This window comes from Acanthochromis polyacanthus, chromosome 20 (genome assembly GCF_021347895.1).
Source record: "Acanthochromis polyacanthus isolate Apoly-LR-REF ecotype Palm Island chromosome 20, KAUST_Apoly_ChrSc, whole genome shotgun sequence".
NCBI lineage: Eukaryota > Metazoa > Chordata > Actinopteri > Pomacentridae > Acanthochromis > Acanthochromis polyacanthus.
The window spans coordinates 19,150,400-19,414,319 of NC_067132.1; the positions used below are offsets into that span (position 1 = coordinate 19,150,400).

A 263,920-nucleotide genomic window follows, 5' to 3' on the forward strand; every position below is an offset into this window, starting at 1 on the left:
ACACACACCACTACAAAACGTGTTCCAACTGCAACGACTGCCCACAGATAGCCTGCTGCAACTGTCTTATTACAACTGTTTGGAGACATGTAGTGCAAACCAGGCCTTCAGTACAACAGATGACCTCAGCAAAAACAAGGTGTCACAGTCCTTTAACAGGTCAACGTGGGCCTACCTTATTTGAATAGAAGCTCAAATCGACAGCCGATGTGATCCCAGTCTCTTAACTTCCAGCTTTTCTTCCAAAGACATTGGGGAAAATGGACATGAAAGCAAATAATCCACCTCGTTCATGCTAACGCCCGCCATAGCTTAACCTTTTCTCGCTGTGTCTGTCAAAGGCCTGTGGGCTGACTGAAGTTAGCCCAAATGATCACTAAATCACGGGGGCGGGACATGACAACTGTCAATCACTTACAAAAACGAAATGAATGAAAGCCACTGCTGTGTTAACTCGCTGCTATTGGTCAAAAGTCAGTGGCCTGTGGGCTGCCTGAAGTTAGCCCAAATGATCACTAAATCACAGGGGCAGGACATGACAACTGTCAATCACTTACAAGAACGAAATGAATGAAAGCGGACTGTATCTGCTGGGGCTGTAAAAAATAAGCCCATTTAGAGATATTCTATGTTTTTCTTTTGACTGATTGGTGCTGTTGCTACCTTTGTTTTCACCTAAACTTAAAACAATCTGTTGAAAGCTATTTAAACAAGCTAAGCGTTGGTTTTACAGCAGTGGAACAATATAAAAGTGGTCATCTGTGCTAATGAATGACAAGCTCAAACATAGCTTGTTCCTCAGTTTAGCAGGTTAAAAACTTTTCTCTGGAAATGAAAACAGCAGAAGTGTTTATAATGTTAAACTTTAAAAGCTCTAAATCAATCGATTATTTGTTTTATTAAGTTAAACTAATAAGACGATTCACAGTTAGTACTCACGTCTTTACCGTTGTCCATCATGGCGATAAATGCCACTACTTCCTTTAGCATTAACACAATGGACAACACAAACAATGGGCCAAGATGAAGGAGGCGGCCCTTAAATTGCCGTCCTATCGATGTGGTCCAAAAAGTAGACCCTCCAGAAAAACGCCATTATGCGATCGCATGAATTCCCGCATTAATCACCAAAATGCCGCTGATTATGCGGGGGTCAATTATTTCCCAAAAGGCCGCAAAACAGCGCATAATTCCCGCAAGAATCTCACATTTCCACGAAAAAAAAGAGAAATATGCGGGTCCCACTTGATTTCACAATTTCCGCATAAAATGAGAAAACTATAACCAATATAGGAGTTGTCAGAGCCCTAGAGATAGTAAGAGTTGTGACACTCCCATAGGGTGCCGTTGTACGCTTTCTTTCGGTCTACTTCCGGGTTGTGGAGGCTTGTTTAGTTCCAAGCACCGCTTAGACAGTGATAGCCACCGTTCATTTGCACTGCAGGTTGTTGAGTATATGTGGAGGTAAGTTGATGAAATGCCTACCTCTTTTGAATTGTCAACTGCCTATATTTTATCAGAGGCTCTTTATGATGCATATGCTGAGCTTTATTTGTATTTGCGCAGCGTAATTATATATATATTTTATCTTGGTAGACGACCGAATTTCTGCTACTTTTTTTAGCTCGACTCTGCTGTTAGCTGTGAAGTTATCTCCAGGGATATATTGACGGATTAATTGTTGATGAGTCGCTACCTCTTTTTAATTTTAACGTCTTTATATTATATTCGAAGCCCTTTGTGGTGCATACATTTATCTGTATTTACGAATATTGGCAGATGACCGACTTTAAGGCATTGCCTTGTGCTTGTTAGCTCTTCTTTGAAAGCTACATCGCTACCTCTTTTTAATTGTCAAAACTACGTCCTTTATATGAGACCCTTTATAATGCATAAACTTATACTTGTAAGTATTTAACAAATATATTTATTAATTACTATCTCTAGGGCTCTGGGAGTTGTGAGTGGGTTTTTATGTGGCGCCCGGCCTGACGTCATCAGTTCGCGCATTCACACACATGAGAAGCACGAGCTGATGCGGAGCGCGGCGCCAGTGTTGCGAACTTAGCGACTTTCTCGCTAAATCTAGCGACTTTCCAAAGCGACTAGCCACAAATCCAGCGACTTTTTCTGCCGTTTTGGAGACTGACAGAAAAACTCAGATCATTCTGCAGGTACTGTCCTCAACAAGCAGCAGATGCCGCTGTGAGCTTCTCCCCCTCCCAAAGCACAGGCTGTCAGTCCAGTAACCCCGCAGCAGTCCCAGTGTCTGATTAGAGGACACATCCCTCCGCGGCCAGACGGCAGGTGAATCGCGCATATTTTTGCATATTTCACAACAATTCACATACTTTGCAACTTTCCGCAATTTCCCCACATAAAATGGCATAAAACCCCCGCATATTTATTCGCATAATCAAGGATTTTTGCCCGCGTTTTTCTGGAGGGTTTAATTGAGTATCAACATTGTGAGAGGGAACATGGCACTCATGGTCATTAAGTTACAGATCCTTAGTTCTTTCAATGTAATGGACAGGCATATAAGGAGACAGTGGGACATAATATGACAGTGAAATATCCTAAATGTGTGACTTGGAATATTAACGGTTGTGGAAATCCAAATAAGAGACGTAAGATACTGGCATATTTAAAAACCAACCAGGCGGATGTAATCTTTATACAGGAGACCCACTTAAATGAAGGTGAGGAGTCTAGATTCAAGGGTGGTTGGGTAAGCCATATTTTTCATAGTTCACTGTCAAGTGCACGTAATGGAGTAATTATCCTGATTACAAAGAATATACACTTTGTTCTTCTTAAAGAAGTGAAAGATACAGCAGGAAGGATCATATGTATTCAGGCGCTAATAGAGGGCGTCAAGGTGATATTATGTAATATCTACGCACCCAATAATGAGAACCCGCACTTTTTAATGAAATAAATAGGATTGTAGGTGATATGGATGGTCATATTATATTAGGAGGCGATTTTAACGAAGTTTGAGATCCCATTCTGGACAGGAGCAGGTTTAGGGGGACTCCAAGGTCTAAGAACCGAGACGCAATTTAGATGTTACAAGAGGAATTGAGTCTCACAGACATGAAGGCTCACCAATCCCAGCAAACAGGAATATACCTTTAACTCCCACTGTCACAAATCTCACTCTTGAATAGACCTGTTCTTGATTGCAAGTCCCCTGATGACTAATGTAACTCGCTGTGATATCAAAAGTATTGCACTAGCTGATCATGCAGCAGTAGAATTGTGTTTGAAGATGGAAACTGAAGTAGGTAAAGGTTACAGATGGAGGATGAATACCGTCCTTTTACAGGACAAGTCATTTAAAACTTTAATTAGAGAGGATTTAAAATCATTTTTGAAATAAATATAGGCAGCACTAAAGAAATCGAAACCGTCTGAGAGGCTTCTAAAGCCTATGTTAGGGGAGAATTTATAGCTTCTGCCTCCAAGAAGAAGCGAGAGAGCCTGCAAAAAATTAGTGAATTGGAGAATGAAATTAAGTTAAAAGAAAATTAACTCTCTGAAAATTATTCAGATTCTCAGTATCAGGAACTTTGCATACTTAAATTTAAACTACATAAAATATACAATAATAAAGTGGCTTATGCCTTGTTTAGATTAAAAACAGATTTCTATGAGGGAGGACAGAAAACGGGGAAACTGTTGGCTTGACAGGTGAAAGAAAAGGACTTTTCTAATATAATTTCAGCTATAAAGCAAGGGGACAAAGTGATAACTGCAGGCAAGGATATCAATGAGGTGTTTCAAAAATTCTATGAAAACCTATATACATCAACTATATCATGTAAGGAGAAGCAGAAAGAGCAAGACTTGTTTTTCTCTAAAACTGATATGCCTAAGTTACTCCCTGAACAGGTGGAGAGTTTGGAGTCCCTGATAACTGAGAATGAAATAAGAAAGGCTGTTTCATTAATGAAAACTGGAGAATCTCCTGGTTACGATGGACTTCCTGCTGAGTATTACAAAGAGTATATAGACATCCTTGCTCCAGTACTGCAGAAGGTATATCAGGAAGCCTTTGAGCTGGGCCAGACATACTTTTAATGAAGCATTGATATCCCTAATTCCTAAAAAAGATAGACATAACAAATCCATCCAATTATCGACCTATTAGCCTGCTTAATCTGGACTGCAAAATATACTGACAGTCAATAGAGACTTTGAGGTAGAAATGTGCGCAGAATTCTACTTGTAGGGGGGTTGTAATTATTCATTGTGGATTTACTGATGATCTAGTGCCCTGGTAGTTGAGATAATGATGAGTTGTCATTTTGTCATGATTCATTGCACATGGGTTGGTCCCTTTGCAAATGTGAACCAAATACACACCAAGCAATACTCAGTGAGTATCTGCACAATTTGAGAATGGGTTTTGAAGGCCTATATAAAGGCCCAAAAAAGGCCACCATTGTTAGTCCAGTGAACAGCATCATGCCGTGTCTATCACATGAACAACGTCTCTGGGCACTGGGTATGGTGGAGGCCGGTTTGAGCTACAGTGATGTAGCCAGGCGTATGGGCTGTTCCCAACCCACAATCAGAAGCCTGGTCCAAAGCATGCGCTGACGGATTGCTGCCTGCATCGAAGCAAATGGAGGCCGTACTCTGTATTGACTGTTGTGACTTTGTGTTTGGCAGGTGCCCGTTTTCTTTTGTGAAATTCTTTATTTTGAAATCATTCTTGAAACTTTAGATTTTTGTTTCTGTATGCCAATATGCTAAACAAATGATTCATATGAAGAAAATCCAGTTTCGGGCTTCAAAATAAAAATTATGTTGAAAAATATGGTCTCAAAGTTTTTAATGACTGTCAGTGTATTAACAAAGATACTTGCACTACACCTCCAACAATTCCTGCCAAGCATCATACACCCCAGTCAGGTGGGCTTTGTGAAAAACAGATCATCTTCAGACAACGTAAGGAAACTGCTGCACTTAATGTGGCTTGGCCAGTCAAAAGATGTACCGGTAGCGGCCATTTTCTTAGATGCTGAGAAGGCCTTTGACAGGGTGGAGTGGAACTTCCTCTTCGCCACCCTGTCACACTTTGGGTTCGGTCCACATTTTTCTAAGTGGGTTAAGATTTTATATACGGAGCCTAAGGCAGCTGTGATAACTAACAGGGTTATCTCACCATTTTTTAACCTCTCTAGAGGGACCCGTCAGGGTTGCTCTCTCAGCCCGCTGTTATTTATTATTTTTTTGGAGGCGTTAGGTATCAGTATCAGAACAAATGGAGGCATTAAGGGAGTTGAGTGTGGTGGTCAGTAACATAAATTACTGCTTTATGCAGATGACATTTTAGCAGTGGTAACAGACCCACTTAATTCTCTACCCCACCTGATGGATACTATTAAGTCATATTCAAATCTCTCAGGTTGTTCTATAAACTGGGAAAATTTTGGTTTTCATGGACAGAACTGATGCAAATTTAACAAATCAAGTTGGTGAAAGTGGAAAAATATTTTAATATATAGTAATTTCAAAACATTTTGAGAATGCAAACGGGGGGTGGCCATTTTTGGCCACGAACAAGCTGAGTGTGAGTTTTTTTGTTTTTTGGTCACTGCACAAAAAAATTATGATGCATAAAAATCATTGACACTGTTCATTATTGACATACATTTAGCTGCAATTATGGTTAAAAAAATAAATCAGGTAGCATGTATTGTTTGGTTAAAAAAATAATTTTATGCCTTTCTCCCCTTTTCGATCATTGGCATTATGTGATCTAAAAGGCATTTAAAGGGTTAAATTTCTGAATTTGAATGAAATTTTGGTTTTCATGATAAGAACTGATGCAAATTTGAAAAATTAAGCTGTTGAAAGTAAAAAAAAAAAAGAATTAAATTTTAAAGCATTTTGAGAATGCAAACACTGAGTGGGAGTTTTATCTGATTTGCTCTCTCTGCTCAAAAATAATAATGCATCATAATCAGTGTTGCTATTAATCAATTACATATCTCAGACTGTGCGATTAACAATACATGAAAAACTGGTGGCACTGAGAATATATATAATGGTCACTTTTGAGGTTGTTTTTGAACAAGCGCATTATACAAACAACCTGGCATTTGAAGGGTTAAAAAAATTAAAATAAATGAATATTTTATATGTATGATAAGAATTGATGTTAGTTAAAAACTTTATGCAGTAAAAGTAGCAAAAAATCTAAAAAATTACAGACTCAGTATGTTGGTGGCCAAAAATGGCCACGGACGAGCTGAATGGATGTTTTTGAACAAGGCCAGAGGGTTAATCTGAAGCCTTGAAACAGATGTTCTGTTAACTAAACATGAACCAAAACTGCAATGAACGCTTGAAATTATACTATAACAACCACTACTTCAGAATGTGAGAGCATTTGATCATCCTTTAATTACAATATATCCTCCAGTAATAGAAGCTAGTGTCCACTATCAGTGTTCCAGTGGCGCCTGTGAGTTGAGATTCTGTTTACATGTCATAAATTTATTGTTTAAATTATTCATACCAAGAAGGTTGTTTGACATTTAACCGATATCATACCATACATCTGTAATCCACACTACACTTAAATGTAACATCTAAACTGCTTACATTTTCTTGTGTTTCTCCAAGTTGTTTACAGACAATAAATCTGCAGAAAATGGCATTAATTAACTGTAAAAGTACTCAATTGCAGCCGCTGATATTATTTAATCATCAAATATGTCTTTTTGATAGTTGATTAAAAAGCATCCATTATTATTCCCTCTATAAAACTAAAGCTGCATATGTATGTATTTGATTTCATGCACTATCTATGTGATCCAGTGAAGCCACAAAGGACAGGATCGGAAACGTAAGAGCTGCCCTTCAAAATAAGAGTATACTAATAAGCATTTCGAGAATTGTAATTTACTCACCTGTTAATTGAAGGACAGCAACTAGCAACCATACCTTGATTTGACATTTAGTATTTATTTAAATGTCTTTCTCATTTTCCTAAGCTTAGGCTGAAAGCGTCTTGTTTTGTGCTATAACTGCTTTCCACTTGAACTCCAAACTCAAAATATATTTTCGTTGGAGTAGTTTTAAATAAGGTAAAGCTAAATGACTTCTCTACACTAGGTTGTAACTCAAATCAGACTTTAAAAAAAGAAACAGCAATGGCTTATTTGGCAAATTTATTGCTGTTTTACTGATTTAAAAACAGGCCAAAATTGTAAATACTGTCCATATCAAAAATCAAATAGCAATTTGTTCTTTTATATTGGACTATAAAATCACACTGTTTTTCAGTATAATAGCCAAAACTAATTTTAATTAAAAGAAAAAATATGTAAAATAAGGATTGGAAAATGGAAAATCATCTTTAATTGTTATTTCATTGTTTATTTTCTATTTTCTTTGTTTTCTTAAATTACAGTTAACATCTAGTATAATCATAGAAAAAAACAATTTACTTGTGAGCTGTACAAAACAAAACAAAACAAAAATCCCAATAACAAGCACAAAAACAGGCTAAAGGTGTACATAATCTCCACACTGAAAATCTGTATTTTTACAAATAGCAATTTGTTCTTTTGCAATGTGTGGCTATACAATTATAAAGTTTTACTGTATTTAAATAAGTAAAAAAAAAACATTATCTTACATTGATATGCCCTTATTTCTATTTTCATTAGAATTTACAGTTTAAATATGATGGAAAATTGTTCACATTTTCATTCGTCATTTCCATCAGAGTATAATATGGGGCTTATATATATATATATATATATATATATATATATATATATATATATATATATATATATATCCATATTAACTGCAATGAACAGGGCATGCCCAAAATTTTCAAACAGACTTCTAACTTGCAAAAATACATGTTTTTGTTTTGAATTTGCAAAAACACCTGTATTTTTGACAGTTAGACTTTGCAACAGTCTTTTTGAAAGTCCAGTCAACTAAAAGTGAGCAAAGCCTATATTCCCATTAAGAAAACTAGAAAAAGTAAGCTGATCTGACTAAATTTAAATCCATATATTTTATAGTCTAACGTACTTTCAAAGTAAAGTGCGCCAGGATGTCTTTATTCTAAGGTGCTTTATTTTGAAATCCGTAACCGGATTTGGCGCAGCCTTGCCTCGGCGTGTCGTGTGGCTGTCTGAGAGCTGTCCTCCGCTACAACATCACCTCCAACCGACAAATAATGATCCCCGAGCGGCAGCAGCAGACGACACGGCGGCCGCAGTCCGGGCCCGGAGCAGCGTCCCTCCGCTCGGTCGGTGCGCCATGAGCATGAAGCCGCTCCGGCCTCCTCGCCTCAGCCACACCGACACTCGATCACCACCAGCAAGATGTATTTCAACCGGAGAGGGAAGAAGATACACAGCGAGGGAGGTAAGCTGTAGAACAACCATCACACCTTATTTAATCTTTGCTCAGCCGCCGCTAACATTGGCGTCCTGTCGGTGCCTGTCTCATTACCGGGCCTGTCATTATTGTGGACACAGCGGCCTGGATGGAATCGTGCGTATTTGTTATGTGCTTGGCATAATAACAGGGATCCGTATTGTGCGGGACTGCGGCATGCATATGGAGTGACTTGCTGTACCGGTATTTATCCTCCAGTCTCACTCACTGTCGTTGGCACCGGTTGGGAATACAAGGGCAAGACTGCATGTGCCTTCATTTTTATATAACAGAGATGCTGTGCCAAGAAAGATAAGAGCATAATAATTCTTGACTGGATGAGTGTGTGACCTTATCACTGTTCCTGGAATGAGTTGTATGTCCTATGTCATCATTGTGGTATTATATAATTATCTTACTGTAGCTTGTGATCACGGATGGCATCATATTTTGACCGAGCGGAGTCATGTAAGTTATTTTGCACGGTGCGCCTGTAGATCAATCCAAGAACAGCCTATTACCTTGGACTTAACCACCACGTGACCGTCTAAGAAACGCTCCTTGGAAATGAATCTCACCTCACCTTTATGACACCCACATCCAGAGTCACCTCACCGCACCCTGCACAAAAGGAGATCCACTGTCTCAAGTTTTTATTTATTTATTCCAGCAGAAAGCTCTCAGAATAAAAGAGAAGATGGGGGATGTTTAAACAGGAGGCTGCATTGGATGATTCCACACACATTGGGTTGGATTGTCCTGGAATAGAGGAGCATGTGTTTGTGTCATCCAGGGGCTTATAATAGTGACTGGCACATATTGTCGGGCTGCTTTTGCTGTTGTGTGTCTGTGTGTGTGTGGCTGCATGCCTCTTCGGCTTCCAGAAATAGAAAGCAGGGCGAATTGTGAGCAGAGATGAGCGCCAACTGGGCCATGCTGTCTTCAGGCCAGAGGTTCCCAGATATTTATTTGTGGCACACACACACACAACAGGATCTTTTGACACGACACTTTTTTTGCCAGAAGGAAGGGTCAAATGTTAAAAGCAGCAGTTTGGGTTACTTCAGAGGATGGCAGCATGATTTTTTAAGATTCAACTCTCGTTTTAATCCACTTGCCGTGTTTGTATTTTTTATGTTTAAGCATATAAAATCAGATGGCCTCACAGTGAGTCACACTGCTGTCACCGCTGTTTGTTTTCTTCTTGTTTATATCAGGCCAGTTGATGTGAGATTTCTAGTCACACTAGTGGAGACTATTTTGGTTTCACAGGGTCTAAAAAAATTGTGTTTCTGCTGCTATATTTAAAGCATAAGATGGAAAAGGAATGCTAGTCTGGTGTGAGAGTGTACATGTGCTCCCTCCTGGGTTCTTCACGTTGCCTTCATTGTAATCTCCTGGAACCTGAGCTCTTGATTCTTTGCTCCAATTAGCGAGCTGCCACATCCCTGGTCCTGACGTGTGCGGCGAACAATCTGTCACATTTAGTCACATATATACAAACATATTCACAAACTGTTATGAATGTATTTGTTTACATGTGAGAAGATCAGAAATAGTGCCTTTAATAGCACCTGCTGGCAAACACATTGATGGAGAAGGCACAAAATCCTGGAGAAAAATATTCTGTCAGAAAAACAAACTGTAATTGATATGTCCTCTAGTTTTTGCAGGCTGTATTGGACAGTCTACAGGATTTGTGTTTAAATGTAAGGCCACATCTAGTATCAGTGTTGGTGCACCTTGTTTATGCGAGTCATGCAGCTCAGCCAACTGTCAACAATGCATCTGCTGTGGGAAGATAATGACTGGTCGTCATGGCTGCCAAGCTACTGAAGATGCCATTTGGGAGATAGAGAGAGGACTAATAAATTGCAGAAACACGGTGTTTCTAAGAGGCGGCCACAGGGGGGCACTCCTGGGCAAGGTTTTGATGAAGTTCATTTCTGCAGGAAGCTCCTCAGACTTTCATCTTTCACATTCAGGCATCTCACTGTTGATGCTCCCAGTGAAAGGCACATGCAGACACACTGACAGCACAGCCACTGACACCTAGATGTGTTGTGTGCGGTACAGTATGTGTATATTGACTTGTTGTCCTGTGTGTGTTGTTTTCTCCTGCCGCGGCCTCAGAGCAGTTAGTGTTGACCGCCATTAGGCAGGAGGCCTCTGAACTGCAGGACCCAGGCCAAGGCCAAGGCGCTACCATGCGTGCCCTCCTCACAGACAGGTTTGACAAAAGTGAGTTTGCTCGAATTAGACTGGATGATGCCCCACCCACGTTTGTGTCCGGCGTCCCCCCCCTCAAAGGTGCATGTGCAAACGGCTAGGAGCAGGCGTCTCCCAACCCCCGGCCCTCAAGAGCTACACAGTGGAGCTACTTACACGAGTGTGTCTGGTTCTTGGCTGAAAAGGTTAAGACATGTTATTAGTGCTGCGGACCCTGAATAATCTGTAGCTCCTCGGGGCCTGGAGTCATGAATGCTGAACAGGACCTAAACCTCTCACTGCATGTGCTCGTAGACAGCGGTGACACCAGACCATGCTGGTGAAGACGGATGGATGTGCATTGGGATCTCTGATCTTTGAATATGAATGCATGCTGCAGAAGACGACACATGCATGTCTGGACATGGCATGCCTGAACAGAGCATGTACATGAACACTGCTGCATGCATGTATGACTGTTAGCTGGGTCTAGAGACGGGCAGCTGCTGCATGCTGGGACCTTTCATGTTCTCTGGCATTAAAAGATGTACATTCACCTGTCTGTGTGTGTGTGTGTCCATAACACAGTGTGTGTGTATGTATACGTGCATATGCATACATTAGTATAATGTGTGCGTGTTGCAGTCACACCTGTAGGATTATCAGGTTATGGATTAGCAGCAGGTGAAGTTGCAGAGCAGACAAAGAGAGGATTATCGTGTTCGCTCACTTGGCCCGTAAGAGGCTTTCTTGCTTTACTTCCTTACTCCGCTATGGTGGCAAATGGACCCACTGGGAATGATAGCGACCGAGTCAGCCGGGACCTTTGAGTAGGGCCTTCACGCCACCTAGGAGACCAGGACAGCAATGGGACGTAGGGGCAGACAACGCTCTGTTGGTAATGCTTTCCTGATGCTCCAACCTGAGACACGGACATGTAGAGGGGACACGTTTTCTGATTGAATTAAAACAAGTGGGTTGTTGCGCCTTGGCATTTAGCTCAAGAACATTTTGACGTGACCTGTGGCCGTCACAGATTTACAACCGGAGGCTTTGGCGTCAGAGGGCACTGAGAAAAAAGCAACTCTGATTTGCTGTGCACGTTCAGCCGCCCAAGTGCAATTATATCTAAACTGCTCTGACAGATTTTCAGATAATAAAAATGGAATCAGCCAGAATGTGTCCCAAGTGGAGCTAGTGGGGGTGGGAGTGCTTCATCAGCTGCTGGTAATTGTAGTTATTCCACTATAGTCGCTGTTATGATAAGTAGCTATTTCCTTTCATTCTCATTTCATGTCTGGGCTGGATGTTTGGTAGATAGCGTATCTCTGTTAGGCGTGATTGAATTACACGGGTAATCAGCATAGAAGCTACATTTGTACCGCTGAAAACACAATCTGACACAAACGCTGAGGAAGACCCCCGTCACGGTGGCTGACATATGACTTGTCTCCTGACTGAAGGCGGGGAGCAGCACCAAGCCGGGGAGTCTGGTGAAATATGCTCTGCCATTCTGGAAAATGTGGATGAATTATGCAGCCCGTTTCCATCCATTATTCAGCAGCCTAGTCTGCTTTTTAACAGTGAAATTTTGGAGCCAGGTCAGCTTGGGTTTGGCCCAAAACATGTATGTCAATAAGATGCTACGAAGAAGTAAAATCTCTACAGAACATTTACGGTGGATTTAACCATCTGCATTTTCAGACTGTATTGTTTTGCTGTGGTAAATTAGTTGAATGACACAAGTATTGATGTTAGAGAAGCAGTAAAAAGACTATAAAGCAACTCTACCTAATGGATGGAAGTTTGGCTATGCATATGATTGTGTTTTTGTTGTTTTTTTTTTTAGAAAGGAGACACTCAGCAACCAAATGGGTAGCTGGCTGCTGCAGGGTATGAGATCAGAGTGTTTGTTGAGAGCGGATCTGTCTAGTCTTACCTGTCCTGGCCGCAGGTTATCAGACCTGCGCTACCTGTCGGGCTATCTGGGGTGCTTCATGTGTAATTGACCTGGCTGTGCTCTGCTGGGGTTTTTTAGCTGCTGACTCATCAGCGATGCATCAGTAATGAGTTACGGAGGTGACTGTGCTCCTACTCCATCAGAGATGAGTAACCGAGGCATTGATCTCCCCAGAAATGAATTAGAGCCGAAGTGGGCTGCTGAGAAAGCCGTTATTGATCTTCTTGGGAAAGGTAGAATCTACGGGGGTTAAAAAGTGAAGGCATGGCAGGAGAAGTATTTCTACAAGCCGAGAAATGAACAACAAGGAGAGACAAGTATGATTAGAGAGGTGGCAGAGGAGAAGACGACATGATAGTTAGCATGCATCGCCCTTCACTACCTTTGACCTTGTATCTTCCTTAATCATTTCCTCCTCTATCTTGATTGACCCCGGTGCCATTTGCAGCGAGGACTGCTGAGCTGTGATTGCGACTTATAGCTCTGCATGGAGCGGAAGTGATAGCCTGGGATACAGAGGAGGGTTCATTATCAGTTTTCTCTCACAGACTTTGACCCTTGCTCTGTGCCTTTGTGCAGACACTTTGTGTGGCTGGTGTGGAAGGGCACTTCACAAAGGTCTGAGGATGTCACACAGGCTGCTTCTTCAGAGGCGAAAGTAGCGAGAACATGAAGGATAAGTTCAAAAACTACAGAAATACCTCCTCGGTAGCTGTTTCCTGTAAACACACATGACTCAATGTCTCCTAAAATGGAAAAACACCTGATGTGCCAACAGGGATGATCCGAGCCTGTCTGGCTTACTTCTGGGTAATTTTACAATTTCTTCAGAACAACACGCTTGAGTGGAAATATATCGATGTTAACCCAATTTTGGTTATTGATGAAGGGAGAGAATGAGCCGACTATAGTAGGATTGTAGCGCCGTAGAAATAGAGTTTCAGGACTGTGGAAATTCAATCTGCGGAACCCTGCCAGTGCTTATTCTTTTTTAAATTATTGATGCAATTAGCCTGCTGTTGTTTTCACTTACAGACTCACCCGCAGACAGAGACATGGGGCACAGATCTCTTGAAATGATACCCCAAACATGATCCCATAATAACTGTTAGGAAGAGTGATGCGTTCAGGGTCTCATTGCATATTTACAGCTGACACTTAAAGGGCTTTTTGGGGACTGTATTAGAGAAAAATTACATGATTTGAAGAGTGCCTACCCGTGGTTTAATAGATAATGCAATATAGCACATGAATCTGAATGTAAGTTAATGATAAAGTGCAGAAACCTGTAGGAAGTGCTGCTGCAGACACATCACAGTTGGAGGGACTTTAAAGTGATCTCCTGATGCATGGCTCCTGCCTCACGGATGTCATTTGACCCATCTGTGCCTGTGACCACAAGAACCTGAGGCGATATCAGGCTTCTGGCCCTTTAAAAACGGAGCCCGGCTTTGCCTCTCCGCAGCGCTCAAGGAGCTCCATATGGTTCCCCTCGTTGTCTGAGCTGGTGAGCAGCTGGGAGGCAGGAGATCGTCCGAAACGCGCCGGATAAAGGCTTCCCGAGGCGGCAGGTGTCCAGATGACACGGCAGCGGAGCTCACCGGGCCAGTTTCTTCCACCGGGGCCGGGAGCTTCCTCTTTACCGAAGCCGAAGGAGGAGAGGGGAGACTCGGACGCGCCGCCGCTGCATCCGTCCTCGCCCAGGTCCGCGGTTTGTTATAGCAGCTGAGTAAACTGTGGCGTCCGAGACCTGTTTGCATTTTAGTGTTTTTGCCAGTGGAAAGTGTCCGGCTGCAGGAGCTGCTCATGCGGGGGGTGAAAGAAGGAGGCGCGGATCACGACGCGTTAAAACGGTTGGAGACGACAAAGCCAGCCGGGGTGGGCGGGAGGGCGGGCAAGCAGGCAGGCAGGCAGGCGGGCGGGGATTCAGGAGGGGGGTCTGCGGGAGGAGAGGCGTCCTCTTCAGTCACTTTTGTGTCTTAATGTTCTCTCTCCTACGCGGGCCTGCGTATGAACAAGTGCTGATAAAACAGACGGAGCCGGTGTGTTTGTTCGCCATTGTGCATCCCTCAGCACATCCATTATTACGCGGGGGGTCCCGTGGGCGTCGCGCGTGTGTGCATTGAAGAGGAGGGTGGCGGGGGGAGTCACTAACGTCACCGAACCGACCCAACCGGCTCACATCAGCGTACAGTATCCTCTAGTACTAATTAGACCTTTTGAACTGTAAACCACGTCTCCCGTCTATGTCTCTGTCTCCCCTCCCTCTCTCTCTCTCTCTGTCTCTCTCTCTCTCTCTCTCTCTCTGTATCTCTCTCTCTCTGTATCTCTCTCTCTCTCTCTCTCTCTCTCTCTCTCTGTATCTCTGTCTATCTCCCCCTGTCTCTCTCTCTCTGCCTCTGTCTCCCACTCGCACTCACTCAGCCTCGCCTCTCTCCCATCAATCCAACGGTGCAGGACCCGCTTGCTCGTCCGCCGGTTACCGCAAGGCAGATGATGAGATGTCCGGGACCACTTCCCAGGCGGATCCCGTAGACGCCACGGCGCGGACGGTGCTGCTCAACCGGCCACAAAACACCAAGTTCTGCGACAACCACGTCAGGTAGGTGTCCCTGCTGTGTGGTGAATGGACTGATTTACATTATGATCAGATTTGTTTTCCACTGAGTCCGGATGAGCAGCCAGCAGACAGGATGCAACTCATTTAAGTGCGCAGCAAACCAGAGTCACCAGAGTTATGAAAGACGTAGTTTTAAATGTTTACTACTTGTTTTTAATAATTTTGTCTTCATGCAATGATTCATGCCAATTTGAGCAGACCTAAATGATAAGAAACTGCTTTTCTTTCCTCCTGCAGCATGGATTTTGTAGGCAATAATCTAAAATGTATTATCTTTAGTGTAATAAGATATGTATTTATTTATAGAGCACTTTTCAGCGTTCAAAAGTGCTCCACAACTCAATGCAATATCGTGCATAAAACCCATCTTTAATAGACCTCCATTATAAGAAACTGCTTTTTTTTCTCCTGAAACCTGCAGTTTGAAAGCAACAATATTTATAGTGAATACAAAGGTTGGAGAGAAACATCTTTTCGGTTCCTTTGTATGTCCCGGATATATAGAGAAATTGACAAAAAAAACATCTCAATCTGTCTCTCGCAAGTCATGAATTCATCCCTTTTTAAAGCACAGTGTTGTCTATAAAAACTAAAACAACATTAGAAAAGCTAAAATGTATCATTTAAAGAGAGAAAAACACTTGAAAGGAAATTAAAACTCAAAAATAATCAGACAAAGCTCTCAAAGTAAAATTTCTCTGACTGAGCCGACCTGATTTCCTCGGCTAAACAGTTTGCACTATTTGTTGTCTTGCCAAAGGACACACCAACATTGAATATATTGAATGTTTACTCACGGGGGCAATGCACCCACATTGTCGGGTTGAAGGACGGTCTCTTCCAGCCTGTGTGTGTGTTTTTCTACCACACTGAGTGAAAAGTAGACTTTGGACCACTGAGATTAATTTCCCTCTTAAACACCATTGTTTTTAGTTCAGTTTCAATCAAGGTCACTCAAAGAAAAAGTGTTGTTTTACTACTAAAACTGCAGCTTTAAAGTTGAAAATCCATTGATAAGGTGCCTTAATAACTCACCTATTAGGTGATTGTTTGCAGCTCTGCAAAGGGTGGAGGCTATAGTGAGAGATTCAAGTGTTCAGCGCTACATGATGGTGTTGCTTAATCAATACATTTTCATGAATATTTAAAGCTGCCAATGAAAGTGAAGTAATTACAGTTACATGTGTTTGCATAAATTACAAACGCCGCCTGAGCTGTTTATTAGGTCAAAGGTGTGTTCGCTTTGAGACATTTCGAGGAATCATTGTGGCAGGACTTGTCTCTGGATTTCACTGCTGATAGAAGCTGTCTGATCTGATTCTTCAGGACTCAGTCAGAGGCTGTAAAGTGTGATTCTTTCAGCTATGACCTTCACTGGATTGAAAAGCTCAGAAGAAGTGGAATCTTGGAGAACGCTTATGTCAAATATGTGTCTGTGTGGATTTCCTGATTGTGTGTAATAATCTGTCCCAGGCAGGGTCGTGGACGGGGTCAAACAGAGAAGAATCTCCATTTTAAACATCACCCGGCTGTCATCGGTGTATAACAAATCAAATAGTATGAAAGTTTGATTCAGACAGGCGCCACTGTAATTTGTCTCCTTGTCTTTACCTAATATTGTCCCTGTTTTTCTTTAACTGTGCTCGGCGCCACTGGGACCACTGGGCTCCTGTTCTGTCATCTTGCCATTATTGTCAGCAGATTCAGTTTCACTGTTAAAAGTCAATTTCAACTCTTCAAATCGGATTAAGGGGGGTGCTCCGCGGGCTCGTCCGATTGCCTCGCATGTCTTGTTCGGCAACCTGCTGCCTCCTGATTGGAGATCCAGGAGCTCTCTGGCTCCAGAGACCCTCCCTCTGATGTCCCTGTATTCCTGTAACTGTTTAGTTTGTGTTTTAAAGGTCCAATAGCTTTATTGATTTTCTTCAGATTAAAGCCTTGTAGCTTTTATCTGTACACTCAGCTCACCTCCATCTCCCAGACCCTCCACTTTAATATTTTAATGTAGGTGTGTGTTTTTATGCAACGGGAGCATTAAATGCAAAGTAACCGGCTCATCCCATTCCGAGAAAAACACACCTGCCTGTTTTTTCCTCTTAGAGGACGAGTCGTCTCTGACTTTAAGTCAGCGTTTTATTTTTTTGGTGTTTAATGTATGAAGAAGATGTTCTGTTTTTTCTAAAAACACGACAAAGCCACACAGCGGCAGGAGAGCTTCATCCCTGCAGCTAACAGCTGCTAAGCAAGCTGGACATCTATACTATGAAAAATAACACAGCCAGATGTTTTGGACTTTTTTTTCTTGTTCTAGTTGGAAATGTGTGTCGGAATCTGGTGTCACTTGTCCTTAATTAGATTAAAGGAACTTTATCTGTTGGATCATAGGTGTAGTATCACTAACCCTGGGGTATCCAGAGCATCAGGGTCAGGATACTGGGTGTCTGTGTGACGCACTAACAGCTGTTGCTTCTTTCTTTTTTGTGTAATGTCCTGCTCTTTGTGCTTCTCATATGTGTGAGTAAGACGGACGGAAAAAAGCAGTTATGGGCTCATCTCCTAGGAGGTCGTGAATTGTGATTCCTTTGCATGCACTCTGTTCACTCACGCACCCAAACGTGCACTGTCCATTAAACAAAAGCCCTTGCAGCAGCCCTGACTGTCCACTCAGGCGACACAGGACAAGAAAAAAAAAGGCAGGCCTTGACTTGAAGGTTGACTTTTTATTTTTAGCTTCTCTAAAAGCTCTTACTGTAGCTCGTGGCTATATCAAGGCTAATCAATGCAGCTGTCTGATCGATACCACTGACTGACAGGTTGAGGTTGCCAAGGTTTCTTGCACCTATTTTTTGGGGTTTCGGGTCTAAATTTGTACAGTTGGATTAAGCATCCCGCTCTATTTATAGGTGTGATGTGTGTGCATCCCATAATAGCTCTGTTTGCCCTCTCTGAGCACAATCGAGTGTTTCTAATAGATTTCCAAGTGCAGCAATATAACCAAATGGGGCTCTTTGTTATTCAGCCTGTCAGGGTTAAAAATCATTAGCGCGCAATTTATGCATGAAATCCTACTTTTGCTAATGGATCCATCCTCCATCTGTCCGAACATAAACAAAGTGTAACGTCTCTTCTCTGCCTGTCTGTTCCTGCAGTACCACCAAGTATGGGGTTCTCACGTTCCTGCCCCGGTTCCTGTATGAGCAGATCAGACGGGCTGCCAATGCCTTCTTCCTGTTCATCGCACTCATGCAGGTAGACCCCACGCACAACAACAGCTGCCAGCGCTCTTGGCTCAGACTGCAGTTTGTTTGGATTCTCAGGCCTACACAGGCTTTAAATGATGCATCCTGCAAAATCTGATGTGAAATATTCCAGGATTTTTTGAAACGGAGATGAACAATATGCAGATTGCGATAAGAGGAGCGCGTTTAGTGGGAATTTTTGCATCGTTTTGCCTTCAAATTTTGTAAACAATGATGTGTTGATGTGCCTCCTGTACCGAACAAACATGATCCCTCATGTCTGGAGACTTTTCCCAAAACAACAGCAGCTCCTACGATTGGGATATTGCACTTGTTCACATTGCAGTTCTAGTAATATTTTGATAAACTGTTCATCCCTTAAGTTGTACAGCTTTCTGAAATACTGAATAAATTGTGGGAGTTGCTTTCCAGATGACAAAAGTTAACTTTTGGTAAATGTTCTCAGAAACCCAAAGGGAATAGAATAAAAGTAATAAATATTCATGTAAACATCAATGATAAATGTCATACAAATGGGTTACTTTACAAGCATATGCCAACATTTATAATTCAGTACATGTTTATCATAAATTGCCCTCACAACATGTATAGTCTGGCAGCTTTCTATACTTGAAAAATACTCATCATTCTCCCCTTCTTTGTGTGATTTGAAGTAAACCGAGAAAAACGCCCACCTCCACAGCTCTTTCCTCCTATCAGTGTGCAAACTAAACAAGTTATTCTCGTGCAGCAGCCTAATGCATAAACAACTGATTTATCTCCGCCATCACTGGGATGGTCCATTATAGGTGCTTTAAGCCACTCAACCCGCCCTGTCAGCACTGATTTCTGAGCGTTGTGTCTCCTGTCTCCCATCAGCAAATCCCTGACGTCTCACCGACCGGTCGCTACACCACACTGGTCCCCCTCATCTTCATCCTCACCGTGGCTGGAATCAAGGAGATCATAGAGGACTATGTGAGTGCCACAGTCGCCTTTGGAACATTATCTGAAGTTAGACTGGGCTTTTCACTAATTGAGAAACATTTTAAGTGGGAGAGAGACTTCCTGTTGTTATCTTAAAGAGTCCATGCTGGGTTTTTTGGGTGCGTGAGAGGTTTTAGTGCATTTTAAAGGTCTGCAAACTCTGCACCTTACCTGCCTGAAACGCCTTGTTTGCAGGCCAGGTTCTTTTTTCCCATTAATTATTTACGTCATTGTGTAACACATTTGTTGAACACTTGCCTCAGGACTGGTTTGGCAGCTGCTGCAATTAGTCAAAATAATTGACGCTATAATGTTGACGCTGAAAATGTAGCGGCATCATTTTTTTTTTTTTACCATAATGTTGTTTTTATTTGCTTCCAATGATTGTAACGAATGTTTGTCTTCAGCATCACTGCATTATTGTTGCGTTAGGATGCCGGCTTCGGTCATCGGTCATCGGACTTTGCTTTAATCTACAAAAAGTTGGATTTCTTTTGGAGTGGTGCTACTTATATAAATAATGAGCCCAATTTTTTTTGTTATCTTTATGTTGTAGTCTCCAGTTGAACATTTTTTCATTTTTGTGTCTTCATTTCCTTCTGTGCTATGTTATGCAGTGACATACAGTTTGTCCAAAAGAAAGGAAATGGAATTAAATGGTCATTTCCCTTTTTTTGGAGGAAAAATAATCATTTAGATGAAGCAACTGATTGATAAATCGTTGATAGATTAATCGTCCTGAGTGGCAGACATACCCTCAAACAAAGAATGGGCCGCTTCCTTGCAGTCCACCGTTATTTCCTCGCAACAGATGCTTCTCGGATGGCTGCATCTGTTTATTCACAGACCTGGTGTTACAACACATAACCAACTTTAGCTTGTTAAGCCGGCTGACCAATCAGAACAGGCCGAAGCCTTAAAGAGACAGGAACTAAAACGGAGCATTTGAGACAGAGGTGCTGGAGGAAGTACAGTATGAGAGAATCAGTTTGCTTTTGGACATTAGAGCATGAAAACATGTTCTAGTAAAACCTGAAAAATGCAATTATGAATCTGTACGTGTGCACGATATGGGCTCTTTAAAAGCTGATGTTCATCTATGCTTATTACAGAAAAGGCATAAAGCAGACAACACGGTCAACAAGAAGAAGACGACAGGTATCGTTTGTGTGTTTATGTGTGTGTATATGAATGAATGTGCGCTTGTTAAAGTGCATCGACTGTCTGAGGTTTTCCACGGGTTCGCTTGCGTCTGTTTACGAGGGCTTTGTTTTCCTTTCACGGCTGGATGAATGGCTGTTGTGTGTCACTCATTATAGTGCAGGCGAAACTGCCGCAGACAAAAGTTTAGTCGCTATGAATACTGTATGAGAGCTGCTCTATAGGCTGACTGACGGCCGTGTTGTCCTTGTCTCTCAGTGCTGCGGAGCGGAGCCTGGCAGACGATTATCTGGAAACAGGTATCACTATCATCACATAATTCAGCTCTCACTCACTTACACCTGTGCTTTTGCTTTCTCTTTCTCTCTCTCTCTCTGTGTCAGTTTTACTACTCATTTTACTGTATTTTATTGGCATTAGAGGTATAAAATGATTCTGAAAGAAGTGCACAGATTAAAGATGCATTTCCTCTTACAGTGCAGATAAACTTTTAAGAAAATGTGAAAATGAAACAAAAAACATCCTGATAATTATTAACAAAACATTACACAGTTATGAATGGAATATTCCAATAACAACAGCATTAACACAATAAAGTGGCAATTATACTATTAGGAAGTCAGGATTATGTTGTTGTAAGAGCAAAATGAATCTTTCTTGATGCTGCCATGTTTTATAAAGACATGATTCCATTTTTGCCTCCATCTCACCTGTTGTGCAGTAAGAACATATTTTATTCTAGTTTCTTTTCCAAGATTTTTTGTGCCTTTTTTGTGTCTGTGTTGGATCAGAGTCCGTCTGTTTTTTTAGATCCTTGACAGTGAAGAGATACTTGTCCAGCAGATATTGATATTTTATTGTGAGATGACAAGTGTGTGTAGTTTTGTGCCTGATTTGTCCAATATTTCAAACAGGAATAGCTTGTATGTTGAGATGTTCGATTTTGTTGGTTTTCAGTTCAGTGAGTAAAAAACACACTCGCGCGCAACTTTTCCTTCCATTGTGATCTCAACTGAAGTGCAGTAACCCGAGCCAGATGAATGCCAGATGACTGCTATGCATGTTTTTGTGGGTTGTTTTCAGTAACAAATGTGGATCTGTTTTCTTCAGATCTGGGCATCGAATCGGTTGAACTCATTAACAGACTCCAGCAGTGTACAGCTTTGCTCCAGCAGGTCAAATCAAATCAAATTTGAGTCACTGTTATGCGGGTGACAAGCGTGTATTGCAGAAATTAATCCCCATTGTTGCTCAATGTCATGACAGGTGAAGGAATTTGTTCCAGCTGCCTTCGAACTCATTAATGGCTCCGTTGATGTCAAGTAGGAACATGTCGTCCTCCTAGAATGCTTCATTTTCTGCTTTAACCTTGTTATAAGCCTTCAGTTGTGCACTCATAAAACTCATTATGATTTTTAAAATTTCTACTGTTAATTGCCATCAAAGGCATCTTTTAAACCCACAAAAAGTTCCCCTTGTGCTCATACGTGCTTGTTCATTCCGTGGCGTAGGATCAGTTGGGTGGTGCTTTGGCAGAAGTTCATTTGGCCTTGAAGAAGGTCCTACAAGGAAGAGCTGTGTTCAGAAATCGATATTGCTGCAGTTATTTTTCCAGAGAATTGGGGTGTTTCTTGGAGCCGATCTCTCTCCTCGTCCCCTCCACCCGTAGAACTAGTGGTGTTCTATTGTGCTTCGGCTCATGTCTGTTCAGATGACATCAACGCCACATGTTTTCCCGCCTCAGTTTACTGAAGTCATTAAATACTTTTATTCCTATGAAATTGGGCAACACAGAGGTTTTTTGCCTCACAAAGGCGTTGTCCTTAAAGTCACATTTTCTCTCTGTTTTTGAAAAGTATCTTTCAAAAAAGCTGCTGCTTTGTAATATGTTTTTAAATTGGCTGCAGCACTGCACCGTCTGTCCTTGAACTGAGCTGAACTGTGAGCACATTTTTTTCTCTTCTCTCTCATATCTACATTCTTACAATCTTAGTGTCTTATTCTGCTCTGCCTCTGTTGCAGCTTTCATCAGCGCAGTTAAAGCGATGCGCTCCTGTTCTCACTGTCCTCTTATCTCAGGTTTCTCTCTGTTGACTGCATCCTCGCTGGTCACTGATTAACCTCCCGGCTGTTTTCTCTCTCTGTTGTCCTCTCTCACCCCGACAACGCCCCTTACCCTCTGCTGAAACGCCCCTCTTTTTCCTTTGGCCCCACCTGGTATTCTACTCCATGCTGTTGCGCTGCTGCATCATGCCCACAAGGTGGCAGTAGGCGACATAGTGAAGGTGACCAATGGCCAACATCTTCCAGCTGACATGGTTATTGTGTCCTCCAGGTCAGACTCTATGTGTGTGTGTGTCATTTGTCTTAAACTGCTTTCAGCGGTAGCTACTGACCATTGCTTTTCAGAATTCAAATAATTTATTTTTAGTTTCGATTATTATTTTTCACTTAAAATGTAAAAATTGTGAAGAATTCTCACTTTAAATTACTGCCGCACAAAGTTGTATGTTAAAATTAGTCAGGAGTCCAAAAAAAAAATCCCCAAAACAACTATTTTTAAACCATTTCTCAATTGATTATTCCATTTTCTATGTTGCTTTTGATTGATTTCCCCTGGAAATTGATTTGCCTTTGTCTCCACAGTGAACCGCAGGCCATGTGCTACACTGAGACCTCTAACCTGGATGGAGAAACCAACCTGAAGATCAGACAGGTAGAAAAACTCTGGATTTGTCAGTGCATGGATTCTGCACTCAGTAGGACTTTCCATCCTGATCGTGTTTCCTGATAGTTCTTGCTCTCCTTCTATCTCTGGTTTTGTCCATGTTTAAGCTGATTTTGATTCATGAACATTGCTTTTCTATGATGGGCTCCCTCAGTAAACTTTCCTTGTGTTTTTTCAGGGTCTCTCACTCACAGCTGGTCTTCAGACTCTGGAGGATTTGGTAGCGATGTCCGGTTGTCTGGAATGTGAAGGCCCCAACAGGCACCTGTACGACTTCAACGGCACTCTGCGGCTGGAGAACCAGATGTGAGACACACAAGTAGTTTTTTCCTCATCGATTGTTGATTGGCAGTAGCAAGTTAGTGATCCAACAAGCATGTGACGAAAGGATTAATTCCAAAGTTTAATCAGCATAACGTTAAAATACAGTGCTACTGCTGCTGCTACTTGATAAAAGGCACTTGGAGAGGGCAGTTTTCCACCAAGATTAAAGCCCTATCATGCAATTTTTGAGGATCAGGATTCACCAAAATTAAACTGGCCACCTCTACATCAAGTTTCATGAATATCCACTCAGTAGTTTTTATATAATCTTGCTTACAAACAGTGCTGAATGCCCACAAATCTTGATGCAGAGTTGCGACTGCAAATCAGTTTTGTGGTCACATGAATGGAACACAGTAAAAGTAGTCAACAGAGACACGGTACTTGTCTTTACACCCTTTTTTATTTTCAAAAAATTCAAATAATGATCTGATCCATGACCCAAAAACCCTGATAAAATCCAAACTGTGAGTTTTGTGATCTGTTGCACTCCTTATTGTTGTTGCTTTTTAAAATGTGTACAGTTTATCTGTTCTATGTAAATTATATCTTTGTGCAACACTGATGTAGCCAGAACAGCAGGGTAAAGTAATTTATTTGCCATATATACGTATAGCGTATAGCGATTACAGCTATGACAAAGAAACTTTTTTTTTAATGTGCAAACATTTGAATTCTTTAAATAAATCACAATTTATACAAGGTTTTATTTAATAAAGATGTAAAGCTTGAGAAGTGACTCAAAAGAAAACAAATACTGAGAGCATCAACTTGAGAAATGGTAAATGGTCTGTATTTATAGACCGCTTTGCTATACCTGAATGATACCCAAAGCGCTTTAAATTATACATCACATTCACACATTCACACACTGATGGTGGAAGCTGAAATGCAAGGCGCTAACCACGACCCATCAGGAGCAGTTAGAGGTTTGGTGTCTTGCTCAGGGACACCTCAATATGAGCATAAGAAATCTACCTCCATTTAGCAGGTTTTGTACTTATCACCTGCCTTTTTCCTCAGTCCAGCTCCTCTGGGTCCAGACCAGGTGTTGCTGCGCGGCGCTCAGCTCAGGAACACTCAGTGGGTTGTAGGAATCGTCGTCTACACCGGCCACGACTCCAAACTGATGCAGGTAAATCCAGAGTGTTCTCTTAAGTCTGTAAACTGTGTATGATGCATAAAAAATATCCTGGAAAAAGACATTTGGCAGGGAATTTCTGATTGTTTTATCGTTAAAAATCTTTCTCCTTTATGACCCTCGTGGCGCAAGTTTAGAGACTTTAATTAACTCCACTCTGTGACACATTCATGGCTGGGAGTCCATCCAAACCGAGGAGGAAATAATCTTCAGTGCTTTTTTGTGTGTAGATTGCTCACACACACTGCAGTCCACACACACTTATGAAAGTCTTTTTAATAAGAGATTTGTGTTACTATTTTTGTGTGACTAATTAAATAAGTAAAAGTGAAGAGCTTAAAGGCCCTGACATTTGAGCGTTCTCTTCCCGGAGACACAGCATTGTCGCTTATTTGGTGTTTATTTCTCACTTGTTTCACCTCTTAGAACTCCACCAAAGCGCCGCTGAAGCGTTCTAATGTGGAGCGGGTCACCAACATGCAAATCCTCGTCCTGTTTGGCATCCTGCTGGTCATGGCGCTGGTCAGCTCTGTGGGCGCCGCCATCTGGAACAAAGAACACACAGAAGACGCCTGCTGGTACCTGTCACGAGCCGGTGAGAACACAGAAAAATCCAACACACTTTACGGCCCGCAGCTTAAATCTCCTCACTGTAAAGGGGAATTTGGGTTGAAGGGATACTAAATGAGCGAATTTTGTGTGTGACATCAGCTGACATCTCCACGAACTTTGCGTACAACCTGCTGACGTTCATCATCCTGTACAACAACCTGATCCCCATCAGCCTGCTGGTCACTCTGGAGGTGGTTAAGTTCACACAGGCGCTTTTCATCAACTGGGTACGAAGCATCTACGTTCTGTAACGCACGTTTCATATGTATGGACTCTGAGTGGTCCTGATAGCTTTGGTTGTGTTTTTTCCTCAGGATGTGGAGATGTACTACTCAGAGACGGACACACCAGCCATGGCTCGAACGTCCAATCTTAACGAGGAACTGGGCCAGGTCAGTTCTTTATTATCCTTATCACTGAATATAGAAAAGGAAATTGCATTACTCATGTTTGCTCTCATCCCTGTTCATATCTGTCTTTTCCAGGTGAAATACCTCTTTTCCGACAAGACAGGAACTCTAACCTGTAACGTCATGCACTTTAAGAAGTGTACCATTGCGGGGATTACATACGGGTTAGTTTTCTCCTTTGTAAATGAGTTGTTAAATCTTAGCATCCTAGTGAAAGAGCTCATAATGCCTCCAGATGCACTTACTGTTCAACTAATTCATGTCTCCGACTAACTTAATTAGGCTGTTCTTCAGTTCTTTTACTCTTGCATGCATGATCAAATGTACTAATCAATTCATCAACTGATTTTAAACTGATTCCTTCTGCGATTCACCCTCATCCATAACTGCAGCCACTTCCCTGATCTTGACTGTGATCGTTCAATGGAGGACTTCAGGTTAGTGACCCCCGCTCTTCTCATCCGTCTTTCCCTTTCTGATATACTTTTCTTCATGTTTGGCTTTGCACGTTTTCTGAAATGACTTCACGTAGAGAAACTTTGGTTGTTTTAGGATGAAGTTCTATCATAATGCTAACATCTGTTTGTGCACGATTGCTAAAATACGTCCTCTCATGTGTCCTACAGCAATCTTCCGTCCAGCAGCCACAACTCTACAGAGTTTGACGACCCAGCTCTCATTCAAAACATTGAGAAGAACCATGTAGGTGTCTCAAAGGCTTTTCTCAGATTTCTCTATTTGACGCTATTAGAAGCTGCTGTCAACCCTTGTCTTGTCCTGCGGGTCAAAACTGACTCGTTTTTAAAGTTTGAAAATGTCGAAAAAAATATTTTTTTTCAGTGAAACTTCTGATGTTCACATTTTCAACATTTTTGGGAAATCTTTGAACATTTTTTGGTTGAAAAAAATAAATGTTAAAAATGTTTAAGAACATTCACAAAATTAACCAAAATCCAGTGAAATTCTCTGAATTTTGGTTGATTTTATGTGAATGCTCTTAACCCTCATGTTGTCCTTACCAAAAAATGTTGTTGCCTTGTCTGAAAAAAGTCCAAAAATTCAGAAATAATTTCCCCAAATTTATAAAAATTTGCAAAATCTTCAGGAAGAAAATTCCTGAAAGTTTCCCTCAAAAATTATTTTTTTAAAAAATAGAAAATCCCCAAATTTGACAGCAAAATTCACTGGATTTTGGTTGATTTTTTTCTGAATGTTCTTAAACATTTTTTAATTTGTTTTTTTCCACCAAAAAATGTTTAAAAATTTCCTACAAAATTTTGAAAATGTGGAAGTTTTCACTGTGAAAATATATATACATTTTCCACATTTTTAAAACTTTAAAACGGGTCAATTTGACCCGCAGGACGACAGGAGGATTAAAGAAAATATTAGAAATTTTCCTGATATATTTGTAATCACTTTAGATATTTTTATGATTTTATTTTGGAAGATTTTTACTCATTTTTTGAAAATATTTACAAGAATTTTCTTGCCAAATTAGGGGTATTTTTCTTAAAATACAACTTTTAAGGGAAACTTTTAAGGAATTATTGGAGTTTTCTTCCTGAAGGATTTGCAAATTTTCAGAAATTTGTAGAATTTTTTTGCTAAACTTTTGGATTTTTTTCAGACGAGGAAACAATATTTTTTGGTGCCTGTAAATGAGGACAACAGGAGGGTTAAACGTTACGCCCATTGTGTTTTTATGTGTGTGTTTAGCCTACATCACCTCAGATCTGCGAGTTCCTGACAATGATGGCGGTTTGCCACACGGTGGTACCAGAGAGGGAGGAGAACCAGATCATCTACCAGGCCTCCTCGCCAGACGAAGGCGCGCTGGTCAAAGGAGCCAAAGGCCTCGGCTTCGTGTTCACAGCTCGGACCCCACATTCAGTCATTATTGACGCTGTATGTGCTCACATTTCTCTGGAATTACAGCTGCTTGTTGGACTGGAGTTTATTATTCTTCTGTGTCTTCCAGAGAGGAAACGAGATGAGCTATGAACTCCTAAATGTGCTCGAGTTTTCCAGGTAATCCTCTCCGTTATTGCTCTTCTCAACCAGTAAATAATTCTTGAAAGATGACTGTTGTGCGTTGAAACTAAACCCACTGATTTCTTCACAGTAACCGCAAACGCATGTCTGTGGTGGTCAGGACGCCCAGTGGGAGGCTACGGCTGTACTGCAAAGGAGCTGTATGTTTATCTCATCATGGGTATCATTCAGCACTCCAAACGTCGTGACATATTTTTCATTTAATGCAGAATTTCTTTTTTTGCAGGATAATGTTATTTTCGAGCGCCTGACGGAAGCATCTCAGTATAAAGATTTAACTGTTGCTCATCTGGAACAGTTTGCTACTGAAGGTAGGGAGGGGAAAAAGGGAGAAAAAAGGAGCTGAATTGGTACGGTGGACATCTGTTTTTCTCTGTGTTTATTTCAGTACCCATCCACTTTAGGTAGCTGCATTAGCTCTTCTCTAGCTTTGATTTGCTTGTGTTTGAAGATGGTTTTTTTCATACATAAGAAGTGTAGATTTAAAGCTACAGTAGGTGGAAATCTAGACAGAAAACACCAGAATTAGAAAACACTGTCCTGCTGTCCCTCCTACGAGACAAGCATAGGCATATTTACACGCTTCAAACACACCAAAATAGTCCAGCTAAAAGTCAGCTTTCATCTGTGGCTCTTCATAGTACACGGCTCCCATCCTCCTGAGTGAAAGTCCTCCTGATCCTATTCTGTCACCACATCCTATTACCACAGTGGGCTTTGCTGCTCTCTCTGATGGGATCCGTGTCAGAAGCTCTGTGATTGGATGAAATCCTCTTCAAAGAGCTGGGAGGAGGGGCAGACTTTTACTTTCCTCTAAGATGACTTGAATTCCAATATATTGAGAGGTTATTGAGAATTTTTTTTGCCCAGTCATGCCAAAAAATACTGCTTATCTCCACTTTAAATTACAGCTTTGATGGCTTTGGGAGTAACTTAACAACATGAACAAAAAGGCATTTTGCAGTCCGATGTTGGCTTGTGCAGCATTGACTCATGAGTTCATTTAGTCATCACCTTAAAGACTTTCATCTGCAATCTTAAGCAAAAAATTAAGCAGAATATGTCCAGGAACACATCCAGTCAGCCAGCCAATAGATGCAAAATCAGTTATCAGTGGTGTCCGGCTTACAACTTTAGATTGATACACATTTAGATCTATTGTACATGTCAAGATGTGGCATCACTTAGTCCCACCTCCAGCTGAGGGTTCAGTTCCATCAGTCAGCATCACCTTCTCCTGGGTTTTCTCCCTTCTTTCTGCTTTTTCCAGTATAAAAGCATTGGACTATTCACTCCTTCTTGAAGACGGCTATTTCTCCTCTCAGTGTTTGATCATCTCCTGCTCTCTCTTCCCACTCAGGCCTGAGGACGCTGTGTTTTGCGTACGTGGACCTGGAGGAAGACGCCTATCAGGAGTGGCTGAAGGAATACAATCGTGTCAGCATCGTACTCAAAGACCGCGCTCAGAAACTGGAGGAGGTTTATGAGCTGCTGGAAAAGGTAAACGCACCATCTCTTTATCTGTAGGGATGTTTTGGGGAAAGCAAAGAGCCTGGAATCTTAAAATCTCTGTTTTAAGAGTTAATTAACCTAATTAGGCAAGTCTTTTTAAGCACTTCAAGGCAGCAGTGTTGTCTGTTTTTTGTCTGTGATAATCTGGCTTAGTATCGATATGTGTCAGAGCATGGTTTAGTGTGTTGTAGTGTTACTATTTATTTATGTTATGATGGGAAAACACTAAATAATATTTGGACATGTTAAAAATTGACATTCTAGTGGAAAATTTGACTGACAGGTGAACTTTCTGGAGTGGACAAGTTTATTATGTTTAAATTCCTTTTTGTCGTGAATATTAAATTGAATAGCAGTATTGATAAATTCCTTTCACTTAAACTTGCACACTCAGAAACACACATATCTTGGCTGCCAGCAGGTGGCAGAGTGGCTCCATTGACTCCAAACTCAGAGCAAATTATGGTCCTACTTCATTACTCATCCTTAAATTGCATTGCAGTTAGATTTATCTTAAGTGTGTGTGTTATTTGTGTTCTATCACAATGTAAAGACATTTACCGGCCTTTGTGTGAAGGCAGAGCATTGCAGAAGGCTTGAAAAAGTTAAGCAACAGGATAATGGAGACTTCAGTCAAGGGCTGAGCTGATAAGTGTGGAGACCAAGAATTTACAGGAGAGATTCGAGGTGAGAAAAGTAAGTGAGGAGGTTAGAAAAAAAAGAGGAAGCAGCAGCAGCAGGAGGAGGAGAAGGAGGGGAGCTCCGACTGGGAGACCACAAGGGTAATTACCTGCACCAGCCTGCCAAAAGCTCCATAAAACTGGAGTCAACAACACAGCAGTGTTAACTTGTGCGTCTGTTTGTGTGTGTGTGTCTAATGAGGGTACACATGCATTTAAATGCTGAACAAATTAAAGCAGGGGAGGCGGTGGGGGGGAGGTAATGGCTTACTTCTTGGCACGAAGAAACAGAGTTGGTACAGAGGTTCAAAATGAGGTGCTTTACCAACTGGGCTGAATCTGCTGGCATCACTGTCATCCCCAAATTAGATGTGGATGATGCTCTCCAGAGAGAAAGAGTCCTCACATGCAGGCTGGTGATGCCCGGCTGAGTTTGTAGCTTCAATGTGATGATCTATTTTGTGCCGTGTTTTGTTTTTGCTCCCTTTTTTTTTGGAAACTGCATGTCAAGTTCTTTCTTCATCCATTAACAGAACCTAATGCTGCTGGGTGCTACAGCCATAGAGGACCGTCTCCAGGCGGGCGTCCCAGAAACAATCGCCACTCTGATGAGGGCTGACATCAAGATCTGGGTCCTCACTGGAGACAAGCAGGAGACTGCAATCAACATAGGTGAGAGGAAAGCATTCAAGTGACACTATGCCCATCCTGCAAAAGACGGGAAGTTGCTGCGGCAGTTGTGGAGTTGATTAAGTCATGGCTGGGAGAATAGCAGGCATTATCTGGGCTGAGAGATGCCTGACATGCCTCCATTCTCTAAGTGAATTGTGCAAGCAGCCGTTAGGGTTTGTAGCCGTTGTGTAGCCGTGGTACAGCAGTGACATGAGCATGTTCAGTTTCTTGGCAGTCTAGAAGGAAGCCGGTGGCAGATGTCCAAGAAAAACAGGGCTTGGAAAAACTAAATCTGAGCAGACACTTGTCGCTCTTAGTTTAAAAGCTGGGAAATCCTTTGAGACTACAGCGTGCAGATCCCCCTTTTTCATTTTTCACACAGCTGTGCGCGAGTGAAATGATATCCTGCATTAGCCAACATCCTGATCCACCACAGCTGTATTAGCTTTAAGTAATTGTCAGTTCGCTTTTTTTTAAATTTCCTGTGTTTAATTAATACATGATCCAGTTGAAGCGTGCATAGCAGATTGCTATCGGGATACAAGACGGGCTCAGATTGTTGTGTGAGGCAGGATTTTGTAATTTCGCTCATGCATGTGACAAGTTTTTCACCTGTGTTTTGGGTTCGAGTAAATCTAATCTCTTTCCCATCCCCCCCCCTCTGCCTCTCAGGTTACTCCTGTCGCCTGGTGACACACGGCATGTCCCTCATCATCGTAAACGAGGACTCTCTGGATGTGAGTAGACCCTCCTCTTCCTCCTGAAGGCCTCCTCCTTCACGTCTGCGTACAGTGCATTGTGTTTACAGGAGGGATGGGGTTATGTGTTGGGGTCCTGAGCAGGTTACCGTGGGAGCTAAGGTGTGGTCCGCCGCCAGATTGGTGGGTGGGACTCTTTGTGTGCTCACAGGTGCAGGTAATTAAAGTCTCTGGTGTCCCCCTTTAGAGAAAGGGATGAAACGAGACAAGCACTGAACTATCACTTCTCTCAGTGGCCTGACTTTGCCTTCCTTATCTAACCTATTTCTAGCTTAATGCCAGACACTCATTTTAAGTGTTCAGTTACTTCATATTGCTTCTTAGAGTGAGATCTGAGACGTTCTTTATCTCCTAAATTAAATTTTCTTTACCCCAGTTTTGCGTTCTGTGCATCAGGTTTCATGTGGGACGGCTTTGCTAAAGTGGCTGATTGCTGTCATGTGTCTTTGTGTGTCTGTCATGTGTCTCTGTGTCGTTCAGACAGTCTCCCAGACTCCGACACGTACAGCGCTCTCACACACACACACAGACGATCACAGTGTGTTCCCTTTTACAGAGTTTGTTTATATGTGAGATGTGGGGAGATTATACCTCATAAATTTCAAGCGTAAACACTGCGTGCGTGCTTGTGTGTATTTGTTTAAGGCTATGTGTGCGAGTGCGGGTTTGTAGGCCCAAAGTGTGTGTTAAACCTCGATGGAGAGACATCTATGTTTACGCTGAGCATCACATGGAGCTTGTGAGGGAGCTTGCAGAATAATTTTATTGGTCTACAGCATGATCAGCATTCTCGTATTATGTTTAATTTCAGAGAAGGGGACTGGTTGAGAAATTGTGCTCTTTTACACTTATAGATAGTGAGGCCTGGAGGCTTCCAGACTTTGGGAACTGCTGGTCAAAAGCCAGACAGCGTGCAAGGCCACTTATTCGCTGAGCACATGGAGTTGAATTGGGTGAACATTTAATGTTTAGGCAATAAGGGCGCATTAGACTGAGCATTGCTTTTTCAATCAACATAAAGGGGTGAGAGCCTGTAGAGTTAACACTGTAAACGGTCGATCTTAATATGGTTTATTCGCAGCCTTTTTGCTGTGTTTGATCGAATACAGATTGATTGTTGTCTGGCTCCGAGGATGAAACATTCACTTCGATTGTGACAACATCCTCCCATTTGTACATATTTGAAATTCTTATCTATGCACTCTAATTGCAGGCAAAGTGAATGTTAATCCCATCTTTCTTGGAAAATGGCTCTGCAGAGATTTCAACATAAATGACACATAAGACAGATGTTTTTGTTATTGTAAGATGTGAGTATTTTTTGTACTTACATGCCAGAAAAGAAAAACTTTCTAATCCTTTACACTGGGACTACTTTCAGGCAGAAAAACAAACAACAATCTCTTGTACAGCTGAGTGACTTGAAATGAGGCAGAAGAGGGTAACCATGAACCATCGCTGAGAGGTGCTGTCTAAAGATGAAGCTTGCAGTATAAACAAAAAAGAGGGCGGTGGGTTGCTGTTGCTGAGCTGATCCAGCAAACTTTGTTTAGAACTTGCAAATTTTTCAGACAACTCTTTGTATTAATGAGAGCTGGAGGAAAGCGATGAGGCCACTTGTAAAAGCTAGTTCTGTGATTACAGCATGAACAGATCCACAGGTTGTTTTTCAAAATAAAGCGCTCATGATGACTGGAACTGTCGTTGACTGTTGTGTCGTCTTGTGGATCAAAATTGACCCGTTTAAAAATTTGAAAATGTGGGGAAAAAATTATATGTTCACAGTGAAACTTCTTGATGTCCACATTTTCAACATTTTTGGGAAATTTTGGAACATTTTTGGTGGAAAAAAATGTTTAAAATGTTTCTTAAGAACATTCACAAAAAAATCAACCAAAATCCAGCGAAATTCAAAAATATTAGAAGTTTAACTGATATATTTGTGATCACTTTAGATATTTTTAGGATTCTTTTTGAAGATTTTTAAACATTTTTTGAAAATATTTACCAGGATTTTCTTGCCAAACTTGGTCTATTTTTTTAAATAAGACTTTTATTCATTAAGTAATTTTTTGGCCTTTTCTTTATTTGATAGTCACAGTGAAAGAGACAGGAAACAGGGAGAAGAGCTGGGGGAAGACATGCAGCAAAGGGCCGCGAGCGGGAATTTGAACCCCTAAGGGAGACTTTTAATGAATCATTGGAATGTACTTCCTGAAGTTTTTGCAACTTTTCAGAAATTTGGGATTTTTTTGCTGAATTTTTGGATTTTTTCAGACAAGGAAACTCTATTTTTTGGTTCCCGTAAATGAGGACAACAGGAGGCTTAAAATTAATTTATGTAATTCAGTTTCAGGGTTTCCTTATTCAGACAAAGACTTCATGTAGCAACAATTTACAACAACTTGGCTGGATATGCATCTTTTAGCTGGAAATCTTGGCCTCAGATCACTAAAACGGGGACTATCCACCCTGAGATCGGTCCTTCAACGAGCCTTTGAAGGTTCAGCAACTCCAGGGGGCCTGATTCTGGCTTTCCTGTTTAAAAGACGAAGGACAAAAAATGACATATCGGTCTAGAGTGAAAAGATGTTTTCCTGACTTGAAAAATAAATGCTATAATTCAAAGGGCTTTTGTGAAGTGGTTGTACGAACACATTCTTGTTGGCTGCGTGTCACACGTGTACTGATGCAGAAAAGCTGTGAGGCCCAGCTGCTTAAACATAAACGAAGGGTCATATGCAGACCTTTTCTTGTGATGAGTACATGATCTACAGTACGCTTTAGTGCTCCGAGTGTTTGCAGAACACTTTCAAGTGACTGTAGATGCAACGCGGCAAACACAAGACAGGGCGGCATCCTTTATCATCACTGTTTATGGCTTCCATAAACATCTTAATAATAACTCCAAGGCCGAAAATCTGGATTTAAATTTGGACACGTTTGTAAGAGAAGAGCCGCTCTCATGTGTGGTGTCAGTCACACTTGTCTATCAGGACGACTTCAAAGAGCTCCAGTTATGACTGATGCAGATGAAAGTCACACCATCTTCAGCGAAACACTTATCTGGCACCTAAAATAACCCGTGTCAGCTTCGTTATGCATGTGGGCCTGTTTGAGAGTGTAACCTGCATGGGAGTAAAAACAGAAGCTGCGTATGGACAGCTTTCCTCGTGGTTGACCTCTTGCTCCCATTTTTTAAAAATTTGTCCCACATTTTTCCACTTCAGGCAGCAGATGCAACCCCTCTCTAGTCCATTCTCCGTCCTTCCTTGCCCCACTAACTCCACATCTGTCAGTGCGATCTCTGTGCATGGGAAGCGACCACACACCCCGAGGAAAAATGCGTGCGCATCAGACGGAGAGTCGAGAAGAGCGGAAACAAGCAACAAAATATGTGTTTATCTTTGCGGAAACACAAAAGTGTGTTTGTGAACAAAGCAGGGGCAGTGTTTATTGTACTTCATGTATGAGACAGACAATCTGGAAAGAGAAAGGCAGAGTGGAAGAGGGGGGAAGATCTGGCTGAGCCATGTGAGGGCGATGAGTGAGTGGTAATGTGATCTCCTTTTGGTGCTCCTCCTCATCAAAACAAACCCAGTGAGCAATGCCTCCTGGGTAAACGGTTTGCGATCGCTGAAGCTGTGACAAGCGCCATCTGTCACCTTCGGATCACATGCCACACACAGACTGACACAAATCTCTGCCTCTGTTTAGTCAATACTAAGCATGAAGATGTAAATTCCCCTTTTTGTCTTCTTATTTCCATCTTGGAATCTGAATCTGACACACACACATCATCCTGTTTACAGTAGGCCAACTGAGACTGAATTTTATGGGGCAATATAAGGGACCGATATAGTTTTTTCAGGTCTGATACTGATGCAGATTATTGTTTGCTAAAGTCCAGTAACTGATTTCCAGAACCAATACACATTCAATTTTATGTTTAAACAGTGTTTAATAGCATGGAACCCAGCATTCACACTAGGCTTCTTCATTAATAAGAATAACTAAAGTCAATTATGTATGCTAACAGGAGAGATGAAGCCAGAGCATCCATGACACTACGACATTCTGAGTTTGCTAATCGTTTAGTTTATTGAGATTAATCAAGTTTGTCTATCTGCTTTTCATCTCTGTTTAATTAATTTTTACTATTCTGTCACTTTTGTTACTCATCAAGGCCTGTATTTGAAAATATTATTAATTATTGTTTGTCAGAGTCTGTTTTTGGATAATCTGTGGCTGCTTACTAATTTAGCTGCTAGCTGTTAGCATAGCCTTAGCCGCTGTGAAAATGGCTAACTTCCTGGTTTGTGGCAATGGCTTGGGAACTGGAGTCAAACTGGCCTGTATTGCATGTTTAATTCTATATTCTTCCAACTCGCTTAATATTCACCAACAGTGAATTTATATTTAATCTTAGGTAGTATATCAAATATAACACAAATGAAATTCATTGCAATATATCCTCTTCACTAAACCACCTACTCTGTCAAGCTAGCTATGACATTTATGCTACAAATTTAGCAAAATATTGCTCTTAGTGTGTAATAGTCGCATTTAGTAACTGCTAAGTCAAGACATAAACAGTGTCGCAGTGGACGCTTTATTTAGCGGGAAAGCAGACTATTAAATTTTAGCGATTTTTATTTAATTCCATGAACATTTAATCGTGTAACATGAGCATTAGTTTGACTCCTATTAATGTATAATGTATAGGAAGACTGGGCTTCGATATAGCAAATGAATGTGATACACATTAGTTAAAGAGAGATATAAAGATGGACACATTGTTCATTAGCTTTTTGAAAACATATTTTCTGATCTAGCAGTAAAGATTGCCACTTGACACCCCTCTGTTTACCCTGCTTGCTGCAAATGTGTCTCATAGTATTACAGACAATGAAATTAAAGTGCTCTGTTCTGCAAACTACGGTATATGCAGACACCACTTTTAACTTATCCCAAGCCTTGTTTTCTGCAATAAGTTCTTTAAAAATAAGCAGTTATATTGGATAATGTATATATGCCAGTACCGATATATCTGTGATGAGCCTAAATCAGCCGTGCTCTCCTGTTTACCCAAGATGCAGTGGCGCACGGTCACCCTGATCAGCTCGATAGTTCTGAATATACATTTCATCCAACTTTCTCACAATCTCCCCCATCATCCTTGTCACGCTGCCCGCAGTACAACTCTTAAACAAACAAGATCTTTCTTCTGCTCATTAATCATTTGCACACACACACACACACACACGTTTTGTGATGCCTCGACTTGCATGTTTTGTTGTCCCGGCATTTTCTTATTTTCCAATAGCTTGCTGAGCACCAGACCTCTCAGTGTTGAAGTCCACATGTGTGTGTATTTCAGGCTCAGGCAGCAGAGGATGTGGGTGTTTGCACAGATGCACAGTCTGATGATTAAACGGTATATTAAATCTCACTGGTGACAGAATTTGCACTGCAAACACGAGCATGTCTTCCTCCGCCTTCTTTTCACTCAGCGGTTTCCGCTCTGTCTTTCAGCCTTTTCCCAAGTCTGGTTCACACTCCTCGCCTTCCGTCCTTCCTCTTTTCTTTGTACCCTGGCGTATTTATCTTGCTTAATGCGTCGTTGTATATTTTATACTGTGGCTATGTTCATTTATCATGAAGTGATTGGGCTGTTCCTGGAGTGGGTGGCCTGGAATGGATCAGCTTTTGGCTTCCCCCGTCCTCAGTGTTCATTTATAGAGGTGTGCATTTGTTTGCGCGTATGCATTTTATGGTAAAGTATGCAATGAGAGAAGGTGACCTGCGATATCTCAAACCGCCTCCATGCCCTGCCCATTCTGTGGTCCAAATATAAACCTGATAAAGTTCCATGCTGACGGGCCTGTGAACACAGCCTACAAAGTGTGTGCATATGTGTGTTGGAAAGTTCTGCTTTCTTCAAGACCAGATGCGTATGAAAAATAAACATTTAGTTTGGAACCTGAAATGCTTGCTAATGAGATCTGTCATATTGTAAGTGGTGCAATCAAAGAATTAAGCCTTTTTTCCTCTACAGCCTCCAAAAATAGGAGGTAATTTAGCGTGAGAAAGAGGGGAAACTGCATAATAATGCATTTTTTTCTTTCTTGTCTCGTGTTTTTTCTCTCTTTGAGAAAGTATTAACAGATCGTAGTGGACCCTTGTGAGCCATTTTATACGCGTTTATGCAACGCTCTTTTGTCAGGAAGATACAGTTCGGTCTGGACTTGCTGCTCTGCAGGTGACTGCCTTTTAGCTTCAAGACCTAAATAGTGTTTGTAGCTCAGTTGCCTTTTCAATCTTCTCAAGCTTAGCCTGGTTATTATCTCAGGTTGGCTTAAGCACGGCTAAAGCTCAGACTGGCCCTGCTGTGTGACTGCGCCTTTATAACCTGATGTTTACACTGATTCATGCTATAGTGAATGTCAGACACAGCTAGTCACTGAGATATTACGATATTCTTCTTAGTAAGCTGGATTTGAATTAGGGATCTAGTTTTTCTGCCAAGTGTGTTACAATATGAAAATGTATGAGTTTTTGCCAGATAACTCTATTGAGAAGCAGTTCATTTTGAAGTGGATTGCATTTGCATTTGAAATAAAAAAAATGACAAAAAAGCCCTTTTGAACCTCTCTTATACAGTTTTTACACTGCCAAAAGCTTTCCTATAACGCTGTTTGCTTCGAATGGTGTTCAGATCTGGCTTTGCCCTCGTCATACAGAGCTTTTTGTTTCCAATTTAAATGGTCAACCAAATTAGTTCTAATTTTGAATTGAATTAGAAGGTACTGCTGACAGAGCCTGTTTTTGTCCAATGCCATCCTTTCTGTAGCTGAAATATTTTCCAACTACTGCAGCTTATTCTTCCTCTGCAGTGTTTCTCAGATTCTCATTCGCTGTGCATGTAAACAAACTCTGTGTCTTTAAATAAAACTTATAAAAAATCTGTGTATTGAAGAACTTTTAAAGTATATGATCTATCAGACAGACTTACCTTGTAGACTGTGCAGGTTTTCTTTTTGTATTAAGCAGGGAGAAAGTACAGTGTTATGTCTGTGAGTTGAGCTGCGTTACTTCACTTGGCGATGTGACTATTGCACGAGAATACAACACATTGTTGATGCTGAAACAATACATCATAGAGCCCCAGTTTAAATGTGAAATTAGCGACTGTTGCCTCACACGTTTACGGTATCAGACCCGACACAGACATTTCTACAGGTCCTTAATAACTGCGTTTTTTTAAAAATTAATTTTATACTAGTTTACTTTGCATTATGCTGCAGAGGCTTCTTGTCCACTCTGTGATGAAGTGACGACAAACAGATCCCCATCTTTCACACAGGCTCTGCATGTACATCCACACAACCCCCTGTGCGTTTACATGCCAACACATACACTCATACATGCATACACGTGTTGTACTCCTCTATAAAAACACATGCACTACACACACACACACACACACACACATAGTCCCTTTGAGTTTCGGGACTCTGACAACCTGTAATCTCCTCTAATCCTTTCATTATGTTTTTGTTTTCCTTTCCTCTGTTTGGGGGAAAAAGGTGAATGCAAACAGGAATTCCGGCATACAAAGAAAAACACACAGCCTCGGGCTGAGAAAACAAGAGCAGGGAATTTTTGGGAAGAGGCGGGACACTTGTGTGTGGAGGGTACGCATGTGTGCATCGCTATTTGGCAAGAAGAAGAGAGACTGCATTGTTCGTGTGATTGTGTTACATACATGTATGCGTGTTCGCTGTGCTCACGCTGGTCGCTGGACGGAGGGGTCACCTCTCTGTGGGTCACTGGATTCTCTCAGGTCAGACGGCCGCCAATAACCCACTGTGAGAGACTGAGAGGATTCTTCATGGCGCCAAATTTTTGTGCATTTTTGCGTCTAGAGCTGTGTCTTGCGTCGCTGCTTGCTGCGTGTTTGGTTGTGTTTGCCCATCTTTCCACAAACAAGTCATGTTAGGGGTCATTTCATTTCACGTCAATCCTCATTTATTATGAGAATAAGCTGAATTCCACGTGCACAACCAAGAAAGCTGTCCCCAGATAGAGTTAGTGAGCTGTTTGTTACAGTATTGATGGATAAAACATTCCTGTTCCAGGTGTTTACTGTTTGAATGGTTTTGGCTTTAACATGAATCCACCTGGTGATCTCCTTTAGATAAAGAATTCCTAGAAGTCAGAGCGAGGACTGTCTCCATTAATCTCAAACATAGTTGTCACTGTTTGGATGTTGTTCATTGATAGTACATTTCTATAAATGTACGGGTAACATTGAGATCTCATGGAAGCCGTCTTTTCAAGAGTTCAGGTGTTCATGTGTTCATGTCTGGTTGTGGGGGTGAGCTTGTAGCGTGTCTGGTTCTCCACATGGAATTCATTACATCTCTGTGGGTTGTTTATTTTCTCTATTAATCCCTGTTCCTCTATTATCAAGAGCTCCATCAAAACTGCCCCAAACTACTGCCCTGCAGGCGAGCTGGCATTTAAACAAACACAGACACGCTTAGACTGTGCAGTTACACATGAATGATGTATTTTTCTCTGCTACGTCATTAGTCTTTTATCTATCTTTTATCTATCTTCTGGTTTTGTCTCCACAATATGTTGCTGCTTTCCCAAAACAGATTTAAGATTTCCCCGCATGGTTGAGCATGCCTTCAGGTCCTCGTACCGTCAGCATGTTGTGATGATGTGGAGCGACTGTGAACTTTATATTGGCATTCTTAATTGTTTAGTGTGCACAGAAGCAGATTGTTTCCCCCAGATGAAAGCAAACTGTGCAACCAGGAGCATGTGTCTTCCATTTACTTGGAGTGGTTTTGACCTTTCAGCAAATTGGTCTGTGTGTTTTGATGTGTGTGATTTGTATTTTCACCGCTTTGTGAAGCCGCAAAAAGCATAAAACCTGAAAATCTGGTCAGAAGAAGAGTCCTTTTCTGTGTCGGATTTGGAGTTATGTTTAGTTGGGAAGCAGATTTAAGATTGTTGGCACTCGTGGTGGGGTTAGAGGTTAGGTTTTTACAGTAAGCTAACAACATTTCTCGATATATGCTTAAGCCTTGTGTGTTGCTAATTTAAGATATCTGCAGAAAAGATGTTCAAGATGGAGCGCTATGTGTGAAAACCTCTGTTTGGGGAAGGGGGAGCTACAGTCATTCTTTCTTGATGGGAAGAAATTCAATATAGACCTAAATGCTCCCTTCTGTGTCTTCTTGCAGGCTACTCGTGCCACGCTCACAACTCACTGCTCATCCCTCGGCGACTCTCTGAGGAAAGAAAACGAGCTGGCGCTGATCATCGATGGCCAGACGCTGAAATACGCCCTGTCCTTCGAGCTCCGCCAGGCCTTCCTCGACTTGGCGTTATCCTGCAAAGCTGTCATCTGCTGCCGGTACAGAAAACTCATTCGTCATACACACTGACACATGCATAATCAGACTAAATTGTCTGGTCCAGAATACCTGGAATAGATTGGAAAGATGCTGAATTCATAAAGCATTTTAGTGTTTTAACTTAGTTACTGTTTAAGTTTTCCTTTGTGGTGCCGTTACAATATATTAATCACATTTTGTCCATGATGTAGCTCATGGAATAATTGAAAATGAAAATAAGATGCCTTTATGTCTGATGAAATTTCGTTCTGTTGGAAAATATCTGGTGAAATTTACTTAATCCCGCAAAAGTACCATGAATGTGAAAATCTCACGAAAGCACACCCTAAACTCATAGGAAACGGCAACGTGGACGAAGTTTACGTCTTCTGACTGAAAAACTGTAACAAATCCGGCTGACAGGAGTCTAGACAAAGTCTGGAATTTTAATCTGTCAAGACAACAAGCACACTGTATAAGAAACACTTTAACAGATATGTTGGATCATTGGTCTCTTGTGGGAAAGTCCCACTGCACGAATAAAAAGGGAGAGCATATCCGCATAGTGACAATTTCACGCTCCCTAAAGAGTTTTTAATGCAATATTTCATCCTGCAAAGTCACACCCTTGGTTCTTAGCTGTTTCTTTTGTTGTGCATCATTATGTAACTGGGGTTGAATGTTGCACACTCTATACCTTTGATGAAAACATACCTGCAAGCTTCTGTCCTGCTCAGGTAAAAAAAATGCTGTAAAGGTCCTTTAAGTTTAACCCTTCTGTTGTACTGTGGGTCAAAATCGACCCGTTTTAAAGTTTGAAAATGTGGAAAAAAAATTATATTTTCACAGTGAAACTTCTGATGTCCACATTTTCAACATTTTTGGGAAATCTTTGAATATTTTTTGGTGGAAAAAATGAAATGCTAAAAATGTTTCTTAAGGACATTCACAAAAAAATCAACGAAAATCCAGCGAAATTCGCTGGATTTTGATAAAAAAAATTTTGTGAATGTTCTTAAAGAAAATATTAGAAGTTTTACTGATATATATGTCATCACTTTAGATATTTTTTTAGGAATTTCTGGAAGATTTTTACTAATTTTTTGAGAATATTTACAAGAATTTTCATGCCAAATTTGGGTGATTTAAAAAAAATAAAACATTTAAGACACTATTGGAATTTTCTTCCTGAAGGTTTTGCAAGTTTTCAGAAATTTGAGGATTTTTTTTTCTAAATTTTTGAATTTTTTCAGACAAGGAAACAATATTTTTTGGTGCCGGTAAATGAAGACAACAGGAGGGTTAAAGAAACTAAATGTCCAAGTTGTGCGCCTATGAATTAAAAATGTATACAAACACATGCAAAAACAGATTGATCGTAGCTCTACTGTGTGCGTGATAAAGACAGAAATTGTGTGCGTGTCCGTCTGCAGGCTTGCATACCTGTGTTTGCGTCAGTTCGTAAAGGTTGCTGGTTGCCCACGGTCAGCAAATGAATGAGGATGATGAAAGTCTGTCAGGAGTAATGTAATACAGCACGATGCATGGAAATGTCATGACTCACGGATGGGATCACTGGACCGGGCACTGACACACACACATGCACATTGCCATTAGACATTTCCATTGATACAAAGTGCACTCCGTTCATATAATGTTTACTGCATGTTGCCTTCTTTGGTCATGTTCCACTCGGTACCAGCTGTGATGTTAAACAAAAGAGTTTCCACTCGTCTTTTGTCTGTCTGTGTGTGTGTGTGTGTGTGTGTGTAGCCAGGAGGGAGGTAATCGACTCTCCCTTGCATATCCGAGCCATATCCGGACTCAGATCTCACAGGCCTTGCAAACAGCCTCCAGCTTCCTTTCCTGTACCCTTCACTCTTTATATCCTCTGTGCATCTTTTTCTCTCCGAATTCCTCCATTTCTTCTTTGGCTGGAGCTTGGTGATGAAAATTAATTGTTGCAGACCAAATTAACCCTCATTAGTGTGTTCCAGGCATACCAAGATTGGCCTGCTAAGCCCATCACCGTCTTTTTTCCAGTTTTAGATCATCTTTTAAATGAGCGGTTACTTCTTGTACAGATACTGGCTACAATTGGCTCTCTTTAAAATTAGAAAAAGAGCAAAAATACTTTAGAAATCAGGAAAAAAGCACTGATTTTAGTTGATATCTGTGTTTCATGATGTTGTTCTGTCCCTCTAAACCTCTTTGGGTGTGTAACTAATAGGTGCAATGATTCCAGAGCACACTATAACTACATGTCATTATTTTTTTTCTTCAAGAGAGGAAATAGAATATTCACAATTTGCATAATTCTAAACTAATATTCATTTTTATGCTCTTGAAAGTTCAATCATCACTAAAGCATGGGTCAAGCAAGAGAACCAGCAATAACAAATACGGTTGTCATACTGACATTTAAAGTGTTCATTAATTCATGAAAACATTCCACCTTTAAAGTTGCTGGTAGTTGCCGGTTTCCTTTGAGCGACACAGTCAATTAAATCGTTTTTCCGCTGGGCTGTATGTTGACTAGTAAAGATGAAAAAGCAGGAAAATATCCTTTCATTTTTTGGAACGGCTAAAAAGGCAAGAATAATAATGCAAAAAAATTACTACTTTGAAGCCCTTATTTGAATCTGTACAGCTCATTTATCTCCATTATTTCTAGAGTCCATGTTTGGGTCGGAAGTCGGGTTTATTTACAAAAATAACCTAATAAGACTGTCGGCGTGCAGTGTACCATATAATTTTCATTTGACAGGGAACATCATTCTGAGACAATATGGAAATGATCCATTAGATGAAATTTAACTTGTTCTTTTTGTAAATAAATGAGCTGCACATGATGACTTTATGAACTATTCGTGCGGTCGGACTGACGTCTGATCGCGTGGTCAGCTAGAGTTGACTGATGTATGTATAGTTGCCACTGTAGCCGCGCAAATGAGCCACAACGTAACCGTGCACATGCATCAAAGGTGCACTCTGGTTCTCAAACAAATAGACACCCTTGCATGTGACCCTTCAACACAAAACAAAAATGTAATTCCAAGGAATGCTTAAGCCAACAGTTGAGCTGCTCAGACTCTTTAATTTTAATAATTGTTACATTCCTGATGAGCTGGAGCAAAACAGGATATAAAAACGCAAAGATTAGAGCCAAAAAATGTGGCACAGTTAATTTAGCATTGTTTCCTTCCCTGTAATCAACTCATGACGCCTTAGATGCATCCTATGACCCCTTGGGAGGTCCCGACCCTTATGCTGGGAACCAGTGCTCTACATGATTCCTGTAATGAGCGGTTATGTACAGCCACGGCCCTGTAAATAAGGTTCCTGTGTGTAAAGAGACATAGCTTTGACTTAGAAGTGTGAAGCTGTCTGCGAGGCTGTTTCTCACCTACTGTATGTGTGTGATGCTTCAAAGTGTGGGAATGCATGCGTGTTTGTGTGTCTCGGGGGCCGGCGGAGTCGAGTGCACTCGTACGCTTGGGTTCCTGACTTCACTGTGCGTTTGTTTATAGGAGGACTTAGCGGCTGCTTATTTTCTGCTCAGTTCCACCGTGAAGAGCACTGGGAGCCTTTCATCTTTCCAACTCCACTTTACACAATCCCGGACACTGTTAGCAGTGTTTAGAGGAAAGGTAGAGAGACACAGAGAGGGAGAGATGAAGAGAGATTTGTGGTCAGAGGCCGAGAGACGCACAGGCAGACACACTTCAGATGCAGAAACAGGAAAAACAAAGAGCAGGGGTTGATCCCATCCTTCAGCGGGGACTACAGAGGCCAAAACGCTCTCTGAGGTTTTCCCCTTGCAAATAACCCGTGGTAGGGTGTGTGTGAGAGGTGTGTGTGATTTTGCACATGCCTAATGTATGAAGACCACCCAGCTCTGTGATTTCAGCTTGACCAGGAAATGATCCTGCTTACATATTCATAGAAGATAGACCATCTTTAGGACCTGTGGGCGCCGGTCAGATGTGCGTGTGTGTGTGTCTGCAGGGCCGTACATCTGCTCATAATTTGATTTTGTCGTATCATCATGCTGTCTTCCGTTTGCGTGTGATGGCTCATGCAGCTGCACATGATTTAATATGGTGTTATCAGAGCATTGATGGTAGAAATTCACTGCATCTGCTCAGCCGTCATGAAGATGGCACCTCCTCCCTCTAAGAAATGCTTAATATGTTGACAACACTGTAAGTCTAGTGTTGATACTCAAATTACTATCACCTAATGTATCACTGAGGCTCACGTAATCACTATAATCAGGGATATGCAGTATAAATATTTAATAATCTCCTCTAAAGCAGCCAATGGCTACTTTCCACTAACTATTAAAGTAGCTGGCCTCGAAAAAAATCCTCTTTAAACTCCTAAGTTAGCTTCAAATGATGCCAGTTAATGTATAAATGTGTGATAAATTAACACTGCATTTTATACAAAGCACAAACATCCCATCTAAGATGCTGCAAAACGTATTTTTTTCCCACACTGTACATGTGTTTCTACAGTTGCAAATCCTGTACTGTGGGAAATATGAGTTGCTTTGTTGTGCAGCTTTAGTCCCAGTCCCAGTGTCAGTTTTCTCCAGTGTCTCCACCTTTGGAGACATATTTGTTTTCACTGTACAGGCTGCAGGTGATAATGACACTTTAGCTGCTGTATGTGTATGTGAATGACGTATTGTAGACGTGTCTCCCCACACAAAGCATGTTTTGAAAACAGAAGTGGAGATAAAGTCAGTCTTAGTGCCTGTGTCCAGTACAATTTTTTTTTTGTGAGAATGTAAACAGTGTGTGTGGATTTTTCCCACACAAGCAGCCTCCTTCTGAAATCACCAAGCGTGATCATTCCTTGATACGGTGTTCCTCTCTTTGAAGTACACAAATAAAGTGGTACTATACCAATTCTTTTTAAAGGAAGGATGATAAAAATCTTGTAATGGCTTGACAAAAGAGAAACTTAGATCGTATAAACTCCATCTGCTGGGTACGATTACAGCCCTTTTCCAATGGGATATGTGACATTACTGCGTCACCAGTCTGTTAAAGTGGCAGCTTTCTGTCATTCAGATATGGATCACTTACACATGTAAGTTAATCACAGGGTCATTCAGACATTCAGTGTTTGTATTTCTCGTACACATGAGCTTTGACAGAACTTCACGTGTCGCATCGAATACTAATGAACAAAAGACTGCACATGTAAACTGACAGCAAGTTTATAAAGCTGTCAAAATAACTCATAGCATATTTTATTTATGGTTTCCTCAATGCTAAAAGTTCTTCCCATGTGGGCTCACAATCTAACGACTACTGTACTAACAGTAAAATGAAAACCTGAGGACAGCTGCCGTTTAACAAATGATTTAGCTGCAGATCATAAACTGTGACTCCGTCTGATGTGAACAAAGCAAACAGTCTGACTTGCTGTTACATCCTAGTAGGACATGTTGTGAGCAATTTAGGAATTTATGCAAAAATAAATACATGTCACTCTTTTGGTTTATGGAGCCTGCTTCTGATATTTTATAAACTGAAAGGAAATTCAAACAGTTGAAAGCAACAACACTTGCTGAGCCTCATTAGTCTTGTCTCAAGTTTTATGGACATTTCATCTTTTTTTGTGTGTGATTTTGGCAGTGCTCTGTGTCTTTTGTGCTCTTAGGCTTGTTTTTCGATCAACGTTGGTGCCGAAATGTGGCAAAAAGGCTTCTCCAAATACAATTTGAAGCAGTTCAGGGTTGTACCATGTTGAAAATGAAATGTCACCAGGCTCCGACCTACTCAAGCTTTTTCTTTAAAATGAGCGGAGTCATTCAGATGTGAAGCTGACATGTTTGCTTTCCATCACATTAACAGACAAGAGTTAATGTCTAAAAAGGCATTTAAGTGATACAATCAATATTTCCGGAGCAGCCGCCTTTATCTTCAAAGTTTCATTTGTGGATATTAATTGTTATTTATGCTTTATTCACATTCAAGTGAGCTAAAACACACAATAGTCCTTTAAAAAAAAATTGCCTCACACAATTCTAAAGCTGCCACAGCTTCTTTCATGACAGGTGGGGGAGGAAACGGAGGATTATGAGGAAAAACCACATCCAAGACCTCTTTAGTGAAGCCAAACAGAACACCAGTACAATAGAGGGAATCGGATCCGTGGCTTTGCATGGAGCCTCTCTCATTTGTCCACAGATGTACATGGCACCATAAAAAAAAAACAGATGCGCAGTGCTTCAGAAAAAGCAGCACGACGCCTCACCATCCTCTCTCAGTGGCCTTGAGGCGGGGGGGAGAGTGTGTAATGGAGCCTCCGTCGGTTCTCCATTGTCAGTGAAGAGACAGAACTGGTTACAGAGAGAGGATTAGTGATACAGGTCAAGAGGGTGGAGTACCACTGGAAGGTCCCTGAACACATGCACAAACTCATACGAGCACATCACAAGTGGGCTGCACAGAATCTTATTAGCAGAACAGTGAATCATTGTTTCCTAATACCAGGTGAAGAGCAGTAAACAGAGCGCTGCAGAGAGTGTGTGTGTGTGTGTGTGTGTTTCTGCCAGCCGCTCATTTATCTTTTTTTTTCCCCCTTTCAACTCTTTCCCACTTGTAGTTTCCCAGGCTTTATTCTAAATGACTGCTGTGTTTATTTCTTGCTTTCTTACTTCCCTGAGATATTCTTTAATCTCGCCGTCTCCCTACCTCTAATTTTCTCCCAGTACAGCCAGATGTGTGCATTTAGTAACAACCGACCGTCTCTGTTTGTTTCTGCAGAGTGTCTCCGCTGCAGAAGTCCGAGATTGTGGACATGGTGAAGAAGCACGTGAAGGCCATCACGCTGGCGATCGGCGACGGCGCCAACGACGTGGGGATGATTCAGACGGCTCACGTCGGAGTCGGGATCAGCGGCAACGAGGGCATGCAGGCCACCAACTCCTCGGACTACTCCATTGCACAGGTAGATGAAGACACATAACAGACATCCCAAAATATTACAGGCTATTCATGAGTAGAGGGGACGCATGTTTGGTTGACTGGCCACTGCTTACTTTTCAGCTCATCCTGATCTTTAACCCTCCCTCAGGGAACGACTGAAGAGAGAATTCATTGACAAGGATCAGTGCAGTATCATCTTTTCAATCTAAACACACAGCTTGTCACAAGCATTTACACTGAAATCAAATACAGATTATAGTTTATTAGTTTTCCTGTTGCATATATAAACCATTAAAAAGGGTAGTGGTTGTATTTAATGTTTAAATTTGAACATTTATTATTAAAAACGATGATGCTGTCGATGTTATTATCTATTATTTTAGTATAACTTTAAGAAGACTCCAGCACTCTGTCGAACTTGTCAAATCTGTGCATGATAAAGATCAAGCACAGAAATATTGTGAATAAATGTATTTTTGCAAATTAGAAAACGCAAAGTCTTTTTGAAACTTTTGGAAGTTTCTCTACTACAAAACTATCTCATGAAATAGTTGCACAAAAAGTTCCCCTTTCTGTATTATGACTTTCCCAAATTATTTCAATCAGTAACTCTCTGAACCCTAAGCAGCGTCTAGGTGTTTTTTCTAACCTGTCACATGTTTACTCACTGTAGGCTATAAAGTCCTGCCCTTTCTCATTGGCTAGAAGTAGAGAAGACTCCAAATTGTTGTTTGTGCAGTGTGACGCTTTTATAATGCCATAAATCTTAAAAAGAAAAAACAATTACAGTTAAATTGAATTTTCATCTTGTGACTGCTGGTCAAAGCTGAATGGCTTCATGGTTGCACAGAGGAGCACAGAATATTTTGCTTTTTATAGAATCTGGTTTGTACAAACAGTTTATTTTTGGCAAATTCTTAAATGAGATGGATTCCGATGAAATTTGTCGATTTGAAGCTATTTGATAGCAGATGATTAGTTCAAGAACCATCAAAAAATGGAAAAATCCAAGATTTTTTTTCTGTTTCTGCAGTAATTTTCTGTGTAATTTTGGCATTATTTCTCTCTCTTTATAGATAACATTCCTTTGAAACCCGTCAGTGGTTTCTGGGGTTCAGAGTGTTAAATAAAAACATTGTGGTTAACCCACTATATTGACAGTAAAAATACATTGCTTGTATTCTTTTAAGTGTCTATTATGACAAAAACATCTCTCCATGTCCTCATTACTCTGGAGTCTTGTCTTTTCTGTGTCTGTCTCTCTCACATTGACGCATTCTGTCACTTTCACTGTTTGTGCTGATTATCTCATTGCCTCTGGGCATCTTGCACAACTTATCTCTGTCAGCGAGCCACAACTGTCTCTTCTCTCAGTCACATTCTTGGTGCACACTGTGTCCAACTTCTGTCTCTAACATTTCCTTTTAGCCTTCATTTTTCCTCCAAGTAAAGAAATATTTCTGCCCTCTTTTCTTTTTTTATGAACAGTTCTCCTACCTAGAGAAGCTCCTGTTGGTCCACGGGGCTTGGAGCTACAACCGGGTCACAAAGTGCATCCTCTACTGTTTCTATAAGAATGTGGTCCTCTACATAATAGAGGTAAGAGCCCCAGCACCACACCCTGTCTGTTTCTCTCTCTCTCTCACACACACACACACACACACACACACACACACACACACACACACACACACACACACACACACACACACACACACACACACACACACACACAGTTACATTAACAGAGACATTTTGCAGCTGTTTGCCGACATCCCTGACGGTGATGGACGAGGTGCCCTTCTGGTGTCTGCTTTCTGTCTCTTTTGGACGCGCGCGCGCACACACACACACACACACACACACACACACGTAAAGAAGTGTGTTTAGCTCAGCAGTGACGAGACCTTGGCTCCAAAGGTCGACGGCAGTGTGTGTGTACTTGTGTTACTCGTGTTGTGGGGACATAAATCTGTTTACTCAGTCACACTATGTAGCGTAAATAACATGAATTATTAAGCGTGACGACTTATTTTAAGGTTAAAGTGAGGATTAAAGTTGTCGTTATGGTGAGGGTGAATTAATGTGAGTCAGAAATGATGGAAGGGCTTCATCTGTGTGCGACTGAGCGGCACACTGGAGCCCCTGGCCTGCCTGTTATGAGGGGTATTTGTCAGCTGTGCTCGCTCCCACCTCCCCCAAACCTCCCCCACCTCACCCCTCTGTGTCACATTAAGGATGCCAGCAGGTGCAGGTCCTCCTGGGAGCCGCAGTCTGCAGTCCAGCGTCCCGCTCACGCTGCCGCTGTCTGTGTGTGTATGTGTGTATGTGTGTTTCCATGATTATCTCACGTAACTGGCTTCCAGCAGAGCGCTCTGGGCCAAAGGTTGGAGACGGTCTCTGTCCACTTAGTGGAGACAGAACAAGGGGGATGGGAGTGTGTGTGCGAGTGTGTTTTTGTGTATGTGACCTCACCCCAAGGCTGTATGCTCCACTGTATGCCCCAGGAATGCCACAACTCCCACCAGAGGCCCCAAACCTTTTCCCTATCTGCCCTCAGATCAGCCAGCGTCTGCTGTGTGTGCATTAAGGCATTAATGAAGATTTACTCTAGGCCGGAGTTGCATTTAAACAGTGAGTTTCAGTAAATTTACCTCTGTAAAGACAGAAAGTGACATCAGCACTGGCCAGCGTCTGCATTAAGAATTGATTAAAAACATTGATTGATTAAAAATGGAGCTGCAGAGACAATTGTTTGAGGATGTTTTGTATTTAAATATTAATACTCTGAACTCCAAACAGTTTCTGGTTGTTTTTGTTTCGCTCCCGTCACATTTTTAATCACTTTAGGATGTTTTTCACTGCAATATAAAGTCCTGCACCTCTATGGAAACAGCACAACCAAAGCTAGAAGTAGGGAGAGCTCAGAAATGTGTTTTTGTACAGAATGCCATAATTTTTTTTTTAAAGTAATGTTTGTTTTATTCTTTATACAAAACTTGAGAAAACCTGGAATCAACATAGTCTTTTTCCAAGTGCCATAACTACATATACAAAAAATAGTTACTCTACATACCGTGTACATTTTACAGCTTACATTCTTAATTTGTTTCCTTACTTGTCTTCTGTCTGCTCTTCATTTCAGCCCAATTTAGCTGAAAAGTCCGTGATTTTCCACAGCTGCACGAAGGAGCACTTTTTTTTTTTTTTTTTTTTGCAGAATCCACTCAGAGTAAATAGTTTATTTTGGGTGGTTTATTAAAAGAGACCAGTAGAATAAAGTGATTTTGATGAAATGATTTTAGGGTTCGATTTGGTTTATTTCCCCGACGGAATGCCAAGTCACAGATGGGATCATTGGAAAGTTGAAAACCTGACAGTGTCTCTGTTTTTACACTTTCTGGCTCTCCGTTTTGGATTTCAGAGGGTTGATACAGGGTTGCCACATGAATCACTATGTTCAGTCTTATGCTCTGCAAAGCTAATTTTGTCATGTGTCCGTATCCTTTAGTAAAGAAATGCGTGTCCGTCTCGCCCTGCTGCTTCCACCCTCACTCGCAGTTTCACCTCCACTATTGTCCCTCTCATCCCCTCTCATCCTTCTCTTTGTGTCCCAGCTCTGGTTCGCCTTTGTGAACGGCTTCTCTGGCCAGATCCTGTTTGAGCGCTGGTGTATAGGCCTCTACAACGTGGTGAGTATCCCTCTCTTCCATCTCTTCCATCTCTCCCTCAGTCTCACCCCCTTCTCCCGCTTTCACTCAGCGGATATTTATCTCTCGCTCTGTCTCTTAATCACATGCTTTGTCTTCTTGTCACTGCTCTTTCGGCATGCCAGAGATGTTTCTTTGCATGTATTAGAGTGCATTTCTATGCGTTCTGGTGTCTGCCAGGTGTACTTAACGTCTGACAGACGGCAGATGCCTTCAGGCTCCCCGTTTTTTTATAACTTCATGGAATTCCTTCTACAGTTCTGATATGAACCGTGATTGTCCGTCTGGTTGAAGCATATGTCTGCCTGTCCTCCTGTGATTTAATGGCTGCGTGTGCGTCTTCCCCATGCTGCAGATATTTACTGCACTGCCTCCGTTCACTCTGGGGATTTTCGACCGGCCGTGCAGCCAGCAGAACATGCTCCGCTTCCCACAGCTGTACCGAATAACCCAGAACGCCGAGGGCTTCAACACCAAGGTACATGCACACGCACACAGATCTCAAATCAAAGCTAAATCTGTCATTTTTTTTTCATACTCTGCATTCAACTTCTGGATCTTTGCGATGCGATGAGTGATTCCAGCTGTTTGTTTGGGACTTGAGCGAGTAAACAAGGGTGGCATGGACTCTGGGGTGTTTCTATGGCGACCTAATGAGATTCATAGTGCCAGAATAAGGAAGTCTTTCATTTTAGAGCGTACAGCAGCAGCTCAAGCTACTGTATGAGTGTGTGTGTGTACATACAGTACAGGAGGGCACTTCTGATGGCACGAACACAGTGGAAGTTGTGTGTTACTGTGAGGAATTGCTGTTTTTGTATGTTTTTATGTGTGTGGGAGACTGGGGGGGCATATATGTGCTTTGGCATTCGTTTGCACTGACTTGTTTTCCACCATTTTCTCCCCTCCTCTTCTCTCTGTCTGCTCCACCATCCAGGTGTTCTGGGGACACTGTATCAATGCACTGATTCATTCAATTATTCTCTTTTGGTTTCCGCTCAAAATGTTAGAGCACGGTGAGTGACTCCCGCTAGTAGTTCTTTCACAGCCCATTATTCTGTTGTCGACACTTTGTCTTGATTTGTGCAAATGTTCTCTGCAGATTCTCCCTTCAATAACGGTCAGGGAAATGACTACCTGTTTGTGGGAAATATGGTCTACACAGTAAGTATGTCGCGTGTATTTTCTGTGCGTGTATTTTCTTTTTCTTTCTGTCGTTTGGCATGCAGTTTTGTGCATTTTTTTGGCATCTGCACACAATTTTGTGTGCACACCGGCTCTGTGCAGCTTCCTCAGAGCCCTGATGAGTCTCCAGTCAATCTAGTCCCGTCTAGCCAGACTGTCTCCCCTCCACATTCATCCATCTTTATTCTCCATCTCACACTCTCGCTATCATTTTACTCCCTGCAGTGTCTTGAGAATGTCAGACGTGTTTATTTGTTGTGTTGTGCGTGTGTATATGCAGACTACAACGGAGGCATGTGGGGGTCCAGAGTATTTTAACAGACATTGCTGAGTTTACGATATAACATTAATGTTTATTATCTCCACAGTCGCCAGTGAACTAATCTGGTTTCTCTGGGGTTTTTTTTCTTTAAGTTTGCTTACCCCCTTCTCTCTCTCTCTGTGTGTGTGTGTGTGTGTGTGTGTGCGTGCAGTATGTTGTAGTTACAGTGTGTCTGAAGGCTGGAATGGAGACCACCGCTTGGACCAGGGTAGGAACATTAACACACTCTCAGTGCACCACAGCACATGTGCTGTATTTTACTCGACCGTTGATAAATAAAGAGGAGGGCTGAGGGTGGGCCGCTCTGTGAGGAGGACTTTCAGCGTGAGGTTTTTCATATTACCTGCTCTAAATGCTTCATAGTCAGGAAAGGCATGGGAAAAGATGTGGTGTACCTTGATCTTGTGGTGGAGGTTTGAGGTTTCTCAAACTGCAGTTGCTTGCACCTTTTTCTTCCAACCAGCTCACATGTACCGGTAGTTGCATTTTTTTTTTAACCCATTGCTCCCGTGCAGTATTTATTTCAAACGTGAATTTGAAAAAAGAACTCGGAAAACGTCAGTCAAAGGCATTTACACAGAATATGGCATAAACTTGCAGTGAATGAAAGGGCGTCATAGCTGCTCAGACAAAGAGTAGTAAAGGAGAATAACAACAGAAAACAGTGGCATTACCATCTGTTAAATGAGCAATAAATACAGAAATGTAGTGGCTAAACTGATTTAATTTAACATAGTTTACTTCTTCATCCTCATTCTTTTCAAAGACTGTTCTATTCAAGTCATTACATGATAAAATTATATAGTAGAGCTGCATAGATAAATCATTTATGATCAACAGAAGAAGATATAGAACTAATTTAATAATCACTTGATCATTTCAGTCATTTTTCAGCTACAGATACCCAGTATTCTCAGTTTTCTGCTTTACATATAAAGATTTGCTGCTATTCTTTATCATATTTTAGAACTGATTGGACATCTTTTGGTTTTGGATTGCAGTTTCAACGAGGTAATTGAAGACATCACTGGGTGCTTTAATAATTTGTAAATGGTGTTTTTCCTATTTTTTTGAGAAAAAACTGTTAATTACTACAGCAAAGGTAATTGTTAGTCAAATCCCAATTATGTAAGGTGTTGCTGTTCTGTCAAAATTAATGTAATAGCTGTAATTTAATTATATAAATGTTAATATCAATTTTATACAACTTGAGTGGATCTGGACTTTCAGCGCTTGTTGGTTCTTGTGTACCATATGGTTCATTCAAGCACACTGTGGTTCAGGTTACATAAACCCAGTGTGGTTATTCAGCAGCAACACCATGTATAATCTATTGGTATAAATTTCAGCCCAGTCCCATTTTCTGTCGACGGTTATCCCATTAACAAATAATCAAGCGTGCAGACACCACAATTTACCAAAACGTCGTATGTTATAAAAAATACTTACTACACAGCACGAGATTTGTTTGCTAAAACTAGACAGAATCCGAAGGAAAGATGCAGCTACTGGCAGTGATAACACGAAAAGTCCAATTGATCCTTTCTGTGTGTCTGTAAGAGTGAACAATGTAAGTTTAATGGGGGTTCATGCAGACCCCTTTGCAACCATGTGGACTGTCTGCACTCTGAATGTCCATGTACCAGGACAACAAATGCTGCTCAAGACAAATTCTTTTATAGAAAGACTCTGCATGAGGTATTTTTCTCCACCATCAACACCCTTAGAATCAAGTATAAGAAGAGTTGCAATTGAAGTAGTTGCTGCTGGACTGGAGGAGCTTTGATTTGATTCAAACACGACAGAGCCCAAAGACAGTCTGAGGTTCTAAATTCTCCAGATATCCTACGCTTCGTCCATCCACTGTATCTACCTGCTGTATCCTGTAAAAAATATCACAGCCACCCTTTCATCGACATCCACAGGAGTCCCAATTGTTGTAGTATGAATAGAACCACATGTATGTCCACCGGCTGCTTTCAAAATCCATATCGATCATGCAGAAATCTTGAATTGGCCTTAACCCAGACTGCACAAAGTTACTCCTTCTAATTAGTGACAAATTGCCTGTGCTGTTTCTCTGGACCATCAACACACATCATGATTGAAGCACTGATACCCCACACACTAGCAACGTTAGCATGCATTAAAATCTTGCTGTTTAGTGTTAATACATACAAGATATAACACATAGAACAGATGTCATACTATAACTCACAGTGTTAGATGTTTGCAGTGCACGTAGGCAGGAACTTTGCCTTTAGAAAAAAAAACTATAAAAACAAAATTATGGTTTAAACACGGAAAAAATCTGAACAAAGAATAAATAAACAAATCTAAGCGTGTGACTAAGCATGTGGTTTCAACTGGTAGTCCTGAAATAACACTAGCAGAAGTGGATGTGGAGTTTAGGGCAACAGAAGCTCAAGCCGTGACGTTATTTGGTTTGTGATGGAAGAGAGGGAGACTGGCAGGATGGACTGAAAGGCTCTGACACCTTTGTCCGTTCAGCTGTCCACACAACAGCCTGGCAGTAATGAAGCAGAGTCCCACTGGAATTCACACAGTGTCCGTTTACAGCAGATCACAGAGAGAGCGGGCCCAAGACAGAGGAAGGAGGGAGGGAAAGGTTGTCTATATTCGGATGAGCTGTATGTTAACTATTTGACCTCATGTTGTCTCTCTTTTCTGCCTCTTAATCTTCTTCCAATCCCAAACTCCCTCTTCCTCTACTTCTTCCTCGTCTTTGTCCTCCTCTTCCTTCTAGTTTTCCCACCTGGCGGTATGGGGAAGCATGGTGCTCTGGATGCTCTTCTTCGCCGTCTACTCCGCCATCTGGCCCACCATTCCCATCGCCCCCGACATGCTGGGCCAGGCAAGTCGCTCTCTGTAAACATGTGTCACCCATTTCAATAACAAGGCTTGATGGGGGGTTAAAATAGCCCCTTCCTGCTACATCTCCTCTCTGCAACATCACCTGCCCCTCCCTTCTACTTCTTCTTGGTTTGCAAATACATGGCGCCTACGAGACTCACCTCTTGGGTGTTCCACGTCGGCACTGCTGGAGCCCCCCCAGTGGGAAATTTATGCCCCTCTCACCAGGCTTCCCGCACCTGCTGCATGTCACCCGAGCCCCGGTCTTTTACTGCTCTCTTACTGCGGAGGTGTTGACTCAAGAGGGTGGGCTGTTGCTGCTTCTGCTGCTGCTGCTGGTGATGGTGATGAGAGTCCAGTGGGGGTGAGGAGAGCATACATGGGATCCCCTTAATTGAGAGACTCATTTTAGAGTTGGGGGGTGAAGGCGGGAGTGATACGAGGTGCCCCACTGAGCGGGTAGGGGAATGGAATAGACCCGTCTCAACTCCCCTCAGCCCATTAATTCAATTTGTGTCAGAAATCAGGAATGCGGTCAAATATCTCTGCAGCTGCTCAGTCTAACTGGGGAATGGTCGGAGACAGTCACCCCTCCCAAACCCTCCATCGTCCCCCCTAACTACCCTATTACCTCTCTTATTTCCTCAGCTCCCACTATCTGTATTTCCATCTGTTCACGGGGGACGCGGCATGGAAAAGAGCTGTATATTTCTGCTCACAGCAACTGCGTGTGTGAAATTATTTGCGCTATGTGTTGTCTGCAAAGTGGCGGAGGTCAGCAGTCTGTTTCTGTGGCTGTGAGAAAACGGAGAAAATCGTTTGTCATGCTGCGATCCTCACAGCACATAAAGACCGTGTGATATACTGGGTGTCCAGCGCTATAAAAATGCTTCTCTGTGTGTAGGTGTTGTCACAGGCAGAGACATTAAGTATGTGTGAGTCCGGTTGGTTATGATTCCAGCTGCTCCAGAGGATATTTTGCAGAGGTTGTCTTGATTCGTTTTCCCTGTGACCTCTTCCTCTGGGAACCAGACCATCTCTATATCTGCGGATACAAACTGGGGACACAGGAAACCAATTAGATGGGTAATAAAATAGAACAAGTTAAGGACGTCACGGCGCATAAAGAGTTTGCGACTGCTGGCTTAGCCGCTAATGCCTCGAGACAAAGGCTTGTGAAACACTCCAGAGCTCGTGCAGATAACCAAACCAGAGAGATGTTGGGTAATAATGAGAAACTGGAAGGATTTGCAGTAACAGGCGAGGACAAGCAACAGAAGATACAGTCACTTGCGATGAAAGAAAGTTGTGAAAGAGGGAGATTGGTGGGAGAAAGACGTGTGTGGGAGGAAGAAGCAAGGAGACAGACAGACTGACAAATTGAGACAGTGGTTAGATGCATGATTAATCCCTGGAGACAGAGCGAGAAAGGGGTCAGAGATCAACGAGGCCGGCTGCAGCTGGACTGCACAGACAGGTAGGGGGGATCTGCGGTCGCTCTCCAGCATTTTTATCATTCAGCATCATAGAGGGTTTGTATGACAGCTATGGGAACACCGTGCTAACACCAGTTTGTGGTGCAGGCGTGAGCTGTGAGAAAGCTCTTAAATATGTTTGACTAACATTAGGAGCGTTCAGCTTTGGCTCAGTGTCTCTCTTTATGCTCTGTGTGGCTTTTCACTGTGCTTTGACTTACATTTATCTCAGCCTCCGCCACATGTGGTTCTGTGTCCCCGTTGCTGAGAAAAATGACTTAATCCTCCATTTGAATTAATATACGAGTGAAAATAAATGGGGCCTGTGTGTTGTCATTGCAGGCTGGCAGGGTGATGCAGTGCTGGCACTTCTGGCTGGGCCTGGTCCTGGTGCCTACTGCGTGTTTACTCAAAGACTTTGCTTGGACGGCGTAAGTAGAACGCACTTAATATAAATACATGGGAAATCCATACAGAGACTATTTGACTTAACAGAAGCGTTTACATAACCCATATTGAGTCTGTGTCAACACTTACGCACACTTCACGTTATGAATTACATATGTCTGCGGAGTAGAACGCTCAGACTTTCCTTCATGGCTCTGATGAACTCGTTTCTGCTCTGCAGCACGCGTCGCACTGTGAGGAAGTCTCTGCTGGAGGAGGTGCAGGAGTTGGAGGCGCGAGCCGTCGATCCCGGGGCTGCAGTGCTTCGAGACGCCAGCGGCCGCAGGTATGTGAACGCTGCAAAGCATCATGGGATCTCACCTGCATTCTCATATGCGTTTATTTTTGCAGTCAATCAGCATATTCTGTTGATTTTTGTTGCATTTATTTCATTTTCTGTACACCAAACTTCTCCTAATAGACAAAATATATGCAGATGATCAAAGTATCTTCACTGAGTGTTACAGCAGTTTTATTACCATTGTTTTATCTTACTTTTTGTGTTAAAACAAACTCATTCCCCCTGTGGCACCGTCCACAGGGCTGAGGCCAAGGCTGAGGTCCCGTAGAGCCAGAAGTGCTCACAGAGGTAGTTTCTCAGTTTGCACTGTCCCACTGTGTGAACTGTGACCTCAGATGACCCGTGTGCTCCATTGCATGCTGCTTTGGAGTGACTCTTGCTTGTTTTTCATGAACTGACATCACATTTCTTTCTGTTTACCTCCTTATCCCATCTTAAATGTTACTTTTGCATGTTTTTTCCTTCCTCATGTCATTTTTACCATTCTTCCTTATTTCATAGGTGGATGAGTTGCTGCACAGATCTGGTGTGTTCACTGTCTGTGTGTAGCTCCTGTGACTTAGCTTTGTGCGTGGTGTTCCTAGAGCTTAGAACAAAATCATACACTGTATTTAGGACCGTAGAGGTTTGATCATTTGCTGCACTGGTGGAAGGTAATTTAGCACAAGTACACTTGTAAAATGAAGATGTTGAGTTTTTTACAGTTTATGCTACTTTATTTTTCTGCTCCGTAACATTTCACAATATTTATACACCACTACCTTTAACTGATCTGGCAGGACAAGCATAGAGACGAACTCCTTTGTCTGTTGTATCAATGCTCTAAATCCTGACTGAAACTCTTCAAACAAACCATTCCTCATGTTGATACTCTGAACTCCAGCCAGTTTCTGAGTGTTTTCTGCTCCTGTCACATTTTTCCTCACAGCAGGCTCATTTTTCACTGCAATATAAAGTCCTGCACCTCAATGGAAACTGCACAACTATAGTGATTATAAGCATAGGGAAATTAAAAAAAAAAAAACAACTTTGTGCAGTGTAAAAAAAAGTTGCAGTCATGAGTTACAAAAAAGAAAGTCGTACCCAGGGATGTTACCAGTATGGGGGGGGGGGGTCGTCAGATATTTATTACTTGCATTATATTTGTTTGTATAGTTTTCTCCCGTCTGCTCTGTGTAAACACATCCTACAGTTCAACCTAGTTCATCTGAAAGGTTCCTGAATTTTTGTCCCGTGACTGTTTTCAGTGCAGTTCAGTCCCTGGTGGCTTCATGGTTTCATGGTTTTGACGACACAGTTTATTTTTTGACAATTTTTTTAAAAATGAGAGACATAGAAAAGTGATTTTGATTAAATAGCCCTACTTTAAGCATAGATTTAGGTACATATTTCAAACGCATGTCAGAGATGAATAGTTCAAGGACCATTAGAAAGTTGATGATCCAACAACTCTTCCTGTTTTTACAGTTTCTGGCTCTGATAAATGGTGCAATTTTGCCAGTTTTGATTAAAAAAAACATTCCTTTCAAACCCGCTGGAAGATAATTTTTGTTCTGTTTTATTTAAATACATTCATCAGATCTAAAATGGAAATTGCTGATTAAAAGTAAAACATCTTTGAACGGTCTAGAATGGAGTCAAAGACATGTTGCTGGTTTAGATGTTACAATTTACTTTGCAGTTTCAAATTTAAAACATATGAACTTCATCAACAAATACAATATATAAATGAATAAACTATCCAACGGCTTATTAAGTTGTCAAAATTTGCTTAACCCTCAACCTTAAATTACGCTGACATGTTAAAGCATCATTTATAAGTAAACATCATAAGGACTTAAGTGAAGGGCGTGAGTACGAGTAGTACAATGATTTGTATAATCCTCTGATATTATGAGTTCTTTTAAAAAACAGAAAAACAAAGTCAGATGAGACTGAGTCACAAGCTGATTTCTTGGAGCTGTACTGGTTTTTGAAAGGAGCTGGAGGATTGTGAGGTATGTTTTCAGGTTGGGGAGGGATATGCGGGTAACTACTCCCCCCTCTGACCCGTCCTGGACTGACCCTGCTTTCCAAAACCAGGGAAGCAGGACCAGATCCTGGAGTCCTCTACGCTTAGAATCAGAAAAGTGAAGCAAGGGTGGGCAGAGAAGCAATGGAGCAAAATGGAAAAGAGCACATCTGTGTTTGTAGTTCCTGTGCAGGTCTCGGGGGTAGGCATGGGAATGGGTGGAAACGTAGAGCGCAGGAGCGTCTCGAGGGAAGAGTTCAAACGGAGCACATGCTTGGGCCCTTTTTGAATCAGCAGGTATCCACAGAGAAACATCATGGCAGAAGGGACGACTTGAGTCGCACTGAGGCATGATCCTTTCATTTATTTGTCCACCCACCATTTAAGTCTTTTATCATTCACTCAGCACAATCATCTATCTAACAGACCCTACTTTTGGGCCAAAGACTCGTTGAGCAAACTTCAGAGCTTCTATTTTTTCTTTTCTTTTTTTTCCACAAACACTCCAGTGAAGGTTCCCAACAGTCGTATACAGTTATAAGAATTTCCTGACTGCTTGTTCCAAATTTTAGCCTTGGGAAGGCTGGCTCTGAACCATAACTACCCCACTGATTATCATCACCGCTGCCTAGAGTGAGCAACAGGGAAAGCCCTCGTGTTTGGAATAAGTCTCCGATGGCAGATAATCGTGCAAAAAGTATGCTTTCAAATAAAACAGGCAAAAGTTGACTCTCTGGCGTAGCCGCCTGTGTAGTTCCATCCAATGGGCGTTTGTCGAGGGCAATGATGGTGATGAGATGGCAGAGAAACACATGAATGCAATAAGTGTGAGTGCATGCGTGCATTTGTGTGCAATATCTGGAAAGGACTTAGTTATTTTTGGTCATGGGAGGAGAGGAGCCGTGACGGCGTGTGGTCTCAGAACAGAGGATCCAGTCTTCTTTTTGGAAAGGAGGGAGTCAAGAGGAGAGGAGAGAGGAGCGGGGAGTGGCTAGGGGTGAGGAACAGTTTACTGTGGATGTCCTGTTACCCTGCAGGCATTTTATGGCTCACTGTTGGGTTAAATTGAATGTCAGAAGCACTCAGTATCAAAGCCACCTCCTACCAACTTTCTGGTCTTAAGTCCACTTGGATTTTGTTGACTTATCGATCAGTGTGTTTCTGTGCTGACCCCTGAAGGAGAGCTGTGCTCAAGGACATGAATGCATTTACACATTCAAAGAATCCACGGATGCAAAAAGATGTCAAGCCGCCACCAGTCGTAGCTGAAATCTTAGAGGCAAAGGCCACTCAGAGATCCTTACTTTAATTAAAAAATACTTTGCAGTAGCTAGCAGTGGTGTCGTGTGACTAGCAGAGATTCTCGTTTTTTACCTTTTATCGAGCGGTTGTGTGCTGAAGCTGTGGAATAACTTGTTCTTTCTTGCTTTTCTTTGCAGTCTAAACGAACGAGCCCATCTGCTGACAAGAGTCTTTAGGAAAACACCTTCGAGCGTTGGACGCTCAAACTCTGTGCAGCAGACGGTGTCACGTGAGTGTCCTTTGCAGAAACAGATACTGTGTCCATATCCATATCTTGCTTCCACATAGTCTTTAAAGCTATTTCCTCACACTTTGTTAAAGTGGTCTAATCCCAGTCTCCACTCACAGACTCAAACTTGGAGGCATGTTCCCTCTTAGTGCATAACGGATCTGATGCAGATTTTTCGATGCTGTTATGTGCCCTTTCTTTAAGTTTGCATATCTGCAGACTTTCCCAAGAGATTTGTCCAGAGTTCATAGTGACATTAGTGATATATAAACGTGGCTGTCATCAAAATATGTACACAAACCCAGTATGGATGTTGTAGGGAACAAAGCCGCCAGCAAGTTGTTTATCTGTAAGTAACAGCATCTGGCTGCTCTCTGTTGTGGCTGTTTATTGCATGTTTGTAGAGTTGTTTGTATGTTCAGTCAAACGCCTGCATAGGGTTTACATATGTTTGTTGTTTTCCTGGCTTTTGGTAGTTTTCTACAATGCATAAACACTATGATGCCACAAACAGGGAGTGATCAACCGAGCAGCTATCAAAATAAAATATGAGTCCAATTTTTTTTTTAAATGCAGATGTGTTGCTTCCAAACAAAGTCTGCTGTCACAATAGTGTTTCCTCTTCCTCCTCTGTGGGTTCAGTCTTCTTGAACTCTTGCACTCTAACAATACAGATGTGACGTTAGTGGTTTAGTGTTTGGGCTTTAAGGTGGAGCTTTGAATTTGGACCAATATGTGTACATCTTCCTGACCATAATGTTTGTTGTAATATTCTTGGTAATTATTAATTATAACTTAAGTGGAAAAGCAATAATTTTAGTGTTTCCCTGTACTTCTTTCTCCATTCACTCAACACAATTATATGAAATGAAGAGTTGTAAAAACCCACACTGAGCTCAATACTGCCGCCAAAACAGTTTTAATATGGAAGAAATAATCATGCTGCTATTTTTCTTTGTTTTACAGATAACTTCAAATCTGATTTGAAGTTAGTTAAAATAATTGTATGGCACTAAAAATGCTTTACAGGTGCTTAAGCTTTTCCCTGTTTCACATCATGAAGCCCAGAGACAAGTAATTAAAGGACAGTACCCAATATTATGACAATATTTGGCCACATATTGAAACCTTGCTTCTTTTGTTTGTTTTGTTTGAGTGTTTTGTTGATCTCCATCTAAAAGTTACTTCTATTTTAACATCCACTGAAGAAATTATAAATGCAGCCTGCATATATTCTGTTCTAACTAAGAGAAGGGGTTGTCTCTTTTCCATATTTAGAAAAGGGTTGGATTCAACCAGTAGCGCACAAAATGTTTTTTTGCTGTACAATTGGTGACAAATTCTCAACCAGTGAGGTTATCCGCATGTTAGGTGTTTGAAGGATATTATTAAAGGACATCCTACACTGCAGCTTTATTTAATTGGCACAATACCACAGATGATGAGAAGAACACAAGAACGACATGTCCATCAGGGGCGTATCGGGCACTTGAATGTCCGCAACGAAGAAATCATTTCAGACAGCATGGTATGACAGACAGTCTGCCACATGACTGCAGACCACACCTCACTATATGAACCAGGTGACTTGTAAATGTGTGACATCACTGATGAAGTTGTTGGTCGGCTCAACCAAAAAACATCTGCTCAAACCGTTAGGAATCACCTGAGAGAAGCTGGTTTGCGATCTCATCATCCACACCAAGGCATTAACCTAACAGCAGAACAGTAACTTGAAAGGCTTCAGTGGCCAACTACTCATGTTCGCTTTACATTAGAAAGATGGAGGACGATTCTTTTATTGATGAATCTTGTTTGCAGCTGTGCAGAGCAGATGGCAGACATTGTAGTTAGTGACTGTGGGGACAATAAGCATGTCTGCAGTTCAACAATGGCAGTCTGACTGGCCAGTGATACTGACATGAAAACATCACAACTGTAGCCATTCGTTGGCCATCATCACTTGACCTTTCAGTAAGACAATATGCACTTTCATCTCTCCCTAATATGCACTGCTCTCCCTTGGCAGCTGAAAATGTTCCAATCCTACCTCTTCACGCACGTCACCTATTGAACATCTGTGGAAGCTCTTAAAAAATGGGATCCTGTGTGTCAAAATGTCCACCAACTTCACCGAAGCCCTTAGGGAAGATTCCACAAGCAAAGATTGGCAACCTCATTAACTCTATGCGTCTATGACTCTTCGTTTCCTGTATAGGTTGTACTTGGCTGGAATAGCAAAGACTTATTCTGCTGTGTAGCTAAGAAGAATGGATGGAATTTTGTGTTTTATATTGTTGATTAGTGTGCTCTGTCACTCTCAGCGCACCCGTTGAGCTTCTCCTCTGTTGTCTTTCTACAGATGGCTATGCCTTCTCTCAGGAGGAGCACGGCGTGGTGTCCCAGTCCCAGGTAGTTCGCTCCTACGACACCACCCGCCAGCGCCCCAGCCTCTAGCCCCATCCTTATCAAGGCGTTGGCTCACCGTAGCAACGGTTGTCCAGGTGACAGCGGAGACAGACTTAAGTGACACCCTCACGCCGGGTGACCGACCCCTGCTGTGGCCTTACTGGAACAATGACCTGACCCCTGGCCGGGGGCGGGGGGTCACGGTCAGGCGTGGTGGCCGTCGCCGGCGCATGGAGGACTGACTTGGGAGAAGGGAACAGGCCACATATACAGAATAAACGTTGTTGAAACCCACAAAAAGCTGCACAGGCATGAGCAATCACATCCACGCACAGACATGACAAGTCAAACTCAGAGACTGCTCCTCATATCTGTATACCCCTCAGACTGGGTTTGCTTCATGCTGCTGTGTGTCAACGTGTGTGTCAACGTGTGTGTGTGTGTGTGTGTGTGTGTGTGTGTGTGTGTGTGTGTGTGTGTGTGTGTGTGTGTGTGTGTGTGTGTGTGTGTGTGTGTGTGTGTGTGTGTGTGCGCGTTCCAGTGCGTCTGTATCTGCCCGTGCATGTGTGTCTGCACGCATTGGCGCATCTGTGTTTGTGTGCATGTGTGTGTCGGTCCATGTGCGTTTCGCTTCCCCCCCCGTCTCCCGCACACGAGGCGGCTCGTCTGTCATCACATGCCGACGCGGAAATAGACGTCATAATAAACGCACACACTCGCACACGCACAGATGAATTCCTTTTAAAGGGGTGGAGGGAAGCGTAGACCTGCCGGAGCCCTGCACCCCCAGCTACAGGCCGCAAACCCCCCTCCCCCCCGACCCTCATTCCATCGCAGCACCAAGCCTCACTGCCAAACACCACGGAGATGCCACTGAGGCAGAACCCCAAACTGGACCACCACCCTGCTGCAACCCCTCCTGCCCCACTGGGACCTCCTCTTGCTTATCTGCCCTCCTTATCTCCTCCATCTCATAGCCGCTCTGCAGCCTCCATGTCTCTCCTCCATTTAAAAAAAAAAAAAATCCACTTTATTTTTCCTGTTTCTGTTTTTTGTTTTTGTTTTTATTCTGACCGCTCCTGTGATCCCTGATGCCGCCTGTCCAGCATCGCCGGCTGATGTAGAAGCAGCATGCCAGGCATTAGCGCTTCCTTCTTCAGTTCTGTTGGACTTCCATTCTTTACTGGACTGTTTCTTTCCTTTTTTGTTATTATTATTATTAAAGTGGACATGAATGTGTATGTGTTTATATTTTTTTTTCTCTTTTCATTAATGCCTGTTTTTTGTACTCATAAGTGGAGACAAGTCTTAGAGGGAATATTTTACTTGAACTAGTCCTAATAGGCATCCAAACAGAAAGGATTTGATTGAAAAACTCGGGTGGATCATGTGTTTTTTCTGGCTCGGGGATTTGTCTGAATGTGGAGTCCATTGTCTGTGCGCTCTGCGTTGAGGACTCTCTGGGTCAGGAATGTAAGACTGAAAGGTTGTGAGGGGGGGGTTTCCATCTGAGTCCTAATCATTAAATCTAATCAATCCATGGCCTGACCAAATGTCTTTGTGTTTTGACTGCAAGCGTTGTATTCCTGCATTAAAATGGGGTGTTTCGGGTCCAACTGTTGCTCCGGGCGAGCTGGAGCGACTTGGTTTACATTTCACGCTGCAAATAGAATAGAAAAAATATATAGAAAATGATGATTTGTACATGAGATGCATATGATTTCATATATTACCGGGATCAAACTTCTCCCACGCTCCCTTTTAAAGCTCAGGAGAGTCGGTGTAGACGGACCATTAGTAGATCAGTTCACCCCCGTCCCCAACTGGAGATCCCTTTCCCACCCACCTTCCTGGATGTGGCCCAGCCCAAACCAACTACAGCTGCTGCTTCCAGTATGGAGAATCCATCGGGCCGCCGGCCGAGCAGGAGCCAGCGAGCCATTTATGCTTTTCAACTCCTCCCCAGTGACTCTCCAATGGCTCGCTCCGCTTTCCACATTACTGTAGCTGAGTTTCTGGAGGGGCCTGCCAAAACTCTACGCCTCCGCATCGTCAGAGTTTCAAACTGTCCATTGTTGTGGTTTATTATTTCTCCTCGCTGTGTGTCGACTGATGTGACAGGTATTCAGTCTGTCCTCAGTGGGAGGTAGACCTGTCTGTGGATGTGTGTAATGCCTCTAATAGCTTAAGTATGTGTCTTTGTGTGCGTGTGTTTTTAGGGGATTAAGACAACCCATTCGCCACACAGATTTGCTTTTTGTTAACCAAGCTTTGTCTCCTAATGTGTGTGTTTAAGTACCAGTCATACCCTCATGGTTTTTAACCCTCGTGTCGTCCTGGGAGTCAAAATTGACCTGTTTTAAAGTGTGAAAATGTGAGGGGGAAAATCATTTCACTGTGAAACTTCTGATGTCCACATTTTCAACATTTTTGGAAACTCTCTGAACATTTTTTGGTGGAAAAAAGAAATGTTAAAAATGTTCACAAAAAATCAAACAAAATCTTGGAATTTTGGTTGATTTTTTTGTGAATATTCTTAAGAAAATAGAAGTTTTACTAATATATATGCAGTACTTTAAATATTTTTAGGATTTTTTTGGTAACATTTTTACTCATTATTTTGAAAATATTTACAAGATTTTTTTTTGCCACATTTGAGGATTTTTTTTTTTTAAATGTAACTCTTAAGGGAAACTTTTAAGGAATTATTGAAATTTTATTGCTGAAGGTTTTGCGAATTTTCAGAAACTCGGGGGATCTTTTGCTGAATTTTTGGAATTTTTTTTTAGACGAGGAAACAATATTTTTTGGTGCCCATAAATGAAGGCAACAGGAGGGTTAAAGCAGAATACATTGCTATTTTCTGTCAGTGTAAACATGACAAAATAGTGAAAAACAAGCTTTTGACACACCACTTTCTGTTCTAATATGTTTATTTTTTTTTCAAATTCATATGAAAAATGATTCTCCTGCATCAAATCTCTTTGTTTCAGACGGAGCAAACACATTCAGCTTAAGTGAATCCACTGTTTTACAGATGGTTTTGTTTTGTCTCACCCAAGCTGCCCACTGTAACTTACATCTTTGTGCGTGGAGAACAGAAGAGGTGCACAGACATGCAGGTTTCAGGACATGTCAGGCTACATGCTCAGTGGAGCAGCACATTCCTCAAGTTGCAAGTTTCTCAGGTGACCCAGCAGTGCAACAACACGCACGATGGCTTAAAATTCAACAACTTTCGCTTATTTTTTCAGATTAACATTCAATAACTGCCACTTCTGTGTCTTTCTTGAGTGGAAAATAATGAGTCAGAGGTGCCCTGGAGCTGCCTGTACTAATGCACTGAACTGTGGTGGTGTTAAATACACACACACCTCTCACAGGAGAGAAGTGAAAGGGGCAGCTGGCAGAGTTTTTGCTGTATAATTAACTCTGTAATCTTCAGAGAACTGCCTCTCACTGCTCTGTCACACACTCACACTTCCAAGGAACATTAACTGCCAGCCTCGGGTGAATATTGTCATTTTTGGGGTCTGTGAGTGTGTTTCCGCTCAGGGCAGTTGGGGTTTTTGTGTTTTTTCTTTCTGGGTGGCAGGAGGGGGGTTGTATAGTAGGGTGGAGCGTCACAGTCCGTGTCCTGTGTTCACTTCATTAGAGTTTAAACGGCCTACAGGGAGATTGCGACTGCCTTTCACATCACGCCACCTGCATTTCCCATTACACAAAGTTCACTCACAGTTACTCATACAACCACTTCCCTCCACACTTCACACTGTCCCAACCTCACACACACATACAGTACAAACATCTATCCACATGCTTTCTTTCTTCATACTTTTAACACAAACAAAAATATACTGTATTGTAGAAACCACTCACAGTCATTCACAAGCACAGATGTGCACATGGCATAAACAGCATGTGGTCTTTTTTTTTTTTTGCTTGAATATCCATTTGTCATACAGTCCCCTGCTATAAATCATCCAGTCATCACTCATTCCCACACATATAAGCCAACAAATCTTTTTTTCTCCATCACACACACACCCAAGCAAACACAAATACGTGCAGCCTTTACTTGAGCTGTAGGCTGCAGTGAACTGTGTATTATTATCCATCTGGGCTATATAACCCTCCACGATGCTGTTTTGTCTTCGCATCAAGACAGAGAAGTGTTTACACATCCATTTTACCCCATCGCAGGCTGAGCTTTGCTCATTCCGACTTGCCAAGAGATCATATGAAACACTAAACAGACACACACCACACACCATAGCAGAGCAGGCCCCGCTACCAGCAACAGCTTTACGAGTCCTTCATGTGAGTCTGATTCCCTGCCTTTTGTTTTCTCACTCTGGCGTAAAGGTCTCTGCCTCAGCCCTCACAGGTTAAACTTCACAAGTCAGTCTTTGCAACAAAGTGGTAGAGTGGTCTGCAGGTTGGCCCCTCATCACACCGTCACTGGAGGGTATTTCTGGTCACTGGTGACACTGGACCCTACGTTGAGAGGAGGGCAGGGGGACTGGAGGGGTCTGTATCCTCCCTGAGTGGGGTCCAAGAAGGTTGGGGTAGGGGACACGGGGTGGGCGTAGCCGATGTACTGCGGGTGCAGGAACTGTCCCTGGTGAGGCATGATCTGGGTGGCCTGCTGGCAGTTGAGAACGGAGAAGTTGGTGGGCATGTTGACGAAGACGCTGGCGTCGGGCGGCAGACAGCAGGAGGCCTGAGCCCGCATGAGGGGAGGCGGTGCAGGACGGGGGGCGGCAGGTGGAGCCGAGGAGCTGGACGAGGTGGCTGTGCTGGACTGCCGGGATGAGGAACCCCTGGAGGTGCTCGCCATCATGGGGATGGTCTCCAAGAGGCGCCCGCTGCTGGTCCCGCCTCCTGTGGCACCTGATGATGACAGTTCCTGCTTGGGCCGGAGGCAGCGGCAGCAACAAACGGCAACCACAGAACCCACCAGGATGAAAGCTACGAACACGGAGCCCACGATCAGGAAAGGCACGTAGATGGGCACTACAGAGATGAAAGAAGAAGATGACAGATTCACATTAAACCAAAAATGTTAAATGATCTGTATTAGCAGCAGAATATTAAGTTGAACATGAAGCTTCATGCTCACGTGTGTTGCTTCTCTGCACAAGAGCTCCTACATGTGAGTGCAGATTGATTAAGACAGTGAAACAAAAGACTGAGCAAGATGGGGCTTGGAACAGAGCAGGAGAACTGAAGGTACACTGGGTTTGGGTCCCCAGGGAGTCCCAGGCTCTCATTAGCAGGTATTAACTTTGTTTTGGTCTGTTTTAATCCTCTGCTCCCTGCTGTGTCCCACCCTCCTCCACCCTGCAGGCTTCGGTGTGATTGCATGGGTGACATTCTTCAGCCCGACTGACCGCAGATATTTGTGACCCCTTTTTTTTTTCTTCTTTGGCTATTTATGACGAAGCCTTTGAAAATAACTTACTCAAGTTGAACTACAGAACTTGGCATCAGCTTAAAGAAAGGTATTAAAGTGGACTGATTTAATGTAGCTGAATAGGAGGTTATTCAGGCCTTTAAATCAGTAGAGTGAGCCAGTCACTTCTCACTGACCTTTTATTTCTTTTTGTTTAAAGCAGCAAATCATACTCCCAAAGTGTGTAACTCTCCTGATTCCACCAGTCAGAGCATTGTTTGCTGGGTAAAGCAGCAGAAGCATTACTGAACAGGTAGAAGTCGCGACATTTTTATATGTGAAGATCTCAGTTTCAGTCTGCAAATTTGTGAAGTGAGCAGGAGACGCTCCAGCAACAACTTGGAAACATGATAACTTTCCCCTACAGTTTTTCTGACTGTACTTCTTTCACCTAATAGCAAAAGCACAGATTGAATGTGTTTGGCTGAAACAGGGTGACATTCTAGATGAGGTCACTGATGAGGTGTTTTCCCTCAATCGTTCATTCCCAAGCTCGTTGGCACAAACACCTTAAGAACACAATAACGTCCATGTTACATTATAAGTGATTAGTTGTGTTTTATTGTTCCCACAGGGTGTAGTTATTTTCCACTTTGAATGTGCCCGTGTGTTACGAGGTGTAACTGTATGCCAGAGAGAGAGAGAGAGAGGTGGCAACTGGCTCCAGTTTCCTTTTGTCTCTGGGCTCTTTGAAATACATCCACACGACTTTGAGAAAATGCTCATCAAAAGTAGCAGGGTATTAAAAGGATTACTGCCTGAAACTTGTTAAGAGCTGGAGGTCATTCATTGGCAGAGCCTGGTAACAAAAGGTGCAGGCCAGCGGCAGAAGAGGCCGAGGCACGGTGGCATGAAACAAACCAGGACCCTGACCCATTTCCAATCGACAAGAAGTGGTGTCAACTTCAGAGACGAATGTACCTCACAGCTACACAGCTCCCAGTAAACAGGTTTCAGCATGCACTTTGTGTGGAAGCACACATAAGAGCACAAATATCTCAGGGAGACTTTCACTAGCTTCTTTTCTTGCACTTATATGGCCTCGACCTCAACTTTTCTGCCTCCACTCCCTTTTTTTCTGCATGGGTGACGAGGATTAGTAATAGTGAAAACTTTCTTCTTGTGTTACTTCATGCCTACGTTCACTGCAGAGCTGCGTTCCAAGATGCTGTTCTGTAAATCACTGATGCAAGAATAAAAAGGTCCTGCTTGAAGCTGAGCATACGAAGTGGTGGAAGAAGTACTTTACTTAAATAGAAATAACAACACAACCGTTTAAAAATGCCCTACTATAGTATATTTCACTGTTGGATCATTAATAATGCGTCAAAGTGGAGCTACTTTTAACTGCAGTTAGTCCTGCGGTTCCCATCCCGAGGGTCGCTGCCCCTCCAAAGGGTCACCAGATAAATCTGGAGTGTCAGGAGATGATTAATGGAGTAGACAAGAAGAAACAAAACTAAGAGCAAGTTTCCATGCTTGCAGCTCTGACAAACTGTGCTCAGGCACAGTTTTGCTTTGAGCTGAATGCTAATGTCAGCATGCTTACATGACCACATGCTGATTTTGAGCAGGTACAAAGTTTACCATGTTAACCAGCATGTTAGGATGCTAATTCCACACAGAACACGGCTGATTTGCATGTGTTTGATCCCAAACCAAAGCCTGTTGACCTGGTTATGGTGCTGGATGAACATTTAAGGGTCCGCTAAAGTTAATTTCCACCCACAGAGACACCTCACCAGCAAGTCTAAAAGCTCACTTTGTGCCAGACAAATATTTTCTTTGTTGTTTTTTTGTGGAATTTTGTAGGATTTTACTTCTTGATTTTGAATCTAAGTTAAACCATTTGGGAGGTTTAGGGAGGAAATGTCTTTTCAGAGGAACTGCCAGCAGCTCATAAACATGTTAAGAGTGACAAAGCAGACTCGCAGCGGGTTTTGCTGAAAGGGGTCACAAGTAAAAAATGCTGTAAATCCCTGGTTTAATAATTAGCATTGTGCTGTAGATTTAAGGCATGTGTGAATATGATTTATATGAAATAATAACTAATATTTCTCTGAGTTGTCGTGCAGTACAGGCGCTTGATTTAAGTATGATTATTTTAAAACCAATAAGTCCAGTATTCCACTGAATATCACCACTGAGTATAAGGATACTGAATCCAGTCTGAAGTCAGCCCATGAAAGCGCCCTGTATTTCAGTAGAAGGACTTTATTTCTCTTGCTGTGAGTGAATCTCAAGCGCAGAAGTCTCAGTCTGTGCACATGGCAGTTGCAGCCCTCCCATTGTTCCCTGTCACTCGTCCACACCTGTTGCTGCAGTTGAGCTGAGGCAGCTATGCTACGGCAGCAGCAGCCCCCTCTCTTAAGCCCTTGTTTTGGGCAGAGTCTTTGTGGCTGGCTGGCTGGACTCCCCCTGTCTCCTCAGGCTATCCCACGGGCATTCTCCTGTTCCTTAATACCATATGTTCCTTCATGTTGAGCACATTAATAATTTCCTGCCTGTTTTTTCCTGACATCATGGTGTGTATCTTTCTGAGATGATGAATAGGCTAGTTGAGAAATGTATAAAATGCACAAAGTGAACTGGGCTTTGCCTGAAAAAACACTTCCTCCTTTCTTAGTGAGAAAAAAAGCTGCTTTTCTTTAAATTATTTTGGCTGGAGGCCACTGGATGAAATGTATATACCTCTTCCTGCAGTGATAAGGCATGATAGTTAGCAAATGACAGATTATAGCTGGAAGACCAAAGGGGGCATAAAATCCTCCAGGGGAACATGAAAAAGTCTGTGCTGCATTTTTCTCCCATGTCCAATATTTGGACCATTATCTACTTGCTGTTTTTTATTCATGGTGTTGTAAGCAATGATGAATGAGGTCCAGGAGCAGAAAGTAGTCTGCACTGTCACTTAATCCTCTATATAGGTTGGGAAATGTGGGTTATTTTTGCTTCTGGTTTAATGATGCCTTTCTTAAATGTATGTATGTGAGTGTCTTGGTTGAGTGTGAATTCCTTCAGGCCCACAGACACTGGAGAAGCTGCAGTGGGGGAATTACAGCAGCAACTTGACAACTGGAAAGAGACTCCACAAGCCTGGTAGGAAATGATACATAACGCGATTTGTGATTTTTTTTTTTATGAACAGGGCTGTCAGCACCCTTGGCCAGCCACTGTCCAAGATCCGGTCAAGTCCAAACTTGATCCCCGTGGGGACAGCGTGATCTGAGCCCGGCCCCTCTTGCACTGTTACAGAACAAACACAGCTATTTATAAAGTGCAGCAGCACGGCACAGTTTGCCATTTGTGCGGGCAGTTAACTGGTTTTTTGGAGGAGTCTGCTGTCTCCTGTGCAGCTGTCGTTGCCAACCGGGAACAGGCAGCAGATGAATCCCCTGACAGGGAGACACTGTGAGTCTGCCGAGGTTTATGAGAGGAAACCAAAGCTTGTAATAGCTCCGCATTTACAATATCAGATTTAAGACATCCTGTGCATGCGCTTTGGGCACTATTAAATGTATAAAGATGGCTTATTCAATATTTTTAGATTAAGAAACATTAAAAAAAGATTTAACTGAGAATGCACTCATTCCACTGAAGCAACAGGTCAGTAGCAGTGCATTGTCTTTTACACATTTCAGTCTCTCTCTGGCATTAATCACTCTTAAGTCTACAGCATTTAAATGCAGATTAAAGGCTTTTTGTTGAGACACTTTCTCCCCTCATGATTAAAACACTTGCTGAATCTTATCTTTATACAGTTCTTTGTCTTTTTTCACTCCCCTTTGCCTCTTCTGCTGTTCATTTGCACTTTATTTGTCATACTATACTTGCAGTAAAAGGTGGCTATGATTATTATTATTATCCACAATAACTGTGTCAGTATTGGACTTTAAGGGCTTATATACCTGCACCGGAGTCCTTGTTCTCTTTGCTGTCTGCCCCGGGCTCCTGTGCCTGCCGGTCGTTATCGCAGCTGCCCTGATCCAGTCGTGCGTCCGTGCTGGAGCAGCAGTAGCGCAGCTCGCATTTTCCACAGCAGATGATCGCGTCCTCTGCGTCGATCTTCTCCGGGCACTGGAACCCTTCTTTCCAGACACCCTGTGCGTCGTGCCAGCCGTGGCAGTACTCCCCGCTGGCTTTCACATCAATTATAACCAGGAGCAGAGTCACAATCGTGGTGACAGACATCGGGAAACCTCCTCCCCACATTCTCGGCCAGGTGGCCCGCAGCCGCACGCTGGCGCACCGGAAAACACAGAGAGGGTTTAGTCTCCGCGTCGAATCTGGACAAGAGGACGATACGCTGGGCCTGTGCGATAAAGGGTGCCGAGGGGATGAAGTGAGGGAGCCACAAACCACTTAGAGCCTGTCATTTGTTAGAGGAATCCCGTGCGTAATTCAGATCCAGCGTCTCCAAAAGTGGCTCCGTAGCGCAGGCGATTATCCAGGATTTGCGCAAAACACCGAGTAGATGCTACTGAAAGTAAAATTGTCACAGAAAATATGGACCTCAGCTTAACAGATACTCCAGTTGTAAACCTTCAGAGTTCTGGTAAATCCAGTACGGAGCGACTAATGGATTTCCTTTGGCACCGCAGCGAGTTTGTCTCCTCCTAGCTCTTCAAATGACTTTCCGCAGGGTTGCAGGGAAACCAACACTTGTAGTCTGATCCATGGGCGCACAGCTGCTGTAGCTCCTGAGTCCTCTCACCGCAGGGCCCGTGCGTAAAGATAACGTTTCAAACTTTTGTGGCGTGGTCTGCATTGTTGAGTGTCAGAAGTCAGTCAGCCAAATGTTTGTCAGTCCGGCCAGATAGAAGTGCAGCGCGCAGGATCTATCCCACTTTGTGTCAGAGGGAGAGGGGCGTGTAGGACGTAAGATGCAAATCCACACCTCACTGTAATCCAGTGACAAACTGCTGGAAAGACCAGAGTCCTGTTTAAGCCTTTGGAATAAAACATACAGCGTGAAATAAAAAGATGTTTCAGTATGACCATATAAATATGTTTCCTTTCAGACCATCTAGTCCCCCAGACTGGACTCAAACGTTCAACTTTCAGCCAAAGAAATTTACATCTCCATCAGATGCTCTTCAGATCTTGAAGGTATGCAGAGAGACTTCTGCAGACTTTTCTGGTTAAATTAATTCCGAGTAACTTCCATGCCACCTCTGCTGAGCTGTTTTTACTTTTAAGGTGACACACCTTGTCTGCAGTGCTGTCTTGACGCAGCCTCTGACATCATTCCACATCAGGGATTTGCTTGGAGCGGTTGCCCCAGAGTTCAGTTACAGTTTGAGGTTTGTGCTGAATAAACCTCCCTGTCAGTTCTGTCCTGGTGAGGAGCAGCTCATACTTTTGGCAGTTTGGCACTTTGCCTGCAGAGACCTCTGTACTGCACACACTAACACAGATTTAAGTGGTGACATTGCCATCTAGTGGTGTTGCCAGATGTTTGCACATCTGGCAGGGGGAGAAAAAACCTTATTAGGGCTTGGTGATTATTAGAGGGATGCGTAAATCCAACATCATGATGATTTTTGGCACCAACAGTCAATAGGATAGGACAAATTCTGTTTTTTGATATTATTATTAACAGCATCATTATTATATCATTATTTGAACAAAAATATGACCTCTGGTAGCTGTAGCATTTCTGTTGTTTCATTTACAATATTTATTAGAATTATTTAAGCTCAGAAAATGCACAAAATCTAAATAATATGGTGCATATTATACTACAAAACTTCAAAATTTAGTGTTCTGTATAAATCAAGCTATATATTTAGAAAAAAAACTGTCAGTAAATGTGTTGATTAAAAAAGCACCGCTCAATTATTTTTTACAGCTGTTTAAAAAAAAGGCTCATTTTCCATCACTGAGCCTGTTTTATTAGCAGAACTTCATTTCCCATCATGCTCCACCGTGAAGCGGTATCCGTAGCAACAGCGCAGGAAGTGGCGCGCAACTGTTGAAAAAGTATCACACAACAAACTGAGCCGAAGGTTTTGATGCTGATGAACGTCGTTAAGTTGAAAGTAGCAGCTTTAAAAACAGTTTAAGGGACTTTTCTTGTTGCTCACCGTGGCTCCCAGTCGTTAAATGTAAGTTCTGTTTGAGTTTTAATGTAGCATTATGAGCTAACGGTGCTCAAAACTTGAAATGTGAATGAGAATCAACAGCTAGCTTAGTTTGTTACACGCTAAGTGGACACATCTGCTGAATAGTTTGTTAGAAAACGACACGCTGTTTCTATGTGAATTCATAGGACTAATGTTTTCATATTGTCCATGGACAGATGTCGTTTGTGAGAGTGGGGCGTCCACAGCAGTACAGCAAAGGGAAAAGGCCTGTTGGTCCAAAGAAAGCAGCAGCAGCTCCCAGAAGAGCGTGGGTGGTGAGTACTGACAGCTTCCACACCATGTAAACAAAAAGCACGTTTCTTCTGTACTTGTACTTCATGTTTCTGCTCAAGTGGAATGCTTGATAAAGTAGTTTTTAAGCTAGAAAAAATGGAAGATAATCTGCTTATCTTCACCTTATTTATATAGAAAAGAGCATTACATATCTTTAGAGTATTACTTATGTGCGGAGCAGTCAGCCTTTTTTATCCTGTGTAGGGGTTTTCACTTCTTTCTTACTCTAAACAAAAGTTAAAACACTTTTGAGCTGTTGACCTGGTGACAAATTCTCAACCACTGAGTTTATCTAAAATCTAGTCGGGTGTGGCTTTAAAGGGCTTTGCTCATACAGCATGACCAGTACAAAGATATTACTTTGAGCAGTGACTTTAAAAGGTCACCTTACAATGCAGCTTTTATTCACAATGCCGATGGCTTGCTGGATGCTGGCATGTCACTTAGACCTAAAGGTTAGCCTTGAATGTCCACAACTCCACAATTTGACATCTAAGAAATAGTTTTAGACAGCATGGCACCACTCAGGATGAGTACTTTACTGGTGCTGCTTATAGGTCTGGTGCTCTAACTGTATTTTTAGGAGTTTGTTGTAAAACACCTTTTGTTAAAGTCTGACCACTGAATCTTTTGTTTCAGAGCACTGTCAATGACCTGTCTGTGCACAAGCTGACACCTGCAGAGCTGGTAAGCTGTTTGATCATGTGCTAGTTGTACTGAGTCTTAGTACTTGATTTGTGTACTTTCTCTTAGTTTGTGTAACTCTGGCTTATTGCAATGTCAATAGTATTTAATCAGTAATACAAACCCAATTCCAATGAAGTTGGGTTAAACATAAATAAAAACAGAATACAAAGATTTGCAAATCATGTTCAACCTATATTTAATTGAATACACTACAAAGACAAGATATTTAATGTTCAAACTGATAGGATTTATTGTTTTTAGCAAATAATAATTAATGTAGAATTTTATGCCTGCAACATGTTCCAAAAAAGCTGGGACAGGTGGCAAAAAAAGACTGGGAAAGTTGAGGAATGCTCATCAAAAACCTGTTTGAGACATCCCACAGGTGAACAGGCTAATTGGGAACAGGTGGGTGCCATGATTGGGTATAACAGGAGCTTCCCTGAATTGCTCAGTCATTCACAAGCAAAGATGGGGTCAGGTTCACCTCTTTGTGAACAAGTGCGTGAGAAAATAGTCAAACAGTTTAAGGACAATGTTCCTCAACATACAATTGCAAGGAATTTAGGGATTTCATCATCTACGGTCCTTAATATCATCAAAAGGTTCAGAGAATCTGAATGCCCGTGACCTTCGATCCCTCAGGCGGCACTGCATCAAAAACCGACACAAATGTGTAAAGGACATCACCACGTGGCCTCAGGAACACTTCAGAAAACCACTGTCAGTAAATACAGTTCGGCGCTACATCCGTAAGTGCAACTTAAAACTCTACAATGCAAAGCAAAAGCCATTTATCAGCAACACCCAGAAACGCTGCCGACTTCTCTGGGCCTGAACTCATCTCAAATGGACTGATGCAAAGTGGAAACATGTTCTGTGGTCTGACGAGTCCACATTTCAAATTGTTTTTGGAAATTGTGGACATTGTGTCCTCCGGGCCAAAGAGAAAAAGAACCATCCGGACTGTTATGGATGCGAAGTTCAAAAGCCAGCATCTGTGATGGTATGGGGCTGTTTTAGTGCCAGTGGCATGGGTAACTTACACATCTGTGAAGGCACCATTAATGCTGAAAGGTACATACAGGTTTTGGAGAAACATATGCTGCCATCAAAGCAACGTCTTTTTCATGGACGCCCCTGCTTATTTCAGCAAGACAATTCCAAACCACGTTCTGCACGTGTTACAACAGCTTGGCTTCATAGTAAAAGAGTGCAGGTACTAGATTGGCCTGCCTGCAGTCCAAACCTGTCTCCCATTGAAAATGTGTGGTGTATTATGAAGCGTAAAATACGACAACGGAGACCCCAGACTGTTGAACAGCTGAAGCTGCACATCAAGCAAGAATGGGAAAGAATTCCACCTACAAACGTTCAACAATTAGTGTCCTCAGTTCCCAAACGTTTATTAAATGTTGTTGAAAGGAAAGGTGATATAACACAGTTGTAAACATGACCCTGTCCCAGCTTTTTTTGGAATGTGTTGCAGCCATAAAATTCTAAGTTGATGATTATTTGCTAAAAACAATAAAGTTTATCAGTTTGAAAATTAAATATCTTGTCTTTGTAGTGTATTCAATTAAATATTGGTTGAACATGATTTGCAAATCATTGTATTCTGTTTTTTATTTATGTTTACCACAACGTCCCAACTTCATTGGAATTGGGTTTGTAATTCGGTCCCTTTGCGTGTGTGTGTGTGTGTGTGTGTGTGTGTGTGTGTATGTATATGTATATGTGTGTATAAAGGCCCGGTCACACCGCCCGAACTTTGCTGGAGTGTTCCTTGAACGGTGAAAAAAATTCATCACCGCTCGTAACCGTTCACCACCGTTTAACAGAAGTTGGCCCCCGTTAAAGCAACGCCGTATACGCTCGGCCACCGCTGATGTTTCTGGAGGGGCCCTCCTACCGCTCCGAAAGTTTTGAGCTGCACAAAATATTGCGAGCGGTGAGGAGGGGGCAATTTTCCGCCCCGGCAAAGTTCACCCCTGCTACAGTAAAACTGTATCACGATTGGTGCACTAGTCCAGCAGCAGAATCAGAACCTCCTCAGATTGCAACAAGCTGTTGACAGAAGGAGAAGAGAGAGAAGAAGGAGAGACAGAGTTGTGTGGGTCAGACAGTGGATACTGAGAAGGCCTGAACATGGACTGTATGACAAGCTGATGGTGGAGCTGAGGAATGAGGATCCACGAGCCTTCCAGCACTTCATGAGGATGCCACCAGCCATGTTTGATGAATGATCCGTTCAGCTCCTTAGTCACAAGCGGTATGCCGCTAAACCAACTTTATACCCCCGCTGAGCCAACGCCCGCATGCGCAGAACTCCGCTATACCAACGCTCGCTACCGCTAAACCAACGCTCACTACCACTCGCTACCGCTAAACCAACGCTAAAGCAACGCTGGCTTCAGCGGTGCACCGCTAAGCCAACGCCAGTGTTTTCGATTTTTTTTTCCCATTTTGTGCGCGGTGACGAGCGTTGTCGAAATTCGGCCCCCCCTCCCTACCGTTCAAGGAACGCTCCAGCAAAGTTCGGGCGGTGTGACCGGGCCTTAACATGAAAACAGATGATGTTGTAGCCCATGTAGGATTGTCTTATTCTCTTCTGCTTCAGAGTCATCGACATGAGATGCACAAATCTCACAACAAGGCTGCAGCTCAGTGGGAGCTTAAAGAAAAGGCCCTGAAACGTCGTCTCAGACACGCAGGGAGCCCTGGACCTCTGGACCAGGCCAGCCTCAGCATCATCAGGGAGGTGTGTGATTATTCGTCTGTACTATTTGTGTCTTCTGTGCTGGTTTGATGTTGCTGAATATTACTGTGTTTAATTAAGCTCAGTGCTCTTGCATGTCGCTGTGTTGCTGCAGGTTTTCTCTGATCAGCTTCTGCTGCAGGATGTGCTGGCCAGATCTGACAGAGCCATGGCTGTAGTCAAGGACCTGTTTGGAGATGCTCCACGCAGACAGACAGGTATTAAACAGCTTGTTTTATTATACTTGGAGTGATTAAATAGAATGCCCGGTGCCACCCGGTGTTTGTGTGTCTGTCTGTCTGTCTGTCTGTCTGTCTGTCTGTTAGCAAGATAACTCAAAAATGCCTGGACAGATTCAGATGAAATTTTGAGGGGATGTAGACTATGGTAAGAGGAAGAGCTGATTTAATTTTGGTGGCAATCCAGAAAGGATCCTGGATTCTTTATCACTTTGAATTTTTTAGTGTGTTTTAGTATGTGGTCCAAAATATGACAAAAAAAACATCATAGGTTAGTATGTCGCCCACCAAATTGGAACAAGGTGTCCAGATAGCTCAAATGGTTAAGAAGGTGATTCATAAACAGAACTGTGTCAGAGACGCTGGTTCGATTCCAGCTCATGATCCTTTACTGCATGGGTTTCCTGTTTTCCTCTCTATCCTTGGCGGAGGTCTGCACTCTCTGATTGCTTTTCTAGTTTGTAAAATGTCATTCCCACACCTGTTGGAAAAAGATGTGCTGGAAGATTAGGTGTCCATCCTGATATTTCTGTTTGCAGAGCCATAAATGGTCTTCTGTTGTTGCAGTTACATTACTGTTCAAAAGTTTGGGGTCACCCAGTCAGTTTCCTGTTTTCATGAAAACTCACACTTTTATTCATGTGCTAACATAACTGCACAAGGGTCTTCTAATCATCAGTTAGCCATTCAGCACCATTAGCTAACACAATGTAGCATTAGAACACAGGAGTGGTGGTTGATGGAAATGTTCCTCTGTACCCCTATGGAGATATTCCATTAAAAATCAGCCGTTTTCACCTAGAATACTCATTTACCACATTAACATGTCTACACTGCATTTCTAATTAATTTAATGTTATCTTAATAAAAAACTGCTTTTCTTTCAGTAATAATGACATTTCTAAGTGACCCCAAACTTTTGAACAGTAGTGTATCTTAAGTCACACGTGTATTTCCACAGGACATCCCAGCGTGACCATGGCTCCAAACTGTGACTCTGATACTGAACTGCCTGTTCTCCAGAGACCAGATCCTCCAACTCATCTGTCGCTCCTCAGCCAGTCTATGATGGATCAAGAGGTGTGTGTGTGTTATAGACTGTCATTTACTACTAGTACAGGCTTTTACTCATGTGCTGTATCATTTTTGGCCAACATTAGCGCGTTTCATTTGTCATTTTTTTCATTTCAGGCACTTAATGAATTAGAAGCTTCAGAAGAAGACCACAAACACATAAATTCCCATCCCTCTGGCAGTTCAGAATATAATGTAATCCGAAGGTACTCATCCCTCTGAGATAAACAGTACCTGCAAACAGTTGCTGCTGCCATTTTTATCGCTCATGATGCTTTTCTCTGCAGAACTAATGTAAGAAAAATGAAAATGCCGACTCGGGGTAGAGTGACGCAGCAGCAGAAAGTCTATCATCCCCACTATCACCATGGAGATGAGGATAATGTTCCAGTGACCCCCTGCATATCAGGCAGAGCACCAGACCAAGCAGGTAGGATGAAGAGATAACCAAATGAAAGGGGCTTGGTTCCATTAGAAAGGGTTCAATAATCTAAATGTTGTGCTGTATATCAGGTGTCGGATTTCTACATTTATACTCATCTAATCTTGTTACAGCTCTCAACGCCACAGTCGCTGTTCAGCGTGTTCGGTCAAAACAGAGTCAGTCTGAGGAAGGTGAGGTCCCCGTTTCTCAGGTCCTGAATCCTGAACAGCCTCTCAGCCAGTCAGGTAGTACAAATTTTCTTCAAAATGAAATGCTCAATATGAAAGTGGCACCATACTACAAAATGTTTTGTGTTTCATAGGAATGATCAGAAGTCACACCAGCAGAACCAGGAAGTGTGCTTCTCATAGTTCACAGCTGGATGGCTCCTCTGTGGCCTCGCTCAGTGGGGACCAGTCCAGTCTGGGGCAGCTGCAGTCCATGCTGGGTCAGGTAGAGGCAGACCTGGATGCTATGAGTCCTGACGCAGAACCAGCATCAGCACAGAGTCCAAAACAGCAGAGAACACAAGGCCTCACGGGATTCTCTGTCGCCTTGGTCTCCACAATCGGACGTTTAGTGCATCTCCTCAAACAGGTTCTGTAGTAAATCTAAGCAGCCTTATCAAGATTATTTTTAGATTGAGCTTTCCTCATGCATAGGCAAGGCTTTTCTCCTACAAATTCTGCCTTCAAAGGGTTTGTTGGACTGCTTTTGTTAGCTATTTAATGCTGAAGCTGTATTCAGATATTTATACCACTATTTGTGCATTATGTCTCATTTATGAGTTATCACATGTGGCATACATTCTTTAATATTCACTGTTTGTGTTTTTTGAAAGATTTCCTCCTTTCAAGCAGCCATTAGTCACACTGGTTTTATTTTCTCTTTTGTCCTTTATTTGTTGTGTTCAGTTCAGTTTTACGTTGATATATGACAATGCTCAGTCTGCTGCATCTGAATCAATTCATTTGTCGTCTGCCCACATTGTGTTAGAGGGAAGACGAAGCTCAGAAAGAGGTTGAGGAGAGAAGAAGCCTGGAGGAGCAGCTAAAAGAGCAGCGAGGGCTTATTGATGCTCTTACCGCTGAAACCATGACTCTGAGAGAAGAGGCTGCTGCCCTGCAGGTGGAACAGAGCTTAGTTTATTGTCCAGTTCTTACTGTGATAATAAACCATGCTCCAAGGAGTAAATTACAGCTCTTTCTTTTTTGTGTGTTGCTTGTACCTCTCAGGCAGGGTTGCAGCAGCGGACCGCAGAGCTGGAGCAGAAGTTGGACGCAGTGGTGTTGCTGATGGGAGGTCTGGGACTACTGGGGGAACAAAGCAGCCAACCCCAAGACTCTGACGTTCACACTGCAGGTTCATACTGTCTGTGTGCGTCTGTCTACATGAATATTGTCTGTATCTGTGGTTTATAATTGGTTTACTTTTTTATCATTTATTGTTGGGCAGTTTCTCAGTCTGCACCTGTTGCTGAGCGAGTTTCTGAGAGACTTCCTGAGGAAACGCAAGTTTCTGTTCCTCCTGCTGTCCTGCTCTCCCCACCTCGACAGACTGACAACTGGCAACACGTTTCTGGTAACCTGCAGTCTTATTCTTTTCAGTGTTTATCATTTCCCTTGATGTGTTCATCTTTCAGTCAGCTATATGAGGCCCAAGTTTGTGTTTTCTCCTCTTCCACAGTGGCTCATCCTGTGCCACAGCATCAGCAGCTTAATCCTGTAGAAACCCTGCATTCCTGTGAGGACTTCCAGGCTCACGGCTCAGCCTCTAGTCTCAACAGTTTACCACTCACCTCCGCCTCGTCACTATCGCAGAGCTCCAACCCTCTCAGCGCATGTGTCTCTCCAAGTGCAATGCTTGCAGAGATCGCTCAGCTGAACAGACAGAATGACGTGATCAGGGCTCAGCTCAGCCGGGTGAAGAGCCTCGAGTCAAAGGTGGGAGGATCGCTGAATAATAACAGCGAATGTGGAAGCTCGAGCTCCAGCAGCACAGGCAGAGTCACAGCTCAGAGTGTTGGAGAAAGAAGGATGTCTGGATCCAGCAGCAGCACAGGCAGACGGATCCAGAGAATCCGGACTCCTGAGAAAGAGCAGCTGACTCAACAGGTGAGATTTAAACTGAAGTTATGGCCCCCGAGCTGCATGTCAGACAGCTGTGAAAACCCTCTCACACACCTTATAGATAGTGGGTGTCTGTGTCTCCCATTATATGGAACTTTCTGAAACTGATGGTCCAACATTAATACCTACATCACTGGTCGATTACTAGCTATGTAGGGGTAAGAGAGGAATGAGCCCACTTTTCATGTGTACAACTAAATGCAAAAACATATGTATAAAGGTCTTCGTTTAACGATTGTCTAAAAACATCTTTATAGTGGCCAGTTTTTTTTTTTCAAATTTATCTTGTCTATTTAGATCAACTATTTACACGTTTGACTCATCATCTCAACATATCTCTATCAAGGTGACCTCCCTGCATGAGCTAAGAGGACACATTCATATATCACATTATGAGTATATTTAATTTTTACCAGGTTTTGTAAGAATGTTTGATGCCAAATATCTTACATATCTGAAGCTTTTAAGAATTAAATTCCTGTTTCTGAAAGCCAGCATCAAGTCTGTCCTAAGATGTAATATAAAATAAAAATATTAGAAAGTTTTGATCTGACTAGGTTGTAGGATGCAAGATTTATCTTCCACTTCTACTTTTTTTAACCAAAAAAAGTAGCTGACAGGAACAGTTTTATACAAATAAATAAGATCATCCAAAAAGAAATTCTGCATACTGTGAAAAACAAAACTTCCCATTTCTTGTCGTTTTCTTCAGACACCTGTAACTTCTTGATGTTGCCCCAGTTTTGGCAGAGATGATCCACATCCATGCAGGATTTGTTTCTGTTTTCTTACCCAGGTAACATCATCAAACAGTGTGGAGCAGCGCCTCCTGGAGCTGAACCGGCAGAGCGCAGCAGCCAGGGGTCGACTGCTGGACCTTATTGAGCAACAGAAGCAAAACGTTTCAGCCAGAGTGTCTCCCTCCGTCTCCCCCATCCCTCCCTCTGCTTTCAGCCCAAATACAGCAGGTACGGTGGGTAAAACCAGCATGTGGCTGTCTGTCTGATCACACATGACGGTGAAAAATCATTGCATCATATCATTTACAGCTGAAGGAGGAAGTCGAGAGGTGCTGCCTGAACAGGAGCTCTGGTCCCATGATGCTGCTGAGAGACGGTGAGTTCCATGAGGAGGAACTGCGAGGTTCTAGCTCATTTTGGACGTGCTGATAATAAAAGTAGTTTAAAAAAAGGGCATCTTATGCAACATAAGGCAATACTACACTGATATTTTCACCTCGAGATCGCAGGATTGGACTGCAGTAGAAAATTCAGCCTATTCTCACCAAATAGAGGAAATTTATCTGCTAATGAAGCTATGAAGTCACATAATTGTACCACAATAGCCAAGTGAAAAATCATTGATGTATGGATTATTTTTCAAATATGAAAGAGTTCTTTAACAATCTGATATTTTTCATGCACTTCATTTAATATTTCAGCATGTTTAGGAAAAACATTTGTCCGTTACATTTGTGTTAGTGTCTTGTATTATGCATTACTACATGATGGTTTGTTTCTGTGCTACAGATATGCTGGTTCTGATGTGTCTTCTCACAGCTTTGGAAGAGAAACCAGTGATGGCAAAACACAGGTACACACACAGGTAAACTGTAGATAAAATGTATTCACTCACTTTTTACCAAACTGGATCTAAACAAATCTTTCTTTATCCACATTAGATGGACAAGCCGAGAGAACGAGAAGGATGGTTTGCCTTGTCTGCACATGTGAGATGACGGGAGGGATAACCGAAAAATCCTGAGGGTCTTTAGTTAAAAGCTGTGATTTTTAGTATTTTATGTTTTTTAAAATGACTGAATTAAAAAAAATTTTAACATTTTTGTGACTTCTCGTTTTTTTTGTCCAGTTTTTTTTTTGTACCAGACTCCTTCCAAATATCTATCGTGAGTATTTTAGATGCACGATTAGCCATTTTCATTAAAGTTAATTAAACTGTGGATCAGGATGATCGGTTTCGTTCTCCAAAAGAAGATACTCACATTAGTTAAAGCAAATGCATATATATGTATGTGTGTTTACTGAAGGTTCCTTAACTCGAGCATAGCTGATATTTTTGTTCACCAAGTTGTTAAGCAACACAAATCTTGATTATTACGAGCTTATTTACTGTCAGTAATCCTGCTCTTGTTTTATTGATGATTTGTCACCAAATTAATCCACTCTAAATTTAGTTTCTCTGGTTTGTATGCTGTAACTTAAATGTCTCTGGCTTCATCTTTTATTTGGTGGACAGCACTTCGTTTCAAAAATATGCCTCTTGTAAGCTTTGTTATGGTTTGTATGTGAACACCACATACATTATATATCTTTGAGTGATATGTAAGCAAATAGAGTATTATATTCAGAGGTCCTGTTTTCACTCAGGCTAATTGAGATCTAATAATTTTCTCTGCCGCCCACTGAACTTGTAGCTTCATCAAATTTCATAATATTTTTCTAACTGCCTGGTCAAACTGTTTGTCTCTTTGTTTCTGGGGCTGTGGTTTGGTTATTCCACAACTTTGAAACATGTTTGCCTTCACTTAGATTCGATTTCAGTGTATTTATGCTTTTCAAACTGAGATAAAAGCTACACGCTGACGAGCCATGAAGAAAAAAGGAGCCGGAGTGAGAGTGTGGAGGAGGAGCGAAATAAAATATTGTCTCCTGTGGAAATTTAAGGTACACAGAGATACTATATCGGTTCATACACACAAATATTTTATTCTTTTCTCCCTGCTTTGTAATCTCTCATGTCTCAAAACTTTGTTTATCTTTAGGTTCTTTTCAGTCTGTTTCTGCCAGAATAGTTTGGCTTAACTGTGATAAACTGCAGGGATCGGGAGGAGCTTTAAATACATCTCCGTACATCAAGAGTTGGAGCTGTAACAAGTCTTCCTGTGCTGCTTTTCATCTCTCTCGTCTGGTGTTTGTCTCCAAATGCAGTTTCCCCCATACATATGTGCATTATATGATTTTCATTTACAGTCACTATTCCCTGCAAAATTGATCCTTACAAGAATTAACCTCAGAGGAATTCTTATTAGCCCAAAAAAGAGATGAACTACCATGATCCAGCTCACATTTGGTGACTGGTGAAGGTTATCTAATGTAATTTTCTCCCTGAAGCTGCCTGGTTACCATAAGGAAGAGGGCAGCCTGTGAGTGATGCACTGTAGCCATGGCACCAATTTCTGCATATGGTAGGAATAAACAATTATATTTGGCTTTTCCTCTTGTTTATGTTGTCTCTTTGTAATCTTTCCATTCATTTTTTACACGAGGTTCAGGAGAAAATGTTGCACTGCAGTCCAATGTCAGCAGGAGGCAGTAGTGAGCTGGTGCCCTTTTGTGCCTGCACTAGGTAAACCACTCACCTTTAAAAATTACTTCAAATATTTGTGAACATTTATCTGTTTCAAGTGGTGTAAAGTACCCTAAAACACCTTTCTGATCTCTGACTTTTCTTCTGCACACTGATTAACTGTCAATCCACACAAATCTGTGCACAACAGCAAAATAAAGAAGTTGCTGATGAAGAGGAGCAGAGAGAAGCTATCGACTTGTCCAGCATATCTTCAAAAATCAGGTAAAGAGCGAGACAAAGACATGAATACTAAAACTGCTTAATTCACAATGCCAAAATCTCACTGTATAATTTACACTAAGATTCTTTCTGTATCAGTTATTTAGTTGTACGTTGAAAAATAAATGTTATCCTTCAGCTGTTAAAAAAAGCAAATCTCACATAATCAAACTGCGTCGTGAAGCGTGTAAACAGAAGTGTGGCTGCAGGAAGAAGCTTGCTGTGCCTGACGAACAATATGTCTGTTTTGGAATTATTTCCAAACCCACATATATCGTTATCGGTCGATATCAGAATCGGAAATTGAGAGTTGGACATGTCGGCATATCAGTTGTCTGCAAAAATAGCCAATATCGGACATCCCTACTGTTGTAATAAAGAAACTACAGCAATGGTTGTCTTTCTCTTTAGACACTTTGACTCGCCAAAGTTGAAGGAGAACAGGTGTTACTAATAACATTCACAATGGCTCTGTTCTGCTCAAGTGTTCCAGTAAATCATGACAGGAGGACTATGAGTTGCACCTGTGTGTATTCTACTGTGACATGCTGAAATGTATTCGGGAAAGTGTGTAAATTGTTTATATCTTCATATAAGATGCTGTAGTTTTTTGTTCTGTGGCCAAGAAGACAGTCAGGAAAGGGGAAACTGGAAAAAACAGACAAAGAGCAACATGTATGTGTCTATCAAATCATCATTTTTTTTTATTATTTTCCCATGAAAATAATCATTTCCCATGTGAAAAAAGCTTAGATGGAGCTCTGCAGTGTTGCTTCCTCTAGAATGTGCAGATCTATGAAGTCGTCGTCTTTCTCTTCCCTCACCCCTCCTCTACTCGCTGCAGCTCGAGCACACCAGCTCACCAGCAACTGCTCAAACACTGCAAAACTACTCTGCACAGTGATCAGTGTAATATTGAAATAATTCAGCCATATGTGGGGGAAAAAACTGATTCCAAACATGAATAATGATACAGGAAGTCCCTTCAAGTTGCAGGATTGGGTCTTCAGGTTTGTCATGTATGGAACTGAGGACGTCTGATTCTGTTTCTGGGACCAAACATGATTTTTTTTACAGTGCATTTAGACATGTTGACAAGGTAAAAAGCTTGATTTTCACCAGAGGAAGTCTGTAATGGTTACCACGGTGTCATGAGACTCCTGATTTACGTGAGTCATCTTGAATTAACATCTATAATAACTCTTCCTATTTTCCTGTCTGGCTTTCCTTTAAGGTTGAGCAGTTAGCACCAATGTCCTTCTAGGAATTAACTGGAGATGTCAAGCAATGAATTTTGTGAGTCTGATTAACACGGTTGTATCAGGTGTTGTATTTTCTTTGTAAATGCCTTAGCCACTTGTACATGTTTATAATTTTATATTTTTCTATCGCTAAACTGGTCAGTGATTGCTTAGTAATACGTCATAGAGAATTTACAGTTAAAGCTTTATTTTGAAAGGACGTCCACTAGGTGTTGTAAAGCAGGAGTAATTACAGTAAAGCAGAAAGCAGCGCGAAAGGTCCGATGAGCAGAAAAAGGTGCTCCACGGAAAATAATTGAGACAAAACAGTTTTAAGGTGTTCTCAAAGCTGCTGACGGTCACTCTAGCACCTGGTTGATAAGGAGAACAAGGTTTGTATTGGAAACTGTTATTTACATGTGTTCTGATATAGTTATGAAGTGTATTAGTTGCTAATCTGCTAGCTAAAAGTAACATGGTCTATCTCCTGGTACAAGGTAAAACGGGATACAGCAAAAAGGTTTATATAAATACATAAATTCATGGTAAATAGCACTCTAATAGAGATTGTCAAGGTATAACGGTCAAGGATTAAAAAGCAATTCATATGGTAATAAATATGGCTAAAAAGGGCTATAAATATATGGCATAAAAGGTGTAAGAGTTGCTAATTGTATTCCTATTTGTCTGCATTGTAGCTCTTACGGTGGATATGGTCAAGGCAAGGCAATAAAACACTTTTCAACCACCAGTTAAAGAGACCAACCTTTATTTGTCAACCGGGGACGCTACATTCTTTGTAGTGCATGATAATATTTTTTTTATCAGTTGCATTAATAGTAACATTCTGAGTTATTCAGCTATAATGTATTGGGTTTATGTGTAATATATTGCCTCTTTATTTGGGTTTTCATCTTTACCATTTCCTATTTTTGTGTTTATTTGATAGTTTACTGTGGACAGCATCACTTTGACTTCACCCATTTAGTTTGTTCCGCTCCAACTGGATGCTGCTTCTCGTTTCCAGAATCAAAAAGTCACAAATAAGTGGTCATAAGCTGACTTACTCCCACTTCAGGTATTGTTTGCTGTCGGTTTTAAGGTTTGGAGCGTGGCCTGGAGGAGGAAGGAGAGCACTTGAGTTCTCCAATCAGCCAGGAGAGCTGTGTGGGTGATGGCAACGACCAGCAGGGAAATCAAAAGGAGTAAATATTGCAGATAATAACAGGATGGAGGCATAAAGGCGCCAGGGACAGCAGCCGTAAATGTGGGGTCGGAGGTCACAGTGGAGACGCAGGGGGAGGCGGGCAGGGCTCATTGTGCCCAGCCTGGCTAAGTGAAGGACGGGGTGAATGGGGATTAACCCCATCCCAGTGCCCCTCAATACCCCCTCCTCCACCGCAGGGCCCAGGGAAGATTCCCATGTGACCGTCACCTTTATGTGGGCCTCTCAGCACACCTCCTTTTACTCCTCACACACATATATTCACACATGCATGCTGCAACTTATAGTGGAGGGACGGCGCTCAATTGATATTAATTAGAGGACTTCTCAGTTTTTAGAAAAAAACGTGCGTGCAGTAAGGTTAAACTCACAAACATCCATACAATGGGGAGGGGGTGAATCAGGGGCGCTAAGGGGGGTCGCTTTCCTCACTTATTTAAATCTGCCCCCACTTCACCTCAGTGAAGGAGGCTGAAGTCACTCAGAAAAACACACACACTAAAGCCTGAGCACACACTGTTGCCTTTGATAGTGTCTTTGGACTCTAGAGACCCTGAGAAGATAGAAATGTATTTCTATAAATTTACCTAATATTGATATTATTCTCTATTTTTAGCATTTAAAGGATCGTTGCATGAGTGACAGCGGGCAGATTTAACAGTAAAATGCTAAAATGTCCTTTTGAGAGAATAAATCATCAAAATAGGAGCTCTGTAGGGTTTTTATATACATTTTTAAAAGTCTTATTTTTAAGCTTAACTTTTCCTTTAAATGTTGCAGTGTATTTATCACGCCACCAGAGGGCAATATTAATGTGCTGCTGCAGCTCAAATTTGACTCTTCAGGAGTTCATGTTGAACTGTTTTTCCAATTTTCCTTCCTTTTTTCTTTATATTTGATCAGATTTTCAAGCGAAAAATTCGAACTCTAGCAGCACATTATTGCCAAGATATCAAAACCACATTGCATTTAACATTAAAATAAATACTTTTTAAGGAAATAAATGTACTGTATGTTCAGTAGAGGGCTGCACAGCGGCGTAGTGGTTAGCACTTTCGCCTTGCAGTAAGAAGATCCCGGTTCGAATCCTGGGTTGGGCCTGGGATCTTTCTGCATGGAGTTTGCATGTTCTCCCTGTGCATGCGTGGGTTTTCTCTGGGTACTCCGGCTTCCTCCCACAGTCCAAAAATATGCTGAGGTTAATTGATTACTCTAAATTGCCCGTAGGTGTGAATGTGAGTGTGCTTGTCTGTCTGTATATGTAGCCCTGTGACAGACCGGCGACCTGTCCTGGGTGTCCCCTGCCTTCGCTCAAGTCAGCTGGGATAGGCTCCAGCACCCCCCGCGACCCTAATGAGGATAAAGCGGTGTTAGAGAATGGATGGATGTTCAGTAGAGCAGCATTAGCAAGTTAAGATGCACATTATTAAGACACTGAGAAAGTAGAATTAAGATGAATGATTGTAGCAAGAGAGTTTCGTTTGTTGTCGTGTGTAGAAGCAGTTTTTAAAAAAAATGATTTCTGCTGTTTTCTCGCTAAAATACCTTCAAAATATCACCGGTTTTTGCATCTGCGTGGTGCGACTGACGTGTGCGTGTTTGCTTGTGCGAGCGTCTGCATGTGAGTGGGTGCCCATGTGTGGAGGAGTGTACTCCACAGCTGTGCGAGGTCCTGATCTGAAGCAGGCTATTGCTTGCTGTGAAAATATTATTGCAAGTGTTTATTATTGCTTCAGTGTGAAACAGTGGGAGTGTTGTGTGTGCTGCACGGGCTGGTGGAGTATGGAGTGTTTGCGTGTGTGGAGGGATGGTGGTGACGGTGGTGGGTTATAGCAGAGTAAAGGGGGGGTTCTCTCCCTTCTCCTCCTCCTCCTCTCTGTTTCCCACCGGCCAGCCCCTAGCCCGTGGCCCATTGCACCCTGGGTAATGGGGAGGCCTATTGGAGTTGATTAGTTCCGGCTGGATCCCAGATAGAGTTCTGACAGGCAGGAGAAACGAGCTCTCAGCGTGACCCCCCACTTCCCCCCCACACCCCTGTCTCAGGCACAATGGGCAATGCAGGGGAAGGGCTTTTTAAACAACTGCAGCTTCGCTCTACTCCGCCGCTCCCCTCCCTCCACCTTCCAGTCCCGAACTATTATTACTACAAAAACCACATTACACCGCTGCACAAATAAAACTTTCACTGCTTCTGCTAGCATCTGAGCATGTGTGCATTTCCCTCCTCTTTTTATTTGTCCGTACACAATTTCTCTTTGCACATTTTATCAACGCCATAGATGGATGTTGTAGGTGCAGCACACTCAGTGTGTTATCCAAAGAAATGGCTGCACACTGCAAAAACTCAAAATCTTTCCAAGTCTGTTTGTCTTACCTTTAGTCGAAATATCTCATCCCACTTGATTTAAGATAAATTCACTTAACAAGTGACATTTCAGCAAGATGGAGGGACATGTTTTAAGAAAATGCATCTTGGACATCTTGCTATACAAACAATCTTGAAATTATCTTGTCTTAACCCTCGTGTTGTTTTGCGATTTTAAAGTTTAAAAATGTGGGGGAAAAAAATCTGTATTTTCACAGTGAAGCTTCCACATTTTCAACATTTTTGGGTAAAGTTGGGTGGTAAAAAAATACTAAAAAAAAGTTTCTGTAAGAACATTCAGAAAAAAATCAACCAAAATTTAATGAAATTCACTGGATTTTGGTTGATTTTTTCCCCCAAATGTTCCTAAAGAAAATTTTAGAAATTTTACTGAAAAATATGCAATCACTTTAGATATTTTTAGGATTTTTTTTTGGAGATTTTTATAATTTTTTTTGAAAATGCTCACAATATTTTTTTTATTTTTAAATTTTTTTTCTTGCCAAATTTGGGGGATTTAAAAAAAAACTTATAAGAGAAACGTTTCTTAAGGAATTTTCTTAATGAAGATTTTACAAATTTTTATAAATTTGGGGAATTTTTTGCTGAATTTTTGAATTTTTTTCAGACATGGCAACAATATTTTTGGTGCCGTAAATGAGGACAACAGGAGGGTTAAGACACCTAAATTTGACGATCCTGGTAAAAAAAAAAGAGCTTAAAATAAGTTTTCCCAGCTAATTTCAAGATCTCAGTGTTCTACATATCATATCTTATTTCCAGAAATCATACCGAAGCCATTTTTCACTTGTTCTATCGGCAGAATTTTTTTCCACTTATTCCAAGGTAAAAGTTCCTTGAAACAAGGTTTTTTTTCTTGTTTTGAGAGGGGCATTTTTTCCAGTGCATACATCAGGATCTGCCTTGCTGCATTGTATTTCCCCTGACAAACCATCACATCCACCTGACACCTGTGGCAGAAACTGACGTCCATTAGACGCATTCCTCAGCAGAACAGCATCATTCACACACTTTCCTTCTGTGCAGCTTCCTCCTCTCTATCCTCTTTATTTCCCGCTCTACCCCCCTCAGGTCCTCTCTTTCTTCTTCTCTCCTTTTCTCCCTCTCTCTCCCTCTTTCTCCACACATAATTGATTAAGGGCCGTTTTCATAAATCAATTTGGGACGCACATCAGTCAGCCCTGAATGGAGGAGCCCCCCTTCTGTGCAGCGGTATTAATCTACCTCAGCATGCCCTGCCACTCTCACTTACACACACACACTCACACAAATCTGTAGAAGTTTGTTTTCTTTAGTTTAAGTCTTTGGCCGTTGCAGGTCGCCAAACATGAAATATGCAAATGTTTTCAGCAGTTTTGCCGACACTACGACCTGGAACAGGCAATCTGACAGACACATACACACACTTTCCACCGAGTCTGAACAACGCTGGCTGTTTTGGAGAAAATTGGAAGAGAAATGTTGGTGTTTGGTGGGCGTTTGGAGCGATTGATGGGCTACAAAGGACGACAAAATCAGAGGCGAGAGAAATAAAAAGTGGATTTTCTTTTTTATGGGGAGGGTTAGAAGTCCAATTCTTTCCATATGTCTTCACTGTGCATCCCTAAACAAACAAATATGTTGTTTGTTCACTTAGCAGCCCGTCTCTAAGACAAACGCGTCTCACTGCTGTTTATAATTACAGCGCTTTAATTGTCATTACTATCAAGTGACTTCATCTGCCTTTCTTTCTCTCCATGCGTCTTTTTCTTCCATTCAAAGCTGTTGTTTTGGATGTTTTGATATGAATGTAACCATGACACCGCCCTTTCTTATTAGAAAAACCATGCCAAGTCGCAATGGATTGTGGGAACATGAGCCTGCAACAGCTGCAAGTGATATGCCTGACTTTCCCCTCTCCCCTCGCTCTGGATTTTCTTACACTCTGCCCTTTTTCTCTCTAATTTTTTCCTTCACCTTGATGTTTTGTGCTTTCTTTTTTCTTTTTAATATGTCCTTTGTGCCCCTGGTGTTCTATTTGTTTCTTGTTCTTTTACCTTTCCTCCATCTTTCCACCCTCGCCCCTCCATCCCTCTCTCCGTGCTCCAGGGTGTTGGCTTTAGTGGTAGTGAAAGCTGCTTTGCCTTTAAAAACAGTTTGTCTTAATGAGAAGGTGGTGGTGGTGGTGGTGGGAGGGGGGGGGGGGGGGGTTGCAGGGAGGAGAGAGAGGGGGCGGAGGGTCACAGCTGAAGCCAATTGCGTCCCTTTCCTGTCTGAGGCGCTGCAGGCCGGGGTCAAGCTCAGGGTCGCGCTGGCCCGTCGCTCCGGCTGGGTCCTGGTGCCGGTTCTGAATCGCCGCCAGCGTGTGTGTACAGGACAGCGTGTGTGTTTTTGTGCGAGTTAAGAGAAAGAGGGGCAGGAGGCACATCTGTTTCTGATCCCCCATGATGCCTTGCTCTCCGGACCTGGAGGTGCTGGCGTGCCTGTGGAGGACGGAGGGGGAGAGGGAGGGAGGGAGGGAGGAGAGGGCGAGTGAGCGGTCACACGCACACAGTATGTGTCGGCTACGATGTGGTGCGATGTGGCCTGTTTTACTGCCACCTCCTCCTCCTCCCCCTCCTCCGCTTTCTTCTCCTTCAACATTTACATTTTCAGGATGTCTGCAGCTCCTGAAATTATCCTCGCATATATGCCATAAACCGAGCTGACTGGAGCGTTCTGAGTCTTAAAACCTGTCCGACAACCGTAGTTCAACATATGGGAAGCATGTTTATTCACTCTCTTGTTGAGAGTTAGATGAGAAGATTAACACCACTCTCATGTTAAATATGAGGTGCCAGGAAACTAAAGTCAGGTGTAATAGCAGTTAGCCCATTTCAACCATGTGTTTACATATGTTTAACATGCAGGTGGACATATAGAACCACATAAATTAAATGTAATGATGGAAAATAATCAGAAAATCGAGTATTATGAGATGTGAAGAAGGTCCAGCTTTGATAAGATTGTTCTGCTTGTTTAGAAGACATTCAGGACACAGATTATATCAGATTTTCATGTAGATATGACATGCAGCTCCTAACTATAAGGTGAAAATTGGATGACTATGATACATTGGAGGGCCTTTAGAAGCATGTTGGGCAGGGGAAAGAACTGCTTTCTGTTTAGTTAGTTTTATTTTAGTTGTTTTTTTAGTTACAAGTGGACTGAACATCACTGACTTTACTCATTCAAATACTTTCAAGTAATTCTGTGAATGTGGTAGTCAGAAAGCATTCTATGAAACAGATTCTACAGCCAGCACTTGGTTTATTTAGCTTCTCATGAACAACTTGGTTTGGTCCACCTTTTCTAAAACTTACAAATTATCATTTTATATTCTCTTTTTTTATTTGTATGAACGTATAAAAATGCTAAATTGTGGTTTTACAGTGCGTTATGCAGCATAATACTGTTTATGAAGATCAGAAGCAACATCCTGAAGTCTCCACTGCTTGTATGGTGTCCTGAAGGTGACAATAACACCTCATTTATTTGTATTAAACAAATGAAATATAAAATGTTAGTTTGTGAGGTGTACAGGTAGTGGTCGGCAGATTTAGTGTTTTTCAGACAGAGTTGTTTCCCTCGGTTTCCAGCCAGCTGTGATAATTAGATGGAGCCCTGCTATAATTAAGATGTACCATCCACGGATGAGAGTGACATCAATATTATCATCCAACTCTCAGCAAAGACAGTGAACAACTACAATTGTCATCAAGTTTCACATTTGTTTTTATTGTCGTGTTGTTAGGCAGATCATACATTTGTCCTTTTAAAATGCAAGGTGTGGAGTGAAATGGAGCAAAAATTGATTCATTCTGTCTCTGATAAAGTTAATAAACAGCAACAAGTGAGAGAACTAACTGCTTTAATTCAGTCTAAGACATTCTGACTTGAAGTATTTCTTAGTATTTGTTATTGGGTTTAATTATATGTGTTTATATCTTTCGATTTTATCTGTCCCTCTGTCTTTCTACATTTATAGTCTTTGATTGTCCAGAATCACTGGTTTGACTATCGGTAGTTTTCACTTTTTGAAACCACGATTTGTATTACTTGACAAACCGATTATCTGCTTTTTTGTTAACTGTAGCTATTACATATATATGAAATTAGACACATATTTCAATGAATTGCTGTGCGATCTACAGACATATGTGAATGTGCAATATGATACAGCTGTCACATCTACATTTTTCCTTTTTTGCGTCCCCTTGAGGGATTTTACGATTGGCAAAATCATCTTTTTACCTGCTGTCTCATAAATCCTGTAATTCTGTAGTATCTTGCCTTTATTTAAAGCTTTGTGGCGCTTACACTCTGCACGAACCATGCTGTCTTAATGGCTGCACTATTCTATCAAACGGACATATTCTGTGTAATAACATTTACCCAAATATGCATCTGGTATATTGGAGACTACAGAATAAAGTTTTTTAGGTTTGAACCATGTTTGGTTGCACGATACGATTCTGTGACCTTCCTGCTGTCAGGCTGCAGTTTGTCATGAGACCTGAGGTCAGCAGCTGCTCTCGATTTCTGTTTCTCAGGGAAGAAATGAGTCTAATTAATCTTTTATTCAAGTTGATGACATCATACTTTCTTGCATTTTAATGCTTCAGACTCTTTTCTTCAGTTTGCACCGTTTAAAATGTGCCTTTTCTCGGTAAAATGATAGACACATTGCACTTTTTTTTTAACCCACAGCTCCTCTCTCCTTCCTCCTGGCCCCCTTCACTTCTCCTCCTCCTCCTCTTCCTCCTCCGTCCCTGTCTGCGTGGAGAAGGTAAGGCTGAGATGAAACACCACGTCAGTCTTTGAACAGAGCCCGTAAAACAGGCGCATATTAACGAGCATGACTAACAAGCTGCAGGAATGGCAGAGCTGGATCACACTCACACACTCCTGCATCACGTCTCCTCCATGATGTAGTTTTCTTTCCCTTCAAGTCACAGCTTTCTCCATTTTCCACCCACATTTCATGCTTGATGTAAACCAGAGTTGCTTTTAAAATCGTTTGCATTCTCTTTTTTTCAAAATTGTCGCAGGATAATTCCAGTTTACTTTAACCTGGGCCTTATTTTTGTGGTTGTGGCCACATTTTCTATTGGTTATGATAAGATTTTAGGCGACTCACCATAGTAATTGCTGAGATCTGCAACACAAAGTCAACAACAACGTCCGCAAGAAACAAGCCAAATTATCTATACCCCTTTATTTAACGGTGTGATCATTGTGTTTCATGACTCTGGTATCTTTCTAGGGACATTCCCAGATTTAGAAGGTTACTGCAGCTATGTGAGTACAGTTTTTGACCAAACCTGCTAAAGTGAAGTTGCAGTCTAATGACCTTATTATTCTTTTTAATGCAAATACGACCAAATAAAAGTGACACAGTATCACTACTTTAAAGAGAGACATAATAAAGTCAGAAAAAGACACTTCTCAACACTCAGGCAGTAGATAGTATCTAATGATAGATAATGTACTGTGCTATGTGTTTATGAGTCTTCTCTACTTTGCTACTGTTCCACCATGTTTTTGCATTTACTCCCATCCCATAATTGTCACTTGTGACCACAGAAGATGCTGTTCAGCTAAAGTTTTTAGATTTAAGTCCTCACTGCTGTGACTTAAGGCTGTACTTACATCAATTTGGACAATATGCTAAGTGGACTTTTTGTCTCCAGTTTAGCTTAGCTTAGCCTTAAAGACTGTAATGTGGGGAAACAGCTAGCTTGATTGTGTTTGGTCATAAATGTAACCCTGTTTGTCAAAATAAAATGGTAAAGCTCATAGCTTTTCAGACTGAAACATGTAATTTTGACACCAAGTGCACTTCCTAGCAGGCCATTCTCACTGTGTTTTACATATATTTAATAGATATGCTGAAATATAAAATCACTGAAGCAAAAATATAACAAGAAAAGCACTCAGAGAGCACAGTACTCTGCCAAGGCTGTTCAGTCATTGTATTATTATTGATGGATAAGTCCTGATAAGACCACAGTGGTGGAGTTGTAGCAGGATCGCAGTCATGTGATCACTTGTTGTCATGGTTACAGTGATGCCATGCCACTATCTCACAATGATACAGAAATCTTTAACAAATCTGTGGAGCCAGAGTATAAGCTGTGTCACTGCCAAAATCTAATCTTTGGTTTTTGTGTCATTTCTGACCTTCCCTGAAAATTTCATCCAAATCCGTTATTCCATTTTTGAGTAAATTTGCTAACAGGCAAACATACACCAGTCGTCACATAACTCCACCACTTTCCTTGGCGGAGTAATAATGTTGAGTGAAAATCATCATAATAAGCTGTGCTGATGATATTTGCATGTAAGTTATATCTTGTGAAATCGATGTGAAGTAAAAAGAAGCTTTGATAAGGATGTTCTGTGAGGCCACCATGTGTCATTGCATTCGGAAGGTGCTTTTCAATCACAAAACATACCAAAAAACAGATTGTACAGGGTTTGAATGTAAGAAAAAGGCTGTTAAGAGTCACACACAATGTGGCAATGTAGCTCATGACAAGAGGTGAGAATCGGGTGACAATCATGTTTTGAAGAGACTTATGATGCACTTTGGCCAAAAAAAATCTTATTTAGGTCAAGACTCCAGAGCAGCTCGTTTGTTTTAAGCTGAATGTGTAGTGTATAATAAATCCACAAGTTGACTGAAATGCATAGACTCTGCTCCATTTTTCCTTTTCTGAAATGTGTGATGATTATTTGGTATTAATTGTTCATCACTCTCATGGAATATTGTGTGATTTACAGAAAGATCCAGGTGATGTTTATGCTGAAATCAAGCTAACTGTCTTCTGCTTGTAGCTTCATATTTAATGCTTCTGCATCTGTTTCTCCTGGTTATTCCAACACTCAGCTCGCTACTATGACACCGTCTGTCTTCCGCTCTTCAGCTCGGCACACCTGAGCCAATAAAAGTGCAACATTTTTGCCAGGAAAACCTATTTCAACCTGCCTCCTCCCTCACCCACCTCCCCTCCCTCCTCCCATTCGACTCCCCGAGGCCCTAAAAACTGCCCCCTACTTAACTTCTCCCAAACCCCCTGAACCCCGCCATCATTTCCCGGCCCTTCTCCTGTTCCCCAACTCCTCTCTTGCTCCATCCCCGAAGGACCTTAAGCCGTCGAGCATTTAACTCCTCCTCCTCCCCCCTTCTCTCTCCCTCTCTCCCCCCCTCCAGGCTATTCCAGAGAGGTTCTTTACAGCCCTGTCATCCCTGCCAGAGCAGTAAAAAACACATCTGGAATCACACTCTACGTTTCTACGCTCTCACCCCGTGTTTAAGAAGCCCCCCTCCGCCGCCACCGCCTCACCCTCACCCCACCCTCGCCTACCTTACCTTCCTCACACACACACACACTCGCAGGGCCACGCCACAGGAAAAACACTCCCATAACGAGCTACAAACACTGAAATAACACTGTTACCCTAAGTGAGATGTTTCTAATGAGCGCTGGAGAGGAGCGTGACAGAGAGGCGCACATTTTCTTAGGGGTGAGGAGAGGAGGGGAGACACACCGTGAAACAAGACGCAGGCATGTTGGATTTGACCGTATTCTTCCGCCCACACAGGCTGAGGCCATTTTGGATCTTGGTCAAGCTTCAGTTTCCCTCCCTGCCTGCGCCTGTATTCTCTCGTAGGAGCAGCTTGTTGTATGACCCTGTGTTCGCTCTTTTCAGCTTTTGTGTGAGAAAGTGTCTCCTGGTCTGAAGCGTGACTATATATACATTTAATAAGGGCCTGTGCGGTGTGGTAATGGGCGGTTGGGCTCTGCTATGGTACCGGGAGGAAATGTCAACAACAGATAGAGAGCTAAGAGAGCAGAGAGAAAACAAATTGATTCCCTTAAATTGCCACCTCATCTGCTCTGATTGAGACATGTGTGAAGAAGGTTTGTGGCAACTGTTTGCATTTTATATATTGTGCATTTCCAGACATGCATATGAGAAAGAATCTCTGAGTTATTGTTCCTCTGCCCCTTCATTCTCTCTCTCTCTCTCTCTTGGTTTTCCTGAACTGGGTCCAGTGATGGATAATAAAGGCCCAAGAAGTCCTCCAGCTGTTTTACGTTCCCTCTTTTATTTTTTTTTTCACTGTGCAACTTAATCAGGATGAGAGGAAAAAAAAAAGGAGGGGGGGAATGATTGAGGAGGACGGAAAGGGGAAAAAATATAACTCCTCCTCTTTCACATTTCGTGAAATGAAGTTTTAAGCAATGAGAGGAATAACTCCACGAGCGATTGGGTTTCATTTGGAGCCCAGAACCTTTTTTAACCAAGACCATGTGCCACTTCTGGGCTGGTTTGTGTGCATGTACGTTCGCTCTCGTGTGTTTCAGAAGGAGACTGAGGGTCAGGTTTCGGTGCTGAGGGGAGGCGCTAGGTGCTGTAAGGGAGAGAGAGCAGTGCTGCGGTAGGTAAATAGGGCCCTGACCCAGGCCTGCCAGTGGAACGCTCTCTTCTCCCACTGCCAGAATCTTTTTTGTTTTGTTTTTGTGTTTTTTCTTCTTCGTCTTCTGCCAGACTTGGGGGTAGGGGTGGAGAGGGGTGAGGGTGGAGTTTAGATGTAGAGGGGGAATAAATATGTGCGTGGGGGGGCCGGCTATTAACGAGCACCATCGTTTTTCTAATTAGTGCTTTGGGGAATATTTTCTTAAGGACTGTCGACCCTCCCCGTGGAGCTTTTTGGGGGAGAAACGTGCACGCGTGTGTGTAAGTGTGCGCACGTACGTGTGTGTCTCAGCCGCCGTGTACAGTACGTGCATGCGTGTTTGCGTGCAGTGTGTTTTCATTCAGCGGTTTGTCCTTTTTATGCAGGAATTTGGTGTATTTTCTCAACTTTGTGACTTTTTTATATGCACACACACACCTTTGTCTCATCCTGATGGTATGGATGGACACACACTCCATCACACACACTCTGTTCATTAAATCGAGGGGTTTCAGATCCTCTCTCCTTCCTGTATTCTCAGAACTCAAGAGCAAAGGAAATTTTCCTTTCTCTTTTCTTCCCTCTCAAAACTTTCTTTTCTCTTTCCTTCCCTCTTCTGCTGTTTCTTTTCAGCGAGTCTGCCGCTCTCGTCCCGGCTTTGATCCCCCCTCTCTCTCCCCCTCTTCTCCCCCTTCCACCCCTCCCAGGGCCTCCAGCCAGCTCACTGGAGCGGTTTCCTGAGTCTGCCCAGATTAATGAGTGTAAGTTAGTGTGTGTGCATGTGTGTGTGAGAGAGAGAAGGAGGGAGAAAGAATGCCTCAGTGTACCACAAATTGTGAGTGTGTGAGTTTGCGTACTGTACAAGCCCTCGTGTGTGTGTGTGTTTGATCTGCGGTTTCCAAACCAAACTTTATTTTGTGGAATTTTTTTTTCTTCAAAGATCATCAAAGTAAGTGATTCCGCAGAAGACTGGCTTTCTCGTTGCATCTGGGCCGTTTTAAAGAACCCCCCACCCCACCCACCCCCCGATCACCAAAGTGGCCGATTGCAATCAAGCGGCAGGCGTCTGCAGAAAAAAAAACAGCCAAAATGACCCAAATGGTTCCTGGCCTCGCCTCTGTGACACTTTCAGGGGGTCAGTTAAGGAGCTGCAACTTCAGACTTCATTCACATACTCAGGCTGTGAGCACACAAACTGAAAACAATGACAAAACAATTGATTAGAATTCCTCCATGAAAACCCAGAGTGCTAAAAATAATCCCCTGATTGGAGCCATGTGTTGAATTTGGGGCGGTGGGGCTGAGATCGTGTGTGTGTGTGTGTGTGTGTGTGTGTGTGTGTGTGCTGTGGTGGGTCGCAGAGAGAGAGAGGGAGGAGGCAGCAGAGGGTGGTATGAATCAAACCGGAGTGAAAAAACAGTTTGTCTTTTCTCTGAGCTCTGATAATAACGCCACGTGAGTCCCCGCTGCACTGCGTTTATTTACTCTCACAACTCTGCAGTGTACACACTTTCGCTCTCACACACACATGCACATGCACACACGCTCTGTTGTCAGCACTGCACACACACACACACACGCACACACAGAAGTCTTCCAGCAGACTTACAAATATGGACATAAACATGTAATCACAACCATGCGTGGTCCGGTTGGGCTCGCAGTTTCTCACTCCTGTCCTCTCTGACACAGATGGGAGGAGGCGTGATGGAGGAGAGGGGGGCTCATAATGGCCAGGTGGTTCTAGTTAGCATGTGTTTTACCTGAGAGCGTATAAAAGAAAAAAAAAAGACAGTGAATTAGTTTTCTTGGCCACGTAAGTTTCCAACTTATTCGACTTGGGTGGTTCTCATGAGTTACAGTAAAATGACACAAAGTTGAAAAAAAAGCAGAGACGACAGAGATGCTAGGAGACAGAAGTTTTTTATGCCCTTAAAGGGGTACTCATGCAGTTCAATTTAGAATCTCCATAAATTTGTGAGGCTGGCAAGTGAGAAGTGAACAAAGAAAGGTCAAAATTGAAGCAGCAGATGTGGAGATGGGTTAACTTTCAGTCCCTGTATGGGCCAACCCTGGATCGTGCCCTTCCCCTGAAACAGCCAGGTATATTTAACTGGATCCTTCATGTCTGGTAATTTCAAAATCTTCACCCTGACTTTGTTAGAGGGACTGTCTGTTAAAAATGTGTGGTCTTTAAACTCAAACTGAGTTCTCCAAACAGAACTAAAGATGACAGGTGCTGTCACAGGCTCAGTAGCTGTCTTCCTGACACTTAACTGAACTTGTGTAAAATTGGCAAAAGGTCCTTGTAATGTACAGTTTTCCTGTTTGCACCTTTAAGACTGTTAACACTAAGCTGAATCAGATTTATTTATATAGCATGTTTCGAAGTGATACGAGCTGAGCTGAACAGGCAGCAGCAGGACAGGATAAAGACAATGTAAAATCTAAATTGAAAGAATTTAAAACACTGAAACACAATGAGGACACCTTTTAAGACCAATTGGTAGAGTAAAATAAATATAAAAATGCAAAAAGAGCAACCAAAAGCCAATAAAAACATGTACATCTTGGGGATTTTCTTAAAAATGTCAATGAATAAGGAACATTTGATTGAAAGAGGAGGACAATTTAAAATCTTTAGAGCTGTTACTGCAAAGGCGCGGACATTATACTCTGGTCAGCCACATTATTAAAATCACCGGCCCAGTTCTGTGCAAGACCTGTTGGGGCATGAAAATAGGACCTCTTAAGGTGTCCTGGGGTGTCTGGTACTGACATGTTGGCAGTGGATCCTCTGTCGATTGAGCTCGTTCTGAGACACCTTTTTTGCTTGATTGAATTGGAAGAGTTTGGAGTCTCAATGCTTCTGGCTCTTGGCTGTTTTCCTCGAACTGTTCCTGGTCTGTTTTTGTCGCATTGCCCTGCTGGTTTTATTGCCAAGGGAGGTTGGTATGGGATGATGAAACATCAACATAAATACCAGGCTTCTCGTCAGAACATTTCACTGTAATAAAATCATGAATAATCACTTTAATGTTGTGGCTGATTGGTGAATATTCTGTACAGCCTTGTTCCATCTCTTCATTGGCTCTATATGATGTTTACACACTAAAATATTCATGCATCCAAGAGAAATACTCAAGATTCACCCTCATGTATTTGGCAACCTTCGAAAAAGCCATTAACTAACTCTGTAGCTCTCATCCAGATATCCACAGAAGCTCTCCAGGCCCATATGACTCATAAAGCCCCCATTGTGAGAGCCACCATCAGCCCTTATCTCGCTGTCATAACTGAGGGGGCTGCCGTGGCAACAGAGAGAAAACACTGTGTCATCTGTCGCATCTGCTCTGGACGTGATTGCATGAATATCCACCCACTATCAGGCGCATCCTGCCATAAAGGCGGAAGTGAAGACGTTTCAGCTGAGGCTACTGCAGCCGCTATCAGCACGTCTGACATCAGTGTGAGTGGTTCATTTAGCTGCCAGTCATCATGACAAAGCAGAGGCTCGACTGCATGACAGCCTGGAGGAAAGTAGGCGGGATATCCTCTGGGAGCGCGTGGTTGGACAGCAGGCTAGGAGGCAGTGTCTGCTTATTTGATAAGAAGTCGTCCGTCAGGAAGGAAAATAAACAGTTGAGCGTGCCTGCTACTGCAGAGCCAGAGGAAGAGCTGTTACTAGAGCACAACACAATATTTACACTGCTGGACCGGCACACATTTGCGTAGACACACTCGCCAGCACATGTACCTGCACACATTTAGGGCTGAACAAACACTGAGACATGTGTACATAATGCACAGAGAGGAAACAGGTGCTGGGACGAAAACAGTATTTGAAAAACGTAATTTTAGCTGTACAAACAAAAGAGATTGTCATGATTGCAGTTTTTGGCCATTTGAGTTTATTCACCGCATGGCATGTCCGGGATTAGGGGATGGTCCGGATTCTTTGAATTAAGAAAATAAAAAGTAAAGCAGTTCCTGTCTCTTCTTGCAGAGGCCCCACAGCTCATGGTTGTCCGGTTTAGCTTATGGTTTTTCAGGTTTAAACTTGTTTATTACCAAGCACATCGGCTTTATGTTTCAAAAACAAACTTCTTCTGGAGAACCACTGCTTTCTATTGGTTTTCATACAATCTGAAAATCTCTTTCATCTCTCACAACTGATATTCAGTGTCATTACTTTTACTTTACAGGTAAGACATACAGTGCACTATTTGACTTCAATCTGCACCTAAACTCATTTAAAACTTTGCAAAACTGTAGCATCGACATAAATTCATGCAGATTTTACTGCGATGGGTTGCACAAGTCAAGGAAGTCTCAAAGGTGGAAATGGAAAAGGAACAGCTGCTTGGGACAGTAGGGAAAACAGATGCAAAAGTCTAAATGTGTCAACATAAAAGTGTAGCTGAGCTGGAGCTAAATCTTACTGGCCATTCTCTCCTCTGCAGCAGATGTGATTAAAAGATTTAAATCCTGCTGTCGGCCTCAAACTGCAGCCAAGATGACCGAGTATCACGCGGTAAGCCTGTTAGCATCGACCAGCCTGATGCACCGTGTAAGGTGTCCATGTTTTTGTGTCCACCCCCTGCCAGTATGTGAAAGCAACTTGTTTGTTTGGACAAGGAAGGAGGGGAGAGTCGAGGGACCCGTGAGAGCCCTGACCTCCTGGCTCTGAGCCCCGCCCTCCGGCTGTGACTGACAGATAGCATCAGTGCAGCTCCTTATCAGCCTCCCCTGCCCTCTGATCTGGGATCTGCCTCCCAGCACTGAGGGAGGAGGAGGAGAGACGAGGGAAAGATGGGAGGGAGGCGGCATGCCAAAGCAAGAGGGCACCGAAGACACACAAACACACAGTCATGTAAATATATGGACAGGTACGCTCATAAAGAAAACTGGGCTCTGTTTTGACGCTGTTTGGTGATTTACTGGTGCTATTATTGCAACATGTGAGTCAGACGTAAGAAATCACCTAATACAGAATAAAAAAAACACAGTCTAGTTTCTGTTTAAGCAAAGATCCAGACGGCTTTATTTCATGGCTTCGTTCGTTCTCCCTCACTTTCTTGACTTTCTCCTGCTCTCTCGTCAGAATTAGTCATAATGAGAGTCGGTGCCAGCGCACGGCTTGTATATACGTGTGTGTGGGTGTGTGTTATTGCTCTTGGATAGTAGGCCGCTCCATGTTTGCGGCCTGTGTTTGGGAGTCTCTGTAAGTCATTTGGTGTGTTTTTTGGAGGGGGTGAGATCATGCTTCACTGCTGACACTGAACATAAAGACGCATTGAGTGGAGTGGGACCATAGGCCAAGTCTGGAGGTACGGGGGGAAACAGGGATCTGTGAATGCACACACACACACACACACACACACTCCTCTCTCTAAGGGCAGCGAGTGGAGAGGGCTCCCGAGGGCCGGGGGGACTATCGTTTTCCTCGTTAATTATGACCGTCTGGCAGGCTGGAAAGCAGGAAGTCAGAGAAGGAGAGATGGAAAGAGGGAGGGATGGTAGATAGATGATAGCAGGGAGAGGAGGGAGTGAGAAAGTGAGTCAAAATAAGGGAGGAGAAGCAGAAAAAGCCAAGATGGATGATGGGAGGAAGGAGGGAAGTCCAAGAAACGATGGGGGAGTGATAGACAGATCCAAATAAAACCATATGCAGGGAGGGTTTGGATGATTAAACCAGGTGCTTGATAAAAGGTGGAATGTCAGACTCGCAGCCATGTCAGGATGTTTCCTCCTCCCTCCTTACTCTCCACTCCTCTGATATACAGCGCACACTCTCCGACCTCGACTTTCTTGCCACCTTTTGACCCTTTCAGCAGCACCGGCTCAGGTCCTATAACTTAACTTTACTACCCAACCCTTTGTACCATCCAGCTCCTCTGATGGGCCGTTCTTCATCCACCTCCCTCGAGAGCCAACCGAGAGAGCGAAAACAAGAAGAGTTAGACGCAGCAGCACAGCAAAACCATATATCTAGATATTAATGTTTGTTGTTAGGAAAGCGAAGTACTGTAAGGGCAGCTCGGGCCAAGCAGTTATATGAGCCGGGCTGAGCAGAGCGGGTCTTGGATTTAACTGGCTCCAGGTCCAATTAGGACTGTCTGCTGCATCTGGACACAGTTAGAGATCGAGTCAAAACTCACACTTCACTCCAGCGGGGATGTAAAGTCACAACTTTCAGACTGCAGGCCACTTAAGCTTTAATACCACAGAGAGCAGGGCAATATTTACTGCTCCAGTCATCGCATGGCCACGCTGATAAAAAAAAAAACTGAAACAGAGGAAGGCAGTGTGAGACGGAGCAAGGCTGGCGTGCTGCTGTCAGATTGTGTCAGTAAGAGGATTCTTTCCATGTTGCAACATACTAGTTATGTTTGAGGCTTTGCTGAGGGCAAACAATTACTGGAAAAATTGCAAGATCAAGATCTCTACGCTAACAACGCTCCGAGTTTTGCCCTCAAATGTCTACTTAACGTGCCGAGTTGGGCCAAACAAAGATACTGCTGAGCTGTAAAGCTGTTGTGGGTTTTGCATTCATTTGTACTGACACAACACCTTCTGTCCTTTTACCCTCCTTCTGCTTGGCCTCCAGACTCTACCAGAATAAATATTCATCTGTATTTCACACCTTTTCACTCTGTTCCGGATGCCTCTTTGCATCCGAAGAGCTCGGTTTGCGTTAGAATGATGGTTCGGATAAATGTCAGGCTAAGTAACCAGCAAATATTGATTCATAAATTTTTGCACTGTGGAAACAATTAACAGATGGAACAGGATTCCATGGAAAGATTTTAGTTTTATTTCACAGAGATGGAAGCAGAAGTCACTTTGATGTGCTGGACAGACGTCAAGTTGCAAAACGTCTGGAACAAATAAGTGAATTAAATAAATCGAATGAAACTCAGCAAACAAATGCCATCACCGCTGCCTTGGTACAATAATAAAAAAAAATGAAGCATGGCTGCAGAAAATTATAGTCTTATAGTCTCAGTGGAGATCTGAGTTACCTCTGAAAAGAAAAACAACATCTAATCAGAGCAGTCACACAGCACATTCCACATCATGACACACACAGCAACTCAGCCTGAGGTCCGACCCCACCTGAGCCGGGATCTCTGTCTCAACAGCACAATCACACTGGAATGAGAACCAATAACAGCCTATTACCTTCTACATCCCTCCAACACACACACTGAAAGTAAGCTTTACATCAGTAAGAATGGAAAAGAACAATAAAATCTCCGGATATGAAAAGCTCCCGAGGCAACGATGCACAGTTAAAGAACAAGATGCTCCCTCTTTATATGTGTGTGTGTGTGTGTGTGTGTGTGTGTGTGTGTGTGTGTGTGTGTGTGTGTGTGTGTGTGTGTGTGTGTGTGTGTGTGTGTGCGCACACGTTTGTACTTTTGGAGAAGACATCTGAAAAGAAAAGAAAAAAAAGAAGCCATAAATCTCTTCTGCCTCAGTTGTACTGAGAAGTTTTGATTGAGTGTCTGGATAAGAAGCCGAAGGCACAGTTCAGCCTGAATCTGTACAGCTGAGGCAAGCAAAGATAGAGAAAAGTATATATTTTTTCCACTCTTGGCTTTATTATATACATTATCCAACAGATTTATTGTATTTCAGCACATTTATTTGACAGCTGTAGTTATCAGTAGATAAAAGTTTACTTTGCGCAATCAGGTTTCATGCAAAACAAACTATAAGCTCATAAAATTATTAGAGGTATTACTACATTTTTGTGAGAGGCCTGCTCCGGTTTATTATTAGCGAACTAATTGAAAATGTCCAGTTAAATCCAGAAACTACATGTTAGTGTTGTAGCATGATACTTTCCTTTAACTAGTGGGGCATAAAAATGACAGGACTAATGAGGTTATCATGAAGTAATGAGGAATTACTTAATAACTTCACAGTATGATCCATCTCTATTCATGAAGGGACACAAAAATTACTATAAAAACAAAAGACCCATTATAAAAGTGTCCAGCATGTTGATGCACAGATATCTATAAGGTTGATGCTACTATTTATGGTAAGGGAAAGTGCCGTATCCGTAGGCCACAGGCTACGGGTACGGGTCCGTATCTGTAGACACTACCTATCTATAAACTAGTTTTTGTGCACATCATTTTAAGGTTCTTAGTGGATACATAAAATCTGACATTTCTTTAAATAAAACCTAATTTTTTAGTTTCTTTTAGTTTCTTGTGATGTTTGTGTGGAATCTACTTTTTTGATGTGTATATACGTCAGCTGCAAATCCAACACAGTTAAGATGAATTTCATATGCAAAGCTCAAAGTAGTGACAAATGGCATTTTGATTCTGTCTAGTGAAAACCATGTGTTGTTGTGTTACTTGTTTCTTCAAACAAATAGTTGGATAGTGTTTGGAATTATGTGTGTTTTGTTTCTTAAAAAGTGTTCAGGTCAGAAGTGATAGTTTCCCATTGTTTGCTATTGTATGCTAAGCTAAGCTAATGGCAGTAGCCTTGTATTTATCTTTCATAGGTCCATCACACAGGTGTTGCGTGGCCCTGAGTGAACTTGACTTGGTTTCTGCATGATTTACAATCACGTACACAGTCTTTTTAGTTATACAACACAAGTAATATCAGTACAATACATTTTGAACAGGTAGAATGATGCCGCATTGTCATGCACATAGTCTCTCAACCATGACTCGTTGCTATTATAGTCTTTCAGAAAAAGCCAACTATTAGCTTTACATCAAGTCGGCTTAGCTTCCACTTTATCTGAGCTTGCTGAAGTCTAACAGTGTGTTAGTATTTCAGGTCTGTAGCTTAGATTTCATTCAGATTTTGGGTCATTTTTCTGATGATTCATTATAGGTAGCCAGCAGTTTGTCCTATTTTTGTAGCACCTGACTCATGTTTACAACATCAGTCCTGCTCTTGTGGAGAAACCAGATGGAACATAAACTATACAACAATACAACATCGGAAATAATAATAATGAAATAATGAAATACTTTGCAAGATTAGATTTTTTTCATGGGAGCTTTATTTTGCAAAATTTGGATGCAAGAATTTAATTTTAGATGCATGTTAGGTCAAAAACAGTCATTTAAAGAAAGACACAGTTTAACACAACTGTGGGATTACAGACCAGGTTTGAAGCCCAAGAGATGCGATGCCCTCTGCAGTCACACAGTCACTGCAACAGCTCTGATCATACAGATATGAGAGAGGTATAAATATCAACACCAAACTTTTTGACTGTAACTGAACAGCAACAAAATCTTGGTAATATCCTGAAATTATCCACAGAGTCCACTGTTGTTGTTGTTGTTGCTATAATTTTAAGCTGAAAATACAGTATTTCTGTGGTTTGAGCATGTTGTGCTAAATCAACACACACTTTAGGTAGCTTCTGATGCTCTATACTTAAAATGACAAAATGCAGGAAAATGAATGGACTCGCTGGAGATACTTTTAGATTTCAAAGTCACAGAGTTACAATTAAAATTTGGACTGCAACGCCGGTATTGTTACTCTTACTTAAGTAAAGGATTTGTGTACTTTATCCTCCTCTGGACTTCACATAAATCATGTACATGAAGTTGCAGTTCAGAGGTCACAAAACACCATCATTCAGTTCTCTATGAAGACATTTTCCCATGAGCTCTTTCTGTGATTTTTTATTTAGCAGCAGGGAAAAGTTTAAGAAGAAAAAGAGGAAAAAAAAAACAGTTGACTCCCATCCCTGCTTTGAATCTCTCTCTCAGACAGCTCTGACATGTGCTCTGCAGTTTTTCAGCTCACATGGGGTTATTTTTAGGCGCACATGCTAAGAAAACGTCAGGAAGTAGAACTCCTGACACTGTACTGTTGACTCTACCTCCCATCATGCTCCATTTAAACCTTTATTCAGATACTGTGATGGTATTTTGTGTAATGGAGAGAGAGGCATTTTATGATGACACAGGGCTGCATAGAAACACCTGTTATTTGCAGGGCTGTAATTATATATTTGGGGACACATTTCCCCTCAGTATTCAAATATGCAAATACATAATGATATTAAAAAGTTACAAGACTCCACCTTCCAAATGATCCTTCACAAATATAAACATAATTACTAAAGTGAACATATTTCCACTACTATTAAGTGGTTGTAGTATTACTGTGTACTTCAGCAGAAGTCATTGCTGGAAGGCTGGTGGTAAAATTATTGTCAAACTCTGTTCTCTCTCTCTATTATAATACTTCCAAATGGGTTCAAAAGTGGAAACATAGAGTGTAATATGCATGTTGCAAAGGCTATATCACTCTTTATTACAATTGGGATTTAAAAGTGTTTCAGTGCAGACATTGTTAGCTTGATCTGCTACTTGTTAGCTCACAAACACCTCATACAGGGTGACTCAGAAGTTTGGAAACAAATGAAAAGTCTATAATCCAAATAATATAATGTTATTTCAATAAATCAGTACCACAGATATATTCAGAAGAGTAACAGATTAGTGTAAAACAAACATATTTCGACATGTTCATGTTTGTTTCTTATACAAAGTCGTGAATGTTTCCACCAACTGGTTACACTAGTTACACTGGTACCTTCTGGAATGTATCTTCATTCATGATTATGAAGGTTCCTCAAACTGGCCAGTAAATGTTGCCTCATAGTACTTGCATGGAGAGGTAATGTTACATTTTATCTTGTCTTCATACAACAATGCATAAGTATTTCTTCTTAAGATACTGGTTGTACTTTTTTATTCCCCAGTCTCTGCTGTTATATACAGTAAAACACAAAAGGGTGAAAAAGAAACAATAGATTAAAAAAAAGTTCATCCACTGAATTTGTGACATTTTAAATATTTTTAAAATGCCCAGAAATGCATTTTAGACAGCTAAATTTTTTCCTGTTGGGGATCCCCGGCAGATTTGGTCCCTCCAGTGTTGACTCTGTGGCCTTGGTTGCTTGAATGTCTGGTTATTGTAATGATCTGAATCATGACTCAGGGATCCTACAGCAGCACATTGCTCCTGTAAATGATGATGAATCCTGAAACCCCCACTGAGTTTTAACTTGTTATTGTTTTCACAAAGACGAAATCAGTTTGTTTCTTTTGAACTTTTTTAAAAAGCACATCTTAGCACAATATTCACAAGCACATTTGTACAATGAAAGTCTGTATTCTCTGTTTTCATTTCTGTCTTCACCAGCTGTGAAGTGGTGACTCCCTACAGTAAGAACACATTAAAAGAAACTGGACCAAACTTAAATGCATCTCTATATTGTGCAATAGCAGCGATCTCGCAGAATCATACAACAGAAATGCAAAAAATTATGTGCAAGTAGGGACTCGTCATCCGCCTACATCAGCCATCTACACTGAAATTGATGTATTTAAAAACAGCATAATAAAAAAAAATCATGCTTAGCACAACTGTAAGAGAACTCTCACAGTGGCACTGGCACAATTAGTCTTTTCAACTTTAATCAAATGATATTTAGGACATTTTATCGGCTGTTGTGCATAATTTTTGGCATATTCTGATTGGTAAGCCTGCAGGGGTGAACTGTAGTACAACACAGAGAATACATGGAGATTTCTACTATCAATAACCTGTAATAAACATTCATACCCATTTTATGCTGCTTTAGTCGCTGTTGTTTCAGTTTCTGTGAGTACAACAGTGAGCAATGAATGTTCATGTGGAGAGACTGAAAGCTGTTATGAATGTTACACTTCACTACTTTCCTTGATAACCAGGCCTGCCTTTGTGGGTGGCTTTTCAAAATAGCGGGAAAATCTTTTGCCATTTTGGTCAGACAACATCTCGCACAAACTGTTTTGCTTCACGAAAGCTCTTTACTGGCTTTAATTGACCATGTTTTGGTCCTCCATTATGGACTGACACCCCAAAATTTTCCATCTATTACCTGGAACAGCTAAAAATCATTCAGTCTGTAGAGCTTTAAAGTTTAGCTCAAACTATTATGAGACTTCAGCAGTCTGAGATACCCAAAACACTCAGCAGGGAGAGAATTTTATACAAAAAGGACTGGAAATTTGGTGGGTATAGAGTTCTTTTAGCTAAGCTCTGAAGTTTAGGAAGCATTTTTACGTAAAACCAGCACTGTTTCCCCCATCTCTTATTGTGCAAAAAGAGCTTTGCTCTAAAAAAAAAAGAAGAAAAGGTGCCATTGGCAGGGGGATTTTGCCAGGTGCTGGTGTGATGGGCCAAAATACAACCACTGCCCATATTAGTCTGTGTTACATACTCTAGTATGGAAACTATGAATTCTGAAACTCTGTTAAGAAAAAGTTTACTTTTTTATAGGTGAAGAATTTGCATTTGTACAGTAAATTGTAAGGAAATGTCTTCATTTCTTTTTAACACTTCTAGGTTTTTATTTATGTGAAGCAGAAACGCGAACAATAGCATCATGTTGCAAATAGAATTAATGTGAATAACCAATAACATTGCCCTAATAAAGTTGTAGACATGATTGTTAAATAGCTGGAAAGAAATCTTTTTCAGTTTTTTTATTGCCCAATTACACCTGGCTATAGTTGGTGTGGAGTCGAGGGGTTAATGTGGCCGGCTACACCTGTAAAACTGTGAAAAACAATCTAGGAACTCCAGTTTGAGTAATATCTATGAGTCTGAAGGTGTATAAGGCAGCAAAATACAGTACAGGGGTTTATATTACAATGAGATGGAGTTTTATGTCTCTGAAAGTTTATCACGGCAACAGTAACTTTATTTTGCTGTTGGTGAGATTTCCAGGTAAATAGTAGATGCAATTTAAAGTCATTTCCCAGACTTAAGTGCTAGCATGTGTTTGACTGGCCAATGCAGAGCCATGCTTGTTGACACAACACGGTTTTCCTGGACAATCCTGAGTTTTCTGCCCCCTAGATTGTGCATCAGTGCCTCTTCTGTGCTCATACAGGGCCGTAGCCTCTTTGAAATGAATGAGATGACTCCATTTTACCAGTGAAATCGCTCTAGAAAAGGATGACTTCACTGTCAGTATGAACAGAAGGAGAGTTGAAGTGATGAGCAACTGTGTTAACGCACATATGGACATTTGACTTTTGAACTCAGACAAATAACTTGCTGTTTTGTTAACAAACAGCACATCCAGTCAACCACGGATCAATAATTACACTGTATGAGGGTGGATAACACATGCACATGATTCCTTCTTTCCTTAATGTGAGAGTAAAAGTGTGCTGATTTAGAACACCTTTGGACCGCAAAGTGTGCACACAAGTGTGTGCGTGCGATTCATTCTGGTTTTGTCACACTGAGGAAGTGACACAGCTGCTAAGGTCAGCAGGATACAGAGACAGAGGGAGAGAGCGGGTCGTTGCCATGGCGCCCAGCTAAACAATGGAGTGGGGACGTTGAAGAGGAGACGGCGTTGCACAGTCGAGACCCTCGAGGAGAAATCACCTCGTCCTCCACACTCACTGATGGACAATGCACCTTTCAACAAGGAGATGAATTCACACCTGACAGCCGACACCCAAAACTCACCCGGCGCTGTCACTCCGTCCAACGCAGAGCTTTGTTGGCAAAACGCACAAATCACACCACATGCTCACACACCGCTGACACCCCCTACTCTGCTTCTCACTCTCCATTACTTTCATAACAACATTTATAATCATCTACATGACAATCTGTGTGGGGCTCTATAGTGAGGCCTGGGGGTGACAGGGGTTAGCGCTGAAGGGAAGCAGTGCATGCTGGGATTGCGGCCTGCTGAGAGAGTGGCATTCTGGGAGGCGGTGTCCTGCGGGCCGGGCCTCTGGGGGATGCAGTATGGTTAATAGGCCTTTCATGGCCGGCCCACAAAGCCTTTTGTCCCCAGGCTAATTCATCCTGCCCAGCATGGAGAGATGGAGGGGAGGGGAGGGGCACCATGGAGGGCTTTTTTTTTTAGGTGGAGGGGTGAGGTTGGGAGTCCCCATTTCTTCTGCCCTCTCTCTACTATGCAGTGCAGTACAGGGTGGCGCTAGTGTGAGGGGGCCACGCACAAACAGCTCAGTAGCAACAGCACCAAAACATTGGCAGCGCCTGCAAAGTGCTGGCAAAGTGCAACACAACACTGGAAAACACCCGAGATTAATGACTCCCTGAAAACATGTCGGAGTCGAATTATCCTGCTGGGCGTTGCAAACATACAAAGTCAAATGTTCGGCTTTTTAATTAATTTAAAGAGAAAAAAAGATTGAAAAAATACACTCACAGAATGAGCCAAACTGAGTGTCCACCAACAAACACCTGAACAAGAGCAACAGGTGTCATAAAAACCACAGCTTGTTGGTGAATGGAGCCCTGCTGGGTTGCAATAACCCCTCAGGTACATCATGGTGGGAGTTCCTGCATTCACAGAGGCGAGACTTGGTCCGGCTTTCCCGCCCAACAGACCCCCTCTATCAGGTCCTGTGATCTGAGGAATAGCCAGTTATTAATGAACTGGACAGGAGCGGCTCCCCATTCGTTTCAAAAGTGTGCTGATTGAAGTGAAGAAGAGAATTCCAGAGTGAGCACACAGGGGGAGTTTGAGCTGTGATCACTGTGGTATGAGAGTGCTGCACAGTCCTGACTGGGCCTGTCCCCATCCACAACAACACAACACAGCACAGCTGCACTGGAGGGCCTGCAGGCCTCAATGGACGGGGGTCAATACAAACTCTGTGGGGACCAACGCATACCAAATCAGGGGGAACAGAGCAGGAGGAGGGGGAGGGGGCGCACTTTTCAATTTTAGGACACCTCAGCTTAGAAAAACTTCACTTTTTGTCAGCTTTTGTTAACAAATATCCCTCTATGTGCTTCAAAACGTCCAACTATATTCTACTTTTACGCACAATCTGTGTAAAGTCCTCCTGTGCCGTGCGTAAGCAGCAGAGCTGAGCAGAAACGGCGCTGCAGTACCCAGCTCTGAGATTTTGGGAGCCAGTCCCTATTGTTCAGATCCCTCCTCCTGCTTGGGAAGTGGGAGGACCCGAAAAGGCGTCGCAAAAGGGAGAATTGTTTGAGAGCTCAGTCATCCAAAAACGGCCTTTCAATGTGAGAACTTGGGGAGCCGAAGAAAATGTCGGTGGCATCGCAGTAAATTACTAAAGCAGCGAGGCTTCAGAGGTGGAAAAGAGAAGCGAAGAGGTGTTTTTGGGACTAAAACTCAGAAGAAGAGAGGCGAGGAGAAGACCGTTTGGTTACAACGAGGTGTGAGCACCAAGTAGAGCAGATTTGGTGAGTTTTATCCCTTCATGCGGTCCATGTTTTTGCGCCGCTTATCAACACATATGACAAAGTTGTACATAAATGTAAGTTTTGGTGCGTATTTGCAGCTCATCGGAACTCTTTACCGGCACGTATGTTAGTTTATTTATAGAGAAAGTTGTGATTTGGGGGTTTGGTGACTACTTCTCGCTGCTGACTACTTTGGTAGCCGCATTTGTTTTGTTTTTCCAGCTTATTGATCCACATAAACTTTTGCTACAAACTTTCCGCATCCCAGATGTCCTTTATTTGGATCCAAACGCGCGTTTTGGTTGTCGGTTTTGGAGCTGCTTTAAGCAAAAAGAGTTAACTTTGTTTTCGGACTTAGCCTGTTGTTGATTGGATGAACTCTGCGTCCATATTTTCCAAACTTTTCCTTAATTTCCTGCCGACTATTCCAGCAGCATAGATGTATGTGGCGAGGTTTGAGCCTTGCGTGACACGTTGCAGAGGATCACGGTTGTGTTATGGGACCTAAGCGTGTTTTTCTTGGGAAAATGTGTCTGCGTTTTGCAGGCCGCAGCCTATAGTCGTTGCCATAGGGTAACAGAAAACAGACATGGTGAGCTCTGCCAGATTTACCCCCATATTATCATCGGGGAGCGCAGCAATGTTGTGGTGGATGTAAAAGTTGCCGAGCAGTCCTCCAATCAGTGTGCGTAAAAACTGAGATTCATGTTTTCTTGAGAGAAATCTTAAAGATGCTACCAATTAATGTATATCTTAAAGCGAACGCGGCTCATTTTCAGCTCTCTGGGCACGTTTGTGACCCTAAGTTTCCTCTTAATGCGCAAAATACCCCGATCAGATTGCACTGTTGTCATCAGCAATCCATAACAACGCTACCTGAGCGCAGATCCACTCCCCCTCCTTCACCCCCAAACCAAAGTCCTGGTGCCAGAATAACCTCATTAAAGCCTCCAATAAACTGACAGCTGCTGGAGCAGGAATGCAGCATCCTGCCTGGCTGCCAGGAGAGTCTCTCCTGATATCATCCTCTCATTCAGGTCTGATTTTAATGAGAAAATGTTTGTCTTAATCCTCGGGGCTGCTAATGAGCCTTGGCCCGGGGTGTTGCTCACCGTGAGGGGCCGAGTGGAGGCACGGAGGGGAAGGAGGAGGCCCACAGGAACAGCCGCAGGGGCTCAAGTTTCCAACCCCAGGTGTCGTTTTGTTATTTGGATTACATTTAGCCTCCGCTGCCTCGCATGGAGGAACCTCTGCGATTCACTGACAGACATGGCATCAGACAAGAGGGCCCGATTGTTCCCCCTGAATCAATGTCACTTGGATTAAAAGTCGAAACGAATGGCCTGGCCTCCCCCAATTAGGCGCACAGCTTATAAGCGAATTAATTGGTCTCAGGAAAAAGGAGCCTCTTGTTGTTTGTTAGCAGGGTTTGTTGTTTTTGTTGATCATCTCTGGCAGGCGGGTGGATCAAAGTTGAACTAAATGATTCCAGTCTGATTATCTGCCTGTTTCTCACAGTGCTTTGACCCCTTTTCTCACTTGTGTGGAGAGTAGAAAAGCGTTTCATAATCAATCTTATAAGATATGACATGAATATCTGTGAATATTTCAGTAGAACACACCTGTTATGAGTTTAAACTTATCTACTAATGCATTTCGACTCCTTATAGAGGTTTTCTAACACCATATTTGTATGAATTTGGCTTATAATGATGATTGAAAGGCAGCAAATTGCCTGAAATGTCGTCATTAACAGTCTTTTCTACTAGAATCCCCCAATTAGGAAGTTGACAAGTAATAATCTGCACCTTTTTTGATGATTGACTAATGGTTCACATATACCCTTCTAGCTTCCTAAACATGAGGATTTGTTGCTTTTTTCTGAGCTCACATCATCACTTTTGGTTTTGGCTTTGAAAATGAGCCTTTTTCCACATTTTTTCAGACAGTAAATTGTTGAAACGATAATGGAAAATAATCATTAGTTGCAGCCTTATGTGCTGTAAAAAGTATTCTGTCCATTACTCAGGACCACAGGCACATTTCCAGTCCCCATATGAGTGTTATAATTTGTATTTTCTATACAGAACAGTGTCATAAGTGAAACAGTTTCAGGCTTATCTTACAGATGTATAAGTGTCCTTTAAAATCCTACATTTGGGGCTGAAAATGAGCAAAAATGTACATATAGGTGACCTTCAGATCTGGACAGACTGTGTTGTTTTTTGATTCCAGAGTCCAGAACTTTTACAATGAAGCCTGAACTTGAAATCAAATTTCATTGATCTTGGTTACCTGCCAAACAGTCTTGTAGCAGAGACAAAAACTGCCAGTTTTCCACTATTTTGCCAGCAGCTGGTGGATAGTTTTCATCTATCCTATAGGAGCTGAGTCTACATAGCTTGTAAAGAGAAGTTACTGTGTGGATTTAGGTCTGCAGCCAGCAGAAATAGAGTTTCTCATTCATAATTTAGTTTTCTTTCAAAACTGACTTTGCCATATTGAAGTATGATGTAAGATATAAAGGGGAAGGATAGGATTTAACTTGTATGACTCTCCTCTTGTACAGCCTGGTGGCGTTTTTTTTTTTTTTTTGCATCTGGATGTCAACCAAAGTCTGCAGATGGATTTTTAAGATACACTTCAAGATTAGAAACAGTCAGCGGATCCATAAGGACTGCTGTTACTGCTCGGTTCTCATGTTTGCGAGCCAGAACTTCTGACTGTGGTGCTGGAAAGCAGCATTGTTATTGTAGTGGGTGTAACACTGGCGTTAATTGACAAAGGAGAAAAAAAATCCTTCCTGAGGGCATGCTTTCATCTCTGTGACAGCGGGTACACTCATGCAGTCATAACAGCCTGCAGACAGAATCTGTGGGCCTTTTGCTGCACATGTGTGTGTACAGGTTTGTGTCCATGTGTATGTGTGTGTGTGTGTGTGTGTGTGAGTGGCACTTCCTGGCCAGTGGAGACCTTCTCTTTGCATTGGAATGCCTTACCTGTCATTTCAGTTGTTGGGCAGCCTCACCTGTGCGGTCGTTTTGAGATTAGTGCATTAGAAGAAGAGCTAAAGACTTAGCACAGAAAAGAGTGGGGAAACTTTACACTTTATAATTTCAAGCAGGAATTTTTCTGGGTTAATGCACTTTTCATAAACTAGCAGAGTAACACACTCATCGCCAAATAAGGCTGCCTCATTTCCCACTGGCGGACATTATTGGCCCGTTGACATACGGTGCATTAGTCCTCCAGCGCTGACAGATTGGAGGCTCGGGCTGAGGCCTCGCGCCCCCGGGAGAGTTTCTGTGTCCAGTCAGACATCGGATAACCAAAGAGGGACACCTGGACCGGCAGGTGGCCAGGGTCCAGACCCCTCCCCTGGGGCTGCATACCTCTCCTCTCCTGATCCTCCCCGTCAGCCAGGACCCCAGCGAGAGAGAGAGGGAGAGAGGAATGCGAGGTAAAAAAAAAAAGAAGTGAAGGAGAAAGTTCTGACTGAAGCTAATTAAACAGGCTGCGATCAAAAAGATTATTGAAGCAGGAAAGAAGAGGAATTGGAGGAAAGCTGAGACATGGCTGTGTGACTTTTCCCATGCCGGATGCCATTTTACTGCTACATTTCTAAAGCATATCTGGATGTCCAGTTTATCTATATTACAAATAGAATCAAAGCTTAAAAGTTATTGTCTCAACAGCCTAATAGGGATTATCTCAAGCTTTTAAACCAGTTGAGTTGATTCGTTCCACTACTTAAAGTAAAAGTTAAGAAGCTCTTGATTGGATAATGAAGTTACCCGAGGCCTACTCTGTGCGCACAAACACACACATTGTGAGTGTGGAGTGAGCGTTGTTAGATCATTGATCAACTCCAGACTCGGGTAAGAAAACGTGTGTGTGTGTGTAGACAAATAGTCCTGTGTGTGCAAAGCAGATATTTGGACAAAGATTAGGGGGTGTTATTACGAGCCAAAAGCAACCCAGACGCTCTAATAGATCATTCACACACAGACTCAAGATAGCACTCCAGCAGTGATTGTTCAGTTTAAGTCACTTTCTCCACATTTTTTGCTCCCTAAAATGCACACATTTTTTAAAACAACAGCCTTGCTTTGGTTTGTTTTCCACTCTGCGCAGGCTCCAAACTATCCTGCATGCACGTATATGCCTTTAAAATGCTGGATTATTAACTGCATACTGTAGTTCTTTCTCCAGCATGTGTGAAAGAAACAATAAAAAGCAGCACAAAGAGAGGAATCTGGGTTGTGTTCCAGAGCTTCAACCAATAATCAGATTTAAAGTGTTGCACCAGAGAGAGAAAAAAACTCATCATTGAAGAATGTCAAACTGGCAGGAGAAGACATGATTCAACAGAATAAATCACTGGGCACCAGATTAGTTAGTTATTGGGCCCCTGAGGTTATCAGAGCTGGAATTTTCCATCGGCAGAGCGGCTCTGTCTGCTGTCCAACTCGTATCTGTGCGGGGTTTTGTTTTTATGGTATTTCATAGCAGGATAATGCACATCCGTGGCTTTGAGTGACGGGACAAATGGTAGCTCTGGTTTACTGCATCTCTCTCTCTCTCTCACACATACACACAAATCCAGCTCCTGAAACAGAAAGCTCTCTTTGAAACAAGCCTCTTCCAGCTGTTTCTCCTCTCAAGAAACTCTTTCAGACCCAGCAGCTTTCACTTCATAACCACGGAGTGAGCAGTCAAACTCGGTTGCACCATTTCGATCACCGTCGACACCCCACACCCTCGCTTTCTGTCCAATTTCCTGCCTCCTCTCCATTTTCTAATTCCCGCTCATATCTGTTTTTCCTATAACTTTCCCCTTCCATATAACTTTACAGCCTCTCTGCGTTCCCTCACCCCTGTATCCGTCTCCCTTCTTCTCTCTCTGCCTTATCTCAGTTTCCTAGTACCTCTTCATATCTGGTTTTCATATAGTATTTCACTCGCTCTGCTTTTCTCTTCCTTCCTTCGTCTCCCACTGAGAGTTGTAGGGCCAGGCAGCCTCTCGCTCTCCTTCTTTTTTCTTCTTCCCCTGGTTCCTGCTGAATAATGGGGAGAAATTGCTCTTGATTTATAATTGGTTCCATTCACTCTGATGCATGAGCTGCCAAAAAGAGTTGGGGGCCCCTTTAACCTACCCCACATCTCTTCTCCCCCCTACCTCTCTCTCTCTCTCTCTCTCTCTCTCTCTCTCTCTCTCTCTCTCTCTCTCTCTCTCTCTCTCTCTCTCTCTCTCTCTCTCTCTCTCTCTCTCTCTCTCTCTCTCTCTCTCTCTCTCTCTCTCTCTCTCTCTCTCGACGATGCAGGAACACACAAGGAACAGGCTGCATATATGTGCAGCTATGAAAGTCTATATTGGCATGCGTGAATGCAGCGGTGTGCATGTATTTTATCTCTCGGGCCGAGGATAAGTGGTAGCCTGTTTTTCAGAGTGTTGACATTTGGTGTTGGAAAAACTTCCTGAGGTCGGCATATTTATGTGCCTCTGTGAGTATACTTTTACCATGTAATAGGAGTTTGTGTGATTGCTTGCTTATGCGTCACCGAGGATGCCTTTGTGTGTGTGTCTCTGTGCAGGGAAAGAATGGTTGTGGGCACATGAAATATGTAACTGCATGCGCATGTGTGTTTGTGTGATGAGTACTCTGAAATCCTGGCTATTAGTTAGTTTTCCCAAAGCTGGATGGTAACTATTATGTTGAGTATGTTTGATGCTTACAGCGACATCTATCTATCTATCTATCTATCTCTCTATCTCTCTATCTCTTATCTCTCTTATCTCTCTGTCTGTCTCAGCTAGTTAGCTATAAATTTCTTTCTTTCAAATCATAAATCCACTCTTTCTATTCTTTCTTTGTTTTTGTGTCTTTCTCTTTTCTTTCCATTCACTCATTCTCTCCATCTATCCGTCCATCTAGATTTGTTTTATTTCTTTCCATTTTCTTCCGAGTTTTTCTTTCAATTTCTCATCATCTTTGTTTTTTCAGTGTTTCTCTATTAATTTATATTCCATCCATCCATCCATCCATCCATCCGGCTATCCAACTTTCCTTTTTTCTTGTTTTTTGTTTTATAGACCACTTACTTGTCCTTCCTTCCTTCCATCCATCCTTCCTTCCATTATCTCTACAGTTGCTCTAACTTAGTCTTTCCTTCCTTCCTTCCTTCCTTCCTTCTATCAATTATCTCTGAAGTTCTTCTAACTTAGTCCTTCCTTCCTTCCATTATCTCTACAGTTGCTCTAACTTAGTGTTTCCTTCCTTCCGTCCTTCCTTCCTTCCTTCTATCCATTATCTCTACAGTTGCTCTAACTTAGTCTTTCCTTCCTTCCGTCCTTCCTTCCTTCCTTCTATCCATTATCTCTGAAGTCGATCTAACTTAGTCCTGCTTTCCTTCCTTCCTTCCTTCCTTCCTTCCTTCCTTCCTTCCTTCCTTCCTTCCTTCCTTCCTTCCTTCACTTCTACAGTCACTCTAACTTAGTCCTTCCTTCCTTCCTTCCTTCCTTCCTTCCTTCCTTCCTTCCTTCCTTCCTTCCTTCCTTCCTTCCTTCCTTCCTTCCTTCCATAATCTCTACAGTCGGTCTTAGTCCTTCCTTCATTCCTTCCTTCCTTCTACATCGTCCTCCCCTGGCCGTCGTGATGATCCCATCCTGTTCCCATGGCCCCTGGTGGGCACGCTGGCATCCCACACCAGGCAGAGGAATGTGGGTGGACGTGTTCACCATGGCACCATAATTAGCTCTCCGTGGTTAATTCAGCTTCGTTATCTAAATTATGCAAATGCCGCGGCGCCTAATTGATTAGAACGCCCCCCTCTTCTACATGGCAGGCCTGTCCAGATCCCTCTCGTTAATCCTCGAGACGCTCTGTAGCTCGTTAGTGTCGGTATGGGGGGGCGAAGGAGGGCTTGGACAGGCATATAGCTCGTTAATACTTTGTGAAGCGTGTGCGTATATATATGTGTGTGTGTGAGAGAGTATTATGAAGGAGGAGGGGGTAAATTCTCAACCTCGTTAGGGATGCTTAGATGCTTTTGATGTGTAATTTTATGGCATGAGAACGAGTGATGTTTTGAGCGGAGGATTTGGACTGGCCCTCTTTCCACCTGTTGGGCAGGGTTTTTATGCCAAATAAAGCTCCAGAAGGTTCTCTTCTTGCCGGAGAAGGCTCATCCGGGGGAGGAGTGGGAAAGATAGATGGGAATCGATTGAGGATTTATTCTCTGCCAAGTTTTTTTTTTCCTTGTGTGAGCAGAGAAGTATGGAGATCGTCCACTACTATGGTTTGCATTATCCACGGTGCTTTGTAGGAAAGACGGCTGCATCCAGCAGTGTGTGCACAGCAGAAATATCATCTCACTGCATTTTTCTTAGATTTGATACAGTGAAACACACACAGTTACAATATACAATATCTCTTCTGTGCCACTTTTTATCAGTAACAGTAATAATAGCAATGATCCAACTGAAAATGTAGTATAAAATTTGCATATACTTGTGCATTCATAAAAGAGCATAAGTGAATTTCAGATGTTTTAGTTTTGGTCAACAGAATTCATAGAAAACTTTCATCCTGTTGCATTAGTGCTGAATTGATTAGATTCAAATAACTTGTTGAGATATTGGCTTCTAAAAATGTGACCTTCTTTATTGTGGTCAGAATCTGAATAATATTCTCTCGTTCTCTTGGTCTTCTGTAATATTGAACTAGGGTTTGACTGTTGGTTCAGCCAGTCGAGACATTTTTAACCCACCTGTTGTCTTCATTTACCGGCACCAAAAAATATTATTTCCTTGTTTGAAAAAATTCAAAAAAATTCATCAAAAAAATTCCCAAAATTTCTGAAAATTTGCAAAACCTCCCGGAAGAAAACTCCAATAATTCCCTAAAAGTTTTTTTTAATCCCCCAAATTTGGCAAGAAAATTATTGTGAATATTTTCAGAAAATTAGCAAAAATCTTCCCAAAAAATCCTAAAAATATCTAAAGTGATTACATACATATCAGTAAAGCTTCTGGTATTTTCTTTAAGAAATTCTTTAGCAAAATTTGATGGATTTTGGTTGATTTTTTTTTTGTGTGAATGTTCTTAAAGAAATTTTTTTAAAACATTTCTTTTTTCCACCAAAATGTTCAAAAATTTCCTAAAAATGTTGAAATGTGGACATAAAAATAATTTTTTTCCACATTGTCAGACTTTAAAACGGAGCAATTCCACCCACAGGACAACATGAGGGTTAAATGAAACTGTGGTTGAAATTTTAAAAAATAATAATCTTACTTCTGTGGACCAAACAATAACCAAGTTGATAACAGAAATGAAAGGCAACTGAAGCCCTTAATTGAACATCTGAAGATTTTGGACCAATGGTTGGACAGATCAAGCAGCTTGAAGGTGTCACCACTGGCTCGTGTGATGTGTGCCTTCTTTAAAAACCTCCCTTTGTTTTTATGTTGTTGTTTCCCTGCGTGATGGTCCGATGGTAAACCGGGTGTGGTTTGTTAAGCAATCTCCGGACCCTCCTCATCCTCCTTCACGCAGCAAAAAAAAAAAAAAAACTACAAAAAACTCCGGGCCAGAACGAGAGGCCAGCAAACACATTGACAGAGTGAGGGGAAAATATGTTGGGACATTCAGCGACGCTCTCAAACACACCCTCTCATTGACGAGGCTCTGCTCTCTCCTCCTGCTCGCCTGCCAGTTGACATCCTCTCTATTAATTTGAGCCGCTGTTCGGCTTTCTAAGTCAACCTCTCCACCCTGCCCTCCCCTGCTGCCTCCATAAACCCCCTTCGCCCATTTCGCATCCATCCATAAAGGCACTGAACCTCTCCGCCTACCCCCCCTGCCTCCACAAACTCTCCACACACTACTCTCAAACCTCTTGGTCATTGAGCTCCCCCCCTCCACCTCCTCCTCCTTCTCTTTGGTCATTGAGCAGGGCCCATCAGCTCTTCCCCGGGCCCTTAAGAGTAGCGTCTCCCCTTTCTCCAGGGGTCTGCGGGGTCTTTGTCCGTGCACCGGCTCACTGCTTTACAATGACTCTCCACTCTATTAAGGTGCGTTCTGCCTGTTAGCGTCGCCAGGGGCAACCGGCCTCCCGCATGGCAGCTATGCGGCGTGGCATTGTGGGCTGCGGGCCCGAGCGGGGCAGTTGAACCCCCGGCACTCCTCACACTTGACACCGCATGTGTTTATCTAAAGGTGGGGGGGGGCTTTGTGGTGTTTGGAGGACCTCGAGGGAGGTGTGGGGGAGAGGGGGGCACGGGGTGTAAAAAGATGCAAAACTGGGGGAGGAGGGCCAGGGCAAGAGGGGAATTTGGGGAGGTGATAAATATTCAACAGTTCAGCTCCTCAGAAGGAGTTACTACCCTGCTACCCCTCCACCACCACCACCACCGCCGCCTCCCCTCCTGTGTGTCTTCTCCATGCCAGAAAGCAGATGGAATGTGAGAGCTCAGGGAGGAGGCTCCAGTCTGGTTTTATCCAATTAGCAGGGTTGTCAAAATGAATTTATCCACGGAGGCAGGGGGACAATGGGACCGGCAGTGGCCCGGGAGAACAGGGGCCCCGGTGTCTTTACTTAGCACGCTCACAATGAACTTCTGTCAAGTGACTCTGTTCCACAAGTACATATAAGGCACTCGCATACCTTCACTCATGATGCATGCCTGCACACCACCGCCACGACCTCGTACTGTCGACTAGTTGTGCTTTCTCCTCTCTCTCTCCCGGATATATGCACCCTACAGATCCTACAGTGATACACCCTCTAACACCTGTATTCAGAGCTGGTTTTGTGTCTTTTGAGTTGATTCCTATTCAGGTCACAGGTTATTCTGGCCCAAGTCAAGTCTTTAGTCCTTGAGGCAGGTCCAAGTCAAGTTTTCAAGAGCAAAATGCAGGTCGAAAGGCTTTCAGATGTCTCTACAATGACCTATAAAAAGACAGAACTTTTAGTGTACGGTTGTGTTAAACGCAGGCTTGCACAAAGTGAGTATCGACCCATAAACCTAATAACTAGATCTTTCCCCTGCATTGATGTAAAATGATTTTTACTCTGTTGCTTGACCAAAGCAACAGAAGAAACACCAAGACTGCATTCAGTATGGATCTGTGTACTCAGGTTCACTTTCTGCACCAGTATCCATAAGTAATTGTGTTTTTTCACCCTTTCTTTAATGCATTTATCTAATAAATAAATCTGTAACCTGCAACCTGTCGCAGCAGCAAATGGAAAATTTTTCAATACTAGCAGCAAATCTGGATCTTTCTCAATACTTACGTCAAAGATTATAAGCAAGTTTTTCTACAAAATCCTTTTTTTAGCCCACCAAAAAGTTCTCAAATGACAAACGTCAAAGCAGCTCACGAACAACTTATTCAAAAAATTACAGCCCTGTCATTTTCTGGTTTTTTGCTTACTTGCTTTTTAAGACAGAAGGGAGCCGAGTCTCATGTACCAAACTCTCACAGTAGTTAAGTCTCAATTCCTCAGCATGATTACAGAAATATTTCTGCTCTCCTCTAATCATACTCCGGCACTGGAACTGGGAGATTTGAGAAATTCACACAGTCCTCTGCTTCCACTGTCACTGAAATATGTTTTAATACCACAAAGCTGCTCCCACAAAGTGTTTGCCACACAGCATTGTTCCTCCACGGCGAGGCTGAAGCAATAACAGTCACATATGCGCACACACTCGACGCTCCTAATTTAGGGGAGCTGTCTGTGTGCAGGCTCTGTTTTTTATCAGTCTCGCTGATGCGTAGGAGGCTCTTCTCCAACTCCGCCTGTGACTTCTCTGGGAAGGATGGATGGAAAAAGTTGGACACAGATGTCAGGCCAACTTTTCATCTTGAGACAGGGTATCCACTAAGCAAACACAGGACCCAGCTGACTAATGAATCAGACGGGCAGACAGGCTCGGAGGAGTAAGGCTGCTTTAAGGGAGTGATGATGTATGAGAGGCCTTCTCATTCCGCTATTACAACAAAGCTCCATCTTTGTTTCTGTCTCTCCTGTCTCTCGGTCGGTGTTTTGATTTTGAGGAGAACCAGAAATTGGTCAGGTAAGCGGCTGAATGGGGAGGTGGTGCGTCCCGCTGTGCGTCTAGTTGGCAGACTGGCTGGTGTGGTTTACGGTTAGTGACTCTCGCAGTTGGGACAGGTGCTCGGTACAGATGTATGTGTCTTTTATGGGCAGCTGTCCCGGGTTGTGTCCATACAGCGACCGGCCACAGAAGCCACAGGCCTTCAGCTCTGCTCGCTCCTGGTGCCACACCAGCCTGCTGTTTGTTTACAGAGTGAGCCGCTACTGATGGGCCACTCTGTGTGGACGAGTGAGTAAACGAAGCTGTACATATATGCAGAGCTGCAGCGAGGGACTATTTTCATACCTGAAGATGTGCGTCACAATTTTTACAGTCCGTGGTGGTGTCTGAGTAGCATGCCCAAAGTTAAGTTCATAATGATACAATACAATAAAAAGAAGCAAATCTCTACATTTGAGATAGTGGAAAAACCAGTGTTTATAGCTTTAATCAAAGGTGTTAAAGTCAAAAGTTCTGTATTCGCTATTCATTTTTTCATTCAGCTCTTATGAGGGTTTTAGGCAATGGCAGCATCAGCATGTTTCCTTTCAAACGTGCAGTTTTATCTCCATCCAAATTAGCATTTTAGCACAGTTTCAGAAACATTCCAAAACTTGTTCATGCTAACACACCTGAAAACACACATCACATGGCCGCTCGCTCACCTGGCCATACATTTGCTGCTATAAACAGGAAGGAAGGAGGGTTGGCTGCTTAGTTGTTTAAAATACTACAAAGTCAGTGTTGAAAAGTAAGACCGGGGACTGCTTTGCTTGGACCGACAACTAGGTGGAGCCGCTACTGAAAGTAAAACATACGTATAAAGTGGTAGAAGACAACCTAGATTGGGATTCACCCTTTGTTCCTTCCATAAAGTGTCATGTAAAAGTTGCGTGATGAATCGGGGAAGGCCACATGGTGATTGGTAAAATTCAGTCAGGAAGCAAACATGAATGTTGACATCATGGTTTGCAAAAGTTTCTGCCCATTGAGATTTAAAAAGCAATGCTGGATTCTCAAAGTCTCCATTTTGGGGATCCTAAAATGCTGGAGTATTGTGAATGTGTTGTGAGAGCAAACGCCCCGGTGTCTTTAAGCTCGGTGTTTTAGTTTTTGGTCCCACAACTTTGCTTTTCCACTCCCACGGCTCTCATCAGCTTAGTTTTTGGCCACAGTTGGAAGTTTTATTCTGAAAGCTACCATCAAGCACTAAACAACAGTCAGACAGAATTAACCACAAGAATACTGAAGCATTTAGCAGCTAAAAACCAAACCAGAAACGGAGCAAAAAGGTAGACATGACTGCAAATGAATGAATGCCGCTCTGTCCTGTGCTTTGCTGTTTGCTAAAATCAACTTAATAGGTAAAGTCAGTGTTTAGTTTGCAGCTTGGCTTTTCTGTCTCCAGGTTGCTCAAAGCCTCTTTGCTTTTTCCACTGAATAAAGAGGCTGTTGATTCTTAAGTCATTGACTAATCATTACCACACTACAGCGTGTTTTTTTTATGCAGAAAACTTCTTGGTTGCTCTTCGTGTCATGAGAATTAGTCATCTAAATAGTTTACACACATTCATAATTTGCAATTAAAATGCAGCAGAGCAATGTGTGGTCCAGTGTTGCCGTTGCAGACGTTACCAGCTGTTTTTCCATCAGTCTACTGCTTTGCTCATTTTCAATAAATGTGCCAGGCGGCTAAACATTTTCACTGCTGCCATTAGATGATGAAGGTGTGCTGTAAGAGTTTCCATTCTCTTACTGTCCTGCTTTGGCCCCGAGTGTGTGAGTGAGTGTGCGAGCAAGCGCCATTAATCATCCTTCTGGCCAAAATAAGATCAGGACAAATATGTATGCGAAAGCTGCGTGCTGCCTTCCACTCTTTAGTGTTTCGACGCAAGACAGTTTGTGCTGCACGCTCGAGAGTATGTTCGGCGACATGTATGTATATGAGAGAAAGAGGGATTCAGTTTTGCAGGACCACCCTCCTCATCCTGACGGGAAGTTGTTAGTTTAACCTGACAGGAAAGAATTCGGGAAACTTGGCAGCAAGCGACAAGGGAGCGAGAAAAGCTCCCCTCTCTGCATTAACTGTTAATAGACTGACCATTACCATCCTCTTCTCCGTTTTCCTCCCAATGCATACTGCTCCAAGTAGAAAAGAAACGCTCCTCTCCTCCATCTTACACTCCTCATGGCTGCGATATAAATTTCCCCCCGTCCTCCCTCCCTCTCCTGCCTCTCATTAGTTGTTCTTTGTCCCAACTCTTGAATGCAGCCTGTGTGTTTCCCCTTCTCCTCCCCTTCCTCCACTCAGGCCTTCTACCTGTATCGGTTACACCTGAGCGGGAAGGTGGAGGGGTCGGGTTACGGCCCGCAGAATGAGGGCGCCCCTTTGATGAGCGCGGGCTGGATGGGTGCGGGTGCAGGCAGAGGAGATGGGGTCGGCGCTGGGATGGGGGCTGACAGAAAAGAAAGGCTTTATTTGTGTCTGGGGTTTGGCTGCTGAGGGTACTGCAGAGTGCACTGCCTCGCCTGGGTTATGTTTCCTTAATGGCCGCCTGTTTGTGCACGTGTGTGTACAAGTCGAGCAGAGCAGGAGGCGCATGTATGAACTCCGGACCGACTGTTTAGTTTGATGCTGTATGTTACCAAGTTGAATTTTGGCGGTTTTGTCATTGATGCGGTTCTGACTGTGTGTGTTTGTTGCTTATGCTGTTTGTTTTGTGCGTCTCGGAGTCTCCCTCTAACCTTCTCCTGTTGCGTGTTTCAGGGGGTAGTGTATGGAAGATGTCTGGAAAGCGAGACTGGACTCCGTGGATGAAAAAGAGAAGGGCTCCAGTGTTGTGTGCTCTGGGTGCAGTACTGCTGTGCTGCCTGCAGAGTGGCGCTTCACTTGCTGGTAAGTAAACATTATGGGATTGTGAAATATTGTATCCCTACTATGCTCAGTTTTTTTGTTTGTAATTCCCCTAATCTTGTTTACTGTTTCTATCTCTTGCATCCGGATTTTGAGAGTACTGAATGCAGGATTGGTGCCTACACAACTAAACGGCAGAAATAAAATGAAAAGATTTCTGTTTTTGACCCCTACTCTCAGGGTTTTTTTGTGCGTCTCACTTTCTCAATCTATCTTCAATTTGTGAGCACCCTTATGTTGACTTTTCTAAGCACCTGGTGCAGGAAAAGTCTTGCCAAGGACATGATATTCTGGCTCGGACACAAGGAATGAGGTGTTTCACGTGTCTGTCAGCAGCAGTTTATTTGAAATAAATTTGAAGAAATGACGAGATTGGATGATGTATTAGTTACCATAGGTGGACTGAAAAAGGAAAGAAAGAAAGTAGTTTGGTGACTGTTTTGTAACTGATTAGTTGTTCAAGGAAGAATGACAAACAAAAATGCAGCAAATTGAATATTTTTTGGTCTTGGGTTGTTGTTTGGGCAAGAGAGGACATTTATTGATTCCTTGGCATCTCTTGTTGGGCATATTTCAAAACTCTCTAGTTAAGTAAATTATTTGGTAGTTGCATGTAATTCAAAGAGATTCCAAGGCAAAAACTTGAACACTGCTGGATATACTGTTCAACATGTAATCAGTAGGAAATGTCTTCTGACTTGTATAAAGTGAAAAACAGTCTTAACATTTAGAATTTGCATTGAAAAGCTTTTTTGCTAATCGTTTCTTCAGATGAGGTGCCAGTGTTCACTGAAGAGCCGGTGTCCGTGGTGCAGAAGTTGGGAGGCAGTGTGATCCTCCGCTGCAGCGCCCGACCGACGTCCGCCAACATCAGCTGGCGTCTGAACGGCCAGGAGCTGGTGGACGGAGATCTGGGCGTCGCGTTGGGCGCCAGGAGCCTGTTCATCCCTACGCTCTCCAACCTGACTGTGGGCAGATACCAGTGTGTGGCCAGTACCGGCGCTGGATCCCTGGCCAGTGTTCCTGCTAACGTCACCGCTGCCAGTGAGTAGCCACCCACGCAAAGCTGTGACAAATAAACACAAACACACAGGCTCCACTTGGCCCCTTTTTTGGTTTGTCAGAATATCCAAAGAACGCCTTTGACTTAATTTTCTTCAAGTAGAACAAAAACACTGAAGGGGCGGTATTTGTTTGTTTAAAATCTTCACCAATACAACATTGTAAACGCTGTACTTTTCCACTGCTTGTGGCTGGTCTGAACCTTGCAAAGCATACAAACAGTTGTGGTGCTTGCAGTGAGAAACTACTGCACATCACTGATTAGTGCTGTAACTGTGGATAGTCGGGCAGCATTTAATCAGCGTAGTTGCACAGAACAGCTGCTCCCATGCAGCGTCAGTTTGATCTAATAGAGTTAAAATAAATGATTCCCGATGCTGACGTTTTTAGTGCTTTGCTGCTCCGAGTGTGTGGTGTTATATTTGATATGCATCATGGGACTGAGAGGGGGGCCTGAAACTGTGAAACTTGAGCTGAAGGAATGGAGGGGACCCAGGGGCCAGTCTGAGTGAGGAAAGAGGGGACCAGGACTCGGCCTAGGAGCCCCCTGCCTCCACTGGCCCCTTTGCTCCCCACAACACTGCATTCCTCTCCACAGGGCCCGACAGCAGGGCTGGCCAGAAATTACGGCCCCATAATTGGGTAGAGGGCTGAGGGGAGATAAGAGTCGTGTGTGTGTGTGTGTGTGTGTGTGTGTGTGTGTGTGTGTGTGTGTGTGTGTGTGTGTGTGTGTGTGTGTGTGTGTGTGTGTGTGTGTGTGTGTGTACAGAGGATATGGGTGTATGCCGCAGCAGAATACACATTTAGGTGGAAAAAAAGGGCGCCGTTAACAGTATTGTTTTACACACAGCGATGTGATGTATGAGGCTGCCATAGCCGGAGAAACTGGAGGTGTTTCAGGCCAGTCGAGACAAGATCCTGACACAAGATGAGACGTGATGTCACATTCTCTGTCTCCCTGAAGCCCTCCATAACCATCCTCACTTGAGTTTCTCCTTGTACATTTTTCACTCCTCACCCTGTCACTTTCTCTCCCCTCTCCTCCTTTCATTATCTTCCACTTTCCCCTGCACTTTTGTTTTCCTCACCTCGCGCTTCTATTTTTTTCCCTCTCTTTGCCTGCAGAGCCTGTACAAAGCCGTTTAAAGTCATTGATAGCTCCAATAGTGGATGAATCGTGCAGGGGATAACCACATGTGGAGACAGACTGCTCGCCCCGCCTCCCTAAAAAACGTTTCTAATTTAATAACGGTTTCTTCTCGGCCACCCCCAAACCGCCTAAGGAATTGCTCCGTCGGGAGCGTGTACGTGCTTTCCTCTCCTTCTGAGCCCTCTTAGCTGTACGCACATGTTTTTTGTGATCAGGATAGGTTGATTCAGACCCTCCACACTATCCGACTCTGAAGAATCTGTGCGCTTTTTTGGCATAGGTTGAAAGCTCCTTGCTTGAATTCTTGTGCAGACAGTCAACCCCCCCCCCTTTTTTTTTTTGCATTAGAAGACAGAAACATGTATCTGCACAACGTGAACGCACAACACGTTGCACAAACATGTTATAATTCTGAGAGACACACACACGCAGGCCTCCTGCTGCTACACATAAAGATGATGAATGCACTGTCTCTTGAAATATTTAAGTCGGCCCTGCCAAGCAGCTCTGGTGCGGGAGGTCTGCTTCACTTTATGAATACCATCAATCCTAAACGCATGCAGGATGCACACACACACAAAATGTCATGCACGCTCACATGCACACACCTGAGAGGCACCCATGTGGGGTTGAAGAATGCGGGGCAGTAGAGTTGTGAAGGAGGGGGGGTTAAAAGGTGTAAATGGAGGAATTTGGGAGAAACGGGCAGGAGGAGGAGGAAGGTGGGATGGGTAGATATGAGTGGGGGAGATGGGGTAGGAGGTGGGGGGGGGGGGTGTCTGTAAAAACAGCACCTGATTGATTTAGCAAATGGAGTGCCACACAGTCCCCCTCCTTCCCTCTTCAACACACACACACCACTTAGCTTGACATGTCCTGGCTGGGATTCTCATCTTTCAGAATAAGAGCCGACGCAGAGTCTGAGATGGAGTTGTGTTGTGCGTCTCCCCCCGATCTCCCCCATTTCGCCCATTAAAACTCCCCCCAGACGCAGGCGCAAAGACAGATCCAGCATGCATGGTGAATAAATCAGCTGCCCGCGGCGAATGTGTTTGTTCAGTGCTCTGAGTAAATCACTGTGATGTCCCTATCAGTAGATACCGTGGCCTTAGCTAAACTTTGCTTATTGAATTAGAGCTGTATACAAAGTCTAATCAGCTGACTGGATGTGCCAGCAGCTTGTCCATTTTGCCAGAGAGGGTGACCGGTCCAAGAAAAACACACCAGTTATAGCACCTCTGGAAAGAATGGAGAGAGGCTGTGTTTGTTAAGAATAAATCAACAAAGGCTGGTAGACGTTTAATTACGTTCCTGGAGAGGTTTTATTTATCTTTCATTTCACTGTTGGACTCCATCATGACAAATTTCTCCAGTTGTTAGTCTCCTTTCCCCCTCCTGTGCTTTTCCCTTCCCTTTTTTTTTTTTTTTTCATTTCTCGGTCTCATTTTAGTTTCCCTCCGCTTCAAAACTATAAAATGGCAGCATCTCCCCTGCTAAGATTTTTATGAGTTCTTCTTTTTTCTTAAGAGTTTTGCTGCTTCCTCTCCAACCCAAACTGGATATCTTTCTCTGAAACCCTATAGGACGTACGGCTCTCCCCTCTGACCTCGTGGCCAGGCCTCTGGGCCGCTCAGGCGGGGGTTTAGGAGGTCAGGGGTCAGATGAGCGTCTATGCTGTGCAGACTGTGTGTCTGCAGGACACAGTCGCAGCACATGGCCTCAGTAATCCCACTCCCCCGTTTCCCACAGAATCTGAACCGGATCCTGTCCCAGTGTAATGTTTGACAGGATTAATGATACCTACTCCAATGTTACAGACACCATTTTTAGGCTTAAAATGACTAGCAGAAAAATGAATTGTGTTTTCATAAAACTCCTCTGACTTTCACGTTAAGATAGGCAGTGGGAAGGAAATCTACCAAATGGAGATTACTTTCAAAGAGAGGCAACATTGGAGAAGCTGTGGGAATGTGGTTACAACATAGCAGGGACAGGGCTGATGTGAGAGACATCCAATATGGAAACAGCACAGTTATTATTGCTCGGAATATTGTGGTTTTCTACTTCTAAAGCTGAAGACTGACTGTATACATGTGCAGTTAGATGTGATTTACACAGTGTATTAAGATGATGAAAGAGTGCTGTTGCAGCTATGTTACAGAGCTAAATTTTCCCTCGCCTGTGTGTACTCCAGAGCTGCGAGACTTTGAGGATGATGACCAGCAGGAGATCGAAGTCGATGAAGGCAACACGGCTGTGATTGAGTGTCACCTCCCCGAGAGCCAGCCCAAGGCTCAGGTCCGCTACAGCGTCAAACAGGAATGGCTGGAAACATCCAAAGGTACGGAGTTGCTTCAGTCCATTAGGATCTTCTGTAATATTCACTGTCTCTCCCCACTTCCCTCCTAATTCCCTTACTATCTTCATAATTTACCGGAATGCTATAATCCTGCTATCTGAGCCATCATAAAACCAGTGATAAGGGTGTTATCTGGAGAATGTTGAAACATGGGAATGCAGTTGTTTATTTTTCAAACTATTTACTTCTAAGTTGCCTGGAAGAGAAGAAAAGCTCCAGTGGTTTGTGGCTGGTATGCTGATGATGCCTGGAAGCTGTAGGTACTGATATCTGCTGCTTATCTGTGAGGAAATGAATACCACATTGATTCACAGAGGATTCTGGGTTAGACTCAAGGTCGCCACTCTGTGGTGTCTGCTGACAGTGCAGCCATGTATTGGAATGGCACATAGGGCTCATATTACACACGTTGTTTCACAATATGGACTAGATTTTTATGTGGTTCCTCTTTGTTGTTGTCATATTTCTGGATTTCTCAATGTATGCCCTTCTGTTTCACAGTTTAAAAAGAAGCGTGTGAAACCTGACCACAAGTGTAATTTAGTTTTATCTCACTCTGACGTCTGTTTTTGTCCTGCAGGGAACTACCTCATCATGCCATCAGGGAACCTGCAGATAGCCAACGCCACGCAGGACGATGAGGGTCCGTACAAATGTGCTGCTTACAACCCCGTCACTCAGGAGGTGAAAACCTCCACATCCACTGACCGTCTGCGCATACGACGTGAGTTACCTTATCTAACACTAGAAAACTACCACAGAACAGCAACATTTAATATTTGCTTGTCTTATTAAACCACAGCTGAACATTACTGGCGAGCTTGCAGCTGTTACTGTATTCTCATGTGGCTCTAGTGTGTCTCTCGCGCACCAGATCAGTGTGACCTTTCTCATCTGGTCTCACTGGGACACTTTTAGTCACAGGTGCTGACACTGCACAGTTCATGCTTTCGCTTCTTCAAAGTCAGAGATGAAAGCGTACAGGCTTCACATTGCGATCGAAATTCTCTGACAACAGACACATAGCTTTTCCCACAACATATTTCTATTCATACCCCGACTGCCCTCATCTCTTCCAGGCTCCACGTCAGAAGCAGCTCGGATCATTTACCCGCCGGCGCCCCGTTCCATCATGGTGACCAAAGGCCAGCGGCTGGTACTGGAGTGTGTGGCCAGTGGCATCCCAACTCCACAGGTCACGTGGGCAAAGGACGGGCAGGACATCCGTTTCCATAACAACACCCGCTTCCTGCTCAGCAACCTGCTAATCGATGCAGTCGGTGAGGGAGACTCGGGCACTTACATCTGCCGGGCGGACAACGGCATCGGCTCGGCCAGCACTGCCATGGTGCTCTATGACGTGCAAGTGTTTGGTGAGTACACTGGAGCTGTTTAATGAAGGACTCATTTTCTAAAAGCAGATTCCCGTAAAGGCTCTCCATGAAGTGTTTTGACTCTACACTGTATTTTCATAAGCGGAGTTCTGTCTGTGTCGTGGATTTAATAATTAGACTGATTCCTGTTTGGCCGACGGAGAAGACAGGGGTCTGTATGCGCAAATCCAGTGGCGTGTGAGAAGCATGTAAGGCCGGGTGGTGTTGTGTAGGATCCAGCTGGTGCAGACAGAGTTTCTATTCTGTAGCAGCACTTGATTGAGTGCGTCTAGGTTATGGATGACTGTTTTTACAGTGATTTTCTGTGTGTGCGTGCATGCATGTTTGTGTGTGAATGTGTTGTGGGCTTGTCTCTCTGCAGCTGGCTCTAATTAAAGCCAGAGTGCTGCTGTAGTTGTAATGAGCTCTGTCTTTCCCCCCATTCACAGGCAGCCAACCATCAACTGGCTGGCCTGGCCTGCCTGGATCTACACACCCCCTGTCATATAGTCTCTCTACACACATGCATGATTGTGTTTTTAGTCAGACACACGCGTGACGTTGTTGGAGCTGAAGCGAATGTTACCCAAGAATTATTGACAAGTATTATGATAACCGATTAAGTCATTTATCAAGCAAGAAGGCCAAACATTCACCGGTTCCAGCTCATTCGTTGTGAGCGTTGTCTGATTTTTCATTATTTGACATTTCTATAAATGGATTAGTTTGCGGTTTTGCACGGTGAGTTAGACAAAACAAATAATACAAAGATGTGAACTGGGAATTGTTAAACATTGTAAAGTCATTTTTACCCTTTTCTGACTGAAACACAGACACCTGCAACTAATAATTATATTCATCATTATATACCAAAAATGATCTTGATAAGGTTTATGGTTTTCCAATACCAGAAAACCGTGAAATTTGGTCCCCAAGATGCAAAGTTTACAATTGTATAAAAGGCAGAGACCAAAATAATCACAAATTAGAAAGTGGATCCAAGACCTGAGAAATGGTTGTGCTAGAAAAAGTTATGTAAACTGATATTCCATTGTCAGACTAGTTGTCTATAGGTTTTTGTGTAACTTCAGTAAACATAATCATCAGTTACAGTCCTAAACACTAACATTAAGCTTTCATTTAGCCTCCTAACTCTCTTTCTGTCTCCTTATTGTCCCTGCAGAGCCTCCTCAGGTGACCGTGGAGCTGCAGCAGCAGGAGGTTTTGTACGGAGAGACGGTCCGCTTCACCTGCCAGGCCCGCGGTAAACCCACTCCGTCAGTCATGTGGCTCCACAACGCCCAGCCCCTCGCTCCGTCTCCCCGCCACCGTCTCACCTCCAGAGTGCTGCGCGTCTCCAGCGTCGGCCCTCAGGATGACGGACTGTACCAGTGCATGGCAGAGAACGGGGTGGGCAGCTCACAGGCCTCCGCCCGCCTCATTACAGTATCAACAGGTAAGCCAGACAGGTGTGGTTTGGCAGTTTGTCAGAGAATTTATTATTTTCTTTGCTGTTTTAGCTTTAATAATGTCTGTTTTTATAGGGATTACATCCCGGGGGAAGCTGCCGTCCATCTATCGCCCACTCAGCCCAGACAAGGTGCTGAGAGAGCAGCCGCCTGTGAGGCCTGGAGCCACAGGCGCCATGCTGCCTCTGGACTGCTCTGAGCTACCGGGGCAGATATTACCTGCAGAAGCCCCCATCATCCTCAGTCAGCCTCGCACCGGCAAAGCTGACTACTATGAACTCACCTGGAGGCCGAGGCATGAGCGGGGAGCCCCTGTGCTGGAGTATATGATCAAATACAGAAAGGTACTGCAGGAAGCTTATTTTTAAAAGTCCCATTTTTTTTTAGCTCCCTCATAGTCAAACATGAACCCTTCATGTGTCAGTAACCGAGCTGTCTGTGCTTTCAGGTAGGAGACCCTCTTGCAGAGTGGACCTCCAGCAGTATCTCCGGCTCTCTCCATAAACTGACTCTGGCCAAGCTGCAGCCAGACAGCCTGTATGAGGTGGAGATGACTGCGAAGAACTGTGCAGGTCTGGGACAACCAGCCATGATGACCTTCAGAACTGGAAAAGGTACGACACTGTCAGAGCAGTCGGAGAGCGTTTAGAGTCGTGGTCTATTCTGCGTTTTTCTTATTGTCAACAAAGAAAAGCCAAAACCTGCCCCTACAAGCTTTCATATGTCTGTGTGCCATAGACTTTCACTGTCAGTGAGCCACGCCATTGTTCCAGATGACATTTTTATGCACTTTAGTTTATTTTGAGTCTATCTGAGTCAGTGTTACTTCACTATAGCAACAAATGTACTAGTTTGCAGCTGAAAATAGTCCCAACAAATCCACTATTTTCTCCAGTATAAGTAACATTTGCTCAAAACTACAACTTTTACACTTTTAAAATAAATTTTAAAAGGTTTACATCTGTCCTCAGAATGGATGTGCTTAAATCTGGGAGCCCCATACAGCCTGGGGACAGTGGTTTTGGTTAATCTTGCCACGAATAAATATATGGAATACTACCATGCTTATTCTTTAAAAATGACTCATGTGACTTTTCCATAATCTAAATTTTTTTTCTGTTCATGTTTTTCTGTCTGCAGGTCGCAAAGGTCTGGGAGGACAAAATGATCCACCAAAAACTCCTGCTGTTCCATCACCAAGCCTCTCTCGTAAGCACTCACCAACCCTGTATATCGCTCAGCTGCTCTGACAAATCCTCATCTGATTAACAACACTAACAGTATTCAAATACAGCTAAGCAGTTTACTCAAAGCACTGTACTTAAAAAAGTACAAATCTGAGGTAGTTATACTTTACTTAAATCCTTTCTTTTCACTTCTATACCACCACATCTCAGAGAGAAGAATTCTAGTTTTTTACTTGACTGCATTTGTCTGACAGCTTTAGTTATTTAAAAAATGTATTTTTTGCACACAAGCATGAACAGAAAATGTTTTTTTATAACTAATTTAGCTACCTAACAGCTGGTCTATTAATGAGTTGATATTATTGACAGCACCAAAATTTTTCACTATTTTCCAAATTTTTACAAACCAAACAATCGATTGATTATTTAAAAAAAAATGTACTGAAGAAATATACATAATGAAAATAATCATTAGTTGCATACAGAATGAAGTTTGACTTCACCAGCCAAAAGGTTGAACTTTTACTTTCACACACAAACAATAACAATCTAATGATATAATAGTGATCTGACAGTCACAGGGGACATTTTTCTCCTTTGAGTACTTTTTATACTTTAAGTACCTCTTCGTGGTAATGCTTATATACTCCTACTTTCATAACATTTTCAAAGACTTTCACTTATTGTAGATACTTTTACGCTACTGTATTGATGCCTCAGTTAAGTATAGAATGTGCATACATCCTCCACTACTTGGTACTAATGATTTGTGTGACTTCCACTATGATTAACATAACTACTTACTGTTTTAAAGTAACTTCTAGCCTTCTCCTTTGACTAACAAATCTCACTTTCTCTTGCATTTTCTGTCCCTGAAGGATGAGCTCCCAGTAAGTGCTGAATGTGATGTTATTTTTCCTTCACTGTCACCAATGAGTCCATTTGTTTTCTGAGGTTATGTTGTCTGTTGTCGTCCATCTGACACCATGCCTCCTCCTCCTCTTCCGCCCGCAGCTCCCGAAGCCCCTGACAAGCCCACGGTCTCCACGGCGACAGAAACGTCGGCGTACGTGACTTGGATTCCTCGTGGTAACCGCGGCTTCCCAATCCAGTCATTTCGGGTGGAGTACAAGAAGGTGAAGAAGGCAGGAGAGGACTGGGTGACGGCGGTGGAGAACATCCCTCCATCGCGTCTCTCTGTGGAGATCACGGGCCTGGAGAAAGGTCGGCCATCTTTAAATAGCGCTGCTGTTATTACTCTCAGCAGTTTGGGTGGAGGTGGGGTTGGGGGGGAGTGGTAGGAAGTCGTACCGTAGAACTAGAATGATGATTTCCTGCGTAATTACATTCCCACGGCCCGTAAATTCATCACCATAATGAGTGTTGTTACAGTCATTTCAGTAATTACTGCCATCAATCAAAACCATAACCAGGTCACAGTGGGCACAGCTCTGAAAAGATCAACATGAAGTAAAGCAAAAACAAACATCATTAGTCAAGATGCACTATAACGCTTAAGCAAACGGAGTCAGCAGCCCCTAGAGACAGATTAGTAATGATATTCTTCTCCCTGTAGGTACGTCCTATAAGTTTCGTGTGGTGGCGGTGAATGTGATCGGTTCCAGTCCTCCCAGCGCCCCTTCGAAGGCGTACACGGTGGTGGGTGGGAGAACACACGAACGCCCCGTTGATGGACCCTACATCACCTACAACGAAGCCATCAACGAGACCACCATCATCCTCAAGTGGACGGTGAGTGTCCAGAAGTAAAAATATCCAGCAATAAATCGGAGAACAAAACACTTATTTTAAGCTCATTGTGATTCTAATGTGATTTATTTCCCTCTCAACAGTACACTCCTGTAAACAACACGCCCATCTACGGTTTCTACATCTACTACCGGCCGACGGACAGCGATAATGACAGTGACTATAAGAAGGATGTGGTGGAGGGAGACAGATACTGGCACTCAATCACTGACCTGCAGCCCGAAACCGCCTACGACATCAAGATGCAGAGCTTCAACGAGAAGGGCGAGAGCGAATTTGGCAATGTGGTGATCCTTGAAACGAAAGGTGAGGGGAAATTTGTCCGATTGTGATTTATCTAGAAGCAGCACAGTCGGAGCATGTGTTCTTTTGCAAGTTTCTAGTTGTTAAAAGTTTTTTTTCACTTTTTCTGCCCTCAGCTCGTCCGAATCACCCAAGGCCTATTCCGTCAGAGATCCCAGACTTAGATTTGGGGCACTCCAGTGGACTGGTGCCTCGGCCTGGCGACCTCCCCTACCTCATAGTCGGTATTGTCCTGGGAGCCTTCGTCTTCATCATCGTCGCCTTCATCCCCTTCTGCCTCTGGAGGGCTTGGGCCAAACAGAGTGAGTGCTCCTCACAGTACCTTAAATCAGGGATTAAAGCCACTACATGGGTCTAATTATTTCTTTTTGTGCTTGTTTCAGAACAAACATCCGACTTGTGTTTCCCTGCTGTGGCCGCTCCTGTGTCTTCTTGTCAGTACACCATGGTTCCCCTTCAGGGACTCGCTCTGGTTGGACACTGCCCGCTGGACGCCCACATGAACGCTCAGCATGGCGTCTACCCTGCTAACGGAGAATACACTCCCAACGGCAAACCTCACCAGCCCAAACACTGCCTGCCAGGCTTGCAGCAGGTAAGAAAGCAGCTTACTCAGGTTATAGTGTTCATTAATAAGCTATCACTGTCAGGAAAGGTCTTCTGTTTGGCTATATTAGCATTGAATATAAGCTCTATATGCTCGTATGCTTTGCAGGATGAAGTGGATTGTGACATGGAGTGTGACACGCTGCTGCCACAGACGGTGTCAAACGGACATCTGCCCGTCTACCACTACACTAACAGGTACTCTTCACATACAACCCATATACTGTATACTGGAGTGTACAGGAGGAACACTGAGAGAATTCAATGAAAAATGAAATAATGTGGAAGCAACAAGCCATGGAAAAAAGGACAAAGTTTATAGACTGCTGTCAGTGCATCTTAATTGATCAGATATTTTTTGGATCTGCATTCAGTTTTTTTTTTTTTTCATGATATTTGATTTTGTTGAACAAGAAACAACTTGATCAACGAAGTTTAACTTTTTATCAAAAAAAATCTTGATTATTATAAACAAACAGGCCCAAAATGATCTCGTTCCTGCTTTTCAATGTGACGTTTAGTTGTATTCCTGTGCATCGTGTTTCTGTAAGTTAAACCCTCTAAACTCCAAAACCATCCCGGAGGTTTGAAAGGAATGTTTTTTGTTTCTAAATCGCCACAATGACTATCTATCAGAGCTTTCAACTTTTCCTGGAACTGTTCGTCTGTGATGAGCTGTTCCATTGGAAAACTTAAGCATATCTGAGCTGAAATTCTTAATATTTTATTTAGTAAATCATTTATTTTGTTTGAAAAGTTGCCAAAAATAAACAATACTCAGGAACTTTTCGACTGAATTGGAATCTGTGTAGTATATCGGTAGTATGAGTTATCATTTTTTACAGTATTGGTAACACCTGTGGTCACATTGAAACATGTACAAGCAAATCCCATTTGTAGTTTTTTTGTAAAATGAGTAAAAGAATTTTATCTTCGTTATACAGAAGCAGAAAACATCTTGCATTTAGAGCGTTACATACTTGACGTTTTTTGTCAGACTAAAAACCATAGTGGCAAACATCACCTTAAATGACCATTGTTTACTATTGTCTGACATTGTATTGGCTAGCATGAAAATATTCAGCTTGTATAAATATGTTTTTCTTGTTTCCCTCAGTGGCCCCGATCATCATGAACAGACTTGCTGTTCTCCTGATGACTCCACCGTTCAGCTCCTCGAATCTCCCCGTCAGCGCATCAGTTCTCATGAAATCGGAGGCGACGGACGCTTCTGTGGCGGAGACAGAGCAGAGGACGTCACTCAAAGTATGAGTGAATGCTTAAATTGATTTCTATTGCAGACCAACATAGTCTAGTTTTAGATACTTTTCTTAACTTCTACATCGGAATCTTTGAACTTGAAGGTGTCTTTGACTTCAGATATAATCAAGTTCACTTCACAGCTGAAGTTTGTCTAGATTTTTTAAACATTGGAATCTGCATCCAATCTGCAAAAATTTTCTAACTCCTTGCTTTTCTTTATCCACAGAGCGATCGTCTTTCCCGCTTCTTTCTCTAGAGGATGAAGGGATTTTCACCACGTCGTCATCAACAGCCACAACGCCACAATCCCACGATAAAACAATACAGGAAGTGAGCATCCTCCCAAATGAAGCGTCCCTCGAGGACGAAAGGACAGCTAACACGACGGATGCATGAGAGACTGAAATGGACAGAAGAAAATATTTATTTTTGTATCACAGATATTTATATATTTATGCTTTTGTACATAAGTGTCTGAGTATACTGTATATAAGGTTATTTTCATATTGAAAAAGACTCTATTCATACATCTCCTCACGCTATGTCATGGACAAAGGGAGTACTATGTTGTGACGCTGAACTCTGTCCTGGGGAGGGACGCAAGTTTGAGACGTTATTCCTCATGTGAAGAAGAGGAGGGGGCTTCTCTCTGTTCAGCACTTCATGTCTAGACCCTCCCCACTCCTCATGTCATTCCTCGTAGACATCCTCCATCCTGAATGTTTGGACCTTAGGTACTTAGCTTTACAGAAACAAAGGGACCATTTGAACCAGTCTGATGCTGTTACTATGAGGTGCTTCGTCGCTCTTTAGCCCTGTTGCGTTGTCAAAACACAACTGTCCGTCTGTCATTTTGTATAGCAGTAACACAAATGTATTATGCATTGTTCATCATTAACAAACTATTAACAAGTGTATGCAACATAAATCATTGTTTCAGTAGTGTACAAGAGATTATATATTGTATAGTTATTTATTTTTTTGATTTTGTTATTTTTTTAAATCACTGAATGGGAGAGATTCTGGAAAATGTCTTTAACTCAGTCATTGATAAGCTGAACTTTATACTGCAACCACTTCTGTGTTTACTCATTTGCTGGTTACCAAATGACTGCCAGGTGAGGGTGCTGTGACAGGTGTGTCAGTATTATTCCTCCCTCACTGGTCGGTGCATAAGTATTAGTCTTTGACGGAGACATCTGCAATCAAAATGAAGGAGATCCCGAATCTACACTCCCTTTTAAGTGGAGCCGTTCTGTGGCTGCACATGCTGGAGCACTATTGCATGTAAATAAAAGCTTATGAAATTGATTTTGGTCTGTGGTTTGTCTTTTCAGGGATTCTCTACGCTGATTCATTTCTATTTCTGTGCTTTGTTTATTTCACATTACATATTTTGTTGTGTAATTTCTTTCAGCAGAAAAAAATAGCTTAAAATCAATTTTCTAGAATATGGACTGCACTAGTACTACTACTAGTTACAATCATTCGTCCCATCATTATTACTCCGCCAAGGAACGGCAGAGTTATGTGACGATCTGTGTACATGAATCTGTCTCTGAAACATTACTCAAAAACGGAGCAACAGAGTTGGATGAAATTTTCAGGATAGGTCAGAAATGACACAAGGATCACGCAGCAGTTGGGCAGGTTCTTGATCAGGCGGTTGGTGAGGGTGGTTTTTCCCTCCACTGGTTACGTCGCCGATGCCAATGATGTGATCGGACGTGGAAGAAAGCTGAAAAAGAGAAGGTTGCAGCAGGAAACGTCAACTACTCGAGTCCTCCATGGCACTTGAGTTTAGTAAGATAAGAGAAGAAAGGGAGCTGCCACTCGGACGCGGCTCTTCCAACGAGAGAGGACCTCTTTAGGTTGTCTCTGCTACACATATACTGCCCTAGTGGAGGTTTTAGATGGAATATTCCTTTTAAGCAGCCCCTCAGGTCTCTGAGAATTTTGGATGGAATACTCGGTTAAACCAACATTTTAGGTGCATGTCCAAGGATTTTTGGTGGAATCTTCCTTTAAGGTGGATGTGTGAGGACCTTGTAGGTGGAATACTTCCTGAAACCAACCTTTAAGGTCAACATTCAAAGATTCAAGGCGGAATATTCCTTAAAACCAACCTAAATTTCATGTTTTGATCATTGTCAAGTGAGGAACCTCAATCCAGACTCCTCATAATGACATTTGAGATTTATGCTGCTGTTATTTGTTTAGTCCAGACTAAATGACAGAAATCCACAACTGTAATTTTATTTCAGGACTCGGTTATTAAATGTCAAAACAATCCATGTGACTCTAAAAACTCAACAAGATTAAACTCTCCACAAGGATCCAAAATAAGTTGGACTTCTAAAGGAGAGCTTTAATTATTCTTCATCTACTTCCTGAAAAGTTTGGCCAATAAAAAAGACAAAAAACTAATATTTTCAGCTGAACTAAAGACAGACTTTGTGATTTTTCCGCTCACATGTTGTGTTGTTACACTTTAAAATAAATAGCCGCCTAACCCTCTGGAAACCAGTGTTTGTCCTGTTTTTGTGTTGCTCCTCGGCGACCCTAGACAGCCGGTTGTAATGTTTTTTGAATAACACACCATACTATGATGCTTTTAAAATGATGGTTCTACTATGGAACCAGTTTGACATGTTCAGGTGTTCTTTGTGTGAAAACTCAGAGATTTCTGGAATCAGAAGGTGGTTTTCAACTTTGTTAACTTTCTGCTTCAACTTTAAACTAAATTTCAACTGAGTGTGTCTTTTATCTTGGCTGTAGTGAGTCTTTAGAGGTTTTTGGTCAGACACATTCTGTGTTCTTGTTTGTGAACCAATGTTGGTTGTCCAGAAGGTCAGAGTTCCTGTCCTGATTCCCTGTTTAAAGAGCTTCTCTGGTAGTTTTTGTGCGGTTTCATTTGGACAACTATCTTGAGGGCCCTCCATGTGGTTTAGTGAGGTTTTCTGTAACAGTTCTACAAAGCAACCTGCAGCAGAAAAGACTGAGAGTTTTTAGGAAGTTTAGTTATAGTTTAGAAACTATAGTTTAGTTTCTCTAAACTATAACGTTTCAGTGAACTGAGCAGCATTGGCAGAGTACTGCACTCTGACTGCTTTTCTAGTTGATTTTGGAATCCTCATTTAAAAAGTAAGAAGAACACACAATACTACAGTTGGCAGCAAATACAAACGTCTCCTTATAAACTTTATTAATCAATTTTGTATTTACAAATACATACATAATCTAACAATTCTGATATGAAACATTGGTATTTACAAAATAGCTCTTGGAAAATTCTGTACAGTACAACCTGATAAGTTAGTAAATTACATTAGTAGGTAACTGTGCAGAAGGTTTCTTAAGGACCCAGAATACACTGAATTCAAGTTCTAAACCTAAATTTCATTTAGTTTTCACTATCAGACAGTTGGCTTAACCAACATTTTAACAAAGAGCTTTAAAAGACCAAATTTATATGTCCCAGTAAAAATCTAACGATTTTTGAAATATTACAAATTATAACCATGACATCATACATATGTCAAATAGAACAGACTTGAGACTGAAATTGTGAGGACATGTAAACAACAGAAACCACCATTCATCAGATGCTTCACCACAACTTTCTGAACTTGTTGAAAGCAACAACACACTTCAGACTGAAAATTAAACTCTTTGCTCGAGAACAGCAGCTCACAATGGCATTCAAATTGCAGCAGGAAGTCTCTTCACACAGCCGAGCTGCCGTCATGGCCCAGAATGTGGCTGATGTTGTGGGCAGGACGATTTGACTGCTTGCCGGAGTCGGCAGATGAGGTGTTGGAGAGAGACAGCAGGGGAGACATTGGCATGGCCGAGCCGTCAGGGGGCATGCCAGTGGCGATCTCAGGGAACAGAGAGGTGAGGCTGAAGTTGGATATGTGAGGCGTGATTCCAGACGAGTTGGCAATGGGCATAGGAGGCATATCTGGAAGCAAAGGGAAACTGGTCTGACCAAAACCCACAGGGCGAGGCGGAGAGAGGATAGAGCTAAAGCGGTTGTTGAGTGGAGGAGCGCTGCCCTTGTCTGCACTCGGGTTGGTAAACATTTGGTTGGGAAAGTATTGAAGGGTGACATCGCTGGGAAGACTGGGGTGAGCAGCTGGAGAATAGGGAGGATAGAAGGAGGTTAAAGTGTTTTGGGGCTCCACTGGGAGGAGGGACGGCGTACGGGAGGTGCTAGGTTGGCTGACAGGTGGAATGAATGTAGAGTTTGCATTAATGGGAGGTGGAGGATTCATCCCTCCTTCAGGAATAAAGGGGAAACCAAAGTTCTGTGTTAGGTGTTGGTCAGGAACCAGGTTGTTGTCACTAGGAACCTGACCACCATCTGCCATAAAGCGTACTATGGTACTGCGCCGTGCCTCCCCTCCAGACTGTGGTCGGCTGAGCAGCACTCCTCCTCCAGAGGGCAGAGGCAGGTGGCCCTCAGGTTCAAATGGGTTGCTCGGTCTCAGAGCACCTGACCGAGGCCGGTCACCAGGTCTCAGTTTAGTGGGCTGAGCATCTCTGGTGATATGGCGAGAGTGCTGGCTGACAGCAGTAGGTGGTCTGGAGGGGGCCGAGGAGCGGCCAGGTTCAGAGCTGCTGTGTGGGGTTGGAGGGTGGGGGAGACCAGCTCGCACACCAGGACCAGCGTGCATATTACTAGTGACCTGAGAAATGTGGCCCTTGTTGCCCTCTCCAAGTCGCATAGCTGGGGCCTTCTGAGTTTGGGGCACACTGGGGCTGGAGGCCTTGGCCTGGATGTCTACTGAAGAGCTTCCAGGCACACAGCTGTACTCCATGCTGACTGGGGGGCAGCACTGCACTGCTCGTTGGTGGTTGCTCTGCTCAGGAAGGTGGGGGGAAAGCAGGCTTTGCATGAAACTCTGGTGACAGCCTTCCTGTTCCCGGTTCAATGACGGTCCCACCTGCACTCCCTGTGAGCCAGGATGAGCCCCGCTGTAGCCGCCACGATTCCTGCCATCTGCAGGAGGACCAACGCCCATCCTGAACCCTCCCTGCTGCTGCCCCTGTGGGCCCCTTTGAGAGGGAGGCACTGACTTCGGGGCCATGTCGCTCCCACGAGACACCTGAGCCTCAAAGCCACTGAGCTGATGTGCTCCCCCTCCACCACCCATAGACTTAAAGGGCGGACACTCGGAGACACGCTGAACATCAGTGGGTCCTGGATGGTCGGACGGCAGACGGTTCTGTGGGTTGTGTGCAATGTTGCCTTTTCCTCTTGATGTGTCCAGATAACCACGGAGGTCGGGCTGCTCCTGAGTGGCACCACGGCCAGGCTGAAGGTGAAGACCCATCCGCTGCTGCTGCTCCCCACTAGAGGAAGTTTTACCGATGAGCGCCTCTGCAGAGTAGTTGGACACACGGTGACGTTCCTGGCGAGACGGAGCGCAGGCCAAGTCAGACGACCGGGACACCGGATTGCTGGGAGGAGAGATGAGCTGCTGCTCTAGAGTCCTTGAGCTCATCATCCTCTGCATAGCATTATGGTCCTGACCAGGCTGAGGAAGGACAAAAAGATAAAATGTTCTTAACACAAGTCTCAAGTATTAGCCTACAGTTACAACAATGTTACCATTTGAAATGACTGCAAAAAGACAGATATGGTGTAAAAAGCTTGTGACTGATGTTGCGTGCATCCCAAACACGAGCTAAACATTCTACTGACGGCTCCCATAAATTTTAAAAATAGACAGTGAAGCTAAAAAATACTGACAATTGGCCAGCTATTACAATAACTGAATTGCATTTCACTTAAAATGACTAACAACCTTGAATTTTCATTCCTCTGTCTACACTGTGGCTAAGGGGGCAGGGCTGCTCTTTCACTGCAAAGCCCCAGACAAAAAAAGCTTCAGGGCCCTCATTTGTTATTGTTTTTAGGAGGATTTTTTTTCCAGTGGTGGAGTAAATGTGGTCTGCTGTGGTGAACTGCTACAGCTCGATCTTTGTAAAGAGAACACTTAACGGCCACAGTGTCACATAGGCTTAGAAAGGTAGGCAAAAAATAACCAGCACACAAAACTTTATTTTTAATCTGCTGCACAGACAAAAATGCAACAAGTACAATAATGATTCTGTTTATTCTATTTTACAAAAAACAATAAACTGTCAAAAACCTAATTAGTATTTAGACTATTTGGTACACACAAATTGGAAAAATCTCGTCAGTTATTGCAATTAAGCTGGTGTTTTTTTTGCAAAATGATAAACTTTTTGATTAACTGGTTCAACAATTACTTGATCAAATTTCTCAATGAAAGGTTTCACCACTGAATTTCCCTTTAAATACTAAAAAGACGACAGCATCAATGTTATATACTACAAATGAAACGAGACTTTGTTTCTAGTCTTAATGAATCGCACCATGCATTATAAATTAAGTGACACCGACCTTGAGGTGGTCCTGCTGGGCCAGGTGACTGCTGTGGTGGCCTCTGGATCCCGCTGTCTGGGCTTCACAGTTCTTCTCCTGGTGTCTAAAGTGCTGCTGCTGGATTTGCTGCTGCAGGTGCTGCTGGTGTCTGGAGTGGGAGCTCTGCTGCTGCTGCTGTAACTGCTGCTGCTGCTGCTGTTGGTGCTGTTGATGCTGCGTCTGGGGAGGTTGTTGATGTGTCTGCTGTTGGTGCTGTTGGGGGTGAGACTGTTGGTGCTGTGCTGGCTGTTGATGCTGTTGTGACTGTTGGTGGGACTGCTGCGGATGCTGCTGAGACTGCTGCTGCTGCGTGTGATGCTGTGTCTGCTGCTGTTGATGCGAGTGTTGCTGCTGAACTCCAGACTTTTCCAAATGATGCTGCTTCTGCTGCAGGCCAGCAGGTGAGCCAGTTTGACTGCCTCGTACAAGTCCCCGCTTCTTCTGGACATGCTGCTGCTGCTCTTGCTGTTGCTGCAGCGCCCTCTGGTGTAGAGAGTGGCGCTGTGCAGGGTCTGGCTGTGTTAAGTGGTGTTGCAAATGATACAGATGGTGCCTCTGTTGCTCTTGCTGCTGCTGTTTCATGTAAAGGTTTCCTCCCAGATGCTGAGCAGGCTGGGGTACAGTATGCTGTGGATGACCCTGGGGCAGATGAAGCACCCCCGGCTGGTTCTGCTCAGGAGGTCCTTGAGAAGGACAGTGGCCATCTGTGGACCGAACCACAGGGCTCATGAAAGAGTTTGTGGAGAAGAGAGGGCCTCCGCCTTCTGAATTAATCCTTGTCATGACGGCTGAGGAGGTGGACTGCAGCTGTCCCACCATCATCTGGTTGTGGTCTGGTGCTTTCACATCCATATGGCTAACAGCATTAGCGGATGGAGGGCAAGGCTTAGGTCGTTTTCCAGTGTTTAACATCACTTCTTCTGGGGCCTGCCGCTTAGAGATGATCTTCACTTGTCGCTCACCCACAACAACTCCAGCCTGAGCCCTCATTAATGCAGTCTTTAAGGGTGTGTAGTCATTTGGCTGCGCAGCACCTGAACAGGGTGACAGGGCATTGTTTGATGGTTGGGATATGTGAGTTGACGTCCCCACAGGAGAGGGAACTGAGCCCTGTTGGCCAGCCAGACTAGGAGAGCCAGGATAGGGCTGGTGACTGGAGCTGGGCCTAATCAGGTTGTTAACACTGAGGCTAGCCACTGTGCCTGTCTGGGATGAGCTCTGAGACTGGGCCTGGGGAAGAGGCTGGGACTGGGAGTATGAGATGTTTTGTGGATGTCTGCTTCCACTGGGCAAACCAACAGACCCCTCACTAATTTGTCCTCTCATAGACACCTCAACAGGAGGTTTAACTGTTCCTGGGTCCATCTGCTTGCTCACTTTAGCCTGTTGCCCACCTGTGCCCCTTTCTTTACTGGTAGACACCGGTGGGGTTTTGGGGGTGTCCCATGTGGCTGCAGTGGAGTTAGCTGAAGCAGTATTGTCCCCAGAGCAGGCTCCGCTTCTCCTCCCAGGGCTGTCCTGTTCTAGCATGGCCAAGGCCAGGATCTCCGCCTGCTCCGTGAATGTAAATGTTCCAAAGGAGCCAGATGATGTACCAATGCTTTGACCCTGTGGAAGCATAGATGCCACAGAAAACCCTCTGCCAACCCCAGCCCCTGCTGACATGGGGGAATCAGTCTGTCTGCTAGATGTCATAGGGTGCTCCATGGTTTGATCATCTAGGTTAGTGTATACATGTTGAGACAGAGCAAAGTCCTTTCTTGAGGGAGTGTCAGAAGTCACTGTCACCAAGCCGTCTTTCTCTGCTGCTGCTGAATGCCTCGCCTCCTGAGCCTCCCGGTCTATTCTAGGCGCCTGGGGTGGTTTGACCTCAGTGGGATGGCATGAGGAGTGGTTGAGAATATTCACGTCAGTCTGCTGTAATGGCGCTCTGAGAGCATTAGCTCTTTTCCTAAACTCTGAACTTGTAGTAGGGGCTGTAACAGAGCTGTGGGCAGCAGAAAACACTGGTGCAGGTGATGACAGTGCCACAGTTGTGGACACAGAGGACGAAGTGACGGGCTGAGACTCGGGTTTACTAAAAGGCAGAGGACCTTGAGCATTAGATCCCCTGGAACGACATGATGATGTTGGTTGGCTAATCTGATTTAAAGGTACTGATGCAGTTGCTGTTTTACTGCTGGTACAGACTGGAGTCAAACATGCGGTAGAAACAGTGGCAGAAGAGTACCGAGTCTCATTGCCAACTGCAGAGCTGACCCCAGATCTGTTCTGTCTAGAAACAGCAGCGGTGGCAACTGACTTACTTTGTGTTGTGCCAGTTGCTATACTGGTGGTTGGCTGTTTAACCTCTGGAACTGACACTTTGGTTACAGATGAGTTGTTGCCAGGAGCTGCAGCTGGTTTACTCTCAATGGCCAAAGCTGCACTGACTGATGGCGTGACCGATGACACACTGACAGTTGAAACTGCAGTTGTGATATTACTGGTGTTAGCATGACTTAATATTGAATCACTCTGTGAGGCACTGACTGCGCTTTTACTCTGTGGATGGGATTGACTCAATATAGCTGGCTCACTAGATGAACTGCACACAATCATTTTCTGTGAGCTCTGTGTTGAAGTGACATTGCCTATAGCTTTAACGCTATCTGCAGTTGTGACAGCTGTGGTACAAGTGGGGTTAATGTTTGTGACTTTGACGTTTGAGGACTGTAAAACTTGAGATACTGTAACTTCAACTGTCTGGTCCTCTCCTGCAGCAGCTACTGGCTTGGCAGAAACAGCAACAGCAGGCTGTGCCTGACTGAGCTCCTTTTTCTTAGCAGGTTTAGTCCTTTTAGCTGCAGTTCTCTTCGTATTCAAAGTTATGCGAAGCCTCTTTCCTGTAGGCTTAGAGGCATTAACCACCAGTCCTTGTGTGACTGGGTTCACACAAGGAACCTGTAGCTGCCGGGCAGGTAGCGCAAGTGTAGCTCCATTGGGTGCTGCAGCAGAAGGCGGCTGCTGCTGCTTCTGCTGCATGACTGATAATTGAGCAGGTGGAGGTTGACAACTGCTCTGGCTAGATATGGTAAGAGGCAGGCCCTGAGAGATGCTCTGGTTGAGACTGCTGAGGGCCCCTAAACTGTTGAGGGCCACATTAGTAGTTGGTTCCTCAGTGGTCGTGGGCTGGACCAGTTGGAGTGTACTCTGGCCACCCTGGGAGCTGGCTTTGTCAGAGGTCTTTACAGGCTGCAGGGCAAACACCTGGCCATTCACAGTGATAGTCTGTGGGGTTGTCGGAACTGGTGGAGAGGACGATGTCTGTGCGACCTGTAGAGAATGGTTCACTTGAGGTTGAACAGGGCGAGGCAGAATGTGCACCAGCTGCTTTCCTCCAACACTCTGTAAAGAAGCGGCACAGACTGAACTGCTGGTTGTGGGTATTTGAGTGGACACAGCAGGAACTGCAGCGGGCACAGCAGCAGGCACCATGCCAACTTGAGGAGTCTGAGGAGCAGATGCAGCCTGATTGGGTGCTTGGATGATTACAATATGTTGACATGGAGTCTGATTGGTAATTTCTTCTCTCACAACTGGCTGTGTAGGGCAGGCACTAGCCTGCTGCAAAATGACAACACTTGGATTGTTTGTGTTCTGCGGTGCTGTTACACCTGAAGCTGTTGCTCCGGCTGCATTGACCTGAAGCACCTGCATGGTCTGAAGGAGAGGCAGCACAGTGGCCTGGGGCTGGGGCACAAGGGCGGGTTGGGGCAGGGGCTGAGGCTGTGGGATGAGGGCTGCTGGAGGATGGGAAACCAATGAAGCTGACTGAAGTACAGCAGGCTGGGCCTGTGACACAACAGCAGGGTGAGCCACCACAGCTGGCTGGGGCACTATGGCTGACTGGGGAAGAACAGCACACTGAGGTTGTGGGGCTAAGACAGGCTGAGGTTGTGCCTGGTTTAAGATTGCAGGCCTTAGCTGGGGTGGTCTCTGAAAGGGCTGCGCTTGAATTTGACCAGTAATGGGTGCCTGCTGTACAGGCACATGTGGCTGCATCTGTATCTGAATGGGATGGACAGACGGTTTGCTGCCTATTGGACACACAGTGACCTGCTGGACAGGCTGGGTGGTGTTGCTGACCTCTGGTGAAGGGAGACTTTGACAGACTGGCTGCACTGTGTTCCCTGCCATCTGTAATGTTGTCCAGGTAGTTTGTGTGCTGCCAGCCGCTCCAGCCCTGAGAAGGGCTTGGCTGTTCGGGATAGCAGTGTAACTTACAGTCCTGATGGCAGTGTCTTGTGTGACCCAAGAGCAAACCTCTGACACTACTGCTCTGGTTACAGTCTGGGTAAGTGTGGGGTGGGTGGACACAGGCAGAGCAGGGCTTTCAGTCTGAAGCTGTGGGGCTGAAGTTGCTGCGATGGTGAGGGTCTGAGCTGGAGCAGCAGGCTGAGTTTGCTGGGGCAGGGCTGTAGTGGCTGCAGGGATCTGAAGCGTGATGTAAGACACAGAAGGTGGCAGAGTCGGGGCTGCAGTCGGTGTCTCAACCACACACTGCTCTATCATTCTCAGGCCTGGTGTAGACTGAGTGGGTGTGGCAGCTGACCCAGGGAGAAGTGCAGGGGTGGAAGAAGAGGTATTAACTTGCAGCAAGGCTCCATTAACCCTTAATCTGGCACTGGCATCAGATGGTGGCTGAAGAATTAAAGTTTCAGAAGGCTGTTTCCCTGGGCTAGACTCTTTGCCTGCCGGGCACATCACATTGCCGTTGGAGTAGACCATGATCCCCTTTGGGAGCTGGTGAGTGGGGGTCACTTTTGCCACTTTGGCACAGCGCTGTTTGCCCTTCCAGTGGATCGTGGGGTCCTCTAGAAGGTTAATGTCATGGGCTTTGAGGAGCTCAATGTAGTGAGCACTCTCCTTCCGGAGGTCCTCCAACTGACGTCGCAGCCGACGGATTTCCTCCGCTGCACAAAGACCAAGCACACATAATCTGTTCAGCACACTTTGCAAAAAATTTAATGACTCCAAGACCGCATAATCCATAATCACACTTTCAAAAAAACAAGGTAAATAATGTTAAAATTCACCTTGAACTTTGTCTCCTCCTTCCAGAAGCATAGTATCATTTTGTTTCTTGAGTTCAGTGATGTAGCGAAACGCCTGGTCCAGTATCATGTTCTTACTCTACAAACAAAATGACAAAGGTTGCATAATAAAACATGCTATCCTATGCAGACATAACTTTCATTATATGAAGACAAAACAGTAACTTTTTTTTTACCTGTTTAAGTGCCTGGGAACATGGTAGAAGATTACCAATGCGGTTAATCCCAGCATTAATTTTCTCTTTTCTGTGTCTCTCAACTGAATAAAATGAGAAAAAAAATTTAATGTAGAGTGTTATGATGAATCTTCTGAACAATAAATCTATATTTACTAACTAGCAAATTTTAAACAAGAGCATATAAGTAGATATTATTTTACCGGCATTGTGAGATTCTTTGTTTTTCTTCTTTCTGCAAAAAAAAAAAACAACAGCACACATTTTCTGAAAATTATTTAAGACATTCTTTATACGTGCTGATAATTGGATTCAACTCCAGTAAAAACATGACATCTCAACCATGCTTACTTGGGTTTACGACCAGGTGTCTGAGTTTCGGTCATTTCTGGCATCCTGTCCTAACAGTTGCCTGTATGATGATGAGGTACCAGTCAACACATTTAACAGCTGGACCTTGAATCCCTTCCGTGCCCGTCCTGCAAAGTCAACATAAAGCATCCAGACAGAGTATTAATATTAAGTGTTATGTCTACAGACAGTTGTGTAGCACCACCGAAAATTCACGTAGATGCGATCATCTGACAGTAATGTTGTCATATAACTGAATACAGTAAGAGATTAACAAAAAATCCTGTTATGCTGCACTGAGCTTGCACCACTACTGCAACTGGATGCTAACGAGCTAGTGCAGATTAACCAAGCTTTACAGCTATCCTAAACTAATTTACCAACATATATCAGCGTTATTACAGTTTGTATAACGAATTGCAAAAACAGCTGTTCATCCAGGCTTAACATTACAACGTCGACAGCAAACGATGATTAAAAAAATATCCCGTCACTTAACCAGAAAGAAACTAGCAACCTGTGCAATTACCTATTCAGTTAGCATACTGTTAGCTAGTTGGCTAATAGCTACCTTAGCTAACCGTTAACGACATAATTATTGAGCAACTTAATGGCGGACTCATTCGCGTACAAGCACATGAAAGACTGCTAATGGAGGGTAGTTTCCACCAACCTCTAGCGTCGGCATTTTAGAGACTGTTGGTTCCTGTAAGAACTTTGAGTTTGGAAGCTAACTATTAGCTAGCAAAGCATTCAACTCAACTCATCTCTCAAAACAATTTAGATACACCTAACCTCGTGCAGAAATGGGAGGGCATTGAGTGAGCTGTCAGCCAATGGCATTCCAGATTTAGGAGGTCTAGCCAATCACGGCACGTAAAAGCAACCAATGCGCCTACAATTGGATGTAGTACATCATCCTATGCAGTACACATTTGAAAACGAATTTTTAACCATATTTCTGAATATATTGCTGACAATTCGTCATGAATAACACAACAAGCAACATATTTACTGCAAATAGTAATTCCTTTATTTAGACGTTAAAAAGTCTTACAATATAGAGCTCCAGAAAAGATAAAATTCTTCAAAGAAAGGAAAACATGCGTATACTACAATGGAGAGGACACAACTCTCCTTGCATGCAGAGGGGTCAGAGCTTCCTCTGGGTAAATACACTGTTAAGTAGATCATACTTAAACTTCCAAACTATCAGCTGAACCTCAAAACCTAATGACGGTGTGTAACAACAGAAGCTGAGTGCGGAAGTTTGAGGCGATCATTCTTGCAAGATGGCTACATAAGGTGCCAAAGGTGTCTAAGGTATTGTCTCAAAACACTTCCATGTGTTTAGAGACATCCATCCTCACACACCTTCACTATAATACTTGAAAAATAATGCCCAAATCCAATTCCAAACTGCCAATCTTTTTGTTATTCAGACATTCCCCACAAGACGAAGTGGAACGCCCTTCTTAGAAACACATTCAAAACAATATTTTGTTTGGTTCCCTCATTCCTTAATATTTTCACACTTAGTAGTAAACCCAGGAGAACCTCTGAACCATTTGCCATTTCAATGTAAAAAATAAAAATAACAGAACAGTTGAGGGGCATTTAAATTAACAGGCTGGAAAATAAAGTAATTCAGAAATTAAGAGTGGTGACCACATCTTCCCACCACCACAAAACCGTTCAGCCTTCTTTATGCCCGTACTGAGGGGATACACTTCAGCTTTTCCCCTCTGGACATATCAACAAACTGGTCAGACTCATTTCCCATGAATCCCAGGGTTCAGGTGGTGAGGAAATAGAGTTGTATCTGTTCCACGCAACAACTCCAAGTATCACTCCAAACTGACCGGCTGGGACTGTGTGTGTGTGTGTGTGTGTCAGCAATGGGCTTTCAAACACTTTTCCTGCTTCAAACCAACTGTTTTTTTGTTTTTTTTTTTGCTCAATAGCGTAGATATGTCCCCGTTAGCTTTAATAACCGCATATAAACAACCCAAATGCAAACAGTATGATTTGCAACCACCACACCCTCCACCATGTCAAAAACCGTCAGAAGTTCGCATCTTTGTCAATAGGAGCACTGCTGGATACTCAGCTTTTTTTTTTGTCATTTTCAATTAACCGTGTGAAGAAAGGGGAGCAATAAAATATGCAAAAACAAAGGAGACCCCTTCGCAAAATAAATGCAGCAATTTTTATACTTGAAATTTGTTTTCTCTTTTTAGCGTCCTTTGAAGAAAGTGTTGAATGTGTCGACCCTGGGGCTTTTGTCACAGTTCTGTTTCTGTGGAGGCGGGCACATCTGTGCTCTTTCCAAACACTGTGCCCCTACTCGGACTTCTGAAGCTCTGCGCTGGGGGGTGCGCATGGACTGCGCAGGCTCTTCTGCAACACATGGGCATCTGCAGGCTCTATTCTCTTGTAGTAATTCTTTTTTGTCTCGATGATCTCAAAGCCAAACTTCTGGTAAAAGTCAATGGCTGACTCATTGCTGATCTGCACATGACTGTGGTGTGGAAAAACAGAAATTTAGGTAGTGGTTAGCACATTTGGAAAGGTGGTCAAAGCAGTCATTTAGCAATTAAATTAATTAAGTTTATACTTGTGAAGACAGAATAATTCAAGGTCTATCAACAAAAAATAAGATTTGATGAAAACATGCTATAAATAACATAGTTGTAGTCTAAGTTTATACTACGTCCACATATGAATTCTACAATAAAACACTCACAGGTAAATGTTGTCAAAAGTGCCATCCTTCTCACAGATGTTTAGCACATGATTTAGCATCTTTGTACCTGGAGAAAAAGGTAAAAACAAAATTAGAAATACAGCATACAAGATCACAACATACACTGCAGCATATTCTCAGAATGCAAAGCTTCTCACCAATTCCAAGTCTACGGTAGGGTGCTAGACAGCCAAGTGTCATGATGTACAGTCTCTTTTGGTTCTGAGAGTGGTCCACTCTGCAGCACACAGCCCCGACTGCAATATCATTGAAGTACGCTGGAAGACCAAAAAAAAAAAAACAGGTAATGCTCAAACAACTCCAACAAATGAAATTCTCACTTTCCTCATACCTAAGAGCCAGTGATTGCTAAACTGTGGATAGTATATGTTGCAACACGGTTTGATTAGTACTACTGTTCTACCCCATGTATGGAGACCAAGCAGTTTATAAAAAAACAAAAAAAAAAAAACAAAACACTTTTCACACAATCACTTCTCATAACTCACTGCCACTACAACAAGTAACACATAAGTTTTACTCTTAAAATAACATAAAAGTAATGAAGTTACCTTATGTATTAAGTAACAAGGGACCTTACCTAGCTTTGCAAGCTCTCCAACTTCCAGTACATCTTTGTAAAACTTGTCATTGTAGCTGACAGGGAAGATGACCTGGTTCAGGCGCTTCAGCTGTTTAATGTTGTGGGGCGTAACGTCCCCCAGCTCGATCCGGCTACTGGAACAAGAGCAAAACGGTCAAATAACTGACAGTGGTGAGTGCAGCAAAACATTAAAAAGTGTTTGGCACAAAATAATACAAAGATTAACAATACAGGAGTGAAAATTATTAAATCTTTCCTTTGACAACTGATTAATAATTAACTATATATTTCATGTAGTTAATTCTGAATACCACTGAATTTTAGTTGCACAAATGCGAGGACTATCTGCTTTATATGACACCACCATCACCTGTGCATAATCCAGTGACATTCAAATCAAATCCACAAATGTCCCGGAGCAGTGGAATGCCATATATTATGTCCTAACACAAAGCATGTCTACTTAAAGTTGGATTTGCAGCCAACCAAGAAATTCTGGAGCTAATGACTTTGAGACTCTTGAATTTCATGAACTAAGAAAACGCAAAGGGCCAAATGATAAAATCAAGAGTTCCAGTGGAAACAAAGTCAAGATAATCTAGGGACATGGCTGGATTTGGGTCTTAGTCAGTGACCCAAACAACTCTCCATTTTGCCTTCTTAAATGGGTTCACTGTGGTATTTATAGGACTACACATCCAAAAACAGCTGTTGGTCACGTGTGTTGTTAATCGGGATGTACAGTAACGTCTGTGGAATCCTGTCTGAATAATTACCACAGTTTAGCATTAATCGCCCTCATGAAATCTGAGAAGTGGCCACAGATATGTTAGTTAAGACTGAAGCATCACTGCCAGTGTGTTACTATGACAGATCAAGTTACACTGAGCAAGCTGGCACACACTCTGAAGTTGATGTAACGGGGGAGCGGCAACTTCTCGACATACATAAGCCTACTGTGTCCGCAACTTCTTTATTATCTAATTTAACTGATTTGGCTACATTTACGTAGCTGACACAACACAAAAATCATCAGAGCTCCGGGGTCTGCCTACTTAGCTAAGCTAAACTGGGTTTACTGACTCAGCTTCCTACTAGCGGCTAGCTACTTAGCGTAGCTTGTTCACGGCCGAAACGAGGCGACAAGCGGCTTAAGTTAACGAGAACATTCGTGGCATAACCATTTCAGTGACATGGCTGTCTTTCATATTTCTGCCATAAACCTAAATAAAAGTAGCTTAGCAGGCTAGCTAGCCTCACCGTCTCCTCCCCGCCTCCCCTCGTAGAAAAAAACAGACATGAAAAACTTTACTCGTGCTAAGCTACGTATTCGTGACCCAAAAGCTCACACTCACCCTTTCATTTCAAACAGATATTATCCCTTATTTTCGATTAGGCTGAACTTTAGAGTTGTTTTGGGTAGAAAGTAGGAATTCTGACAGAGTTAGGGTCGGGGATGCCTCCCGTTTTACCCTCCACATGTAGCTAGCTGCGATGGTTGCAGTTAGCTTAGCCGCCACACTCCTTCCACGACTGTGTGGAGACTGTCAACCCTGACCCCCGCATGCGCAGAAGCACTGCTGCAGCTCACGTAGATATTTTCACCTGAGTTTAGACTGTCAGGCTGTAAACAGTCCGAACAAAAATAATCAAATATTGGTTAACATGTGTTATACACTATGTGTTAGTTGTTATATTTGAATAAACTGAATTTAGGCTTAGCTACGGTAGTGGGTAGGATTATGATTTGAATGTACCAAAAAGGAATAAATACCCGTGAGGCTTGACTCAGGGTAGTTAACCCAAAATAAAATTATAAGTACTTTCATTTTTGAAACAGTTCTGATTTGTAGCTTTGTAAAAAATATTTTAAACAAAAAACGGCAGGCAATGATAAACTCTAAGACAAAACAGCCAAACATAAAGCAAGCTCCGCATACACAACCAAACCCTTTTCTCCTTTGTGTTAGGAAACTATTAGGTATATGTCATTTATTCCCAATTATTTACTGATGCAAATAATATCGTAAATTAAATTACATTTTAATGTGGAATAAACGGGATGATTACTAAATAATTACAGTTGCTTGTGAAATCACGGCCATTTTGGTTCAACGGCTGCTGTAAAGATATTTAACAGCATGAGAGATAGGCCTTACATAGTCTCACTGATCCCTCATATTATCTATACAACACATTTAAACCACATCAAACTGCTTTCCAGTGGAAAAAATAAGACTGGGGTTGCGAATAAACTTAGCAGGTTTAAAAATTAGGGTTGTAGACCCTACAGTATTATTTAGAAGGAAGATTTTACCTAAGTAATTTACTATCAATGAGTAAAGCCCGACAAGATCCTGTAAAATACTATGTTTTCAGACTGCCTCACTAAATAAATATTAAGGTAGATAGGCTTCAATATTGTTAATGATGGAGCTTTACCTGACTAATTTAGAACAAAATTTACAACAATACACAATTATACAGAAAAATCCAACAAATCCAAGTGTTGCCTGGATTTCTTGTATGAGCATGCTTTATTTTCATTTAAAATTTAATTAAATATTATTTAAATTGTACATATTATTAAATTTACATCTACCTGGTGAGAAGGGGAATTAGGTTGTATTGCTTTACACACTAGTTTTTTGTCTGTCCTTTTAAAACACTTTGTAATATGGACCGTGAAAAGTTTTCTGTATATAAACTATTTATTCATGACCAAATACGATAATGATGACATTATTATTATTATTGCTATTATTATTATTATTATTATTATTATTATTATTACTATTATTATTATGTGCAACTACTTCAAGTAGATTAGATAAAAAAATATGCTCTTCAACATTATGAAAACATATTTAAATTATATTTTATTAAAAGGCATCTCATGCCTCTTAAGGGATACATTTGGATCTTACAATTGTCAGTGGTTAGGTGGATTTTGTATGATAAGAAATGTGTGTCAATAGAAATCGAATTTAAATGACTATTTCAATTTAAAATTCACAAGAATAATAATTTTACATATTGCATTTTTTTTATTGCAATTTTTCAGGCTGAACAGTTTAAATTAGGTAGTTCAAATTCAGTTTAAAATTAATTCTAATAAACAAAACGTCAAATTATGTCATTCAATTCAACTCTAATATTCAACTTAAATCATTCAGTTGAAATATAAATTATGCGAAATTCAGTTTCTACTGATGTATTAAAAGTGGTAATGAAAGACTTTTAAAAGCATTTCAATCAAGGTTCTTCTAATCTTATAGTAATATCTGCAGACGAATACTGAGCTAAAGTGATCGATCACCAATGTTGCTCAGTTGAACATCTTTGCGGAAGTCACGGGGCGGATCCAAAATGGCGTCAGTTGCAGAGGCCCGCAGTAAAAGCGAGCAGCGAGTGAATGAAGTCAGCTGACCTCAGACTGCTGTCACGCTCCGCAGCGCCCAGCGTTTCTCTCTCCAGGAAAGACACTAAACGGACACTTCACAACCTGACGGTAAATATTACATTTATGTTCACCTGCGCTGCGAAATTGCATTACTATAAACATACAGTGAATTTTCTCTGATGATAACGAAACAATTTAGCTATCCCGTTGCGACAAAACCGTGGAGGCAGCATTTTTTTAGGCAGGCCGAGTCACCTCTCTTGCTTTTTATTTTCGTTATACCGAAATCCCCACACAGCTGGCTAAAGTTGTTTTCACTGTGACTACAATTTGTGGTCGTATGTTAATTATAAATATGAGTATTTGTGTTCTCACAGCTAGGTTTCAGGCTCTTCCTGTTGTGTCAATAAAGCTAGCTAGTTTATAGTTTCAAGGAAAGCTGCCAAACAGAATATCCTGCGTTGAAATCAGCTTCACAGCAAAGACATAAATTCCTGCTCATCATATATCATAAGCAGGTTAACATGTCACTCTTATGCTGTTAAATATCTACTGTTAACATGTCTGTCTGCTTTTAAAACAATATGTACTTTGGCTGAGGTTCACACTCAGCAGCTTTACCTGCATTCAAAGAATTTGCAATTAACATAAGTGTGACAGGATGTTTTGTCCTCTCACTTATATGCAACATTTCTGTATGTTACTGTCTCCTGTAGTGTTAACCTTGCTGTCCTTTTGGATCAATAATAGGCACTAAGACAGATAAGCTGCAGAAAATACACATAATATCCTTTTTTTTTTGTCTGGTAAACAAGCTGTTCCCCTTATTTCAGTTTTGAAATGAATCTAACATCCCCTTTTCTGCTCTCAATCACAGCAATGAGCCACGAAGCTGTTAAGATCTGCAATGTAATAATATAGTAGTACATTTTCTTTAGGATCCATTTTCTGCAGAGGACTTGTAGTCAGGTGGGAGAACTTCCCACTCACACTCATAATTTGTACTTCCCAGATTTGCACCATGCTAGTTTTCCACTTCCTCAAAGAGAGTCATACTGAAGCCAGCCAGTCATGTGCCTGATCATATGATCAAGTGTCATGTCTGCTGCATTCGTTGCCCACAACTCTTTCATGAGGAGGATATGAACAAATCTGGTCTTGCTGTAGCTCATATTACTACATGAGAAGGTGGTGTTTAACAGCCTGTGATAGTAAATATTATAATGTTGAGGTTTATGTGTAATTCTGCTGTGATTTGTAGGAGAAGCATTTATCAAACAGGTGTAGACTTGCTTCTGGTGCATTAGTCATGGGAACAGTAAAGCTTATCATAGCACTGTATGCCTAAAGGCTTTTTTTAAAAACCCATAGCATACACGGAGATGCTTCATATGCCTTTGAGTTTAAACACACACATAACACCAAACTGAAAGCCAGCATATTTAATCTGATTTCGTCTTTTTTTTTTTTTTTTAAAGAAATGATGCACCAGAGGAACAGAATTAAACCTTTTTTTTGGTGTAATTCTTGCATTGACCTGCAGGTGGAGCTGCTCTATTCCTGCACAGATGGGTGAAGCATCCTAGCATAAACAGGAAGATCTGTGCACCAGTGAGAAGGGCACAAAAAGGACATGGATGTAGGGAGAGGATTAGGAGTTAGGGGTGCAAAAAAATCCACAGTATGAGCATGTTGGCTTGGTCTCCTGTGGCTCGTGCATGCAGCGTATTTCAGAAAAAAACAAACTGATCTTTCATATGTGCAGTCAGCTCTTTGAGGGGATGGGTTTGTGTCACGACTGCATGTGCTTGTCTTACTGCTGCATGAAGCTGAATAAATGTCAGGAAGAAAGCAAGGATGCACTCATGGGAGACTGCTGTAAGCCTTCCTATGAAAAACAGCTCATCATATATGTGAAGGGAAAACAGAGGAACAGAGGAACATGCTGCTATGTGGAATTCCCCTCTGATGTTGGTCCAACGCGTCATACTGACCGTTGTACTGGACCCGAGGTGTGTAGCCGAGAAGGAGAATCAGATGACGAGATGAGGGGGATGGCATACTTCCATCCGTACTGCTGAGATATGAGGAGTCGTGAGCAGCGATGTTGCTGTAGTTTCCTTCAGGTTTCCATGGTTACCACAGACGGAGCCAATACCAAGGTGCCAACATAGTGCCATGCAAATCACATCTTTGATTTTAATTAGATTTGTAGTAATTTTTTTCTCTTTTACACTCCGAAAATCATCCTGGTGGCAGTCCCATTCTGGGCTAAAATGGCATTTTGAGTTAAATCTAATACAAAGGGTGATTCAGCATTACAAATAATGCACTTAGCTGTGTCTAAAATTGAGCTGGTGCTAGTTTTTGCCACAGTGATGCTTCCTTGTGAACTGCAGCGTTTAAACATGAACAGCAATTAAAGCACTTTTAGACACGGCTGCTTTGTGGTTGCCAGTAATTCCCTAATAGTTAATAATGAAACACAGAGGTGATGTTGTTGACAGTTGCATTTCTCTTCATCTTTTCCTTTCAGTCACACAGACAAACCTGCCAAGATGGACATGTCCAAGCTGCCTAAGATCAGGGATGAGGAGCGAGAGAGCCAGTTTGGATACGTTCATGGAGTCTCCGGACCAGGTTGGTCACAGCATGAACACAAACACAGCCATCTCTATGAAACTTTTCATTTGTAACACAGGATTGTAAAAAAAAAAAAAAAAAAAAAAAAAAAAAAAAGAAATAAGGTGATGCCTAAAACATCGCTGTTGAACTTTGTGATAAGTAAAAACTAACCAACTTTGGCAAATCTTTTAACCCTCATGTCGTCCTGCTGGTCAAAAGTGACCCGTTTTAAAGATTGAAAATGTAGAAAAAAAATATATTTTCACACTGAAACTTCTGATGCCCACATTTACAGCATTTTTGTGAAGTTTTTGATCATTTTTCATTCCAATTTTGCTGGATTTTTGTTGATTTTTTTTTGTGAATGTTCTTTAAAAACATTAGAAGTTTTACTGATATATGTAATCACTTTAGATATTTTTAGGATTTTTTGGGAAGATTTTTAATTATTTTTTTAAATATTTACCAGAATTTTCTTGCCAAATTTGGGGGATTTTTTTTGTAAATAAAACTTTTAAGAGGAGCATTTAAGGAATTCTTAGAGTTTTCTTCCTGAAGGTTTTGCAAATTTTCAGACAATTGGGGATTTTTATTTATTTTTTGCTGAAGTTTTGGATTTTCTTCAGACAAGGAAACAATATTTTTTTAGTGCCCATAAATGAGGACAACAGGAGGGTTAAGGAGGGAAAGTTGCACAGGTGAATCTAAGTTGTGCTGTTACAGGTGTGGCCCAAACTATTGGTACCCTTAAACTTAAAAAAGATCCACAATTTTCTCTTAAATTTGTTTAAACTAACAAATTTTAACCAGCACATCAAATGCAAATAATGTAGACAACAATGCTGGGATCCTAAATGTGATGTTTTGATGCTTTCATCAGGACAATTTTATTTTACCGTCTCATCCATTCCTGGGTGCTCTCAGACGTATATTTTTGGGTCATTATCTCATTGGAGGAGCCATAATCTGCCACTGAGACAGACCTATCTGACATTAAGCAGCATGCTTCTCTCCAGAAATGCTTCATATTTTCCTGATTTTATTGCCAGACCAACAAAGTAACCCCATAGTACAACTGAATCCCCCCCTCAGTGTTTCACAGCGGGCATTTTGTTCTTGCCTGTGAAAGCTTTCTTCTGTTAATATTTTTTTTTTCATCTGTCCAAAGGTCATTCTCCCAGAATTCTTGTCATAATGCATTTGAGCAAATTGCAGTCTGGCTTTTTATGGTTTCTTACAAAAGTAGGGTCTTATGGGTCCACTTTCTTTCAGAAAGAGACATCTGGTGCGCCTGGACTTTAAACTTTCTGGTAATATTATAATAAGCTGCGTTTATAGAGACATGAAGCTGCTTTGAGATGGTCTTGAAGCCGTTTATGTAGTCAGTGGGGTGCACAGTGATACTGAAACGCTACTGAGGAATTTTGTCTGTTAAAATTAGCTTAATGACTGATTAGAAAGTTAAACACTCCTATGATATTTATGAGATTTATCACAACTTGTAAGGTATATGAGTAACTTCATCCAGAATTAGCTTATTATTTATCATATGGAAAAGACATGCAGGTGTGCATGACAAATGACCTTTTAATTTCAGCACTTTTCACAAAGAATGGACCATTTACTTCTGAGCCTGCCTGTGTACATCATTCTTAGTTGTCGTTCTTGTTCATGGCTGTATTTTTTTGTAGGTTTTGTAGGCATGAATAGTATTTTCCCTCAATGACAATACTGCGTCTGTTTATGGTCATAGCTAGTTTAGTTTTTTATGAAGCTGACATGGATTAGAAAACAAACAAAAATGACTGCATCAGACAATGCTTATTTCAAAGCATTTAATCCTACAAAGTTTAATCTTATCTTACATCTTCTGTGTGTTCTAGTGGTGACAGCTACAGCCATGGCAGGAGCAGCCATGTATGAACTGGTTCGTGTCGGCCACAGTGAGCTGGTGGGAGAAATTATCAGGCTGGAGGGAGACATGGCCACCATCCAGGTCTACGAGGAGACGTGTATCCTTACTGTGAAGCCACGTCCATCTGTTTTTATGGCTGTTATTACACGATAGACACCCAATTTTTCACTGCTGTCTTAGAACAATAGTCAAGTCCCCAGTTGAACACTGAATTAGGCTACTAAGAGATGCTCTTCTCTTTCTTCACAAAAATATATTTAGAAGTTCATATAAAGATATTATGAGGCCTCTGCTACAGATCAAGTAGACATTTGCCAAATTACTATAAAAGTCCCTTTTTGCTTTACTGATCTTCCAGTGCAGCTCAGCAGGGACATGTAGTAGAAACACAAAGAGGGATTTTAATACTACAAAGAACAGAGATTTGGAAGATATCCACTTCATTTGTCCAACTAGGACTGTTACAAGCCTCATACACTCAAAAATATAAACGCAACACTTTTGTTTTTGCTCCCATTTTTTATGAGATGAACTCAAAGATCTAAGACTTTTTCCACATACACAATATCACCATTTCTCTCAAATATTGTTCATAAATCTGTGACAGTGAGCACTTCTTTGCTGAGATAATCCATCCCACCTCACAGGTGTGCCATATCAAGGTGCTGATTAGACACCATGATTAGTGCACAGGTGTGCCTTAGACTGCCCACAATAAAAGGCCACTCTGAAAGGTGCAGTTTTATCAGACAGCACAATGCTACAGATGTGGCAAGATTTAACATGCCGACAGCAGGAATGTCAACCAGAGCTGTTGCTCGTGTATTGAATGTTCATTTCTCTACCACAAGCCGTCTCCAAAGGCGTTTCAGAGAATTTGGCAGTACATCCAACCAGCCTCACAACCACAGACCACGTGTAACCACACCAGCCCAGGACCTCCACATCCAGCATGTTCACCTCCAAGACGGTCTGAGACCAGCCACTGGGACAGCTGCAGAAACAATCGGTTCACATAACCAAAGAATTTCTGCACAGACTGTCAGAAACTGTCTCAGGGAAGCTCATCTGCATGCTCGTCGTCCTCATCAGGGTCTCAACCTTTTACTGTGGGCAGTCTAAGGCACACCTGTGCACTAATCATGGTGTCTAATCAGCATCTTGATATGGCACACCTGTGAGGTGGGATGGATTATCTCAGCAAATGAGAAGTGCTCACTGTCACAGATTTAGACAGATTTGTGAACAATATTTGAGAGAAATGGTGATATTGTGTATGTGGAAAAAGTTTTAGATCTTTGAGTTCATCTCATAAAAAATGGGAGGAAAAACAAAAGTGTTATTTTTTTTGGGTGTAGCTTCATTTTTGCTTTAGATAGACCTCTGATTACATAACTACTGTGGTTTTTTCCCACTGTGACAGCAAGAAAAAGGAATTATGTGTGTAGCTATTAGATGATCTTCAAGGACAATGCACAGCTCACAATATAGCATATTGCACTGAATTAGGATACTTTCTTCCGTGTCTACTTCATTAAATATATGCAGTATATAATGTATTCATCTCACGCAGAAATTCAAATTAGAAATGGCCTCATCCAAACTTAAATTGGTTTCCCTGAGTTTGAATTCAGCTGGTGTGTCTGTGGGAGATCCTGTGCTGCGGACAGGAAAACCTCTATCTGTGGAGTTGGGTCCAGGAATCATGGGATCCATCTTTGATGGTATCCAGCGACCCCTAAAGGACATAAATGACATCACACAAAGCATCTACATCCCCAGAGGTGTCAACATTGGAGCCCTCAACCGAGACCTCAAGTGGGAGTTTTCTCCCAGCAAGAGCCTGCGGGTACGAATCCCTGCAGACTTCAGATCTTCCTCTTGAAATGTTTGAGTCATCAGATATTTTTACTCATCGTTTCTTCCCCTTTTCACTGTCAGGTTGGCAGCCACATCACAGGAGGCGACATCTATGGCATGGTGTACGAGAACTCTCTCATTAAGCACAAGATCATGTTGCCTCCCAGAAACAGAGGCACCGTCACCTACGTGGCTCCTCCTGGAAACTACGACGTCACCGTGAGTTTGACGCACCTCCACCTACAGCCAAGCTCTACAAGTGGCTGCTGGGTTTTTTTTTGTGCTGATGTTGTGTGTGTCTTTGTATCAGGATGTGGTGATGGAGCTGGAGTTTGAGGGTGTAAAGGAGAAGTTCACCATGGTACAGGTGTGGCCTGTCAGACAAGTGCGGCCCGTCACAGAGAAGCTGCCCGCCAATCACCCGCTGCTGACCGGACAGAGGGTGCTGGACGCCCTTTTCCCGTGAGTCTCACATCCCCCTCCAGACCTTCAAGACATTTTGAAAAGGTTCTTCTAAACTTGATTCTCTGTTCTCTGTGTGAAGATGTGTGCAAGGAGGAACCACAGCCATCCCAGGAGCCTTTGGCTGTGGAAAGACTGTCATCTCCCAGTCTCTGTCCAAGTACTCCAACAGTGACGTTATCATCTACGTAGGCTGTGGGGAGCGTGGTAACGAGATGTCAGAAGTACTGCGAGACTTCCCTGAGGTGGGTGATGGTAGCGGTGGCTTTGTAAGAGACTTAAATTGGTGCTCGAGGTAACTGACGCGTTCTCTGGTCAACAGCTGACCATGGAGGTGGACGGAAAGACGGAGAGCATCATGAAGAGAACAGCACTGGTGGCCAACACCTCCAACATGCCTGTAGCTGCCAGAGAGGCCTCCATCTACACAGGTAACCATTAGCTAAACCCTACAGTAGTCTCTCTTCATGTATGAGGTGCTGTATCAGAGTACTCTGTTTACTGCCTCTGATTAATCACAGAAAAATGAAGTTTAACAGGTATGCAATGAAACACACAAGCTTTACTTCAGGGATGGCTCTTTCACTTTCTAATTGAGCTCACACAATGAATTCATTCATTCTAACTCAGCTTGTTTTGGCAGGAATCACACTGTCGGAGTACTTCAGAGACATGGGATACAATGTGAGCATGATGGCCGACTCCACCTCCCGTTGGGCCGAGGCTCTCAGGGAGATTTCTGGCCGTCTGGCTGAGATGCCTGCTGGTAAGTTTGAGATCTCCTGGAGATTATAGTAAGACCTAAAGGCAGATCAAAGCTTCTGCGCTGTATTTCTGGCATTAGCATTGAAGAAACAGCAACTGCCGGGCGTCTCTGTTGCTCAACAGGTTGAGCGGGAGACCCATAAATAGGCGCTATAGTCTCTGACACAGTTATCATGGGTTCAAGTCTGACCCATGGCCATTTACTGCATGTCATTTCCCCATTCTTCTCCCCACATTTCCTGTCTCTCTCTCTAACACCAACTGTTGTTGTTTGCAAGTTTACTTTTCTTTCCAAGGGTAGAATTCCAGGGGTTTCTGCAGGGCATTAAAAACATTAATAGTGATTAAGCTGATTTTGTGAAAATGAAGGCCTTAAATGGCATTAAAAATCATTAAATTTGGTCCTCAGTGGCATTAATAATTCTTTCTGCAGTTTTCAAGAAAAATATTTGACAATAATGATATAATAATATACAATTATAGACTATGATTCGTCAGATATGTGCATCTGCGTAAACATGCCGAAGCATTGCGATAATTTTTCCGGCCGGTCGGGTACAGTTGCCAAAAACTGCATGTTTTTAAAGTGGCCTGCAGGCTGGACCAGGTGGAGGAGAGCTGGGGAATGGGGAAATGTAAATTCCTGCAAAAATGGCTAAAAAATGTGAATTTCAGAGAATGACTGCAACCCGTGTGTGGTCAGGGGTGGGTTCCAGATTCAGAAACGGTGAAATGTAGGGACAATTTTCATATAAAAATCATCTTTTACAAAAAAAAACAAACCTTTGTAATTTGTTGAGTTCACGGTCTTGGCATCAAAATTTGTTCCAGGATAGCATTAAAAAGCATTACATTTGACTGGCTGATTTCTGCAGAAACCCTGAATTAGCCCTCATCCGGCTTCACACTGGATTACAACAAATAGAATATGTATCGGATAAGTTTCTACTTTACATAACAGAAGTGAGAATAAATCTGTAACTTTCAACTTTCTGCCATTCCCTTTTTCCTTTGACGTCTCATATTATCGTCACAGGAAGCATCCCGTTCCTCAGTTAAATCACTGAGCTGGGGGATTTTGGTTATGATGCACAACCTTCTCTGACAGTTTGTAGCACATTTTCTTTTACACATTGCCAGTTCACCAAATGGCACACCAACTGTTCATCCGTAACTCTGAATAAAACTGACTTGTGGTAATTAGAAGAAAACATAATACTTGTGTTATTATGCTTAAATTTAACAATACATTGAGTTTACAAAGTAAGACAGATGGTGTAGCAGCTGAAAGCACCACCCGGTTACTCTCTGAATATTTTGCTGCTTGAGTTTCCACTAATGTCGAGCTACTACTTGTTTATTTTAAAGTCAGTGTGGAGGTGCAGTGTTCAGCTCTCTTATCTTTTCAATGAAATACACTCAGCGTTTCCTTCGCCAACCCACAGACAGCGGTTATCCTGCCTACCTGGGCGCCCGTCTCGCCTCCTTCTACGAGCGAGCCGGAAGAGTGAAGTGTCTGGGCAACCCTGAGAGGGAGGGCAGCGTCAGTATTGTAGGAGCGTGAGTATAGTTTTTCATCACTAGAGGGAGACGTTACTCTGCACATCTTTGATTTATGGACTGTAGCCAAGTGGAACATACAGCAGCGGATAAATGAAAATGTTGTTCTTTCCCCAGCGTGTCACCTCCTGGCGGTGACTTCTCTGATCCTGTTACTTCAGCCACGCTTGGTATCGTTCAGGTAAATGCTCAAAGCCTGATCCTACTGTCACTCTAAATAAATAGATCGGCTTCATGAAGCACAGGTCTTTATCCTTCTTCTTTAAGGTGTTCTGGGGTCTGGATAAGAAGCTGGCTCAGAGGAAACACTTCCCCTCCGTCAACTGGCTCATCAGCTACAGCAAATACACTCGTGCTCTGGATGAATATTACGACAAACACTTTCCCGAGTTTGTGCCTCTGCGTACCAAGGCAAAGGAGATCCTGCAGGAGGAAGAGGACCTGGCTGAGATCGTGCAGCTCGTCGGAAAGGTAATTCAGCATGGAGACGTCGGCAGTGGTTTGATCTTAGCTTCAAAGTCAGAGACACCTCCAGCAGAAAAGTACTTCTATATATTCTGCTTCACCAAAGTCACAGCACATTTGTGCATACATAAATAATGTGATTCTTTCCCTCTGACAGGCTTCATTGGCAGAAACTGATAAAATCACTCTGGAGGTGGCAAAACTGATCAAAGACGACTTCCTGCAGCAGAACGGTTACACTCCTTATGACAGGTAAAGTTACTGCCTGTGTAACATTTGCTCACTTACTTTTACTGGTCAGAGTTCAGATCGGTGTCAGACATCTTGCAGAAAAATTGAAACTCCAACATTAGATACTTTCTGTGCAAACTAAACGTGATCTAAAATCCTTTAAAGAAGCTCCAATCTGGCTTTTGGGTGTCTGTCTCCTCAGGTTTTGTCCTTTCTACAAGACGGTAGGCGTTCTCTCCAACATGATAGCGTTCTACGACATGGCACGGCACGCAGTGGAGACCACGGCTCAGAGCGACAACAAGATCACCTGGGCCATGATCAGGGAGCACATGGGAGAAATCCTGTACAGGATCAGCTCCATGAAATTCAAGGTGCGTGTTCGGCAGCATGGGAAAGTTTAGAATATGTAGCTGCAGAAGCTTCCATGTGCCTCTTATGATGATTTTTTAAACACACATACACATGTACACAAACGCTACCATTCAGGCGTTTGGGGTCACCCAGACAATTTCATGTTTTCCATGAAAACTCACACTTTTATTCATGTGCTAACATAATTGCACAAGGGTTTTCTAATCATCAATTAGCCTTTCAACAGCATTAGCTAACACAATGTAGCATTAGCACACAGGAGTGATGGTTGCTGGAAATGTTCCTCTGTACCCCTATGGAGATATTCCATTAAAAATCAGCCGTTTCCAGATAGAATAGTCATTTACCACATTAACAATTTCTAGACTGCATTTCTGATTTAATATAATGTATCCTCATTGAAAATAAACCTGAAGCTTCATATGTGACCCCAAACATGTGACTGGTACCGTATGTATGTGATTATTTTAGACTCCTTTTGTTGTTTTGATGCTCAAAGATTAAAAATGAAGAGAAATTTCTTTATTGATTTTGAAGTGTTTGTCTTCAAGAGTTGCAATGTAAAAAAAGTCAAAAAGTGATGTGTATTTTTCACAAAATTGAACATTTTGGTTTTCTTTCACTCCTACTTTGTCTTCATCTTGAAGCGTGAATGAAGTCAGTCTGTAGATTTGATAAACAGCCACAAGATGGATGAAGCTCCACGGAATTATTTTGTGTTTGCTTAGGTTTTGTTTGCCCTAGTGTGTTTTCTGCACTTTAAAGCTGTACCTAATAGCTAGTTTTCATTTAATCCACTGCCTGATCATTCTTCATAATTGAAGAAGAACTGGAAAAAGCTTGAGCCAGTTTTGCAAAGCTTAACATGACTCTTCAGATTTCTTTGCTTAGTCAAACCTATTGGCCAGAAACTTGCAAATATTCATTTTCCAATAACATACAGATGAGAAAAGCAGCACATCAGAATATTTGGCACCTTTTACAGCAAGATGTTTAAAAAAAAAAAAAACTTAATTGCTGAGGTTTTTTTTTTTTTTTTTTTTTTTGCCGGGCTGCTAACTGATTAGTTGTCTGTTGTGTCGGTATCTACAAAAACTCCACTTGAGTTGTGCCTGTTAAATCCACCACCTCAGACCATGCACAGTTTGCTCAGGCATCTTGTTTTCTGTTCCCACTCTGAGGCTGTATTTCTGTGTCCACGCAGGACCCGGTGAAGGACGGCGAGGCCAAGATAAAGGCCGAGTACGCACAGCTGCTGGAGGACATGCAGAACGGCTTCCGTACGTTGGAGGAATAAGCTCCAACTCTCACAACCTTCCCAGTTTTCATCTCTGACCCCTCCACTGCAGAATCACATTCCACCTCCTCGTATTCCCCTGAAACCTGTGTGCTCCCCTGTGCTCCTTCTGTGGGTGACTGTGAGAGAGTGTGCACACAATTTCATGTGGAGGGAAAAGAGAAAGATGTACTGTATTCATTCTTATTTGTTGCCTCATATCGGCGTGCTCTGGATCCTCTGCATGGTCACTGGTCGTGTGCGTGAGTTAAACGTGTGTGTGAAAGAGGAATCTCTTCACCTTGTTTCTTCCTTTCTCTGTTTACATGATTTCTGTGTGTAGCCGTGTTGCTCTTCTTGAAGAGGATTGTTCGGTTGATGTATTGTAATTCATAGACCATCTGTACAGAAGAGTATTGAATATAAATTTAATAAGAATCAGTCTATTTATTGCCAGCATTTTGACGTGAAGGCTTTGTTGTTCTTTCTTTTTGTTTTTATGGTCGTTTCACGCTGTGCAGTGTTGTGTACTTTGCTGTGTGAATGTGTAAGAGTCGGACTCCGACGCTCTGCTGTCCAACACTTTCATCATGTGACTCCCAAAGAATTAAAATGTGGGGAAAAAAACAATCATGCTTTGTGTGTTTGAAGATGCTGTTGAACTGGTCTCTCTGCATACCACTCATACTCTGGAATCTCCTGCTCTCTGTCCTCAGGCTGCTTTTTGTCATTAAGTAAAAAGCTAAATTTAGTGCATTTAAATAATAGGAGTTGTCTTAAATAAATGTTTTGTAATTGTTCAAAAGCGAATCCATGATAGAGCTTGTAGCTGACTCACCTGGCTATAATTGGAACCAACCTGTCTTCTGGAAGATCTTCAAAGTGAGAGGTCATTTAGGTGCCTTTAACTAGTTGTGTGAAGGCCAATGAGCGTCACCAATGAGGTGACTACTCCCTAAAGGTATGTTCCCTCTGCCGAATGAGATGCACCTGCAACAAAGCGGCTAAAGCGCACGTTTCATTTCACGAGCAGAGCGTCAAAGCAGTGCGGGACAAAGGACTGTTGTTTGGGCTTTTATTTATCTATTTATTTATTTATTCGTTTTAACTCGGTCGCAAACAAATAAGGAATCCTGGGTCCACTCCGGGTCAGGTGAGTGACTGACAAGAGTTTCTCTTGTCTTTTAACATCAGTTAAGCCGCATGTGGAGATGTAAAGATTAAAGACGCCTGTGAGCTTTTGGCACCGTGCGTAAAAACAAGCGTCTAGACGCGCGTTTGATAACACCCTGTAGGTTTTGACATATATGATGCGTTATCTACTTTGTTTAGTTTGACAAGACTTGGCATCCATATCAGATGATGGCACCTACTCATCAGCTCAATGTAACTGAGAACAGAAAAGGCGAAGAGGGGTCGCTGTCGCCCTCTTTTTTGCGTTATGCTTTCACTGGCAACACAAATCTGTTCTTTTAACGACATTTTCCAACTTTGCCATGTGCCACGGGTTTCTAGAAGGATATTCACAAGTGCACGTAGGTTTCTGTTCCCTTGCATGACTACACATTATCAGTAACGCTCCCCAGTCAAACCAGTTCTGCTGCCGTGATAATGACTCTGTCTGGTGGTGACATCTGGCCTCCTACAGAAGTTGAAATCAGGTTCTTAAAGTTAAACTCTTTGTTTACTCCTGTTGCTGCTTTTGACACCAGTAGAATTATGATGGTTTGATTAATGTTTAAAGTGAAGCTCGCACAGCTGAAATGATCCCAGCATGTGTTCCCCTGTGAGCAGCATGTCGGAGAAGACGGACCAGGTATCCAACCGCTCAGGGGTGGGAAGCGACGACATTACAGATGACACGACATCACTGGCGGATTTAAGGTGGAGCTCAGAGGATGAAGATGTAAGAGAAACTTACTAGTTATCATAAACCTACTGAACACCGAGCATGTACAGTATGTATTATATTTTAATCATGAGATCTTTCTCTGCCCTCTTGTGGCTCACATTCATGACACCACGTTTCCCCGTTTTACGCAAGTGGGATTTCTGTTGCCTCTGTGATGTAAAGCCCAGAAGGCCAACAATGATGTTTATCATCTGCTCAGACTCACTGGAGATGGTTCTCACTGATTTAGTCCATCTTGTAACTCCTGATCAGAATTCTGCCAGTTTTACACAGATTCTAAATGATTGTTTTTTATTTTTAAATAACTTAAAAAATCATTAATGTTTCTGCATCAGTAATGTTCTCTTGTCCTCCCCCAGAGCTCTGACTATCAGACGCAGTGTCTTGCAGCGCCTCAAACTCCCGTGGCCACCTACAAACAGAGGTTTGAAGAGTTTAAGAAGTTGTTCAAAGAGGTGCCTGAATCAGAGAGACTCATAGTAGGTGAGTTTCATGATGAAACCTGGAAATGCTAGCCGAGCCGCGCTAGACCCAAGCTCTGAAAACGCAAGGGTCTAGGCACGCTCGACAGGGAGTGAGGCGGGCTAAAAGGTTGTCTATCAAATCACTCTGCAGCAATTGGGTAGGTATACAACCAATCAGCGCAATGAATAGGCTCCTAGAGCGACGGAATACAGAGGATGTGGTAGTTCCGTGAAGCCTTATTTATACAGTCAATGGGTGAAGCTCAAGTATATTACAGACATGTTAACAGAAAGATTATTCAGAGTCGGAGCTAATGGAGCTCAACAACTGTTGTCGTTTTTGTTGTCGACCCTGGCAGAGAATTAAATTTGTTGCTGTGTGTTGTCTAGCACGGCTAGGCTAGTTGTTTCCGGTTTTTTTTTTTTTTTTTTTTTTCCAGAGAACATTTACAATGCTTAACAGCTTCAAACATGATTTAACAGCAGGTTCATCAAGACTTTCTAAAAAGTTTCTAGACAATTTCTGCCTGATAGTTGACAGCAGATATACAGCATTGCTAGATTAAAATTGCGAGGGGTTAAGTAAAGGAAAAAAAAGAGAGAAGAGAGAAAAAAAAAAAAAGAAAAAAGAAAAAGACAATACACACTAACTCTACAACAATTACAGACAGCACATGATGTAACGCAACGACCTATGCACAAAGACAGCCAATATTCCAGTCTTCATTCATATCTATACATGGTATACACCAATACACATATACACACGTGGACAAAATTGTTGGTACCCCTCAGTTAAAGAAGGAAAAACCCACAATTCTCACTGAAATCACTTGAAACTCACAAAAGTAACAATAAATAAAAATTTATTGAAAATTAAATAATCAAAATCAGCCATCACTTTTGAATTGTTGATTAACATAATTATTTAAAAAAACAAACTAATGAAATAGGGCTGGACAAAAATGATGGTACCCATAACTTAATATTTTGTTGCACAACCTTTTGAGGCAATCACTGCAATTAAACGATTTCTGTATTTGTCAATGAGCGTTCTGCAGCTGTCAACAGGTATTTTGGCCCACTCCTCATGAGCAAACAGCTCCAGTTGTCTCAGGTTTGATGGGTGTCTTCTCCAAATGGCATGTTTCAGCTCCTTCCACATATGTTCAATGGGATTCAGATCTGGGCTCATAGAAGGCCACTTTAGAATAGTCCAACGCTTTTCTCTCAGCCATTCTTGGGTGTTTTTGGCTGTGTGTTTTGGATCGTTGTCCTGTTGGAAGACCCATGACCTGTGACTGAGACCAAGCTTTCTGACACTAGGCAGCACATTTCTCTCCAGAATGCCTTGATAGTCTTCAGATTTCATCGTACCTTGCACACTTTCAAGACACCCTGTGCCAGATGCAGCAAAGCAGCCCCAAAACATTACTGAGCCTCCTCCATGTTTCACCGTAGGGACAGCGTTCTTTTCTTCGTATGCTTGGTTTTTCAGTCTATGAACATAGAGTTGATGTGCCTTACCAAAAAGCTCCAGTTTGGTCTCATCTGTCCAAAGGACATTCTCCCAGAAGCTTTGTGGCTTGTCAACATGCATTTTTGCAAATTCCAGTCTGGCTTTTTTATGAGTTTTTTTCAGCAGTGGTGTCCTCCTTGGTCGTCTCCCATGAAGTCCACTTTGGCTCAAACAATGACGAATGGTGCGATCTGACACTGATGTACCTTGGCCTTGGAGTTCACCTTTAATTTCTTTGGAGGTTGCTCTGGGCTCTTTGGATACAATTCCAACGATCCGTCTCTTCAATTTGTCATCAATTTTCCTCTTGCGGCCACGTCCAGGGAGGTTGGCTACTGTCCCGTGGGTCTTGAACTTCTGAATAATATGAGCCACTGTTGTCACAGGAACTTCAAGCTGTTCAGAGATGGTCTTATAGCCTTTACCTTTAAGATGTTTGTCTATAATTTTTTTCGGATGTCCTGGGACAATTCTCTCCTTCGCTTTCTGTTGTCCATGTTCAGTGTGGTACACACCTTTTCACCAAACAGCAGGGTGACTACTTGTCTCCCTTTAAATAGGCAGACTGACTGATTATGAGTTTGGAAACACCTGTGATGTCAATTAAATGACACACCTGAGTTAATCATGTCACTCTGGTCAAATAGTTTTCGATCTTTTATAGAGGTACCATCATTTTTGTCCAGGCCTGTTTCATTAGTTTGTTTTTTTAAATAATTATGTTAATCAACAATTCAAAAGTAATGGCTGTTTTTGATTATTTAATTTTCAATAAATTTTTATTTATTGTTACTTTTGTGAGTTCCAAATGATTTCAGTGAGAATTGTGGGTTTTTCCTTCTTTAACTGAGGGGTACCAACAATTTTGTCCACGTGTGTACCCTGTGTAAAGCGAGCCAAACACCTCGACCCCCAACTGGCCAACCCCGGCCGCTAGCGGATGGGAGTTTGTTTCCGGTTGTTTCTGTCAGAATCGTCACGCCTCTGTCGTCACTTAGTTACACCCGCCTTCTGACTCTACACTTCATGGTGATTCGTCCGGCCAGTTTTAGGAGCATCCACCGGTATCTATGGGTACGCTGGTACGCCACCCGGCCTGCCTGCTATCCATAAATATCGACTGGAGTTCACTCAGCAGTACGTGAGTGCGCATGCGTGTCTACTTCCATAACACAGCGATTGTTATGGCCAGTAGCAGCCAATAGCAAATAGGTGCGCTTGATTTATTGCACTGGGACGAGCAATAAATTACACGTGAAATTCCACACGTTCTTGTGATTGGCTGAAAAACTTTCAACAGGATTTACAATGGTTAGCACATGGGTTAGCATCGACGGAATGGGGTGAAAGTAAGCCGGAACAGTCCGGAACTATTACTAATCGTTCCGGCAAGAATTTAAAACTACTTTCACCCCTGGTTGTCTAGTGCGGCTAGGCTATGGAAATGCTGCATATGTTTGGCTGACATTCAATGATTTAATGTCACAAATTGTGTCATTCTGACTCTTGTACTGTTGATTGAGGAAAAGGCTCCGTATGAAGACTATTACTGAAATCCTTATAGGCACAGTTTTGGTACATTGTGTGATTCTCAAAAATCTAGGACACATTTCTGTGTAAAATCCTTTCTTTTTTTTCTTTTTTTTTTACAGAGAATGTGAAGAGAAAAATTTCCCACATCCTGTTTACTTCTTTACTTTCCTGCCTTTCACATCACACATATATATATTGTGTCTTCCTGCCTGAAGTATCAGTATTCTGCTGCAGAAAATAGATGTGACCCATTGTATACGCTTCACTCTTCAACTCCACAAAATGCAGCTGTCGTATTTGAGAACCAAACGTTTTAACATTCACTTAAAATAATCAGCTTTTCAGTTGACAGCTACACAGCTGCTGTAATAATGGACCTCCTGGTGAGTCTGTGTGGTTGAATAGATTCAAAAAGAAAAAATAAAGTGTGTCTTATGTAATAGTTTCATCCAGGCTTTTAAGGGAGAGGAAATAGCCTGCAGCCAGGTTGTTGAAGTAAAAAATTCATGTGTTTGTGGTCGCTTTTCTCATGAAAATCAGCCAAACAACCTTTTTCCTACAATATTTTAAAGTAGAAAAGACACCAATGCAGAAAATTAAATTAGTAATAGAAGCCTTTATCCAAACATTTTTGAATAAATCAGCTCTATTGTCAAGTCTCCTGTGCTAAAAATGATATAATTTTGCACTATGAAAGCCCTCTGTTTTAATAATTCTTTCCAATTATGAGTTCAGTTTTATTTATTTTACTTCAAATGAACTGGAAGCTGTCAAACCACACCTTTGCACATTCCTTTGTATGGATGTTTCACCTGTTTCAGCAGCATATATGTGTTTTTATTTCATTTCCCAGACTATCCATGTGCCCTCCAGCGGGAAATTCTTCTTCAGGGACGCCTCTACCTGTCTCAGAGCTGGGTCTGTTTCTACAGCAATGTGTTTCGGGGTACAAAGGTAGGAAGACTGTGGAGGAAGAGGAGGATATATGCTGTGGGAGGAGCAGCATAAATGACAAAAACAAGATGTCAAATGTATTTAAAAAGAAGTTGTGCCAAAATAACTGTCTTCAGTGTGGTAGTTCAATGTTTGAGAGAGTAGTGCATGCTTTGCTGTGTTTTAAAGGAAAAAGCCACACTTTTAATCAAAACCTCTTGCATTTCTGAGCTCCGTTTGTTGCCTTGTGGCTTGTTTTTCCAGCACCACCTTTAACGTGCAACACTTTGCAATTATGCGCAACTATTACAAAGACAGTCAGCTGAGGAATAACAGGTAAAACAACACGGATGATGCCTTAATTGCTCTACTTCTGGCAGCTTCAGTCGACCATATAATGCAAAGAGGGCTGTGAGGTTGCGATACAAAGGAGATTCTGTGTGCAGGAAGATCTGACAGTGAGATTTCTGTAAAAGCATTGTTTGAAAAATATGCACAGTAACCGTTCCCTCTTTTTTCCGAAGATCACACTGACTCTTAAAGACATCACTAATGTGACGAAGGAGAAAATGGCTCGGCTGATTCCCAACGCCATCCAGATCCACACAGCCACAGAGAAGGTATTTGCACTGAAGAGCACTAATTTAGAACTAATTTCACATCTGAAACTGCAAATTTATCTGTTTTTGCATCTTCACTCGCAGTTCTTCTTCACTTCCTTCTCAGCAAGAGAGAAAAGCTACAAGGGTGTTTTCCAAATGTGGCAAAACACACTGATGGACAAGGTAAGGCCGAGCTCCACCACCTGGTGTTGCCTCCAGCTGCACGTTCTCCGAGCTTCACTCCTCAGTACAATGTTCATATTCCATGTAGGAGTAGCTCAGTCGTCCCTCTTTTAAACCTTTGTCACGTGTGTCGGTAAATAAAAAAACTCTTCCCACAGGACATGCAGTCATTTCACGTCAGTCACAAAAAAGACTTTTCTGTTATCCTAAACCTTGTACCAAAATAGTCCCATAACACCAGCAGTTCTGTGACTTCAGCCTGTTTTTTTTTTTTTTTCACAACACTTATCTAATAGGTCCAGAGTGCATATATTACTGCCCCGGCTACAGACTGTCTTCCTTTGGGGTTATCAGTGCTGTTCTGCTGTATGGCATGAGGGGTAAAGATCTGCAGGCAGCAGCAGCAGGGTTTGCTCAGAAGTCCAACAGAGACCACCTTCTGTTTATTCTTCCAAATACTGAGGCACCGTGTTTGGAATAAATCAAAAAACGCACACAAAATATTCATTTTTACAGAGTTTTAACACAGAAAAATATCAATTTAATTGCAAAAATAGACTGAATTCGCTTATCTGATTTGTTTGTCAATAACAATAAAGTTTCTATTTTAATTTCACAAATACTTGCTCTTTATTTAATAGGTTTAATGAAAGTTTAATGCTGTAATTATTTAAATATTTTAATTGTGATTATTTTCATACTATAATTGTTTCTAAAATTAGATACAATTAGTCACACTACTAAAAAAAATAAGTACTGGTTTTGTCATTACACATAGATTTGAGATCTTGGACAAATACAGAAAAAAGCACAACCAAAATGTTGAATGAATGTATGGCATTTATAAACATCAAAATACAGTTTTTATAGTCATATAATCTATCTACTGTATCTTTAATACATATTATAGGTCATTTTATTTTTACACATGTAAAAATTCTTCATTCAACATTAAAAAGCCAAAAAATACACGATATGAGAGACATGAGATGAGATGGTGATTTTACAGTATTTCTCCATGGCCAGAATGTTAGCAGTTTTAGTTTTACAGTGTTCATGAATATCAGTGATGTAGTTAAAAATAAACCCACTAAAACTCTGGTTTCACCTTTTACCCACTTCTTTGTAGCTTGTAGTGAAAGTAAATGTACAATAAAAATAAACCAGAGAAGCCAAATTTTCTGAAGAAACTACAGAAACACTCACTGATGCTAAAAAGTGCACATGTAAAAATTATGTACAGGGAAAATAGCTTAAAATGTCAATTACATGTGTAAGATGTTTAATGAGAGTTGAAGCACTTCAGAGGTTTTCAATGTGTTTTGTGAAAGAGGTAAATACTTTCAAAATCTGTTGCAAGTTTAAACAGTTGAATTATGTTTGTATGTCGACACTGAACGCAGCGGAAAAGCAAAAACTTGAACTGCAAAATCACAAAATGAGGTGACAAAGGCAACTCAAATGTCAGTCCAGTACTCTGCTAAACATTAAAAAGCCAAAAATTACACGTGATCTCATGTAAAATTAAAGCTAGAAAATGAATGTTTCTTATGGAAATGGTTAAGCACCGGAAACTAAACGATAAATGAAACTTCAGCTGAATTGTCAGTTAACTATGACTGCAGTTTATGTATTTTAACTGTCAGTTTGGGATTAAAATCTTGTCAGACTGTCAGTGAAAATGTAGCTGGTAAAAACACTAAGCATAGTTGGCAACGTTTGTAAGAGTAATAACTCAAAGCAGGTCAACTTGAGAGTAAGGGATGCAAACAAATGAAATGTCATTTCATCAGTGTTGACTGAATGCAGTCATTTTGAGTGAGGAAAAGGAAACGTACAGCTCTGGATATCTCCTTTTACATGCTGCATTGTTTCCTGTGAAGGCTGAGGAGATGGTGGACTTCACCACTAACAATGTTAAATAACTATTTATTATGGTTTATCACAGAATGTGTTTGTGAGTTTCAGGAAATTCTTGAAGAATGCAGCTTAAACTGGATTAAGTTGATATATGGATGACACAAGAAGTTGAAATGCCAATATAAGAGATGAAAGATGATGGTTTTTGCCACATCTTTGCTAGAAAATTATAAGTCTTGCATTAGCATAGACATAAGTGGCCACTGAAACATCCAGTTTTAGATGAAAACCCAGCAACAGCAGCAGCCTGCTTTCCTTTTCTGTCAGCGCTGATTATGATGATAACCGACCGTCAGTTTGTACTTCAACCTTTAACTTGATCTCCGCCTATAGCTGCTGGAGCTGCTCAGCTATTTTTGCCCAGAGGCACCATGACAGCCTTCCCACAGCGGGCGGCTCTGCAGGGATCTGGAGCGCAAACACCTGCCTACAAAACACTGAAGTTCAACGACCTCTCCAGGTGTGGCCACGGGGGCTCATTTGCATTGACGAGCTACTTCACTGCGCACTTGACGCTCCGCTTGAGTCGGAGCTGAAAGTGTTTTTTTTTCAGCGGGGTCGCATCAAAACAAAGCCACCCATGTGATTTGTCGGTGAACCGGACTTTCGACAAGTAGGACGAGCTTTTAGTTACCTTTGTATCGGCGTGAATCTGGGCGGCGCGTCATTACGCAGCAGGACTCGCTCCCATACAGGACTTCCTGAATGTGCGTTACGTGGTGCGTCCAGGTTACAGATCGTTGTGTGACAGCCGGTTGAAGCTCACAGCTACGGGGACATGTCATCTAACGTGTAAGTAAAGCCTAGGTGAACGGAATTAAAAGTTTCTGTTGGTTTTGGGACTCTGTCTGCTCTCACATGTGGCCAAAAAAATCTTGTGGGAGTAAGCAAGCGTAAAACAATCCCAGTTTTAAAAATCGCTTTCCTTTTGGAGGAGAAAACTTTTTTTTTTTTTAAATAATTTTGTTTTATGTAAAACCTGACTGTTGAACTTGTTTTTGCTGAACACCTTCAACCTACACATATGCCAATGCTGTTCTGTCTTATTTTTGGTGATATTTCTAAGACTGAACTGACTTTCAGGGGTTAAAACCGAAACATAAGGTGAGTAAGCGGTCAAGGGAGACAATAAGGTTTGCAGATTGTTGGTCACCCATGGAGATAAGGCTGTACATTACACAATGTGGACGTGTTTCCAGGTTACCTGCTCTGGATTCTAAAACGACTTTCTTTCACAAGGTGTTTCCTATGTGTTAAAGTGAATCTTCTTGTGAAAGAGGACACTTCTGCAGATTTCAAGCAAACCTTTTAGCTGATGTTTTCTCCTCTTTCAGCCTCTGACAAGCCTCGAGTTGTGGCAGATGGTTAAACAGCATTATGGGTCTGATTTGGGTCTGAGCCATGAGGAGATGGAGAGTTTTCAGATAGCGACAGAATCCAGCATGCAGACCAGGTGAGCATCTGCACCTCCAACCTCACACCTGACATAAAATGTTAAAAATGTCTGATCACCTGCTTGTTTCTCTGCAGCCTGACAGCAAGGCCTGGCGGTGATGATGCTCCGGTGAGACTGGAGCGTCCCCACATCCTCCGCCTCCCCGCCGTGGAGCAGGTACCCTTAGAGGCCTCCACACCCCAGGGGGAGGACTTCCCTTCCCCTGTCGGCTCACAGAACTCGGCAAACACGGTATTAAAAGCAGCGTTTTTTCTAACATTGCAGCGATTTGTGCATGTTCAGATCATTTTATAGCGGTTCGTCTCTCCTGCAGGATGAGTCTCGTACCAGTCCGTCTCAGCGGCGTAGTCCTGTCCCCTTGCTGAACCGCCTCACCTCAGAGCGGGTCTCCAAACGCTCCACGCTTTCTCTTGACCTCAACGCCAACGAGAACGGTGCCTCCCAGCAGAGCGGCTCAGAAAGCATCGAGGAAGGTAGCAGGACACGACCCTGAAGGCCTCTCTGTTTTGCATTTTCGTGGCTTAATATTTTCCTCTTTGCCTCACCAGTGGAGGAGCATGTTGGCCCTTCTCAGGTGTCGGGTCGACTGTATCTCAACAAGGTTTTCCACATCAGTGCCACCAAAATGTTTGAGCTGCTCTTCAGCGACTCCATCTTCCTCCGCAGGTTTATGAACGTCCGTAAGATAACCAGTAAGCCCTCTATTCTTCGTCAGCCACAAATTATTCATCGCTCCTAGCTGATAAAATCTCTCGTGCGCAATATTCACCGTCGCCTGTCGTATTATCAGATGCCAGCTTCACTCCCTGGCAAAAAGATGCGTCTGGGAACAAGAAGCGGACTCTGAACTACACAGTAACCATCAGCAACCCTCTGATTGGGAAGTTCTCCACGGCGACAGAGCACCAGGTGTGTTTACATCAGTGTGTTCACAGCTGAATGGGTGAACAAATATGTTTTGTGTGAATTATGGGTCACCGGGTATTTGTCCGTTTAATTATGCTCCAGACGCTGTACAAAGAATCCAGGGATGGTCATTACCTTGTTGACTCAGAGGTGTACACTCATGACGTCCCCTATCACGACTACTTCTACACTCAAAACCACTACAGCATCAAAAGTAACTCGAAGCGGAAGTGCCGCCTAAGGTATCGTATTATTGTATTGATTTACCTGCTGACTTTTATACTTTTTCTATTTGACTGTAATTCAGAGCTGCTCTTGTGCTTCCAGGGTGTACACTGATGTGAAGTACAAGAAGCAGCCATGGGGCCTGGTCAAGTCATTTATCACCAAAAACTCCTGGAGTGGAATAGAAGATTATTTCCGAGAGCTGGGTGAGTAGAAAGCCTCGTCTGCACATTGTGGAGCCAGAGGAGAGCACTTCCTTGTCTTCTGCCCTTAGCTTGTGATTCATTTTTATCTCTAATCTGATATGAACTACTTGCTGCAACACATATGGGGCTGTGTAGCAGTTAATCATGTTACTGCCGCAAGAGGGAGAAAGCCAATGTAAAGGGCAATCTTGGCAGCCTGTTTTAGACTGAAGTCACTTGTCAGCAATTTTAAAAGGTCCCTTATTGTTCACCTTTCTAGCAAATTAATGAGTCTTGCATATCTTTAGAATGTGTCTTTTAAATTTTCAGCTCAAAATACTACAAAGATGATTTATTCTAGCTGACCTGTGTAGTCTCTGGTTTTATCCATGCTCTAAATGGGCTTTTTCAGCTTTAAATGCTGATGAGCTGCTGCTGTCAGTGACCCTTCAGGAAGAAGACTCTCTCTGCATCGGTAATTGGCATTGTAGACTAAATAATTTCACCCCTCAGTAGCTGACATAGACACGTGTGTCAAACAAAGACTTTCTACTGCTTCTAATTTTCTTGCTGATTGATCATTTTAGGTGGAAACATCACCAAGTAGACAGCCTTTAATTGAGTTTGTCAGACAACAAGTTTGGGGTTCTATAATCAGTATAGCTGTGCTATACAGTAGCTTGAAATTGGCTCTCAAGTGACTTCAAGTGAACATTTTAATTACAATTTCTTCCTTTTTTCCATTTCCTGATAACACACAGGCAAAATGCAAATGAAAAATGGCTTTATTGGGAATTTAGCTGTAATAAAATGCAGTATATGTGAGCAAAGAGAGCAGGAGAGAAGCAAACGGGTGTGAAAACTGGCTAAGCTAAGGTTGTACAGAAGCTCAACGAGTGACATGAAAACCCACCTAGTACTTCTTTATTGGTTTTTAATTGGTCTAGTTGGAGAATGAAACCTTCATCTGCTATAAACATTTTTAAAAGCATTTCTTGTTGGTTTTTTTTAGTTGCCTATGAAGCAAACATGGCTCTTTCACTACAATCATTATAGAAGCATGCTGTTTTTGCTGTCCCTATATTTGTTTGTGGCCCCGTGATGACTCGATACAGAGGCAGAACTTCTGGAGGAGGAAGCGGAGATCAACCAAGGTGGTGGAGAGTCTGGGAAGATGGCTGGACTCAGGAGGAGGAGGCGAACTTACAGCCGGACTCTGCCAGAGCACATAAAGCCCAACAAGCAGTATGGGCAAGATCCTGAACAACACAGAGACGGCAGCATGGGTACTGACAGTTTAAAATCTAGTTTTCCAAGAAATGTTTTATGTTTGTCGAGAAAATTGATGTACGTGTCATTTTTTTTTTTTTTTTTAAAGTATGAAACTAAAACATGGTAAATACTCCTCAACTTCATCTAAACTTGATCTTGATTTGCTCAGCCTTTATAAAAACGGTTATCGCTGCAAACGCACAGCAGGAAGTTAGCCCGACAAATAGTATTTGCACGTAATGCCTCATTATGCCACCATTTGTAGTTTCACGTTGCTTTTTTTGGATTAAACAAAGAAGATGCAATTTGATAATTAGTGAGCCTAAGAAGTACTGGCATGAGCATTTAGTTACTTTCAGATGTGAGTCGAATGCTAAGCTAAGCTAATAACACCTGGCTTTGGCATCAATTTCTTTATCACCAAAAACCCATGTATGTTTCAAACTAAAATGTAATTTTCATTTAAAGTTAAAGCATAAAAGCTACAAAGCTGAGATCAGTTTTTATATCAATGTAAAGACAATAATGAGTGTGTTTAAATGAGCGGTTTTTCTGCAGATTTCATTTTAACATGGCAGATGTGCAGATTTTACACGGAACAAAATTTCCTTTGATTCAAGTAATCTTTATGATTCCTTCAGTGCTTACTAAAGGTTGTAGGCTGACTTGCTCTGTACCTGTCACAGCTGCTGCTGTGACTCGACAGTAAAAAATTCTCAAAGTTGTTAAAACTGCTGAAATCCCAGGCATCGCTGCAGGGGGAGTTATGCTACTGTCATGAGGTTACACGCCCAGAACACCACATTATTTATATCTCAGACTGTTGCAAAACGCAGATGTTACTGGGAGGAAATGTGTGGTAACCAGAGCAATGTTGTGAACTAATGCAAAATTTCTAACTGAAACCCTGGTTGTTGTTTTTCAAATTGGCAGCATGATTTTAAGAAAATCAATCAATCACGTATGGATCTGCTGTATTTCAGGTCCCCTAGAAATGAAAGGCCCCTACAGATGGAACACGACTACGATAGTAGCTTGGATGAGTGTGATGTAAGTTGACGTTTGTGCAGTACCTTGGTTTGTACTCTGTGTAAGGAATGTAAATTCTCAAGCTACTGCTGTGACTGACAAGAAAATGATTACGTTTAATTATTGTCGTTTCTGGGGTCTCCAAAGTTCATCTAAACATCTGTCTTTCCCTTTTTGCTATCTCCAGCAGTCTGATTAAACTCGGTGTTTCCTGTCTTTCTCAGTTTGCTGATTCTGGTGCTGCTGAATCTGGGCCTCTTTTTCAAGTTGTGGGCGATGGAGGACGTAGCCCACCGCATGTATCTGAGCACCAAGCACCGGCTCAGGGAGAAGAGCGAGGCCAGGTCGGTGAATTTTCTGCCGCCACTTTGCAACCTGTGTGTTTCTGTGGATTGTTCGTGTGAGCTAACTGTATCAGTGGTTGCCATGATCACCCAGAAAGCAGAAGTCTTGATGTGGGTGGACAGGGGAAAGGGGTATGTTTTTCTCCACAATTTTTATTTTGTCTGTGGCGTTTAAACAGCCCACATATGAGACGGCTCTTGTGCTAATGACTCACAGCGCTGAAACTGCCAGTTTGTCTACTTCACTGACTGTGGTTATATAAGTGACATCTTGCATCAGCCGCCTTCTTATACTTGCTTCACTTCATTGCTGTCTCCGTTTCTGCTGCCTTCATGCAGCAAAAGTAGATCTTTTTGTGCACATGTGAACAGTTTCTTTCCTTTTCTGTTGTGTGACAGTTTGGCGCCTGAATATGGTCCCAAACAGGCACCAGTGTACAGGACCAGAGAGGAGATGCAAATGCTGAAAACTGTGCTGCAAGACTCCATTAACCTTTTAGAACAGGTAGGTTGTTTGAGCTGGAAATGCATTACATAAACTCTGACTTAAAATCAAATTCAGCCATGCTTGTAGAGACGGTGCACTTGAAATCGATTCGGCCTGTGAGCAGTTGTAATATCTGATTTTTATGACTTGAATCAGGGCAGAATGGTCAGAGGTCAGTTGTTGAATGCTAATGCTGTTTTATTTCACCGTTGACATGTAATTTCATAATTTGCTCCTGGTTTGAGGGTTTCTTGTTGCACAATCAATAAATTACAGAGCTCCTTTTACATTTTAAACACCATTAAATGATGAACTATGCTTAATAAATAGACTCAGGCTAGAGCTAAACAGTTTATATCAAATCAAAATCACCATCTGAAAAAGTGCAATTTGCAAAGGCAACAATTTAGGATATGCAGCATACAGCACATGTGACCAGCATAATAGTAACATGCTCTACAAATTTACCAATTTTGTGTTCTTCATAGTAAGATACTATTATTTTCTAACTGGAATTGTTATTTTTTAAATGTTTTTAACTTTACACAGTCACACCATTTGTGATGATATTTCCATGCTGTAAGAATCTATATTTAAAGAGCAAGTGCATGTTGGAAGTCATTAACGTCCTTTAAAGAGGAACTTTGTTTTTTTTTTCAACCTGGGGTCTGTTTCCATATGTAATTTCATACATGTGAGTGGTGGAGAAATGAATTTTCGACATGGCTCCAGTATTTAGCCAGGCAGGCAGCCAGGCAGCTCAGCTAGCAGCTCAGCTAGCGAAAAGTACGGGGCAGCTGGTCCCCCCGCGTCAAAGTCCGCCCTAACGTGCTTTTTGCCCCACACTGACCGGCTCAGATAGTCTGAATGAGTGTCCCACAACATACTAGAGATGAGAAGTGAACGAAAACCTCCACATTACCTGGTGATCGCTCTTTGTTGTGGTCTGTATCCAAATCTCAGGACGCTAGAAAGCAAATCTTGTTCCGAAATCGCACGATAGCTCGCGCCAAAACCGGTGTTTTGACGCGAGCTCTACTTTTCGCTAGCCGAGCTGCTAGCTGAGCTGCTAAGCTGCCTGCCTGGCTAAATACTGGAGCTATGTCGAAAATTCATTTCTCCATCACTCACATGTATGAAATTACATATGGAAACAGATCCCAGGTTGAAAAAAACCGAAGTTCCCCTTTAAGTTCTCATCTTTCTTTTAGAATATAAAGCAGCCACGATTTTGATGGTATCTCACATAGTAGTGCTCCATCATGGTTTAAATGTATTACACACTGAATATCGAATTGAAGCTTGGCTTGAACTGCAAATAAAATATGCATCGACATTTGTTCAGCCCTGGTCAACACTGATCTGAAATGCAAGCAGTGTGACTTATAAGGCATGTTAAAAGGAAAAAAAAAAAGTTTTTTAATACTTGGCTGGAAGCACAGATGAAACGCATGGCACGTAGCTTGTTAATTAGAGAGCATTACTGGGTTGAGTTATTCCCTTTGGACAGAGACAGGCTAGCTGTTAAAGCACCACGACTGGATGTAGCTCCATATCTAACATTACAGCAGTGTCGGTTTTTCTTATCTAATGCTCTTTGAAAGGATGACAGTGTTGAAGTCTATTGCATATTAGATTAGAAATTAGTTCAAGGTTAACTTTATTATGTCACAAGAAGATCAAGGACAAAAGATGGCAAACTAATGCAGGAAATGGAAATGCATAAAAATACAAATGTGTCCGAGCACAGCAAAGAGTGCCGGTAAGCATAACAAGAGCACTCTAATTATGACCTGCCCATTTATTATGAACTACAGCTCTCCTTCCTGAGGACATACTGCTGCATACAACTGAGACATGCTACTTTGTCATAATATTGAGCCTTGGACTGTCTTCCTCAGACAACCATCACAGTCTGCAGTGTGAAATGAGCTGTCATCTGTGTGTGAGTTCTTGGCAGCTCAAACTTGTTTATGCTCCTAAGAGACACTGTTATGTATGTGATGTAACTGTAGAGGATTCTGGGTCAGAATGGCCAGAGAAGCTTGATGGCTCCAAACTGCATTGTAGTGTAGGAGGAATCCAGCTATTATTGGCATGCTATGTATTAAGACAAACTAAGTCATTGTCCATCATACTATATGTGGTTTTAAATGCTACTTATAGATTGAAGAAATATGGATGTGCTGTTTCCAGTAGTGAGTCAAAGCCAGGCAGTTATTTTTCAGTTTTACAACCTGCAGGAATCCATCACACTAATGCATACCTGCATCTTTTAAAAGCCTAAAGCAGGTGTTCAGTCTGCTGAGTTGTTTCTTCTTCTCCTCACAGCTCCGCAGCTCTCTGGTGGTTCTCCAGCAGAACTTTGCTTTGGCCAATCAAACAGCAGCCCCGCAGTGATGCACCCACACCTGGGGACCACAGAGCACCTGCTCCTGGCCCTGTGGAGTGGAAAATAGGACTGAACTGCCTCAGAGGAAGCCTCCACAGGATGTTGCCATGTAGACGTCGCCAGACCCCTGACATTGCCGTGTGTTGCTGGGCGTTTAGTCGATCCGAAGCTTGTGGAGAGGCGTCAGGTGCCAGGATGTTTGTAAAGCTGCACACTGTCTGCTGGGAGGACGCACACAGAGCAGCAGGTTTAGATTTCTGTTGGGTGCTATTGTCAGCTCCCACAGCTGGCTTCTTTTTCACTCTTTCCTTAAACAGTGGCATCGGATTTCCTGACATGATTTAATGAGCCTCCTGCCACACGAAGTACACTGTTGTAAATACTTTTACTTTTGTTTTATCTGTGGAAAGCCAATCAAGATTATTTAAAAGAAACTAATTCTAATTTCATTTTTGCACATATTTTAATTTTTGCGCACATCTTGTGAATTACATTGTTTTAGATCTATTTTTTTTCCAATAAAAATTGTTGAATCGGTGACTCAAATTTGAAAGTTTGTCTACTTTTTTTGCAATCATCGTGAATCATCTTCTTGTACATGTAAATTATATTTTGTTTTCTGGTTGACAGAACATTTTGCTAAATCTCTCTTTTTAAAAAACAGATTAATACATATTTTACTGATCAAATTCTGGGCAGTAAATGTAATGAGTCATATGATGACATGCCTCATCCTTATCACCTGGTTTGTGCACTTTTTCCTCTTTTTCTTTTCTTCTAAGTTAAACCTGTTAATTGCTTTGCACTTTTGATGTGATTTCAGTTAAGGTGGACCATCTCAGTACTGTGCACTCTGTCAACACTAGATGCAAGCTTGTTCTCTGATTTCCAGATTCGTTAAGAACCCGAATCATTTTATGTTTTCTTCATCAGTTGTTGGTGATCTGCATCTACAGTTGCCTTGAGCCTTGTTTGATGTTTACAAAGTGTTTTTCTGTCGTTCTTGAATTTTTAAGCCAAAATGCAGTACAATTTTGCTAAGCTGCCTTTTCCTCTCTCATTGTACAGACAACACCAATCGTGCAAACCAGACCTCATTTATTATCGACTACTGCTTTGTATTTCATCACACACATTGTCACAAACTGTTTAAATAAAGAATATTTCTTATCCAATTTATATACTTTTAGTTTGTGTTTTTCCATATGTATCACCTCTGTGTGTTTGGTAAATGTGTCACATTGTGAGGGTTGACTAACTCTTAAATAAACAGCTGCAGTTTCTCAACTAAAAGCAGGACTACAGTTTAAACTCTCAAGTCAATGTTACTAAAGTTTTAAAATCTACTTTTTTTTATACATGAAGCTGGTAGGAGCTGAAAGACTATTCTTCTAATGGAAAAAAGAAGCGGAAGATTAAATGAGACTAGAGCCAAGTTTGCTTTTGTTCCCTTGAGACAGGTGAAACCCAACACGATGGTGTTTAATTATTGACCAGCAGCCAGTCCCTGTTCAATCCAAGAGGAAATATTAGATTTCTTCTAATTTATCCTCACAATATGATATGATAGCTGAAATTAAACTATCAAGACAGGCATATGAAATTACCCTTATTTGATAAAGTTTTACTGTAATAATCAGGGGTGGAAAGTGGTCAGCTAACGTCCAAACTTGCAACCTTAGTATTTCTATTTGTTACCTTATAGTTTTATTCCAGAATATTCCAGAAGGAAATATTGTTGTTTTTTTTTTACTACACTTCATTTATCCTCCAGGTTTACTTATAAAATACAAAATTCTTAGCAAAAATATATCCATGTAAGTTATAATTTGAGTTCTAAATAGGCAATATTTCAAAGATGAAAGAAAAAAAATTTGCAAAGTCAGATTGTTTCTTTATCCTTTTCTGCACGAGATTTATATTGTTGGGATTTGAAGGCAGTTTGACCCCAAGATTGAACATTTACTTGACACCCAAACCCCTGTCTCATGTGTTTTCCACCCAACATTCAAATGAAATCTGTCCCCATGAGTATATAGCTTGTCAGATCTCTCAAAAAAGTCACTTAGATCTCTTAAAAATTCTGACACACGTTGATAAAAAAAAAACAGTCATATTTCAGTTAGAATTTTTTTTCCTGCATTCTGGTGACTTTTTATGCACCATGTCGTGCCTGTTTTGCAACATTTTACAGTTGAACTCCTGAACAATCAATTTTTAATTATACAGTCCAGTTTTTCTTGGATTATGGTGGTCTTGGTAATCTTCAAAAAGCACTGATATCAATTCACCAGTGGAAGAAAATCACAGATCACACAAAATAAGAATCTGATTTATATATATATATACATAAATACACAAATTTTAAAAAAAGAAAATGCTAACATGACACTTTTATAGAGGATGACTATCCATACCAAATACTTAAAATTTAATATTTTTTTTAAAAATGTGAAATGTGAAAGTGGCTTTGGAAGCCCCCCATGGATATAATTTTTTTTTCAGTACTCTAGCTTGGATTTCTGATCAATTGTTTTCACCATCATCCAAAACAATAATGTATATCAGCTAACCAACAGTAAAACAATAATAATAATAATAATAATAATAATAATAATAATGTGTCTTAAAGGCTAACTTGTAGAAGTGAGAATGTATTATAAGAAACAAATTAACAGTAATTTCTGTTATATAAAATTTATGTTGCAGTTGAAGTCAAAGCAACATTAAAAGTTGAGAATAAAGTTGTTTTTTTCTTTTTGCATGAATAGCAAGTTTGTATTGGTCAAAAATGACTGGTGTGGAAAGATTCTCATCAGGGGAAATCTTCCCTTACAGATGTTACTTTATATTAATATTCACACCTTTATTGGGGTTGTCAAATCCCCTGCATGCCGGCCTAATACTACAACACTGTGATTTGTACCATTATTTATAATTAATTGGTGATCCTGATCACAGAGGCCAATGTTTTAGATACTTTTTACATATACAGCAGCTATATTTGGCTGATAATCTGAATGCAGGGCTTTTATTCATAATTAAAGCAACAGTCCATGCTTCAGGTGCTCCTCCACCTGTTTAAACTCTGCTGTCTGGACCAGACTGAACGCGGCCGTCTGTCCTGTAGGTGTTCCCGGGGAGCACATGAGTCCTGGGCGGGGAAAGTCCACCTCATTTGACGTCAGGAGGGAAACTGTCTGCTCAGTTTGGCAGCAGACACACAGGACTCCCTCCAAACAGAGACTAAACCTGGACGGAGCCTCGGTGGGAAGCTCCCGGTGGTTTCCCGTCGACCTGGACCGAGCCTCCGTCCCCCGGCAGCGGCTGTTCTGGAGACTCTCCGCCGCGCTCCGAGCGACATGTAGCGGCCACAGACACCGGATACGAGCGCCGCTGCCGGGTTTGAGACTTCCGCGGAGAAGCCCTGCGGGAGGAGAACCGTTTGAATCTGTTGTGCTGGAAGAAATGGGCATGTAGCAGCGTGGAGTTCAGGTATGTGTGAGCCGCTTGTTGTGCGTTTTTTTGGCGCTGCTGGTTTTGACGCATTGTGTCGCTCCGGTGAGACGCTGCTGGCTGACAGGTAGGAGCAGAAAAATCTGGGTTAACTGTGACCTGCAGCCGGAGATTAACTGGCTGTGATGACGGAAACAAACCTGCAGTGTTAAACAATAAAATGACACCAAGTTTGGAGCCACAAAAAACTGATAGATATTGGTTTAGCATGTTAATACAGAAGTATTCCATTACTATGAGAAAAGTTGTGAATACAGCTGTCAAAATACACATGATAACCATGGTGCATACACTTATTACTCTAAATATAATTTATTACGTTTACTGTAATAAATAATCATTTCAAATTAAGCTTGCTGCAGACAGAAGTAACTGTTTAGAGGCCTTAATGTGCTATCAGTGTCTGTAACCTTTAACATAGCGGTTCTGGTGCCACTGAGATGATTTGTATTTGCTTCCTTACCCAGCCCAGAATAAATAATATGGATATTAATATCTGGTCTATTTAGTGGAGCTGACCTATTCTGGGTTTTCTGGGCCGATACCGATATTAAGTAAGGAACGCTGATGTCTATTGTTTAAAATATGTTTGAGTTCTTACTGTGTAGATTCTCAGGAGCTTCAATAAAAAGCAACTGGGCTTATTCATTCACGTTATTGAAGACATTTCACTTTTTTCAGTTCTTACTGACTGATAAGGAGTTTCAGATACGTTAGTTGCATTGAAAATGGTAAATGATGGGGTCATTGGTTATTCATTTTCAAGCAATAAATTTCCCAAACTACACTCAACAAAAATATAAACGCAACACTTTTGTTTTTCCTCCCATTTTTTTATGAGATGAACTCAAAGATCTAAAACTTTTTCCACATACACAATATCACCATTTCTCTCAAATAAATGTTCACAAATCTGTCTAAATCTGTGATAATGAGCACTTCTCCTTTGCTGAGATATTCCATCCCACCTCACAGGTGTGCCATATCAAGATGCTGATTAGACACCATGATTAGTGCACAGGTGTGCCTTAGACTGCCCACAGTAAAAGGCCACTCTGAAAGGTGCAGTTTTGTTTCATTTTGGGGGGGGGGGTGTCTCCACTCCTCTTCAATGGCTGTGCAAAGTTGCTGGATATTGGCGGGAACTGGTACACGCTGTCGTATACGCCGATCCAGATCTACTATTTAACATGCAAGCTGCAGCCAATAGTAGTTTTTGGTGCAGTTACTTTAATATTGTCACCAGAAATAAGAGTTTTTCATTTGAGTAGTTAAGTATTGGTTTCATGTCTGTGTGGTAAGTTTGAAGCTGAGCTGTAGCTAGGAGCAAATTATCTCAGCTTAGCATAAGGACATTTGTCAGTACCTGGCAATGTCACACATGGCTCTCTGCATAACCACAACTGGTTATTCTGACACTTTGGTGAGATTTAGATATGCTGTAAGATGATTTATTGAGTTTGGGATGAAGCCACGTTAGCGTTTTCCCTTTGTTTCCAGTCTTAATGCTGAGCTAAGCTTGTAGTCCCCTGACTGAAGCTTCATATTTATCACACAGATACATAAAGTAGTGAGTAGTATTTATCATATAACACTCAGCAAAGAAAGCAAATGAGAATGTTTCTCAAAATGTTCAAGCATTTTCATCAATAGCCAAAACAGACACTTAAGTTTGAATGCATGTTTGTTGGGACTTTGTTGTTTGTCTCTCAAAATTTGTTTGTGTATGGCATGAAGACAACCCAGGATGAATGTAATGATAGTTTTCATAATCTTAAAAAAATCACCTGTCATAGTTTTCAACAGCCCCAGACGACGTTGTCCTCAGTTCAACCTGTGCTGTGAAACCCAAAGATATACTGTTTACTTTAAAGCAAAGTAGCAAACTCTTAAAGTTCCTGGAAATAGCGATCAAAAAAGGTTGCAGAGTAATTTTCTGTTTCCAGACTTATTGATTAATCATCTAATAGTGTCAGCTTTGAAGGTGACCTCTAAAGAAGTGCAGCTGCCCTACATGGTATGTTTCAAAGAATGTGCTTTCCTCTGCAAAGCTTTTCAATGTCCTGCAGCAGTTGCAATCCCAAAGCACTACACACCACAGACCTAAAACTGCTGAGCACCACGGTCACGCTCTGAATCCTTGCAGCAGCATTAGTGTTTTTTGTCAGAGAGCAGATGTGCTGTTTGGTGCCACCGTACACCCATTAATCAGTACATGTAACTACATCTGTCCTCTGTGTTGGCTCTTACGGTCTGCAGGGACTCGCCAGTTAGATGCCGGTGACCTTCTTTAACCCCGACGTCCTTTTTAGCATGTTAGTCTGATCACTGGCTGACTAGTAGTATTAACACACCATGTCATGCTTTGATCAAAAGCTCATCCAGGCCACTTCAGCAGAGCCAGATCTCCCCCAGAGAGAGAGAGAGAGAGAGAGACAGAGAGGTTTAACTCGGCTAGAGGATTAGTCCCACTTTGCAGTTCATTGGGGAATCATCAGGGTGTTATTGAAAGGGCGGTGAAGACCTGTGATTGTTCTAAATGCTGACACCAACTCCACCTCCACCTCAAATGCTGTGTGAAATAAGCCAGCAGACTGTCATGGTGGGATCGCTTGCTTACCGGAAATCATTAGAACACGACAGATGTGTGACAGATGTGGGAGTAGGAGATGGACCGGGTAGGGTCAGACGGGTAGGCTCTGCTCAGAGTTGCGTGGTTGAAATCTGTTTGGAACCACTCCACCATCTAAAACACATGCAAAATGCTGGTAAGCTGCCATGTGCAAAAGTCATTTCGGCAAAGTGGGCTTTTAGAGGAATTTTCAGTTTTAGTACGTCTCATCCGCCACTTTTTCTCTTCGCCAAACTGTCTTTCTCATTTATAGCACAAAAACGCTCACATGAATGAAGTTAACGATCGTACTAATCAACTTTTTTGAAACGTCTGATGGGCTGCAGGGCTGTCTGTCATGAAGAAGCGAGCCAAGAAGGTGCTGGAGGAGGAGGAGGGCTTGTGCTGCTGCGAATATGTGAACAGACGTGGAGAGCGCAGTCATGTAGCTGCCTGCTGCTGCGACTGTGAGGGCCTGGATGATGCCTGCGACAGGTGAGAGGTGTTAAACTGACACTAGAGCTGCTACTGATGATTATTTAAATGCATTCATTCATGCAGACTTGGAGTACATTGAAGTGTAGATGCATTTATAATGTTGCTGAGTAAGAAAATAGAAGATGTGGGCACACAAATGAGAAAAAAGAATCACGGTAATGATAAAATATCGAACAGCAAAGTTGATCAAGTAATAAAAGCATTAATTAAAGCATGTGAGTTTTAGAAACAAATAAATCAACTGGAACAAGAGCAGCTGGAAGTAAAATAAGAGGAAATTATAAGCCTGAATTGCCCTAAAAATATGTGTTTGTTTTGCCAGTTTACAAAGAAGTTGCTGATGACTGAAAGTAAAAGTTTCTTTTCTCCCTCAGGTTTCTGAAGAGGGAGCCCCAGAAACCTGAATCCCTGTCGCAGGTGGCTGAAGTCGTCACAGACCGGATCCGTGTGCCTTGGCTGTGGGGTGGAGCCCGAAAACTGGAGCTGTCCATCATCCCTCCTCTCATCCTGCTCCCCGCCCTGCTGCACCTCGCCGCCGTCCACTTCATGCTCGGCCTGGTGGTTCTGACAGCTCTGCCCGGTTTGGTGCTGTGGTACTACTATTTCACCCACCGCAAGAAGGGACGGACGCTCTTCTTCCTCAGCCTGGCCCTCTTCTCCTTGGCGTACATGTACTACTTGTTCATCACGGAGGTGCTCCCCCGCGGGGACGTCGGCCTGCTCCAGGTGGTGGTGGTAAGTGTGGGGGTCGTCCTCACCCTGCTGGCTCTTATCCACACCAAGAGGGAACCTGGCATCGTGCGACCAAACCAGGAGGCCGTCCACAGCACAGTGACGTATTACACCCCCCTGGCGGACAAGGATCCTTCGCTCAATGGAGGGAGGCAGGACGTGACAATGACAGTATCCAGTCGGATGGGGTCATGGGAGCAGGCGGAGGTGGAGATGAAGGAAAGTAGTCAAAAGAACTGGTGTACGGTGTGCAGGGTGGTGCGGCCCCCGAGGGCGGGACATTGTCGGATCTGTGGCGTCTGCGTGCTGCGTCTCGACCACCACTGTGTCTGGTGGGTTCCATTAAAATACCTCTTTGTCCCACATTTCAAACGCAGAAGTTGTCTCGTTTGGCACCTGTCTTTGCTACACAAAGTCGATTCAACAAATCTCAAAAAGTCATTCGACATCACTCTCTCTTTTTTTTAGGCAGTGAGCTTAACCCTCGTGTTGTCTTAAGATCCTGAACGCTCCCCTTGTCAAAAACGACCCGCCTCCACTGAGCCTCTGAAGTAGTTTAGTTGAATTTTCATCCAAAAATCTGTTCACATGAAGAAACAGCCTGTCATGTATCGCACACTTTGTAAATGTCTGGGCTTTTTCTCTTCAGAGGACCGAAAGACTGTATTTAATCAGTGAACACCACTTGCTTTTAATACATTACACACATTAGAACTGTTTTCTTTACTAAAGTAGAGGTTTATTATCACTATTATTGCTGCTAAAAGTAGTGCATAGGTGTAAACATTATTTGCTTAGCAAGAGATAGTATTTGTATATCCTAAGCAAGAACTAGAGATGTGCAGAAAGTAGCTTGAAATGCATTTTTGAAACGAAACAACCGTATACTGTAGACTGTACAATGGAGCAGAAAACTACAAAACTCAACTAAAATACGGGTCTACTCACATCTTTTGAATCATTGCTTCCACCCACAAGGTGCAAAACCTACAGCAATAATAAGAATAAAATAATAGATGCTGAACAAAAATATGAAGAACATGTTAAACTCTAATTAGCTTATGTAGGACAGTAAAGGAAAAGTAATTGAATTTCCAAGTTGAAAAAAGGTCATTGAGGGGTTTTCTACGCTATTAAACATAGTGGCTGGCTCATTTTTGACCTAAAGACAGCACAAGGGTTAAACCAAATGAGCGGTTTTCTGTCTGTATTCACCATATTTGCATGTGGTGTCCAGTCAACATAATCACACTGATATGTGTTCCTGCCTGTCTGTGTGTAGTGCAGTGTAACCCTGGGGTCTCAGTACAATGTCTTGTCTGTGTGTTTGTGCGTCCCCTCCTGTCCTTACGGTGGTAGGATAAACAGCTGCGTGGGACAAGCCAACCACCGCAGCTTCCTGCTCACGCTCGGCCTCTTCCTGCTGACGTCGCTGTACGGCATCAGCCTGGTGCTGCAGAGTGTGTGTCCACGACAAAACCTCCTCACCGCTTTGCTCTACTGTCCAGGAGTCTACAACCAGTACAGGTACTGAGAGCACACCGTTTGTACACACACTGCACTAATTCATCATCAAGCAGCAGAATTAGGACATTATTAGCATTCATCCTTGTAGTATTGCTCAAGTGTGTAGATTTTTTTATGTTATTATAACATCTTTATTCTGTTTTAGAATAAAATAAGACAGTCTTAATTTAAACTGGCACGTCTATGTGTTCCTTTGAGTCCATTCATTCTCGGCATATCCAGTGTACTTTGGGTTGTCACAAGTACAAACGGACGAATGAGAAAAAGTCAGGTTTATTGAGAAATGCACAACTCACAAAAAAATGTACAACATGTGATTCCCCTCTGTTTTTAAATCCTAAGATAAGGCAAGACTCCAAAACAGACCTTGAACATAAAGAAAAATGCATAACTTGCAGAAATATACTCTCATGTATCAGATTTCAGTTTAGATCTATAATGTTGGTCTATCAAAGAGATAATGTTAGTCTACTAGGGAGCAAGATATTTTCTTTTTTCTGCTTTGGTTGAGCTCTACTTATCTGTATGCCGAAGGGGAAGCTAGCATCAGCTGGTTAGTTTAGATTAGTAATAAAAAAAAAAAGGAAAATGCCTGTAAAACCACCAGTTGTAAATCTACCACTTTGGCTTTTCTCCAGATAAATGGGATAATTGATTAGCTTTAGTGGTATAGGCTGACGGATTTGGTTGCTTACATACGGATCTAGCTCCCCTGATTACAATCTGTGTGTTAATCTAAGCTGCTTACACTCGCTGCTGGTGTAGCTTTAGATTCACTGTATGAGTAGGAAATATGAGAACGGTATCAGTGTTTTTCATCTATTTCAGGACAGGACAGAAATTAAACAACAGATATCAAATTAGTCATATTAGATTAAAGGTGAAGTCTGTGATTCAGGAGAAAGATTGTTGATATTCAGCTTTTTTGCATATTTATTCTCACTCTCATCACCCCTTTTGGGCATCTTCCCTCCCTTTCCCCCCTGTCATGAGCTTCGGCATGCACAGAATAGTGTTGTATCGATCAGTTCAAGTCACTTTATTTCCATTGACTGCATATTGAAGATAGACTTAGTTTGTGGGTTTAAAAGGTGAAGCCAGTGTTGAAATGCTTCAATGAATGTAACAGCCAGCAGGGGGCGACTCTTCTGGTTAAAAAAGAAGTCAGACTGTACACAAGTCAATGAGAAAGTTGCCCCATTTTTGTTAGTTCAGTAAACATTTTCCTGAAGAATTTATGAACTCATTGCCTTGTTTTAAGTGTTTTTCATTAGAGAATAATGTTAGTTTTGCAAATATGGCCACATTTAGAGTAAAATAGACGATAAAGCAGAGTGTGTTCTGAGGTGGTTAATGGGTCACTGAAGAATTGCTGTACATAATGTCATTGTGTTTTAAGTCAGATCCACCGTCCTCGGTCATCCGGTTCTTAAAGAGCAAGATGGTGATGTTCAGCTGTCAACTTCTTGTCTTCTAAAATCTGTGATGTCACAATTGCTACATCTGTCTTTTATCTTACAATCTATGTTGTTTCCCATTTACAGAGCCAGACCTGTGTTTTCAACACTGCTTATCTTTTCAACATACACCCAGAACAGACCATGAGGAGATATTTGACTACAACTGTATTAGAATCACTGGCATTAATGGTGATACTGACCTTTAATTGACACTGGCACTTTTTAAAACCCATCTTAAAACACACTTTTGGTCCCTGGCTTTCCATCTAGTGTGAAACACTGATTTTGTTTGTTGCCTTTATTGTGTATTTTCGGATTTTATTCATTTTTAGCGCCTTTTATTTTGTGATTCTATTGGTTTTTAGTGCTTTTATAATGTATTTCTGATTTTATTTGTTTTTAGTGCTTTGACTGTGTATTTTTATATTTTATTTGCCTTGTTCTGTATGTACAGCACTTTGGTTCAATCAGTGGTTGTTAAAGGTGCTATACAAATAAAGCTGGATTGGATTGGCAACAAAAATCAATCAGGCTATAGAAGCAATGATCTTTCCTTTTCATAAGAATGCAGAACAACTGTCACAAAATTAAATGACCGTGACTTTCTGCTTAGACAGTGCTTCAGGAAGAAATGAATATGTAATGAAAATCTGTATTCTGACTGCAATCTTAGTTGGATAAAGTAAGAAACCTTTTTAATTTTGCACCTGGCCTTGCTACACAGCACAAACCTCAGCATCTACTTAACTGCACAGAGACGAGCTCCATGCTTAATTGCGTGCCTAAAATAAACGTCCACTGTTCAGATGAAACCGTGGAAACGGGAAATGGCAGATAGCCTTTTAGCAGTAATTACGAGCAAAATAGTGTTCTTTAAATAGCTCAGAAAAACTATCTTAACTGAAACACCATGGGGCACTTTGACATTTTTCCCAGAATCAGGCGAGGCATCTCTAAGAGTTTCTTGCATATTGGAGATCAGGCTTCTTTCACTGTACTCTTGAATCGGTTTCAAAAAAGCTTTGGAGCGTTTCCTATCAAGCCGTTGGAGAAAGACTCACTGTTTGTGCTCAGAGCAATGAGAGTGGATGTGAAGCAGATAAAATGATGTGTGCTGACACTGCTGTAGGCGGTGCACACTTTAAATAGGCCTTTAGAACAGCTAGTATGAATGGCTATCATGTCCTAAATGTTTTTTTTTTAAAAGGTTCTTTTAACTGTGATGTGTCCACTTATCTTTTAATCTACCTTAACAGAGTACTTCATGTGGGGGGAAAAAAAACATTTGCTATTTACACTGAATTATTAGTGGCTAAAGTAAAGTGTTCTGCATATATTGACCAGTAAATAACCTTGCAAGCTGCAGCGCCTTTTAAACGCACCATCTTTCCCCTGTGCCTGTGTTGCAGCACTGCCCTGTGTTTCACCTGTGCGTGGTACAGCAGCATCGTGACCGGTGGGCTGCTTCACCTGCTGCTCGTGCAGGTCATCAACGTCAGCTACAATGTGACCGAGCGAGAGGCACGAATCGCCCTGCGAGAGAAAACCGCCCGCAGCGCCTTCTGGGGGCTCGTGGTGGACACTGGGGTCTACTCTCGAGGTTTCCGTGACAACTGGTCCGAATTCATGACCATGGGAGACAAACTGAGTCCCCCCTCTCCCGCAGATTTGGTGTAAGAGGCACAGCCCTATTAAAAATGAGTTTGTGGGGATTATGGCTGCTGTTCTGCTCACGTCCACTGGATGGCGACATGGCTCCTTAAAAGCTGATTTAACGCAAAGCTGCCGGGACTGTTCTCAGCGATGCTTGAAGGTGCAGCTGTGGAGTTGCAGTGACTTTGACACTTAGCAATAACAAGTACAACCCCCAGTGAGATGCATTTACTGCCATTAATTTGACTGACAACTGGCACCTCCTCGATGCAGCTGTATTTGTTTGCTCTCACTCATATTCGCACCGCTGCTGCCTCATTCTGCTTCTCATCAGCCACTCTGCCAAACAGACATCTCTGTTTTCTTCATGCTGGATGTAATCCTTGGATTTGAACCCTGATCTTTTGTCTCCTCTACATTCTAGTGCCTTGGTGGATGATTGCAAACATCGTGAGTGAACTCCAAACAACAACATTGCCAGTCTGTTGATTCTCGAAGTATTTCTGTAAGCACAGCATGAACCACACAAATGACACTTCTGGATACATGGAAGCAGTTGTTGAAGGAAGGTCTCCTTCCTCCATATACCTCCTTCATCCTTCACAAACACTGTTATTCACCTCACACAGCCTTGTAAAGTGGATATTTATTACAGATAAATGAAACATATCTGCACAAGCCACAAAATCAAGTTCTACAGCAATCAATTGCATAGTTATGGATATATCCGTAGTAACTTTGACTCTGTTATGCTCTTTTAAACTGACTCACTAATAAAGCAACTCTGACTATATGAAGAAAAAAGCAAATGCATCAATACGCATAGTTTGAGCTAGAGAAATTGGCTTTCCACTATCGCTGCTGTTCAGTCTTCAACAGAAGTTTAAGCTTTTTCGTATCCTAACAATTGTATGGGTCCAGTTGTGTATGTGTTTGTACGAAATGAATTTGATCTGTTTTTATTAAATGAACATGAGAAATGTGCAGGTGTTTCCATCTCTTTGTCAGTGTCTGCTCCAGAGATGTTAGTGTGTCGTCTGAATGGATGTGCAGTTTGTCGCCTACATTGACAGTTTCTCCCTGAGGCTTTACAGTGGACGGGAGCAGAAATCAGGCAGAACCTCAGTCACTTTCCGCCCCAGCTTCTCTCGCCGTGCTTCCCTCTCTCTTTCCTTGCGCAGCAGACATGGAAGCTGCCTCCAGGCCAGGAAACATCGCTTCAGCACCCGTCTGCAATGCAGGCAGATGGAGAGACAGACGGGAACAGAGCGAGTGAGCAATAACAAACTGGATTATAGGGACCTCAAAGTTGACAACACCTAATAAGTTTGCATGTTACTTGGGGCTTGTTGGCAATGGCAGCTGGGCAGCTGGTGGGAATTCACCTGCAACCTGTGGTCTAATAGCACTCTACCTGACAGGCCCAAGTTTCTAAACATTATTTTGTAGCAAGGAAATTGTTCAGGTAGTGCTACAGGAATCATTAACTTTTTTCATGACTGAAAATGGGAGATGCACAGCATTCATTTTATTGATCATAATCAAGATTTTAAAATGTAATTGTAGGTTTAAAATGAATGTTTTGAAGAAAAAAATAACTTATTCTTCAGCTCTAAGATATTGGCTGGATCTTTTAGATTTTTTTCTAAAGACATTCCTGTTCCCCAGAGGATAAATCTTATTGGATGACTTTACACCATATTGCCAAAAGTATTTCCTCACCCATCCCTATAATCAGAATCGGGTGTTCCAATCACTTCCATGGCCACAGGTGTATCAAATCAAGCAATTAGGCATGCAGGCTGCTTTTACGAACAGTGAAAGAATGGGTCACTCTCAGTAGCTCAGTGAATTCCAGCGTGGAACTGTGATAGGAAGCCACCTGTGCAACAAATCCAGTTGTGACATTTCCTCGCTCCTAAATATTCCACAGTCAACTATCAGCTGTATTATAAGAAAGTGGAAGTGTTTGGGAACGACAGCAACTCAGTCACCAAGCGGTAGGCCACGTAGACTGACGGAGCGGGATTAGTGGATGCTGAAGCGCATAGTGCCAAGAGGCCGACAACTTTCTGCAGAGTCAGTCACTAAAGACCTTCAGATTAGCTCAAGAACAGTGCTTCAGCAGAGAGCTTCATGGAATGGGTTTCCATGGCCAAGCAGTACATCACGAAGTGCAAAGCATGGGATGCAGTGGTGTAAAGCACGCCGCCACTGGACGCTAGAGCAGTGGAGACGCCTTCTCTGGAATCGCGCTTCTCCATCTGGCGATCTGATGGACCAGTGTTTGGTGCTTCCAGGAGAACGATACTTGTCGGACTGCATTGTGCCAAGTGTAAAGTTTGGTGGAGAGAGGATTATGATGTGGGCTTGTTTTTCAGGAGCTGGGCTTGGCCCCTTAGTTCCGGTGAAAGGAACTCTGAATGCTTCAGCATACCAAGACATTTTGGACAATTCCATGTTCCCAACTTTGTGGGAACAGTTTGGAGCTGGCCCCTTCCTCTTCCAACATGACTGTGCACAAAGCAAGGTGAGTGAATACTTTTGGCAATATAGTGTATCTACATTAGGAAATGGGTGACTTTACAATATCACTTTTATTGAGCGTAACTGAGATTTTGAAATCTAAGTCTTGGTTTAAAATGGGGAATTTTGTAAAAAAAAAAAAACAACCAAATACTGCAAATTAACTTCAGTGCACAATAAAAATGTTCTCAGTCATCAAATTCATGCTTCAGTCTATTGATCAGTTTATCTTAACTGCTAGTAGAATTTGACATCTTTTTTTCTTGAGGACATTCATGTTCCCCAGAGGATTTATCTTATTGACTTTTGAGCGTAATGAAGATTTCAAAACATAATTGTTGGTTTAAAATAAATATTTTGTGGGGTAAAAGTACTGCAAATCAAGTGTGGTACAAATAAAGAAAAGTCCCAGTCATTAAAATTATTCTTCAGACTGCTGATCAGCTTATCTTTAAACTCCTGGTTAAATTTGACTACTTTATTCTTTCGGATATTCATGTTCCCCAGAGGATTCATCTTATTGACTTTTGGCAACCTTTGACTTTTCCTCTCACAATGAAGTTGACATTTGTGGTCCTGAGAGCAATGTCTTTAGTGACCTGCTAAACATCAGCAAATCAGCGTTGTCATTGTGACCACTTCAGGAAAATGAGCTCGGGGCTCGATCGTTGCTATTCTGGTCACGTCGACTCACATGGACGACGACATGACTTCTTTGACCCAGATTTTACATCAATAGCTTTCCTCTGCTTGGTAACAAATCTGAGAGCTGTACTATTGCTGCCAGTGGGGTTGCAAGTAATGATTAGTTTAATTGTCAATTAATCTGTTTATTCCCTTCAGTAATTGATTAGTTTGTCTGCAAAATGTTGGAAAGTGGTGAGTTGATAAATGCTTCCCAAAGTCTGAGATGATGTCCACAAATGTTTTATTTCCTCCACAAAACAAAGATATTTAGATTACTGTTGAAGTTCAAATGAAAGTATTTTGACTTTTTTCCCCCAAAATGATCATAAATGCTAGCAATTAATGTAATGTTTGACAAGTAATTGATTAGTTGTTGCAGCACAAGCTGCCAGAAGGTCAAAATGAAAACTCAACCAACACTTAGTTTATAATGAAAATGTATTAATTCTTACCAGAGACTGTGCATTTAATGCTCATTACATACTAATTTGTACATTGGCGTAGGGGAATTACAGGCTAAACACCAGCAGGTTAGCCCCTACAGAGAGTGTAGCTCACAGCAGTGCCAGCCCGACATGCATGACCAATATATCACAATTACTTATAAAATCCATTGTCTGTGAGTTACCTAAAAAGGCTATTATTGGAGAAAGCCAGTCAGGCTGGAAAACACTATGCAGTGAGCAACAAAATGAAACGCAACTATCTCCATTAATCATAATATGAGGAGACATTTGCAGCAGTAAACGGATATGAAATACTATATTGGTGTCAAGGAGATGATGGTGCAATTTTCAGTCTAATCAACAGGCAGTTGGGATGGAAAAAAAGATGCACCAAGCTGTTGTTTTTCATACTGATAAATGTCCAATATTTTCTGCTCCTGCTTATGCCCTGCATTTTACAGCATCTAACTTCTGTCATAATCTTCACTACTTGCCAGCAAATCAAGCTTATTTGTGCCTACTTGAGGTCTTAAAAGTCATAAATGTTTATAGAATTGACCGTAAAAGGTTCAAGAATGTGCATTTACTTGGTGGAAAAAGTGGCCTTATTTTGCATTTCAACTCTTAATTAAAGTTTTCACAAGCTGTTAAATTTAATATCACACCCTGTACGTTGGTTATATTACTGCAGCATTCATACAGTGAACATATGGCAAAGCCAGGGGGGGCAGACCTGTTATTGTGCCCCTGCGCCAGCTCCTCACGGTCCCAGTCCACCAGCCTCTCCTGGGTCACATGGTCCAGCAGTGCGAGCAGGAACCTCCTCAGAGTGCGCGTGCGATAGAAACGCTCAGCTCGTTCTTCCTGAATTACCCGCGTGTCTTTCAGCTGAAACGAGCAACATTTACTTAGAGATAAGGACGCTGGTGAAGTGTACTATTGCCATGTGGTGTAGCGACATCCAAATGATGGATATACCCCTTTTAAAAGCTGGAAAATGCTGCTAATTGGCATTCAACCCATCTTTTAGCAGTAAAATCCACAACAAAACAATTACAAGTTGCTTAGTAGGTAGAAGTGATAAGGATGGCCTTTGCTTAGGGGAAAAAAGTAGGATCGCTCAGAACTTTCTCTTTAAAGACTGGGCACATGAAAACATAATTGAGTGCAGGTAGAGGAGGAGATTAGGGAAAAGTGTTGCTTTAAGTTAGTCCTGATGGAATAGCTGTTGTCTGTGTGTGTATGTGAGTGTATACACACTCTTTTCCAGCAGCTTAAGCTCCTCCGAAGCAAAAAGTGCTGGTGCAGTTGGTCAGCACAAGCTTCTTTCTCAGACAGGGACTCTCTTGCTGATTGCTGCCAGCCTAGTACGCAGCGGCTCAGGAGGAAGAGATTGTGATGACTCTCGGCCAGCTGGAGGGGATTGAAAAAAAAAAAAAAAAAAAAAAAAAAAAATCACCAATGCGAGCTGATAAATGCATCCAAAGTCAATCATACAGAATGTGCCAGGTAGAAACAATGGAGCGCAGGAAAGGATGAAGCGTCTGCATGTCACATCTAACAAAGAGATTTCGTATCTTGCTGTGAAACATGCGCGCACCAGATTTCCTGCATTCATTTGTGATGTAGGACCATTCAGAAGACGAAATTCTAATGGCGTCAGGGGAATGTGACTATAAATTTGAGGCACATGCTCTTGCTTTGGATGATTTCCCTCTGCCTTGTTTAAGTGTGTCTCTGGGTTTATGTGTGCGTGTGAAACAGAGTCTAAGTGTGTCGCTGAGTGGTGGGCATGTAGCTGTTTCGCAGCTTTGCCTTTGGCTTGGGGTGTTTCGATTCGCTGTAGTATTTATACCAGAACAGTTTGTACATTCTTCACAATTATCAGTCTATTAAAGGTGTTAGAGTGGGATGCCTGTGGATACACAGTGTGTGGTTTGTGATACTTATCAATAATTAAGTATAGTTGCACAAGGCTGCATAGTGTTCACAACCAGGGAAACAGAGTATTAAAAATACTAAATATTAAAAATATTCAATGGTAGTCAAATAAAACTGTTACATAATCATTTTATGAAATGACTTTGAAATGGTCGTTGTGTAATGCTTTTTATCGCTAACCTCTGCCATTTTAATCTTCCAAAAACGGAAAGGACATAACCCAACAAGCTATTTATTATGAGAAAACTGGCAAGTGTTAATATTCACAAACTGAGTCACAAACACCCCACACGGACACTTGTAAAGATTTGAATTATAAAAAAGGCTTAATAGAGTGCAGTTGCTGCCTTTGCATGACTGCGTCCGAGCTATAGCAAGATAATAGATACACACACTGAATGTGCTCTATTTAATGCTGTCCATAGCCGTGCGTGCGTGCGTGCGTGCGTGCGTGCGTGCGTGCGTGCGTGCGTGCGTGCGTGCGTGCGTGCGTGCGTGCGTGCGTGCGTGCGTGCGTGCGTGTGTGTGTGTGTGTTAGAGGTTTTTGAGCCATACTGACCCTTGAGGGTCAGAGTTTTTTGATTTTTGCTTGATATGTAATAATGGTGAGAACTGAACTGTTTCTCACAAAGTTGTCTGTTATATAAGATTTTTAGTTCACAGCCAGAATCAAGAGGCTGAGTCTCAGTATGTTGCTGTAAACTAACGGTTGAACTAAGCAGATGATTTACCTCCATGTTGGCTTGTCTGAACTGAATGAGGCGTTTCCATGGTGCCAGGCCTCGTCGTAGCAACAGGGTCCTGTTGTAGTGTTGGCAAGCCAGTTTCAAGAGCTCCTTTTGCCTTGTCATCTGTCTCTGTTTCTCCTCTTTCCTCTGCAACACACAGAAGGTGACATGATTCAGATATTCTGCAGCGCGTCACCACAGAGGGTCGTTTCTATTATTCTGACTCATGTTCAGCCTCCCTGTGAGTGTCCATAAAATATAAAACACATCTCACCTCTTTCTCCAGCCTCTTCTCCTCCCTTCGCTTTTCTGCTTCTTTGCGTTTCTCTTCCTCCTCCTCCCTCTGCCTCTGCTCCTCGGCAGCCTTCATCTCAGCCTGAAAGTTGTTTTCCAAAGAAGTTTTGTGTGTGTGTGTTTTATTTTTTTTTTTAAACATTACAACTGTATGTCTAAAAATACAGTTACTCCAGAAAATGTTTTCCTGGTCTTACCAGCTTCTCCTCTTCTTTCCTTCTCTTGAGTTCCTCAATTTCCTTCCTTCGCTCTGCGCGCTCATGTGCTCGGGCCTCCATGGCTTCAGAGAGGGAGAAGGGTGAATTGAGCACAAGGTTTTTTTTGCAACTGCAGTCTCAGAAATGAAATGTGCATGTTTATCAATGTGTCGCACTTCAAATTCTGAACACGTAGTGGGCAAAGTAAAACCTGTGTGCTTCTGTTGGAGGCCTCCACACCTATAGCCATTTATGCCCACAAAAGCAGCCTTTCAATGTGTGACTCAGTCATTCGATTTCAGTGACAAAAGAGCTGCATCATTCTGTTCCCACATCCTTCAGAGAGGACATCTCCTTCTGTGTGTGCTATGTATGAGGGAATTTGTCGAATTTATCTGCTGTTAATGAGGGAACCTTCAGACTGACCTGTGACGATGGGATGGGGGTGCGTCTGGGATGTGACAGCTTTCCTTGAAGGTGCGAGCTGATTGTCAGGTTCTCTCAGTGCCCTGCAACAGAAACAATCACAGCCACAAGCAAAGAAACAAAAACCTGTCATAACTCTGACTGCACACTCAAATCATCCTGATCCTTCCCTGACAGTTTTTAGTCAGAAAGGTATTGACTGAAGGCAAGCTAAGTCTATAAATGAATCTGAATGAAGAGCAGAACATTTTGTTTTTAGTGAAACTGGGCTCAAGGTTGTGTCGTCTCCTTAGAAAGTGTCTCATGTGAAGCCCCAAAATATATAAACCACAAAAATCCAAATATTAAACTTCTTTGTTCTGTCTAATCTTTAAAAAGTTTAAAAGCTTTCTGTAACTGATCTGCTTCTAAAGTGATCAGAATTTAATAAAAGCTTTTAACAGATAATAGCTTTTACCCTACTTCATCATGCAAACAATAAGTGGCTGTCCCACACAAGAGAAATGAGAGATTTCAACCCATGTTTACCCACTGAGACGACCACAGACAAAACCTGCCAGCTTCTTCTGCCATTAGTCTCCATAGAACTGATTATTCATCATCTGGAGATGGTTTTAGTGCTAATGGCACATTTGAGGCTCGTGGCATTAGGGAGACAGTCTTCCGCACAACGCTCTGCCTTGTGAGTGTCTGTCAGAAATTCGTGACTGCAAGGACAGGCTACACATAGCAGGTACACAACAACCACACTACTATTATCTAGCAGGACATCTTGAGTCTTGGCATACATTTAGATGTTACTTTCACATGTACTAAACCTTTTCCCAGGCCAAGCACACCCCCAATGGCAACTCACTTCCCGACAGCAGCAGCCTCTTTCAGTGAGAGAACGTACCTCGCCACAGAGTAAAAACAGCTCAGGGATTGCTCAAGGAACACGGCCAAGATCTCAAGGAGTTCAACCTCCAAATACCCAAGATCCCAATCCAATCAAGCACTTGTGGGATGCACTGGAACAAACCTGATTTGAAGAGGCTCCACCCTGCAACCCACAGGCTCCAAAGGATGCACTGCCAACATTGTAGTGCCAGACAGTATGAGACATCCTGTTTCAGTGCCCTGATGGGATGGGTCAGAGCTGTTTCGGCTGGCAGGTGGTATTAATGTTGTGGCTCATTGGTGTGTGTGTGTATATATATACACACACACACACACAAGGAGTGGACAGAATAAACCAGTGAACTAGTAAAGGCTCAAAGCTCCCATGTTCTCTCTATAGCCCTATATAATTTCTGTTTCCCTTCTTAAAATTGTTTAATTTAACATGAACATTTTCCTTTAACGTTTTTTTTTTTTTTTTTTTGTGATTGAAGTTTTTATCCTTAATTGGGCTGATGGGAGATGGAGATAGGAAAGTAGGGAGCAGACAAATTGGGGTGACATGGAGCCATAACCATTCAAAATTGCTTTACCCATATGGGTGACTGAGGTGACACACTCATCTAGAGCTTAGCAGCCTCACATGGTTAAGTGCACTGAACCTACCTCTGCTCCTTGGGCTCCAAATCTCGGCTCTTTGGTCTTGAGCCTCCTCGCCGAGCAAGCTGTGCAGTTTTCTCCAATTCCAGCTCCAAGCCCATCCTGTTCTGCTCCTCCTTCAGCCGGACAATTTGCTCCTGCTGCACCTTCAGCAGCTTCCTCTGCTGCGTGATGATCTGCTGCTGGGCCACGTGTCTGTTTTCAAACCTGCCGCCTGGCGATGCTGAGCTTCTTGAGCAGGTGAAGCTGTCGTCTTCTCTTTGCTGCGCTTGGCGGAGCTGAGCGGAAGTGGGTGCCGCATGGCGTCGGGTGACCTGCCAGGGCTGAGAAGGTCGAGCCACGCTACCCACAAGAGGCTGATCCTGATGTACTGCAGAGGCTTCAGTGCCTGACCTTTGTTGATCTTCCTACAGTGAACAAAACAGATCAGGGAAGATGGGATTATACATGTGAGAAATCGAATTGACCGAGTCCACAGAGAGCTTAAGGGGGTAACACAGATTCAGTACAAGTTTCTTGAAGGGCAATTTTATCCCACTCCAAGAATCCTGAAGCATAGGCACATAGACCTTCCAGCACATATGACCTCTTTATTGACCCTTCCTCCGTGAACTCCTACGACTTCATTGCCTGCTCTGTTTTTTTCGCTCCCTCAAGCCCTGTTCCATTGTCCTATACATCTTATTTCTCTCTGGCATTTTCTCCATCCACTCTGTGCCGTCCTGCTCGTCTTTCCCACTCATATATAAATATATCTCAGCAGGAGAAGTTTTTCTTCTGACATGCTCAGACAGGTTTGAGTTGTAGAAAGAGAAAAAATTAGCTTGAATATTTCTATTCAGTTTAAACCCCAAACCTGCTTATTGCCTCATTAATTAGGAGCTCAGCCCTGCCTGTCAAAGGAAGAGCTGATGTTTTAGTCATGAAATCACCCAGCGTGTAGTACGTTGTAAAAATGTGATTCATCTGTGCTTTCCATGTGAAACACTACTGCTGATGACATGAGGAGTTGCGAGTTCGCCTCTCACCTTCTCTGTGGTCTCGGGTTGGTTGGGTGCCTCCGGTGGGGCCATATTTAGCTGATAATTGGGGGTTTCTGTGGCCTTGAGTTTGCCTGTTGATGCAGCACTGATTAAAGCAGCCATCTTGCGTTTGGTTTCCTGCTGTTGGGCCAAAAGCTCCTTTTGTTCCTTCTCCATCCGACACCAAAGCTGCCACTCACTCAGACATCGCCGTAGCAACCGCCTTCGGTCACTTTCCACAGCCAGCTGGCATTGTCTGCAAGAGGCAACAGATGTGATCATATTTTTAACCCTCAATTACTGCTTAATCAGGGTACCAGGATATAAATGTTTCTCAATCAGTGAATGGCCCATAGAGAAGAGACACTGTCAGTTAGAATGTTGAATACTGTGTTATTTGTGAGTTGTACAATAAGAGCTAAATGGGATCCTTGAACGTTTCTCCTTTTCAGTTCTTACCGGTTTTCAGTTCGCAGTGCCTCCTCTGTCCTTGCTATCTCTTGCTGCTTTTGTTTGGCCCAAACCACTGCTCTCCAAGCTCGCCATGCTCTCAGCTGCCTCTTCCAGTCACAAAGGGCCAACGCCTTACCCATACGTAGCCTTCGGTCCAACACCACTGAATACCATCCAGAAAAATGCCTCTGCAGACACTGAAACATACAGAAAGGTATACAAACATGCATGGATGCACTTTAAGTACCAACCTGTCCATATGCCCACACACACAGTTGAGGTACAGACCTTCAGATTGCTCATGTTAACCTTTCCTCGAATCTTTTCTTCGTAGAGTCGCTCAGTGTTCTTTTGCTGCTGTTTTCCGAGTGTTGGGGCTGATTGAAGACTTCTGACTGCCCTCTGGGCTTCTGCTTTTTCCCTTTCCCTGTACAAAAACAGATATATATATATATATATATATATATATATATATATATATATATATACAGACAATACAAAGTATCTTTTCACCAAGTTTGCAGCTAATATGCATTTTTTTTCCATATTTACTTCTTTGTGTGCATAGAACAGCTGACAAGTTCACAAATGCAAGCTAATTACCACAAAAAAACAAAACTGAACTTATACAGATCTACAACTTTCCAGCAAATGGACTGGAATTTAACTATTTGCATATTTTATGTTGCAAACCTGAGTTTAGATTCAAATGAGTATTTTAATGCCCTTTTCTCATTCAACCCTGATGCTGAGTTATATTTCTAGAACGTCACTAAAAACTTAACATTAGAATTCAAAAACAATATCTTAATTACTCAAAACTACAAAACAGTGAAATTCAGTCTAGCCAGAAATTCCAGCAAGTCATGATATTGGAACAGGGAATGTATTTTTATTTTACATACATGTCTAAACCTGGTGGCTCAGTGATGCAGTGTTTAGAACTGTCGCTTCACACAAAGAAAGTTTGGAGTTTACATGTTCTCTCCATGTTTGCTCGAGTTTTCTGGCCTTCTCCCACAGTCCAAACGCATACATGGTTGGTTATACAACCTCTACACATTCATATTTCACCACTGCATGTCTTAACTTTGTGTCTTGCATCTCCTGTAGTTTGTGTTTGTCCTCTCTGCAGGCATCTCTGGCTGTGGAGCTACATGTTGTGATACATACACGATGTCTAATTTGCAATAACCGGCCTCACCAGCCTTCCTCGTGTTTATTATTCTGTTATGTCTTTAATGCTTTGTTCGTCTGATTTCCATCTCCTGTCCTGCTCTTTCTTTTGCTCAATTTCTTTTTGTTCTTAATCTGGTCATGGCTTCACCTTAGCTGTCCTGCATATATGGCTATCTTAACATATTAGTCGTTGTCATGTCCTCCTTATTCACTGTTGCTTATTAACTTTGCATCTTCTCTGTCTGGTAGCTCTCTGGTAGGTGGCGTTTTGTAACCTATGTCCTCTTTCTCCTTGCATTTCTAGAAAGGACTATATGTGTCTGATTTTCTGTCTATCTGTCCTGCCCATTGATCCAGTGTTGAGGACTTCTTATCTTGTTTGCCTCTTCTATTCTTTTCTCTTTCCTCTTAACCTTTACTAACATATCATGAAATAATATCTGCTGTTTTTGACGTGATTTATAAATAAGGCTGATTTGACTCGACTGAACTTTTACCCTCACTCTAACCAGTCGAGGCAGACCTGCCTGAACCTGGTTCTGTCGGAGGTTTCTTTCTGTTAAAAGTAAGTGCTTCTTCCCACCATTTAGATAAGACAAAGTGTTGAAGTGTGCACTCTGAGTGTGCATACTTGTTTATCTCTTTGTGTTGGTTTTGTTCAGTATTTGCTCTTGGAATCACAACGTTAGTATACAAACATGCATGACCCCCAGACAATGAATCTTACTGTTTTCACTGATCTCCATATGGCACCACCATGAGGATGACTGTGTAAACGTTTTGACACCATCTTCAGTATTTTAATTTGCCCAGAACTTTGGTTTATGTCCAAATACCTAAAAAATTGTTGATTAAAATGTGTAAAAATTCAAAAACTAGACTAAAATGTATAACCGCAAACGCACATAAGAATATGTGCTCAATGTAAAAACGATAAGAATGATGACCACAAGAATACATAAATTAAAAGCCCGGCTGAAAAGTGAGGTGTTGAGTCTGTGTGCAACCTCACAGTGGAGCTAGCATAGCTGTAATCTTATTTTTTAAAACATATTTGAGCATCATTTTCTTAGTACAATAAATTGATGTCAGTTTGTACTGCATAAAGAGTGGTATCTCATATCACTCTAAATCTTCCATAATTGATTGCGCCCAATTCCTGACTTTCCCATTACTTCTCTAAGAAGGTTCATTAGATTTTTAAGAGCTTTAGTATCATGTGATTTTTCCCTCTGTCTTTCTATTTCTCAACATAAAACTTTTTATATTAACGCTAGCTGTAAATGTTGAGATCTGTTTTTTCTCGGATGAATTTCACGTTGAAAGTTTCCTTATGACATAAATGCAGTGGTAAAGAAGGCCTTGGTGAGTACGCACTTTCTAAGAGATGATTACACAATGGCAGCCTCATCAACCTGTCCACTTATATTTCCCCCACAATAGTCTTCAACTGCAGCTGCTGAGCTCAAAGAGATGTAGCGCATCACAGGCTTCTTTCTTGTTAATAGGTTACGTACTAGTAATCCATTCAGTCCACTCAAAGGTGAAGCAGGTCAGACCTTGACAGTCGTAGATATAAGGGATTGTTGGGATCTTGGAGTTATTTTTGACCAGGACATGTCCTTTAACTCGCACATAAAGCAAGTCTGTAGGACTTCCTTTTTTCACTTGCGTAATATTGTAAAAATCAGGAACATTCTGTCTCAGAGTGATGCAGAAAAATTAGTTCATGCTTTTGTTACTTCCAGGCTTGACTATTGCAATTCCTTATCGGGTTGTCCAAATAGCTCTCTCAAACATCTACAGTTGATCCAAAACGCTGCTGCGAGAGTACTGACAGGAGTTAGCAAAAGAGATCATATTTCCCCTATACTTGCTTCTCTTCACTGGCTTCCTGTTAAGTCCAGAATAGAATTTAAAATCCTTCTTCTGACATATAAAGCTCTTACTAACCAATCTCCATCATATCTTAAAGATCTGATAGTACCTTATTATCCTAGTAGAACTCTTCGCTCTCAAACTGCATGCTTACTTGTTGTTCCTAGAATTTCTAAAAGTAGAATGGGAGGCAGAGCCTTCAGTTATCAGGCGCCTCTCCTGTGGAACCTGCTCCCAGTTTGGGTTCGGGAGGCAGACACCCTCTCTATTTTTAAGACCAGGCTTAAAACGTTCCTTTTTGACAAATCTTATAGTTGGGGCTGACTGGGTGACCCACAGGGGTTCAGCTTGTGTCTTCATTGCACAGCTGACTCCCTCTTGGACGTCCCTTCGTTCTGCCTCTAGTCATGCTGCTATAGGCCTATAGGCTGCTGGGGGACTTTTCTTGACGCACTGAGCCCTTCTCTATCTACCTTTACATTTAATATGTATACCGTTATTGCAGTACATTCACTCTGTTTCCCCCTGTGCTATTTCTCTGAGTGTCCCTGGTCCCAGAGCTGGATGCTTCAGATCTGCGGTCGATGTTCCACCAGCTGGTCCAGTCTCCATCATGTCCACTGTGGGATGCTGCTGCGGACCTTCCTCCAGCCCTCTGCTTCCAACTCCCCTTTTCCACCAGTCAACTCTGCATTGCCTTCACTATACTGTTATGCTAACTTACATACTGTTTGAATTTTACTGCTAGTTATATATGGAGCATGTTTAATGTCAGAGCCGTACATCATCAGAGTAAACTGAGTCAGTTTTCAATGTTAGCTTATACTTTGTCTGTGTCACATATCCTGTCATACATGTATCCAAATGTGTGTTGTGTTTTCCTTGCTTTCCCACCCCTCCCTCTTCTCCCATCCCTCCCCCTTACCCTCCTCTGTCCCTCTCAACCCGCCCGGCCAGCAGGCAGATGGGTCCCCCCTATATAGAGCCGGGTTCTGCTCAAGGTTTCTTCCCTGTTAAAAGGGTGTTTTTCCTTGCCACTGTCGCCTTTGGGCTTGCTCTGGGGGTCAGGCATATGGGTTCTGTAAAGCGTCTTGAGACGATTTGACTGTAATTGACGCTATATAAATAAAATTGAATTGAATTGTTGCATCCACTCCTGCACAAGCCAGCGGTTGCTATGGATACTATACCTCTGTCGAACCAGCTGTTCCAGGCCTCTCCTCTCCTCCATCTGACGTCGCAGTCTCACCATCTCCTGCTGCAGCATCTCCTCCTGCCTCCGTTCCTCCTGCTTCTTCCTCATCTCCTCGTCTTGCTCCCTCCTCTTCGCCTCCTCTCTGGCGCCCCGCTGAGCCTCCCTCTCTCTCTGCTGCCTCAGTCTCTCAGCCTCCCGCCGGGCCCTGTTCTCTCGCACCTTAAGTGGATTTCAGTGGCAATTAGAGTAATTGAGAACATAACTTGGGTGCCCATCGTTCCAGCTGACTAAACTCTCATGGTGACGGTTTTCCAGCCCACAGTATTCACATCTCTTTTGCCACCTGAAAAATTTGACACGCACTTTGGTCACATACCTGTTGGTGCCGTGCTTCCATGGTGATGATTGGGTCTCTCAGTTTCTTCCTCATTTGCTGTGCATCCAGTGCCAGCTCCTCGATCATCTCGGAGTCCAACACTTCTTGCTCCATTAGGTCTTGTAGGAAGCTATTTACAGCAGACTGTTCTTCTTCCTCAGCCAGGCAGTTGTAAAAATCTACACATTTTTGCAGAAGTGAATGGGGGGGGGGAAAAAGTATTTTATTACAAGTGATGTTTTTTTTTTAAGCAATTTAATATATTTTATTATATTAACTAGAAATTACTTGTAATTGCAAAACATATATTTCACCATGGTGACAAAATGAATGTATTCCAGGTTAAGATATGTAATGTATTGCAATAAATATGCATATTATTTACTTCCATCTGTTTTGTGATGCACTTTGTTTAATAATCTATTAATTTTGAATCAGGGAGCGATAATGGTGACTAAACCTTTGGCCGAGGAAGCTAGTCTGAACAGGTCTTGAGTGATTGAGATTTAAAATCTCCAAGTTAGTTGAGTAGTTTTTATACCATCAAAGTTGTTGTAGTTCAGAGCAGGAGGCTGAGCATTGGTCACTGCAGAAGAGTTCATTTTCTCAGCAGAGTACATTAGATCATCCTCGTCCTCCATCTCCAGCTCCAGCCGTAACTTAGTGCTCAACCAGTCACCTAAAAGAGCCTGAGCTGAAAAAAATAAAAAAAAAATAAATCCTTATGAGGCCTCTTGCTGCACAGCCTCGATGCCATAGGCAGCACTTCAATGGAGACATGTCTATGATTTTTTTTTTTTTTTTTTTTTTTTTTTTTTTTTTTTTTCCATGAGCTGACACACCTTCGCCGTAAGCATCATCGTGATCTCGCAACTGTTCCGAGCTCTGCAGTGGTACGGCCAGACTGCTGATCCCTGAATGAGGTTTCTTGCGAGAGAAGACTTCAGAAACGGCACACTTGGAGGCCATCTCTACCCTCTGAGGACAAGAAAAAGGATGTTTAGATGCAAGGCTGTAAACAGTTAATTTCTCAAACCTAAAAGTCACTGAATTTCTAAGTGAAACAGTGATGAAAATATGTACAGACTGCTGCACCAATGTAAGCTCCTCTCACCTTCCTCCACTGATCGATGTCGCCATTCTTATCACGACTCTGGTATTGAAAGAAAAATGATTTCAAGTGTAAGCTGATATGTTTGTAAGAAAGACCAAAGGGCACACAGAAATGCTGGTCTCATGGTCACCTTTGCCTGCTTAAAAATGCCTAGACAAGCTCAAAGGCAGCTTGAGCTGCAGGCACAGTGTGCAAATTGGCGGCTGAGCCAAGGGCCTGATGTCTGCGGATTATTTCACAGAAAAGCTTAGCCAATGCCTTAAATCAGCAGATTACTTCGAAATCATTTCTCAGACGTCCAAAAGTCACTGCTTTACCAGCAGCCATTCAGCTAGCTCTGTCTCTGGTAGCTGCAAGCACGTGAATGTCTGAGAAAGGCCACAAGTTCTTGTGTGATATTGACATGAATGTGCTCCTCCATCATTCATAGGTGCAATAGGGCACTTTTACAATTGTGATTTGCCTCTAGGGAGATTTGATAATGCTGGAGAAAATGTCCAAAAGGTGAAATATGGAGGATATATCTTATATTTCCCATGTAGATAAGGTAAGTGTTAAAATGAGCACCTTGGATTTATTCATTGGAACAGGTACAGTTTTGTTCCCTTTTCTCCAATAATAAAGTCTAAACCAATCATTTCAGATGCAGTACACCTCGTTTTGCTACAATAATACCCCCATATACACTTACCTTGACTGCAGGTTCGTGCCTTCTCCACCTAAACAGGTGAGGATTGTGGCATGGGAATGTCATTACCCCTCGTTACACTACAATATACTACTATGATATCACCCCAAATATCATTTTAGTATCCTGTTCTATTTCTTTGTGAATACATACGCAAACCACAGTGAACTATTCTGTTTTACTATTTTCACTCGCTGAAAGTCCCTACAAAGTGCTATCGCTTTTCACAGAAGCGTTGTTGACTTGGATCGTGTAGGATTCTGGGTAATGAAGTCATTTCACCACCCTTCATGGCTAAATGTCGTACAAATGAATGCTTCCTGAACTACGTGTCCCACTAGACTTAAGTCTCGTTCCGGCGTTTCTCTGGTAACCATAGCAACTGTATCCTCTTTTTAACGAGATGAAATATTTTTTAAAATTGAAGAAACTGTGAAAATAAGATAATCAAAATCTATTAAACTAATGAAGGTTTTTATAAATTACAACAGAAAAATATATCGTTTCAGTTTAGTCTTTTTAATTGTCCCCGTCGCACTTGATGACGACATGTTTCCACGACTTGTAGTTCCCGTTTAGCAGTTTTGTGGGTAAGCTAAAAGAAGATGCTCTTCAATTAAATCATTTTTAATTTAGGCAAGCACAGCTGTGAATGTACAGTTTCATTAAAACGAGTCACTGATAAACAAGAAACATTTCAAATCGGTGAGAAGCGGACTGAAGCTGTAACACGTGAGTGGCTAGGCTGACTAGCTCCGTGGCTAATTCCCATGCTTTTTCAGTTACAGTCGGCGCTTGTAGCTAATTTTAGCTAACTGTCATCGCACTGGTTGGTTCTGGGTTAGGTGTTGTGGTGTAGTTCGGTGCTTCTGTTCGACTGGAGCTGTCGGTATGGCTGGCGGCAGGATGCAGTTGGAGCTGTCCCGGGTGGTTCAGGGAAGAAGTCGTCTGGGTGTCCTGAAGGGACTCGGCAGGACGGGGCAGCACTCTCTGGAGGTCCCTGGGTGTTTGCTCTATACACACTTTGGGACGGTCCCCCATCTCACCCAGGACACGCTACACACTCTGAGGAACCTGCCCTCAGTCACTCAGGTCACTCTGTCCAATATGTAAGCTATGCCCAGCACGAACACTCCCACACACACTGAGCTTTACATTAAATCTAACTTCCATCTCATCACCTCTTCCTCCAGAGCAGAGCACCAGGAAGTGTTGGAGGAGTTTAAGGATGGATTCAGGAAGTTTGCAGGTACAGATCTACATTTTGCTCTTTTCCTTTACTATCAGTTACACTCGAGAACAGAAACTTTTTACAAGGTTGGCAAAATTGGAACTGCTGATACTCTTGGGGCGAGGCACCAAAACCAAAAGAACATTTTCAGAACTATAATTATTACATTGTCATGGAGGCAAATAAAAAAAACAAGTCAACATGAAAATTTCATTCTAATAAAGACATGATGATTTCTCATTTTACCGTGAAATTTGCTAGTAATCTAATATGCATGGACTAAAACAGTTCCAGTTAACATTTTTGTAATTAGGGTGAACAGCAATAAAAAATAGCCCAAGAGAAGAGCTGTGGCTGTGTATTTGAGAGTAAAATCACTTACAGGCAATATGTGCAGTTATGATCAATATAGAAAATGCTGTTGATGCAGGATGATTATTTATTCAACTACAGCCAATTATGGTTCAATAGAATGTGCTTTCATTGTTACTCAGCTACTTGCTGTCATATTTTGGTACTTAATAATTATAGAGGCCTTATTCTGCAATGTATCCATGAACACAATAATGTTATTACTGCAAATATCCTGCTTTGAAATAAAGAAAATCTCCCTAACAAACAAACTTCATACAACAAAAGCATATTTAACAGATTGGATTTTAACAGTAAAGTAAAATTGAGCTGTGATGGAGGTCAGGATTCAACTGTGTAACACATGATTTAACTGTAGATGATTAGCTGATTATGTGTAACAGCTTGCCTATCGATGGTGAATAAAACGCACAGTGCCTTTTACAGTTAGATGCTGAATTAATCTTTTTTCATGTTGGGGATAATTTGTATTTCTAATCATTTAATTAAGCTACCGTTGTGTTGTTTTGTGTGCATAAATGGAATCATATGGCTCTTGCTGCTGTCTGAAGCTGCAGGTATTTAATGAAGCCAGAGGAAAGACTCAACAAACCGAACTTCAGCTCATGTTAACAGTTTGAGGTCTGTGTGCACCTCCATCAGCTAAAGACACCAACTGGATCTTTTGCACGCTGCAATTTTTATGGACTGACACATAGCTGACTAGCTGCTGGTATGCAGAGCTGTTAGTCATCTGATGCGGCTTTCACTGAAGCTTTGATATCAGGTTTTCTGTCAGTGAACTTGACTTATCAGACATGGGTGTGCCCACAGGGGTGATCGGCCAATGGAGATGCCTCTGTTAGAGAAAAGAGGGAAGAAAGTTGGGATTTTTAAACGGACAGAGAGCACTGATTAGATATTAATCATGATGGCATCCACTGCTGTTTGAATGTATTTCAGTATATTCAGAATTGATTAAAAGGTAATCCATCATCAGGCTTTTAACTGAAACTATATATATGTTTATATGGTGCGGCTTTATTTGCTTTCCAGATATATACAACTGTTTTAAAGTGTTTCTATGACTTGCTGTAATATGTGCAGGTGAAGGCAGTTTAATGGCAATTATATAGATGAGTGATGGCAATGTGCAGATCAGATACTTCACTGGAAAACACTCTCCAGCACTAAATGATTTGTAAGCTGTTGTCAGTTCTCGCCAGAAACGATATAAAAATGCATCCACACTGTGGGCAAGAGGCTGTAACAGACTACAAAGTGGCAGCTACTATAAATCACTAAACCGACGTCTAAAATCGAAAGTTATACCCAGTATATATGTGCAAGAATAACACTTACAATGAAGGAGGAGGATCCTGATAATCCAATATAACATCAGGTCTCTTTAGGAGCCGCCTGGTATAAATGATGTTATAAATATCTGTTTGTCCACATCGCCAAGCTAGCATTTTTATTTCCCCCTTATTAAAGCTGTAAATTGCAGCCATTTAGGAACAAACCGCTGACACTAATGTTGTTGAACATTTTCAAAAAATTCTCAGCTGCAGCTCTACCAGATTTGATGCAACAGAAATGAAGCAAACAAGTGTTACATCTATTTTAGTCACTGTCACTCCATGGGCCTTCACTTCTCAGTTGGCAGCCGTTGATAAACGGATCTTGATTTTATAATGGATACAGGAACCTCCAGGGTGAAAGGGGTTAAGAGAAAGAAATAAATGCTGGATTAAACATATAAAAATCTCTTTTGTGAATGTAAATATTTTTCATAAAGTACACTTTGCTCATCCACTTTAATGGAACCTGCTGTGTTCATTCCATATTTTCCATATCCTTGAACTTATCTTTGGTTCTCATTTAACTCACATCTGCCTCTCTCAGGGGATGAATTACTCAGAATCAGAAATACTTTATTGATCCCTGAGGGGAACTTGCTTAAATTAAGATGTGTGAGGAGGGGGGAGCCCTTATCCAGTGAGGTTGGGACTCATTCTTCACTAGAAGATAGTTCAGGTTGAAACTGTACGTCGTGTCTGCTGCTGATGCAAACTGTCCAGACTGACGACGGCTCTGTTTCTGGAAAACTGTCTTGCAGCTGAATTTCTGAATGTTAATCTTTATTGTTGTACCACAAACTAAATTCCATTAACTTTCACTGTATTGGTGACAATTCTGTCCAATATCTCAAATTAAATCTAACTGTCTAAATAGCCTGTTCCACATGGGAGAAACCAGAGCACATTCATTGTTGCTTTACTTTATTTGTATGCTTTGTGTTAGTAATTTATAGGAAATAATATTTTCAATGAATATGAAGAAAAAACAATAATACAGCACCTCACTAATAGACGTATGCTCAAATGCACTGCAGTGGCAGACCAATTGTTATCGTTTTCATTTAATTTATGACTCAGGAAACACTGCTATAAATGAAAACCAACATATCTTCGCATTGACCCAGCAAACCTATCTACACTAACTTAAAGGCTGAGAATAATATTTTCCAGAAGCCTGTTGCCTTATCGTATGTTCTCGTGTGATTAGATCAGTTCATGTGTGCAGCAGTGCCACTAGTGCATGGCTTATTGCATATAAGCAGCAAAACTGTAAACTCTCTGTAATAGTCCACTTTATATGAGGAAGAGGAAGCAATATTTGCTGAAAATATAATTGTGTACATGCTCTGAAAGTGCTGGATTGGTCCTGAGCTTGATCCTGTGACTTCATTGTAGAAACTGTGAATTTGTGCAGCAGCTCGGCTGTTCGCTTTTAGAAGAGTGTTCAGATTAATAAGACTGTTCTTACAGGGACAATGAAAGAAGATTGAAGTCACCTGCTCTGCCCCAAGCATAAATTGTGCACAGCCCTTCCCTCAGTTTGGAGATTGCATCGATCCTGCTGCTGTGTGATGCAGCAGTCAAAGAAAAGAAGGCGACATTCTACGTTTGTTTGTTTGTGTCACACGGTGTCTGGACGTGGATTTCAAGGGTTGTTTTAGTTTGTCATGCTGTGATATTGAAGGAGATGGAACTGCTCCAGCAGGGTGTGATTTGAATTTCAGGAGGCAGAGTTCAGCTCCAGTGGGTTGTTGTCCAAGTTAACACTTTGCCTCTCTCAGTGGCAAAGCAATAAGTAATCTCACCTGAATCACTCAACTCCAAGTCAGAGGCTGTGGAGGACAGAAAGGGCTTTTTATTGAACTGACAGAATTAACCTTGTTGCTGTTCAGCCCCGACATGGTTGTCATTTAATCCTTTGTATTACCGTAGTCTTCTTCTAATAACAACCACACCAGAGGAACCTGTGCTAAACTGAAAGACTGTATGTAGAGTTCAATATTGGAAAGCTGATTAGTTTTGTGAGCTTGACTTAAAAGTGGCTTTGCTCTCAGTAATATTTAAACAAACGCCCCAGAAGAGACGTATCTTTTGCTTTGTTCTACAACAGTGGCTGTGGCGCTAAACTTTACCCTGCCTCAGGCGACCTGATTTAAAATTGGAAACGTAATCACAGTCGTGTCACTTGTTGCAAACTGTCAGGGGATTACCATAGAGCCGTCTGTAAAGCCCCAGGAGGGAAGAGCAGCGATTAAATAATTAGAAATAATAGCAGAATTTGCTGCAATTAGGTCTGTGTTTTCTCACCTTTTGATCCTGTGCTGCAGCTGGGTTTGCTGATAAGGCAACACCTCAATTCTCTCTCCAGGCTCACGCTGTAACGAACGCCTCACTCCAGCACCTTGCTTTGTGCTCGGCTCATGCTGGCTGTAAGCCCTTTGCCAGATTTTGTTCTCTGCGAGTGATGCAGTGTTTTCTGTTTTTCAGGTCTTCATGATACTGTGTTGTACTGCTCGCTTCACGACCCTGCGGCGCTCTGCCCCACAGGTTATACCACCAACAAGGTGAGAAAGGGGCTTCTGCATAGGAGCTGAAGTAGCATTGACCTTTAGTCAGACATTGGGGGGGGGGGGACTGATGGGGTCTTCTGTTCCAGAAACTTAAACCGTGTGGAACTGTTGGCCTGTTAGATGTGTGAGAGAACACCGAGCATTACACTGGAAAAAATGCCCCTCTCAAAACAAGAAACAATAACTTATTTCAAGGAACTTTTTACCTTGAAATACATGAAAACATCTGCCAGTAGAACAAGTCAAAAATGGCTTGGTGAGATTTCTTGAAATAAGATGTGACATTTAAAGTATTGAGATCTTAAAATTAGCTGGGAAAACTTATTTTAAGCTGTATTTTACCAGGATTTTCATGCTTAGGTGTCTTAAAATAAGCCAGACATGCAAAAAAATAGTAATTTTTCACTCAAAATTGAATTTTTGCTTTCATGTAACCTCCTAATTTGAGATGTATTAAACTTATTTTGAGTTTTCTTGTAAAATTCACCTCAAAACGAGAGAATTTCAAGATTGTTTGACTTAAGATATTTAAGATGCATTGTCCTAAAACAAGTCCCTCCATCTTGCTGAAATGTCACTTAAGTGAATTTATCTTAAATCAAATGGGATGAGACATTTTGACTAAAAATAAGAGACTTGGTAAGATTGAGTTTTTACAGTTCCTGCTGCTGTGCCACGTGCATTAAAGCCCATGTCACTCTGTGTAATAAAGCAATAATTGTTTCTGTTGCTGCAGGTGTTTATTAAAGACAAATGAAAAAATCTGACAGCTGTAGGCAGCAAACAGGAAGTCACTTGGTCAATTAATGTTTCTACAAAATCCTTAATTACGTTTAGTAACACCTAAATGGCAAATTTATAAGTTTCAGACATTTATTAAAAACGTTTCAGAGCTGCCTGAGTCACATTAATCGCTGTAGTGTGACACACATGTCAATAGGTTATGTAGTAGATACCCGTGGGTGGTGCAGTGTTACCTGGACCAACGGGCTCAATTGATTCTGACTGGGTGATTGTGAAAGAGCCGATAGCATCAGTGACCCCAAGAAGAAACATCCAGAAGATTTACTGCGTGTTTGAAGAAGTGTGATCCATAAACTACAACCTCTGCTGACTAAAGAAACACAATCTGAGGTTTTTGAACTCTACAGCTTTCATCTCTGTGTAGAAATGTGAAGAAAAGCCCAGTTTGCTGTAATAAGTAACCTTACCACCTTTAATACATCTGTGTGTCTCATAATGTGCAAAAAGATGTTCACCCCTGGTCCTGATGTGCCACGTTAACTTCCTCTTTGTTACATTAGTCTTGAGGTGCAGAAAGGGGCCGTTTCTTAATATTCAGGACAGTAAATCGATGGTGGTCCTCACTGAACCCGAAGCTTTGGCGCTACACTCGCAGCATTTGTGTTGTTTCATAGGTGCACCCAAAACTTTATTTGGAAGGTGACCCCTTTTATTTCGAGGGTGTCAGCAGCTCCTTAACAAATGAAGTGAAAATGAATAGAAAATACCAACTGGCAGATCTGTTAATAGGGTTCATAAAAAACGGATGACATGGTGCATCTTGATTTCTATTAAGGGGGTACGATCCAAGCAGACAATATGTGTCATACAACGAGCGAGTTGGACCCGAGCAGAGAACCACGTCTCCAAGACCAGAGGAGATGTAAAGGATTTATTGGAGGGGATGAATAATGGTGGGTGGGAAAAGCCAGGGAGCAGAAGCAGGGGGGTTCCAGGCAGGAGTGAGGCTCCAGGCAGGAGTGGGGGTCCAGGCAGGAGTGGGGGTCCAGGCAGGAGTGGGGTATCCAGGCAGGAGCGGGGGGTCCAGGCAGGAGTGGAGGATCCAGGCAGGAGTGGGGAATCCAGGCAGGAGTGAGGGATCCAGGCAGGAGTGAGGGATCCAGGCAGGAGTGAGGGATCCAGGCAGGAGTGGGGGGTCCAGGCAGGCGTAACTGGTGAAGGTTTGTTGGGGAAGCCGGAGGGGAAGGAGGATGGCGTGGGATCCCGGACAGCTGATCTGAGGGAGGCAGGAGAAAGCAAGGTCAGAAGTTGGCAGAAACTTAACAAAACCGATCATGAAGGGGGCTAGAGAGCAAACCGAACTGCGTGGTTCTTGTTTAACGCTCTGGCAGGGAGTGGAAGGCTGAGCCGGTCTTTATTGCAGGGGTGAGTCGTTAGTGAATGATCGTCAGCTGTCCGGGAGCCGTGCAGGTAGTTGATTGCCTGAGTGGAGTCAGCTGAGGAGCTAGACTCCACTCAGGCACCGAGCTGTAGGGGAAAGACAGGGCAGAAGAGCGGATGGGAGACAAACAGACAGAGACAGACAGGACAGAGGAGCGGATTGTGACAGTACCCCCCCTCAACGGGCGCCTCCCGGCGCCCCATGGACCCAACCAAACCCACCGGGGCAAACAAGGAGCAGACAGAGACACGCATACAAACAGGGACCAGACCGAGCGGAAGGAACCAAAAAAGGACAGGAAGAGCAGAAAAACGACAGGAGGGATGGGAGGGAGGGAAAGACGGGGGGGACGGGAGGGACAGGAAGGAGAGAAACGAGAGAGGGACTGAAGGAAACTCAAGGCTGGGACTGGACCTGGCACAACTGGACTGGGAGAGGAAATGAACATGGACAGGACTAAAGACTAGACTGAGGACAGGACTGAACTGAACTGAGGGCAGGACTGGCCTGGACTGAGTTGAGCGAAGGAAAGGACTGGACTGGACTGAGCTGAGCGAAGGAAAGGACTGGACTGGACTGAGCTGAGCGAAGGAAAGGACTGGACTGGACTGAGCTGAGCGAAGGAAAGGACTGGACTGGACTGAGCTGAGCGAAGGAAAGGACTGGGCTGGACTGAGCTGAGCGAAGGAAAGGACTGGACTGGACTGAGCTGGACAGAGACTGAGCTGATCGAAGCTGAGGACTGGACCGGACTGAACTGAGAACAGGGCAGGACAGGGACTGGACCGGACTGAACTGAGAACAGGGCAGGACGGGGACTAGACCGGACTGAACTGAGAACAGGGCAGGCCGGGGATGGACAGGGCGGAGGGTCCGCTCCGGAGGACGGACCGTAGGCTGGACAGGCCGGGGATGGACAGGGCGGAGGGTCCTCTCCGGAGGACGGACCGTAGGCTGGACAGGCCGGGGATGGACAGGGCGGAGGGTCCTCTCCGGAGGACGGACCGTGGGTCGGACTGGCTGAGGATGAGTGGGCCGATGAGTCCGTTCCGGTCGGCGGAGGGTCCGTTCCGGCGGGCGGACCGTGGGCCGGACTGGCTGGGGATGAGTAGGCCTGAGGGTCCGTTCCGATGGGCGGAGGGTCCGTTCCGGCGGACGGACCGTGGGTCGGACTGACTGGGGATGAGTAGGCCTGAGGGTCCGTTCCGATGGGCGGAGGATCCGTTCCGGCGGACGGACCGTGGGTCGGACTGGCTGGGGATGAGTAGGCCTGAGGGTCCGTTCCGATGGGCGGAGGATCCGTTCCGGCGGACGGACCGTGGGCCGGACTGGCTGGGGATGAGTAGGCCTGAGGGTCCGTTCCGATGGGCGGAGGATCCGTTCCGGCGGACGGACCGTGGGCCGGACTGGCCGGGGATGGGCAGGACGGAGAGTCCGTTCCGGTGGACGGCCTGGGGGTCGGACTGGACGTGGACGGGCAGGGCAGAGAGTCCGTTCCGGTGGACGGCCTGGTCGAGGCTGGGCAAGCCGGTGGGTCCGTCTTGGGGAACGGCCCGAAAGCGGGACGGTTTGAGAAAGGTCAGGGCGGAGGGCACGCTTCAGAGGGGGGCCTGGAGGCGGGGCCGGCCAAAGCCGGACTCGCCGGAGGGTCCTCCTCCGAGGACGGCCCGGGGTCCGGACAGACAGGCGGGGCCGCTCCGGCGGGCGGCCCGGGGGCCGGACAGGGCAGAGGGACCGCTCCGGCGGGCGGCCCGGGGGCCGGACAGGGCAGAGGGACCGCTCCGGCGGGCGGCCCGGGGGCCGGACAAACAACTGGGTTGGAGGTGGGTCCTCCGGGGGCGGAGCAGGATGGGAAGCGCAAGGCCTCTTCATGGACTTGGGGAAGGCTCCAGGGAGCGGAGGCGGGGCGTCGACGGCCTCCTCGGGGAGCGGAGGCGGGGCAGGATCCAGGGGCCCCTCCGGGGGCGGCGCAGGATCCAGGGGCCCCTCCGGGGGCGGCGCAGGATCCAGGGGCCCCTCCGGGGGCGGCGCAGAAGGGAAGGCACAGAGCCTCCTAAGGGGCTCAGGAATGGCCTTATGCCCGTCTAAGGCCGCTGAGGTCGCGGGGACCGGAGGCGGGGCGTCGTCGACCTCCGCGGGGACCGGAGGCGGGGCGTCGTCGACCTCCGCGGGGACCGGAGGCGGGGCGTCGTCGACCTCCGCGGGGACCGGAGGCGGGGCGTCGTCGACCTCCGCGGGGACCGGAGGCGGGGCGTCGTCGACCTCCGCGGGGACCGGAGGCGGGGCGTCGTCGACCTCCGCGGGGACCGGAGGCGGGGCGTCGTCGACCTCCGCGGGGACCGGAGGCGGGGCGTCGTCGACCTCCGCGGGGACCGGAGGCGGGGCGTCGTCGACCTCCGCGGGGACCGGAGGCGGGGCGTCGTCGACCTCCGCGGGGACCGGAGGCGGGGCGTCGTCGACCTCCGCGGGACGGAGGCGGGGCGTCGTCGACCCCCGCGGGAACAGGAGGCGGGGCGTCGTCGACCCCCGCGGGAACAGGAGGCGGGGCGTCGTCGACCCCCGCGGGAACAGGAGGCGGGGCGTCGTCGACCCCCGCGGAAACAGGAGGCGGGGCGTCGTCGACCCCCGCGGAAACAGGAGGCGGGGCGTCGTCGACCCCCGCGGAAACAGGAGGCGGGGCGTCGTCGACCCCCGCGGAAACAGGAGGCGGGGCGTCGTCGACCCCCGCGGAAACAGGAGGCGGGGCGTCGTCGACCCCCGCGGAAACAGGAGGCGGGGCGTCGTCGACCCCCGCGGAAACAGGAGGCGGGGCGTCGTCGACCCCCGCGGAAACAGGAGGCGGGGCGTCGTCGACCCCCGCGGAAACAGGAGGCGGGGCGTCGTCGACCCCCGCGGAAACAGGAGGCGGGGCGTCGTCGACCCCCGCGGAAACAGGAGGCGGGGCGTCGTCGACCCCCGCGGAAACAGGAGGCGGGGCGTCGTCGACCCCCGCGGAAACAGGAGGCGGGGCGTCGTCGACCCCCGCGGAAACAGGAGGCGGGGCGTCGTCGACCCCCGCGGAAACAGGAGGCGGGGCGTCGTCGACCCCCGCGGAAACAGGAGGCGGGGCGTCGTCGACCTCCGCGGAAACAGGAGGCGGGGCGTCGTCGACCTCCGCGGAAACAGGAGGCGGGGCGTCGTCGACCTCCGCGGAAACAGGAGGCGGGGCGTCGTCGACCTCTGCGGAGACTGGAGCCGGGGGGCCACGATGCCTCCTGGCCTCACGTCTTCGACGGCCCGGCCGCTTGGCAGGTGGTTCTATGGACGGCAGGGAGACAGGGCCCGGTTGGCTGCTTGGGGAGCCAGTAGGCGGCTCGCTCAGAGGAGCACTCAGGAAGTCACAGATGTAAGCAGGTAAGTGGTTGGCTAATCCGGGTCGCTGGCCTGCTAGCTTGCGGCCCAGGGTTATGGTTGCGTCTTGGGGATCCTCCCTCCACTTCTCCCACAACTCGTATAACGTGTTGAAATAAACGCTGTGCTCATCGCAGGAGGAGAAGATGTCCCAAGGCGTGTCTAGGGGTTGGGTCTGATTGAGAGGAACGGAGGTCCGGTTCTGGAGAGCAGAGGTCGGGGTCGGGGTCCGGTTCTGGGGAGCCGAGGTCAGGAGGATGGACGACATGTGGACAACGGGTGGGGGGTCAGAGAGGGGCGGTGATGGGGCAAGATCGCGGGAGCCACGGCACCTCCTGGTATGGTGTCCTAGGCAGCCAGGTCGTTCAATGACCGGCTCCACGATTGGCGGGGACTGGGTGTCTCCTCTCCGGGGAACATGCTGCTTCCTAGATGGTGGTTTGAGAGCTAGTCGGGTTCCCCAGAAGGGAGAGGAGGTGTCGTCGGTTAGGGTCTGGGTGTTGGCTGGGCCTGGGGCTGGTGGGGGGGAAGATGGCGCGGGTTGGGCTGCAGATGAGGAAACTTGAGTGAGCAGGGCGATGTTTTGGTTCAATTGTGCCTTAGTGGCGGCAACATCCTGAAAGGCTTGGTTGTATTGAACCAACAGGGCAGGGTCGGGGGCTACCTGGGATACCTGGCCAGTTAAAACAGTGAGTTTACTGAGTATCTTCTGGTACTTGACCGTGAGCTGACGAAAGGTTTGGTGGACTTGCCTGATGTCGGGTGGAGTGAGCCAGTCCGGCTTTGACAGCGAGTTCTCCGGGTCCATGTCTGGCCAGAGCGTTCTGTCATACAACGAGCGAGTTGGACCCGAGCAGAGAACCACGTCTCCAAGACCAGAGGAGATGTAAAGGATTTATTGGAGGGGATGAATAATGGTGGGTGGGAAAAGCCAGGGAGCAGAAGCAGGGGGGTTCCAGGCAGGAGTGAGGCTCCAGGCAGGAGTGGGGGTCCAGGCAGGAGTGGGGGTCCAGGCAGGAGTGGGGTATCCAGGCAGGAGCGGGGGGTCCAGGCAGGAGTGGAGGATCCAGGCAGGAGTGGGGAATCCAGGCAGGAGTGAGGGATCCAGGCAGGAGTGAGGGATCCAGGCAGGAGTGGGGGGTCCAGGCAGGCGTAACTGGTGAAGGTTTGTTGGGGAAGCCGGAGGGGAAGGAGGATGGCGTGGGATCCCGGACAGCTGATCTGAGGGAGGCAGGAGAAAGCAAGGTCAGAAGTTGGCAGAAACTTAACAAAACCGATCATGAAGGGGGCTAGAGAGCAAACCGAACTGCGTGGTTCTTGTTTAACGCTCTGGCAGGGAGTGGAAGGCTGAGCCGGTCTTTATTGCAGGGGTGAGTCGTTAGTGAATGATCGTCAGCTGTCCGGGAGCCGTGCAGGTAGTTGATTGCCTGAGTGGAGTCAGCTGAGGAGCTAGACTCCACTCAGGCACCGAGCTGTAGGGGAAAGACAGGGCAGAAGAGCGGATGGGAGACAAACAGACAGAGACAGACAGGACAGAGGAGCGGATTGTGACAATATGTGCTTGCACCTCAGCATAACATCCCCTGAAAATGTAGTTTTTTCTGACTGCCAGTGGTTTCATTTCTCACTGTTGTCGTGAAGAGCAGGTGCACTCCAGGACATCACTGCTGACAGTGGTTAGAGGTTGAACAGAGCAAATTTCTATTCACAGTGCAGAGGTGAAGATTTAAAACTTCACCATCGATCCATTACCTATACACCGCTTAGCCTCATTAGCGTCATAGGGTGCTGGAGTCTATCCCAGCTGATTTAGGGCACGCTCACATTCACACCTAATGGCGATATTAGAATTATCAATTAACCTCAGCATGTTTTTGGTCTGTGGGAAGGAGCCGGAGTACCTGGAGAAAACCCACTGACAGGGAGAACATGCAAACTCCATGCAGAGAGATCCAGAGCCACTGTGCAGCCATGAAACTTAACCAGAGTTATGCTATTTTTATTTATATTTCATTCCTATCTAAATGAGTGGTTAACTTGATCAGTAACTGGATCCTTCAATGACTTGTGCAATCAACCTATAAATGCAGATGTTTTACATGTGGGTCATTCTGCCTCAGTTCACCAAATGGCTCACGCCTCACCATCTTCAATTTGACAGCTTTTTTTTTTTTTTAAGTGTTGAATATTGATTGAGTTGACCATGTGTAAAATCTGGGGTCATAGGCAACATTAGTTTTTTAGTAAAAAATTCTTAAAGAAGGTGGGGTCATGTCGATTTTTGCTCCATTTTCTTCACACCTACCTGTGGATCAATGTTAGAAGAGCCATGACTTTAGAAATAATGTAGCTGGAGTCTAGACTTCTATAGACTTCTGGTTTGAGAGGACAATACAAACCAGTTATACTATGGTTCAAATTTGGTCTTTATTTTTTTCTATTTTGATTCTGTCAACCTTAAAACCTTCATTTTTCACCATAAGCTGAATTTTGTACCTGTGATTGGTGCGAATTGGAGCTTTTAAAATGTAGAGTAAGGTTCCAGTCAGAGCCAGCATTTGAACATGAACTGAGCAGGTATTGCAGGTGAAACCACTCCAATGGTGTCCCAACTAGAAGAGTATATATATTGTTACTGGGCTAAAAGAAAAATCCTTTTTTTCCAACTCATAGTCCTTCAAATAATGTTATCAAAAGTGGTACTATAAGCAAACACGTGTGTATGTCAGATAAATATATATATTTGTCTTCTTTATCAAGATCAGCTTTTTAACTCGGTTACCTAAGATTATACACTTACTTTATAACCTATGTATGCACAGAAGAAGAAACCTGACAAATATAAGATGGTCAGGTGTAAACTTCAAAAAAAAATTTGCTTAATTGAAATGGAATGATGTGTACTGATCATATAAGAAAAAGGTACATTTCCTCCTGCAGTCCATTTAAGACAATTACCTTCAGTTTTACTATGGTGGAGCGTGTGCTTGTAGCCTTTTCTGTGTGAAAACTTTTGAAGAAATATTCATTCTGAGCACAAACTCTCTTTTGCCACTTCTTGCGAGTGTCCAAAGGTTAATGGACAAATGCTTCCTCAGATGAAAAATGTCTCTCCGTTGTCATCAGACGGTGTCAGTGTGGGGCAGCGGTGGGCGGATCGAGCTGACGGTGGCCAAGTTCATGGCTCTGCAGAAGACCGTGCAGCCCGACTGGTACCAGAGCATGGCGGACGGAGAGACCTGGCAGAACAGCACGTCACGGAAAAGGGTCCGAAAGTCGGTGGATCGAACTCTCGCTCACTTGGATGAGTGTCTGCTGGTGCACCAGAAATCACAGGTACACACACATTAAACACCCGCTGCCTTTCACTTACCGTCTCTGAAGTCTGCCTTTGTAACTCTGTCATGCACAGCACAAGCACATGAGACAAGGATTGATGTTTGGTGGTTTTGTGGTCAAAGGGGCCACAGTGTAGCAGAAAGATGTGAGATTGGGACGAATACATTATCAGGGGGTCCATACTTTATCAGCAGGTGTTTAAAGGTGCAGCGTCAGGCATTACTAATGAAACACACAGGTTTCCTTTCTTTAAAATGTGCTCAAAGACTACCTCATTTCATGATAGGGAGAACAGATTGGAATAGACTTAAATGAGAAGGAACAGCAGTGGTGTCATGAGTGGTTAAGCGACACCTTTATTCAGTTACGCTTCAGAGGAGATAATATCATTTAACCATACTGCTTTCTCACCCGAGGGCGTAAACAGCTTCATTTATAGCAAGGAGCTTATTGTGTTGTTTTGTTGGCATTTGTTACTTCCAGTCTTTTGTGTGTCGTTTAAACATTTTCTAGGTGACTGTTTATCACCTGTGTTTCTTTGTTAAATGTTGCATTTATTTTCTGTTTTATTTCCCGACTGCAAACCGAGTTCTCCTCGCGGAAACAAATGTCATGTGTGGAATCATGTTGAGCACGGAGAACTGACAGCGTGCTGAAAGTAGTTCTTGATCAACACTGTACGCAGTGAGCTGCTTGATTGCCAAGACGCTCCCTGGTCCCCCACTGTGTCTTTCATCCTCGCGATGTGCCGTCAACTCCATGTCGAGTCATCAAATTCCAGGTGGCTTGTTTCCAGAATGAGAGCTTTTATTTATATATTTAGAATATACTCTTGATTTAAAAACCCACTTTGCCGCCGCAAATCCCATCATGTGCCGCATGTGGTTATGAATTTTATAGCTTTTATCTGTTTTACTCCATTTTCTTGCACTTGCTCTTCCTTCTATGTTTCCGGAGTGTTTTTTCTAAGTTGTTTATCACTAAACTGTCATTTCCAGGAGTTGGACGGAGTAGAGGTGTTCGGGGTGGTGGAGGGAGGAGACATCTTGGAGGAGAGGGTTCGCTCAGCCAGAGAAACAGCCAAGAGGCCTGTAGCAGGATTCTGCCTGGACGGCCTCCAGACGGGCTCCATGGACCAGAGACTGAGGACTCAGCTCATCACTGCTGTGAACAAGGAGCTACCTGAGGACAAACCCAGGTTTGTCTGCTGATGATGGTGTAGAACATGAATTAATTACAATTACTAAATAGTAATCGTGGTTTCATTTTTGGTGTTTAATTGAAATCCGTCACGGAAAGCAGTCAGTCAACTAGAACCACCAGAAAGAGCAGCAGTGATGGTTAGATGAAGGAACAGTTCTGTTTGGTGACTAAAAGCTGTGTAACATAAAGGCTTGCCGTTTATTTACCGACCAGCTTAAGATCAGCCTGTTGACTAATCTGTTTTTTACTGCAGGCCTGCCACTAATCATTGTTTTCAGCATCAATGGAGCTTTTCATTTTGACTGATTGGGCGCTCTTTTAAAGGCTTAAGTGTTTGTTTTGAAGAGATGTTTACTTCAGGCTGCCAGTAACAATTATCTCCACTATTGATCTGCCGAATGTTTTCTCAGTTAATTGTTTGGTTTTTAAAACGTCAGAAAATTGAAAGGAATGTCTTGTTTCCTTAATTATATGAAATGTGCAACGATATAAAACTGAAAAAGGCAGCAAAACTTCATACTGAAACCGGTGACATGTTTATATGAAAACTGTCTGACATGATTTTAACTTATTAATTCACCACTTGTTTTGCCTTTGATCTAACTGATTATATAAAATGGTGGAAAGCAAACGACAATATGCTGTATTTATCAAACTCTAATAAGGAATTCATGAAGTGTTTTTACCTGATGGGCAGATTAATGCACTCTCCATTTATCGGATTTCTGTCCTTTTTGTGGTTGTCACCGTTTGTGTGCAAAACGGTGTGATTTGGAGGCTGAGCAGGCGCAGTTGGTTTATTCTTCTCAATCATTTAATTCTCCTGCTTGATTGATTAGAAGTGAAAACGCTGCTGGCTTTTCGTGCTCCCCCGCCACATCCACAGTCTGTCAGCAGTCATTATCTCAGCTCGACCTGGAGGCACCAGTGTCGGCTAGGTCTTATCCATTTTACCTCTTTTCATTACATTTCTCCAATCCTTCGCCGTGCCTGACTTCTTTTTAATTTTCTTGCATTCTTTCCACCTTTATTTAAATACAGAATCTAAATTGCTACGTTTGAATTTGAAAAACGGAGGAGGCAAAATATTATTTCGGTGAGGAGAAATTAAATTCTCCTGGAGTGCAGTGAGAGGTAGATACAGTCATATATTTGGATTTTAGCCCTGAACTAAGCATGCAAACATCACCAGTTTTAAATCATCTTGCAATCAAGTATTTAGTTGTTTTCTTTCATCTTACATTTTTTATTTGAATTGAAGCAGAAAAGATTAGATAATTTTGCAAGAAACTAATCAAATCAAGTCAGTTTTATTTGGGAAGGGATATAGGTTTATGGCCAAAATAATTCCAGTCATTTTGATCAACATTTGAATCCTGATTTTTCATTGATTTTAGGGACAAAATATTTAAATAAACGGGTTGTTTTTGCTTGTTTTGCTACATTCCTGTTAACATACACATTTATACATCAAAATAGGGCTTAAAATAAGTTTCTTCTTCATCTAAATTCAGCAATATATAAAAAACTGAACCCAAAATGCCTCATGTGCAGAACATCAATACACATGGCGATTTACCAGTATCTACCAGTAAACGCCTCACATGCAGGCGCTTACTGGTAGAGATGCACAGAGAAGCTTCTAGTCTCCACTCGGATACTGCAGTGGGCACAGTTCACTCAGCTGTGTGGTCAAAAATTACGTGAAAAGAGCGAAGAAAGGCGTTCTAACACAAACCCAAGTTGAAGCCCAAAAATGTCAATTGCATGGGGTTTTCTATTGGCAGGGCATGGGTTTTAAGTGTCACTATTGCTGTCAGTCATGTTGTTTTAAGAGTGGAAAGACAAAATCCTGGCTGCGATTATTATTCGATTCACTATGCAGCCCTACTGTCACATTTCATACACAAGTGAAGTCAGTGTGCTTTACTTTAAAACATAGAAAAACATATCGTATCACATAAATTAAATAACCAACCACCTCTACAATGTGCACAGATATACATCCCAAAAAAAGGCCAAAATTGTTTATTCCTTTTTTAGCTCATGAATTACAGGCACATGCATCCACTGAGTACCAAATACCTGAGAAAACAGAAGTGTTTCAAGGATGTTTTTAATAGAAGATACAGGTGCAGCAGATCGCAGGTCATCAGGCAGTTTGCTCCAGAGAATAGTGTCATGATAACAAAATGCGCCTTCATCTGATTTCACTTTAATTCCTAGAACAATCAGGAGACGCATGAGAATGATCTGAGTGACCTGAGTGGGCTTTAGCCAGCAAGCAGGTGGGAAATATATTTGGGAAGCACATCTTTTAAGGTTGAGTGGACAAGCAGTAATGCGTTAAAATGATTTGTACACTCCACCCACAGCCTGTGTGGTGTTTTCAGCCCAGTGGTAATTCCTTGTTAGCTCAGTAGATGCTTTAATGGGCATTTTCAAGAAAAAAGTCCAATCAGCCTCTGGTTGTAGTTTCTTAAATGTGAGGATTTGCTGCTCTTGTTTACGTTTGTTTGTTGTACATTATTATAATGTTGGTTTTGTACTCCGGCTTCCTCCAACAGTCCAAAAACATGCTGAGGTAAACTGATAATTCTGAATCGGTGTGAATGTGATGGTGACTGTTTGTCTCTGTATGTAGCCCTGTCATAGACTGGTCGTCCCCTGCCTTTCCCTTAAGTCAGCTGGGATAGACTCCAGCCCTCCGTGACCCTAATGAGGATTCAGTGGTGTACTGGTATAGAGATGTGGGTTTTATACTGTTGGTTGGACAAAATAAGCCATTTTGATGAGGTCAGCTTGAACTATGGGAGCTTGAGGAAGGCACTTTTTTTTTTTTTAACTTTTGGAAAGTTTGACTGAAAATAAACCTCACTTGCAATCCCAAACATAATCTTACATGCAGATTAACATGCGATCACAATGATAAAACAGAAACTTTGATTTAAAGCTTATTTAGCAGCTTGTAATCCAGCTGAATGGGTTGTATGATAAGAGTTCCTTTGACGATCCTAAAGCCAGCCTTCATTTCTCTGCTCTACGCCGGCAGAGTATAGTCTCCTTTTCAAAACCCAAGGACAAACTTCCTCCAGAAGTTGTTGGTTCTCAAAAACTCAATCAGCTTTTGAAAGACATCTCTCTGGACTCCGTCCCACATGAGCAGTCTTCTCCTGGAGATAATGGAGGAGCTCTGCTTGTGGCTCTGAGGCTGAGAGAGTGGAGCTGCGAGGAGTGACCGTCTGTGACCAGGAGCTCCCCGAGAGTTTTGATGAGTTTGCTTTTGAACAGGCTCATCTCGAATACTGTGGGGCACCGTCCCTGCTGGTTTTTCCTGGCTGTTAGGGGATGCAGCTTCCCATTGGAAAGTGTGGAGGAGTCATTATCGAATGCCAAATTGGGCTTGACCTTGACGCTTGCAGGCAGAGAGTCAGAGGGAGCCTGTTAGCTGGAAGCCTGAGAAAAGTGAAAGCAAAAACACTCGTGGTTGTGCGTGTTGCTGATTGAGGGAAGAAGGCTGCTGGTGTTTGTGTGTACGTCTTACCTGGCAGTAGATGTGTCGTTTTTGCGGTTTCTTGGCCGTTTTCTCCAGGGATTCCTGCTGTTTCTGTGTATGTTTGTTGACTGTGTGTTTGTGTTTGACTTTCAGGCTGCTGCAGGGTATCGGCAGACCTGATGAGGTGCTGGCGTGCGTTGAGGCCGGTGTGGATCTGTTCGAGAGTTTTTTCCCCTTCCAGGTGACGGAGCGAGGATGTGCTCTCTGCTTCAGCTTCGACATCTCCCCGGACCCCGAGCGCGCAGGTAGAGCGCCCCCTGAAGGTGTGGCGAAGAGCTAGTTAGCTTTTTTTTTTTTTTTTTTTTTTTACAATTATTGGCAGTGTGAAAGACAGTTGTGGTGCACAAATATTGATCTATTAATTTATAGATGCATTAATAAAACAGTTCATTTAACTGTTAATGCACTTCTGTTGTACTCGGCATCAGTTTAATGTTGCATCATGTAGCGTAGCACCAGGTATGGGTCAAGCTTGATTACTTTCCGCTGCTTTAGCATTCCCCATCTAATTTGCATCAGCTTCTATTACAAATGTATTATTTCATACTCTGCAGCACCCACGTTTTCCCTGAGAAAACAGCTTTCTTGTACTTATTAAGCCCTAACCTGTAACTGTCATTCCATTTCCTGACATGCAGCATTTAAATCAAAGCACACAGAGGTTGAATTTCAAATTTAAAAGGGGGCAAGGGGGGATAAGGGAGGGCAGTAATGAGACAGTTTAGAATTTGGCAGCATTTATTTTTGCAATTCTGCTCTTGTAAACGCAAATGACCTTTCAGGTAAAAACTACCTTGCCCAAAGCAACAGAATGACATTTTTAAAAGCAAATGTGATGAAAGAAATTACCCCCCAAAAAAGATGGAAGACATCAGCATTCTGCTTTCAGAGCTTGCAGTTCGTGCCTAGAGCAAACTGACGTGTCACTGTGTAATTTAGAAGTTTGGGTAGGGGGTCTATGAAATGTGATTGTCATTGGAAATTTGATTCCTTTTATGTCATAGTTTAGTTAGCGTGATTTCTGTGCATGAAAGCGGTACGGACAGAGCAATGAGAAGAGACTGAAGGGTGTGAATACGCTGAGATGTCGTGCACAGGAAAGTATTAAGGTCAGTGTTTTAGAAAGCAGAGAAAATGGGCACTTTGATGGTTTCGATGGAGTTAACTGATAAAACCGAACCAATAATTAGCACTGCAAGATTTGTTTAATTTCCATAGGAGGAGGCTGGAGCTTAAAATGCATGCAGAGTTTAAGCTCCTGGTTCTTATGAGTGTAAAGGGGCATTCGTTTCACACTGCTGCACTGAGTTTCAACATGTTTAATCAGACTTTAATGGTTCAGTGCAGAGTGCTGTCACCAAATGAACAACCCTTCATCTGGTTTCAATTTGGTGAGCAACAAGGACAGCTGCTCAAGCCTGTTCGCATAATGAAGTGCGTGTCTGGGTGTGGCTGTGGTAATTGTGTCACCCTGCAGATGAGGCGTTTATTTTGCAGCATCAGACCTGCTTATAATGGATGGAGAAATTATGCATGTGTGCAAAGTAGCTGGTGTGTATTTTCTAGTGTCAGATTAGTTAAATAATTAGTTGGAGAGAAATGATAGTGAAATAAAATCAATGGTGCATCTCTTAGCAGCTGCAGCAAGGTAACAATTAAGTCTGAGTTCCTGTTTTTGATCTCAAGTGGAGAGTTAAAGAGTCACGAGAAGAGCTGTGGCATGTAAAGTGGTTCAGCCTTTTTGAAGAATTTCTGCCTTAAAAGTAAACTTTATTGTCCTTGAGGAGAAATATGTATCAATAATGAAAACATAAGGAGACATTTGACCATACATTTAGCATTAACAGCACTATAGATTGGTGCGGAAACTCTGCCGTTTGTTTCGTGCTAATAAAAAAGTTGCACTAAACTCGTCTGACAGAGGGAAGTTTGGTTTCTGGCCACATCTAGTGTCAGACAGCACTAATCGATTCTGCACAGGGAGCATAATGGAGTTCGGTGGAGGTGAGAGCAGGGATGGTGTCAAACTCCAAGAAATTGTAATTCCCCTTTTGGCCAATTACAAAACCCCACAGGGTGTGCATGTCAACACCTCCACTCCCCAGTTCTGGTCCGTTTTGACATGGCAGATCAAATGCTAATTCACCCCCTTCCTTTGTCGCACTCTTTCTTCCTTCATTTTTAGAACATCTTCCATCTATCAACCAATCTTTTTCTCACTGTACTTAGTCCACTAATTCTGCCATGTAAAGTTAGAACATACCAAATGTAGACTCAACTTTTTGAACGTTTCAGCCTGTAAAAAAATGTTCTGCCATGGAAATGTGTAATTTTGGGGGGGAAACCCCAGAAAATGATTTTTTTTTTCTGGTTTCCTTTGTGAAAAATCTAATTTGATGCTCAGTAAGTTTGATACACCACTTAGTTAGACTTAAATAAGCTTAATTTAATCATCATGGGAAGAAAAATATCCAATTCCTGATAATCTAGTCCTGCTAAAAACTAGCTAGCCTAATTTCCCAAAGTAGCAGAGACCACATCTTTCTGGCTTTTGATTTTAGTGAAAACACAAGATGGTAGGTAGTTTAAACTACATTAAATCACATTTTAGATTGAAGTCCATCTCTGAATGTTGATTCAACCCGAAAAAACCCATCACATGTATCAAAGTTAAAAAAAAAAATTCAATGACTCTCGTGCAACTCTGCTTCCTCAAGAAAGCACAGATCTACATCGTCCCTTCCTCTCTCACCAACCTATCGCTACTCACTGCAGCTTGAGCACACCAGCTCACCCATAACTCTGTTTGTATACTGTAAATATTGAAGAGTAAAAATACAGAAAGTTCCATTTTGCAAGTTGCCATGATTGGCTTCTTAGATTTGTTACCTGTGAAGCTTCAGACTCATCAGTACACTGCAGTTTAAGGCACTCATTTAATTGATTATATGACTTCCAGCATATTAAAAACACCAAACGGGCACGTTAATAGAGTAAAACATTGTATTTTCACCGTGGTCTTTTATTTGGGAATCATGCATATTGGTTTGAATGAACACAAGAAGGTTTTGTTTGTAGCTGTGTTTTTTCTCTGCAGGTTTCAGATCAGAGACAGTAAACTGGCTTTGCTCTGCGGCCACTTTTGCAAAATGACATGAGTAATAACCGAACGATAGTATTCATCAAATTACATGAATTTGAAGTATTAATGGGCCTAGAACCCAGCTTTCATTGGAAGGATCATTTTAAATTAACCGAGTAACAGCCCTGAACCGCTACTGAGCATTTACTGTTTAAATCACCAAAATGTTTCCAGTGTGAATCAGGTTATTTAAAATGTGAAGTGAAAAATGGTAGATGGGCCAGCCAGCACAGTATCTCAGGCCTGATTCAGTCTGCAGGCGGCAGGACTTTTGGTTTTCTGAAAGGTCTGTGAAGTCCGTGACATTGGTTCAGAACTCGTTCAAAAGGCATAAAATGAAGGTTTTCAACTGTCTGTGTCGCAGTTTTAATAAGCAGCCTTCAGTCTTCAATCTCTTTCTTCTCGGCTTCGATTTCAGTCGTGCCTCTGTAGTGCAAAATCCATCTTCTGCACAAGTTACTTCTTCCTGCTCTATTTTATTGGCTTTGGTCAAGCCTCATTTTGTCCCGTTTTATTCTTCTGCTTATCACCCATCTGCTTTAAGCTCCATACAGACCCTGTGGTAATTCCCTTTTTATGTTTTGTTTGCACACTTTCTTGCTCTCTACTTGACCCTTTTCAGTTCACACTAAACCCATTTTGGCCCTCTGTTGCCTTTTAATCTCTGACCGCTATAGACCGCTTTCTTCCTTTTTCGTCGTCCTCCCCGGTTTCGTTTTTTCTGTCTTCCTCACATCTCTTGTGTCCACGACTGGCCAGATAGCCTGTCCCCCTGCAAACAACCGTCTTATTCAATACACCGGCGTTCACATTGAATTAAGTGAAATCACCTTCCAATGAACTCCTATCTATGTAAGACAGCGTTGGTATTCAGAACATAGCCGGTAAGTAATTATATTAAAATGTTGGAGGGAATATAGGACACAGCAGGGGTCAAGCTGCAGTGTGTTTGTGTTTTTTTTTGGTTTTTTTTTTGCTGCTGGTTGTGCATACAGAGACTAATTCTCCGGCAAAAGATGAGATCGTGGTGTGAATGCGCAGAGATTAATAAGATGCATATATGTTTTGGCAGTGCTGGAGCAGAGCGAAGAGAAGGATGCAGCGGGGGACATAAAACAGAATGGAGATCTTAATCATGATGATCAAACACAAATGACATCTTTTGAGATCAATCTCAAAGACAAGAGGTTTGTGGCAGCTGTAGTAAGCCCCCACAGGGTTTCGTAAACAGATGTGCTTAATAAATCTTTGACTTTTTATGTTTGTAGAACATCGGATTTCCATTTACGGTGCCTGTTCATCAATTTTTAAATTTCCTTTCAACTTTCATCCAGGTACCAGGATGACTTCAAGCCGCTGGTAGAGGGGTGTGGCTGCTACTGCTGTAAGAACCACCAGAGGGCGTACCTGCACCACCTGCTGGTGACCAATGAGCTTCTGGCTGGAGTCCTCCTCATGATCCATAACACCTCCCACTATCAGGGCTTCTTCAGTGCCCTGAGAGAAGCTCTGGCCGAAGACAAGCTGGACCTCCTAAAGACACGGGTGCTTAGGGCTGGAGCCCAGCAGACGGAAAGAGACGAACAAGATGGATAAAAGAGAGAGATAGTGGAGGGATTGATTTGAGGGAACGTGGGAGGAAGGGCTCTTCTTTGCTGGAGTGGCGTGGCCAGAGGCAATCATGAGCACTGTCTTCCTCTGTCAAGGCAAGTCACAGGATGAACTGTGATACTGGAGAGACCTTGAGAGTGACTCACTCCACATGTTGCCAAAGCCATGTCTCTGGTTAAAAGAGGAGGATAAAAGGATGAAAAGAGCGGAGGGAGAGAGAAGTTGGTGCCCTGTCTCACATCAGGAGGACCACTACCTTTAACTCGTGTATTGATCTGAGCAGATAGCCAGGAGACAGACAGAGTGAGGGTGGGATGGCGGGAGAAAAAGAGGAGCAGAATGAGAAGTCAGGAGGAATTTGCATAGAAGTAAAATTGTGTGGATGGATGACGGTGAACTATTGGAGATGACTGAATCTCTGTTGTGACCTGATTGCAGGTCAGTGCATGGCTAATGTCTTTTGACCTCAGTGACAGCAGCACACACCAGAGGGGGAGAACCAATGAGGGTGATCAATCATTACAAAGATTTACTTTTTTATACCTCAGTAGACACCACTTTTGTAATTTTTTATTTTACATAAATAGGTGATGTATAAAATCAGATTTCCCAGAGATTGTGTTTCTCTTTTTGTCATTTCATACTTTATGGATCTGCCCTCCTTTTGAGCATCAAGAATATTTTTTTCATGTTTCACTTGGATACCTCCATTAAAACGAGCTTCTCTCATACATGTCGATAGTCTTCATGTAGCGCTCAGTGCCCCCCACTCACCATGCTGAGGTTGTGCACTGCATTAAAGGGATCCAGAGAGTTTTAAGCTGACAGCTTCGCCATTCCTGCTGCTGAGAAAGGATAAAGATATGGGTCTCTGCTACCTCCCATGCAGTGATGGAGGGAGGCTTTTTGAAGGTGAGGGGATGTAATTGACTGCCAGACTGTACAGATGTCTGTGGGGGACAGAGTAAATGTCTGACAGATTTATGGAATGGTGAGGGTTTTTTTATATATATACCAGGGTTACCTTCACTGCATCGGGCTTTGTAAGGAAGGAGGTCGGTGGATTTGCTGTCACCAGTAGGTGGGCGGTGTGCATAAATGTTTGAGGAGTAAAGGCCTAAAATGGGTTTGAAAAGATGGAGCTTTATTAATGTCTGGGGGGAAAATGGGGGAGAGCTAAAACAAGCAGTGACCTCTAGAGTGTTTATTTTAAGGTTTAATGGGATGGCAGTAGACAGAAACTATAGCAGAGAAGGTTGTAAAGTCAATCACCCAGATTAGCTGGTAAAAATAGAAAAGGAAGCAAATGGATGCTGCCCTCATTTCCCAGGAAAACTGCTATTGATCTTTTATTCTGAAAGAGTGGAGGTGATCAGCTGCTAACAGGACAGTGGTTTGTTTAATGAATGAGTATCTGACAAAGATTTGCATAAATGTATGCTCAGCAAATCCACTTTTGGTAAATATATACAGGTTAAAAAGCCAAATTTCCTCTGCTTATCACAATATTTAGGCTGATTTGAAGCAGTTACCACTGATTGTTGAATTTGCTCCTATTAAATCTAGACTCCAGCCGATTAATCTTTTTTGACATATATTTATGAAGCTTGTGACCTTCAACTGAATGCTAAGGTGGAACGTAAGTGATTGTAGTAATAATGAGAAACAGCGCAATGAAATAGAATGTAAATAAGCATACAGCAGATGGAGGAAATTTAAATATAACAGCTGAGAGTTTATTGCGAGAGTGTGTTAATAAGAAAATATAAGGTCGTAAAATGGGCATTTAATGCATACGGAATGTACCAGAGTTTATGCAGGTTACATTAAAGGTAGAGTAGGCGTTTTCTGAGACAGTTTGTTGACATTTGATTGCAGCCAAATAAACAGACCCCACTGTAGTGCTTCTTTAGAGACATGACAGCTGAGTTAGCGGACCAATAAGAAAAATGTTCCAGCTTTACATCAGTAGAAATGAAAGTCTGTTTCTCTTAAATGAAGCACAACAAATGTTAGAATATAAAAAGTCATCAAATGAACAACACACAAGCACAACATCCAAAGCAGCAAAATAAATACTAATGAGATTTGTCAGATTGTTTTCAAAGGTCAGGACAACTATAATACTGGGAACCGTCTTTTACAGATGGGGTTGGAGTATTCGTGAGCAAAGACACAAGGCTTGGTGGTGCTAATGTGCCTTTGCTTGACATTTCTGCTTTAATACAGAAGGCAGAGTCGCTGTTCTGTGATCATAATCTGCTTGTACAGCAGGACGAATGACCCTGTTGCTGGTTGGCCAGAAATGTGTTGTGTGGAACAATCTGAGAAACTTTTTTTCCAGTTTGTAGAATGAGGGCTGCGCACAAACGTCAGATTTTTTTTTTCGGCACACACTCAGAACGGCCAGCTAGCAGACAGTGAGGAGATGTTTGTTGCATTGAATTGGAAGTGCTTACTCGGCTTTAACAGAGGCACACAAGGCTTGACTGTTTCCCTCAGAATGTACATGATAAATGTGCGATAATACAACAATTGCATGTTTACATATTGACAGGGCAACAGTAGGATTAATTTTATATGACAAGTGAAATACACAGTCTCTTTTTACCACTGGTTTTGGTTTCCACCATTGCCTAAGAAAAATAGTCATTAACCTCCTTTTTCTGTTTGGTCCTGGGCAGTTGGCTTATTGCATTTTTTTTTTTTTTTAAAGGCTGTACTTTGCTGGAAACAAGTTTGGTGAGAGTCAAAATTATAGGTTATATAGTCAAATCAGTGAGCAGAGAAATGCTTAAATGCCCTGTAGTGTGGGTTAACCTTGGATTTTTTTCTGTTTCTTGTAAAAAAAAAATTTGATTGTTGTAGCTTTAAGCTGGCAGTATCACACAAAACATTAATTGCACATATTACACTTTGATTCCAGCATTTCAAAGGCTGAAGTGTTTAAATAGGAACTTATCTCTGTTATTTGCAGCTTGAACATCTATAAATTAACTAAAGTACTTCAGCTGTTGGATAGACTTGAAGCAAAACTAGGCTGAGACCTCAAATCTAGCATTTAAGACAGCCTGTTAGCCTTTTTCTGATTCTACATAATTTCATTTGAGAATTTTTTTGAGCAGTGGTTTGGAGCTGGGTGGTAGTGATTGTGTTCAAGTTCATTCTATTTGCCTCTTTCTGTCTCATTGTGCACAATTTCCATGTAAAAGAGCTCTGAATGACACAGTCAGCAGGTGGCCCACATTGCTCATTTCAACCAATTATACAGATGGAGAGTGCTATTCAAGCTGGATCGCTACAAGTTTCTTTCTTTCGCGCCGCTCTCCCGGACGAGTCTGCAGCGTGAGCAGAGCCTCACATTTATCTGCCTCTTCTCGTGGAAACACGGTTGTTATCTTGCTGTCATGATGGCACTACATGAAAAAAGAATGAGCTCCGCCACTAACCCGAAACACTGAGGCTTTATGACAGTCTCATAAAGCCAGTAGTGTGTGTTATCGTGGAGGAAATGATGGCCAGCAGAGGTCTTATCTGTGAGAGATTGTGTTGTCAGAGCAGAGTATCCAGAGTCTTTTCACAGGAGAGAGTGCCAGTATTTGTCACTTTGAGAGGCAAGCACCTGCAAAGCTGAAATCATTGATTTGACAAGGTGTTGCAGTAGCTGCTGCCATGGATGGATTATTGAACAGGTCCATCGGGCACAGGCCCAGGGGCCAGCTGACCCTCAGGGGAGAGTCAGAACATTTCCTATTGGAAAAGCGATCAAACCACCTCAATGAGTTGCAAAATCTTTACAAAATAACACAGAATAACTACAAAGCGGCCACAAGGAGTCGCAAAGTGACTGAGACCCTGTCCACACGTATCTGGATAAGTCTGAAAACGCATATTTTTCTCCGATTCGGCCTGTCATCCACACGTAACCGGAGGTTTTTGGTTCTGAAAACGGAGGTTTTGAAAACTCCGGCCAAAGTGGAGATTTGGGAAAAACCCCGGGTATGCGTTTACGTGTGGACAGACATAACCGGAGTTTTAGGAGTGCGGACGACACTGCCTGAGACAAAACTGCTGTGATGTCAGACATGCGACCTTTGTAGACAATCGGAGCAGAATGGACGCGCTCAAAAGTGTACTGGTTTCAACAATACTACAGGCGCTTTTTGCTTGTTTGATCTTACAATCTCATTTACTGCTTCAGCTCGAAGAGCATCGGAGAAGGAGGACTGCTCTGACTTCCGCTATTTTGCACCTGACAACCATTCCACGTCTACGTCCTTCTGGTTGGATAAGCTTGATATATACGTGCATGTATCCGGATACGTGTAGACGGAGATTTTTGTAGAAAACTGAGACGTGTGGCCGCAGATTTTTTTCCTAAACGGAGGGGGGCGGATATTCGGTTTTAAAAATATCCGGATACGTGTGGACATGGCCTGAAAAAGGGCAGATTTTTCAGTCTGGGTGTTTTTCCTTCTGTGTAAGGAGAGGTGGGAGGTCCTCTACATGCCTCTGCCTTGAGCTGTCTGTGTATTCAAAACCTGGTTTGGCTTATTGCTCTGTGCCACAGAACCATTAAGCCACACTGTTTTTAATTCATTACAAAAAAACAACAACACTATTGTCTATATGGAAGCAGCATTACAGACCTGTATACAATCAGTCAGTTGTGTAAAATTAGAATGAGATACTTGCTCTCTGTCTCTTTCTTGGCACGTATCTGCTGTATTTTCTCTTTTGAGTACCTGTGCAAATACGGTTCCACAAATCCATCACCTCCAGCAGTTTCTTATTGCACTCCAGACATATATTCGTAAGCGTATTGATTGCTCTCCGTCCCAGACATTGCAAATTTCTCAGATACCTTCAGCACAAAATCAAGAACTTGTGATTATGCAGCACAACAATCTAGAAATGCAGCGTACCTTACAGAAACTACCAAAAAAAGATTTTGCTGACAAAAAGAGAAGCAATAGGAAAAACACAGAACTTGGCTGCCCTTATTCTTTAACTACACGCAAATGCAATAAATCAGCATGGTGCCAGGTAACCTTATAGGCTCTCCTTAATTTCACACAATCAAAAACAATACCGGGGACGGAGATGACTCCCTCGGCAGCTCCTGACCCTCTCCTCCATCCCCACGGTTAGCCTTGACCGCCAGCGCCGAGCAGCCGTGATTCTCGCCTATCTGCCGGCCACAAATGATAGCTCGCTAAACAGGAAGCCTTATTAGCTCCCCGATGTATTTCAGGGTTCATTTATACACATAAATCATCAGCTGACAATGTTCTAAATCAGCAGGGACCTTTTCCCGGCGTTGGACACCCTGAGTGAATATTTTATCTCGGCTGTGGCTCTGCACATCATAACGTATAAGTGTAGGTTAAAGCACTTTGCTGAAATATACAGAGAAGGTCAGAGCACATTATTGCTCAAGTCTCACTGATTACCGCACCTCGTGACCTTCTGCCCCGGTGTCTTGTGTAGATTTAATGGGCTGTGATATATAGCCAGTAAAGATGGAATAGAAGAATTGTAGAATTAAGCTGATTTCTGTTTTTGCAGCTCTGCACACACCTCTGTAATTTTTAGTAGCCACGTACAGCCTCATGATGTTTGGGTTAGATTGTAGCATTGTGCAGGCCTCACTGCACGTCCTGCTTCATTACTGGGATTTTTATACTGGAACCAATTCTTGTTATTTCCATTTTTATCTTTTGCAGGAGTGTCCTCACTGCTGTACATATTTGTGTACAAAAGATGTGCTTGAAAGGTGAAATGCTAAGTTATATTTCTGGGCATTTTATTTACTCCTGTCACATTTTTAATCGCTGTGGCCTCATTTTTTCTCCACTGCACTAGAAAGTCCTGCAATAGAATAGCACAGCCATGCCTAGAAGTAGCAAGATTTCACAAATGTCTTTTGTGCAGTATGACGGTTATAATTCTGTAAAAAAAAAAAAAAAAAGTGACTGAATTTCTTCATAAATTATAAATAAAACCTAGTGGCCGAGGATGTTACCAATACAGGGATGAAAAATTGTGACAGACACTTCACTACTTACATTTTTAATTTTTTTGTCTTCTCTGCTCTGTGTAAATACAGCCTACCACAAATTCAGTCAAAAAGTAACTAAATTTCTTTCATGTGACTCTTGGTCACAGCTGAGTCACTAAGAGCTTCTTAGTTGCACAAAGAAATGTAGATTTTTTATTTTTTTTTAGTTCTTTTTACATAATCTGTTCAGTGTACACTGTCAATTTATGGCAACTCTTTAAATGAGAAAGGTAGAACAAGGGGATTTTCCAAAAATAATCCCGCTTACAAGCTTTGATTCGGTTATTTTTCCTGACATAACCTCACATCACACATAATTAGTTTAAGGAAATCTGATTATTCTTAGAAGTGAAATTCTGTGGAACCTGTACAATTAAATCAAACTTTCAATTAACTTACAATTTAAAAAATCATCTTCAGCAGAAAGATGAATTGGATAAGCGCACAGCCACAGGCTTTAGTCTCTTTTCACCACAACACTGTACAGAGATATTACCAAAGAGGGAGAGAAGCTCTGACAAAATCCTCGTTTCTGCAACTGTATGCAGATTGTTGAGGTCCACTCTGAGACTCAATAAGCTCATTGAGTCCTTTGGTGGTGTTCACCCTCAAGCTTTTGCTCCAGCGGACCACATACAGTGTAAATAATAGCACCTGCCACCGTAGACTCATAAAATACCCACAGCATGGAGCCACAGGACCAGAACCTCCACAGACAAAACACCTGACTCTGCGCCTTCCTGCAGAGAGACTTTCTGGTCCAATCTGCCCAAATGAACTCTCGGGTAACTGCAATCCTGTACCATCTCCACCATCTCTCCCCTCTTATGGAAAGAGGAGTAGCAGGAGTCCCGGATCTCCTCAAGTAACCTTTGTTTTACTGATGCTGAGGCTGCAGATGGTGCACCAGGCTGTACCTAATTTTGGCTCCACAGAAGTGCACTTTTGTCCAAATGGCATCCCACATATAGTTCAAATAGGACACTTAGGGAAAAAGGAGGGGCTATGCTTTGGTTTACAGCTCCTGACCTTTAGTGGTCTGAAACCTAAAGTACTTGAGCTATTTACATATATTGACTCACCAGTGACTGAGTGGGTCAGCTAATTAACAAAACCACTTTCAGTAAGACACTAGAGAGAAACAGGCCAAACTTGAAATGTAACAGATGCCACCTAAAGATAGATATGAGAAAATATATTTCAAATTAGACGCTATAATCTGGCACTATAATCCAGTGTGTGGATACTGTGATATTTGTCCTCAGTTATTGCAAACCTGCGCACTCAAGAATCACCTAATATTTTAAATGCATTCAAAATATAAATGTAACACTTGTTTTTGCTCCCATTTTTTATGAGATGAACTCAAAGATCTAAAACTTTTTCCACATACACAATATCACCATTTCTCTCAAATATTGTTCACAAATCTGTCTAAATCTGTGATAGTGAGCTCTTCTCCTTTGCTGAGATAATCATCCCACCTCACAGGTGTGCCATATCAAGATGCTGATTAGACACCATGATTAGTGCACAGGTGTGCCTCAGACTGACCACAATAAAAGGACACTCTGAAAGGTGCAGTTTTATCAGACAGCACAATGCCACAGATGTGGCAAGATTTAACATGCTGACAGCAGGAATGTCAACCAGAGCTGTTGCTCGTGTATTGAATGTTCATTAATCTACCATAAGCCGTCTCCAAAGGCGTTTCAGAGAATTTGGCAGTACATCCAAGCAGCCTCACAACTGCAGACCACGTGCAACCACACCAGCCCAGGACCTCCACATCCAGCATGTTCACCTCTAAAATCTGAGACCAGCCACTCGGACAGCTGCTGAAACAATGGGTTTGCATAACCAAAGAATTTCTGCACAAACTGTCAGAAACCGTCTCAGGGAAGCTCATCTGCATGCTCATCGTCCTCATCAGGGTCTCGATCTGACTGCAGTTCGTGGTCGTAACTGACTTGAGTGGGCAAATGCTCACATTCGATGGCATCTGGCACGTTGGAGAGGTGTTCTCTTCACTGATGAATCCCGGTTTACACTGTTCAGGGCAGATGGCAGACAGTGTGTGTGGCGTCGTGTGGGTGAGCGGTTTTCTGATGTCAATGTTGTGGATGGAGTGGCCCATGGTGGCGGTGGGGTTATGGTATGGGCAGGCGTCTGTTATGGACGAAGAACACAGGTGCATTTTATTGATGGCATTTTGAATGCACAGAGATACCGTGACAAGCTCCTGAGGCCCATTGTTGTGCCATACATCCAAGAACATCACCTCATGTTGCAGCAGGATAATGCACGGCCCCATGTTGCAAGGATCTTTACACAATTCTTGGAAGCTGAAAACGTCCCAGTTCTTGCATGGCCAGCACACTCACCGGACATGTCACCCATTGAGCATGTTTGGGATGCTCTGGATCGGCGTATACGACGGTGTGTACCAGTTCACGCCAATATCCAGCATATATCCTGCTCACTATCACAGATTTAGACAGATTTGTGAACAGTATTTGAGAGAAATGGTGATATTGTGTATGTGGAAAAAGTTTTAGATCTTTGAGTTCATCTTATAAAAAATGAGAGCAAAAAACAAAAGTGTTGCGTTTATATTTTTTTGAGTGTATTTAAAATATTAGGTGGTTCTTGAGTTCGCAGGTTTGCAATAACTGAGGACAAATACACACGTGGACAAAATTGTTGGTACCCCTCAGTTAAAGAACGAAAAACCCACAATTCTCACTGAAATCACTTGAAACTCACAAAAGTAACAATAAATAAAAATTTATTGAAAATTAAATAATCAAAAACAGCCATTACTTTTGAATTGTTGATTAACATAATTATTTAAAAAAACAAACTAATGAAACAGGCCTGGACAAAAATGATGGTACCTCTATAAAAGATTGAAAACTATTTGACCAGAGTGACATGATTAACTCAGGTGTGTCATTTAATTGACATCACAGGTGTTTCCAAACTCATAATCAGTCAGTCTGCCTATTTAAAGGGAGACAAGTAGTCACCCTGCTGTTTGGTGAAAAGGTGTGTACCACACTGAACATGGACAACAGAAAGCGAAGGAGAGAATTGTCCCAGGACATCCGAAAAAAAATTATAGACAAACATCTTAAAGGTAAAGGCTATAAGACCATCTCTAAACAGCTTGAAGTTCCTGTGACAACAGTGGCTCATATTATTCAGAAGTTCAAGACCCACGGGACAGTAGCCAACCTCCCTGGACGTGGCCGCAAGAGGAAAATTGATGACAAATTGAAGAGACGGATCGTTGGAATTGTATCCAAAGAGCCCAGAGCAACCTCCAAAGAAATTAAAGGTGAACTCCAAGGCCAAGGTACATCAGTGTCAGATCGCACCATTCGTCGTTGTTTGAGCCAAAGTGGACTTCATGGGAGACGACCAAGGAGGACACCACTGTTGAAAAAAACTCATAAAAAAGCCAGACTGGAATTTGCAAAAATGCATGTTGACAAGCCACAAAGCTTCTGGGAGAATGTCCTTTGGACAGATGAGACCAAACTGGAGCTTTTTGGTAAGGCACATCAACTCTATGTTCATACTCAAAAACCAAGCACACGACGAAAAGAACACTGTCCCTACGGTGAAACATGGAGGAGGCTCAGTAATGTTTTGGGGCTGCTTTGCTGCATCTGGCACAGGGTGTCTTGAAAGTGTGCAAGGTACGATGAAATCTGAAGACTATCAAGGCATTCTGGAGAGAAATGTGCTGCCTAGTGTCAGAAAGCTTGGTCTCAGTCGCAGGTCATGGGTCTTCCAACAGGACAACGATCCAAAACACACAGCCAAAAACACCCAAGAATGGCTGAGAGAAAAGCGTTGGACTATTCTAAAGTGGCCTTCTATGAGCCCAGATCTGAATCCCATTGAACATATGTGGAAGGAGCTGAAACATGCCATTTGGAGAAGACACCCATCAAACCTGAGACAACTGGAGCTGTTTGCTCATGAGGAGTGGGCCAAAATACCTGTTGACAGCTGCAGAACGCTCATTGACAAATACAGAAATGGTTTAATTGCAGTGATTGCCTCAAAAGGTTGTGCAACAAAATATTAAGTTATGGGTACCATCATTTTTGTCCAGCCCTATTTCATTAGTTTGTTTTTTTTTAATAATTATGTTAATCAACAATTCAAAAGTGATGGCTGATTTTGATTATTTAATTTTCAATAAATTTTTATTTATTGTTACTTTTGTGAGTTTCAAGTGATTTCAGTGAGAATTGTGGGTTTTTCCTTCTTTAACTGAGGGGTACCAACAATTTTGTCCACGTGTGTATCACAGTATCCACACACTGGCTTGTAGTGCCAGATTAAGATGAGTCTGTGGGTTTGTTGAGCGACTCTTTGTTTCTAGAAATCCATGGAAGAAATCGGTTATGTGAACAAATATGTTTGAAGAGGTATCCATTAAACTCTCCCAGTGAAGAGAAGGAGTACTTGGAGTAAGAAGTGAGCACTGAAGTCAGCAGTGTTTATGATTTTATGAGTGTTGTGTCTGAACAATTATCTGAAACAATTTCAAATGATGTTCGTTGAGCCAGAAGGCTGGGTTAAGTTGAGCCACTCTCTCCCGTCTACGATCATTGGCAAATAATTGCATTAGCCCAGTTTTGTAAAAATGACAGCAAAATTTGTTCATTACTCCGCCATGGAACACAGCAGAGTTCTGTGATGGTCGGTGTACGTTTGTCTGTTAATCTGTGAATCTGTCTGTCTGTGTGCAACATTACTCAAAAACCGGAATAATGGGTTTGGATAAAATTGTAAAGGAAGGTCAGAACTGACACAAGAACCACCTGATTAGGTTTTGGCAGTGATGCAGATTATAGTCTGGATCCACGGATTTGTTAAGGATTTCTTTATCATTGTGAGATAGCAGTTTTTGGCACTACAATGCCATAGCTCTTGATGTAAGAACTTCAGAGATTTTGTTTGTAAAACCGATATCAGTTCTTAAATTACACTCTTATGAGTTGTTTTTGTTGTTATATTTGTCCAAACAAATGTACCTTTAGTTGTACCAGGCATTAAAATGAACAAGAAATTGAAGAAAAAAAGGGTGGTCTAAAAATTTTCTCCTTAGTATTGTCTCCAAAGGCTCAATTTACACCTTACTGGGGGCAAATTGAGACAAGACAACACTATTATTTCTGAAAGCCATATTTTAAAAGCAGTTTATTTTACATCCAAGCCAATTATTCCCAGGGATATGTACATTTTTTATTTTTAGACAGTGTTGTCATGCCTCCACTGTAATGACACCTTAAGTTAAAAACTGGCTCATCTTACCTCACTCTCCCCTATAGGACAAAGTTGACATTTCGGCTGGATCATGATGAAAACCTAAAGGCTCACCGAAGTGATGAAAACTCATCCTTTAGGACACATGATTGCATGTACCAGTTTCTACAGTAATCTATTAATTACTTGAGGCATTTCAATTACACCTTTGACCTTAAGTAATAAGAAACTCAACTTTTCTCTTTCAGTTCTGGAAGACATTTCACCTCTTATCCATTTAGCTTCTGCAGGCCTGTATATGTGGCTGAGACGAAACAACCCCATTACAAGCGCATGGCACAACACATGTGAGCCAGCATCTCCGGACCAGACTCAGCAGTTCAAAATAAACTCCTTTGTGGAGAGAAAGGAGGACATCCTAGACAACCAACGATTTAAGAGAAGAGTGAAGGACGGCATCTATTTTAAACTGGAACAGCCATCTCTGAACCAAGAAGGGTAAGATAATTATAATACAGTCTCCCCCCAAAATTATCTCCACTAATCACATCTTGAGTCATTTCTAACTTGCCACTGATGGGCAATTAGCAGGGTAATTCGGGGGTGGCACTTAATATCTAAGATTATTTATCAGTCAGTTAGAACTGAAAACTCTTCTTGAGTTTGAAGTGGAACGTCTTCAAGAACCAAAAAGACATATTTATTTTCCTTCTCCTGAAGTTCTTGGGATTACCATGACCCAGATGCCTGAGAATCCACACAGATACATTTCACTCACACCTCATATATGAGCCTCATAGTGACACTGGAGGAAGTCAAAAGGATAACGAACATCACTAGGGTTTATCCTCTACGAAACGGGAACATTTGAACACTGTGTGCATAGAGCTTTGCTGCAAGAAAAACAAAACTCAGAATACAATGGAAAAACATCCAATTTCTTATCATAGAAAACAAAATAAGCAATAAATCTCTGGAAGCAGTGGAAGTTTAGTTAATGAAACAATTATTCTTTGTACTGCTCTCACACACACAGGTGGCTCTTTGTGACAAATCCTCCAGTGCAAATCCACACACACAAACAGTATAGTGGGATTTACTGCCCGCCTATAGAAGAAAACTTGCAGGTTAATTGACTGGAAAGGTTGGCTGGATCGGCAAAAAAATAATATTGCATCAGAGGAAGGGCTTTTTTTATTTGCCTCTGATTCAGCACAAAGGGAATCATAGTAGGAAAAATGAGTGGAATTTATAAACAATATTAAAAAAATGTTTTTTCTCTGACAGATATTTGTCATACTGATGGAAAGCAGAGCAATTCACCCAGGACACGAGAAGAGGAGCATTTTTCATTTTTGTGTCTGTGCTGTAATACGCCTCCTGTGACGCAGTAGCACTGCTCAAACCTTTACATTTACTCGTTTCTTCTGGCTAAAAGTTATCCTGATGTTTAATTAATTAAAGGTTTATTCAAATGATAGCAAATGTCAGAGAAGGTTGGATGAGCTTTTGCTTCTTTAGTTTTTGTGTTTCCCTAAAGCGGGTGTTTTCATTTTTATTGCTGCGCTGCCCTACAGGTCACAGCGAGTTGAAGGAAAGGTCAGCTGTGCTCAGTTTAGTAGGACACAAGCTGGATGAAAAGGCCACGTAGGATCTGACCTTTACTGACGAGCCTCATTGGTTGTTACGGCAAAAAGGGGAAGGAACAATTCATTCAGCTTAATTTAGTGTGTGGGCTGTTTGCCAAAATAGATGGAGGGTCACTGAAGGTAAATCATCAATACTCAGAGTTTCTTTGTTGCTTATTGCTCCTCGTATACCATCTCCTTTCGGGGGTGTTCACATCTCTTAGAATGCCTCTCTATAGTGTTTTTAGATGGAAAGCAGTTTGAAAACTCTTCTGCACAATGAGAGGTGATTGAATGTTAATATGTGATGCACCTTTAGACCTGTTCTGTTTGATTGCTGCTGCTCTTTACAGCTCGTCTAGAGCTTGTTTGAAAGACAAAGCTTTAATGATTGTGAATTTATGTGATCACGCTGCCATCAATCAAAGCGCTCACATGGATTTCCACTACGAAAATGACCCATTCTTACACAGCACTGCGCAAAAGTTTCTCATCCATCATCTGGTAGCGATCAGACATTCATTCTGCAGCAGTAACTCAAAACATACAGCGAGAGTCATAAAGAAATCGTCTGCCACATGAAGAACAAGGAGCCCTACAGCAGATGGTAGCTCCCTCACTGATATCAACATCAGTCTGGGACTGCAAAAAGACACAGAAGATACTGAGACACACTGAATCCAGAGAAGAACTGAACTGTGGCAACTTCTCTAAGATGTTTGGAACGACCCACATCTGCTTCCAAGTATGTTGAGAAACTGTCTGAACATGTATTAAGAAGAACTGGAGCTTTTTTTGGAAAGGCAAAAGGTTCTCAAACCAAATGTTGCTTTGATTTTCTCTCTTTACTGTACTTTGAAAAAAACCTAAATAGTAAATGAAACCATTTATCTATAATCTTTTAATGGTTAAAACTTTTGCACAGTGCTGTTACACTTTGGCCACAATCCCACATAGTTTATTAAAGTTGTAGTGTGTAACTTTCACATGTAAATGTGCATTCAGGGCAACCAGCAGAGACTAAATCTCTTTGTGGTGGAAAGTATAACAGAATTTTAATTCTGGTATCTGTGGCGACATTCCTGCATCATTAGTGATGTTTTTGATGTTAACTGGCAAAAACTGGTTTGTCAGTGCTGAAGAGTGGGGCAGCTGATGCTCCAGATAAAAAAGAAACTTGATATTCAGAAGAATAATCATAGTCTCAAAAAACAAGGTAAAAATGAGTACACATTGACGGTGGTTGTGTAATTATTTTCACTGCGGAAGGGAGTGAGGAGACTGAGTTGTAAAAAATACTTATTTCTACACTACTGTTCAAAAGTTTGGGGCCATTTAGAAATGTCCTTATTTTTTAAATAAAAGCAGTTTTTCCATTTAAGATAACATTTAATTAATGAGAAATATAGTCTAGACATTGTTAATGTGGTAAATGACTATTCCAGCCGGAAATGGCTGATTTTTAATGGAATATCTCCATAGGAGTACAGAGGAACATTTCCAGCAACCATCACTCCTGTGTTCTAATGCTACACTGTGTTAGCTGATGGTGTTGAAAGGCTCATTGATGATTAGAAAACCTTTGTGCAATTATGTTAGCACATGAATGAAAGTGTGAGTTTTCATGGAAAAAATAGAATTGCCTGGGAGACCCCAAACTTTTGAACGATAGTGTAAATTTTAAAAAATCCATGGTTGGTTAAAGATAATAGGAATTCCCACATTTTCAAACTTTAAAACGGGTCAGTTTGACCCACAGAATGACACAAGGGTTAAAGACCTTATTGGGCAGTCTTTCGTTTGTTTTTCCAAACCTGCAAAAATCAAGACTTGACACACAACCTGCAGTATAAAGTTTACTGCTGAGCTAATCCAAACCACTCACAGCTTCCTCCACAGCCTTTATTGGACTCACTGATCGTATATTTCAGGGTCCTGCTCGTTTTGCTGCCAAACCTGCGTGGGCTTACGAGACATTTAATAGCCTGGATGGTGACCTGATAAATCATATTGTACTGTTCTATTAACTCCAATAAGAGTACATTGGAGAACATTCAATTTACGTAGCAGAAATGTGCTGTTCCATTACTCACAGTGTCCTGTTTTTCAAGCATCTTCCATAAATCTCACCATAACCATATCAATACAAAACCAGCTTAATATATCAACCTCGGACCAGCACAGCAAATCAGGATTCTTAACAAATATTCCTTAGGCTGCGATGCAAAGATCACAAAAGTTATCTTTTCAGGAATACATTTATATCTGAATACCTCAGTTCTTAAGTGAGCGTACAGGAACCTTTGCATTCTCTGTAAATATAACGTTACACATAGTTCTAATTTCTATGTATTGGCTTCTTTCAAATGTCTCGTATACATCTGTACTGATTTTGTTTCTTCATATTTATCGCACCATGTGTCCAAATTCTGATCAGATATAGAAAGTACTGCAGCACCAAAATATATTGTTCCCTTGTCTGAAAAAAAAATACAAAAATTCTGCAAAAAATTCCACAAATTCATAAAAATTTGAAAAATCATCAGGAAGAAAATTCCTTAAAAGTTTCCCTTAAAACCTTTTTTTTAATCCCCAAATTTGGTAAGAAATAAAAAATTTAAAAATGGAAAAATAAAAATTGTAATTATTTAAAAAACATGAACAAATATCTTCCAAAAAAAATCCTGAAAATATCTAAAGTGATTCCATATATTTCAGTAAAAGTTCTAATATTTTCTTTAAGAACATTCAGAAAAAAAGAAACCAAAATCCAACAATTTTTGCTGGATTTTGATTGAATTTTCTTCAAGAATTTTTTTTTAAACATTTTTAACATTTCTTTATTTCCACCATAAACTGTTCAAAAAATTTCCCAAAAATGTTAAAAATGTGGAAGTTTTTACTGTGAAAATATGTTTTTCCCACATTTTCAAACTTTAAAACGGGTCAGTTTGACACACAGAACGACACGAGGGTTACAGACCTTATTGGACAGCCTTTCGTTTGTTTCCACACTCTCACCACTTCACATGACTCCCATCCACTATCACCCTTCACTGCTCACTCAGCAGTAAACTGATGCACCCCAAGAAGCGCAGCACAGCTCGATTCTGAACAGAGTTATTGACGGGGGCATCTTCAGAACCCCACAGTCCTGCATTATACAAGGAAACTGAGCCTGCTGTTGGATTCTAAAAGTTTTCTGCAGGTAGAAAAACTACGGTCAGGGAGCAGTTTCCAGTTATTCATGACAGGCTGTGGCACTTTTCCAGACAATTCTGCCAATACTTTAATTCCCACTGTACTGAGTACAACCAAGAACTAGTGTGATTCAGAGGCCCTAAAAACCTGCTTCCTCTGCTGTTGATTATACTTTCTAAAAATGTGAAATGTGTTTTACCACTATAAATAGTCAATCTGAATTTACTGCTCCGTAAACTCAAAAATATTTTACATTTTCAGTCAACTATTTCTGTCTCAACACAAAACAACGTCAAATGCAAACAAAAAAAACCCCACATGTCCATATTATAAAATTAGATTACTCGCTTGGCCTGCTGACTTTCTTGATCAAATCATTTGTAATAGTAAATAATTTGTACTAGTAATCAAGAAGAGGTCCATATCCTTGTTTCATTCCAAATGTTGCAGGAAATCAGTCAGTCCTGAAGGTGTTTACCTGCAAACAAGAAACTGGGGCTTTGTACAAGGCTTTGATGGATTTATAAAGCCTAACTTCGGCATCATATTAATTTACACTCCAAAAGGTCTCTATTTATCAAATCAAAGGCTTTTCTGAAAACGGCAAACAACAGCCAAATGAATTTTTTTGCCCTTCTTGTAGTCTCATCGTTTCTTAGTAATTAAAAATGATCAGTACTTGTTCTGCTTTTCCTCTCTGGGTAATTATAAAGTCTATTATCAGGGAAACCTGAGTGTAAATTATACACTGTACTGGTCTAACTAATGTCCCTGTAATTAATGGAACTCTGGGGTTAAGGTTTGCAGATTTATTCCACACTGATGGATAATAACGTTATGAAACAGACAGAGCAGCACATTCATCAAAGGCATCAATGACAACACGTACTGACTTTGTGTCATTTTGCCTCATACGTCAGTACAATATCGTACTTGAACGTCAACATGGTTTGCCCTTTGACACCGTTTTATGTTCAGCCGTTCTCACATATAGCAGAAGTGGTAGGAGGTCAGATGTAAACAGTGACGCACGCCACCAACAATCAGGCTGAAATCAATACAATCTGATTGCAATGGCATCCCAGGGAGCTTTATTCTCAAGAGTGTGACTCAACGTCTTGAAGGGCTTATATGCAGAGTGCTGATTAAATACTGATCGTATTCTCAGAAGGGTTCCATGTACTGATGAAGACTTCCAGACGAAAGCAGCAAGGACTACCCAGTGTTGCAGGAGCTTCTACTCACTCTTATTTCCTGATGGTGCCAACATGAAGTTACAGTGAAGTACTTAATTCTTTCTCCAAAAAGAACCCTCGTTGCTTTGGAGGGCTAGCTTGGGTAAGAAACGAAAAAAGAGCAAGTGGGAATAAAAGAATAACAGAATAGTTTAAGTTGACAGCTTCCTTTGAGGGAGCAGGCAACCAGTACAGAAAGGGAATTTTTCATGGGAGAATGAGTGTGGAGGGAAACACGATCCTTCCTCCGCTTAAAAGTGAGGTCGTCTTTCCTCTTGGTTTCTTGAGTAGAGATCGCCGTTAGCAGAAATTCACAAGTTCATCTGAGTTTGAAGGAACTTCAAAAATAGATTCACTTGTCAAGTTTGAAGTCGCATATCTGTTCCTCAGCATGGAGTAGACTCACCAGTTTTTCCTTTAAAGAGCCCGTCTGGATGAAATTTAAAAATTGTTTTAAAATATTTTATTTGCAAGATTAATAAACAGCCAACAAAACAACTAAATCCTGAACAGCACATTTACTCCTTTTACTGAGAATTCCACTCTGTGAATATGTAAATTTCCAGCTGCCTCCGGCCTCCACCCACCACCACCAAAGCTGGTCCACTCAAACCGCTCTGAACTCGATAACCAGCAGCCTCTAAGGCCATGTCAGTTAGACGAAGTCATGCTGATTCTCATTTGTGCTTTATGCCTTTATGCTCAGAAATGGCTGGATTGCAGGAAACTGGTTTTATTTTATGAGGATGCTGCTGCTGTCATTAAACTTTTACTGAGCCCTGTATGACTTGCTTATATTTCAGCAGATATAAGAAACATCTAATGGTTGCTGAGGGAAATATTAGAGCAATCCTAAGTGTGTCTGTGTCTTTTAAATCAAAGCTGACATCGAGAAATGATTAGTTCCGCAGTTACTCCCGCCTAAATCTCACCGGGCATCTGGCCACATAGTTCATATATGAACACTGCAAACACATGCAGCCTGATTCAATCTACAAGCTAACAACAGCTGCTAGCTATGAGCTAACAATATCAAAGTGTTAATGTGGGAAGAGTGATTTCTCTTGAGGGTATTCTTAATGAAATAAATTCCTACACTGGCTCATTTTTAGCCTCAGGATAAATAGTTTCAGGGCTTCAGAATCAGCTTTGCCAGCAAAGAAAATCCAATCTTTCTTGTCACAGCATGGTTGGATAAAAACTGGAGAGAAGCTTGTGAATCTGGATTGCAACCTAAAACTGCACTTTCATGTTTCATTTTTAGGAGATTAACTACTTGACACAAGCTGTCTCAGTTTTGGACCACGATTGGCTGCCACTACATGCGATGTTGCAAATGATGCTCATGTATGCACATCGAATCTTAGCTGGTTCCTCTTCAGCAGAGGGAGAAAAGTCCTTCTCAGCAAAAACATCAATCTGCACAGAGTCAGATATTTACAGAGAAAGTAGCACTTGCAAAGTCACTTTAGAGTAAAGAGGCATTTTTCACTGTGTTGTGGGTTTTGGGATTGGAAACAAGCTGTGTGACTGATGCTGCTTCCGTGATGGATTCACTGACATGCATTGAGTTTGAAGGCAATTTCCTCGCGTCTCGATTAAATCAAGAGATAGATGTCTTGGTGGCTCAGTCGTGGATGCGAAGTGTTTAGCCGACAGGATTCTCTGTCGAATGTCGTCCCTTCACCCCTCTGCCTAAACTTCTCATCAGCAAACGCGATCTGTGAGGAGAACGTTTCGCCTGGTTGCTCCAGAGTGTGGCTTGGAACGCTCATCGAATCTCTGGCATTAGTCCAGTGTTTCTGCTGATGAAAAGCCTGTCAGACAGATGAGTGTCGACACAAATCTCACCTGATGTCCACAAATCTGAAGCACGCCTCATGTACTGACTCGCCCCCACTTGAGACATTTAGCAGAGGAATGACCTCAGTGCTGCGATCAGTCGGCCACATCAGAAATATAAACTGAAACAGTTGCATCTGTTTTTCACCTGCACGACCAAAGTCATTTGAAATGCATAAGATGTGGCTGCAGTTATTCCGCCTACTTCACGTGTCATTACACCACTGAGGTGATATTTGTGACATGATATAATTTACTGCGTATGTATGCATATGTGAGGGGTGGCGATTGAAAAACATTCATTGCTGTTTGTTAAATTGTTCACATTCAGGGTTTTTCGAGGTTGCTGAATAAAACTGTTGAAAAGTTGTGACCTGAATGTTGCAGAATAATTCACACAGAAAGCTGTTAATTGTTTTGGTTTAGTTCCATAACCCACCTATAAATAAAATCTGGTTTCTGTTTGAGAATCAGAAAGATACGAAACCATTTCTATTTTTACTCGCTACTAAAAAACAGAGGATGAAACAACAAATACACCATTTATCACAAAGCTGTTTATTTTTATTTTTTGCAATCACAGCTTAAAGTACAAAAGCAGAATATCATCATTATTTCAGCCTGTTGGTCCCTGTGGTCTTAGCCTGCGATGCAGTTGCAACATCTTTCTCTTCAACCCAAATACACAAGGGAACCTGAATTTGCATTTTTTCTTTTAAATCCCAGGGAATATTTTCAATCAGAAACAACAAATAAGGCATCCTGAGAGAACGGGATAATATTTGCTGTGACCCAATCCTAATTAAAGTCTAATCAAAGCAGGCGGCGTTCTGAAGAAATGCTCACAGTTATGTTCGTATTTTCTGCAAGGGATTGCATTCTTTTTTTCTTATTTGCATTAATATTTTACATTATATATTTTTTAGCTAATCTAGCAGCATGGCTCTAGTGATGGTCATGTTGGTCTGATTTTGAGTCCAGACTGAAATATCTCACAAACAGCAACAACAAAATATGCAAAAAAAGAAATATAAAAAGGGTGATTTAAAAGTCAAATGTTTAGGGCACATACAGCTTTCAAACGGTGAGTTCCTGGTGAGATTCCCTGCTGGTTAAGAGCTTTGCTGCATATCATTCCCCTGGGATTTCCACAGACTGTATATATACAGTCCCACACATTGAGAAATATCTATAATCGCAAGCATTGCCGTGAAATTTGGCTCAGATGTTTGTGGTACCCAGAGGAACCATTGTGACGTTGGTCATCCTTTGATTTTTCCACGAGTTTGACATTTGTGGTTCTTAGTAAAATGTCTGACTGACCGCCATGAAATTTTATAGACACATTCACGTTTACAATTTCTTATCATCTTCATTCATCCAATACTTTAATTTAAGACGAAATACCTGCAAAGCTAATTGTGTTCCATGATGTGTTAGCACAGAGCTACCAGTGCAGCTGCAGCCTCATTACACAGTAGTTTGCAAAACATGAAATGTGTTTATGCAAATCAGGAAAATGAAAACTGAAAAAAAAAAGTCAAGAATCAAAGCACAAGCAGATAAAACCCTCTTTAAAAAAAATGGAAAAATGAGGTCGAAGTGAACGTGACTCGGGCACAACAAACAGAACAGTGGGACTAATTTGCTCTGGCTGACTAAATTACTCTTAAAGTAAATAAATATATAAACACATTGCCAACTGAGCTCATTGTGCTCGGCTCTCTTTATTCCAGGCATCAGAGCAGAAAACTTGTGGAACAATTTAACAGTCGTAAGTGGTTTTTTCTAGGGTTTCCTGTGACCTACGACTCCTCATTTCACCTTCCACGTCGTTGCTTGATAAGCACAAATCAAGCCATGTTTTCCTTCATTTTTGTCAGCAGGTGACACTGATTGTCACTTGTCACACGGTGTCACTGATGGTTACCTTGGAAACACGGCTCTGAGCCGCCCTCGATGGGAAGGCTAACATCTCGGGCTTAAAATAAATCAGTATTTATTTTGTGCAGCTGTCTAATTTCCACTTGACTAAAACTAATAATAAACCGCCGACCTGTGTTGCGTGTTTGTAGGAAGCAGCAGCTAAAGTTCACCTGTGAAACCTCGTGCTTGATGACATCTTACTGGGTGCTTTAGGACTGTTTTGGCTATTTTGAGAGGGGTTGTGTTGTGTCTGTGGTGATTCATGCCTTTGTTTTCTCTGTGACTTTGCATTTCAGCGATGTTGTGGGTGCTGCGGATGCTAGAGCCAGCTGGG

At 42.5% G+C, this 263,920-nt stretch overlaps 11 protein-coding genes and 1 long non-coding RNA gene across 24 annotated transcripts; 8 read left to right on the forward strand and 4 right to left on the reverse strand.

Moving 5' to 3' along the window:
• The first annotated feature begins 8,128 nt into the window (after positions 1 to 8,128).
• On the forward strand, positions 8,129 to 65,655 carry atp8a2 (ATPase phospholipid transporting 8A2). Of its 6 annotated transcripts, none has more exons than XM_051940371.1 (37): positions 8,129 to 8,409; positions 10,555 to 10,662; positions 15,014 to 15,191; positions 18,359 to 18,458; positions 19,328 to 19,426; positions 20,548 to 20,593; positions 20,855 to 20,895; positions 22,858 to 22,931; positions 23,243 to 23,312; positions 23,503 to 23,630; positions 24,672 to 24,783; positions 25,216 to 25,384; positions 25,501 to 25,628; positions 25,716 to 25,793; positions 25,887 to 25,975; positions 26,204 to 26,248; positions 26,438 to 26,513; positions 27,531 to 27,719; positions 27,793 to 27,842; positions 27,937 to 28,006; positions 28,093 to 28,177; positions 29,227 to 29,366; positions 30,592 to 30,730; positions 31,403 to 31,467; positions 40,749 to 40,921; positions 47,687 to 47,870; positions 49,337 to 49,447; positions 51,466 to 51,540; positions 51,914 to 52,036; positions 52,496 to 52,574; positions 52,661 to 52,722; positions 53,217 to 53,273; positions 55,833 to 55,940; positions 57,757 to 57,845; positions 58,043 to 58,147; positions 61,613 to 61,704; positions 64,067 to 65,655. In XM_051940371.1, exons 1-37 carry the CDS (start codon positions 8,367 to 8,369, stop codon positions 64,159 to 64,161), a joined length of 3,675 nt encoding a protein of 1,224 aa, XP_051796331.1. In that variant the 5' UTR covers positions 8,129 to 8,366; the 3' UTR covers positions 64,162 to 65,655. The 6 variants fall into 6 exon arrangements, with proteins under 6 accessions (XP_051796331.1, XP_022050781.1, XP_051796332.1 ...); XM_022195089.2 differs by having other exon boundaries at positions 15,047 to 15,191; XM_051940372.1 differs by lacking the exon at positions 26,204 to 26,248.
• Positions 65,656 to 67,028: 1,373 nt separating this feature from the next.
• On the reverse strand, positions 67,029 to 75,115 carry LOC110951841 (protein shisa-2). The gene is made up of 2 exons (XM_022195088.2): positions 73,477 to 75,115; positions 67,029 to 69,129 (listed from the first exon to the last, which is right to left on the reverse strand). The coding sequence occupies exons 1-2, from the start codon at positions 73,778 to 73,780 to the stop codon at positions 68,564 to 68,566; spliced, it is 870 nt and encodes a 289-aa protein (XP_022050780.1). The 5' UTR covers positions 73,781 to 75,115; the 3' UTR covers positions 67,029 to 68,563.
• A 405-nt stretch (positions 75,116 to 75,520) lies between these two features.
• Positions 75,521 to 85,139, forward strand: spice1 (spindle and centriole associated protein 1). 2 transcript variants are annotated; one of them, XM_022195073.2, is made up of 18 exons: positions 75,521 to 75,675; positions 75,870 to 75,968; positions 76,627 to 76,674; positions 79,295 to 79,435; positions 79,548 to 79,650; positions 80,633 to 80,751; positions 80,863 to 80,951; positions 81,033 to 81,175; positions 81,301 to 81,414; positions 81,492 to 81,766; positions 82,166 to 82,297; positions 82,405 to 82,531; positions 82,625 to 82,750; positions 82,856 to 83,283; positions 84,095 to 84,266; positions 84,348 to 84,414; positions 84,828 to 84,903; positions 84,980 to 85,139. In XM_022195073.2, the coding sequence occupies exons 2-18, from the start codon at positions 75,870 to 75,872 to the stop codon at positions 85,034 to 85,036; spliced, it is 2,316 nt and encodes a 771-aa protein (XP_022050765.2). In that variant the 5' UTR covers positions 75,521 to 75,675; the 3' UTR covers positions 85,037 to 85,139. The 2 variants fall into 2 exon arrangements, with proteins under 2 accessions (XP_022050765.2, XP_022050766.2); XM_022195074.2 differs by having other exon boundaries at positions 84,828 to 84,891.
• Positions 85,140 to 88,230: 3,091 nt separating this feature from the next.
• On the forward strand, positions 88,231 to 88,878 carry LOC127531325 (uncharacterized). Its single transcript, XR_007938393.1, has 2 exons — positions 88,231 to 88,519; positions 88,826 to 88,878. It is a non-coding gene; the product is annotated as an uncharacterized LOC127531325 (long non-coding RNA).
• A 26,362-nt stretch (positions 88,879 to 115,240) lies between these two features.
• boc (BOC cell adhesion associated, oncogene regulated) lies at positions 115,241 to 143,364 on the forward strand. 3 transcript variants are annotated; one of them, XM_022195087.2, is made up of 18 exons: positions 115,241 to 115,487; positions 129,365 to 129,493; positions 130,283 to 130,555; positions 133,918 to 134,064; positions 134,663 to 134,806; positions 135,162 to 135,455; positions 136,639 to 136,911; positions 137,000 to 137,268; positions 137,373 to 137,538; positions 138,065 to 138,133; positions 139,126 to 139,335; positions 139,688 to 139,863; positions 139,965 to 140,187; positions 140,301 to 140,486; positions 140,568 to 140,779; positions 140,900 to 140,988; positions 141,908 to 142,056; positions 142,280 to 143,364. In XM_022195087.2, exons 2-18 carry the CDS (start codon positions 129,382 to 129,384, stop codon positions 142,447 to 142,449), a joined length of 3,162 nt encoding a protein of 1,053 aa, XP_022050779.1. In that variant the 5' UTR covers positions 115,241 to 115,487; positions 129,365 to 129,381; the 3' UTR covers positions 142,450 to 143,364. The 3 variants fall into 3 exon arrangements, with proteins under 3 accessions (XP_022050779.1, XP_022050778.1, XP_051796333.1); XM_022195086.2 differs by lacking the exon at positions 115,241 to 115,487 and adding an exon at positions 120,800 to 120,992; XM_051940373.1 differs by lacking the exon at positions 115,241 to 115,487 and adding an exon at positions 126,411 to 126,576.
• Positions 143,365 to 145,222: 1,858 nt separating this feature from the next.
• LOC110951839 (basic helix-loop-helix domain-containing protein USF3) lies at positions 145,223 to 154,932 on the reverse strand. The gene is made up of 7 exons (XM_022195085.2): positions 154,807 to 154,932; positions 154,134 to 154,261; positions 153,986 to 154,017; positions 153,783 to 153,865; positions 153,589 to 153,685; positions 148,490 to 153,465; positions 145,223 to 147,596 (listed from the first exon to the last, which is right to left on the reverse strand). Exons 2-7 carry the CDS (start codon positions 154,175 to 154,177, stop codon positions 145,779 to 145,781), a joined length of 7,050 nt encoding a protein of 2,349 aa, XP_022050777.2. The 5' UTR covers positions 154,178 to 154,261; positions 154,807 to 154,932; the 3' UTR covers positions 145,223 to 145,778.
• A 211-nt stretch (positions 154,933 to 155,143) lies between these two features.
• Positions 155,144 to 159,051, reverse strand: naa50 (N-alpha-acetyltransferase 50, NatE catalytic subunit). Of its 2 annotated transcripts, none has more exons than XM_022195084.2 (5): positions 158,839 to 159,051; positions 157,481 to 157,614; positions 157,038 to 157,157; positions 156,880 to 156,946; positions 155,144 to 156,654 (listed from the first exon to the last, which is right to left on the reverse strand). In XM_022195084.2, exons 1-5 carry the CDS (start codon positions 158,844 to 158,846, stop codon positions 156,477 to 156,479), a joined length of 507 nt encoding a protein of 168 aa, XP_022050776.1. In that variant the 5' UTR covers positions 158,847 to 159,051; the 3' UTR covers positions 155,144 to 156,476. The 2 variants fall into 2 exon arrangements, with proteins under 2 accessions (XP_022050776.1, XP_022050774.1); XM_022195082.2 differs by having other exon boundaries at positions 157,481 to 157,617.
• A 1,799-nt stretch (positions 159,052 to 160,850) lies between these two features.
• Positions 160,851 to 173,050, forward strand: atp6v1ab (ATPase H+ transporting V1 subunit Ab). Its single transcript, XM_022195081.2, has 15 exons — positions 160,851 to 160,994; positions 163,423 to 163,526; positions 165,395 to 165,523; positions 167,061 to 167,275; positions 167,368 to 167,505; positions 167,597 to 167,748; positions 167,831 to 167,993; positions 168,071 to 168,179; positions 168,392 to 168,514; positions 169,959 to 170,073; positions 170,191 to 170,254; positions 170,341 to 170,544; positions 170,696 to 170,790; positions 170,972 to 171,143; positions 172,349 to 173,050. Exons 2-15 carry the CDS (start codon positions 163,445 to 163,447, stop codon positions 172,439 to 172,441), a joined length of 1,854 nt encoding a protein of 617 aa, XP_022050773.1. The 5' UTR covers positions 160,851 to 160,994; positions 163,423 to 163,444; the 3' UTR covers positions 172,442 to 173,050.
• A 718-nt stretch (positions 173,051 to 173,768) lies between these two features.
• On the forward strand, positions 173,769 to 190,961 carry gramd1c (GRAM domain containing 1c). The gene is made up of 17 exons (XM_051940375.1): positions 173,769 to 174,326; positions 174,692 to 174,815; positions 178,702 to 178,802; positions 179,306 to 179,401; positions 179,486 to 179,566; positions 182,821 to 182,939; positions 183,017 to 183,173; positions 183,256 to 183,415; positions 183,491 to 183,634; positions 183,733 to 183,851; positions 183,951 to 184,090; positions 184,176 to 184,279; positions 185,374 to 185,544; positions 186,514 to 186,580; positions 186,784 to 186,903; positions 187,303 to 187,408; positions 189,722 to 190,961. Exons 1-17 carry the CDS (start codon positions 174,195 to 174,197, stop codon positions 189,788 to 189,790), a joined length of 2,010 nt encoding a protein of 669 aa, XP_051796335.1. The 5' UTR covers positions 173,769 to 174,194; the 3' UTR covers positions 189,791 to 190,961.
• A 1,911-nt stretch (positions 190,962 to 192,872) lies between these two features.
• On the forward strand, positions 192,873 to 202,763 carry zdhhc23b (zinc finger DHHC-type palmitoyltransferase 23b). 2 transcript variants are annotated; one of them, XM_051940531.1, is made up of 6 exons: positions 192,873 to 193,277; positions 196,257 to 196,404; positions 196,782 to 197,471; positions 198,427 to 198,666; positions 201,536 to 201,799; positions 202,204 to 202,763. In XM_051940531.1, exons 2-6 carry the CDS (start codon positions 196,268 to 196,270, stop codon positions 202,235 to 202,237), a joined length of 1,365 nt encoding a protein of 454 aa, XP_051796491.1. In that variant the 5' UTR covers positions 192,873 to 193,277; positions 196,257 to 196,267; the 3' UTR covers positions 202,238 to 202,763. The 2 variants fall into 2 exon arrangements, with proteins under 2 accessions (XP_051796491.1, XP_022050770.2); XM_022195078.2 differs by having other exon boundaries at positions 192,880 to 193,277; positions 198,499 to 198,666.
• ccdc191 (coiled-coil domain containing 191) lies at positions 202,408 to 218,754 on the reverse strand. The gene is made up of 17 exons (XM_022195079.2): positions 218,472 to 218,754; positions 217,781 to 217,819; positions 217,509 to 217,644; positions 217,208 to 217,360; positions 216,667 to 216,845; positions 216,286 to 216,509; positions 212,327 to 212,465; positions 212,045 to 212,235; positions 211,592 to 211,841; positions 210,570 to 210,970; positions 209,025 to 209,107; positions 208,599 to 208,681; positions 208,382 to 208,483; positions 208,111 to 208,254; positions 206,699 to 206,851; positions 206,172 to 206,326; positions 202,408 to 203,009 (listed from the first exon to the last, which is right to left on the reverse strand). Exons 1-17 carry the CDS (start codon positions 218,532 to 218,534, stop codon positions 202,868 to 202,870), a joined length of 2,637 nt encoding a protein of 878 aa, XP_022050771.2. The 5' UTR covers positions 218,535 to 218,754; the 3' UTR covers positions 202,408 to 202,867.
• A 249-nt stretch (positions 218,755 to 219,003) lies between these two features.
• Positions 219,004 to 243,138, forward strand: qtrt2 (queuine tRNA-ribosyltransferase accessory subunit 2). 3 transcript variants are annotated; one of them, XM_051940519.1, is made up of 9 exons: positions 219,004 to 219,200; positions 219,314 to 219,577; positions 219,662 to 219,717; positions 223,899 to 223,975; positions 232,683 to 232,892; positions 233,894 to 234,093; positions 237,748 to 237,917; positions 241,869 to 241,983; positions 242,131 to 243,138. In XM_051940519.1, the coding sequence occupies exons 2-9, from the start codon at positions 219,360 to 219,362 to the stop codon at positions 242,390 to 242,392; spliced, it is 1,308 nt and encodes a 435-aa protein (XP_051796479.1). In that variant the 5' UTR covers positions 219,004 to 219,200; positions 219,314 to 219,359; the 3' UTR covers positions 242,393 to 243,138. The 3 variants fall into 3 exon arrangements, with proteins under 3 accessions (XP_051796479.1, XP_022050769.2, XP_051796480.1); XM_022195077.2 differs by having other exon boundaries at positions 219,006 to 219,200; positions 237,748 to 237,899; XM_051940520.1 differs by having other exon boundaries at positions 219,018 to 219,058.
• The last annotated feature ends 20,782 nt before the right edge of the window (positions 243,139 to 263,920 follow it).

Bases quoted from the DNA above. Each gene is read 5' to 3' on its own strand.
- atp8a2 (XM_051940371.1), top strand. From the start codon at position 8,367: ATGTATTTCAACCGGAGAGGGAAGAAGATACACAGCGAGGGAG. The intron at 28,007-28,092 runs GTATGTTTATCT...CTTTTTTTGCAG, and splicing joins GGCTGTACTGCAAAGGAGCT to GATAATGTTATTTTCGAGCG. The intron at 29,367-30,591 runs GTAAACGCACCA...ATCCATTAACAG, and splicing joins TTTATGAGCTGCTGGAAAAG to AACCTAATGCTGCTGGGTGC.
- LOC110951841 (XM_022195088.2), bottom strand. From the start codon at position 73,780: ATGTGGGGAGGAGGTTTCCCGATGTCTGTCACCACGATTGTGACTCTG. The intron at 69,130-73,476 runs GTATATAAGCCC...TCATCTCTGTAG, and splicing joins GAACAAGGACTCCGGTGCAG to TGCCCATCTACGTGCCTTTC.
- spice1 (XM_022195073.2), top strand. From the start codon at position 75,870: ATGTCGTTTGTGAGAGTGGGGCGTCCACAGCAGTACAGCAAAGGGAAA. The intron at 79,436-79,547 runs GTGTGTGATTAT...GTGTTGCTGCAG, and splicing joins GCCTCAGCATCATCAGGGAG to GTTTTCTCTGATCAGCTTCT. The intron at 79,651-80,632 runs GTATTAAACAGC...GTATTTCCACAG, and splicing joins TGCTCCACGCAGACAGACAG to GACATCCCAGCGTGACCATG.
- boc (XM_051940373.1), top strand. From the start codon at position 126,462: ATGATGTATGAGAGGCCTTCTCATTCCGCTATTACAACAAAGCTCCAT. The intron at 130,556-133,917 runs GTGAGTAGCCAC...TGTGTACTCCAG, and splicing joins TGCTAACGTCACCGCTGCCA to AGCTGCGAGACTTTGAGGAT. The intron at 137,539-138,064 runs GTACGACACTGT...TTCTGTCTGCAG, and splicing joins GACCTTCAGAACTGGAAAAG to GTCGCAAAGGTCTGGGAGGA.
- LOC110951839 (XM_022195085.2), bottom strand. From the start codon at position 154,177: ATGCCAGAAATGACCGAAACTCAGACACCTGGTCGTAAACCCAA. The intron at 154,018-154,133 runs GTAAGCATGGTT...TTTTTTTTGCAG, and splicing joins ACACCTGGTCGTAAACCCAA to AAAGAAGAAAAACAAAGAAT. The intron at 153,466-153,588 runs GTGAATTTTAAC...GTCTTTGTGCAG, and splicing joins AGGAGGAGACAAAGTTCAAG to CGGAGGAAATCCGTCGGCTG.
- naa50 (XM_022195082.2), bottom strand. The intron at 156,947-157,037 runs GTGAGAAGCTTT...CTTTTTCTCCAG, and splicing joins CTACCGTAGACTTGGAATTG to GTACAAAGATGCTAAATCAT. The intron at 156,655-156,879 runs GTGAGTGTTTTA...TCCACACCACAG, and splicing joins ACTTTTGACAACATTTACCT to TCATGTGCAGATCAGCAATG.
- atp6v1ab (XM_022195081.2), top strand. From the start codon at position 163,445: ATGGACATGTCCAAGCTGCCTAAGATCAGGGATGAGGAGCGAGAGAGC. The intron at 170,255-170,340 runs GTAAATGCTCAA...TTCTTCTTTAAG, and splicing joins CCACGCTTGGTATCGTTCAG to GTGTTCTGGGGTCTGGATAA. The intron at 170,545-170,695 runs GTAATTCAGCAT...TCCCTCTGACAG, and splicing joins TCGTGCAGCTCGTCGGAAAG to GCTTCATTGGCAGAAACTGA.
- gramd1c (XM_051940375.1), top strand. From the start codon at position 174,195: ATGTGTTCCCCTGTGAGCAGCATGTCGGAGAAGACGGACCAGGTATCC. The intron at 179,402-179,485 runs GTATTTGCACTG...CTTCACTCGCAG, and splicing joins TCCACACAGCCACAGAGAAG to TTCTTCTTCACTTCCTTCTC. The intron at 179,567-182,820 runs GTAAGGCCGAGC...CTCCTCTTTCAG, and splicing joins AAAACACACTGATGGACAAG to CCTCTGACAAGCCTCGAGTT.
- zdhhc23b (XM_051940531.1), top strand. From the start codon at position 196,268: ATGAAGAAGCGAGCCAAGAAGGTGCTGGAGGAGGAGGAGGGCTTGTGC. The intron at 196,405-196,781 runs GTGAGAGGTGTT...TTTCTCCCTCAG, and splicing joins CTGGATGATGCCTGCGACAG to GTTTCTGAAGAGGGAGCCCC. The intron at 198,667-201,535 runs GTACTGAGAGCA...CCTGTGTTGCAG, and splicing joins GGAGTCTACAACCAGTACAG to CACTGCCCTGTGTTTCACCT.
- ccdc191 (XM_022195079.2), bottom strand. From the start codon at position 218,534: ATGACATTCCCATGCCACAATCCTCACCTGTTTAGGTGGAGAAGGCAC. The intron at 217,645-217,780 runs GTGAGAGGAGCT...TCTTGTCCTCAG, and splicing joins ACATCGATCAGTGGAGGAAG to AGGGTAGAGATGGCCTCCAA. The intron at 212,236-212,326 runs GTCTGTACCTCA...TGTATGTTTCAG, and splicing joins TTAACATGAGCAATCTGAAG to TGTCTGCAGAGGCATTTTTC.
- qtrt2 (XM_051940519.1), top strand. From the start codon at position 219,360: ATGGCTGGCGGCAGGATGCAGTTGGAGCTGTCCCGGGTGGTTCAGGGA. The intron at 232,893-233,893 runs GTACACACACAT...TGTCATTTCCAG, and splicing joins TGGTGCACCAGAAATCACAG to GAGTTGGACGGAGTAGAGGT. The intron at 241,984-242,130 runs GTTTGTGGCAGC...ACTTTCATCCAG, and splicing joins ATCAATCTCAAAGACAAGAG to GTACCAGGATGACTTCAAGC.